The sequence below is a fragment of the Labrus bergylta genome, chromosome 2 (assembly GCF_963930695.1).
Source record: "Labrus bergylta chromosome 2, fLabBer1.1, whole genome shotgun sequence".
NCBI lineage: Eukaryota > Metazoa > Chordata > Actinopteri > Labriformes > Labridae > Labrus > Labrus bergylta.
In genome coordinates this window covers 15034891-15317246 of record NC_089196.1, presented here as the reverse complement: position 1 = coordinate 15317246, position 282356 = coordinate 15034891, and the positions used below count along the sequence as shown (strand labels likewise).

General features: G+C 39.8%; 21 protein-coding genes and 2 non-coding genes across 42 annotated transcripts in view; 12 read left to right on the top strand and 11 right to left on the bottom strand.

The window, feature by feature from the left end:
• The window catches only part of tent2 (terminal nucleotidyltransferase 2), a 5688-nt gene extending 789 nt beyond the window's left edge, over nt 1–4899 (bottom strand). Inside the window, exons 1-15 of the mRNA XM_020653622.3 lie at nt 4788–4899; nt 4300–4468; nt 4083–4190; nt 3360–3639; nt 3136–3250; nt 2970–3058; nt 2823–2880; nt 2491–2557; nt 2305–2381; nt 1984–2112; nt 1846–1889; nt 1504–1640; nt 670–761; nt 463–542; nt 1–373 (exon numbers count right to left, since the gene is read on the bottom strand). The exon at nt 1–373 is cut by the window's left edge and continues 789 nt beyond it. Of these exons, the coding sequence (XP_020509278.1) occupies nt 287–373; nt 463–542; nt 670–761; nt 1504–1640; nt 1846–1889; nt 1984–2112; nt 2305–2381; nt 2491–2557; nt 2823–2880; nt 2970–3058; nt 3136–3250; nt 3360–3639; nt 4083–4190; nt 4300–4430 (1494 nt within the window). The 5' untranslated portion in view covers nt 4431–4468; nt 4788–4899 and the 3' untranslated portion in view covers nt 1–286. The remainder of the gene's footprint in view (nt 374–462; nt 543–669; nt 762–1503; nt 1641–1845; nt 1890–1983; nt 2113–2304; nt 2382–2490; nt 2558–2822; nt 2881–2969; nt 3059–3135; nt 3251–3359; nt 3640–4082; nt 4191–4299; nt 4469–4787) is intronic.
• Nucleotides 4900–7082: 2183 nt separating this feature from the next.
• On the top strand, nt 7083–30100 carry homer1b (homer scaffold protein 1b). Of its 2 annotated transcripts, XM_020653624.2 has the most exons (9): nt 7083–7578; nt 13057–13213; nt 15402–15533; nt 17506–17598; nt 20608–20756; nt 26635–26791; nt 27044–27154; nt 27250–27330; nt 27427–30100. In XM_020653624.2, the coding sequence occupies exons 1-9, from the start codon at nt 7559–7561 to the stop codon at nt 27616–27618; spliced, it is 1092 nt and encodes a 363-aa protein (XP_020509280.1). In that variant the 5' UTR covers nt 7083–7558; the 3' UTR covers nt 27619–30100. The 2 variants fall into 2 exon arrangements, with proteins under 2 accessions (XP_020509280.1, XP_020509279.1); XM_020653623.3 differs by lacking the exon at nt 7083–7578 and having other exon boundaries at nt 12668–13213.
• A 76-nt stretch (nt 30101–30176) lies between these two features.
• On the bottom strand, nt 30177–49232 carry LOC109998750 (junction-mediating and -regulatory protein). Its single transcript, XM_020653621.2, has 10 exons — nt 47661–49232; nt 43216–43389; nt 37456–37606; nt 36417–36586; nt 36098–36263; nt 35811–35980; nt 33938–34012; nt 33750–33845; nt 33125–33659; nt 30177–33035 (listed from the first exon to the last, which is right to left on the bottom strand). The coding sequence occupies exons 1-10, from the start codon at nt 48492–48494 to the stop codon at nt 32728–32730; spliced, it is 2679 nt and encodes an 892-aa protein (XP_020509277.2). The 5' UTR covers nt 48495–49232; the 3' UTR covers nt 30177–32727.
• Nucleotides 40164–40235, top strand: trnaq-cug (transfer RNA glutamine (anticodon CUG)). The gene has a single exon. It is a non-coding gene; the product is annotated as a tRNA-Gln (tRNA).
• trnaq-cug (transfer RNA glutamine (anticodon CUG)) lies at nt 42220–42291 on the top strand. Its single transcript has one exon. It is a non-coding gene; the product is annotated as a tRNA-Gln (tRNA).
• A 1789-nt stretch (nt 49233–51021) lies between the features above and the next one.
• On the bottom strand, nt 51022–55722 carry LOC109998759 (betaine--homocysteine S-methyltransferase 1-like). 2 transcript variants are annotated; one of them, XM_065965728.1, is made up of 9 exons: nt 55564–55722; nt 54391–54523; nt 54109–54221; nt 53824–54015; nt 53418–53565; nt 53139–53321; nt 52730–52958; nt 52473–52595; nt 51022–52168 (listed from the first exon to the last, which is right to left on the bottom strand). In XM_065965728.1, the coding sequence occupies exons 1-8, from the start codon at nt 55579–55581 to the stop codon at nt 52511–52513; spliced, it is 1101 nt and encodes a 366-aa protein (XP_065821800.1). In that variant the 5' UTR covers nt 55582–55722; the 3' UTR covers nt 51022–52168; nt 52473–52510. The 2 variants fall into 2 exon arrangements, with proteins under 2 accessions (XP_065821800.1, XP_065821797.1); XM_065965725.1 differs by having other exon boundaries at nt 52515–52595.
• A 705-nt stretch (nt 55723–56427) lies between these two features.
• LOC109998758 (betaine--homocysteine S-methyltransferase 1) lies at nt 56428–59362 on the bottom strand. The gene is made up of 9 exons (XM_020653633.3): nt 59274–59362; nt 59104–59170; nt 58491–58623; nt 58259–58371; nt 57966–58157; nt 57720–57867; nt 57440–57622; nt 57007–57235; nt 56428–56799 (listed from the first exon to the last, which is right to left on the bottom strand). Exons 2-9 carry the CDS (start codon nt 59122–59124, stop codon nt 56694–56696), a joined length of 1125 nt encoding a protein of 374 aa, XP_020509289.1. The 5' UTR covers nt 59125–59170; nt 59274–59362; the 3' UTR covers nt 56428–56693.
• Nucleotides 59363–61950: 2588 nt separating this feature from the next.
• On the top strand, nt 61951–65178 carry cenph (centromere protein H). Its single transcript, XM_020653638.3, has 10 exons — nt 61951–62177; nt 62745–62885; nt 63032–63087; nt 63174–63219; nt 63326–63394; nt 64069–64125; nt 64216–64279; nt 64632–64683; nt 64781–64941; nt 65019–65178. Exons 2-10 carry the CDS (start codon nt 62764–62766, stop codon nt 65109–65111), a joined length of 720 nt encoding a protein of 239 aa, XP_020509294.1. The 5' UTR covers nt 61951–62177; nt 62745–62763; the 3' UTR covers nt 65112–65178.
• A 75-nt stretch (nt 65179–65253) lies between these two features.
• On the top strand, nt 65254–69220 carry dimt1l (DIM1 dimethyladenosine transferase 1-like (S. cerevisiae)). Its single transcript, XM_020653634.3, has 12 exons — nt 65254–65436; nt 66112–66185; nt 66305–66391; nt 66822–66883; nt 66997–67090; nt 67173–67222; nt 67323–67446; nt 67556–67648; nt 67731–67795; nt 67900–67963; nt 68076–68182; nt 68822–69220. The coding sequence occupies exons 1-12, from the start codon at nt 65379–65381 to the stop codon at nt 68862–68864; spliced, it is 921 nt and encodes a 306-aa protein (XP_020509290.1). The 5' UTR covers nt 65254–65378; the 3' UTR covers nt 68865–69220.
• Nucleotides 69221–71409: 2189 nt separating this feature from the next.
• On the bottom strand, nt 71410–88703 carry kif2a (kinesin family member 2a). Of its 4 annotated transcripts, XM_020653628.3 has the most exons (22): nt 88503–88703; nt 83757–83851; nt 82513–82635; nt 81538–81592; nt 80396–80512; nt 80179–80223; nt 78798–78898; nt 78565–78660; nt 78418–78472; nt 78161–78323; nt 77940–78030; nt 77718–77781; nt 77508–77599; nt 77275–77417; nt 76825–77029; nt 76572–76682; nt 76422–76489; nt 76013–76138; nt 75038–75185; nt 73886–73987; nt 73425–73560; nt 71410–72359 (listed from the first exon to the last, which is right to left on the bottom strand). In XM_020653628.3, the coding sequence occupies exons 1-22, from the start codon at nt 88561–88563 to the stop codon at nt 72274–72276; spliced, it is 2283 nt and encodes a 760-aa protein (XP_020509284.1). In that variant the 5' UTR covers nt 88564–88703; the 3' UTR covers nt 71410–72273. The 4 variants fall into 4 exon arrangements, with proteins under 4 accessions (XP_020509284.1, XP_020509286.1, XP_020509285.1 ...); XM_020653630.3 differs by lacking the exon at nt 76013–76138; XM_020653629.3 differs by lacking the exon at nt 80179–80223.
• Nucleotides 88704–93117: 4414 nt separating this feature from the next.
• On the top strand, nt 93118–108214 carry unc45b (unc-45 myosin chaperone B). Of its 5 annotated transcripts, XM_065965676.1 has the most exons (29): nt 93118–93475; nt 94210–94371; nt 94481–94517; nt 94628–94803; nt 95010–95099; nt 95207–95374; nt 95532–95697; nt 95809–95979; nt 96092–96263; nt 96376–96676; nt 96964–97058; nt 98443–98584; nt 98675–98815; nt 98966–99093; nt 99404–99470; nt 99578–99691; nt 99874–99989; nt 100106–100223; nt 100332–100487; nt 101336–102794; nt 104204–104266; nt 104340–104411; nt 104504–104743; nt 105488–105517; nt 105608–105670; nt 105872–105907; nt 105982–106080; nt 106167–106225; nt 106311–108214. In XM_065965676.1, exons 2-20 carry the CDS (start codon nt 94210–94212, stop codon nt 101606–101608), a joined length of 2793 nt encoding a protein of 930 aa, XP_065821748.1. In that variant the 5' UTR covers nt 93118–93475; the 3' UTR covers nt 101609–102794; nt 104204–104266; nt 104340–104411; nt 104504–104743; nt 105488–105517; nt 105608–105670; nt 105872–105907; nt 105982–106080; nt 106167–106225; nt 106311–108214. The 5 variants fall into 5 exon arrangements, with proteins under 5 accessions (XP_065821748.1, XP_065821736.1, XP_065821740.1 ...); XM_065965664.1 differs by lacking the exon at nt 105872–105907; XM_065965668.1 differs by having other exon boundaries at nt 105608–105907.
• An 88-nt stretch (nt 108215–108302) lies between these two features.
• Nucleotides 108303–141568, top strand: pip5k1bb (phosphatidylinositol-4-phosphate 5-kinase, type I, beta b). The gene is made up of 15 exons (XM_065965659.1): nt 108303–108425; nt 118538–118642; nt 119181–119249; nt 119771–119901; nt 122519–122636; nt 124363–124515; nt 125097–125396; nt 132969–133171; nt 133546–133629; nt 135001–135049; nt 135149–135233; nt 136177–136335; nt 137580–137706; nt 139962–140085; nt 140245–141568. The coding sequence occupies exons 1-15, from the start codon at nt 108303–108305 to the stop codon at nt 140245–140247; spliced, it is 1833 nt and encodes a 610-aa protein (XP_065821731.1). The 3' UTR covers nt 140248–141568.
• Nucleotides 141569–141627: 59 nt separating this feature from the next.
• cert1 (ceramide transporter 1) lies at nt 141628–163567 on the bottom strand. 5 transcript variants are annotated; one of them, XM_020650929.3, is made up of 18 exons: nt 162942–163562; nt 162244–162378; nt 159650–159766; nt 152705–152812; nt 152419–152557; nt 151763–151849; nt 151438–151595; nt 148944–149036; nt 148699–148785; nt 148433–148525; nt 147992–148069; nt 147208–147303; nt 146785–146917; nt 146624–146694; nt 146392–146520; nt 145099–145228; nt 143400–143537; nt 141628–143224 (listed from the first exon to the last, which is right to left on the bottom strand). In XM_020650929.3, the coding sequence occupies exons 1-17, from the start codon at nt 163029–163031 to the stop codon at nt 143410–143412; spliced, it is 1872 nt and encodes a 623-aa protein (XP_020506585.2). In that variant the 5' UTR covers nt 163032–163562; the 3' UTR covers nt 141628–143224; nt 143400–143409. The 5 variants fall into 5 exon arrangements, 4 of the variants coding, with proteins under 4 accessions (XP_020506585.2, XP_065821720.1, XP_065821725.1 ...); XM_065965648.1 differs by lacking the exon at nt 147992–148069 and having other exon boundaries at nt 162942–163561; XR_010669015.1 differs by lacking the exon at nt 141628–143224 and having other exon boundaries at nt 146387–146520; nt 162942–163567.
• Nucleotides 163568–164878: 1311 nt separating this feature from the next.
• On the top strand, nt 164879–173041 carry polk (polymerase (DNA directed) kappa). 3 transcript variants are annotated; one of them, XM_020650950.3, is made up of 15 exons: nt 164879–165030; nt 165562–165705; nt 166011–166130; nt 166245–166397; nt 166723–166854; nt 166976–167126; nt 167295–167477; nt 167803–167927; nt 168160–168326; nt 168417–168449; nt 168566–168662; nt 169317–169488; nt 169619–170650; nt 172331–172373; nt 172524–173041. In XM_020650950.3, exons 2-15 carry the CDS (start codon nt 165577–165579, stop codon nt 172603–172605), a joined length of 2619 nt encoding a protein of 872 aa, XP_020506606.2. In that variant the 5' UTR covers nt 164879–165030; nt 165562–165576; the 3' UTR covers nt 172606–173041. The 3 variants fall into 3 exon arrangements, with proteins under 3 accessions (XP_020506606.2, XP_065821710.1, XP_065821713.1); XM_065965638.1 differs by lacking the exon at nt 165562–165705 and having other exon boundaries at nt 164913–165030; XM_065965641.1 differs by lacking the exons at nt 164879–165030; nt 165562–165705; nt 166011–166130 and having other exon boundaries at nt 166261–166402.
• A 462-nt stretch (nt 173042–173503) lies between these two features.
• On the top strand, nt 173504–178354 carry ankdd1b (ankyrin repeat and death domain containing 1B). Its single transcript, XM_065965628.1, has 15 exons — nt 173504–173886; nt 174298–174398; nt 174499–174597; nt 174693–174791; nt 174940–175044; nt 175142–175243; nt 175407–175505; nt 175984–176082; nt 176251–176349; nt 176496–176594; nt 176703–176801; nt 177059–177154; nt 177534–177735; nt 177968–178099; nt 178218–178354. The coding sequence occupies exons 1-15, from the start codon at nt 173718–173720 to the stop codon at nt 178271–178273; spliced, it is 1656 nt and encodes a 551-aa protein (XP_065821700.1). The 5' UTR covers nt 173504–173717; the 3' UTR covers nt 178274–178354.
• On the bottom strand, nt 178350–187643 carry poc5 (POC5 centriolar protein homolog (Chlamydomonas)). 3 transcript variants are annotated; one of them, XM_065965615.1, is made up of 13 exons: nt 187195–187640; nt 185877–185960; nt 185329–185482; nt 184537–184644; nt 184237–184436; nt 182970–183146; nt 182611–182715; nt 181791–181970; nt 181290–181473; nt 179927–180060; nt 179446–179547; nt 179089–179259; nt 178350–178970 (listed from the first exon to the last, which is right to left on the bottom strand). In XM_065965615.1, exons 1-13 carry the CDS (start codon nt 187273–187275, stop codon nt 178836–178838), a joined length of 1815 nt encoding a protein of 604 aa, XP_065821687.1. In that variant the 5' UTR covers nt 187276–187640; the 3' UTR covers nt 178350–178835. The 3 variants fall into 3 exon arrangements, with proteins under 3 accessions (XP_065821687.1, XP_020506599.1, XP_065821692.1); XM_020650943.3 differs by lacking the exon at nt 187195–187640 and adding an exon at nt 186600–186732; XM_065965620.1 differs by lacking the exon at nt 184537–184644 and having other exon boundaries at nt 187195–187643.
• Nucleotides 187644–192538: 4895 nt separating this feature from the next.
• sv2ca (synaptic vesicle glycoprotein 2Ca) lies at nt 192539–224127 on the top strand. Its single transcript, XM_020650946.3, has 13 exons — nt 192539–192845; nt 198296–199102; nt 206860–207040; nt 207971–208122; nt 218779–218912; nt 219734–219823; nt 220261–220371; nt 220485–220573; nt 221724–221888; nt 222001–222134; nt 222341–222547; nt 222775–222934; nt 223077–224127. Exons 2-13 carry the CDS (start codon nt 198505–198507, stop codon nt 223258–223260), a joined length of 2205 nt encoding a protein of 734 aa, XP_020506602.1. The 5' UTR covers nt 192539–192845; nt 198296–198504; the 3' UTR covers nt 223261–224127.
• A 3890-nt stretch (nt 224128–228017) lies between these two features.
• Nucleotides 228018–260395, top strand: iqgap2 (IQ motif containing GTPase activating protein 2). The gene is made up of 38 exons (XM_020650918.3): nt 228018–228311; nt 231263–231362; nt 236444–236600; nt 236980–237057; nt 238449–238525; nt 239869–239936; nt 240882–240995; nt 241110–241288; nt 241832–241919; nt 242168–242331; nt 243378–243465; nt 243691–243854; nt 244370–244530; nt 245445–245569; nt 245670–245833; nt 249206–249296; nt 249864–250031; nt 250148–250290; nt 250494–250664; nt 250906–250989; nt 251223–251294; nt 251390–251459; nt 251812–252020; nt 252219–252371; nt 252458–252621; nt 252782–253006; nt 253286–253426; nt 254139–254223; nt 254359–254591; nt 255235–255367; nt 256248–256350; nt 256453–256594; nt 257456–257543; nt 257689–257901; nt 257995–258155; nt 258310–258444; nt 258947–259055; nt 259773–260395. The coding sequence occupies exons 1-38, from the start codon at nt 228266–228268 to the stop codon at nt 259884–259886; spliced, it is 4980 nt and encodes a 1659-aa protein (XP_020506574.2). The 5' UTR covers nt 228018–228265; the 3' UTR covers nt 259887–260395.
• Nucleotides 246127–248034, bottom strand: f2rl2 (coagulation factor II (thrombin) receptor-like 2). 2 transcript variants are annotated; one of them, XM_029280603.2, is made up of 2 exons: nt 247756–248034; nt 246127–247396 (listed from the first exon to the last, which is right to left on the bottom strand). In XM_029280603.2, exons 1-2 carry the CDS (start codon nt 247756–247758, stop codon nt 246404–246406), a joined length of 996 nt encoding a protein of 331 aa, XP_029136436.1. In that variant the 5' UTR covers nt 247759–248034; the 3' UTR covers nt 246127–246403. The 2 variants fall into 2 exon arrangements, with proteins under 2 accessions (XP_029136436.1, XP_020506577.1); XM_020650921.3 differs by having other exon boundaries at nt 246127–247443; nt 247756–248032.
• Nucleotides 260396–260503: 108 nt separating the features above from the next.
• Nucleotides 260504–263295, top strand: f2r (coagulation factor II (thrombin) receptor). The gene is made up of 2 exons (XM_020650919.3): nt 260504–260714; nt 261857–263295. The coding sequence occupies exons 1-2, from the start codon at nt 260645–260647 to the stop codon at nt 263077–263079; spliced, it is 1293 nt and encodes a 430-aa protein (XP_020506575.1). The 5' UTR covers nt 260504–260644; the 3' UTR covers nt 263080–263295.
• A 431-nt stretch (nt 263296–263726) lies between these two features.
• LOC109996671 (saxitoxin and tetrodotoxin-binding protein 2) lies at nt 263727–265455 on the bottom strand. Its single transcript, XM_020650922.3, has 6 exons — nt 265167–265455; nt 264910–265055; nt 264757–264818; nt 264520–264630; nt 264331–264432; nt 263727–264050 (listed from the first exon to the last, which is right to left on the bottom strand). The coding sequence occupies exons 1-6, from the start codon at nt 265275–265277 to the stop codon at nt 264013–264015; spliced, it is 570 nt and encodes a 189-aa protein (XP_020506578.1). The 5' UTR covers nt 265278–265455; the 3' UTR covers nt 263727–264012.
• A 413-nt stretch (nt 265456–265868) lies between these two features.
• LOC109996675 (saxitoxin and tetrodotoxin-binding protein 2) lies at nt 265869–268160 on the bottom strand. Its single transcript, XM_020650926.3, has 6 exons — nt 267944–268160; nt 267064–267206; nt 266857–266921; nt 266602–266730; nt 266420–266515; nt 265869–266333 (listed from the first exon to the last, which is right to left on the bottom strand). Exons 1-6 carry the CDS (start codon nt 268070–268072, stop codon nt 266251–266253), a joined length of 645 nt encoding a protein of 214 aa, XP_020506582.1. The 5' UTR covers nt 268073–268160; the 3' UTR covers nt 265869–266250.
• A 1202-nt stretch (nt 268161–269362) lies between these two features.
• The window catches only part of ssbp2a (single stranded DNA binding protein 2a), a 51782-nt gene continuing 38788 nt past the window's right edge, over nt 269363–282356 (bottom strand). Inside the window, exons 5-17 of one of the 2 annotated variants that reach the window (XM_065965596.1) lie at nt 278253–278342; nt 275063–275122; nt 274880–274946; nt 274222–274292; nt 274072–274139; nt 273676–273724; nt 273547–273582; nt 273381–273435; nt 273225–273295; nt 272999–273077; nt 272832–272860; nt 272608–272706; nt 269363–271983 (exon numbers count right to left, since the gene is read on the bottom strand). In XM_065965596.1, the coding sequence (XP_065821668.1) occupies nt 271978–271983; nt 272608–272706; nt 272832–272860; nt 272999–273077; nt 273225–273295; nt 273381–273435; nt 273547–273582; nt 273676–273724; nt 274072–274139; nt 274222–274292; nt 274880–274946; nt 275063–275122; nt 278253–278342 (780 nt within the window). In that variant the 3' untranslated portion in view covers nt 269363–271977. The remainder of the gene's footprint in view (nt 271984–272607; nt 272707–272831; nt 272861–272998; nt 273078–273224; nt 273296–273380; nt 273436–273546; nt 273583–273675; nt 273725–274071; nt 274140–274221; nt 274293–274879; nt 274947–275062; nt 275123–278252; nt 278343–282356) is intronic. The other variant, XM_020650925.2, reaches the window with a different exon arrangement.

Below are 282356 nucleotides of genomic sequence, written 5' to 3'. Positions count from 1 at the left end.
CATCACCTTCCTCTGGTGTCACTGCACAAACATTGTATTTTTATCATCTATAAGAATAATTTGGCAAAGTCTGCAAATCATTTGAAAGTGAGTGCAGTATTTCAATATGTACAGCCACAAACCTACAGTTTGTGAATGATACCGAGGCAGCGAGAGAGAGAGTTCAGAATACCAGAGGTGTTCTGACTTTGAGATGCAGAGGCAACAGGGCTTTTCTCTCAGCACATCCTTAAAGGTCCCTCTGATGCAGAAGACTCCCGTCAGCTCGGCTCATTAGAAGAAGCCCTCATGTCCTGGAAGACTCCTCATTAATGATGGCTCTGACTGGGAGGATCGAGTTCAGGTCCTTCCTCTGCCGTAGTATCCGCCATGACTGTTCAGACACAAAGAGATGAGGAGCAGGATTATTCATCATTTATGGCTGGCCCACAGCTGTGAACACTTGTCGGGAATGGTTTGTACCTCAGCAAACTGGGCTTTAATGGCTTCAAACTTCATCTTCTCATGGACTGCCCGGGCGACATTGTTTCTTTCAAATGGCTCTGAAACACAAGAGAATAATGTCGCTTGCTGGATTTGTAGCATTACTGGTCACAATTCTTATAATGCTGCTTCAGTTACTCATAGGGGTTGGTGATAAGTGCATGCCATGTCCAATGAAATGATTACCTTCCACGCAAATGAATTTGTTTCTCCACTCACGAGAATTGTTATTGGGGAAAGTTTTGGCCTCTCGAACCGAGATCACCTGCTTATCCCAACTGAAAGACAAAGAAAAACAATGCAATGGAAAGGCTTATAAGACTGTTAATACATACAAAGAGATAGAGTCTCAAGAATTATACCAGAGACTAATCAACAACACAAAAAATACATAGTCCTGCCAACAAAGGGGATATTTTCAGAATAATTCAGTTTTATCCAAGCACAAGAAGCTTCAACTCAGAGAACAATGAAAGCCATTTCATGTTAAAAGTTACAATACATGTAAAATAATAATATTTTTTCTAGTTATGTGTTATCATCTGTTTTTCTATTTTGAAGTATTAAATGTTTGAACTTTGTTACACTGAAGGGAATTTTTAATCTTTACAACTTAACTAGAACACTTTATTGACATTGTTGTATTCAACTAATGGCTAGGAATTAGAAAATGATGAAGAAACACTGTACTTGTAGGACCCATGAAAAGAATCTGTGCATACATGTTTGGTAGTGGAATTTTTGGTTCAACCTTCAGTGTGGCAAGGTAGCACAGAAAAGCGTAAACACAGTGATCATGGTATGTCATGCTAGTGCTGTGTAAGGCCAAAGGTCCCACCTGCTCCTGCTCTTTACCCAGACACATGAAACCAGAAAAAAAGGTAAAGGGTAGAGGGAGGAGGAGAGCTGGGGACTTAAGAGATGCAAGAGACAAGAGAAAAGGAGAAAGGAAATACGCAGGAAGAGTGACCATGGGTGCATCTGAAACATTAGACTCAGTCATGTAAAGTAAGGAGATACCTGAAGACCGTGGCATAGTATCTGAGAAATCCCAGAAGCAGATCTCCCAGAGAGGACTGGTTTGTGGAACTGTATGGGGGGACGTATTTGGGTCCCTCTGGAACCATGTCGATGTCCATGAAGGGATTAAAAGACTCCTGAAAGTCAAGCCACAGGACAAATGGACATTTATGATACATGGGGGAAAGTTAAAGGGATGCAGGAATATCCTTTTACAAACAAAAAAGGCATCTTTTTCTATTTGTATTTCCAGTCATTTGCATATTAAATGTAGTGATCGACTTCATAGCTGAATTACGATATGAATCAAGACTTCAAAACAAAAACAATGGAAACACTTACTGGGTAGTCCCTCTGCAGAGATGGAAGGACAGGTTCCTTTAGAGCTGTAAATAAAACACCACACAAAGGGTGAGATAACATGTAAAAAACAAAAACGAGACTTAACAAGGTCTTGCATGTGTGCATGAATGTACTTACTCTGGAGGTAGTGCAACACCATCAGCACAAGTGTGTAGCTGCTCAAAGTTCCCTTGCTGGCATCATTGATTTGATTGTGCTTTGCCCATTTCTTGACTACAAGGATCATGGGTCTTATCCTGAGATCAGCTGAGAGATAACAGAAAAAGAAAACAACAAAGCAAGTTAAAACAAATGTTTACATATTTCTTTTTTTTTTTTTTTTTTTTTTTTTAGTAGAACATGCACTACTAGCTGCTGGTTTAACAAATAGCCTTAGACTTGAATTAAACTGTATTAAATATATTTAGAAAAGTTTGGTTAACGATCAAGGTCACCCACCATAGGCATAACTCCTCAGAAGGAATGTGTTTCTGATGCCCACTGTGTTGTTGACGTTCAGATCAAACTCCAGATCACTTAAGAGGATGGAAGAAATAAAAAAAAGATATTAAAAAGCCATGTAAACACTTTCTGACGTCTTACTGATGTTGTAAAAGAAGGATTCAACAACTCTTTTGCTCCTACCTGCCTTTCTCTCTGAACCTGAGAATCGGCACTTTGGCCCTGATCAGATGAGTCCTCTCTACATATGCTATAAATCAAAACAAACAGGATTAGGTTTATGCAGGTTTTGGTTTCATTTTCAAAAAGATGAAACCTTTTATACTTGGTATATAGCTCCACCTGGTGGAGTCTTTGTAGAACATGAACAATGCTTCTAAGATAATCAAGTATTGATTACATTTTTCTTTAGGTTTCTGATGAATAAATGTGTAAGTTATAAGCAGCAAAGCTAAGTAACAAAGTAAGAGGGTAATGAGAAATGAATTGATATTATTATTATTATTATTACTCACACAGCGATCTGAACAACCTTTGGAGGACAGAGAGCACTTGAATGGGATCAGGTCTTTTCTGAAACAGAGACATGAAGCATGAGATCAGGAGGAGGGGGGTGTTCTATGAATGTACTCATTTTAAATGACAGAGATAGACATACTCACATTTCCCTTGATGACAAGACACATATCAGCATCACTGCTCCGGCATCCCAGTCCATTCATAGAGGATCCAGTCAAATAAAGTCGTGCCACTGCCAGAAAATAACTTTGTGAGATAGGACACTGACAGAAATTCAGAACGGCGAGTGACTGTGTATTTCATGCACACCTGCGTAGACACGCTGTATGTCTTTCTGCAGCTGTGTCCGGCACTTCTCCTTACGGATCAAATCGGAAGATTGCTGTTGGCATGCCTCAAACAACTCCAGCATCTGCCCACTCAACTGGGGGCACAAAAACAAGCACCTGATTTATTCATGGATACCTGCACGTGCCCATTGTAATAATAGATGTGTATCAGCTGAAGGATAAAGCATTCTAAACGTACACTACCTTGTCCTTAACATAATCCTGCAGGCTGTTTGAGCTTTCTGGGATAGCAGGCACTTGAGGGTGGCGGCTTGGGCGTGGGCTGGAGTGTGGTTGTGGGCTGGGATGGGAATATGGGCTAGGATAAGAGCGATCAAACTCTGATCCTGATGATCCCGCCCCTGCATGGGCAGAACGAAGTGGGTGAGGTGCCTGATTTAGGGGGGAGCCTATTAACGGGTGGGGAGAGGAGTCAAGACGTTGGCGCTTCAACACCGGGGTTCTGTAGTCATCATTCTGCCTCCTAGAAGAAAAAATAATGATACAGAATCACATTGCAATGATGAATGAACTTGTACTTAAGTCAGTCTCTGTTTTGATGAATAAAAAATAGGAATGCAGAGCCCCCACTGTGCTAAAGGCATTAATTGTTTGAAATACTGCTCCCTACTGTTATAGACCCTGCAGATAGATGGTAGCATGTAGTTTGGGTCGCAAAAATACAAATGCTTTACAAAGGTTAGTTCTCTCTCCAGATAACACATTCCAGTCTGGCACAAGCTGATCTTAATAAACAAAAGGGAGTTTTGTTTTCTTCCGATGGGTCACAGTGCACTCAAATAGCACAGGTTACCAACAGAGACTAAACTAGTTTTACGCATTACATTTATAACATAATGTGATAACAAATACAGGCTAACGATCCCCAGACTACATCAGTCATATACAAATGGTAGAAGTACAAACTTGAGTCTGTTGGTTAAGGTGGGTGTCTGACGGTACTGGGCTGGAGAGGGGGTCGGTGGAGGTTTCCATTCATATGCTGGCAACCTCTCCAAACCAGGATCACGGACGCTACAAACAGACAGGCGTGTGTTACTTCACGGACCAAAACAGTGAATTGGTGATAAAGATGGTGATAATGTCGAGCACATCAGGGCATTATGTTGATTCCCAGGCTCACCTGTTGACGTCGGGCATACTTCGGTGGTTGTAGTCGTAGTACACAGGGGGCACAGGGGGCACAGGGGGCGGCGGGTAGAGGCCGTCACTGTAGGCTGACATCCCCCTCGACGCTGCGCTGCGGGGGTACATGTTCCTCACTGAGCTCCAGCATCAACTCTGCGGATTTACTGAAAAACAAAAACAGCAATGCGACCGTACAGTTGGTAATTGCTGTTGTTTGAAATGTTGCAACTGTCACTGAACTCATTCCCGGATTATAAATGTAATGCCACGACTGTGTTACTGAGGAAACCGAAACTTAGCGCTGACAGAAAGCAAGGCGTGCTAACTCTCGTTAGCTCAGATCGAGTGAAGTGAAGCCGATTCCAGGGACGTTTTGGATGTTATTACAACATAACGTAACTTTTTTTTTTAATATTCTTATACGTGTATGTGGAGACGTGTTACTAAATGTTAAAAACGTTGAACCAATAACACAAAACGTACCGTGTCACATGTAAACAAAGCTTGATTTGTTCAGGTGCTAGTTTTCCTCTACCTTCCGCGTTGGTGCCGTGACGTAGTGGAATTCGATTTAAAGGGGACGCGGCTTTTAGTCGTCTGAAGGAAAAATCCGTCCTAAGGACAATTTTAAAAAAGGCCGATCTATAGTGTGCTTCGTGAATAAAAATTGACAATTAAACTTAGTTTTGAAAGAAAAAACACAACATTAAAAGAAAAGGAAAAAAAAAAACAGTAGGCTATATCACATCAATACTAGCAAAATGTTATCCATGTTTTATCAGACTGTTGTGGCAAGTGCCATTTTCTTTGCAGCCGTGTGTTGGGGCAGCAGCATCAGGGCTTGTGACTCTAAAAAGCTTAACAAGCTGATTAGGAGGGCTGGCTCTGTGCTGGGGACTGCTGTGGAGCCCCTGGAGGTGGTGATGGGGGGGAGGAGGATGATACAGAAGCTGCTGAACATTATGGACAATAACATGCATCCTTTACACAATCTCGTGTGTGAACAAAAGAGTGTTTTTGGTGGGAGGCTACAAAAAGGACAGATTTCAAAATACTTTTTTATCTACTGCAATTGCACTTTATAACGACTCCCCTTTAAGTAAGGACAGAAGACATTTAAACTTTTAAACTTTAGCCTGAGTTGCATATATCATATATCAAACTGTATAGTGGGCTCATGTTTATTTGTATGGGTGGGATATGTATGTATATATGTGTTGTGTTGTGTGTTTGTATGTATGCTGGCTGCTGGAACACCTAAATTTCCCTACTGGGATGAATAAAGTATATCTTATCTTATCTTTATCTTAACTGATGATGTCGGTATCCAAATTAGTTTCATTTGAATGCAGAGTTTAGAGATAAGCCTGCAGTGCTTATCAGTTAAATAACGATGCCAATCGTCACATAATCCATTTTCTATTGTCTGTAGGTCAACTTTGACAATTACTGTACATATTAGATATTAGATGATATTTTATACGCCTATGTCTCAAATTAACACTGAACTCAACTTCTAAATCCACACAAGCTTTTTTTAGTGTTGTAAACATAACATAATTTGGTTTTATATTTTGCGTAATTTTGCCCTCACAAAGTCCCCTTGCTTAACTTAGTTATTAGTTAGGAAAGATAGGAAAACAATAAGAATGCAGTCACTGTGTGTCAAGGGCACTAAATAAACAGACAGTTAATTTCTAACTTTGTTGGCCTTCTCTGAATCTGTATTATTTTTTAACTTTTGTATTGAGTTCTGTCACGTTTTATTAAGTGCTCAGAGGGTGTTGATACACTTTCACCCATCAATCCATCATCACTTCATACGTTCACTATGCAGCCTATATATTTACCACATGGGTTAACTTACCTTCAAAAATAAGTTTCCACTGTCCACTAAGTTTTCGATTAAGGTTCATTATTTTTTTTTTTCCTAAGCCCCCCTCCCCCCTTTTTCATCTTGATACAACCAGTTGGTTATTAAACATAAACTCGTAAAACAGCTCACAGAGAACTGTATTAAGAGAATCAGATAAAGAACATTGTCATTTAGAAGCAAACCAGATGAAAATAGATGGTGTCTATCTACAAATAGCCCTAAATACTACTGAGGATCAGCTGAGTTAATTAACCTATCGACATATTCATTGTTTTTATTGTGTTAAACTGTGATCAGCATTGAACTGTTAGATAAGTATACAGTGACTATGCTGCTCCTAATTCAAAAATCTAAGTAGGCAAATTACATATTAAAACCTTGTGATAACAAAGCATCAAATGGCATCAGTCCCTTGAGCATACAGTGACGTCACTGCGGAGGACGGTGTGATGACGTAAGCAGTTCAATACTGACAGTGATCTGAGTGGGAGGGAAGAGGATGCATCAGCCATATGAGGAGAGGATTTGGGGGGCGGGATGCACAAGGGGTCCGTGGATATGGCTCAGATCAATAAGTAACGCATACAGCTTTAGCAAAGAAACTGCAGGAAATTTGAACCCATACACACGAGTCCACATGCCACCTCCAGTATCGATAAGGACAGCAGGGATTTGTCACGTGAGCCAATAGAAACGGTAGCCTATAAATTGATGTTGCTTAAGCACAAAAGATGGTGTAGGCTAAATCCCAGAAATGCATTTTATATCGGCATAATATAAAAAAATAAAACAAATAAATTAAAAAAAAGCACTGGTCATACTGAGACTAGAGTAGCTGTGAAATAGCTGTAGTCTGGGCTTGAGTGGGGGTGTAGCCTGTGAGCCTATGGTAATGAGAGAGAGAGGAGGAGGGGGGGGATAGACGCGGGTGGACAGTGTGATGCTGTGCGTTATCTTCTGGCTAAATGAGGGTTGTCTTTCCCAGTTCAGGCAGCACGGCTTCTCCACCCTTCCAGCCAGGATCTGTAGTTCACACGACATCAGTAGGGCGCCTTTCGGATCTCCATTGGACCCAGCGCTGGATCTTCCACCGCGCTCCTGCCGCTGCTGCTCCATCACCAGCCCCTCAAAGCCCAGGGAGGAGAAGATGATCTGATTTTACGTGCCATGTGAAGAACGACATGTATCTGTGATTTAGCACGGTGACAAGAGTAGGGGAATGGAGCAGCTGTCATCAAATTCCTGCAGATCCACCGAAGGTGATACAGTGAAGGCTGTCGCTTAGAGAGAAGACCTTCATACGCAGCAGCAGGCAATCCGAGAGACACGTTTTTATCACCAGCGAGAAGGACCAGTCAGTGGTCAAGAGTCGCCTGTCATGTCGACCACAACAATGGGGTAAGTGTGGTTATTATCCCACAGGCTGAGTCCCTTATCACTCCTTTCTGAATGTAATCAGCTGCGGATGAACTTCCCTGCCATGGAAACAACACCACGCATATCACAGACGTTGACCCTGATGTGTATGCGTAAAAATATATCTATCTTATATTACTTCTTATATGCCCAATAAAGTAGTTTGACTATTTGTTCTTGAGTGGGAATCTTCTTGTGGCCTGAATGTGCTGCACACTCAAACAACCAAATCTGCTAAATATATAAGCAGATGAACCCTCTTTCCCCCATTGTACACGCTCTATTGGTAAAATTAAAAATCTCTTTCGGACCAAAATGCTGAATCACAAATGCTGGTACAGAAGTTGCCTCATCGTCAAACTTTCAAGATTAATTAGTGGCTTTATGTGCATTGATTCACAAAATACAAGTAACAGTGGTTCGTCAAAAAAAAATGAAGAAGATTTCAAATCCCCATTATTGCTTCAGAATAATAATAGAGTGAATAAGATCCGATTCTGTGGGTCTGTGCCCTGTGTTAACTCAGCAACACTATAGACAGTTATGTAATGTGAAAGAAAGCATAATGTGACAACAGCATTTCTCTCTAATATTCTCAAACAGAGATATGTGGTCTGATCTACTGTACATTTTGTTCCTGCTCTAGTGCAGGTTTAGGAACAGTAAATGTCAGGAGCAGGGGAATGTTAGCAGCTACAACGCTACACAGTGCTTCAGTAACAGAAAGTGGCTTCCTGTCTCTATGGTAGCACAGCGGCCGCTGCCTCACACATCCTCCACAACATGTATCCATCAGTGATCCGCCTAGTGCGCAGCGCTGCTCATTTGCATGTCCCCTAACCCTGTGCTCAGCGGTCCATTTCCCTTACCAAGCCTGTCGTCCATTAACAGCTGTCTCCCACAGTTCATTGTGATTAATTGCACAGCAGGAGGTTAATAATATGGCACAGGCATGGTGAGATTTAGAAGCATCAGCCAAAACTCCTGCATTAACTATTTACAATACACTGGAGGCCTCCCAGGCGCCCACTCTGCCCTCCTACAGTGTGGGCAGCACATCATTCAGCGGTCTCCCACTCAGCTGCAGCTCTCCACTGGGCCCTGCCACACTGGTGACTAACTTACTGTTATGCAACTGACTCAATGACTCAATTGATTTACAATGGAATACATTTTAAACTAGGATTCAAGCACTCCGCTGCGCACAGTGTGTTTGAATATGTGCAAGGTACAGATGACATGAGGCGGTATATACTGTAGCAGGTCTGTTGTCTGGCTGCCTGCCCATCAGAAAAGTCACAGACAGATAGAGTTACATTTCACTTCCGGCCTGGTGGCAGTGAAAACCAAGCCGTTTACAGTGCAAGGGGTTATACAGTAGCACAGAGGAGAACATTAGTGTTGGATGGGGCTGAAGATGCCTATCAACAGTCTCTGGTGCATTTTTACTTCCTTGGGCAAATACAATCAATGCACAGGCGGACTCAGTTTCTCTGCCTGTGTCTATGCTTGTTTGTGTGGGTGTGAGTGAGAGAGAGAGACAGAGAGAGAGAGAGAGGGAGAGAGAGAGAGACAGAGAGACAGAGTTAATGTCTACAGGAGAATTTCAGGTCATACAAGCCTCTCCCAGCAACATGAAGCTTTCTCGTGACCTCTCTCTACCTTAAATAAGCTCTACCTGCCTTAAAGCCCTGCTCTGTGGAATTAATGAAAAAACTCTGGATTGAAGGACAACTTTGAGACAGAGGCGGATGGGGGTGGAATTGGCGAGGGAAAGTGAGCTCTCCTGAGATGGCCAGTTGAATAATGCTTGCAGAGAGAGAGGCAGCTGAACAGTTAGAGGGACATATTGAAGTAGAAACTAAAATGTAGCCCTTTGAGGTATAAAAATGACACGTCAGAGTGTCTGTGTCCGGGTGCATTTGTATGTATCTAGTGTCTCTAGTGTTCACATCTGTGCAGTGTGCATCAAACCCCTCAAGCACAAGATGTGCTTAGGACAACTCACACCTGTTGCCTCTCCTGGAGCTGGAGGTGTGTGTGTGTGTGTGTGTGTGTGTGTGTGTGTGTGTGTGTGTGTGTGTGTGCGTGTGTGCGTGCGCTTGTGTGTGTGCGCCTAGCCATTCAGAGTTGTGTGTCATTTCAAACACAGGTTAAGGCTAAGTTCACTTACATAATACAACAAACATTGGTATCTAGCCATGCAGGATGTGTTTGTTCATTTATTTTTACCTTCAAAACCTTTTTTTGTTTGATCCCCCAGTTTTCAAGAGTTTTCTTGTAGAATATAGGTCCAAAGAAAACCGTCCACAATGAGGGCTGTAGATTATCTAATCTCATGGCTGATGACAATAATTGAGCTGTTCATTTTGTATCTGTAATGTCTGTTTTCCTGAGCTAGACCCTCAAATTTAACTTATTCTGTTTATACGCAACTCTACAGGTAAGTGGGGAAGTGTGTTGATGAAATCAATGGGTATTGACAATCAAAACCAACCTCTAGTCTATCTTTGTATCAGACCGCCTGTAGGCATTTATTTTTAATGTAGTCCTGTTGAGTTAAAGCCTGCATTAAATTGATAACAATAATTTAACACTCAATCAATCTTCTCTATTTAAGAAGCTTACTGTGAAAAATGAAATATTCAGAACCAATTTGTATCAGTCCAATACTTACAGACTGATGAACTCCGAAGAACATACATTTGCTGTGATGTCAGGAATATCTCAAAACCAACCAGCAACATGTTACTACCGACATTTGCAGCATCGATGATTCAGTGGTAGTATTAACAAAGACAATATTCTTACACTAGTAAAAATGTTAGAATTGTACTTATCCTATTAAACAATAACACAACATGTTTTCTGCTTATTGCTTTTCTTAATAGTGCTCTCACACCATCGATCCATCATCATCAGCCTGCTGCAGAAGTCAACCAAAAGTATCTCCAGCCCACAGCCCACTCATGTGACTCTTTGACGCTAAACCGAGGTCTTCCATAAGAACACTGATTGCGTTCCTAAAAGTTCACATTTGAGCAGCACAGCCATAGTTCACATAATTGTTTATACCACACTGTGTAGCAATTTAGAGCCTCCCACTCCCTCCATCATCTTCTACGCATTCTCTCCTCACCAACATTCATCACCTCCTCCACGCTCTCCTCATCTCTCCCTTCTTCTCTCACTTCATCACCCTGACTCTCTCTCTCTCTCTCTCTCTCTCTCTCTCTCTCTCCCTCATTCTGCCTGCCTTCTCTATGTATTTTAACATTCACGTTCCATCACCTGCCCTTGTGTCACACACTGCCCTCTGCATGCTAAACGAGCACCTCCTTCTTCTCATCCTCTTCCTCCACTACTTCACCACTCATTCACATCCCATTGAAAATACCCCCTCGTTTAACCCCTTGCTTTTTCTTTTCTTTTCCAAAGTCCTCAATGTCATAGTGAGATGGGCAGCTTCAGTCTTTGCATTTACCCTCTTATACACAGTTTATTAATGCGCCGGTGGAAGGAAGACCAAATTGTCACACTTTTTCTGACTGTTGAGTCTCTGTAGCTGTATGTGTCTGTAGATGCCATGCAGCCGCTATGCTAACATAAAGGTTTATAGGTAGAGTGCAAAAGGATCAACCAGTTCTGAATCAACCTCCATGCATTCCCATTTATGGCATTTTTTTTTATCAAGCTAAGGCTCACAATCACAGTTCAAATAATTGAAGTGGCAGCATGTATCCATGGCTTTCCTTGCTTTTAAAGGAAGCAACATATGTAGATAAAATAATGGTATTTTCATATTTTTGCACAAAGAATCGGTTATCTTTCCATATTTTATTTTTGCTGTCTTGAAAAGTTCTGCTGTAGGAGTAGGTATTACTTTTTTCGACAACTGGTGGGCGTCTTTTTGGAACCAAACTCTTTGGCACGAGCCTTCATGTAAGAATCAAAGCACAAGATCATTTCTGCGTTTGGTAGGGACACAATCGAGCAACAAGAAGCAAGAAAATTTGCAACAGCTCCATCACATTATGCAATGAAAAACGATGCCCGTTGCCAAGCGGCTATTGCACGGATCATACGGACAGGCTGTGAGGGAGAGATGTGATGCTGGGAGAGAGCTGAAATTACTCACAGTTCTGCCACTTACACTGCTGTCGATGATTATGATCATTCGCACACAGTACTCCACAAGCAGCTTTGTAGAGCGACATTAATCACCCCAAATTCACTCTCTGACTTCCTCTGCTCCCCACATTCCCCGTCATTCTCATTCTCTTTCTGTCTAACTTCCCTCGCTGTCTCCATTCTGTCTCTCCCTGTCTCCATGTTTTTCTTTCTTTCCCAGTCTTGGCTAATCACACACAGGAGGGGTGCTGCTGCTGAATTTTAATATTCATTTATACAGCAAGTCTTTGATGTCCCCCATCACCCCCTCTGTGCAGTGTAAGCACTTCTCTATCTACTGCTCTGCCAGCACTGCCAGCCCAGAATATCTCCCTCTGCACCCTGCGCTCTCAGTGTGTGTGTGTGTGTGTGTGTATGTGTGTGCGTGTGTATGTGTGTGTGTGTATGTGTGTGCGTGCGTGCGTGTACTGACTGTAGATATTACCACAGAAGTCCCAACAATGCTGGAATATATGAAGGCTTTAAACTGAGGAGTAGGGGATAAATGCACAAAGGTGAAGGTGGTGCATGAATGACGTATGAATGGAGGTCAGAAAAGAAGATGGCTGTTTTATAATCACCAACATTACAGGAAAAGAGGCGAATCCTCTCTCTGTGTTGAGTGTCACATAGAGGTCAATAAGGAATTAAGTCATCCAAAACCGAGCCAATCATGGGGTTTAAAATCATCTACATTTAAGCCACACAGGACAAATCCACGTGTACACTCACGCAGAAACACAGATTTAAAATTCCACCACCTCTGTGTTTATATATGCACATGCATTATTTTTGTCTGTGTGGAAACTGCAGCCCTGTGGGGTGTGTCTTTGACTGTGGCCTACTGTCTATATTTAGCCTTAAACCCTCTCCTCTTCCCCCTGTGCTCCCCAGTGTGACCCTCGCTCGGTGCTGCAGGCATTCCCATATCAGAGCAGGGAGAGATGGGCTGCCTTACAGAGAGCGAGAGAGTTTCTTTCAATTAGCTGCATGCGTTTAATGTGTTGCTTTGCAAGCCGAGAGATAATGCTTTCAAGGAAGTTTGAGATTCCGGTGTGTTTCGGAAAATCTGCTCAAGTTTGAAGGATCACTTTGTGTACAAGACATGTAGTTATTTGATAGCCTCCCTTTCTGTGCTGCAACTATGGAGGATGGCGAATTAGTCCTGCGGTTGTCAGGGCGATCTGACTCCCCTGTTGGGAACAGGAGTTTTGGTGCTGGAGTTGGTTTTGGAGAGACGCTGGTGTTGCGGCACAAAGAGGTTCACAACTTCTTCTTCGTCCCCTTTAGGGAGCAGCCCATCTACAGCACCCGGGCACATGTCTTCCAGATTGACCCCAACACCAAGAAGAACTGGTTGCCCACCAGTAAGCACGCCGTCACAGTGTCGTACTTCTATGACAGCACACGCAACGTGTACCGCATCATCAGCCTGGACGGCACCAAGGTGAGCAGCTGATCCAAACTGGCACTGGTCACCTTTCACAGTATGTTGGACACAAAACACAGATTTATCTACTGCTCTGCTACTGCATCAACTGTGATATTTTTTTTTATATTATATTCTTTAATTTTCACCAAATTAGCTATATTAAAGTGTGAAACAGGTTATCAAGTGTTAATGATGTTAATACGCTTTCCATTGGATTTTATTGCGCAAACACATCTTAAAAGAGCTCAGGATCAAAGCCTGTATCAAGACTGAAAGCTCATGTTTCATTGTGTGTATGCCTGCAACCACAGAGTTTGTGTGTGGGCATGTGTGTGTGCATGTGTGTATGTGTGTGTGTGTGTGTTTGTCAGCACTTCACAGCACCATGCTTTATGTCTCAGGATATATTTGTTTGTCATCTGGGTGGGATATTTCTACACACTCACTCCCTGCCAGTTATGGAGAGTTGGGAGGGATACAGTTAAATGGGAGAAACAGATGGCAGAGTATTAAGAAAATGTGTGTTAGCAGAAAGAAGCAGAGCAGCAGAGACAGGAAAGTGTGAAGCCAGGTGAATGCTGATAAATGTAGAGGGCTGTGAAGCAGGGTAGCAGTGAGTGAGTGAGTGTGTGTGTGTGTGTGTGTGTTTGTATCTGTGTGTGTGTGTGTGTGTGTGTGTGTGTGTGTGAATCATTTCTGATAGTCAATTTAGCAACAATCTCGTATCATACAGGATTCAATAAATATCTGATCACTTAATTCAACTATTGTATAACACATATACACTGCTCGCTGATCATTATGTATTGATGCTGACAAGAATGTTACACAACAGTGTGAATTGATTGGACATTAGTGTTATCTCCATTAGTGTTGTTAAACAAAGTGAATTATATAAGATTAAGAGTTAGCTGTATTATTTAGCCCATATTAGATAGAAGGATGAATTCTATAGCCTATTGATGTCAAAAACTTTTATGAAAACACAAAAAACGATACTGTGATGTCTCAGAAATGTCCAATTCATGAAGACATTGTTAATAAATTGTAAATCATTTTCTTTGACACATTTTCACGTTATTACTATCCAAAAACAGAAAAGAAAATGGTTGGGCAGAATGTTTTTATGCAGTGGTTTTGTTTCACTTTTGACAGTATTTAGGATAAACAAAGCTCATTGTGACAAAGGTGACATGTCAGCCGGTGTAGAACTGCTGCTCAGAGGTATTGATTACTATAAATTAATACACAATGATAATTGTTAGCAAAAATGCCTTTTTGGTCTTCTGAGGCCTTTGAAGACAATATACGAAAAATATAAAACTTTGCCAAAATTACCCTTTTATTTTAAGGCTCCATCAGTTATTTAAGCACTCACCAACTTTTGGACTGTTTTTCTTTATTAAATTGTAAGCACCTCATTTTCGATTTCTATTGTGCTCACTGCTGCTGTCCTGTTTCCAAGTACAAGTACCGGTACATGTTCTTGATGTGTATTGCTCTGTGTCTCTCACTGATGCATAACAGAGTCTGTGACTGAAGACTTTTTGTTCCTCGCATTGAACTTGTTGTGTTGGTGTGTGTGAGTCTGCATCACTGTAGACATATAGAGCAGTTGTCTGTACTCTTTTCTCAAACATAAATACAAACACAGAAAAATATAATTTTTCTAAAAGTTACAAGGCTTGAGGTAATTGAAAATGTATATCTAATAAAACTTTGATTCATCTATTATTCATTGTAAAATGCACCCTCTCCATGTGATACATTCAAAGACAACTATCAGTCTGAAATTTAAATATTCAGTTTAAAGTTGCTTCAAAAGTTTAAAATTTGAAGCAATGAATGTTCAATAATTATAAAAGAATAATAAAGATTGTGCCTTGTAAAATATCATTTTGCTTACATTGATTTCTTATTATTCAACTCATACATTAATTGACTAATTGTATCAGCACTAATGTAGCAGAACTGATCGGAGAACCTTAGATACAATACAATTGAGGCACAGATACCAACAATTCAAAATAAAGAAAAAGATGCAACTTTTCATTTGTTATTCAAACAAAATGATGTTAAACAATGTTTTCCTCTGATATGTTGTCTGAACAATGCTCATTCAGACATACAAAAAGCTCACACAACAATGCTAAAGTTCATGTATAATGTTATATTTATTTTGTGGTGTGTCTCTGTCCTACAGGCAATAATCAACAGCACCATCAGTCCCAACATGACGTTCACAAAGACCTCACAGAAGTTTGGCCAGTGGGCAGACAGTCGAGCCAATACTGTGTATGGCCTGGGATTCTCCACTGAGCATCATCTAGCCAAGGTACCACCTGCATCCAGCACACACACACACACACACACACACACACACTGCATGCACTACAAACCCTTTGGCATCAATTAGACTTTTCTTCTTTACCTTTTCCCCCTGAGAGAGGTTGACATTTATTTATTTTTTATTCTTGTTGCTATAGCTTCTCTCAGAGTGTAAAATGTGTTCAGCAGTCAACCCTAATGAGCCTTTTCTCTTTGTGTATCTGTGTGTTTATTAGAGGTATGCACTGTATATGTGTTTGTTTGGCTGTGTGTGAGTAGGTGTCGGTTTCTCTGCGGTATGATTACCATATGCTCTGTCTTGAACCAAGGACAACAACAGTCACAACCATGCGCTCACACACACACACACACACACACACACACACACCCTCAGTGTGAGAAAACAATATTTAAGAGGCTGATAACATAACCTGGTTTGATGTTTTGTCCTTGACAATAAAAACAATCTTGTGACATGACCTGAAGGCTGTCAGTAATTAGTTGTCAGATCTCCAAATAACTTATTTTCAGCTGCTTTATTTTAGTCATAATTTTATTAACTTGTTACGCATAAGAACTCAAACTGTATATAAGTGGAAACGTAACTTGTAACTTGTTGTTGTATCTACATTAAGATAAAAAGAAACAAAGCTCTTCACCAACTGGTCCGTGCTTGGTGGCCATGCTCAAATTTCTTTTGTCGAACTACAAGAAAAAAAGGTTCAGTCAGTTGTCTTCGCAAGATATGTTAAAATAGAACCTAATAATTAAAAAAATGTAAACAATACTGTTCACTACAAATAAAGTCCACTTTTAGCCTATTCTAAGAGTTTGACGGTTTTCCTTTTGTGATTTAGTACTGTACATACAAAATTGTTCTTAGACAAAAACAAAAATGTTATGGATAAATTGTATTTAAAATCTGGTTTATTATCGATCTGAAGATTACTATAAAAACGTTCTTACATTTTCCCATCTTCGAGGCCTATCGAGTTCATCATTATTTAAACTGATTTACAGTGTCTGAGGTGTATACTTTTGCAGTCTTAACAGACACCCACCTGCCAATAAAATGTATTTTCTGTGAATTAAAATTGAAGTAATTAGATTCACTTCTCAGATGACTGCAGAGACAACACTCCTGGAGCACTTAGATTGGCAATACTGAATTTAGACCACTGTTCCAAGAACTATTATAACGCGCTGAAGTGAAATGATATTGAGTTACGTGTTTCAGCTCCACTAAAGGCGGCTCCAGCAGCAATTTGATTTCCTCAACGCCCGGCCCTCAGTAGTGCTGAATATACTAAATAACTCTGTAACACTGTGATAACAGTGTTGGTGATGAACCCACCACCCTAAAGGGGCATTGGGATATGTGCGTGTGTGAAAGTGCCAGAGTGTTTATATCTGTTCAAAGCCCCCCAGCTCAGCTCGCCTTACTGCTTTGGACTGACTGCATGTATCTTTGCTCTCCACTTAATAACCCGGAATAAAACTTGCGCCACAGACAACTTCTGATTAAAGTTTTTTTTTTCAACTCAAAACCACAATGAAAAAAGTCTGCTTTGCTCTCTGTGTGTGTGTGTGTGTGTGTGTGTGTGTGTGTGTGTGTGTGTGTGTGTGTGTGTGTGTGTGTGTGTGCGTGCGTGTGTGTGTGTGTGTGTGTGTGTGTGTGTGTGTGTGTATGTGTGTGTGTGTAACGTTGACCTAGTTAGCTCATGTTTCTGTTCAGGCATTATGGGAAGGGGCCTTCTTTTCTAAGTTCAACTGTGTGTCCCTAACCTTCCTCTGGCTTCATGTCTGACCTGTTAGACACTGAGCTGTTTGTGTGTGTGTGTGTGTGTGTGTGTGTGTGTGTGTGTGTGTGTGTGTGTGTGTGTGTGTGTGTGTGTGTGTGCATATAGGGCTTTAGTGCACAGATTAATCCACGTTTGTAAGCATTCCAGTCCATACTGATGGATGTTCACTGTGTTCAGTTCGCAGAGAAGTTTGCAGAGTATAAAGAGGCGGCACGGCTTGCTAAAGAGAAGAGTCAAGACAAGATGGAGATGGCCACGTCACCTTCTCAGGTATGGTCATAATCCTCACCCCCCCCGAATTCTCAACCTTTTTTTTGGTTAACCTACTACTACTACTACTTCTCATCACCTCCTGTAACAGGCTCTTTGTTTATATTGATCATGCCAAGCAAAGAGTGACTTTCCCTTTGGTGATTTTGTTTCATGAAATTTCTGATCAAGGTAAATTAAGAGAATTAGAAAATAATCAGACAGAGAAAAGACACAAAGGACATTTGGAAAATTAATTAAAAATGTATGGGAGTAGATGTATTCAGATCCTTCCCTTCAATAAAAGATATATTTAGCACATGAATGTAAATGTTTTCCCGTCATTCAAGTCATTTAAGTAAAATCATTGTGGTCGTCTGTTTTTTTAATAAAAAATTTTGAAATTCTGAAGAAGGTCGGTAAAAGATCAGTGTTCAGTACGCCAGAGAGCTCTGCATGGTGAGACATGCAGACTGCAGGCATTTGTTAGCCACTGGTATCGTCTGATTCTGAAAGGTTCTGAAACACTGTTGTTACCAAGTCCCAATACCTCTCTGGGTTTGTGCACACGCTCACAGTTTACACACCTGCACCACCAGCTAACTTCTCCTGTCCTCCAGTGCCCATAGAAGTTTCCCCCCTCTGTCTTTCAGACTTTGAGTCTCCATCTGCAGAGAGTTTTTCCTCGGTGTGCTCTGGTCCATAAAAGGATCCTCTTGCAGTAAACGGTGTTTCACATTGGCTGTAAAAATAGCTCATTCTTATAGAACCCATGAAAAGAAAAATACATTTTCCCCATATTAAACCATTTTTTCTTAAAATTAGTTAAATTATGTGGCGCAAGCTGTATAGCCTAGCTTTCGTGCCTGCACTCTGTCTGGCCTCTCCTTCAAGGGGTAACGGTGACTGGAATATATCCTGTGGCAAATATACTTATTATTGAAAAGTACTTCATACAACCCCCTTTGAAAATTAACAAACTATCCCTTTAAGACGAACATTACCCTGGGCAAGTTCATTGGCTATTTAAACGATGTGGGTGCTGGGCGTGAGAATGACATCAGCATCAGGCGGAAAATAGGAAAGACACCAGACGCTTTGCGCCAGGCGTACCATAGGACCCTTAAACTTAATTTTCCTGCCCCCTTGGAGGTCCTTACACCGAGGTGCAAACTGACAGTCCTTACATAATATGCAAAAATATTACATGTTCCAGAAAGTGTCCCTACATACAGTGAAGAAGACAAAGCTCTCTCATAACACCCCATAAATAAGTGCACAATTAGTCAGTGTGTATTTCCCTGCACCCTATCTTACAGTGTTTTGTGAGGGAGAGAAAATTAGCTTGTTCCAGCGGCAAATCTCCAGAGAAATCTTTTCTTTAATCTAGAGGCCGTTAACTGGCTTTATGTCCTTGTCAGTTCATTATGGAGGGTGGAGGAGCAGCACCCTGCTGCACTGCACTTTAATACGGTTAACGCTGCTGCCCACATGGACTGAAATGTTACAGTGTTGGGCTTCCCATGGGCGGGGAAGGTGTTTCTTTATGAAGCCAAGTGGACAGCTGGGTTCTCAACAGGGTTTGAAGGCGGCATGTGCACAGGTCACTACCACACTGAAGTGACACAAAAGAAAGACTTTGTGCATCAGTAAAGAAAGACCGCAGCCTCTCTGCTTTAAGCCTGCAGTGGTCTACTGGAGCGGTCTGCTTTGTTTCTCTACTGATTGTTTCAACCACATGCCTCCCTCCAGATCCTCTCTTTTCTCTTTTCTCTAAATGAAGCGCTAAAACATAAGAAATAAATAATTGTGCTGAGAGCTAAATGCTATGTGCTGGTCCCATTAGGCTGCAGGTTCCAGTGGAAGTGCACCATGAACAGATTTTAAATAGTATACTAATGAATGCAGAGTGCAAAATGTAACACCATCCATAATCCCTCTCTTATCGCTCACTTCCTTCTTGTACATTAGAGATGTAGGCTACATGCCATGTCATTGAGCAACTGTGTAGTGCCCGAGCCCTGTGTCTTAATAGATTTGTTTAATGTACGAGCAGAAGCTAAATGATTTGTCTGTCGTGTAATTCTGTGTGCTATGGGACAGAAAGATAAGCACTAATCTGTCTATTTCTTGGCCTATAGGCGTGTAGAGCAGTTCACTGCAGGCTAAAGTTTTTAACAACACAACATGAGCTTTATGAGTGTCAGAGAGAGCATCTCCGCCATCTGTTAAAACATAAAAAATGCACCTGTTGGGTACCTCACGTCAGTACGTTACAGGGACAGTATGAATCATATAAATGTATGAGACTCACCTTGTTGTTTTCAAGAGGTTGTTATCATCACTTGACTTTGTTATACATCTAGTTACCTTTGACATAATATTATTATAAATTATTAATATTATTATTCTTAGAATTGATACTAATCAGTATTTTGTATATAATTAGTTGCTTTATAAATCTGTCAAATGTCAGAACATCTATTAAAAGTCCTTTGTTTATTATGTTATTGTTCAAGTCTTTTCATCGAATAAAACAAACCTTGTTGGTTCATGTTTGTAAAACGTGTATTTCTGCCCACCTGTTTTCTTTTTCTTCAATAAATGCCTTTAACCTTTGGGCTGTTGATATCGCAAAACAAGAAAAGTCAGATATTTAAAGAAAAAAATGTCAAATATATTATTGACTTGTTTACTTGCCTTTAGTATCATTAAATAAACAATTTACATACCTAAGACTGTGTTTAGGCAAAAACAGATGTTATTAAAACTTAAAAATGACCGTGTATTAAAGCATTTGTGACCTCACTATAGGTTTAACGTCTGATGTTTTGAAATGTTCAATAGAGTGTCATATGTCTAAATTTGACTAAACTATTGTTTTGCTTTTATAACTGTCATCTTGAAATTGGCTAACTATTAAACACTATAACTGAAATAAATAATCAATTTTTTGGGTGATCAAAAAATGTCAGTTTGATTGTTGAATTCTTGTTGACAGTAACAGCTGAAACTCTTTCTCACTTTTAGGAGTCTCCAGTAGGTGAGCTCTCATCCCCTCTGACCCCCGTGACCCCGCCTATGGAGAGCATCAATGGTACTGATGATATTTGTGACACGACTCCCAACTCAGACACCTCTCCAGGTCCTGCGCAAAACGCGCTGGCATTCGCACACAGGTACATCCCACAAATTATCATCTCATGTCCTCATGTTTACTACAACACTGATTTTACTGTCTGACCAAATAACCTACTGTCAAAGTCAGATTTCACACAGAGCCTAAATTACACAAAGTAATACTTTACGGTGGATAGATCAAATATTTGAGCTGCTTTTTGTGTGTCTGAGATACAGAAATATTTACCTCTCTTCCTTGATCTTTCTTTCATATGCATGCACCTTTATCTGTTTCATGTTAGCATGGCAGTGAACTCCATCTATTCACTGCTCTCTCGTGTTTTTCCTCTTCAGGGAGCAGTTAAAGACTTGTCGGGTCTGTTCTTTCTGATAGGGATGTCTTTACAAGTCCTGACTACGGCGGCATCATAGCTGCGCAAAACAAAGAGAGTCGTTTTAGGCACAAACCTTCCCAAAAATAAAAGAGCCTTGATTGCACGTCAACAACAGGGAAGGGTTTTTTTTTTGTTTTTCACAAACAAGATGCGCTGCCTGTTTACTAACCGCTAAAACTAAGCCACCAGCAGCAGCCATTCACCATATTCATAATGTGGCCATTTGACATCCCTATGGAATCTGACATATAACTATCATTCATCACTAATAGATCAGCTAATGATAAGAAAATGACAAGAAAAAAAGAGAGGAAATCCAGAGGGCGATTGGGACATTTTTGCAGTTTAAACAACATTTGTATTCACCCATTAGCGAGCGTTTGAAAACAGCCAACGTATGGTATAGGAAAGTTAGGAACAAGCTAGGAAATCATGCCTTTCCTAAGTTTAAAGGTAATTTTATCTAGGAATTGGTTGATTGCTAACATTAGCTGTGATCAAACTGTAGCTTAAGGCAGCTAACAAAAATAGAAATGTTGTTTTTTACAAAAAAAAATGGCCTTTTTGGATGGATTTGGATTTTCACTACCTTTTGTCTTTTCAGTCGCTGTTCATTTGGAAAGCAGATAAATAATAACGAATTGTCAGAATTACAATGTCAGAGGAAAATAACAGCCATGATCAATATGATCAATAAGGGTGCTATGAATTTTTAGCAGTTACTCTCTTGCTCACACACTGTCAGTACACTTAACCAGCAAAAGATGTCACTTAGGGTGTTTCTCGGGAGTGAGGAATTATTTAAGTTATTATTAGGACCAATCTGAGCATGCCTGTTAAACCAATTATTTATATATTAAAGTTTTCCTACTGCAATGCAATAACATTATTTTTTAATGCAAAATCAAATCTTTTGACTGTTTATGTTGTTGGAGTGTGGAACTGTGTCACCCCTATGCATGCCTACAACAAGCTGTTGTAAACCTTCCTGCTGTCTTTGTGTCCTGTCAGCAGACTAAATATTGAAATGGACAATACATATTTCTTGTGATTGTCAGTGCTGCTTCATATACTGTTTATTGTGTACTTAAAAGAGGTTGAACTTTCATGTATATATGTTTGATTTTTATGATGGCATTCTGGAGAGGTGTGGCTGTGAGGCTGATCACCAAAAAGTGTCGATTAAGGGTTTATGTAAGACTTATATAACATACTGTGGGCAGTGTGAGGCAGAGTGCGTGTGTATGTATGTGTCATAAAGAGGGAAGAGAGGGAACGACAGAGAGGAGTGAATTGTATAAACTCTGAACATGAGTCATCGATACCTTAACATCCACCAACCGCATCAATGCTCACTACGATAAATAGACCGAACAGGAGGGTATAGACAATCACTCCAAGTCATTAGAGTGAGTGAACTGTTATTTCTCAGGAGAGTAAATGTTTCCAATATCTACTGTAACTTCTAGTTGACTGTACACAGATTTTTTTCATTTGTAAAATCTCTGTAATCTTGTGCTACTTATTTGATTATATCTCTGGTTACATTTCTTCTTTAATTAAAGATTTCAATCAAGCGCTTAATGTATCATCTTTTTTTTTTGCTTTTTTTGGTGTCTGACAGTAGACTTGACACACGTTTTGATATTTAAAGATCATTCTAGAAATCTGTAAAGACAAAGCAATGTTTATTGGTGAGGTAAAAATCTGTAAAGCTGTGACAAGCTCAAGCGCAAATGCTTAAAAATCCCTGCTTTAACATCATGAGCTTTGTGAGGCTTCACAGTTCTTAGTGAGCAGTGAGAGCTGAATGTAGAGAGGACACCCACTGCCTACTGCAGCCCTGCTGCTGATGTGTCTATTAATGCTGCATGCGTGGGAGACTGGGTCGACTCTCGGCATTCGCAATGGCAAGCAGGGACGTAGCGAACCTTCCTCTTGTATTTCACAAGGGCATATGCACAAAGGATAGATGCTAGGACAGTCCAAAAACACATAGCCTCTTTTGGTATCAGTATTGCTATTCATATCTATAATATTAACTGTGTGTATCATCTCAAATTTCTTAACAGATGCTCCATTCGCTTTTCATGAGCTGCAAACTCCAGCTAAAATGTGTTTTATGTTAATTTGTGGAAGGATGTTAAAGTTTGTAGTTTATTTAACGGCCTAAAGAAAATACTAAAATGCTCCAAGTGTATTTTTAAGTATCTTGTAATTTATTAGGGTTCAGACACACAGGTGTCTGCTGTCTTTTGCACCACAGCTGTTTGATGGTCTATAGGTTGGTTTCTGGAATTACATAAAATATCTCCATAACATGTGCCCCACATGGCTGTGTCGTGGGGCTGTGTAGGCAAGTATGAGTGGGAAGAGGCAGGAGGATGAGATACATGGAGGGCTTTGAGAGGGGTTTTTTATATCCCTAGGATGTAGGCGGATTGGCAGGTCTGCAGTGGAGTCATTTGATCAGTTTTATGAATATTGACAGACTTTTTGTTAGGAATGCTTCGGCTGTATAGGCTGTGAACGGTCTTTTCTTGTTTTGGAGGTGTAGGTGTCGGTCAGTGGGTTTGTGGTAGAACGTAGATGTACCGCTGTTGTACGTCACAGTGCCAGGAGCACCTCCGCTCCTCCAGTGCTGCCATGGCAACTGCTCTGGCTCCCTGCTTCTTGAAGTGCTCTGTAAGGAGGAAGAACCTACCTGACAACGCTGAAGTGTCAGGACACAGCAAAACACAAGAGGGCTGTAGAAAACCTTCAGAGTCATACAAGGTTATCTTATGTGAGCTTTATTGAGCCTGGGAGCAGCAATAGACTTAACATTGCAAAGTAGGAAAGCAGGAAACTGGCTTTAGCCTGGACTTTTATTCAAGAATGTATTGGCAGTGTGTACAGGTCAAGTCCAAACCACTCAAAAATTCAACACTGAAATCAAGAAAAATAATTTAAAACCAACTAAAAACACGCATGCAATAAAACAATTGCCATGACAACCCACAAAATCTTGCCCTGTGCTGTAGTATGTTTGTTTTTTGTTTAGCAGAATTATGCTAAAACAAAAAAAACATGAAAGTAAAATATGTAAAAGTATTTAAATTGTTGAAAAGATGGAGAATTTCAAAGAAAGGGATTTTTAGTTTTACTTGAAAACAGTTATTCATCAAATGCAAGAAGAAAAAAAAAACACCAAATAAATTAAAGCAGATATAAACAGAAAGTAATTGCTTCTTCAGTTATAATAAAAATACATAATGACCAGCAACTAAAAAAAACATCAGGTAATAATAATATTCTCATAACAAGTCTTTAATGTTGTACATAAAAGTATCCAGATTCTTCTTACAGTAAGCATCTCAGTGACACAGCAGCGAACTTACCCTCCATGTGTCTCACACACCTTCAGCTTGTCTCTGCTGTCCTCAGTCAGATCTGTGCTCCGGTGCCATCCTGAAACCTTTCAGCAAGAACTGTTTAATGAAGATGAACAGCGGTGTCAAAGCGTTGTGCACTCTTTTGTCTCCTCTGATTCTCTCTCAATCACTTTCCCTCTGCCTTCTCCGTCTGTCTCCATCTTCACATCTTGACGTCTCGTCTGCTCTCCTGCTCTCCGAGCTTTTCTGTGGGGTTTATACATTGGCCGGGCTGCCTGCCTTGGTGACAGCATCGCTCCATGTGTGTATGTGTTTGTGTGTCAGTTGGTATGTGCCAGTGTAGGATGAAGTGTCGTCTCCCTCCTATGCGTCACACACGCAGACAAACTTGCTCTAACAGAGGGGGCGGCTGTTGTGTAAGAACTGAAGGCGCTGTGGGAGTCCAGAGTGGATTAGATCTGGGCTTTCTCTCTTCTACGCTTCACAGAGTGGGTGTTATGGCATAGTGGAGTGCTGCAGTGTGTGCGTGTGTGTATATGTGTGTCAGTGTAGGGGGGCGGAACAAAAGTGAAAACAAAATTTTTATGGGTCATACATAGACCCTCATCACTTCTTCAGCGAACGAAGCTTCCTTTTGTGTTTTTCTTTGCGTTCTTTTACTGCTGTGAGGACTCACTGTGAAGTACGTAGGAGTAGGAGCTCTTTTTCAAGGGAACTTAACTCAATGTCAGCACTCGACAGCGTTTAGTTCTATCATACATTCTCCTGCCTGAGGTTGACATTACGTGAGAGACAGAGAATAGGCATTATGTAAATCTTCAATGAATGCCTGCAGTACTCATGTCAAAAAGGGGAGATGCACAGCGGAAGTGTAGTCCCTCCAGAAAGTAGAGCTTATACATACATATATATATATATATAGCAGAATGTCAACAGTTATTCACGATTAATGTGGAATGAAATTCCATTATTTCACTTTTAAAAATGAGGATTGTTAGGTTTGTCTTAAACTAAGAATACTTTACTTGCTGTTTGAATTCAACGCTGCTTTTATTTTGAAATACGGTAACAACCTTCGGGTAGATCGAAGGTCCTGACATTAACTTTACCACGGAAAAAGGAACTTGTTACTTAAAACAGCTAAAAGGAACAGTAAACAAGTGAAATGCTTGATGTCATAAGGTTGATATTACTTTTGTCTCTTCAACTGAGCTGTCTTAAAGTTTTAAGTGAAATGAGACGTTCAAAGATGCAGCAGTGACGTTCTTTTTCATTACTTGGACTACAGGGAGACACTGCGGTGCCTATACATTATGCGCCTAAAGAGACATAGCATGCAATTCATCACAATAATATACATATAGGCTACACTTTAACTCTGGGCTAAAGAATACCCAACCAATATGTATTTTTGTCCACTAACCTTTTTTCCCATATATACCCCTCCATCATAAACTCAATTCAATCACATTCAATCACTTATCCGTCATCTCTCATCTCATCTTCTCGTCTGTTAGTAGCTGGACCAGATTAGGCTCCAGCCAGTCTGAGGATATAATCTCAGATTACAGTGCATGGGGCAGACAGCTGCACTCACAGCTACTGGCCAGGAAGTGTCGACCCCCAGTTTGAGTATCTGCTGCAGGATGGGCGGATGAATGCATGGATTACTCAATGAGTCTTGATGGCAAAAGGTTGAGGAGCACATAGGGTTTTTCAGATTATAACCCCATCACACGTTTTTCAGATGTGAAAAGTTTACATGTGTACTACAGCTGTGGCTCAGTTGGTAGAGTTGTCGTCTCTCAACCGGAAGGTCGAGGGTTTGATCCTCAGCTCCTGCAGCAACATGTCCAATGTGTCCTTGGGCAAAACACTTAACCCTGAATTGCTCCCACTGCTTCGTCTGCGATGTATGAATGTATATGAATGGGATTAGTTACCTCTGATGGTCTCACTACATGGATACCACTTCCATCAATGTGTAAATGGGTGTGAATGGGTGGGTGTGACATGCAGTGTAAAAGCGCTTTGAGTAGTCAGAAGACTAGAAAAGCGGTATATATATAAACTCAAGTCCATTTATCATTTACCATTTACAAAAACAAGAGCTCTTACGATTTATGTTACTGTTTGTGGTAATCTGATACTTTCTCTGTGTTCTGCAGCCCGGCAATGACAAAACACTGGGAGGCCGAGCTGGAGGCACTAAAGGGGAACAATGCCAAGCTAACGGCAGCGCTGCTGGAGTCCACAGCCAACGTTAAACAGTGGAAACAGCAACTGGCTGCCTACCAGGAGGAGGCAGAGAGACTACACAAACGGGTGAGAGACAGGGCACATAAAAAAGCTTGCATGTTTCCCTGTGTTATTGGTTCATTCAAAACAAACCGGAGGGATCATTAGAAAGTGATTGTGTGATTTCAAGATGAGAGGATGGAAGAAAAACACTCACAGTGGAGATGAGTGTTGGCATGGGGAACAGAAATGAAGAGTTGGTCTGGAAATGAAAGTCAGGTTGAGATCAGAGTTATGCCGTCATGGTTTGAATCTCGATTTTCCTTTGTGTCCTTTAAGGTCACTGAGCTTGAGTGCCAGAGTAACCAAGTTCCAGTGATCAAATCCCAGAAGACTGAACTCAACCAAACCATAGAGGAACTGGAGAATACGCTTAGAGATAAAGAAGAGGTGAGATTGTGCCTTGCTAATTTGTAATGGCTTATGTAGAAACATACCATCATGTCGCTGCCGCACAGCATTAAATCTGTTTCTATGTTCTGTAGGAAATGGAAAAGTTGAAAGAGGAACTGGAAAACATGAATGACTTAATGGAGCAGAAAGACACCCTTACCCAGAAGCTTGAGGTAAGTAAGACGTATCAAACAAATAACTGTTGACCAGCAGCCCAAAGTGAAATTAGTAAAAAAAAACTGCTCATAATGCTGTTCCTCCTTCTCCAGGAGACAGAGCTACGCGGGCGAGTGTTGGAGGAGCAGTTGGCAGGGGCCGAGCAGCGGCTGGAGGAGAATCAGGAGGAGCAGGAGAACTTTAGGAAGAGCCTGCGGACGCTGCTGGAGCTCCTGGACGGCAAGATCTTTGAGCTGACAGAGCTCAGAGACACCTTGGCACGGCTCATAGAGGAGGCCAGCTAGAGTCAGAGCTCCCATCTCCACAGACAGAGCCATATGATAATTTGCAACCCTACAACCCCAATTACCCGCCGACTACACACCAACTTCAACAAATTACAACTGCTACAATACACTGCCCCAATTCTGGTTTTGCTCAAAAAGGGCAGCTAACCCCTCTTTTATAACTTGCAGGCATCAAGTTCCAACCAACTGCAGGCAATCCTGTAGTTCAAGACAACACAGGGACTACCTCATCTTGCCTTCTGATCGGCTGGTGTAGGCGTAACCCCGGTTGAATTGATCCCCCTCAGTTGTAACAATTCCACTGCACCTGCCTCCAAAAACCACACCACTGAACACCCCACACTCACAGATTTAACTTGAGAACTGTGCCTCAGTGCCATCTGCTGTTTGACTGGGAGAGCTGCAGCACAGCTTGCAGCATCACATCATTACACACAAACACCCCCTTTTCTTCCTCTCTAAACTGCCCCCCCAAGGGGAATGTTGAAAGTCATGTGGAAATAAATGCTGTTAAGACTCAGAGAACTGCGCCAAAGCTGCCAAATCCCCCCAAAATATTGTCCTCTGACTAGCAGATGCTTTGATCCAAAGTGACTTACTGTACAGAGAAGCTCTGAACAGAGAAACAGCGAAAGAGAGTCCTACGTTTTACCTCGGGCTGCCAGCGGAGTGTCACTTGAAACAGAGATTCAAAGGATGGCTCTCAGTCTTACCTATTGGCCTGTGTTGACTTCAGTGCTGCTCCCTAGCTTGGACACACAGGCTGCTGGGAAATCAAGTTTGGTTTTCTTCTTCATTGGATATTAATGACTGCTAAACTATATCCACCGCCTATTTAAAACCCTATACTATAGATGAATATTGAATCTTCCAGCGTCAATGTTAATGCTACACTGAAAATTTAGATTTGACATGAAGTTCCTGTATCCAGACTGCTTCCACCATCGCTGACAGCTGACCTGTCTTCCTGCCAAACTCAGTGTGGTGTGTGTTCCCAAACAAGGCCTGACCTACAATATAGCGTGTGCCTTCAAAGCACACATGCGTGGACACATGTTTGTGTGTGTGTGTGTGTGTGTGTGTGTGACTGATTGTTTTGTGCTGTGAGAGACATACCCTGTTATTGGATGTTAAGGCCTACACACACACACACTGAGCAATACCAGACAGGCTCTATATGACACCTCTATGTAACTCAATCAGGTAGTCTACTCAGTGGACTCATGCAGATAGGTCAAATGCAACTCAGCTCAACCCCCCCCTGTCCAACAGAAAGTGTACTGCTGTTGACCGCGAACCTGTGTGGCAGCCCTGTCTGGACAAAGTAGTGCATCATGAAGGGCTCATAGAGTGTCATCTTAGTGTTCTTAGATCTCCACCCCGGGTGAAACTGGCCACAGGTTTTCACTCCACAACCCAGAACTGTACTCAGTTTCTATTGTTTTTTACACAGGATATAACACTAATGACATAATAACAGAACTGTATAGGACAACTTTCTACTCCTAACACCAATTGTAAATGAATGGATGGATAACTTCAATTCAGTAACACCCTGCAGTGGCTTATTGTTGTGTATTAACCCATGGATAAGTATTGCATAGTCATTGTAGAGTATCTAATCTGTAGGTAAACAATGAAAACCTCTTCAACATATATTTAATAAATGAGTAACAACACAATGTAAACACAGTGTTTAACATTCTGTATAGAAAAATAAATTCACTTATTAAGCAGCCCCCCTTTTCCAATAAAACACAAAAATATATATCTTACAATCTGTTCCTCCAAAATCACTTTATTATTTCTAAAAGTATATCCTCACGCAAAGTACTGCTTATCTTACCTTTCTATTGAGCACCCTGTTTGCACTGTGTTATTACACTGTTGTAACTACATTATATAAAGAGATTTGCATTAAATACTAGCACAGCATTATTCTGTACTTTTTGTAGTTAGTTACACAGGTTAATACACTGGAATAAGACCGATGTTAAGGGAGAAGTTACCTGCTTTTTTCTTTCTTCTTCTGTTTTAACTTTGACAGTCGAATGACAGAGATGGAATACCTTAATATTAATGCTGTTGTTAATGAATGCCTTTGTACAGTAGTGGATAAGAAGCTTTTCATTCTCCTGTTTTGTTACTTATGGTATTTAAATGTAGGTAATATTATTGTATTTAGAGGTATGAGAAGACTGGCAATATTTTTGACTATTTAAAGTAATTTTGAACTCATGATATTAAAGAGGTACCTCAGGCAAAGACGTGTGTAGATTGGTGAGAGTTGTGTGTTTGCAGGTGAAAGGATTTACCTAATGCTGGTAAAAAAAAGAAAAAGAAAAAAAAAGATCACACCTGTTGGTGCTGCAGCCAAACTTAATCCTTTGTTGAATTCAAAACAAAGACAGCCCTACCACTCCTTTGTGAAATGAGAAATGTTATGTTTTATATTCAAATACAGTGACCACAGAATTCAGTGTGTGCAATTCACGTTTGTTCTGCTTTGTTCTTTAAACAAACTTCAAAATTCAACAGGGAAACGGACCATCTCAGAAGTTGCTTCACAAGGTTTTATTCAAACACAGGGGTTGTAAATTAAAAAAAAAGGTCTGAATAAATGAAATTGGAAGCGCTAAAGGCAAAAAAGGTATTTTTTTGGACGGTTTGTCTATACACCACCATGTAAAAACAACTGCAATGTATTATACGTACTTCACAGGCAATTAATTTAAACCATAGACTGTAAATACTAAGATTTAAACGTATCACCCAATTACTTGTTTTCTCTTTTTGTATATTGATATTGCACTTCTCCACTGACTGACTGACTTATTCAGACAGCAGGTCATACAGTCGGCCTGCGTGAACAACTGTTCCACATGGTTCATGTTTAGAAGCATACACATCACAAAATGATTTGCCTGGAAATGCTTTGGAGAATAAACAAGGGAAAAAAACAAGGCAATGAAAAGCAATGTAGAAAAAACAGTTATCTGTCCACTGTGTTTAAGTTAATTGAAGGTAAGGAACAATGTTTAACACATAACAGTGTATTTCTTAGGTCAGTCAGGTGATAATAAGATGATTCATTGCAAAAAATGTGGGATTCTCGACATTCTTTCCCAAATGTCCTCAACACACTGTTGATCATTTTTCTGTGGGGAAAATGAAACGCTTATAGTTGCATCTTTTGGAGAAACTCTGCCGTGGTCAGTTTTTAATAAACCTGAGGTCTGGGTTAGGATCAAGTTAAGAGTCATGTTGGGGTTAGATCTCTATCTAATGCTACATGCTAATGATGAGGATACAATGGAAGAACATTGTGCTGATAGTGACAGAAGACGTGTAAAAGTGCCTTAGGTTTGCTCTATAAGGAAATAATAGACTCCCTTTAGTTCTGAGCAATGTTCAAGCCTTAAAATGAGAAATATATTCACCGCCTGTACGTTCTACATTTCTTTTCTGCTTCATGAATCTGTCAGTTGCTCGTAACAAAAGAACCAGAGAAATGTTTTAACAATCTTTGCCTCAAACTTTCAGAGTGCATGCCATGGCTGTTACAGACTAGAATCGTTTAGCTTTGTCTGCGTTAATACATGTGCTGCTAAGCATTACACTGCTCCTCCCATCACAATTTTCTAGGTCCAACTCAATATGTTTTTCATTTATTTTAAACAACAACAACAAACCCTGAAGAAGAGGTTGTAGATTTGACACTAAAATCTTCCATCATGTTGGTTGAGCTCAGGGCGTGAGTCCTTGTGCGCATGGGCATGTTTTCACTCCGAGCATCGTGAGTAACAGGCCTCCCACTGAGAGCCTCAGCCCACTGGGTGCTGAGAAAGAAAGTTAGGATGGAGGAGAGGAGGGAAAGTGAATAAAATACGAGGAGAAACCGCATCAATCACGACATCCTGCTCAACGGCCCACAGTGACTCCCGGCGGCGCTGAGAGTATCTTAACCTCCCACAAACAATCCATCATTCATACTAGCGTGACCAGTTCCACATTGCCGTGACTATCCCACATATGAACATTGGGAGTCACCCACCATCCAAGCCCACGAGAGTCCTGACACTAACTGTGACCCCCACCACGCTACACAAGCTCTACAGCTCTGCAACTGACCCTCATCTTCTCCTCTCCTACACTAGGTGACCAGCCTCCTCTAAAGACAATTTGTTAGCCAAGGAATCAAATAATAACCTTATCATGACTCCTCACATCTCCTAGCACCCTGGCCATATGTTCTGGTCAAACAGATGGGTGATACATATTCCCTCACCCAGAGACGGGGTGAGAGTCAGGGCTAGTGAAGGCCAGAAGAGAACAGAAGGCAGTTAGAGGGGGGAGGGGGGAGGGGGGCACAGATCCAGTGCGACAGACTAAAGAATTGACAGTTTTTGTACAGTGTCAGATTAGAGAAAAGTGGTTCTGATCCTGTTGGACACTTAAGACCCCTTAAACGTGTTGAAAACAAAGCCAGCCGTGCAGCAAAGTGTGGCTCAGTTAGAGTACAAAGGGGATGTTTAGTGCTGAAATAGTTTAAACTCTGCCCTGTACATCCAGCTAAAATCTCATCGTCTTTTTCATTTTAATCTTCCACAATACCCGAAGTTATGATCATGAGGTTTTTAGTGTCACACAATAATGAGTGTTACCGTTTCTGCTTAGAAATCCACTAAGGGCCAGTGTCGAGCTTTTAGTACAAGTGAAATACAATTGAAACAAGCATGGCATTATAACGATCTGATTACATGAATAAAACCACATAAATGTTTATATGATGTAAGACACATGATGTCCTTTATGATGGAGAATGTAGTGTGGAATATACAGAAAATGAACAGGTTAATCTTAGACCTTTGGAGCATTTGATGAGTTTGGTGACACTCCGTATGATTCAGGCCCTACTCAAGTCACTGGGTACATGTGTGACTGGGCTGTTTGTACTTGAGTGTGAATGATGGAGTAACTGTTTTGTGTGTGTGTGTGTGTGTGTGTTACGTGCGTGCATGTGTTCACAGTACAGTGCAGTACAGTGTGTGCAGTGCCAGAAGGTGCAGGCATCTGTGCAGGTGTTTTTGTGTCTTATCCTTGAACCTAGCTTTCCCAGTCAGGGCCGGCCAGCCCGTCATCGTCTGAGTCAGAATCTGGTGAGGCCTCTTTGATTCGGCGCAGCGCCTCATGGATGCTCCTGGTCAGGGGGTCTGTGGAGGCCGGGAGCTCTCCCTGGTCCTTCCTCTCTTTTCTAGGGACACGCTTCAGTGCGACTCCCTTGCGAATCTGAGCCAGGATGCTGTTGGGGTCTTCGTCATCCTTGGTGGGAAGCAGGGACCGCTGATCGACCTTCCTCAGGTGGAAACTGCCTCTCTTCAGGGAGGCCAACACCTCGTCCATGGGAGTACTCGCTACACAAGAGAAAGAAGGAGAGCTGTGATTGGCTTCCGTACCGAGCTAATTAAATAAAGCCATCTAGGGCGATAACAAGTTGCTGTACCTCTTCTGCTGTGGGAGTCAAACTCGGGAGTCTTCCTCAGCTTTTTTCTGGCACTAAGTAGTTGGCTGCTGTCAAAGAAGCGAGGGATAAACGGGCCAAGCGGAGAGAGGGCGAGCTCCTTCTCTGCTGCACTCTTCCCCTCCACCTTCTGCCCATGCCGACCTGGGCTCACAGAGGGGGACAACTCCTCCTTCGTTGGCAAAGGTGGAGGAGGGGGAGGGGGAGGAGGAGGGGAGATGGGGGATGCCAGTAATGAGGACAGTGAGCAGGGAGAGCAGGAGGAGTCAGCAGGACTGGGCACAGGCAGTGGAGGGAGGGATGCTGTGAGAGCTGTGACAGGCTGAGTAGTGAGCGCCAGGGTTGGGCTGGGGTCCGTCTGTACACTGGTGCTGAGACACAGCGGCTGGCAATGCATCTCTACATGCTCCTCCCTCTCACTCAAGCTACTCAATTCCATGCCTCGTCCGCGTTCTCTTCTCCTGCTGTGAGACACGCGCAGTCGAGTGGATTTCAGAATCACCTGACCTGGGTACCTCTAAACAAAGGCACAGAGAGAAGCAGCGGTCAATGAGTAAGACAAACATGGAATACTTTGACATATTTTTGTTTATAGGAGGTAATATACCTGCTTGAAAGTGCGTAGTCTGTCCAGTGTTTTCTGTCTCTCCTGACTGACTCTGCTGTTCCTCATCGCCTCATCTTCATCATCTTCACTTTTCAACTGAAATATATTAAAGTTTACAGAAGGAGAGATTTACGGACTCATATATCTTTATTGGCATTCCATGATATCATTATAAAAAAAGGATTTACCTCGTGGGATATACAGTCCTTGTGCATGGCTTGACGTTTCTGCTGTTTCTGAGTGTGACTCGATACACAGATCTCCTGAGGAGAGGTGGAGGGAGAAAACATCAACACAATGTTGAACATAAACAAAAAAACATCACTCTGACAGCTGCTGTTACAAAATATTGAAGGTCAGTGTTACATACCATATCTTATTAGATATCAATTTGAAAACATTTACTACAATATCCTTTTAATGTAGGAAATGATTACAATAATAACACAGCAGCCCTTTCACCATATCACCATGATCAGGCTGGGAAGCTCAAATGCTATTATAATGTCTGAATGCTATGTATTATGTTTGCAAGTCTTGTAAACGTTAGAACGTCGGCTAAATAACGTCTGATGAATTGCGATCTCTTCTGAAGGGGAATGAGAAGTGAAATCATGTAGGAACATGAGGAAACATTTTTAAGTGAAACATAATCTGATTACCAATAAGATACTGTTAGACAACAGCTAACACTATAATCACAGTGACTTCCTGGCTAACAATACCCTTTGATGGTGCAAATACGTTTGAAAGTAAAGGTGCACATTCCTAACAAGTAGCTACTGACATTTTGAGCTAATTAACTGAAATGTTAGCGAGGTATTGGTTCAATACTAATATTAGCTAATGTTACTGACTGTCGGTAGCTGTTAGGTCATCAAAACAAAATATTTTATAAATCATTAAGACAGCTAAGTTACAGCACGCTAATGTAAGCACTGAACCAATTCATGACTCACATTACCTTCATCTAACTTATTATTAGCTTAGAGTTTATGCTTTTTTAAATCTTGTAACTTTATCAAACACTTATGTTAGCTTGGAAGTGTTTAAATACTAACATTAGCTGTTGTCCTATTGTAGTACTTTATGTTTGTATTATCAAACACATTTCAAGTTGTTATAACTTGAATTATGGCACAATGTTACTCCAGATTTTAACTGCCCATTGTCTTTTAATTTGCTGATCAATTGACACGATATCACTGAAATGTTAAGAAAATCAAAGAACAAGTGATCAACTGTCGTGAATTCCACTGACGTGGTAATTATTAAAGACGTCATTGATTCTTTCCGTTATGAAATGTAAAGACTTGTTTTATTACAAAATCATGCTTAAAATGATCGGAGCAAAATCAAAGTCACATCCAGACTCTGTACAAAAGTTACTCTCAATTCAGGAGAATCAATATGATTTGAGAAGTGTAAAGCTATTTTTGTGGCTTATGAATGTGAATGATTTATCTGTTCTTGTTTTCTTTTCACTTCTGGGAGCTCCTAGCCTAATTTGATCAGAATGTAGGATAGGCTTATATGAGCAGTTTGCTTCTGCCTATGCCTGTTCAGTCTCCACTGTTTAAACTGTCAATACTGTTCAGAATTGTTGTATTATGTATGATGACTGAATAAAAAATACTACCACTACAAGCAGTGAAATCATACCGACTTGATAAGTGCCATTCATTAAAAGGATTTGCAAACCTGAAAAACAGAAGAACAACATTCACATTCAACAGCTGAACTTCCCATCCTGAGCATGACATCAGGGGAAAATGATGGCTATTCAAATATGTTGGTTTGGGTCCTCTTATAGGTGCAGGGCCTATATCATAACATCGTACTAGCTACAGGTACAGTGCAATATAACACAATATAATGTTCTTCTTCATATTGTCTTATGATTTCAATACAGTATGGCATGGTTAAGCAAAGGAACCTAACAAGAAGTGTCAAGGTTCATTTCAGCTCGTCATGAAGGTCAATAAACCAGAGTGCTAAACACACACTTTATAAATAAAATACCTTTCAGGAATAAAGTATACATGAGTAAGATGTACACACCCTTTTGTTCCTGAGATAGGAGCGCTTGGCAGAGATGCGCCCCCTCCTTGCCTCCAGCTGTCGACCGCTGACCTGAAGTCTGCGCAGCTCTTCTCTCTCTGCGGTATCATTCTCTGTTATATCATCTGCACTTTCATAGGTGTCATAGTACACCACTTCATCCTGACGCTCTGAACACAAATAAAGATCTTTCATGAGCATGACAGACACTACACACAAACAATAACATAAATAATTCTAAAGACTGCTACTCCAAAGGTGGTAGTAAAGAAATGAAGATTAAACACCTGTCATCTGTCTGCGAATGCTGTCTAGTTGAGCAGTGAGGAGCAGCTCTTCACATTGTAGTATCTCCGCATGTATGTCATACAGTTGAAGTTGGAGCTCGTAGTACTGTGTCTCCATGTGGTCCAAGAGAACCATGGCATCCTCACTGCTACACAAACTCTGCATCTGAGGGGACAGGACAAAAAGCACAAATTGCACAGTCACAAGACAGCTGTGTGTGTGTGTGTGTGTGTGTGTGTGTGTCTGTGCGTTTGTGTTAAGTGTGTGATTATGTCTATGTTTAGGTGTTTCGAATGCAGTCAAGTCGTTCGACCAAACCTCCTCTCGAAGTGTGTGTTTCCTCTGCTCCAGACAGATCTCCCTGGCTCTCTGGAGCTGCAGAGTTTCTTTGGCGACAGAGTAGCGAAGTCTCTCCATGCGCTCCACCGCTGCAGTCCATGAAGATTTACCAAACTTACGCTGGTCCACCTTCATCCGCTCATACACCCCTACACACACATAAACAGACACAAAAGAAAATATTTAGTTGAAGTGAGTCAGCAACAACATTAAGAAACTTTCTTCTCTGGTACACAGTCACACCCACTGATGGCTGTGTCTAACAGAAGGCGAGTTCCCTTCAACAATGTAGAGGGAGACATCTATTGGCACATTTAGACATTACAATGTCTTTCATTTCAGTTTGTTCTTGAAGCCTCTCAATGGTTAGATTTTTGATTAAATGAGTGTCAAATAATAAATGGAACTATCAGTAGTGGCAAACTGGCACCTTGAGCTCCTCTCTCTCTCTCTCTCTCTCTCTCTCTCTCTCCCTCTCTCTGTGCATATACAGTACATCATATTACTGCATGTATCTATCTGTAAATCTCAGTCACTAACCACCTACTTTCCTGAGAGCTCTTGAGCTCTATTAGGCTCCTCAAGATCGTTGGTTGACGGCCTGCCAGAACAACAACCTGCTTTTTGTAAAGTGTCTTGAGATAACACTTGTTATGAGTTGACGCTATACAAAATAAATTGAATTGAATTGAAAATAGTGCAGAAAAACTGGAATGAGCAGAGGTACATTGTGTAGTTACTCTGCAGAGACGATCTGCTGGCAGAGCTGTTTGATCAATAGCTTGTCCTTGTTTCCTCCTGTCCCTGTTGTCCGAGCATGGCTGTCTGCACTCCCTCATTACTTCCAAATCTATTTAGCCCTGGCATACAAAACCACACACAGGTCAATAGCAGGCCAATGGTGCCATGTGTGTGTGTGTGTGTGTGTGTGTGTGTGCGTGTGTGTGTGTGTGATCATACAGAGTCCTTCCTCTGCTGTATCACTGACATTGAGACTGACAATGATGGCATGCTGTACCTTTCTGGGCTCTCGCAGTTATCTCAAAGTATTTTACAGTGAACTCCTGGATGTTGAGAACTGCCCCCTGAGCTTTCTTCTGCCAGTCAAAGTCCTCCTTTTTCAGAGCTTCAATCCGCCTTGGACCCAAGTAATCGTTCTCCATGGAAATCTGTTGAAAGAGAATATTTTTCAACAAGTATCATAAAATATATTTTGTCACAAAAGGAAGAACATCAAATGAATCCAAACTGTATCCCTTCTTTGTCCTTCTCTCCCTCCCTGTTGTTTTAAGCAGCTTTAAAGTATCAGAAAGAATCTCTGTTAGGAACTATTAATGCCACTTTTGAGAAACATCAGTTGTAAAGTAAGACACTTGAGTAAATATGGCTCATGATACTTCAGCTGAGAGTAACTTTCATTAAACTTGAGTGTCTACCAGAGGTGTCAAGTAACAAAGTACAAGTACTTCGTTATCTTACTTAAGTAGAAATTTTGAGTATCTATACTTTACAGGAGTAATTATTTTTCAGCCGACTTTTTACTTCTACTTATTACATTAGGGGATAGAGAAAACATTTACAGAGCAAAGGTTACATAATCTCCATCCCTGACCCTAAGTAACCTCACTGCACCTCAGCTCACACTGCACTGCTCAGCAGTGTATCATTTACTAATGCAACCGCCTGCAGTCAGCTTACTGTAACCCTGTCTGTCCTCTCATTCTATTCTTTGTACATGCCTTCACATACTAATTTTAAACCAGTTGTCTTTGCTGTTATTGTTCGTTTGAGTGGGGCAACATTTTGCATTTTTTTGGATAATAAAGTAAAATTAATTTGCTACTTTGCCACTCATTGTACCCTGATATTCTTGAAAATCAGGAATCTTGTTCTCATTGTTTTTTTTCTACGATTGCTATAAAAGTTTTTTCAAAACTTTTAACAATTTTCCTAAACTCTTAACACAGTTAGCACAACATCCGTCTCTGAAGGCTATGCAATTAACACATTTCTTGCTGCTTTGACACAAAACGCATACATTTAACACAAATTTAAATTGCTTGAACTTCTTTTACACACAAGCTCAACCAAGACCAAAACAATGGATTTTTACTGCCAATCATTTCACACTGTATGTCAGAACAGATAACATCATGTTCTAAACTTAACCTATAGGCTAAAACCTAAGTGAATAGCTGTTCATATTGTAGATTGAAACACATATATATCCCCCTGTATTGTACTGTGCTACTGAGAAACAGCTGATTGAAGTTATGCAAAAAGAAAAATCACAGCTGATTCCCATAAAAACACACTCAGGTGTTGAGGTTCTTTCAATTGCATGAACATATGTTATACAGTAAAACATGATCTCTTTGGGCTGATCTTGTGTGCAAAAGGAACAATATAGAGCAACATAAAGAAAGTAAATACAATGCCTGCACAAGGGAGAGGAAGACGAGTACCAGGACAAGGGGGGGAATACCTGGATGAGGATAAGGTAGAGAGGGAGAGGAGTTAGAATGTGTGGTGGCGCTCAAAGAAGGACCAGAGCTCGAGTAACTGATGAAATAAGAGCTACTATCACAGACCATGTCATAAACCACGGGTTATCATACAGAATGGCTGGTGAACGAGTACAGCCAAATTTTAGATGGGACACAGTGGCATCTATTGTCCGGATTTTTCAAGAAACCAACAGGTAGGATATTGTATAATGGCTTATCCTACTGCAAAGAGTAAATAATTTCTACCTTGTATAACAGTTACTGTAAGCCTCCGGTTTCTAATATGTAACTGTATTTTGTCTCTCTAAGGATTCAGCGTCTACCTCCCTGAGGGGGCAGAGGAAAGCACCTAAATGAAGAACAGGAACTTGCCATTCTCAACATGGTGATTGCTGACAATGAAATAAAACCTTTACTGCAGCAATTCTGTCTCTGTCTTCTTTTTTTCATAAACCGTACATTCTATAAAGCTACTCTGATGTGGGTTAATCCTTTCTTGTTTTGATTTCCTGCAGCAAAAGAAACAAAATTCATGCATTTACTTAACCCAGCAAAACAGAAATGTAGAGAGGCTTCAAAAGAAAAAGCAGTGCTAAACACAATCTATGATCGATACAATATACTGTCTATTGTATAAGAGCAGACCTGACACATGTAAAGTAATGCAGTTTCTGTTATTCCATCTGATGTTAGTGTTTTTTATGATATTGTGATGTGATTGACTAAATGTTCCTGTTGGAAGACAACATGTGCTAGTGTTTTGGTGGACATGGTGTATTGTGTTTGTGTATTATATTAGATGTGTTTGTATTTTGAAAATGAGTGTTAGAGTTTAGTTTACAATGGGTTGTTTTGAGCATGAAATTAGCTGTTTTGCCAATTGTGTGTTTGGGTGTGTTGGTGTGTTAAGAGTTTAGGAAATTGTTAAGTATTGAAAAAATTGTCATAGCAATCGAAAAAAACTGTAATATAGACAGTACATTTATAAAAGCACATTTATTTTTAGACTGGGAAATTTCAATAATAATAATAAATAAATAAAGACGTGCAGATGTTCAAATTACAAAAGTGGACTAAAAGAAGAGAACAGAAAAACACTCCTTACACTAAGCACATTTAAAAGTAGGGGTGATACAGATCTCCACACCCTGCAGGCTAAACATAGACCACGAAGGAAGTGTGAGTTCAACATGCTGATGCCCCTCCATGTAGATCAGGGGGTTCTATGGTGTAATGGTTAGCACTCTGGACTCTGAATCCAGCGATCCGAGTTCAAATCTCGGTAGGACCTGCACATGTTTTGACCCCTGATCTGACAAACCCCCAAAGGAATTCCTTAAGCGGACATGTTTGACAGTGACTTCACGCATTGAAAAATCAGAGAGAGTGACAGAGCAGAGAGAGAAACAGAGTCTTCTCTGAAAAAAAGAAAACACTGCTGGAGTTATGTGAAGTGAAAGCTTCAACCTTTGACCTTTCACAGTCTGTGACAGTGTTTTGGTTTGAAAGAGAGGACTGACAGCTCCATTTTCAGTCTCCAGGCTTTTATTAAATTGCATTTTGAGGAGTAAATCTCTGAATGTAATTAAGAAAAACTAAACAGGAAAAATAGGGAGTCTGAAGGAGTGCAAGGTCAGAAATAAAGATACTACAGAATCCAATTAAGAAATTAGCTAAGAAAGGCAGTGATTATAAGCCTCTCTATATCTTATGACAACTTCTTTTTTTCATTACCTCGACATAAAGGACAGACTATTTTCAATTATGTAAGCCAGTTTAACAGAATTGTATCATTTATAAGGATCAGATTTTTTTCCAAAGCAAACATATGTGTGTGTGTGTGTGTGTGTGTGTGTGTGTGTGTGTGTGTGTGTGTATATATATATATATATATGTTTGACTTTGATCATTATTCTAAGCACCATTCGGTATCTGTTCAAGTATTCGGCAATCAAAGCTCCTGAGAGCAAGTTTCAGGTTGTGTCAGGTTTGGCGCCCCCAAAGGTGGAGAAAGGGGGGTCATTTATCTCTTTGCTGATCTTGTCCTCTGCATGTGTAACTAGTGTTTTGTGATGTTAAATCTCACCCTTCATTAATTGTTACTGTCTAATTTGTAACAATGAATCTTTAGCATATAAAGGTGTGCTGGTGGTCGCCTGACGTCTGACACCTACCCCTGCCGCACTGTTTATGGACATATTAAATACATTTAAATAATCAATCTTTTCAATCATAGTCTTGTTTCTCATTATAGAGGCATCAGTATTAATTTCAGTCTGTCCCATAACCATCGAAAACCTCTTCACAGGAGCTTTAATGTCAATTCCCCTGCTTAATAAAGGACATAACCCCCAGCTTCCTGTCTTCAGCTGTCTCATCTCCGCAGAGGAACCTGAGATCGTTTATTCAGCCACACCCTAAACAGGAAAGTCCTCTGACGTTGCGCTCCATCACCTCATTTCTGCAGCATGCCTGCTGTTCCCTGGGTGTCAGCATCATCGTATGTACCTGCAGTAAACCTAAAGGCCCCCCCCCCACACACACACACACACACATACCATGACTTATTCATGTCTCACAGAGACTGCAGGAAACTGGAGATCGACAGGGCTCCTTTCCAGCTCACAGTATGTAACTCAATCTGCCGAAAGCAACACCACACAAGTGGTTCAGAAAATGTGGAAAAGGACAAAACTTGCAATTAAATCTTTACACCAAAGGTTTGGAAAAGCTGTATATACAGTATAAGATGTAGCAGTTTGCTTCCTTGTTCACAGATGTTATATAGAAATGTGATACCAGAGACTTTGCCAGGTGCTGTGCTCATGGTGATGAATGTTGGGTCTAACAAAGACTAGACCTGCTCATTGTGTAAAGCGTCTGGAGATAACATTTGCTGAGTTGGGGCTATAGAGAAAAAGATTGATTGATTGGTTGATTGATAATACTGATTTGCTTAGGACGATATATGAACACTTTTAAACTACAGAAATAGACAACAAGAGACCAGAAAAACACTACTAAAACTAAGCATATTTAAATGTAGGAGAGCCACACACACACACACACACACACACACACACACACACACACACACACACACACACACACACACACACACACACACACACACACACACACACACACACACACACACACACACACACACACACACACACACACACACACACACACACACACACACACAGAGCAAGCTATATATAGACTGGAAGGTCTGACTTCACAGCACAGCCCCCCCCCCCCAATTAACATGAGGTTCCATGGTGTAATGGTTAGCACTCTGGACTCTGAATCCAGCGATCCGAGTTCAAATCTCGGTGGGACCTGCCCATGTTTTGATTTGGTAATTGACAGAAAGTCTTCCAACCAATTATATTGAAACGTGATACCCGAGTACATTTAATACTGATGTTCTGTGTCTGTGTCAGTGAGCTAAATGTAAACGTGCCAGCACTGCAATAACATGACCAAACCTTAACCATTTAAGCACGATGATTAACACAAAGCATTTCAGGTAACGTAAAAAAGATTATCTTATGAACATCAATATATTTTGCTTCATGACTGCTGAATATCTGTCCCAGCAGTGGAATGGAATTTAAGCCCAATTGCAAAACAGCCAGCTTCCATGTAGTCTTCTTCTGAATTACCAGCATAGAATTGGCCAACATAAATGTGAAAACAGCGACAAAATCTCACATACCCACTTTCAGTTGTTCTATTTGTCTCCTGGTTTGATGTCAACTATTATTTCACTACATCCACTAGCTGGTCATCCATGTGTGTTTGTGTGTGTGAGCTATGTACTTGACAGTGGAGAATCTTGATTCTAAAAGTTCAGGAGGCATGGTTGAGAGCCAAATAGGTTTCAACGAATGAATGGGTGAACAGACTTTGAAGTAAGGACCGAGATACATCAAACAAATGTCCTCGATGATGGATGGGACTCTTCAAAATCTTATGTATAGAACAGCTTTTATGCCTTCATTATGAGACAGGACTGTCAGAGAGACTCAGAAACTGAGAGAGAGAGAGAGAGAGAGAGAGAGAGAGAGGGGGAATGATATGCAGGAAGGGAGCCACAGGTTGAAGTCAAACCCAGGCCGTCTGCTCTCCAGGACCTAAGCTTCTGCACATGGGGCGTGTGCACTAACCACTAGGCTATCGTCGCCCCTGGAGAACATCTATCGATACTTTTGCTACAAAAAAAAAACACTTAAAAGTCAACTTTAACTGGTGCAAACTGTTACCTTGATTTGCTGCCGGCGTAGCATTGCTAGCTCCCTCATGTCCCTGAAGGGCTGCAGCAGGTACTGGTACAGCTGTGTGGAGGCCTCCAGCAAGCCTCCATACGCGTGATCTTCCTCCTCATACAGCTCCAACAGGTCTACCATACTTTCAATGGTCTTGTGCTTCTCCTGCAGCTGCGTCACAGGAAATGGCATACAATTCATTTAACATCAGTGTCCAAAAAACTACCAACATTGACTGAGATTTCTCTGTGAAGCACAAATCTGAAAAGTGGAATAAGGATCATAACATATCGTACTGCACTGAAAGATGTAATGTCATTTATGTTCCTCAAACTCGGCTATCCATTTAACTGTGTGAAAAAACAACAACAGAGAGTCAGTTAACCCATCTCAGCAGACTAAACTTTACACATTTTTTAGTGTCACTCAGCAGTGAATAGAAAGTTGCACCTTACTGCGAGCCTAAGAGGACGCTTTTTATAACTATAAATAACGGGAGTATATCAGACCATGGCTGAGTGAGCAGAGTCCTTTGTGCTGCTGGGAATTAGATCAATACACACACATTTTTGCCAGACTGAACAATCCTGTAGGCTACCAGCAAGCACTGAAATAGCCATTAACTCAGCCCTCAGATGGAGTTGGACGATCAATAGGTGTGTGTGTGTGTGTGTGTGTGTGTGTGTGTGTGTGTGTGTGTGTGTGTGTGTGTGTGTGTGTGTGTGTGTGTGTGTGTGTAAAAGATCCTACAACGCCACAATAATTAGACAATGTTTAAACGAGCTGCAGAACATTTTCTATGATAAAGACGGGAATAAGATCAGTGGCTCTTCGTCCACCTTCAGGATAAATGCAACCCTTTAGGAAACAGGAAATCCCACAGAGTCACGACTTTTGTTGAAACAATTGGTGCAAATAAGCTTGGGCTGGTGGTGCACATTATTTTTGCTACGGGCAGCCTTGTTTTACTGCACCAAAGTAGAGCAGAGAGGAAATGCCCTGGCCAGAAAACCCATAAACACATCAGTATACATGGATACAGTCCAATGACTTTTTTTTGCTGTGATCATGCTGTAATGCTACAGTTTTAAAAAAAGGTCATGTGTTTACTTTTCTTCTATTGTTTTGTGCTATTGTGATATACTTCCACATAAAGAATTATTTAATCAAACCACTACAACCGCAAATATTCTGTAATCTTTGAATTTCTTTTTATTAGATGAAGCCATTTAGTTCTAGCAGGATATCAGATTTCAGCACTCATAACCAATAAGTGTGTATTTAAGAATCGGATCAAATAAAAATAGTATTTCTTCCTGCATTCAAAGCTACTAATACATGTAACTCTCATCATTGGTGCACCCGTCAGTTTAATGGTAAGGATTCATATTATGTTGTTAATAACAACAGTCAAACTCAGTATGGCTCTCTCTTCCAACTGATCTCTCAGAGGGCTTCTTGTACTGTCTGGCTCAATAAGTCAAGGCTGCATAAACATAATGCCATTGATTAGTAGGACAAAGTAGGAGCCCGTGAGTATCAACATCAAGTCTATTTATATAAAGAGCAGTTAATCAATCACTAGCTGCTGCTGGTGTGTAAGAGGAGCAGAGCTGGGAAATGTAGAGTCTGCGTCTGGATTATGTCTCCACTGTGTCACAGCTGCAAAGCAGAACTGTAAAGATGAATAAATATCCCTGCTGCTGTTTGAATAATGTCTACATACAGTCGTTGTAACCAGTAATGATTATCAAAATGTATACATGTTCAAACATCTATCAGAGGATCTGTATTGTCTCAATGTTTAAATAATGATCTGTAGAACCTTTTTGTTTGAATAATGTTATGGGAACAAATGTTAAATCCATCAGATATTATGAGCAAATATTTTCTCACTCAACGACATTGACAAAGAATAAAACATTGTCTTTCACCAGGTTTTGAAGAACTAAAGTTAAACTAAAACAAATGAGACTGAAAAGAAATTTAATATTGAGGTTTTATATAAAAAGTGAATAAGCAAGTAAGTTTCAGTAAAATGGAGACGACCTAAATTATTAAGATAATGCAAATAAAAGGAATAGGACACGTTATATTAAAGCAACCAGCTCTATGTGGGACAGTCCAATGTACCGTGTGTATTCCCATATAATATAGTTTCTTTATTTTATAACAGAAAAAAATAGCTATGTGATGCACTTAAACTGAGGTCCATATCCTGAAAAAACTGTTCATCTCCATTTTTGAACTTTTTTCTGTGTCCACAACAAACAAACCAACAGAGGTGTTTCGCACAATGCTCCATCAAGGGGCAGTAATTAGAGATCGGACGGATCCGATCTAATATCTGTATCGGGTCCGATATTGACTTAATTTACGTATTGGATATTGGACTGACAGTGCTGATCCATGTCACCGATCAAGAAAGGATTTAAATGTGAATTAATTAGCATCAACATGATGCATTGTGTTCCTCTCCACAACACTTTATCGTGAGTTCATCTTTTACCAATACTGGGAAGGAAGGTCATGTTCATGTATTTAGGGGAGTGTCTTTGGTATCTTTTGTCTCCTTTAAAAACCAGCATTCAGCCACTTCCATAAATTTCTCTATTGAATCATCAGGAACATGTGTGTGTGTGTGTGTGTGATGATTTGATTATAGTTACACCATGAATTACAAATTATTTTCTCGAGATCTTCAATGTCTTTGCGGATTACAACAGCAGATAATTCTTCAAAAAAAATAAGTGTTTTCACTGCGTTTGTGTCTTTTACTTGACTCTCTCAGCTGAGGAAGTAGCAGATAGCCACGCTGAGAGAATAATATTTAACACAATACTCGTGGTTACAACCTCATTTTACAGATTCGTTCCTCTCTTGATAGCTATCCAGTAAAGTTGGTGTCTCAACTGTGTCCCAAAGATATTTCTTTCATTGGAAAAGAAGAAAATTGTTAACACTTTCTCTGACAGCTATGTGGTGTCATTAGACCATTTATGCTACTTGATCTTCCACACTCGGTTTACTTTAGAAGAAAATACTTAAAGGCTTTATATGCGATTTTTGGATCCAGCAGATGTCGCCCTTGAGCACCAGCAAGAAACCAAAACAACTCGCGCTGCATTGTTGTGTTAGCATGCTAATGCTAGCGATCTTTATTATGCTCATATCTTCACACTGCATGTAAATTTACATGCATATATTTGATCTAGAAACAAAGTTAAGCAGTGAGTACAGTATGTTATTCTTCTTTTCTCTAGTCCCTCAATTAAAAAACTTTTATACACGAGGGGAGGAGTCAGCCGGCCGTCCTGCCGATGTAAACAAACTGAAGATCTGAAAGACTCTGAAAACTCGGAAAGCATCACAGACAGTGGGACTCGGGTGTTACACCCATTGTACACAGTCATGACTCACAGAGTTATTTTCAGAGGATATACTTGATTTCTATTACATTTAAGTGTGAAAAATCACAAATTAAGCCTTTAAAGGAAGACTGTGCGAGATTTTACAAATAAATACAGTAGAAATCAAGTATATCCTGTATGTAAATATCTCTTTTGAGTCATGACTGTCCACAATGAGCTCGAGCCAAGGACAATTTTGTCTGCCGCTTGGTAATTAATTATGTTGCGTTCCATTTGATTACTCTTCAAACAAGAGGGGAGGGGGGTTGGTGGTGTGTCAATGGCGGAGGTGTTGCCAAACAGCAGTTTGTTTTGGTTTCATGCTGGTGCTCAAGGGCGACATCTACAGGATCAAAGAGTCGCACATTCTTCAAACGACTGAACTCCAACGATGACCCTGATGACTGATGAGTTTCATGTTGACTAAATGATGGTTTTATGGACGTTTTTATACATTCTCAGTTTCCTGTCGTTACCTGATGAACTCTAGAATTCCTGTATTTAATGTTGTTCATGTGTTTCAATACTGTATGTTCTTTGTTTTCACCTGACTGCAAACCAAATTTCCTCTCGGTGACAATAAAGTTGAGGTTGGGCTGACGTTGAGATGACTCTTTCGTCTCGGTTTAATCCTCTTCATCGAAATTCAAAAATAGTAAATTATAAGATTCACATGATGCTTCAAACAAAGTTATGATAGAAATAATCAACAGTGTCATACATTTGTTCATCAACGTTCTGTTAAACTTGTCTGTATACTGCAGTGCAGGGTACTTACAACTTACAGCAATCTATTAAGTACTGTATGTCTATTAATTGTCAACTTGAGATGTATTGCTAGAACAAAACACTTCCTCACTGAACCATTTTGGTGTGTCATAGCCATGCTTAGTCTGTTGGCCTTTTCAGTACAGCAGAAAGACAGTGGTCGTGAAACTGAGTGTGAGCTGCACAGAGAGAGAGGCTACACAGACTATTAATCAGAAGCTGGACTCGTCATGGAGTTGCTGTGGGAGGTAAACACACTCTCACCTCTTGCAGATGTTTTGTTGCACGGTTCAGGGACTCTTCATACCCGGACTGCCTCAGCTCGCTCAGGCTCTCATAGTACTCGTCGGGGTCGTCGTTTTCAGTGAACAGAACCTGCGACAGGATCTTCCATCCACACGTATCGAGCGCATGGCCCAGGTACATCTGTAAACTGTGGCAAAGCTCATCCATTTCAGTCTCGGGTACCTCCGCCGAACCGAACAGCACTGTCCACATCCCGCCTGGTTCCTCGGGAAACACCGGGAGGCAGGGCTCCAGGTCAGAGTTCACCATGCACAGTTGCTGGTGGATGGCCCGGAAGTCCTGGAAGGAGAAGAGTCCGGCCCAGCTGCAGTCCTCCCTGCTCAGACTGTCCAGTTCCTCAAGGTCCAAGCTGTCCAATGAGGAGGACAGAGGGTCCTCTCTTAGTGATTTCATCACATCCGTGTCAGGACTCATAGGGGATTCTGCAGATTTAAGCACAGGTTGAATTTTGATAGGACTTGGTTTTGTCTCTATCACGAGCTTGTTTGTAGAACTATATCCTTTCCCCACAGCTTCCTTGGCTCCCTTGCTGGGGCTCCTTGATACTTTATCCCTGACAGGACTTTTGGGCCATTTTGTTTTGTCCCCATCCTGGATGGTCGCCTCAAACAGAGGGTCCCTGCCAAAACTTCTCCTTTGCACCGTCCTGTTGTGACAAGTTATGGCAAATTTACCCTCAACCTCATTCCAGGCGACTATGAAAACAAATTTATGCCTTTCCTTCTCTTCAAACGCATTCGGGCGGACAGCGACCCATCCCGACTCCAAATTATCCTCCATTGTGAAGGACATTTTCTGCAAAGTGATGGGACAATTTTTTTTTAGAAAAGCCTTCTTGCGTCAACAGAGCCTTCGTTTGCACCGTATAGTGGACTTTTGAAGCGTCGTGTTAAAACAGCGTTTAGCAGACACAATGTTCTCACCGAGGAGAGTCTGCATGGAGGGCTATCCTCCTCCTCCTCCGTTCAAGCGGATGAAGAGGACCGCGGTGTCATTTCCCATCTCTGGCCCACCTGCCTTCCACTTACTGTTTATCCAAGCACCCTGCAACAACTAGTTTTGACAATAGCTATCCTATCCTACCTTACAAGACTCGTCTGTGACACGACATGTGTGGTCAGCAGGTCCAGTGGTCGGTCATCCGTCTGTCAGATTTGTCCCGTTATTCTCGACGTCTCGGCTCAAGACCTTCTTTCTCATCATACATGACGTGCGGGATGCAGACACACCAGCTCGCATCCTTTAAATGCATCAGCCTGAGGACACGAACAGCTGTGATAAAGGTGGGTGTCCTACTGCACTGTCTACAGAAAGGTTTGCATCGTCTCCAGACTCACAACATTGCCATGTTTTCTTCATCGTTTGCCCAATAAGACCTCATACGCAAAAAAAAAAAATAACAGTGCAGTCTTCAAGTGCTGTAAGAATATCGGAATTTCCATTGAAGCAGCTTTAGAACATGAGTTTGACCTTTTACTTTTTTTTTTTAGACAGCCTCTGTTGGTTGATAATGACATCGTTCGTATAATCAGTAGTATTATTACTCTCTAAATTGCGAGTGAACTACATTTAAGCGGAAGTCTAGCGAGTACTGCGGAGAGCAAGTTTTGGTTGTTGTGAAAATAAAAAGATCCGAGCAGAATTTAAAGGCAACATCAACATCTCAACTCTAGCAGGGCACGTACGTACGTGCTGACGTTTCAGGTTGAGAGAGAGGTGGAGGAAAATGCAACAATAAATGAACAAATAACACATTTACACAACATATCTGGACCACACTTCCTGCATTGCAACAAATTAGTTTGTGATTGGTCGATTTGTATTTGTAATCAGGAGATTCAGTTGCCAATATCATATTAATATGCACTACTTAAGGTGCTTTTTGCTCACAATAATTCTTCGTCTGTCAAAAGGAATGTCATAATTAAAATCTAATTAAACTGAACAAGATATAGACCAGAATAATTTTCTTTACAAACAAAAATCAACCTTTAAATGTACAAATATTGCTCATGTTATTCCTTATCTATCTCTTTAATGCATAGAAAGGATAAATCTATCTCAGTAGTCTTTTACATTGATGTAGCCTATCACAGAATGTATTATGCCCCTTGATTTAGCAAACAATTGTCCCAAGCAAAAAAAGGAAAGCACAACACATTCTTGAAATTAAAAAAACATAAAATAAATATCAAAGGGGTCGGCCTATTCGTGTTGTAATAGTGTTTCAAGAATTTGGGAGCTGCGAGCACAGTTCAATGATGAGCCCCAATGTTAGTCAAACATTTTAAACTACTGTAATATACATTTTTATTAATTTAAACTTGATTTAACCCTGATAAAACAATGTATCAATACATTCACCTGGTCTTATTCCATTGTAATAAATTAAATTAATACATTTTCATGAGCCTATGGCTGACAGTAGTTTCAACTCCATGGGCAACATTGGGCAATGTAGACAAAGTGGTTATCATGGTCTTTAAATCTGGTGATTCCTTTAAAATTGTGTAAAACAACATGACTTGTCATCTAGCACTGACATCATTTTCTACAACAAACCTATTAAGATGACGTGGAAGTTAAGGTAAAAAACACAAAAAGGAAACATAAATGTCAGGTAAATATTTCACTTACCAACAGGTAAATTATATAAATAGATTTATAAATAGATGTAATTTGGTTTGTGTGTAGTTCCATGGTGTAATGGTTAGCACTCTGGACTTTGAATCCATTTTAAAGCTATCTGAGATCAAACTTCAGTGTAGTGCTTTTGAAAGGTGGAGACAATAATAAAAGCTACACAGGTACATGGAATAAAACAAAAAGTATCAAGAGTAAAAAATAAAAAAAACTATTGTAAAATACAATAAATGATAACCCTAGAATGCTGTGTTCTTGTCTCATATAATGCAAAATACAATTTACCTTGGTTTTCTAACACTATAGTCTGTCTACAAACCCCCTATAATGTGTACAGTCAATCTTCGTCTTTTGCCTGCTTCACTTTTTTGAAAATGTGTGCTCAAACAGGCTGTTTGGAGATTTTCCCTTCATGACATCACAAAGGGCAGTAACCCCTCCCCCAAAATGGGGACCTCTGAGACTTATTTAAACTATTTGAAAAAGGAGTATAATTTTTGACCCTTTTAAAATAAGATGGATAAGTGTTTGAAAATGTCAGCCAGTTTCTTCAGTTTGTTTCACAATTCATGAATTTCAAACTGTTATTGTTACATTCAACTGGTCAACGGTGTGTATAGGGTATATTTTCCTCTACTTGGCAATAATGGAAAAAAAGACAACAGACTTATAGAGGCTGGTTTAACATGTAAAAGCAAAGTGGAATTTATTTCTTCCCAGTCAAACTCCCTCTCTGAATGCACAGGTCACACATTAAATCACATTTAATCTCAAATCCTTCACTATTTTGAGACTGATCTCACATTCAATTCCTAGCTAAAATCAATTCAGAAATTTATTCTCAAAGCACATTTATGAAAAGAGGAAAGAAAAAAAACATCTCTATCACCGCTGATTTTCATTTGCGATTGGGTGCATATGCTGTCTATCTCCATTTAACATTCAAGAAAAGGGTATGACATGTTATAACATAGACAGATGATAGGATTCAAAAAGGTTACATGGAACTTGGATAACATGTCTCAACCTCTGTTATTTCTGGTGTACAGAGATGTGATTGGTTACATTTTGTAATTGTTAAGGACTCTCAATCTATTGGTCAAAGTTCAAATCTGAATTTAGACTTTTGAATTGTGGGGACTCCTCACGACCCAAGTGCTACAAAAAGAAAGGGCAAAATTGTCACAATAACTCCAAAACATACTTAATATACAAAGTCAGTGTAGGGTTTTATTTATTAACCCTTTTGAGTCTTCCACTTTTTCCTTCAGTTTCCATGTTTTGTGAGTAGGTTTACTTAAGTAATCTTCAACATACTTTGCCACACTATTTGACATTTGGCTGATGAGCAGAGGAGAAAGGCATATTGTTTGAGAAAGAAAAGACCAGGTTGTTAATGACCTATTATAAACACAACAAAATGCTGAGGAAACAATTTCTGTTAACGTATATAACAATCACTCTTGTGAACATTTACTTCACTTTCAAGGCCATATTCTTTACCCTCCTGTAACCTGACTTTCACCCCATTCATGTAAATAAGTGACATGCTGATAACGATAACTGAGAAGTGTTGAGAGCTATGTATAAGATTTAATAATAATAAAGTTTACTGTGCTACATTTATAACCTTTCAAATGTTTACAGAAACATCTTTTCTCAAGCACATATAAAGAACATATAGACAAAAGCAAAAGACCATGTAGGTTAAAAAGTTTACAGTTTATCTACAGTCATTTAAAAGGTAGATGATTACACTTTGTGCTCAGAGGGATCCTTGGCTATGGGAGATGAGAGTACATTTGTTTCTTCAATGCCCCTGTCTAAAGTTGAAAAAGAAGACTTGTGTTAAGAAAGAGGTTAGGCAGTGCTGTGAAGAATTGTAACCATTTTATAAATAGATAAAATGTTAGGCCAGTTCCAAAGAAATAATGCTGTACGTTAGCAAGTAAACACCTAGATTGCAAAAGCAGTTACAGGCAATAAAAATAAATAATCAATCTTATGATGACGGTCTTTTTGGCTTTGGTTTCTCATAAAGAGACGTCAATATTAAATTCTGTTTCACAACCACACAAGCTTTAAATTAAATTGTAGTACAAGGTTACTAAAAAATAATGTACAGACCCTGATAGTCCTGTTCCTGCGACTGATGATCTTCTCACTTACTCATCAGCTGGGGTGGCCATAGATGGGCATGTGGGACGTCCAGAAGCAGGCAAAAGGGTTTCCCAGTACTCTCGACGAGCCCTGAGATAAAAATTGGATCATAAATATCTTTGCTCCATAGCATTTAAATAATATTAAAATGCCACCTTATGTTACCCTCCTTTGCTGTCTTGTATAATATTGATGTGAGCAGCTATGTTTCTGCTCAGTCTTACCTGGCTCTGACCCAGGGTTTAGTGTGCATCTCCAGTGCAGCTCCCCAGAGTCCATGTTTCTCTGAAGCTGGTGGGAGGAATCCTCGCTCTGCAGCCAGCTCTTCAGCTATAGCTCTGATATGGTATGGCTCAAATCCACAGCAGCCTCCAATGTAGCGAATTCCTGCATTGTAAGCCTCTCTGGCATACTTATGGATGTCCCAGCGAGTTAGTGATCTAGTCTCCAAAGCTAAAATGAGGTCAGATGTTGAATTTTAGGCATTTTGTTATTTGGATGTTGTTGTATATACGGGGAGTAAGATGGAATTAATATGCACAAGGACAACAAGATTTTAGACTAAATGTTTCAAACCAACAAAATTTTTCCAACATTAGTACATTCTACTCAATGCTCAATGACAATGCTGACCAAAGGGGAACTCCGGTAGGCTGAGGTATCCAGTGTGGTTGCACTCGGGTGTGTGAAAGCCCAGAGGCTGGACCATGAGATGAGCTTTGAGACCAGCTTTCTCCAATCCTTCTTTCATCAACTTCACTGTACGGACACACGTCAGAGGGTCCAAGTGGCAATTTATTCCAACAATGTCAGCTCCTGCACATCAACACATGAAGAAATGTTCAGATTATGGAGCTTAAACATGAATCCAGATTTGATGTTTTGTACTGTACAAGGAGAAACTCAGTGTACCAGCTTTAACCAGCCTAACAGCACACTCTCCAGGTGGGACTCCACTCATATCTCCGTGAGGGGAGATGCACAGAGTTGCACCCACTGGTTTACCGCTGGTCTTCAGCACCTCCACTGCCCACACTGCCTCTTCCACATGCTCAAAGTACTGCAGAGAAAAATGCTTTTGAGCAATATGACTTGGCTAATAAAAAGAAGCCCTAAAAATTACAAGTTGATAAACTTCTTTCTTTTCGCCACAATGTGAATGTTCAAACCCCTAGTTTCTCATTTTATGTCGGTAATTTGCTGATGGGCAAGGCAGACAAGGTCAGTAGAGATGCATGATACATTCAGACATTTGGTTCAATGTTGACATCAATTTCTCATGACTTGAAGTTAAGGAACAACAATCAACTGTACGTACCTCCACCATCAAGAAATCAATGTCTTTCTTTAGGAAGTCATCCATCTGTTTCTTAAAAATGGCCTTGACCTCCTTCTCGCTGTGACTCTTCACGTAACATGGAGTCTGAGAGACCCCCCCAGCGACCAATGCGCCCCCCTGATCTGCCACCTCCCTTGCCAGGTCACAGGCTGCATCATTGATCTGGGCCCCCTGAATAAGACAAGAGTGGATATTTATCATTTCTTGTAAACACAAGAATTATGTTCTCAGAATTTCTAATTTGACTCAAAGTTTTTTCCTGACAGTGATGTTGGTGACATTGCCACTGATCTCCAGTTTATCCTCGCTGCAGTAGAAGGTGAATGTCTGAATCACACTGGCCCCTGCTCTCAGGAACTCTCTGTGCAGTTGCCTCACTGACAGAGACGGAGAAGAGTGGCCAATTTGAAAAACTCATCCAGATATATTCAGCACAGATAATAAGGAATATGGATCAACTCTGATATGTTAATAAATGACAGAACAGAAAATCGCCCATTTGAGAGTTCTAGTTTCATCAAGTCACTGGCAGGTTTTTTTTTTTACCTGCTTCAGGATGTTCAACAGCAGCCTCAGGTGTCCAATGTCCAGCCTTCACATAGCCACGTCGCTCCAGCTGCATAACATAACCTCCATCACCTACAACGACCTCCCCAGCATCCAGGCGCTCCAATATACCCTAAGTGTACACACACACACACACACACACACACACACACAGACACACACACACACACACACACACACACACACACACACACACACAGACACACACAGACACACACACACACACACACAGACACACACACACACACACACACACACACACACACAAACATGCAGTTAATTTCTGTTAAAAAAGAGACGTGTTCACAATCTGGCAGTTTGCATGTCCCTTCATGCTGAAGTGTAAGAACAGGTTACTCAGGCATGAAATACCTGACATATGTCTTGATGCACTGCTGTTCTCAAGTCTCCTGGAAATGTAGTTTTTTTTTTTTTTTTTTTTTTTTAAGTGTTTGCGTTTTTTTCTAAAATACTCCACAAGTTATGAAGATTTACAATCAATCAATACATTTTTATTTGTATAGCGTCAACTCATAACAAGTGTTATCTCGACACACTTTACAAAAAGCAGGTAGAATACCTTACTTATTGTTATGTTACAAAGACCCGGCCTATCCCTCTTGAGCACTTTAGCAAAGCAGCAGAAGTTACAGTGGTAAGAAAAAAAACTGCCTTATTAAAAGGCAGAAATCTTCGGCCGGATCCCCGGCTCAACCCACCCTTAGTACAAAAACACATATGCAAACAGTTGCAAGCTGTCACATTGTTGTCTTTCTCACGTCTCTACTGCCAATGCAATGATATTCTGAAGCGTGCTTCTTGCCTGCTGATCTCTCATACTAAACAAAATCTAACTCTGTATTCATCGGGGGGGGGGGGGGGGGGGGGGGGGGGTGGATTTAGCCTGTTTAATCAATAATCTCGGTTTGCAATGTAGGTTACTCTTCACCACTGTACACTGACATTTTGCTTCTCAATGCTGTGTAGATTATGATTTCCTTAAACCGACATTAAGGTTTAACTTTACTCTGGTATTTGTTTTTTATGCACTCCTTAGTGTTATCTAACTACATGAGACTCCAGACTCAGCCTACCACCTGCTCAAGACAACAACAAAAGAACGAGAACAAGTTTTAACTTTCTTTTACTTACCCTTCTCTTGCTCTCCATCGTAGAGTTTGCAAACAAATCAGAGAAAATTAATTAAAATCTGTATCAGGTCTCCAAGAGATGTTCTACAGGTGAAAAACTCAATGACTGTCACGCACCAGCCACACCGTGAAGCTTCAGAGGCTTTTCATACAAGGTCCAACAGCGATAACTCCCCATTCACACGACCCGCCTCCAAGCTGTTCCCTTGACCTCTTATTTTGATCTAACGCTCTGCTTGTACATTTTTATTCAAACATTTTTTTGCCGAAGAAAAAAAATAATTATCGGAATTTCTTTAGATTATTTTTTTGTTTATGCCCAGATAACAGTGAGTTTACCAATCTGATACTTTGCTCAATGCTGCAGAGCTTGTAAACAGCTTGCGCTCTTCTTTTGGTGTACATAACTGTGTCAGCTGCGTACTGCTGGAAATGGACGTATGGGCAAATCGGGCAGGTCATTAATATGAAACTATATAAAATTGGTCCCACGATTGTTCCCTGAGGAACTCCAAATGTACAACTGGAAAAAGATAATCATTTATCACTGATTCCTTGAGTTTAAGTATGACTACATCCATGTCAATGCATTTCTAGAGAAATTAAACTTTGACGGTTTGGATGGAGAAACATAATCATCATGCAACAGAAACAGAAATTGTGCATCAATGCACAACAGTAACACAGTTTACTTCAGGTTCAGGTGACTTTATTTGTACTTGTAGGTAGATTTGTTTGCAGCCAGCAAGACTGACATCCATCATGACACACATATTACAAAACAGATGTAACAATGTACTAAAATGACAATGACACATTTTGATGTTTTATTTAAAATAAATGAAACTAATGGAAGAGCAGTGAATTAATGTTTTTGTGTATTTATTGTTCAATGAAATATTTAGTATGACAATAAATCAATACATGTGACATTTTTAAGTTTGTTTCTTTATAATTACCATCATTGAAAACAAACCAACTGTGTTCTTATGTAAAGCTGGTTAAAAGGTTAAAAGAAGAGAAACTCTGACAAATCACTGAAGACTGAAGCCAAGTAAAGATAGAAAGGCTGGTTATGCTGCCAAATAATACTATAATTGTATGGTAGGCACTACAGTTTGTGATAACATGTTAAGATTCCATTTTCTTGTCATAATCAGCGGCAGGTGTGGACATGGAAGGACATTTGGGACGTCCAGAAGCAGGCAGAAGGCTTTCCCAGTAGTCTCGACGAGATCTAAGATATAAGTGGTTGATTAGTTGATGTAAACAAGCATTGTGCAGAGCAGGAACACACAAATCATCAGGTCTCCTCTATCATTTTCTTTTTTGTTTGCAACTGTTACTATGCCACCTAGACACTAAAAATAAATACTGATCATGGTCTCTGTTGAAGTATTTAAAGCAGCTGTATTTTAAGTATAATGTTTCTGCTCAGTCTAACCTGGCTCTGACCCAGGGTTTAGTGTGCATCTCCAGTGCAGCTCCCCAGAGTCCATGTTTCTTTGAAGCTGGTGGGAGGAATCCTCGCTCTGCAGCCAGCTCTTCAGCTATAGCTCTGATATGGTATGCCTCAAATCCACAGCAGCCTCCAATGTAGCGAATTCCTGCATTGTAAGCCTCTCTGGCATACTTATGGATGTCCCAGCGAGTAATTGCTCTGGTCTCCATTGCTGAAAGGAAAGTCAGATACCTAAGTCTAAGCATTTTATTATACTGACGATAATAAGCATATGGGAACTTTAAAAATGTTGCGATACACTCACAAACCTTGCAAAAACAAACAATACTCCAGATTAATGTTACTGAATAGTAATATAGTTGATGAATGCAATGTTTTTGTATTTATGTAACTGTACACAAAATAAAATACTGACCAAAGGGGTACTCCAGTAGGCTGGTGTATCCACCAAAGTTACACTCAGGTGTGTGAAAGCCCAGAGGCTGGACCATGAGATGAGCTTTGAGACCAGCTTTCTCCAATCCTTCTTTCATCAACTTCACTGTACGGACACACGTCAGAGGGTCCAAGTGGCAATTTATTCCAACAATGTCAGCTCCTGCACAATCAACACATGAAGAAATGTTCAGATTATGGAGCTTAAACATGAATCCAGATTTGATGTTTTGTACTATACAAGGAGAAACTCAGTGTACCAGCTTTAACCAGCCTAACAGCACACTCTCCAGGTGGGACTCCACTCATATCTCCGTGAGGGGAGATGCACAGAGTTGCACCCACTGGTTTACCGCTGGTCTTCAGCACCTCCACTGCCCACACTGCCTCTTCCACATGGTCAACAAACTGCAGGAGAAATATGCCTGGAATTTCTTTAAAATTTCTTATAAAATCAATAACAAAAAAAAAAACCCTAACATAATCACATAACCTGTTGCTCTTACCTCCACTATAAAGAAATCAATGTCTTTTTTGAGGAAGTCATCCATCTGTTTCTTGAAGATGGCCTTGACCTCAGTTTCATTGTGACTGTTGATGTAACAGGGAGTCTTAGACACGCACCCAGCCACCAAAGCATCTCCCTCATTGGCCACCTCCCTGGCCAGGTCACAGGCAGCTTCATTGATCTGAGCCCCCTGGATCAGACAAGAGCACATTGGAGAAACACCAAACTGATGTGAGAATCTTATTATCGTGTATAAAACACAAATTGCATGATGGTGTTTTCTCCACTGACAGTGATGTTGGTGACATTGCCACTGATCTCCAGCTTATCCTCGCTGCAGTAGAAAGTGAATGTCTGAATCACGTTGGCTCCAGCTCTCAGAAACTCTCTGGCCAGCTGCCGCACTGAAATAAAAAACAGAAAGAGTGGATTTTGTTAAAAACAAAGCATAGGATATTCAGATTATCTTTGCCTTTAGGTGCCTTGTAAGAATGTACTCATGAGTCAGTAACACCACATGCACCTGCTTCAGGATGTTCAACAGCAGCCTCAGGTGTCCAATGTCCAGCCTTCACATAGCCACGTCGCTCCAGCTGCATAACATAACCTCCATCACCTACAACGACCTCCCCAGCATCCAGGCGCTCCAATATACCCTAAGTGTACACACACACACACGCACACGCACACGCACACGCACACACACACACACACACACACACACACACAATTGGCTATACATCAGGTAATCAACTAAATAAAGACCATAAGCTCAGGTGTAAGATGTACAGGTATGTCAGCTGCATTCTGCTCGCCTGAAATTATTAATTTTTCAAATAGTCTTTACAGGAATATTTTTATTCTCTCACAATGGGGAGAAGAAATAATCAAAATCCACGTAATCCGTATCGGCTACTATTGTGAACAATGATAAAAAACGACAACACACGATCATCCAAACACATAACACACCTCAACTCTTGCAGACTTGTACTATTTTGCTAAGTGCTTTAAGAAGCTATTAACCTCCTTAATAGTTAAGTAAAAACATCGATTTATTAAAAAATGAGCACAGAAATGAATAAACCAGTATGCAAAGTATGGTAAATAAATGATGTGTTTATATTCATTTTTACCCTTCTCGTCTTGCTCTCCATTGAAACAAAGTCTTAGGTCCTAACTGAAGCTGATGGACTGTCTGAGCTGTTTGCGTGGGAGGACGAAATGACATTTGGAAATGAACAGTTAACGATAAAACATTACATAAGGATATTGGCATTGCACAATTTACTATCACTACATCTACCTTGGACTCCTGTCCTGTCACCTACACAATCAAGTGAACCACCGTATGATCTTCGCTGCGCATGTATCAGCGTCTTTACGGGGGTCATGGTCATCTGGACTAAAAGGAAATACTTCAAAATAAAAGCCCTGCAAAAGAGTAGCGATAGATAAAGAGATGAAGAGACAGACAGAGTCAGAGTTATTTCTATTGTTCAAACTGTTTCCCATGCCTGTTTGCCATTACTCCATGCCATATACAGAGAAATAATACTCGTGTCACTACGATTAAAAATAAAAGTAACAATAATGCTGATAACAAAACTTACATAGGCCTATATATTAGGCTATTTATTATGTTATAATGACTAATCTTAATTTAGTATCAAATAAATGATAGATTATTCAAGTATGATGCTATGCAACAGAAAATGACAAATATTTACAATACCGAGAAATAATCAAAGCCTGCCACTGATGACTTCTCTATTAAACGAATTATCCCATGCTGCTTGCCTTTGTTCTTAGCGAGTACAGTCTTTGCTCAAACTTGGCTCCATAAAGAGAATGCCATGTTATTTCCCCTGCTTTATCTTGCACATCAAAGCAATTTCTTCATTTTCCCACAAATCCCATTGACTCCACTAATAGAAAACCGTCTAGTATGCTTTTTCGGTGAGAAATGTCATTTTACCAGTTTCTTCTTGCACATAAAAACAACTTTTACATAGGTATACAAATCAATGGATCCTAATACTAGACACCATCTATTACACTATTAATACATATGGGGAAATTTCACTGTAACATTTTAAGAAATCTTTGCTCAAACTTGCAATTATTTACCCTGTTTTGTATTGGACCTAAAAGCAATTTGTTTATAGGGTTGCAGACATATCCAATGGATTCCACTAAAAGACACCCTCCATTAACCTATAAATAAGTATGTATGGAATTACACTGTAAAAAGTAATCCACAAACTGCCAAAATGTATAATAGTTTCCCTGTTTTATATTGCACAGCTATGTGTTCATACGTTTGTATACAAGCCCAGTCGATTGTAATAATAGATACACTACTACCCTAAAATAATTTATTGGGAAATATCCCTTAAAAAAAGATTTTCTTTGCTCTAACAACCTTACTCAATGTTAATTTCCCCTTTCCAGTGAAATTCCACCAAATTTGTTTATAGGCTAATAGAGAGTGTCTCTAGGTGGAATCCATTGGAATTGTCAGCAAACTTCTGAATAAATTACTTTTATTTCCAATCAAAAACACAAAAAATGACATTGATTTTGGTGGCTTGTGCCTAGTTTGAGCAAAGTGAATTTTCCCCATATTTGTTTATGGAGGGTATATCAGTGAAATCCATTGGATTTGTTTTTAACCCTTGAAAACATAGCTTTTATGTGCGTTGTAAAACAGGGAAAATTATATCGATAATTTTGATAATTTATAAAATTTATAAAATTGGGTGTCTAGTATTATAACCTTTATGTTTTGTTTGCAAACCTTTGAAGACATTGCTTTGAGTGCAAGATAAAACAGGGAAACGTGCATTGAAGTCTGTCATCCAAGCCAATTAAGTTTGACCATAGTTTACCAGAAATGTCCCCATATTTATTTATTTTTTAAATAGAGGCGGTTTAGTATTGGAATACACTGAAATAATTAGCATTTGGATAAAAGAGGGAGTCTAATATTATAAGGCATTGTATTTGTTTGCAAACCCGTGAATAAATTGTTTTATGCACTAGATACATAAAGGGGTTTTACCAGGCATTGATACTGAATTAAAAATATTGTCATTACTCTTCTTAAAGTACATGATCAATGTATGTGAATAAAGCACATTAAGAATTGATTTATACAATATAAACATTTATTTATAATTAACTTCTGGGGGGGACTGAGTATATTATTCTTATTATACAAAGCAGTAGTATTATAAGCATTAATAGTAGTTGTTGTCTGAATGTGGGTAGGAAGTAATGGGATACAGTTTGCACAATATAAATGCCTCACAGAAGAATCTATACAGCCATCTATCGCTACTCTCTCATTTTGAAGTTTTTACTTTCAGTCCAGTGTCACATGGGTCCGCACGACCCGATGACGGTAATAAATGCGCAGCTAAAAAGTCAAACTCGTGCTGACGGTGCTGTCGGCTCACTTCACAGCAGCCCAGAGACCTTTCCAAATGTTTGTTTTTACGAGCTTTATATGGCTGTTTCTTGGATAACCATTCAATAAAAACCAACCCAATTCGGGTTATTCTTATATCTCACTTCCCTCAGTTTTCAACCTACAAACTTTACAACATCATGTGGATCTTTAAAAATACTCTTTTCCAGGTTTCTCACATATTTTGTATGTATGCATGTGCATGTAGGTATGAGTGTATGTGTTTGTGATATGTATGTATACTACATGTATATATGTATGTGTATATATATATATATATATATATATATATATATATATATATATATTTGTGTGTGTGTGTATCATGTGTATGTATATGTATGTATGTGCATATGTATAGATTAATGTTTTTATTTTTATTTCTTGCTTTTACGCATTGCCTGTAAAGCACTTTGGTCAGGTGAGGCTGTTTTTAAATGTGCTATACAAATAAACTTGATTTGATTTTGTCGACAGGGGGCGCCGCTTGATTTGTTTAAGTCACGAACTGTGTAATGACGTCACTTCCTGGCGGGGTTTTGAGCCGCAGTCAGACGGTTGTAAACAAAGTCAGCAGCTTGTCTTACTGCGTTTATGGGACAGTGCCGCTTTTATAAAGCTGCACGGGTTAAATCGACAGGAGGAGTGAGTGATTTATATTGATTTGACGATGAGATGTTGTGGAGAACAGCGCGTGTAACCTTTGATTAATTTGCACTGATCAGTGACGTAATCAAGGTAAGAAATCCATACCTGTCCGTCCTGCAAACTACATAAGATAGTTAATAATAATAATAATAATAATAATAATAATAATAATTACGTAATGATTCTTATGTTGTCAGCATCATTTAAACGCAGGGTTTCACTTTGAGCTCTTCATTATTTTATTTTTATTTATGAAATTATTTGAACATCCTACAGTAAAAAAAAAAAGACAGGACTAACTAACATATATCCGTAAAGGACTGTCTAGTCTCTATATATTTTATAACATAAACCACCATGAACAAAGCTTACATTACAACATTATTTCACATTTGCGGAGACACACATATCCACTTTGGTGTATTCAGCTCGAGCTCGAAGAGTCTAGTTAGAATCAGATTCACTACCGAGGTTGTTTTCTTAATTTAATATAAATGTCAGCCCCCTGTGTCTGCGTTCATAGATTTACTTTATACGCACAGAAGTTTCAGAAACAGTAGTAGATCGATATTGTTCATCAGTATAAAGTTGCCCAGCGGCTCCTTGGATCAGATTCAGGTGTTCTCTCAGGTGACTCTAATTCTTTTGTCTCTTTAGGCACTTTCTTTGTTTTGTGATGGACCCAGCTGACACTGTGGGGAACCTCGACCACATGGTGGAGGCTGTGGCACTGACCGGTGCTCCTGCTCCTGACAGCTCTACTGGACAGAAGGATATCTCGCCTGTAGACATGCTGAGGTTCTTACTCCAAAGCTGCCTCAGCGCTTCCTTTATTATTCTGTTTACAGTGCCTGGATGCTGTTTGAAAGTCACACCAATGAAACCAGACATGACTCAAAGGCAGTTATTAGAACATTTATAATGTTAAAGTATTGTCTTTTCAGAATAAAACAGCAGATGTCAAATCAGTGCTTTGAGATGAAAGTACAGATCCATGCAGGTGAGTAACTTTGTGCGTTATTTCCATCTTATGATCTTTCAATGAGTTCAACAAACAAGTCGCTAATATCCAGATTCCCATGACAGGCAAAAGTAAAAGAACGTGCAGCACATCAGAAGCTGAAAGAGACTTGTGAGTATTTAAAATCCTTATATTTGTTTTGATCTAAGATTTGAACCAAATGTTCACATTTTAAAAGCTGTCCCACTGATAACATACTTTTCATGAAACGACACAGGCCAGATTACGTCAGTGAACTGGAAAGAGTGAAGACTTCTCATATTAACAGGACATTGGCCCTGCACAGGTAACCCAGGCCCTATCATTATATTATTATGGAAAAGAACAATTTAAAACCAAGAGGTAATTCTTTTTACTTCCTTCCATTTGCCTTTGCCCTTAACTGCCTCTGCTTTATCTGGTCTCATGCACTACATCACTTTATTCTATCCATTTTATATCAGTATTCATCCAGTTCTGGTTACTTTATTCCTGTTGTTTCTTATCCATCATTGCACTACGGTCACTTTATTTATCTCATTTTTACCTTTATAGTTATATTGTTTATATTAGTTCTGTTGTTCCATTATTCACCATGCACCTTATTAACTTATCATTTAGTATTTGCCTACTAGCACATAGCTTTGTGTATATATATATATATATATATATTTATTTCTTGTTTACTGCACATAGTTCTGTTTACATCTGTTTACGTCTGTTAGTCCGATCACTGTCCACTTATATCTACTCTTTTTATATTTTGTATTTTAAGTTAAGTTTAAGCTTTAAGTTGTATTTAAATTTACACTTTATATTTAGGTTAAAATGTTTAATACTTGCACTGTTGTTAATTTACTGCTCTGTGTGCCTTTGAATTGCCCCCCGAGGACAAATAAAGTTTTTTGAATTGAATTGAATTGAATTGAATTGAATAATCCCGGTTAACATGCCAAATAATGGATCACTGGTGTCTTGCAGAATGCAGATGTGGCACGCTATAGGAGACAAACTTAAACAGAATGATTCTGAGGCTAAGTAAGTCCATTAATAACATATTGAAATAACTGGTAAACATTTGGTTTAATGGTTTTTGCTTATTTTATTGTGTACTTCTTTCCGTTTCAGTTCCCTGAAAGCTTTGGGTGATCGCTGCATGGCTCTTTGTTCACACATTAAACAGCTTCAGAAAGTAAGCAGCCACTTCATCCATCAGTATATTTTAAATTCCGGTCCGAGGCGATATTTTCTTGGGTGTACAATTAGTGCGTTTTTCTCCTCCTGTCTGTAGATGTAAATTTAAGTGACGCTATGTGGTTGCTTTTTCAAATAAATTTGGCTTTGTGTTAGAAAAAGAATGTTAGTCCATTTGACTTACCCATTTTTAACTGGAAATGTTGGAACAATGTGCGCTGCTAAAATCAGCTTTGTTCTTGATGACCTGTTGATGTAGAGTACTGCTTTGTGACTTTTCAGTGCTACAAAAACATCTTCTGTGAAATGACAATCATTTAAAATTAGAGTATGTTCTGTTTTGTGAACAGGAGTCAAGAGCTTTTCAAGATGACATCACAGAAATACAGAAGAAGAGGCTTGGTATGGTGGTATTTTATTTTAAAAAAAAAAGAAAATTGGATCATGTCAACGTTTTTCCACTCTTTTTTGGACAATGGCATTTTTTTTTTTTCTGTAGAGATGAAGCGGCAAACATATGAGAAAATGAAAGAGATGGAAGAGTTGATGTCCAAGAAGCAGCACCCAGACACAGAGAAGTACAAAGCTGCGCTGGAGAAAGGCCAGGAGAACCTGGAGAAACATAAAAAGATGACCATCATGACACAGAACGTCCTCAGGGTAAATAATTTGTTATAGAGGATTCTGCATGAGATGAAATTTACAGCCTGTGCTTTAATGTAACCACCTTTTCTCAGGGAATCCTCTTGGCTTGCAAAGTAAACTGGATGGATGATCCCAAACTTCGAGACGTCACCATGACACTGGAGGATTTTCCCATTTCGGACTAAAGGGGGAATTCATTCATCTCATATCTATGTGTTGTTTTGTCAAATAAATAATTAACACAATTGAGAACTTCTGAATTATGTATTTGTTAAAGCAATGTGGCCTGTGTCCACTAGATGGCGACACGTGAGACGAGGAACAGTGTCACAGTTAGCACACATCCTATCAGTGAAGAAGAGAAAGGGCTCTACACGTGTATATGCAGCACAGTCTTTCAATAACTATAAGTATTATTTTTGGACTTTTGATCATAATAAAACCAAGTGAAAATGCCGAAAGTAAGGCCGGAGAAGAGGAGCAGGCAGCATCAGGAGGTCAAAAACCAAGGTATGTCTCTTCAGAGGAGGGGTTAGCATTAGCATAGCAGCAAACATCACAGTCAGCTGCTGGAAGAAAATGGGCTTTAATGTTAAGACTTTGTAGTGTCATCGTTATAAAACTTATGAGGACTTTTAAACGTTTACATAACCTTCATAATTACATTATTTCCACGTCTCGGCCTTGCATAACATTTGTTTAGGTTTATTATTAATGTTTTTTTTGTTACTCTCCCTGCCCGAAAATGTCAAATCTTTTCAAAGCCTGGTGTTAAGATTGTCAAATACTAGTTTGTTTGTTCATGTCTGCTCATAATGTTTCCCTCTGTCATGCTGATACATTTATACAGCTTCTGCTGAAGTTGCTGTATGAATTGTAACCTCATTTTCAGATTCAATCATCCAGCAAAATCATTTCTCGACATACTCACACACCACTGTTGTCCCATGGTTTGAACGGTGTAGAAATGAGACACTGGGTTAAATCAACAGATTTTAAACTCGGGTTTTACTCCTCTCACATACAAACAAGGTGGTCTCTCCTGTGACATGGGGGTACACAGTATATTGTGTTCAGCCCAGTAGTCAAGGCGGAATAATTACAAGAGGGGAGCTGCATGCAGGAAGATTTATCTTAACATCAATCCCTCTCCTCAGTTCAGTGTCCTAATCCCTTCTGTTGTAGGCGTCATGTTCAACACCGGCATTGGCCAGCACATCCTGAAGAACCCCTTAATTGTCAATGGAATCATTGAGAAGGTATGCTCTACCTATGCACTCTGACAAGTGTTTGATACACATACACATGCAGACAAAGACTGCATGGACGACAACAAAACACACTGTTTCTAAGTCATGTATGTTGCTGTGTTTTTCAGGCTGCTCTGAGGCCGACTGATGTGGTTCTGGAGGTTGGACCGGGTACTGGTAACATGACAGTGAAATTGCTGGAAAAGGCAAAAAAGGTGATTTTTAAAATACTGTTAAACTGGTAATCAGGTGGAGACTGTAAGCTGTGTTCAGATAATGTATTAGTGTTTTAGTAATATAACCCTAAACTGCACTTATCATGTTTAAAGAGTTTTACACGTTGCACCTTGTATCATCTGTAAACACAACACAAGAGTTTTGCATTTCTTAGGTCAGAACTAGATTTTAGTTTAAAAAAAGCAATACCTCATGGTTATGTGTCTTACCTTGCTCTCTTCAGTGATAATAAGGTATACCACTAAACTTTAGCTCCACAAGCTTTGCATACACTTCCATACAGTGAATCCATAGAAAGTTGCACGTCTTTTTCTGGCTCTCTCTGTTCTCTGTCACACTAGTGCTTGCTTGGATTAAAGATTGTCCCTGGGATTATTGATTTTAACAGTTATTTGTTTTTTTAATCAGGTGGTTGCCTGTGAGCTGGACTGCAGATTGGTTGCTGAACTTCAGAAAAGAGTTCAGTGCACGTGAGTGAGGATAGCAGAGCACTGCCACCACATAAATGTTCATTGCGTCTGCAGTTACTTAAAGTATGAGCCAGTGTGCAACGATTTTAACAGGGCGTTGTTTTTCCCCAAAGACCTTTGCAGACCAAACTTCAAATATTAGTTGGAGATGTTCTGAAAACAGATCTGCCCTTCTTTGACATCTGTGTGGCTAATTTACCATACCAGGTAAAACACTTCTCCTCTGCGCTGCACACAGTCAGTTTGATGTCGTTCACTACATTAATCTCAAACTTGTTTTCTTGCACAGATTTCTTCACCGTTTGTTTTCAAGCTTCTGCTGCATCGGCCTTTCTTCAGGTAAACCAGAGGGGCTTGCTCAGACCCTCTCGCTGCTCTTTTCCTATGTCCTCATGGCGCATTTTAGTCATCCCCTCTTTTGTGTTGAACTTCCGGTCAGGTGTGCCGTGTTGATGTTCCAGAGAGAGTTTGCCATGCGTCTGGTTGCCAAACCTGGAGACAAGCTGTTCTGCAGGCTGTCCATCAACACACAACTACTGGCTCGAGTGGACCACCTCATGAAGGTCGCTGTGCACTCCCTGAAGTTTGCCATACGTTGTCTCTAAATGCGGCGTCATCACATTATGTTTTGTGATTGCTCTGTCTCAGAGTTGATGTTTCCCTCTTGATCAGGTTGGAAAGAACAATTTCCGTCCCCCACCAAAAGTGGAGTCCAGCGTTGTCCGAATAGAACCAAAAAATCCTCCTCCGCCAGTGAACTTCCAGGTGAGATTTCACACAATACTGAGTTTAACAGGAGCTTCATTGTACAGAGCTGATCTTTTCTTATCTTTTCTCCCCTGAAAAGGAGTGGGACGGCCTGGTCAGAATAGCGTTTGTGAGAAAAAACAAAACCCTCAATGCAGCCTTCAAGTGAGTATCTTCACACTGCTATCACTGTCACCATGATCCAAGTCTGCTCTGTCAAAAGAGCCTGTTGAAAAAAACAAGTGATCAAGTTGATCTAAACTTTCTAGATCCACCGCAGTAGAACAGCTGCTGGAGAAGAACTACAGAATCCACTGCTCAGTTCACAACGTGGTGAGTCGTGGTTTACTTTTTAGGGTAGGGTTGGGCTCTCAGTGGTTACTCCTTCAGAAGAAGCAGTTTTAAGATCGCTGTTCAATAAAAATGTTGTGCTACATCTTATCAGGAAGTGCCTGCAGACTTCAGCATCAGCAAGAAGATAGAGAGTGTTTTGCAGGGGGCAGATTTCGGTGAGAAGAGAGCCAGGTCCATGGACATTGATGACTTCATGGTGTAAGATGAACTTCTGCTATTCATTTGATTCTCTTAGGCCTCGTGTCCACTTAGTGTTTTTTTTTCCTGGCAGAAAAGCGCTGGATGTGGGCTCGGACTGCTTGCATGAAGCATTTTTGCACTGAGAATAAAAGTGCTGCATGTCCCTCCTTTGAGCCCTGTCTCTATGACGACAGCCTGTTGACAACAGCCTCTGTATGATCGACACGGTTCTGTTGCTTTTTACTGCATGTTTTCCATTTAGATCGTTTATTTCCCGACCAGACACAGAGCAAAGAGGATGTCGGTACAAGCCACGATCCGTAGGTGGTTAAAATACAGGCAATATCATTCATTTGGAAAAGAGCGCCGGTGATGTCAACAGCGTCTTTCTGAAAAGTGGGAAGATTTTCAACTTAAGTGCTCCTAGCGGCCACGCAAAAAAGACGGACCGCTGAAAAGTAGATGCTGTGCACTGCGCTTTCTCTTCGCTTCTGCAAATGCTCTCTACTCATTGAAAACAATTTGTTAAAATATGCTGCCGCTCAGAACAAAACGCAAGGTGGACACAGGACCTTAACCATTTTCTATTCCAAATAACCTCATCAAGTCCACGATCTTTTGTGCTTATTCACTAATGAGTGTTTTCTCTGTCCACAGGCTGCTTCATGCTTTCAACTCTGCAGGGATCCACTTTTCTTAGAGACGAAGCTGTAGAGACCTTTGACTCTTGTGTTGTTGCTTTTAACATGACAGAGGAGACATTACTTGCATTTGAGTATAAAAAATAGTTTTTGTGAACAACATTTCCTCTTGAGCGAAGAATTTCAGGTTCTGGAAATAGTATGAAATGTATAAAGACTATTGGAGACACATTTTAGCTCATATTGAGTTTCTATCGGCATGAGTACACAAAGGTTTCTTAGGGATGCATTACAGGCTGCATGAGGAAGAGACAGTCTGGATGAGTGGATATAAATAATCCAAGTGTACAACAACTGTATTTTGATCAATCAGTGAGTGCATTATTTAAATAAAATCACATTGTTCATAAGTTTATTAACACTTGACTTTTTCTGATCCAACACTATAAGACTGTTACTAAATATGACTTCTACTCTCTCTGTGTGTAAGTATATATAGGCCTCCTTACCTGCAACAGCATCAAGTCAAACTAAACTATATTTTTGTGTATGTCCACCTGTTGTTAAGAGAAGTTTCTCAGGAACACCTGAAGAGACTTTCTTCACATTTTTCTCAATAAATCTGGTTGATCAAATGTTCAAATAAAGTGTTCATTTATACTCCAAAGGTCAACTTCACTGCCTCAATAATGAAGTAAAAACACTTTTATGCCCATTAGTCTTGTGAATGCAACAGCTCAAAGACACTAGGAGGGAATCTCTTCAAATTAAGTGCATATTTTTGGGATTGTCAAAATTCAATGTCACAGTGACTTGATGTGTGTTTCCTATTCTCCTCGATGGACATTCTGGCATCTTTTTTCCACTTTATTGTCCGCCTGAGAATGAATATTGGACGATCTCTCTCAAGCTTTACTCCTTAAGGTGGGTGTGAACTGAAACATTTTGTAAATCTTTGTTTGCTTTGTGTTGAATGTGTTCGCTGAAATTGTAATTTGGGTTCACTTTAGTGTTCTTATTGCTCTCTTTGTTTATTTAACTAATTTTAGTTTTTGAACATCTTTGAAAGAGATGTGTCAATCAATTAAAAACTGACACACAAGGAGTAAAATAGCACAGATTTGCACAACTATAATTGGCCAGAGAGAATGTGGCTTTTGATTTCTGTGATCTGATTGGTTGCAGGTATCTTCAGGTATCTTCACATGTTTACTCTGAGTTCAGGGGGTTGCTGTTTGAGTGAGATGTTTAAGAAAACAAAAAAACAGGCTTTCAGTTGACTGATGAGTCTAATGCAGACAAGTGTGGTTTGCCAAATGTGTGAAGACGAGAGTGTGCATGCAGTTGTGCAGATCTGGGCTTACGTTTTGTTCCTTGGGTGTTAAATTTCAAGAACTGTGTATGATTAACAGGCTATTAATTTTGGTGTGGGAGCAGTCGTAAAAAAAACTACAAATTTGCAATTGTAGTTACTCACTGTGTCCGCTAGAGAACAGGAATGCTTAGAAAATATTACATTAAAGAACAACTACAACAAAGCAAATTTAAGTATATCACGTAACATACAATGTTGTAATTCATGTCCAACTTGCGTTACCAGCGTTTGACTCAATCTTGAATTTCAACTCATCAGTGGTTACAGTCTATGGTTATAATATCTTAATTTGCAAACATAAATGGAAATACTGACTCTTAGAAACTATTTAATGCTCACCACTGCCCCCATGTGGTCACTGTATTTGTCTATTTGTAATGTTTTCAGGGGGAGTTTAACCACACTCCTTGTTTTCAAGGATGGAGACTCGAATTTGTCCATAAACATAGTTGATTTTACCCCCTCAGTAAATACAACAAAAGTATGATAGGATCAGGAAAGTATTCTGTTTAGAAAAAAAAATCAGGTCGAGATAACGACAAAACGTTAGTACACATCACTTTGAACCATTCTTGTGTTTGATATTGAGAGAGCAGACATTCTTTTTATTTAATACAATGTAATGGCACTGTATGTCACTTCAAATAATGTAGTTTATTAGATATAGTTTGATGTATTTTTACTATATAAAGTGTTTTGCAACTCTCTGCAGTGTAACCTTTGGACAGACATGTCACTTCACTACATGACACGACTTCAGTCTCTGGAGAGTAAGCATGTAAGAGAGGGCCCAAATGTCCCTGTATTTCAAGCAGGAAACAACCGGCACCGTGGAGACTTATTTGTACACGTCTTCCTGATTATCTCAGTCATTATGTCACTCCTAAATACTATCTTTATTAATACATGATGTATTATTTAAATCGATGGAAAGATATAGCTACTTGGATTTGTAGTTCTCCCTTTTTAAATCTTACCTCAGCATAATCCATGGATCAACAGAGGTTTAATAAATCTCACCAAAACGTGAGGATGGAGCGAGGAGAAGTCCTGTAGTGGTTTTGTGCTTCTTATTTGCAGCCATGGAGTCTGAAGGAATATTCAACACGGGTTCAATCAACTGTAACAGAGAATTATAACATAATCCATTTGAACTACAGAGCAGGTGAAGACATCTCATTGAAGTTATTCTGCACATTGATCAGGATAAGTCATTGTCACAAAAGGCCTTCAAATGAAACACATGAATCTTTATTACTTCATCCAGTATGACATCCGGTGCAAACACTGAGCAACGTAACCAATGGTAAGTCAGTGATCTTCACTATACATTAATAGCAGATTTTCTAGTTTCATGTTTATAACAAAGTGTTAAACAGGGGTGAAAAACATGATTTACAGTAAGTAAGAGGGTTTTTTTTAAGTCAGTTGCCACATAGAATGACATGGCACAAACTGAAACAAACTACAGGGGCACAAGGAAAACATGTGTTGAAAGTTTCCTCCAGAATGGAAAATGTTCTAAAAAGGAAGGAAAAATAAGATGAGACTGTTTGTAATAAGTTAAGACTACAATGCAAACTGAGGACCCGAGAGCATGAGAAAACGGAGGATGGTGGCGTACATGGGCTATTACATAATGCACATGCAGACATGTCAGCCAGAGCAACCAGAAGTCAAATACTGGTTTTGTGCAGTAAACGTTTAAACAAGTTAATTGAAGCTCTCTTTTGAAACCAGGTCCAAAAGAATCTGCTCAAAGAAAGTACAAACAAGTATAAAAGAAAATAATTTAAGAAGAAAAGAGAAGGGAGACTAACACTCTCCATAAAAAAGAATCTACTTAAAAGAAAGGAATTGAAAGTATTTTCCTTCCTATGTTTTCCAACGAGACCATGGTGGGTAAACAGCCAGTTTTGTTAGGAATGGGATCATGTCAGATGCAATTTCTAGAGCCTGTTGGTACAGCACAATGTCTTTTTATTGGTGTGTGTTTTTTTTTTTAACATCTGCTAGTGACAGCCCAAGTTGTGCCAAACATCTAGTGGTTATGTTGTCGTATGTGCCACTTCTACTTCTTCAGCTTTCAGTCTCTACAGAGCACGTGGCCTCTTGGGATTGATCTGCTTACTGGCCTGCTCCTCCTCCTGAAGTGTAGAACGAAATGACTTCACTTTATCTGTTGAAGGAAGAAAAGAGAGGTAAGTGTGCAGTATGTCACAGCAGGATGGATTGTCATCAATTGGTCACATCTGTCAGCAGCGTTGTCAAACTGCACCATCATTTGTAGCTTTGCACTTGGTTACTTTTCAAATTCAATAACGCTGAGAGGAGAAAGGGAGACCAACTGAATTTGTCTATAACCTATTTCGAAGCTGCTGGAAGATGACAATTCACCAAGATGTTTATCATCGATAGTGCGCACCCCACACACAGCAGCAAAAACCACTAGACAGCTCTAGACCTTGCGCGATAATGCACGGGTGCATTTCGCACAGGAGAAAGAGAAGATTCTGCGGCTTGGGAGGCAGCATCAGATGGATTACAGAGGTCAGCTAAATTTCATATCTTCCCTGACTGAGTTGATGGAGCAGTGGCAAAGCCTCCATGAGCTGCTGCAGCGGCTGAGAGAGAGAGATTTGGCACTCACTACATTTCCCAGCCATGCTCCATGTTCATCACCAAGGGCAGGTAAAAAAAATATTCAGCAATCGGTTTGTAGCGAAGAACTTTGTTGATCAAAAACTTAAAAAAGGTAATCTTTACTTTTGTGATATTTATGAAGAGTCTTAATAAAGAGTCTAAACGTTCTCTGAACACAAATTTTTCAAAGCCTTTTTTTCCCTGAATGTTCAAACCACAGATTGTAAATATTCATGAACGAAGTCTGAGTGACGTCACCCGTCTGTTACTGCAGGGGGCTTTGGAGTCCCATCGCACAACAGACCAAGGAGGAGCCACTCACATACTAACAGCTGACTTGATTTGAAATCACCGCCTGCTCCACGATTTGTAGGCCAGGACTAAAAGTACAGATGGCAAGATATATTGTTGACGACATGCTTCCCATATCAACTGTTTGCCACAGCAACACTAAATGTGTCAATTAATATTATTTTAAGTATTGAAGCAAAAACAATTACCATGTTACTTTCCGAAGGAATATTAGATATTAGTCACTAGTAACTATAGTAGTAGCAAGTAGTTACTCATTTCCCTGTGTGTCAGCAACTCTTAGTCATACCTCGAAGCTCAGTGAGGATTTCTATCTTCTGGTCTAGGATCTGTTCCAGTTGAGTGGCGTACGACTCCACGTCATAATCGACCTCCTCTGTCATCTCCAGCAGCACCTTTTCATCTTCTAACCACCGGATGGACTCCTGTTCACAGACGACAAAGACATCAGAATATTTACCAATCAGACGGGCGAAGGAATACCTTTCATTCTTATCGGGTAAAGGTTCCTCATTACAAAGAGGCACCTCAAATGTAATTGATGTAAAGCAGCAATAATTGATCAATGATATTACTTAGTAAATTTAAAAAAATACAATATACTCTCTTAAATATTAACATTCATATTGTATCTGTGGACCTGGGTCAAGGAGTATAAGAATAACTTGTGTAGATCTTTGTGTAAATTTAAAAAAAAAGGATTTGATATAAACTGGAGTCTTGAAAGACTTGTGTGTCCTGACTCCTGACCTGGAAAACAGCTCGATGGTCCTCCAGAACCTGCTCCTCCATCTCTACCAGCTGAGACACTGCCTCATGAAAGGTAAAAAGCTGGGGAGACACTTCCTCCTCCTGGTGAAGAGAGAGTAGAAATGTTTGACAAGGACACAGAAACAGGTTTAAAATGCATTAAAGCAGCAAGAACTCAACAAATGATCTTCTCAAATCTGGATCTCTATGGAAATTCCTGGACACGTTTAAATAATCCTGAATCCTTCAATGTAAAAACAAACTTCTGACTTCCTCACACAGGAGTGTGTGTGGGAACAGTTTTGATAAGAACAGGTCTGTGTTGTGTTACCAGATGTTTATGTACATGTCTCCAAAGTTAATAATACACATGTCCAGACAGTCTCTTAATTTCCACTACAGCATACATCTTAATGTACTATATATCTTGGGTTTTTCCTGCTTTCAAAATTTGGGGACAGAAGCCTCCGTCTAATTCTGTATCTCCACCGGCCCTCTAACAGGTGATTTCACAGTTCTCCAAGTACAGCACGTGGTGAATTTCTCATTTCTAACTGTAGTTACAAATGTACGCCAGGAAACACGCTTCCAAGCGACTAAAATGGAAGAAAAGAGCCAGGTGAGGAAGATGTTGTTTTTTTCACTATGCTGCTGTACAGGCATGCCCGATACAAATATCCAGCTACCACTGAACTGTCCCTAATGATGATTTGTCCTAAAATGATAAACACCTACACAGATCTCTGAATACTCGTTCAGCTGTGACCTTAGAGACTCCAGATTGAGCGGATTTCATAAACTTCACTGATAGACCTGAGAGTCACACAGAGTAACACAAGGCTTAATGATTAAATGTGCCGTTTTTGTTTTGAGTTTGAATGCCCTCCGTCTCTCTCACCTATATATAAATGTCACAAATGACTTTTTCTTGGTTACAGCGTTGTGGTGTGTGATTAAAACACATTGAATAGCAGACGTATTGAAGAAGTACCATAGAAGAAAAAACATGGATAATAAAGGGCTAAAAACAACCTCAAATAACGTTCACACTACAGCATGAAGCGAGACAAAGCGTTCATAATAACAGTCAGGATCAACACGTCATGGATTCAGTAAGACATTTGTTCAACAGAACAGACCCCACAGACTTACATTCTGCTCACAGAGCAGTTTGAGGTCGTCTCTCTGTGGCGAGATACTAAGCCAATCCTCGTCCAGAAGATCCAGCTGGTTGACAGCGTGGATGGTAGGTCGACCACCGTCTATCATTTGGTTGGGGTCTACTGTGAGCTCCTTCACCCTGCAGAGAAAAAAAACACATGGAGCTGGTCAGGTAAGTAGACCCACTCATGTCATGGCTGCTGCTTGAGTTTGGGATGTGAGGGGTCAGAAGCATTCACAAAGAGTGCAGGATGGTGGCATCATGACAGAGACATTTTGCACGGGGAAGGATGACTGTTGGCCTTATGAAGCTCTGAGCTTTATGATAATTATTCTGTCCGTTTTTATAATGATCAAGCTAACCTGATTCAAAGGCAGAGAAATATGGCTATGAGAGGGTTTACTTGCTCAGAGTTTGCTAAACTAAAAGCTCATCCTGGACGCTTTCACTTTAAAAGGTCATGGATGTTTCAGTGTTATTATTGGTGCCAAACAGCAATAAGCTCTTTATTAAGTCAGGTTTTGAACCTGCATATGTTCTGATTAAATCAGACCCAGGTGTCAAAGTCATCCCTGACTTCCTGAACCTCAGCACTGATGTTTTCGGACAGAACAATTAGAAGAAAAAAAAACATGTGGACAGATAGATACATTGTTTCTCAGGAGACAGTGAAAAGAAAGCACTCATGTCCACAGCTAGCCAAAGACAAACGCATTAGCTCAGGTCAAAGCTGGGCAGTGAGAGGATGAAAGTGTGAGAATCATGCAGATGAAAAACAGGAAAGTTAAGATGGTTGTGGAGGTTTTTCCAGAGAGAACAGTTGATGGAGTGAATGAAAGCTGCTAAATGAGCTTGTGGTTGTGTATAATAATATTAGGAATACCTGCGAGGAGCACATGAACGTGTATGTATGTGTGATTGTGTTGGTGATTGCGTGCAGTGCAGTGCTTTGGGGAGTGCTCGACCTGCTGGGAGAAGTATCAGCAAAATCATCGAACTCAAAGGTATTGGTTGGCGAGTGGTCAGAGCGACTTCCCTGACCGCCCTGGGAGAAGGGAATGTCCGATGGACTAATCCCAAACTCTTTCACTCTACACGGTGGCCAGCCACACCAGCGCACAGAGGAGTGGAGGGCAGGAGAGAAGAGGGAAAGGAAGCAGGAGAAGGAGAGGAGAGAAGGAATACAAGAGAGTCAGACAGAACTACTGCAAGAAGGCAGAGACATTTACAACATAGGTACAGCTAATAATAATCTGCGTTTGAGACACTGGGGAATACAGAGGAGCTAAAGGAGTTATAATTTCACTATTTGCATTAGTTCCTATGGCAACAATGTATTTTCCAAATCACTGTAGTAGGGAAACATATCCCCACCTGTTGGCGTAGCGTAGTGTGTTGAGGGTGTTCTCACAGGACGTCATACCGGGAGAGATTGTTGCAATCTGTGCAGAGATCATTGAAATTGAAAATCTTGTAGAGGGATGAATACACTGTTAAGACGTTTTAAAAAGGCAATGAACTGACCATGCATGTGCGTGAATTTTCTCCAATGAAGGAGTCTCTCAGGACTTGGGTGAGCTTGCTGGCTCTGAATGGAGTGTGGGGCTTGTTACGGCCGAGAGCCCTGATACACTCCTGAAACAAGAAGAGAAAGGTTTAAATGGGGATCACTGTATTGTACCTGTTCACAAACAAAGAGAAAAATGAAGTCCATTTTTCCACCTAAAGAAGCAGGAAGTACAATCTAAAATCAAGGTAGTTAATGCTGCCTAAAAACCTTTAGAGCCAGCAGGCTTTTGTTGATCTCAGCCCCCTCCAGACGCGTTTGTCGGTCTGCACTTGATGTATCCGCCCCTCTCTCATTCCCAGCAAGGTCGATGAGCGAGAACTTGCCGTGCATTTTCCCCTTCCTCCGAAGAATGATCTGGAACACAGCGTGGCTGCGGGATGAGTGGGCATTGGCTGACGTCTGCCCTGATGTTCTGAGGATGGAGAAGGGAAACACAAGATGAAAAAGGGGCAAGAAATGAACAACTGTAGAAGAAATAACAATGGTATGAATTATATTCATAACACATTCACATTGTGACAAAGGAATATGACAGGGTAACTTATATTCTACTACGGATATTCGCAGGATAACTGACAAACTCCTTTAATGCGGTACAAACACAAGAGTGCCACCGACTAACTAGCAACATTGTCGCCAAAGTTCCTGTTGCTATACCTGCAGCTGTTGCCCACTTCTATGAGTTTCAGCACTTCCTCTGTACACTTGACATCTTTCTCCTGAAGCCCCACAACCTGCACCTGCTGTTTGCCATCCTCCAGTACCCTCAGCTTAGCTTTACGATTCAGCAGGTCAAACACCTACAAATACAAGCACACAGTCAGTCAGAGTTTAGGCTTTTATTTTAGGTGAAAAGGAAACACCTGAAAAAATAATTTCATATCACTTGCCTTTCCACTGTAGATTTCAAAAAAGGTCGCGTACACTTGCAGATCTAACTTCTTGTAATTGGGTTTCTTCAACATGAGAAATACATCCCGAGCTGCAAGAAAAGAGAAGTCAGTGTCAAAGCAAACACAACCCTTCACAATATTTAATAACTAAACACATCCATTTCTGTACTGACAAGTTGGCACAGAAAACACAAATCACCAACTTACCAGCTAATGCATAAATTCCTTTAGAGCAGTCTTGGTTCTTCCCAGAGAAATCTCCACCCATTGTCTAAAGAACAAAGCACAATACAATATAAGAGGAAAGATACTTTAAATGATCTGAATGGGTTACAGAATACAACAAACTCTTTGCTGGGACTGTTAGGTTTGATCCCTTGTAAGCGTTGTGGTTTTGGCGTTTTGAAGGTGTCATTGGATTTAACTCACATGTGTTTTTCCACTGCCTGTCTGCCCGTAAGCAAAGCAGGTGGCCATGCCTCTTTCAAAAATGGTTTCCACCAGAGGTCTGGCAGTGAACCTGCAGGGCAAGAGTGTTAAAAAAAACAACACACACTTATTCACAGCTGTGTACGCAATAACTGACTCAACATGTTGACAAGACAGGTATCACTTCTCAAATAATTGCTCGTTGAATTGTTGCTACGAACCTGTAAACCATCTCGTTGGTGGTGCTGTCATCGAAGGCGTAGTCAAAGCGGAAGGTCTGGTTCTCCAGGTAGCGGGTGAGGTCAACTTTCTGTTTAGGTTCATGAACCATCACCACATCCTTACTGGGGATGGTGATCACATCCAAATCCTTCACAGTCAGCTCTGGAAACCAGCAGAGGCAAGTATTTCAGCACATAAATACTTTCTATACTTTCATTTGATTTACTGTAATTTATTTTATGACTGAAGATTTTACCTTTCTTGTTGAGTGGGCGTTTCCTTACACAAACACATATTCTGTGCTCTTCAATCTGCACCACAACAGAGAAGAACATTTTGTTATGATGTTGCCACGGGTGAACTTCCCAAAAATGGAAAGAAAAGGACAAAAATCTCTGCTCACCAGATCTGCTGTGGTCAAGGGCCTGTAGTCTAGACTGGCTCGGAAATCGCGGATCATATACATGATCTCATAGTTAGGGATGGTGGTATCCACCTCCTGAAGGAGGACGAGCAGGAAATGAAGAGTCAGAGTGGTATAATTATTATCCATTTTCAACTTATCATCCCAATACCACAATTTAAGAGAATACAAAGAATCAAGAAAATGTTTGGATATTCATAATATTCATGTACCTGAGCTCTTTTCTCCCTGAGCTCCTGCTGCTGAAGCCGACGCCTCTCTCTCTTCTCCTGCAGTTTCTCCACCTCCTTCACGCAGTTAGACTTCCTCCTCGCTGCCATAAAGACAAGAGAAACCGTTAGCCTACTGGCCTTCCTCAGGACATGCCCATATCCTTTCTTGGTTAAAAGGACCTTTCCTTTCTCAATCCGCTCCCACGCTGTTCCTCCTACCCTTTAACTTCAGTCTTTTCTACTTTGCTTTAGCAGTATCATTCTCTCAGGAAGTCTTTCCTTTCTCTTGGTCTTCCCCCAAAAAGACAGGAGACCTTGGACTATTTCCAACAAAACACAACAGTGAACTGTGCTCAAGCACAGACCAGGATGTAGTGTCTGGAACACAGTGCCTCCAGTATAACACTAGCCGCTTTCTCTACATTACCAACAAAAGGCCTTTACAGTGTGTTCAATCTGCTTTCTTGATTTTTTTTTTGCATAGTTAATCACAACTGGACAAGAGGACAGCTATAACTAGGATACGTGCCCTGTATAACTGCAATTAAAATTTGAGGCAGTAACAGACAAAGAATGATTAGAATATATGATTTGAATCCACCACAGTTAAACAAGGTTATTCTGACTCTCCCAACACAGCACACCCACAGATTAGGTCACTCACAATCTATTAATTACCTTAAAAGAGAACACAAATTATTAAACAAGTGAGTTAAAGCCACTACTGAGTCCTCACAGAGTTAATAAAAAACAGTATTATCTGATTAGCTCTGGCTCATTGCTGCAGCCTCAGCCCCCAACTGTAAAGTCTGGACGTGGCTCTGTAATACAGTCCTGGCCTCCTGCTGGCTCCAGGCCCTGTGAATCCACTACCAGAGTAGAGAGATTAATAATCTGCTCTAATCTGGGAGCAGGGGAGGAGCTGGGTCAGCACTGGGAAAAGGGCTCTCACTACTTGTGGGTCTCACAGGCTGTCAATTGTGGATCTGAAAGGCGTGAACGAGAAACTAAGTGCCCCCCCCCCCCCCCCCCCCTTCTCTCATTGACTCATTAAAAGACAGTGGGCTACTGGAAATAATTAATTGAGAAGACTTTTCTAAGTGTGCTTGTGTGTGACTCAGCAGAAATCAGACCAGGAAGAGACAGCCAGTTGTACAGCAGGGGAAGGTTTTTTTTACTCCCTGTCTAATACCCAAAAAGCCTGTCAGTTGGATGGATTGTGTTTGTGCCACTTCACCACCACAGCTCTGAATAGCATCAAGCAGACATTTTGGGTATACTATCGTCTTGTAAGACTAGAGGACTCTCAGTTTCTAATGGGAACTTTATTCGAATCACCATGAATCATTGAGGGCAGGGGAAACATGCAGGTGATACATACAAAGCTGTCCAAACTCCTTTCTGGAAATGGGTTGATGTGACGATTCTGTGATAAACATGAACATTAGACATTCAATAGCTGTGATAAGATTTCTGTTTTCGGTATATGGCCCAAATCATTTTAAAACACGACCCCAAAAAAATACTTTTATGAGGGAGATCAAAGTTAGGTGACAGCTTAGGTTCACCTAAAGCACCTTATTGTGTGACCATTTTACCATTCTGCAGTTGCTGTTGTGTCTGAGCTTGAGTGGGAGGTACAGGCAGCTGAGATGGGGGCGGGGGTGCAGGCTCAGGTTGTTGGGGCTGTGTGGGTCTGGCCCGAGTCGGAATACCTGTTTACACCAAAGCACAAAAGTAAGGAATGAAAACTTTCGACTCACACGGTGCAAACACAACACTTTTGATCTTTATTCAGTTTTAGATTTAATGAAATTATAAAACCAGAAATTATACTTGACTACGAATGACTCTTATTAGGAATTAGAACATCCAGTTCAAGAGTTCTTATTTGTTGTTGTTGATTTGTGCGCCGGATTGTAGTGGAAAAAAGCAGGCTGTTTAGACATGATACTTCATTGTATTAATAACTTAATTGTGTGCATTGTTCTCGTCTTTCTGTCTGTTTCTTATTGTTTCTAACTGTTCTTTACTCGTGTCTAATCCTTTTGGTTTTTGTAAAGCACTTTGGATGCAGTTGAGCATGAAAGGTGCTTTATCAATACATTTGCCTTGTCATACCTAAATATCTCTTGAAAACCACATCCATGAAGCTACATCCTCAAAATGATAATAAAAATGAACCAGCACTTCTCTATAAAAACATAAAAGAAAGGTTAGTGTTCATAAAGAGGGAATTTTATGTAGCATTGTTTCATAAAGGCTGACACCAATATGCGTGTTTATTCTTATACTATGTGTTCTGGTGTGCATCACTCTGACATGACACTGCCAGTACGCTAGTTGGTTTGGATTTGGGACTTAAATGGAGTTGCTAAAAACAGTTTCTTAAAAAACTTTAATACAGAAAAAAGAAAGGAGGTCAGAGCAGAGGAGATGAAGTCCATTAAACTGATCGGTTCACAAAGTAAAATGGCTAAGCCGTATCTATGGTGTAAACGCAAAGAAGAAACAGACTTTAGATTGCGTTAGTTTAAGGTAGCTGTGCTGAGGATTAACTGTAGTTGAATAAACCTAGGCCTAGGAAGCAAAAAGACTTGTGGCATAAAGGGTTTTTGTTGCGTGAGATATAGTGATAAAGTAGTTATAGAAGGCTTGAATAATCAGTTTTTCCACTGGTGTGTTTTGAATGTAATGACACTATAATTGGACCAGTCACAGATATCATCATGATACAAACCTCTGTTATCCCTGGACGGAGTGTCATTCTTAACAGGTGCTATTGTCCGACGGTTCTGCAACAACAACAAAAAGAAAAGCTCCAGTTGATACAGACGGGATAGGATGAGATATCCTAGATTTCAATTATTTTTGTTCAGTGATTCCTAGATTTGCTTTAATGTACAAAATGTCACTGCTACTCAGGAAAGGAAACACATAATAAACTTGGTTCTGTTTTCAGCCTCTTCTGCTTGCATCTGTTATGTCGAGCTACAGAAATAGAAGAAGCCTGAGAGTCAGATTAGTGGGAGTACAGAGGACTCTTTTATTAACGCTTGTGTTTGTGATGACCCTGAACACATCTTGAGGTTTTTTTCCGAAATAGAGAATGTCAAAGTTATAAAAGGCTACAACTCCCTGTACATTTCCTGTGAGGATGATTCCTGTTCAGATCCTGGGTTTGTTTAACACTAAATCCACTTTACAGTTTTAGACTCATTGAAACTACCATAATTATAAAATCAATACAGGCCTTTAAAGTATCCCATTAGAGTGACAGTAACCTTTATTAGCCAGTTAAACTACATTGTAAACTGTAAGAACTCTTTATACTTGACATTGCCTCACAGTTTTAACCTTAATGTTTATACAAAGAAAACTGAAAATAGATTTGTATTAAACAGTAGTCTTAATCACATGTGCCATATTTACCTAAATAATCCTAGTGTTTGCGTGGTAAAACATCCCTAATCTTCTGTAAACCATACACAGTGTACTTAACAGGACCAATTAGTTAGTTACTTAGAAGGATCCCGCTTCTATATTAAGGTTTAACAAACTGCAGCCAACTACTTGAGCAACTACGAGCACATTAGATGCACTCAGGCCATACTGTGTATGTAGACTGTTGAATGTTTACGTTCTAACAAATTCTTATTGTATTACACTGATTTATTGTGGCTGTTGCTGAATTATATAAAATACTGTTACTCACCTTTGCAATTTTGTTGACCTTTACACATGTTGGTGTGGGTGGGGGTGGAGTCTCTGGACTAGGGGCAATTTCCTCATCTGGAGCCACATCAGGGTTAAGTGCAAATATACTCTCCAAGTCAATCTGTCCAGAAACAGAGGAATATTAGTGTCTAAAGGTTTTATGTCATCAGTTATGATAACAACAATCAGACTATCTAGACTAAACTAGTGCCTTGCAGACATTAGGACCTGGTTGACCAGACATTTTTTGCTGCTTAACTCAGACAAGACTGAAGTTATTGTGCTCGACCATAAAAACCTCATGATACAACTGTCCTGACATCAGACTGAATCTTGCACCACTGTTAGGACTTTAGGGGTTCTATTTGATCAAGATACGTCCTTTTACTCTCACTTAAAACAAATTTCAAGGACAGCCTGTTTTCACCTTCGTAATATCTAAAAAAAAATCAGGCATATCCTGTCGCAAAAAACAAAGCAGGAAATATAGGCGGCAAGGAAGTGTGGACAACAGGAACGTGAGGAATCCAAAAGACAAATCCTTCCTGCATCTTATCCCATCTCCCACTACCCCATTTTTCTTGACAATGAGTAAGGTCTTTTACCTGCTCTTTAGTAAATCACCTCCAGATAACGCTTGTTATGAATTGGCACTATACAAATCATGATTGATTGATGGATTGATGGTCAGTGAGTATAATATGTATCTACATTAATGTGTTCATTGGCCCTCAACATGTGCCAAAATATCAATAAAATCAGTTAATTGTTTTTGTGTCATTGTTAGAAAAACTGGTCCAAAAGTGGTGCTTATAGTGATTTATCATAAGGAGCAATATAGTTAAAGAAGGAGTTAACACTTATGAAGCACACATCTTTTCTGAAACTATTTAAGTTTTCATTTGTGAATTTGAACAAGTCTCCCTCTATGCAAACCGGCAGACTGTTAGTCAAGAAGGTTTGTCCCAATCTAAAGGCTTTAATGACGACGTGATTCAATAAAAGGACACAGACTGGACTTTGACTGTAACATCATAGCCCTAAAATGATGCAAACATTAGTAGCTCAAGGGCTGGCAGGAGAAACTCTGGATAAAGTCAGAGTGTTTGCGTTCTAACATACAGCTCTCCCCGAAAACTTCCGAAGTTCTGCAGGAGTAAGTTTGTGCAAGTGTAACGGCATTATAATAAAACAAGAGCACAGTGTGTCTGATGCATTGCAGGTTAATAAATGGTGGTTTACCTCTTTTCCTTTAGTGTCTCCATTTTCAATCCACTCCACTGTGACGCTCTCATTGTCCTCATTCAGAGAGGTCACCATTGCCTGATGTATACGTCCTGTGAAAGTATCATAGACATGGGAAAAAAACATCAGATAGGCACACACTATAAATATAAAGGTGGTCTTCTCAAAGGACAACATTAGGGCACTTACAAGGTCACTGGTTGTAAATAAATTGTTTATAGTGTTATTGGCCCTTCATGTGCGATTCACAACATCAAGTTTCAGAAATGAAAAGATTTTTCAAGGACTATTCTATCAATCAAATGTATTACCTTTCCCAGACACATGGAAACACACACAGGCTCACATACAACGGATTTTGCTAATAAGACCATCACATAAAGACCAGGGCTGTGATTAGATGATTCTCTTTTTATACCTTTCAGCTAAATCATTCCACAATGATTCAACTTGATATCATTTTCTATGATTGTACAAACCAACACCTCTGAGCAAATGGTTTTATGCTTAGGAAATATTAGATTATATATGAGGCAAGTAGTTGGCATATCATTGCAGACAGAAAAGCAAATATATGTACCTAAGACAAACACAAAAGGTAAAGAAATTACTAAACAGCGTGATATCCAGACAGACTTCAATCAAGTTGTGACTGGTAATAAACACTGAAAAAAAATGGATTTAAATGAAGCATCAAAAAAATAACTCCAGCACATGCTCACACAAAATATTAACAGAAAATATTTTGGTATCAACACCTCAAATAAATGATGCTGGTTCCTAAAACACTGAGGCTACTCTAAGTGAGATCTGACGATTAGTTTTTTTGACCAAAAAAGTGGGGCAGAGAGAGAGTGGGGCTTGACATGCGCCGAATAGTTTCTGATTAGGAATCCAGAATCAAACCTAAACCGATGCCTTGACGATGAGATTTGAGAATGACCCGTTGGAAAAGATCACTGATAATATAGGCAGTAACAGCTGCTTCTTGCTTGTGTGCTTCTCTCCGCCTCTCTGTCTGCAGGGTAATGATACCAGCTGGAAAGTGCCTGCTCAACTCTCCCATCATTGTCTATGAGGATCTAACTGTAAATTCCCAGCACAATCCAGGGAAACCACCACCATGTCCATAAATCTATTATTCAGAGACTCACAGGGAGCCAGTGAGCAAAGATGGGTTTACTGTTCTCAACTGATGACCATTTCTCTGATTTACCTTACACTGGTTCTAAAGTGGCAAATATACAACACACAAAATCTTACAACTGGGAAAATTTGGAGAATAAATATTGAATTACCGGTAGTTGAAAAGGGGGTAAACCGACACCTGGTCGTGAACAGCATTTTTTAACATGATTAATATTTCTACAGTATCATGCAATGTAGCTCTGTATGATATAACAATGACAAGACAGTACTGGGATACAATGAATTTGAGGTTGGATGGGCAAATTTGAGCAATTAGCAAACATAGGCTAGATGTTGACTGAATCAAACTGATAATCCAACCAATGACCAGTCTTTGATATCACTGCATAAAACAACATAAACAATAACCAAAGCAACTACTGCGCGACATGTTATAGGTGTACAGCTAAGATATGTAGTGTAACTGCTGGGGATTTAAGCATTGATCATACAAGTCTTGTTTTTATGTTTAAGTCAACGAGTCACCCCTGCACTGTCTGAAGGTATTGATTTTCTTGTTTTTACCCTCATTTGTGGAGGTTTTCTTTTGAGTGTCTTCCTTAAAAGAGTGAGGAGAATCCTCTGAACTGTGGATAGAAAGCCAGATGTGAATAGTATGATGGCAAATAATCTACTATTAACGTGACATAGTCTTTTAGAAAACCCTTGGCAGCAACAAAAGTTGGCTGGAACAACACAGGCATGTGCTGCTTGGTGTTTCACTTCTTAAAAAGTCTTAAGAGCATGATTGCAGCACTCAGAGGATATTCTGAGACTACAAGAGGGTTAGCCAAGGTCCTCCAATTCACTGCAGCATCGTGCTTATGGCTCTTTGTTGCTGGTGATAAAAAAAAGTAAGACAAGATGGAAAAGTAACTGGCCTAAGTGAATGTCATTGTTCATGTTTGAGTACCAAAGGAGCCTTTCTGTGCAGGGATCATAGGGGTTCATACGACTCAATAGGACCTGCTGCATTAGTAACTGCAGTGTAATTAAGGAAATTTTAAGTAATTCATAGAATACTTTTTGACCTGAGATAAGGGCAGTTACGACATTCACAATAATGGGGCCCGCCTCAGCTCCAGCTCTTTGCATATTGTTAGGTTGACCGAAAAATTTTGATCAGTATATCCAATATGGTGTCCGCTATGGATAGGCTACAAAAACAGCCCTTCAGAAACCAATGGGTGATGTCACTCAGGTTTCGTCCATTAATATTTACAGTCTATGATATAAACAGCCTACTCCTACTCACATGTGCTGGATAACAAAGTCACATAATAGCTTGTTTTACAGCAGCTGATATGCAGATTAGCTGTAACTGAATGAACTGTCTGCTGTGTCCTACTTTTATGCTAAAACCTGGCTGGATGATTATGTTGACAACTCCCAATAGTTAAAGGGGCTTAAGAGAGGGGGCTTCAAGCTCTGCTAAGCCTAAGGAACAAACAAAGCCTTGGAAGCATCAGTTTCACTACAAAACATAGATGATGAAATTCTGTTAACATGTCACAGATTGAGAAAACATAGCAGTCCATAAATACAAGGCTGAATGTGGTCTAGGTCTCTCCTAAGCCTGCATGATATGATAGAAATATACAATGTGCAACAACATTACTCAATATTATGACAATGTTATGAAGTGCGACTAAAACCCAAAATTAAAGAGAGCATAATAACTAACAGTGTCTTTGTCTGTCTGCTGTTCTCCATGTTTTACAGAACAGCTGTGTTTGCAAAAAGTCCCTTCTAATACCAAAATGAATCTAAAACTGTGTTTTTCTCTCCACTAAATTTGAATTTATCAATCCGCGATAAGATGACAGGTAGTTTAAGGCATCAAAACGGTGTAAAGCATGGTCATTATACACAAGCCTCCGTACAACTGGTCAAATGTATTGGTGCTGAGTGAGAAAGCATTGTTTAACTACATTAAAATTTGAAAACAAAGTTAATTCATTTACTGCGATAAATTCTTACATTGCGATGTGTTTATCAAGAAGGCTCATGTATATCGCTGTAATAATAAAACCGCAATTAATGGCACAGCCATAAACACCTAGTACTCTACATTACAAGACAGACACTTCAATACTGCACACAGTTATGAATACTTTATGACAAGAAATCATCTATTGTAACTATTAAACATAAACCATAATAGCAGAAAAGTTCAAGATGATGATACAGTGAGAATTAACTTTTAAAACACTCATGTTTAGGAGAGAGATCATACTCTCAACGGGCCTGACTATGAAAGGGGAAAAAAACAGACAGATTAAGCAAGAGAGAGTCCTGGCAGAATTGAGGGAGCTGGCTGCAACAGATGGGGTGGTGGCTAATGGCCTGAATCTGGCTTGAATCTGAACCAGCCCTGCCACCAACCCCCCAGAGATCGAGCAATCCCTCGCTCTGGATGCAACACCAACCTGCAGGGAACAGAAGTGCTTCCCTCTCTATTGCTTGCTTTGCGTTTCTCACACATCTCACTCTGGGTCTTAGGGTACTGAGCAGAGTCTGGGCCTCAGGTAAACAACGGCTGGAAAAACACACCCTTTCCAGTTTAACCTTCAATCCAGGTCTTTAAAAGAGTAATTTGTTGTGTGGGGTTTTGTGCAAAACATTACCACTTGGGTGTAGCCTAATCCTGGAAGGACCAGCAGGAATGACACAAACTTTTCAGTCATCTTTTGGCCTCTAGTCCTGAAGCAATGCTGTTGAACTACACAAGGCAGGCAGAATAAAGCTGACATTCACATTGGGAAGAATCATCAGCGGCCTATGTCTACTTCTCTGTTTACCACTCAAATAAACTAAAATGAAGGTATTGTAATCAATGGTTCGCCCTGAAGGCAGTAGGCTACTTCTTGGGTAAGCACAGAACAGCACTGCAGTATTATCATCTCACTTCACGAAACTCTTGATGTATTTTCTTGTCACTTCGATGACCTTACCGCAGACATTACAAGAACAACGCAATATTATACACAACACCTATCCCGACACCGAAAATCGTTAAAATGCATGCCCATGTTAACACACACACATTTTTTTTTGAATCTCATCTTTGGACATAAAAGAGGGTTTCCATAACAACCAACACAGTTAACATCAGCTTTAGCAAACACTGACCCAGCTCATTATCATAGCGTTTTAATTGCACATGGTTTAAAATGCAGCCAAAGAGCCCGCTATAAGTCAACTAAAAAAAAAAAAGGGGCTTCTGTATTAAAGCCGGTAACATTTCAGCCAGTCGGCTAACAAGCTAATGTTGCTCTCTGCCGAACTAACGTTAGCTTGATTAGCAGGTTAGCTTAGCGACGTAAAATTAGAACATATTGTTTGAATTAATGACTGAGGTTCTTTAGGTGTACTGACGTTTGACACCAAGGTTGATTCACCTCAAATAAAAAAGCACGCCGTGTTGTCAAAGGGTATATTGTATGTGCATATTGAGTTGGTAAGAGGCGCTAACAAAAGGTAGAGGCTCATTGAGAGGCTCTCCGCCCTCACACACAAAACAACTCACTCAACATTAAACAGGCTGAAACTTACCATCACTGCGCTTTATCTCCACATATGTACCCACGACAATCTTCCCAAATACCGACGCCATTCTACATTACTCCAATAATTAACAAAAAAAAATGGTAAAACAGTTAATATGAGCCTTCAAATGCAGCTTCTTTTTTTTTTTTTTTTGTATGGCAGTCTTTGGCCGGGAAGGAAGATGCAGGCAGCAAGTACGAGTGTGACGTAGTGTTTCCTGTCCGACAGTTTTCAGATTAAATCAATACGGCAACATTTAAATCATGATTTAAACGTAATATTTACAGTCTATGATTCGAGGATCATAAAATTGATCATAAAATTGAAAAAAAAAAAACTAACTAAACTAGCAAAGTAGAGCCGGACTGGAGGGATGTAAAACAGTTGATAGTGGAGTGCCAAACTGCAGGTCATAGTAGACTTTGGTAGAAACATGGAATTGTCATTTTGATCAATTGTTTCTGATGAGAAAGGATGGTTTGTGAGAAAGTCGCCTGTTTCCGTACCGATAACGCCAGAAAAGGCCTTTGAATTTTGAAAAGTCACTTCTTTTTTTTTTTAAATGTAATAAATCCAGTTACTTCAGGTCATTAAAACGTTGTACCTAGTCATGAACACGCTTTTTGGCTTTTTCAAACGGATTAGATATTTTTTTTGGTCCCTGTTTCGAATTATACTATTACTTAATTTTAATTTTAATTTTAATTTTAATTTTAATTTTATTTTAATTTTTATTTTTTTTAATTTTTTTTTAATTTTTTTTTTTATTATATATATATATTTTTTTTCTCTTCAGATTTTTTCTGATTGTGTTATACTGACTGGTTGGTGGGTGGCTAGGCTTGGGGGAGCAGTAAGTGTGAGTGAATGTGAGTGTGTATGTGTGTTTGTGGTGTGGATGTCTCTGTGTTTAAATGTTTGGTATTATGTTTTGGATTTACCTTTTATTTTGATCTTGTATTATGATGATTAATTTATGATTTGTAAGGACCCCCTTGAAAATGAGATGATGCATCTCAAGGGGCTATCCTTGAAATAAATTACAAATTACAAATATAGGGTATGTCACCAAAAATATATAATGTCAGAAAATAATTATACTCGTAGTTTTTGTATTAATGCAAACATTCTGGCACTTGTTAATGTGATAGATACGGTAATTCATTTATTTTTGTGACAAATTTTTGGCTATTGAGTTAGTACATATCCTACATGTCTAGCCTACTGCAGTCAAATCTTTAAAGTGGTACTTGATACTTATTTCAGGTTTTTTTTCATTGTGCATAGGGATTTTAAGGGTGCTCAGTGATAAACACATGTGCTTATGCCAAAGTGTTGAATGATCCTGCAAGTTATATATACTGTATATTCGATTTTTTTTACTAACAACAAAAGTAATATGCGTTTTACACAAATTGTTTTTAGTAAAATTAAATATGGAATATCCTGTTTTTTATAGGCTATTGCATTTTGCATGTCAGCATCATTATGTAGAAGCAATCATCATTAGGATTTTCACTTAAGTCTACCTGTCTCCCACAAATCAGCACCAGTAGTGAAAGTAAATAAGTACGCTTGTTTCATTACATTACTTGGATACAATTTTATTTTGAGATTCATAATATTTTTGTCTCAAACTTCATCAACAGGCTACTTCAAGTAATTTCAGTACTTATTTTCTGTCAGTTTTATACCTCTTGCTCAAAATCTAATGGGAATTGTAATTAATACTAAAATACATGAATATGATCACACTAATTTCCTTTAGGATTCATGTTGATATACAAAAGACCAAAGAAAAGTTATATTTCATTAAGACAATGAATGTTTTGGGCTTGTGGGAAATTCAGTTGTTATAAATAAAGCAATAATTATCTTTACCAGCTGCAGACTAAAGTGACTAACACAGTAATGCATCATTTATTGTAGTACAGTAAAATAACCCATATCAATTTGTATTGAGCCATTCAACTTAATAGAAAATCAGACTCATTGTTAAGCCATATTTTAATGCTAATGCCATGACAGTATATTGTATCAAAACAGTTTTGAAAGCAGGACTTTTATTTTGACACTGCATCTCTACACTGTGTAGTGCTATTTTTTTCTTAGGCAAATTACACAAGTACTTTCCCCACCACTTTAATTCAGAAAACCGCCTAAAATTCAATATCATCTCACCAAAAAGGATGCACTTTTTTGCATTATTAACCTTTGGTTTATCTTCCATTTACTGGGAAAGGGAGGGACCTTCCTCTGCATCCTGACATGAAATTATTATTTAAAATGTGGTGGTTTCTTTAACTATTACCTGTGATATAGCAGAGGTAAAAAAAAAGTAATTACATTTTCTAACTTTCACAAGATTCTGGTCATCTAACGGAAGTGCAAACAAGCTTTAAGGTGCTGAGTAAAGTGCAAAGCAAATATATCACATGATGAATGGCTTATAAAGAGGAATATGTTTGACTTAAAATATGTAGTATTGATTATTACAATTCATTCAAAATGATCAATATAAAATACAATTAGGCTATTTACAAAATATGTGTCACGTTTTAGAAAAAAACTGGTTCACTTGCCCCTGATATTTCAGGGGTGCTGAGAATATATTTAGCGGTGCTTAGCAACCCTAAAAAGGGTTTAAAACTATATATCCTATGATTGAGGTATTGAAACATTTATTAATTCGAGCAAAGTATCTGACCACCATTTCCAATGTTTCATCTCCCTTCAAAAGTGTAGTGGAAGGATAAGGCCACCTAGTGGCACCAAGGTTGTAAAATTCTGCATACTCCAACTATAATATCCCTCTTTCAAATATCCAGATAATGAACATTTTAAGATTTGCTATAAAAGAACTGGGATTCCAAACAAATCATTGTCAGTATAGCTATTTAGACTGATATGCTCTCTGACTGTATCAAGCAGGAATGTAACAACTCACTTATGTAAACAGAGGATCAATTAAAAAACCCTGCAATCCTAAAACCTCTTGTAAATTTGAAACAGACAAGCATGAAATGAAACAATGTTAAGACTGTGGACAAACTGCAAATAACTGTTAATGAAGTTTGCATAATTAAGTTGTTCAATTAATGAGAAAATTACAGAAAGAGAAAAGTACAGTATTAAGAGGTAGTACATAAGGTATTAAGTTTCAAGTTTATTTGAACACAGTCACATCTGCACAAGTAAGTGTCATTTTATTTCTTTACAGACATTCCCTAATAACTTTTGTTGTGCTGGTGCTCAGTATCTGCTTGACAATAGCAAGAGGTCCTGTTCAAATGTGAAAGTTGTTGACAGGGTGTCATTTTTGAACTCATGTAACCCCATGGTAAGCATGCTGACAAATTAAAGGCTATTTTTGAATCCTCAAGCTTTTGGTAAAGGTTGTAAACTGTACAGAATGAAACCTAAAAGAAAATATTGTTTGGCCAATTGATTGAATATAGTAATATACAACAGGAGCTTAAAAAGCAAATGTGTTCATGGAGATAGGACTAATTGTGTTTCTCTAATCAACAAACAGCAAATTAATGTCCTTAGCCTACATAGACAACTGATACTCTGATCCAGTCTCAGTTTAATAATAACATGTATGAAATTAGATTTGTTTCTCCACTTAATCAATATGTGGATGCAAGTTTGTGTTGAACTTGAAAGCTACACCATATACAAATAGCCCTTTAAATATTTAGATGTGTTGTCCTGTAAAATCTTCTACCTAATTGGTCTGAAAAAGAAAAGCAAACAAAGTTAACAAGTGAGTGAGTAGTGAGGTAGTCAAGACTGTTAGATGCCATTGCTCCAATTTATGGTTCCAAAGGCCAAACAAAAAAAAAGAGTTATGTCGAAATGACATCACTGATTTAAATGCTATGCATGATGTAGGACTTTCAAACGTTGCATCATCTGCACTTCCTGAGAGTTGATGTGAAACCATGAGTAAAACAGAAAACATTGACACAGTGGAAAAAAGACAGCATATGAGGGACCATATGCATATATCACACTGTGAAATGTAATCTGTATAAAATGTGTTACATATGCTTAGTAACCATTCAAATTGCCAACAAAGTTGGGAGCCGTTTAAAGAGATGTGTTTATAGAATCTAAAGTAAGACACTAACATGTCTGTTTTGTATGAAACTTGTTTGTATCTGGCATTTAACAAAAGACATTATATCAGTTGTCTGTTCCGAGGAATCAGCCTTGTCAAAGAAATACCCATACCATTTTTACCATCAAAAAGCACCACACTTTAAAATTATACCCATTCCTTTACCATGGGCATTTGACCTGCTCCTGCATGCACAGGGCAACAAACCCTTGAATACAGTTCTTGATATGATGCATTCTCACCGTAACCTCTACATGCACAATCAACTTCCTGACATCAACTCATTGGACTCCAGATTCTTCTCTTTAGCCTGGTGGCCTCTTCCAGAAGCTACCAGGTTCTTCTGTGATCCTACAGCTGTCAACCCCCCACCCGTCTCCTAACACCCACACTTTCTAAACCCTCCTCCCGCCACTTTGGCATCAGGCATTTGCTGGCGAGTTCTCAGCTGTCTGTGCCCTAAATAGATCTTATCAGGAACAGACTACCTCAAAGGGTCTCAAAGGGGGTCTCTATCAAAGAAAGTATTGAATAGGAAATAGATTTTTTATTACCAGAGCCTTTAATATCTCATAGACATAGAGAGGATATTTGTTGTTATACAAGGTGGTTTGGGATTGTATGACCTTTAGTGCAAAGTTGCTGTTTAGAGTTTTAGTGTGCTTGGAGTGAACCCTTATGTGTGACGGATGGTCCTTTCTTGGCAATGCCACACCTCACTGGGATTCATTATAAATATAATTTGAGTTGTAAGTAGGGGAAGGTTACGTAGGCAATAGTTTGTGACAAACACGAGGGACTTGAGGACTAGACCATCTACACCGAGCAGGACACACAACACACAAACCTTAAGGTACTGTACAGTTTACACAAAGATTTGCTTTTATTTTTTTTAGTGGCTTTTAAGAGTAAAGAAGTTACTTTAGATCATGACACGGAGAAGTGTGGATTGTAGTTATCCGGGGATCAGTGGGAGATGGTCCAGTAGGAAAGTAGCATTTGTTGCAAAGCCTCTATGGGGGTCTGAGACCATGCCCATATAAGGCCTGAGGGGGGGCCATTTAAAGTTAGAGATAACATGTGCACGGCCATTTGCTCCAGGATACCCTAGTCAGAAGGACACTTATTAGCAGCAACGGTGAGAATAAAAACATTTCTGCAGTACTTTTGGATTATACAATGTGTGGACAGATAGTTATTCGATAGGGTGAATGTTAAATAATGGTCTTTACTGAATGTAAGATCAGTTTTTGGACAGTTGCTATACTTTTTCCCCACAGCCATTTTCATTTGAAATCTTAAAGAGTTTTAATGTTAAGGAGACTTTGTTGAATCTTGACATTATTTGAAATATTGTTTACCAGGTCCGAAACAGGCCTGAAACTCATTTCTGATACTTATGCTGAATTAATTCCTGATTGTTGTACTTTGAACCCCATCTTGTCCATCTGAATGTGTCTGTGTCCATCCTGTGCTTAATGTGTCAAATACAGGACACACTGAAACCTAAGTGTTAGATTTTACTTAGAAAACTAAACGCTGCAGTCTTTAAATTGTACGTGCTGTAATAATCTCTATTTCTACCAGATGGGAGACACCGTCCAGTTAAAAGATGAAGGAAACAAACACTTTCAAGCAGGAGAGATCGACAAGGCCATTGAATGCTACACTAAAGCCGTCAAGGGGTGCAAAGACCAAAAAGTGCTTGCTGTCATATACAGGAACAGATCTGCATGCTACTTAAAACAGGTAAGCAGTTTGGTAAAGCAGTACGAAAACAAACTTTTACCAAAGGAATATATGTGGCATTTTGTTGGAAAATTTAGATTCAATTTTAACATTTCTATTCATCCTCTAGGAAAACTATACAAATGCAGCATCTGATGCATCTAAAGGTAGTGTAAATACATAGTGAAAGCAAATAACAGCAGCAAAATCAATAAAAAAAACATCCCTCAAACCTACATCTCCAAGCTCATTATGGTTATTTCTTCCCTTTATTTAGCAATTGATGTCGATGCAGCAGATATTAAAGCTTTGTACCGGCGTTGCCAAGCTCTGGAGAAGCTTGGTAAACTTGACATGGCTTTTAAGGACGTGCAGAGATGCGCCACCCTCGAACCAAAGAACAAGACCTTTCTGGAGACTCTACGCAGGCTTGGAGCTGATATCCAGGCCAAGGTCAGCCTCACAGGAGCAAAACACCCACACATAAGCACAGGACAGATAAGAATCAGACAAATGACTCTCCATAATTGCCTAACTCATCACCAACTTGTTGTTACATGTATTAAACAGTGATCAGTGGCTACAGAGAAACTGGGTTAGGTGTATTACTGGAAAAAAGTCACAACAGGAAATAATAGTTTCATTTTTATTTTCCACAGCTTAAGACAACATTTTCCACCGATTCAAGGGTTCAGAACATGTTTGACATTCTCTTTGATGAAGAAATGGACAAGGATAAGAAGGAAAAAGTGGGTAAATTCTCTGGCATGAAGCAGATACACTGTTGCATTAAGTATATGAAGTTTTTGTTTGTTTATCTGGTCTTCACTTCTGCATCCTGTCCCTTTCCCTTTAGGCTGCAAACAACCTGATTGTGCTGTCCAGAGAGGATGCAGGAGCAGAAAGAATCTTCCAGAATAACGGAGTGTCTCTGCTGCTCACCATGATAGAGACAGGAAAATCAGAGATGGTCCTGGCTGCTGTTCGCACACTGTCAGGCATGTGCACAGGACACAAAGCTCGGGTGAGTATACTTTTACTTATTTATACTACAAGTACGACCTTCACCTATATGATGCCATTAGAAGTAAGGTTTAATGATATTTGTAAAAAAAAAAAAAAAAAAAGTTTTATCACAAATGTACTAAGTCAAACATTTATTTTCTCTCGCCCCCTAACAGGCCATGGCCATTGTTAACATGGTGGGTGTTGATAAAATGTGCAGCATCATGGCTGTTGACAATGAGGAGATTGCACTTGCAACCTGCAACCTATTCCAGTGCATCAATGACTCCCTCACTGGTGGAGATAAAAGGGATTATGGAAAAGAAGAGGCCTTGGTTTTGGGTGAGAAACAATCAACCTGTAACAGAAAGGAAAACAGAAATGCTCTGGCTGTACTTTTCCACAGCACTCCTGACAGGGACAAACAATCTTCATATCATTTTCCTTCTGCAGATGCATCGAAAGACCTGAAAACTATTCTCCTATCTCTGCTGGAGATGGTTGCCAGTAAGAAGGTGTCTGGCCATGGCAGAGACCAGGCGCTGAACCTCCTGAGCAAAAATGTACCTCGCAAAAACAAAAAAGAGGTAGACCACTCCAGGACCCTATTCACTATTGACAACGGTGAGGCAGACAGCCACAGGTCTCTTATTTTACTGGAGTTGCTGTCCAATGCTGCATCCCAGACTCCCTGACATGAGATTTCTACATATGCCTATGTTTGATTGTTCTCCAGGTCTGAAGAAGATCCTCAAGGTATGTGGTCAGATTCCTGAACTGCCAGACCAGCTGCCCTTAACAGACAACACACAGCTGATTGCTAGCGTGCTCCTCACCAAGATCTATGACGACCTCAAATGTGACCCAGAGAGAAACAACTTCAGGGACATCTGTGATGGATATATAAAGTACACACACGAAAATCCACTCTTGAGCATGGTTTAAATGTCTCTAAATGATGACCTAGCCAACATAACCCATGTTTTTTTCTTTTTCCTTTCATTGCTCTCCTTTCTTTAGATCCAAGATTGACCCCAATAATATGGACAACACCATTCATGCAATCAATACCATCTCGGGCCTGCTTCAGGGTCCCTTTGACGTGGGCAATGCTCTGGTTGGACATCAGGGTATAATGGAGATGATGGTGGCGTTATGTGCCTCTGAACGGGAGGTGGACCAGATGGTTGCTGTGGAGGCTCTGATCCACTCCTCCACCAAGATGAGCCGTGCCAGCTTCATCATCACCAATGGTGTGTCACTGCTGAAGGACATCTACAAAAAGACCAAGAATGAGAAGATTAAGATACGTGCGCTGGTGGTGAGTGTCCTTAGGAAAAAACGGAACACCAAATAGAACTTAATTCTAGCTTTATTTTTAGCGACTATGTACAAAATAATAATAAATATATAACACAGTAAAAAGTAAGCAGGCAACAATAAAGACAGCTGCCTCTAAAGTCAAACATTGTGCATGGCTATTGTTGTCAAACCGATATGCAAAAATGTACGGTTGTTCCGTTCAAACATAATGTAGAATGGAATTATATTAGATTATACATTTTCCAGGTACTGTTTGTGTAAGTATGTGACTTGTGTCCTCTTCAGGGTCTCTGTAAATTGGGTTCAGCTGGAGGTGATGATTACAGTTTAAGGCAGTTTGCTGAAGGCTCCACAGAGAAACTCGCCAAGCAATGCAGAAAGTGAGTACAAAGAATCTTGCAGTTTATTTCCCATAATGGGGGGGGGGGAGATAAAGAAACCTGTTGGAAAAAAAACAACTCCAGTGTATTTTAAAGTTTTCCTCCAAAAAATGTTTAAAGGTAAGTTAAAAAAAATGTAGCCTTGATGTATATTACATTTATCATGGTTTACAACAATATACCATCAATATGATATCATGTATATGTAAAAAGAGGCTTGAAGCACATTTCCCCTCTTATGAGATATTTGCAGTAGAGTGGTACTGAAACAGCAGTATTCATCAAGATGGCTACCAACAGAGAGAACATGGAGCGATTCAGTGAGCCTCATTCAGACCCAGACTCAGATGAGGAGTCTGATGTGCACTGGAATCTACTAACACATTTATTTAAAATGCTTAGCGTCTTTGTTTGGTAGCTTGTTATCTTAACTGGTAGTGTTTTGATGGCTTTGATGTTGCAGAAAAAAATATTTATTTTCAGTTGATAGTGTTAGTTTACATCTACCTCCAAAAACATACACTATGTTACTTTTAATATGCTTATGCAAACTCAGTGTCTCGATGGACGAGAAAGTTTCCATTATGCTGAGGGTTTCACGTTTCTTTTTTTTTTTAGCATTTTACAAAGCTGTATGCTTTTTTTAAATACTTTTTATTGTCATTATGTCTTAACACACAGTACACATTTTATATTCAACATAAGGATGACAATATTTTACATTTTTTCAAGTGGTGTGGTGTCAAAAGATCGTGTCCCCCAGTGATGTGGAAATACTAAAAATATCACTTACAATACAGAAACATGTATTACAGTTGTTTAAAGTAACTTGAAATCAAACTGAGGTAGATTGAATCTGTATTGCATAAATTCATGAATGTTTCACTCCATCATGGTTTTTTTCCCTTTCTCTACAATATTTAACATCTTAAGGAAGGGCAAACAACAAAAATTAGTTATATAAAAAGAATAAAATTAAATTAAAAGAAAGAGAAGAAGAGGAAAAAGAGAAAGAAGAGAGAAAAAACAAAAACAAAACTGTAAGCTTTGACTTTTTGTATCCATACTCGCTAACCCAATGTGCATTTAAACCATAAGATTTCAAGAAAGTGCAACAAAATATATAATATTAAATATTCTATAGAAATATGTAAATGTACCTCTCTAGTGACAAACTTTGTATCGGAACAAGTCAGGATAGTTAAAGTCAGACATAATGACATTCAAATGTTAAAGGTAGAGACATTTATGGATATACATTATGTTCAATTATAATTTTTATGCTGATTTAATTCCGTACAATAATTCCTGGCAATGCTAACACTTCACGTTATCATAAAAGTGTGCACTAAAAGTTAACATTTTTCATGTTTTGTTCTTCTAGGTGGCTTTGTAATCCCCAGATTGATAACAAAACAAGGAATTGGGCGATAGAGGGTCTTGCTTATTTGACTAATGATGCAGATGTGAAAGATGACTTCGTTGAGGATGAGCCTGCCATGAAAGCTATGTTTGAACTGGCCAAGGTAAGGAGACAACAGACAGAAGAAGTCATACCGTTTATCTGTGTAGACTTGAAAAGTAAACTCTCTTTTTTTTCCTCTCTGTCTTTTTAGTCTAAGGACAAGACAATCTTATATGCAGTAGCGTGCACCCTGGTTAACTGCACCAACAGCTATGACAAGAAGGAAATCATCCCTGAGCTGGTTCAACTGGCCAAGTTCTCAAAGCAACATGTGCCTGAACAACACCCCAAGGTAAAAATAAATAAAAAAAGGAAAATTAACTATTCTCAGACAGCAACCCAGAGAACTTATATGGATATAGGTGCACATGGAAATGTTTAAATGTTTAACCACTGTATGCATACTGTATACACACACATGTTTTATACTTGTTTTCTTCAGGACAAGAAGGATTTTATTGATAGGAGAGTGAAAAGGCTGCTGAAGGCTGGAGTCATCTCAGCTCTTGCTGTCATGGTCAAAGCAGACAACTCCATCCTGACTGATCAGACCAAGGAGATGCTGGCAAGGTGGGAGGAGAAAAATATCACAGTAAAGTGCTGATGAGGCAATCAGATGCACCATATAACATGACATGAATCTAAAAGGAAGCCCTAAAATCTATCGGACTCGTCACAAAGTAATCAGCTCGACATCGCGTGCATAAGCACTCCCTTTAATTTTCCTTCAGGCCATTCTCATAGTTATGTAATAGTTTTAATAAAACAATTTCAGAGAAGAGGCAAAGCAGGCTAAAACACAAATGGATGACAACAATATCTTTGGCACATTGCTTAGAAATACAAGATTGTTAAACCTAATTGTTTTGTTTTTTTTAAGGGTTTTCTTGGCATTGTCAGAGGATCCTAAGGACCGTGGAATAATTGTCGCCCAAGGTGGGGGGAAGGTGAGTGATGGGTTTACAATTTGGACATTTAGTAACTTGATGAACTGTTTCATGCTAAATATTTCCACTGTTGTTCACTGCTGTAACACCACTGGCTCTGCACTCAGGCTTTAATACCACTTGCTCTGGAAGGCACAGAAGTGGGGAAGGTGAAGGCCTGCCACGCCCTTGCCAAGATTGCATCAATTTCCAACCCTGAAATTGCGTTCCCCGGTGAGAGGGTAAGACATCCTGTTTTGGCTTTGTCTTTGCCAGTCCTTATACATGCAATTTGAAAAAGAGAGAAATGGAATCAGCTTGTCTAATTATTCTTCACTTTTGACATTACTTTCTCAATGCTTTGGTGTGTGACTCATCGCTCAGCAAAGGCATTTTTATAATTCAATTCTTTCTTTCTTTGCAGGTGTATGAGGTGGTGCGACCTTTAGTTAACCTCCTTCACACAGACAGAGATGGAACACAGAACTACGAAGCTCTCAGAGGCCTTACCAACTTGGCTGGTTTTAGTGAAAAACTTCGGTAACATTTATCACAATCACTGATGTTATCATCATGGTTAATTTCAAATTTCTTTGCATTTTCAGGATTAGTATTATTGCGTGTCATTGTCACCTAATGCTTCATCTGTTTCGCAGGGTAAAGATTGTGAAAGAGAACGCCCTGTCAGATCTTGAGACCTACATGTTTGAGGAGAACGAACAGATCAGACAGGCTGCCACTGAGTGCATGTGCAACCTTGTTACATGTAAAAATGTAAGAACAGACAACCAGGCAAATACAGCAAATATGAACAAACACTGTGCATTCTCCAACAGGTGTGGCTCCATTAAAAAACTAATAATTAACAATTGTGTTTCATAGGTCCAAGAGCGTTACCTGGAGGATGGCAATGATAGGTTGAAGCTGCTGGTGCTGCTTTGTGGCGAGGATGACGAGAAACTCCAGGTAGCTGCAGCTGGAGCTCTGGCCATGCTCACTGCTTCTGAGAAGAAGCTCTGCACCAAACTGACCGTGGTGGTAAGTACAACAGAATATAAATGATTGCGTCAAATCCCAACAGTGATTTAAAAAAAAGCATTGTGGTCCTTATTGTGAAAAAGTTGGTGTTGGTTAGTGCCCAATACTTATAACCAATACTGCATGGCTCTACGTTAAAGACCTACAGTTCTTTGTAATCACTTATTCCGCTGCAGGTCAATGCATCGGCTGTTTTTGGAGTTGCTGTCAAAGTAGAAATGTCACTGATGCTTTAACCTGCCAGTTTACCTATTTTTGTGTCATACTTTTTTAATTTTAAAAAGAGAGTTAATTCAGATAACTGAATGATAATACCTTAGTATCAATCTGTACGGTTTTAGCAAAATAGAATTTTGGGACACACTGGATCACTTTGATATCTATAGCTATGATATAGCTGTGTATCTGTAGCTTTCTTAATCAGAGATTACTGATAGCTTACTGAAGTTGAGGTTATGTTTGTATTTCAGATTCAGAAAATTACCTCACAGCTGCAATGATTTAGTCTGTCAATACAATAAAATAACGACTTGGGAGCCCCCTTCACATAGATAACACACAGCCTTCTCAAACTTTACAACTCCAGTGTTAAACACAAGCTTCCTGCTGTATTTTTTCTAAACATTTGTCACCTTTAACCTCATATTGAGATTACACTGATGAAACGTATATGACCAAGCTTCTCTGGAGAAGGGCCGAGTAATGTATTGTGACTTATACTGACTCTCTTAGGATGGCATTTTTTTTTACTGAGTAATACACACAGATGTAGAGAAATATATATATATTTTTAAAATGGGTAAGAAACATACTTTGTCACTGATTGGATGACTGCTCCCTCCAAACAGACAACCCAGTGGATGGAGATCCTGCAGAGGTTGTGTCTGCACAGCAACTCTTGGATAGCACACCGTGGCATGGTGGTTGTCTTTAACATGCTCAACTCAGATGACAGTGAGCTGTCGAAGAAGCTGATCGAGAGTGAGCTGCTGGAAATCCTCTCAGTGATCGGCAAAGCTGAGGACAACCCGAAGAGGCAGGAGACCATCGATGTTGCACGTGCGTGCCTTGTCAAAGCTATGGATCTTGGTCTCATCAAACCTTTCAGCAGCCCTTCTTAAAGTGCTGCTACAAGGAAACACCAATGGACAATTTTCTTTATTTCCTCTGTTACATATAGTACAGACTTTTTTTCTAATGCTTTTCAACTTCAGAGATATTAAAGGATTCATCCAACCATATAACATAAAGTATTATTTAAGTTTGTGCTAAATCCAAACTGTGATTGAATATTTAAGACTGATCTGTTCACATGTGTTTGGCTGGACTTGGTTTAACTGTTCAGCATTCATGACAAAGTATAACAGTTTGCCAATTTAGTTTTTTTATTTAACCAGGAAACGTCTCATTGAGATTAAGAATCTCTTTTACAATAGCGTCCTGGCAAAGACAGGCAGCAGCACAATTTACTGGGTTTCAGTCATAAAACACCTTTTTTACCTGCCACTTTATTACCAGCAGAAAATGTCATGACGTAGCCTATAATATTAAATCAAGACTTATAGTATTTAAATAATTTACTATTTTATGAAGGGAAGTTCCTTCTAGGCTACTATCAAAAAAACAACAACTGAAATTTGTTTTCTCACTTATAAACAAAACATTTTTTATTATTATTTTTTTTAAACTTATTTTAGTTTAGTAGGCCTATTTTGAGGCTGGTGAGAGTTTCCATTCAGTTATGTCCTTAAAAGCTGATTTAGCTGCACCCAAGCTCGGCTGAGAGGCAAGATAATCCATTTTTTTGCCTATATGACGAGAGTCATCACAATCATAAAGGTTTCTGCTGGAAAGAATTTCTTTTAGAAAGTAGTTCAGCTGTATTCACTTCTCAGGACGTTAGCTTCGAACTGAATCTGTGAGGTTTGAAGTTGTGTTTCTCTCCTGTGTTTTTATTTAAGTCTGTGTTAAGTTGATAGCACTGAAAATACACCATTTCCTGATATCGCTGTTTCACAATAAAAGCCCGTCATAGACATTTAAACCTGGAACTTTTATTGTGAAGACCTTGCTGTAATTGAGATGCTGCGCTTGACACCGCAAACACTCGCCTGTATGTGGAGCGGGAGGGTTGATCATTTCCAACCGGCTAGACTACTCACCGAGTCGCGTATGCGCGTCGGACACGACGGGAGAGCACCAGGAGAGAGCTCAGTGAATTACGTCGGAGCAGCGAGCCCATCGTCAGGCGGACTCGTACGGACAACAGTAAAGGAAAAAGGAAAAAGTTCCCTTTTTGGCGTCAAGGTAAACTACTTTTAAACTTTGCGAAAACTGAATTTAATTAAGAATTTGGATTAGATTTAGAATCCTCAAAGCGTGGTCATGGCAACACCTGCTCAATAACCTATCTTACAGTTTAAAGGTGTGAGCTTTTTAAAATGTGTGATTGGATGATGTATGGTCCAGGCCCGAGCCTGTTCTGTTCTGAAATGTCTGAAAACCTCATCCTTCAGCGAGGGGAAATTGTCACCTCTGACTCAGGTTCAACAGTAATGGATGATGACATATAATCATACATATAATCATACATATATCATACATAATAATTCATTTCACGGGAGTGTCAGTAGGTCCACTCGACCGGTGTTCAGCGCGTGCACCACGACGATAAAACGCTAACATGAATTTGAAGCCCCTTCATGACGAGCCTCACATACGTCATGTTCGTTTAAATACGCTGTAGTAATGCCACCCAACCTGGATTCTTCAGACAACAGGTGAATCTTCACTAACACGTCAGGGAGCTATACAGACTGAATGAAAGAATGAGGAAATGAAAGGAGACCGAGAGAAACTCGGGGTTCATTGATGAAAACCTGCTCCCGACCAGGTTAGGTTCACAGACTCAGTTACCTGACTCACAGGTAAAGTTACCGCTCCCTCCGGAACGGGCTGGAGTTACCCCTCTTTCTCGGGTTTGAGTGATCTCCGCTTTTGAAACGGAAAGTTTCCCTCATTTCAGGGTTGACGGACTCAGAGTTTGCACAAAACCTTCTTTCAGAAACTGGCCCCTGGTTAGGTTAATAGTCTGGCTGCAGCTTTTTGAACTAATTGTAGACGGTTAAGAGATGTTTTGTTTAGAAAGTTAAAAAGTGAGATACAGTTAAGGGTGAAGGGTTCCAGAGGTTCAGGTTTTTACACTGGCACTGCAAGACAAAATAACACACACACACCCTTTGTTTATCAACACAGCTGGTTTAAAATAAAACAAACCAAAGCCCTCCTCTACAACAAACTCAAATATAAAGTTCAGACCACCACTTAAACAAAAGCAAGGAGAGATGATCAATATTTTAACCCACCATAACAAAAATGAAGTAAAACCTTTAGGTAACAAAACAAAAACTAAATGCAAGGTAGCCCCCAAAAGTAGGAAATTTGATAAAAAAAAAAACAAACATAAACTAACTAAGGAACAAAGAGGGAGGGCAAGGCGACTGAGAGAGCGCTCATCAATTACACTCAGAAAAGTCTACATTGAAGAGTTGATATAGGCTAGGAGAAAAAATGAATGAATGAAAGACTTGAGTAGCAGGAGGTGTCACTATGAAAATTATAATAGATACAGACAGAAACGAAAAGAGGGGTAGCCTTATAACAGGATGTAGTTGTTTAGACAAGGAGGAATTTAACATTGAGTTTTTATCTTACAGAACCGGAGCAGAGATAACCTATCTGTGACCAAGAGTTGAAAGGCAGCAAGAAAAACATGAACGGTACGTGTTCTGACTTATCTCCCCACTTAACCATCCGACAGCCATCAGTATAATGAATCTTTTGTCTTTACAGGGGTGACACTTTTCTTTCTGCTGGTGTTTGCTGTGGGAAGGGCTCAGTGCTGTCTAGTCACAGCAAGCCCAGGCATGTCCTCTTTTATTTATCCAATTTTAAGATGAATAAAAACAATCAATATATAGTCTTTCATATAACATATATACTTTATAATGTTACAGATGAAAGACCTATTCACCGGTATTTCTGTGAGAATCAAGGATGTGCAGCCAATTTGAAATCTGTGTATTGCAATAATACACAGCTCTTGATGGAGCTTGACCCTGTCATCCCAAATTGCACAGGATTTCCACCAATCAACAGTGTCTGTAAGCATGATGGCCGGGCCTTTGTTTCCACTTATACAGATGGTAGTTGTGAGTTTGAAGGTGAAGGTCATCTTGCATCAGACAAATGTCAAGGTATTTATCTTTACTTGCTTTTTTGTTTACATCTCCTTTTTTTTTCTATACTATCTTTTTGATTTCCTCAAGCCCATTCTGTGTATATTGTCCTCTGAGTTTCCCCTTGAACTCATTCAGCTTATATTTTAGTTTGAAGGAAAAGTAGAAAACCCATTGCACACATATGGATTACTTGCACATAAGTATCCTCTAATGGGTTTGAATAATCACGTAAAGAAGATCTTTTTGTTGGTAATGTTTACTCTGAGTAACTCAAAGGTGTCATGATGATTATTTATTCTTCTGTAATTATGACCATTCAGGAACAGTGTTCACAAACTGAAATACAGCAGAGACTTTTGATCATATTCTGTTAGCTGACTGATTATATTCTCCTGTCTTCTGCATCATACTGGGCACGGTTTGTTAAAGTTTTGTTGCGGAGTTTTCCGATTCAGTCCACATCCACATATTAGCTGTTGAAGCTCTGCAGTCAATGTTTTTCTCCCTTCAACTTTCAGTATCCTCGTAAGACAGAAGCGCCCTGAAGCCACACTAGTCTCTAGATTGAAATGTTTCTGTGCACTCACTGCTAGTTCATTGATTTACCTGTTCACAATGATATTACAATTCCACACATTTCTCTAATTCAAACAAAAAGTAACATTGTATACAAATCAAACATCTTTTCTGATGCCCAACAGCTAATGCCATTCAGTCAAATAACACTTTGCAACACTTCTTTTTTTTTTTTCCAACTAGACAACAACACCATTTGTGCTTTCGGCAGAGGTAAGCTTTCCTGCAGATACACCCTTTGCACGATGCTGCTCAGTGTTTTGACTCACCCTTGACCAATTCTTTCTCATATAACCATCACAGTATCATCAGCCGCTGAAAATGATACCCAAACTAGATCTTCAGATAATATTGGTCTAATTGTTGGTAAGTTCTGAACACGAGCAAATCTGTAGAATTTTTCCTGCTTACACTTTGTGTCCTCTGCTTGCTGATAAGCTAACATCTCCAGAAGACAATCAGTGTCTTCCATTTATGCTGTTTGTTTGACTGGAGAAAATAATGCTTTTGGCTACTAACACAAATGGCTCTCCTCTGCCATCCTTTTGTCTTCTTGCTTTCACGAAGTGCTCAAATATTTGTCTTGCAAATACTAAAAATCAGGTGAGGATACATTTTTGTACGATATGTTGTATTTAATGTATTTAACTTTTAATACCTATCTCTTGGTTTTACAGGCCCCAGTATAGCAGCAGCAGCAGTAGTAGTAGTAGTAGTACTAGTCATTGGACTTACCTTGTATTTCAAAACTAATATATGCAAAAAAAAAACAGCAGGTAATACGAATAAATAATTGTTATACATACAATCATTTTATTCTTCTCACTTACATATCCTGATTTTGAAAATGAATTTGTTTCAGGAGATGTCCGATATAGAGGTGCAACCAGGAGAGAATGACAACACAGAAACTAGTGAAAGGTAAGTGAACATTAAACTGGATCACAGTATGTTCAAATGTAGATGTAAGTATATTATTCCTGACCTGTTTATTTAATTCCTTCAGAGAATCTCTCAGAGGTCCTGGATTGGCTGATGATGACACCTCCCACGATTGCTCAGTTTGGCTGGACGGCCAGGTCTAGGAAGAGTTCTGGTCGTCCCAAACTTCTTCCATTTAAGGATTATGGAGGCCACTGTGCTCTTAGGAAGCTTGAGTGCTGCAGAAATTCTTTTGTAACCTTGGCCAGATCTGTGCCTTGCCACAATTCTGTCTCTGAGCTCCTTGGGCAGTTCCTTCGACCTCATGATTCTCATTTGATCTGACATGCACTGTGAGCTGTAAGGTCTTATATAGACAGGTGTGTGCCTTTCCTAATCAAGTCCAATCAGTTTAATTAAACACAGCTGGACTCCAATGAAGGAGCAGAACCATCTCAAGGAGGATCAGAATAAATGGACCGCATGTGAGTTAAATATGAGTGTCACAGCAAAGGGTCTGAATACTTATGACCATGTGATATTTCAGTTTTTTTTTATTTTTTATAAATTTGCAAAAATGTCTACATTTCTGTTTTTTTCTGTCAAGATGGGGTGCTGAGTGTACATTAATGAGAAATAAAATGAACTTTTTTGATTTTAGCAAATGGCTGCAATGAAACAAAGAGTGAAAAATGTAAAGGGGTCTGAATACTTTCCGTACCCACTGTATACTAGAGTGCAGGAGTGTAGACATGTTATCAAGCTGAATCTATTTAATATAATGATGAGTAGACAGACAAATGAAGTAAAACTGAGTGCAGGGATAATAATGATAATGTGCAGAACAGATTTCATTATGAAGAGACAGATATTATCATGATGACAGTTCTCTGCTCGCAAGAGGTGAGCTGTTGTAAAAGTTTATGGCCTCCCATAGGAAAGATTTCCTATATCTGTCCTTGTGACAGCGGAGTTGGACCAGTCTGTTAGAGAAGCTGCTCTGCTGTCTGTCCAGTAGGTGGTGCAGAGGGTGCTCAAGATTATCCATCATAGATAACAGTTTGTTAAGAGGCCTCCTCTCTGTCACCACTACAAAAGAGTCAAGCTTGCAACCTGTCACAGAGCAGGTCTTCTTTATGAACTCCTGTCCCCATGTCACACTGTCAGAGAATTAAGATCATCTGACTAAAGACTCCTGTCTGTCCAGAGATCCAGGACCAAGTGTTATGGAGACAGGGCCTTTTCTATCTGTGCCCCAAAACTACAGAACTCCCCTTTCATTCAATTCTCCCCCAATATTGACATCTTTAAGAGTCATCTCAAAACACATTTTTCCTCCTTAACTTGAGCCAATAGTTTGTCTACTGGGCTACTTTGCAAGCTCTATAGCCATGCTATCAAACTTACAGAAATGTTGCTGGCCATCGCAATACAAAGAAAAAAAAGTAATACTTCAAAATGGAAAAAATGTTAACATACCAGTTGGACTGTGGTGCTCTGAGTAGCTGTGTTCCCATTGAGAAAACAACTTATGGATGAGGGAAAAGATTTTCAGCCCTTTTTGGATTTTTATAGAAAAATCTCCCATCCAACATGATTCATTGTGCCATTTAATTTTGATATTTTTGATGTCCACAGTCAGTATCTCTGTACACATATTTATCTTATTTCCAGTATTTTCTGCTGCCTTTGATTTGATTATTCTTCAAGTGAACATCACAACTTCTCTGTATATTATTATCTCAGGGAACTAATGCAAGGTATGTTGGCTATTAAAAACAAAGATTTCTTTTGTCCTATGGTGTGGAGTAAGAAAACATAATTTACTGCTCATTGTAAGCATTTAAATAAACTGTACATAGCACAGACTCTTGCACTTTCTGCTTATTTGTACTTCTGGTGAGATGCACTTCTGGTGAGATGCCAAACCTCATTTCGTTACTCTATACTTGTATATGTGTAATGACAATAAAGTTGAATCTCATCTCATCTAAACTCTAGTATTCTGTGGTCCGTTCATTCCGGCAGGGGGCGGTCGAGAGTCGCTCGACATGTTTTGTGTCCGGTTGCGCACTGAATGGCATGGTTGTATGTAAAGAGGCTGGGCAGGGACAGAGGGAAACACAACACACAGGGCTTCTTGCTGCTGGAGGAGTGTCTATGCAGTTGTACACAACGCAGTTTGTGGTGGAAATACACAGTACGTATATGTTTCTTTTCCGCATTTGTGTATGTGAGAGGGGGAATCGACTGCTTAAGGACAGGGTTTCCTGCAAGGACTGTCTGCAGCAACCACTCTGAGGAAAACATTGTTTCTAAACGACTACCCAGAGGAAAACGATTGGCTGGTAAGGCTACTGTCAGTCTGATTTCAGCTAGTGCCGATCACTTGATGCCAAGTTGACCTGTATGTTAACTATACCCTTTTTAAAAAAAAAATCACGTTTAGATTTGTAAGTGTCAGTCTCCAGCTGTTCGACAGGTGAAAGAAATGCAGGTGCGCAACTGTTAGTCTACCTACAGCTCAGATACAAGGCTGTTATAAGACTCAAATAGACCACAGATTTTTAATTTCGCACAATAAAGTTTATATTAAAAACGATAAGTAAGGCAATGGATTCAAATGTGGAGTTGGACGATGGCTCTGCTCATTTCACCTTTAAACTATTCAATTCTTGTTTGGGATTATGCTTGTCATCCAACCAGCGTAGTTGTGGGACAGTTGTGCGCTTCTGTCGGCTGGAAGAACGTCTAGTTGTTGTTTTTGTTTTCTGTCGTCTTTCAATTAGGAAGTTTTGTTGTTTATGTGCCACAACTCTTTCTTTCACTTTAACTGAGAAATTGGAAGTCCTTCTAGCTTGATGGGAAATGAGGCAAGCTCTTTGAAGGTTGAGTAACACAAGCAGGGGAAAATTCTCTGACAACATGATAATAGCCCTCATGGAAACCTGTCCATAAGCCCCTGGTGGGAATGAGTGTAAAATAAAGCTAAGACCTTATCACATTGCTGTTGACGTCTGGCCCACTTTGACCTTTTGTAAGCCAAATCATACAGATGCTAAATCCCCATGGATGGACCTATCTTGTTGCCAGGTGACACATTTTGTTTTGCCCAAATATTTTATTTGTGTATGTTATGAGATCCTGTACTTGACCAGCCCTTCATTTTACTGAGCCTCATTATATGTCACATTATTACTCTTCTTGGCAGCGGAGTGCTACATTTCTCCTCTTGGTTATGTGCAGCCAGAATGTCACTGTGAAATAGCTTTGCCAGTTTCAAAACGGGAGATTACTAGTTATTTGTGCATTACACTACAGCTGCTTGACTAGACTAAGAAGCAAATTCGATCATCTGCTGATCTTGAGCAAATGAAAAAAATGTATATTATTCTGTAGAAATGACTCAGGTGTTAGAAATGTATAGTAGACCAGCATAATTTGTTCGCCTTTTCTCAAATTGACCAATAGTTTAAACCACTCCGTCCTAAAACATCAGGACACAGAACCAACCTGGATTTGCCATCTTAATTAAGCATTGCATTTGGCCCTTTGAATGTTGTCATCCTGTAGGCTTTACATCTGTATTGCAGAGTGTTAATAGAGCCACATATGTCAAAATATACAGTGGTACTAAATGTATCACTCACACTGGATTATTACGGGTTTGGGGATAAAAAATAATCATACAAGTCTAACTGGTCCGTAGCTCAGCTTTAGGATTAGGACTAGGTGTAACACAGCATTATGAGCCCGTGGTTTCTTATAGGAGCTTCCTGTTTATTCCTCATTTGACTGGGTGGCAGGGGAGTTGGTCTAGCTTGGGTCAGGTTGGTCAGCCTGCCACACAGGATTTTTGAAAGGGAAAACAGCTGATGCAAATCCCGTCCTCTCTCCTTGGGACAAACACCTGAGCTCCTGTGTTCTGCTGTCTTCTGCCCTTGCACTGATAAGTTGCTTGTCAGAGTGAGCAGCACCTGTGTTTTTCAATTTGAGTGGCAGCAGGAGTGTCACAAGGATGTGGAGCCAAAACATTGTCAACACAAATCATACTTGTACTCGGTTGGCTAATAGATAGGGATGAAATGGTGACGCTAATTGCAACATTTATGAATTTACCTGCACTCATTCAAAACCTTTTATCATTTTCCTGCTGTATGAGCTTCTTGTGAAGGGGTAGCAGGACAAAATAACAACTATAGGGTTTTAGTGTAGTCTTGTGATTATGGGTCAAAGAGCACTCTGTGTACTCTGCTTATACTGCAGCATGGGATCCCAGTAGTGACAGGACCAGAATAAGAGGCATATGAGGCTCATTAAACAGTTACATAAGTCAACGTGAACAGTAGTTCTCAGCGCTCTTTCTGATTCTTGATAATGGTCTGACTGCCTGAATGGTCTGAATGTGAACACACACACACACACTAGTGTGGTCCCATGTTGGATCTGGTTACATTGGAGATGTTGTGATTAGGACATTTCTCACTGTATTGTCCGGGACCTTTTTCTTGTTGATGTTTTATGTGTTACCTCTCCTGCCACTCTAATTCTTCCCTCAGAGGATCTTCACTCCTATCTACAGTGTTGTATCCTGGGTCAGAGAAGCGCTAATATGCTACGTCTCAGGTGCTATGAGATGAAAGTATGGCAACAGGGTTTGTTTTCTTTCCAGTGTTCCCCTTCTCCGGCAGTCCATGCCATCCTTTTCTCGTTTCCTTTCTCTGCTCAGTTACATTTAGTCAGATCACTTGACAGTTTTAGTCAAGCACCGCAGCAAGTGACAACGAGTGATTTGAGATTCTTGGCTGTTCCCAAACAGCTTAAAAAACCCATCATCATTCTTATTGGATTTATATGTTTTGGTTTACAGGGGTTTATCTAGTAAAAGTTGTTGGATGACCTGAAATACAACATGTGCCTGGTTCTGCAGATTCTGATGGGTTAATGAGTGTTGTGTGTTATGCTGCATGGCTGTTTCCAATGCCAACTCTTTGTAGGTTGCTACCAATGATTGCTTAGGATTGAAAACTGATGGTGACATTGTTTCTTTATTAATTCAATTATGAATGTGTTTTCCCTCTTCTGCATTGTGCACAATTTATCCAATATGGACTAATGTTGAATGGCTGAACATGAACTGATATACTTACCATCTTGAATTATTATTCAGGACCTGGTTTTGTGGAGCATTTGTTCATTTTGCATCCACAATTAGAAAATTATGGTAGTTAGCCAACATTTGAATCAGATGCTCTTTTCCAATAGTCAGCAGTATGAGATCAGTGCACAGATAAAGGTGAGGGTGCTTCGTATCATAAATCCTAAACATGACAGTCGGCAGTCTATTCACACAGTCTATTCACTGGATGCTTTTGCCTCCACACTTCTGTTCAGTTGTGTCGCACCTCTGCCTTCCTCTCTGTCTTTTATCTGTTTTATTGTCCTCATTCATCAGCCAGGCTACACTCATGTCAGCACATACCACATACTACTGATAGCTACCAGGACTTCATAGTTCACTGTCTTTTTATCACTACTATGACCAATGTTCAGCCCACAGGCGGAAAAAACAAAAACAAAACCCCCTGCACATAATTATTTACAACAGCAAACATAAATTATACCAGTTGGAAAAAAAGCAGTCATGTCTTACCCAGAGGTCCCCATCTTCAAGTCATTATGCTAACTGTTCTTGTTGGTCATACAAAAAAAGACAGAAATCAATAAAAAAAAAACAATAACTTACAATTTGAAAAAAAAAAGTCCTGTATAATAATCTCAGCTTTTCTTGTTGGACCTACAGTCAGCACAGTCCTCTCTATACCTATGAAACTATTTATTCCATGTTTTTGGCTCTGCTCCTGCTGAAAGTGACTAATGTAAGGGTCGTTCCTCTGATTCTACAGATGTTTGTTTAGTGTTTTATAACTATCTTATGTCTGGGACAATAGCTTAGGTTACAGTCTGTGATGCCTTGTTTTGGGCTTTGGACTACAAATAATTAGCAGCCTGTATTGTACAGCCTTAGGTTGGGAAATTAAATAGACCAGACTTATCTGGAACAGCTTATTAAAATACACAACTGAATGTTGTTTCCTTAATCAATTTGAGCAGATCAGAAACCAGGACCTCTTAGCCTCTGAGTAAGATTTAGATTCTCGATGTTTCCTAAATCAGTCACAACACTGTATTCACACAAACCTATATAATTCTTCAAGATGTGACCTGAAACACACATTAGGATATCAATCTCAATAATACCATCAACTAATTCATTCCATTTCCAGATGGTTTTTTGAAAAGTATATAGTTTAAAAGGATACTTGAAAGGAGGCCTCCGGCGGTAATTGGCTCTTAATTGTGCTCCATTGGTTGGTTTGAGGGACACAGGCAGAGCAATTTGTTGGCAGCCATTCAGGAATTTAGACTATTCAGAGGTTGTGGTGTTTGTTGTTGTTTGTTGTTGTTGTTGCTCTGGCCATGCTGAGCACCCCCCCCACATCCCCCTCTTTTACTTTCTTGCCCTGTTAATGACTATGGCCAACTCAGGAGACCCAAAAGTGCATGGTGGAGTGAGAGAGCAGGAAGGAGATAAGGCAAAATGAAGGGTTCAAAAAGCAAGACACAAAGGAGTGGGTGAAGACAAACATGTGGGAGCTGAAGAACGTCATTTGCCAGGTACATCCTCTTTTTTTCAGAAGCCTTTGATTATTGACATTTGACCAATAAAGGCATACTGAACAAATCCCCTCTAACTCTTACAATTGATTGGTAAGAGAATAATAATCAGTCCTCCTGCAGCGATATTCAGCGATAATACACCTGCCTGTCACTCTTGTGGTTAAAGGAGAGGACCTTTGGACTTTAGGGCATGGCTGAGTAAAACTGAGCTGGGAAAGTCTGCGATGGGCAAGTCTCTATCTTCCTCTCTCTGTCATGTGATCATGATTGCAATGGGCTGTTAGTGACGTTGAAAGCTGAAGCAGCCTGAGCAGATATCACTGGTGGTTGAACATAATAAGCCTGCTGTAATGAGTCCTTGTCTCAGAGAATGTCGAGCTGTAGTGTATATCTCCCCATCAGGGCAGCCTCTCCCTGCCTCTCTGTCTTTGGAGAACATCATCCCTGTTTTCTCTCCATTTACTCATCTCTGTGTGCCGCCCCCCCCCCCCCCCCCCCCCCCCATCCTTCACTTATGTCATGTGAGTCTATAGAAACTGGGGGTGACCTCATCTTCTTCCTCCTCCTCCTCACTGCTTCTCATGCAGAGTGGAACTAAAGGGAGACACTCTCTGAATTACAAATACACAGGCTCTCAAGAGTGTATTGAATTCATATTTTCAAAAAAAAAAAAAAAAAACCCATACATAACAAGGTTGTGGTCTTTCTTTTATTTTTTGGCTACTTTTTAATATGTCTTTTATTATGCATCTTCTTCTTGCCTGTAAAAGGCTTTGGATGAAACTTGACATATGGTCCTGTTGTACATTGTTGTTTCATATATAAATAGAGATGTACACTCCAAAATATTTAAATCTATTATTGTCTCTATTTCTTTTCCTTTTTCCTTTTTCTCGCTGTGTTTTTTTTCTTCATGTCACACCTGAAAGGTCATAGGCTCTGTGGGCGCCCTCCTTCTTCCCCTCTCACCTACTGTCTCTCTTTATTAACTGGTGCCTAAAGGTCGAATACCATCCACAGTTCAATTGAACATAAAACTGGGTTGCCAGTGTAATAACTTACTAAAACAAGTATTCAGATTTATTACTGTGCACTCTGCACCGTGTGACGATTCGTGTGTTCTTCTTGCAGCGTCATGTTTTTTCAGACACAAACTGCTATATTTGTTAGCAAAGCTAACAAAGGTTTTCTCAAACTGGTAAACTAGTCAAACGTCCACATGAACTGCAAGTGTGGTTCCAGACTTCTTGTCTTGTTTAGGTGTCCAGTGTTCACACACACTAACACACATACTCTCCAGCTCTGCAGTGCAGCGTAGAGCCTTGTGAATGCAGACGGACACTGCTCTAAAGCTGCAGCACAGCTTGTCCCTCAGAGTGACGATGAAAACAAACACGCCTCTGGAAGGATACAGTTAAACATAACAGACGCACCAAGTCAACGCTAAGTAATACCTGCCTGCTGTTGTACAACTCCATTTGTTGTGGAGACCAGGCAGGAAGTACGCATGAGATGGATATTTATCGGGTTACAGAAGGTTTGTGTGCACACGTTGAAACTGCACGTGTTCTGTTCTGTTTGCTTTGTCTGTATTTGTTTTTATTGCATATATTTGATCTGTTTAAATTGGGTGGAACCAGAGCAGTGATCCTGCAATGGGCTTGGTATTGTCTCTTTTTACATTCTCTGACTGAATGTTTACAAGGACAGTGTTAGTCTTTCCACAATGACCATCATTCTGGTCCACAGAAAGCACTTTCCACTGCAGGCTGACATATTATTTGTATATTATTATCTATTTTTTATGGCTGCTGATCATTTATGTGCTGCTAGTGAAGAAGAGACCACACATTAAGATACTTGTTTTAAAACCACATGATTCATAACAGAACATGACACATTTCACAGAAGCAACTATTAAACACAGTTGGGTTAACTGAGCCAATTTTGTAATCAAACTTACCCAGCAAGTATGGGAGCAAGTGTTTACACAAGGCGTCACAAAGATAACAAAAAATGCCTCACACCCAAATACACCTCAGCCTCATATGGTACCTCTAGGAGCTTGTTTTTTAATTACATTTTTATTTAAACTATACTTTTTTTCACTGTATTTTGTCATGTTGCCTGAGTCCCCAGGGTTTATTGAAATAACACAATCCATAACACAGTTTAACCAGCTACATTGTCCTCGGGTGGAGTTTTTGGGAGCTGTAGTCAAGGGTGCAAGCAGTTAATGACGACGAAGCTGATCCCCCGCAGGCTGAGCTAAACTGGCTCCCCATGCATCTTCTTGATTGTGTCCAACCAAATCCAGATATCTGTGCTTATCTAACATCTCACAGTCGGGGATTGTGAAGGTCATGGAAGCTCAGCAGTCAAGTCCTCAGAGCTCTACAACCCCCAGCTTTGCTAGTCTGCTATTGATTCTCCATTATGTCTCCAATCTGCTGCAGTAATCCAATAGTATATTTGACCGAGAAGCCAAGCAGGGCAAACATGGGGCTAAATGTAGAATCTGTGTCTTGGTGATAGATATTGAGGGAGCCTTTCTGAAAACTTCTCAGCCTGATTTTGTCGTGATGGTTCACTCTTTTCACTTATTAAAAGGAACCACCCTGTCTTCAGCAATATCATCCGCTTATTGCCCAATGAAAACAGGGAGGAAATTTACCAGAAGTACTTGACAGGTCAGATGCATTGGTTCTGCATTTTTATCATACCAGACAGCCCATGTCTGTGCTCAGCTGCATATTTTCCTTGCCAGAACTGCTTGGCTAAAGAGAGGCTATTTTGACTTCCATATGGGTAGACAGGCATCCTTGGCAATAGCCCTGAAACCATGGAGAAGATATGGCATGAGATTTGTACTCGAGTGTGTTTGTTCGAAGGGTGGTAGAGTTCCTTTTGTAGGTGTGTGGACGAGTGGGGAATTTAGCTGTTATGGATCAGAGAGACTGACGTAAAAAGTAAATAGAGTTTGTTCTTACAGCACCCTCTTAGATCAGAAGTCACAAAGTGCAACAGAGCAGGAAAGATAACAGTGCCTAAAAGATACATTGTTGAACAATTTACAGTCAGTGGAAGAGGTGTCACTGGTTTGAGTAATTCAGGATTCAGACCATCAGGTTACATTATGATGCATTGTGATATCGAATTAAATCTAACTGTTGACAGGATACTCATAATCTAATCCAATCGAGAGACCGGTGAAGACGCACAGCCCTTAACTCTAAATAGCCTACGCACAGTCAAAATGGCTTTGACCTCAAGTCAGTTGCATCATTTCTGCAATTCTGCTGTCACTCAAAAAACAAAACATCCACCATCCGCAGAGACATTGATTTTACACAGATACATTTTTGTATCTGACGCTCACAGTAAAGTTAATGTGACGTACACTGTGGAGGGACCGCTCTGCGTATGTGTATAATTGTTGAGGCTCTCCTCCTTTATTTGCTATGCTCGTGTATGCCTGTGATGTTTGCAATGGGAGTGTATTACAGATACAAGACACGTCTGATTTGGTATGATCCATCCGTCCGTTTTCATCCACACGTCCGACCCACTGTCTGCCACTCTTTTGTTGAAAGGTGAACAACAGACCTGCTGTTGTTCACTGCAGCTGTGGGCCTCGCATGGATTGTTCTGGAAACAGTCTGTTGGAGCACCGGCTGGGTTGAGGGGTCAGGTGAGAGAGAGAGAGAGAGAGAGAGAGAGAGAGAGAGAGAGAGAGAGAGAGAGAGAGAGAGAGAGAGAGAGAGAGAGAGAGAGAGAGAGAGAGAGAGAGAGAGAGAGAGAGAGAGAGAGAGAGAGAGAGAGAGAGAGAGAGGTCCAAACAACCCCTTTCTAACACTGACACTCAGAGCAGGGCTGAGCAGGGAGCCTCACAGACCGGCCGGCTCATTAAAATTCCTCAGGTTCAGAGATTAGAGTAATGGCTGAGGTGAATCAACACCCAATTACTCAGCACTGAAGGGAAATGTTCTGATTTTATTTCTAATTACACAGCTAATGGTTGATAGCAGGATTATGGTGTGTAAAGACCATTCTTAGTGACTTGTGCCTCTGTTCCAGTCCCACAAATTCATGTGACAAACTTGATCTTGTCATTCAGGATGACTTGGCAAATATTGTGTGATCATATCTGCTGATTTCCTTCTTCAGGGAGACAGAATATTATTTTAGAGAAGGTATAGATCGTGCATAAACCAGAACAAAGACAGCTAGCTGTAGTTGGGGTGTTCTTCCTGCCAAAATGTATCAGTATCAGTGTTGTCTCTTTGTTTATAGCAACAGAGGAGCTGTTGGATTGATAAGAAGTGAGTCGTGAGATAAGAGTTCAGTGTCTGCTACATTCTTTTAATATCTGACCAGTGTGTGTGAACATGTTTTTATCTAAAGAATCTTATTTTGAAGACTATTTATACACACAAGACATACAACATTTTGCCGTCACAATGCTGTAGCGTGTGGTGGCAATTTAAGAGTTAATCATTTCAACTGAGCATATATTCGCCTCGTAGATTCAGATTTTTATTGCAATGTGACTGATGGTCTCCCAGCAGGTGAGAGGAGGACACAGTGTTGCTGATGAAGCAGAAACACATTATGCAATAGCCATGGCTCTGAGGCTTGCAGGTGCATTTATATGCAGGTGAGGTGCTGACTGCAGGCTTGCCAGAGCTTATCAGACAAAGTCCAACATTTTTTGAGGGTTTTTATGTCTGCTACTCCCCCCCTCCTCTTCTGATTCCTTGTTTTCCTCACTCACTCACTCACTCACTCACTCAGACACACACACACACACACACACACACACACACACACACACAGACACACACACACACACACACACACACACACACACACTGTTATGTCACAGTTTAATTGACTTGTGTCACTCTGCTTTATTTTTGTTTTTTCTGAATAGAGGGATTAAAACAGGAGGCTAGGCTAGGTAGAGGAGGAGAAATATTTATGTTTTCCACCTTAAAGCTGTAGTTTTAAGAGATGATTTAATTGCACATCAGCTTTTAACGGGGAGAATGGCGCCTCTCCCTGTTCCACAGCACGACCAATCGCCTGTTTACCGCAGTATGTAACTTTGGTAGGGGGCCGAGGTCATCTTGCAAGAAGTGCGTATGGCTTTACGTACTGCACAGTTCACACTCCAGCCTTCAGTTATAAAAAGAAGCCATTAAGCCAGTTTCTATACAATTTGATACAATGGCTGAGTTTAAGAGGAAGAAGACGTTGACAGATGAAGCTGAGAAGAGAAAAACAGAGAGTGACCAGGCAGATTTCAACGTACGATAGGGTGTATTGTTACCTGGTTCACTGTTGTCTCATGTTTAGCAGCTTCACCAGGTGCAGAAGGTAATCTAATCCAAGTTATGTCTCAGGGTTGCATCCAAAAAAATAAATGAATCCGTCTACTGCCAAAAAGTTGTTTCTTTCCCAAACCATCTTCAAGTTAGTTACATACTTTTGGAACCTTACATACCTCTCTCAACCAGCATTATCCCCCTCAGCTTGTCACATATAAACTTGAGAGCTAATTGTGTTTTTTTTTTTACCCTAGTTTCTTGTTGTGTAGCAATAACCCTTTGTGCATCTGTTCTCTGACAGAGGGTCTCCAGATCGAGAGAAAACTCCTGGTGTTTGCTGAGACTGGCAATCAAGAGATGTCGCCCTGATTGCTATTTTGATGGGCGCCGCTTTCCATTAAGCAAGGTAACGTTCTGATATTTATTTTTTTAGTGGCAGTACGCAACATGAAGATTCCAACGGATTGATGTTAGTTTGAAACTTGACTGTCCAATCAAGCCAAACTATGTCCTCATGGAGCTGATGTGATTGCCAAGTTACATGCAAGCTATTGTTTTTTTATTTTTATTCAGACCTGATAAGTGAAAAAAAAAAAAAAAAAAAAAAAAAACACAAAGGAGGGTCACCCTGTGGGCCCACCACCTGCAGGGACTGGCATGTGGGTAGGTTGTTGAGTGGGCGTGCTGATCAACAGCATCACTGGCTAGAACGTAGAATGTAGAACGTCACCTTTCTGGCGGGGAAGAACCAGAGTTGGTGCCGGAGGTGTAGTGTTACGGGCCAGATATTGTTGGTCTCACCTCCATGCACAGCACCAGTTCTGGAGCCTCCTGACAGATCAGGCAAACAGTTTTATGATTGAAACAGTAGTCATAGTTGTGAAAAATGAATCAGGTATTTTATCTTATTATAGTTTTATTTCAGTCTTGTGTGCCTCTTTCAGATGTCCACCACCACAGAAAATGGGATGGGAGGACCTTGGAACACAAGCAGAGAGAAAACATACAAAAAGGTAAAAAAAACAAAACAACAACAACACATGACTATACATACAACATCCTAAATGTGTTTGTTTCATTTGTATTTATGTGAGACAACTATGAACCTGCTTCCGTAACATGTTTTTAAGTTTCACTGTTTAGAGCCCAGAAAGTCCAAAAGGTTTCTACTTCATGTCACACGAGTGCTCATAAATGTCTTTTAACAGCACATAATGTCATGATCTCTGCCAGCCAGGGCTCCCTGCCAGAGATCAGTCAAGACCTGTTTTTTATTTCCTTTTTCTAACGAGACGTCGCCATCACAAGGCTTACAAGGCTAGTATTGTTCAGGTTGAGCCTAAAGGTGATCAAAGGTGATTTCAGGGATTTTTGTTTTGGAAATAACTCCTCCATTTCAACTTCTAAGTAAATGAATAGAATTGGCTTCAGAATGTTCATATACACTCACTGGTGTATGTAATGAGGACAGCACTGACAGTATGTTATAACAGCCTGACTAATGCCATGGCGTCTCTTCTATTTTCCCCTCTAGACCACGTCATCAGCCTTGAAGGGTGCCATTCAGCTCGGCATCGGCTATACAGTGGGCAACCTCACCTCCAAGCCTGACAGAGATGTACTTATGCAAGACTTCTATGTGGTGGAGAGTGTCTTTCTGCCAAGGTTAGTGCCACTCACAGCTGTCATACTCCACACTGTCTCTATTACACAGCGAGGCATATTCAATACTGTATACATTTACTGACGCAATTGCTCAATTCACGAGTTATTTGTAAAGTATTAGTTAGCAAAATGTTATCAAAATAATAGCCAGACTCGAGCATAAGCTCAAGGTTATTTGTCTACAAGAGTCAGTGAATCAGAGCGGCCTCATGAAAACAGATTATGTGTAGGTGGTAATAGGCTGGCAGTGACAGTTTCTTGAATGAATGGAAAATGTCTAAACACTGAGCTTTGCCTGGCTGCCTGCTTGAATATTACAAGTCTGCATTTTGTATTGAAAACATTTAAATTGTTTTTAATCATGCCCGTTATATACTGCAAGAACTGGACAGAGAAATGATGCTTCGACCACATACTGCCCCCGTCATCATTCACTAACAAAGTGAATTTTGCTGGTCTAAGTCATTAGAAACTATTCTAATGGATAATCCCGCCAAGAACTGTGAAATCAGCTTACTGTGGGGCTCTTACTGCCACAGAGCAAAACATTTGTCAGTGTGTGGCTGTGCCGTCATCTGGAGCTGAGCCCTCAGCCTAAAGAAACATTTCATGTAATTTAAAACAGAGCGAGTCATTCATTGAAAGTCTGACTCGTACATTAACACATGCAGACAGTTGATGCACAGGGACATGCTATGCTTTTGCCCATCTGAAAATGTGATTTTAAAAACGGAACGCATCAGATTCAGTTTTAGGTGATTGGATCATTTAGTTGTTGAGCATAATACATTTATTGATGAAGTTAAATGTTTTATTTTCTGTTTTTAAACAAATGTGTTTTTTAAACACATGCAAAGTAGAACATAAAAGACGAAATGAGCAAACTGGGTTCTCTTCAAACTCGGATCTTTGAAAAGTGTCTTTAAGGAGGAGAATTTATGTCAAATAAGGAAATGCTTTGTTGTCACCAGGATATGCAAACTCACCAAGGTTTATGCAAACTTTATCTTGGCATGCACATTTACTGTCCTGTTCCTCAGCAACAGCCAAACATTACTCTTGCTTCTAGGTGTTGGCCTTACTTAGAGGAGTGTTTAAAATCCTGCTAGAGCTCTGTTACATCCTCCTCAATCCAGTGTCATGCCTTTTCACATAATGTTGACATAAAGTGGGAGTTAAGGTTATCCTCAGGGCCAGTCTTTCACAGAGAAGGGTCAACAAAAATACAATAAAAAACAAGGCTATGTGTGAGGGAGAAAAAAAGAAAATTACAGAAGACAGAACAAACAAGATAATCAGTAGGGAGGGGAGATTGAGGTCTTACATTTTGATTCGATACAACCTCTTTATTCTCTTTACTTTCTCTTAGTGTTCTGTAATTGAACACAAACACAGTCTTTTTCTTCCTTCGCACTGACAGAGCGTCATCAGAGAGAGGCTAAGTGATGGAGATGGCTCTCAGATGCTTTTATTGCCTGCCTGCCTCTCTCTCAACACTCCTCTCCCTCTCTTCATCCTCGTGCTGTTGCTCCTCTCTGGAGGGGTTTCCACTGTTGTTTGTCTTCCTGCCAGTCAAGTTTTAGATGGCTGGATATGTCACAGCTTACTTGAACACACAGTTTTTGTCCCTTAGTGCATGTTTCTCTGACAACCAGCGCACCTAAAACATGAGGTGTACACACACACACACACACACACACACACACACACACACACACACACACACTGATGGCTCTCTGATTAGACTGAATGAAACATTTGTAGGTGCAGTGTTTTGCTGAGGCACATGGAACCATCACAGACTCTCATTAATGATAGATAATGTTGTTGCCGTCACACACTAAATAGCGCTGTCATATTTCATTGTAGTGTAATCACAGGTTTCACATTGTATCCAAGCAGCAAAAAACAACATCTTAGCCTTCTTTTCCCAGAAAAAGATCTCAGTATTCTAACTAGATTCAGATTATTTTTGCTTTTGGGGCATATTTATGTCAATTAGAGTATTTAAGAGTCAACTGCGCATGGTTTTTAGAAATAGTTAGTTTATGAAACAGGGAAGTTCTTTGTCACTAGAGGTCTGATGGTGTCAGGTCCCTCTCTACAGTCAAGACAACTACACATGTAGGCTATGTATGTGTGTCTGTTGTTTTTTTGTGTCACACTAAGCTTGTCCCTACCTCCAAAAACAGATTCAAGGCTCATGTGTTATGTTGTATTGTTCAGACCTAGTTATCAGAGCCACACTCAGTCCCCAGGCGAAACACTCTATACAGGCCAGTTTGTCTCTACAATACTGGGGAATCTGGGTTCCCATGGATGACTTGACTGAAGCCTGTTCATTCATGACTGGAGCACAATACAAGTGCCTCCTGATATTTCACTGATAGCCTCGATATCCAGGCTCAGAGAATAGTAAGGCTTCGCGATCCTTGAGGGGGGGAAATAATTCTATGATAATGACGCCCTCTTACAAATTGTTAAAGTTTTCTTTAACTCCCCTTATTTGAGTTTGTGTTGAAATGATTAACACGTTGAAATGATGTCTCTGATATATTTTGTCTCTTTGTTTTTTTTTGTTGTTGTTTCATGATTTGTTTTTCATCACACATACCAGTGAGGGAAGTAACTTGACCCCGGCGCATCACTATCCCGACTTCCGCTTCAAGACCTACGCTCCGCTGGCCTTCAGATACTTCAGGGATCTGTTTGGCATCAAACCAGATGACTACCTGGTAAGAGATCAACCTTTACACGATCATGCTCACCCAAAAGCTAGATCTCTAGTTCAGTATCTCTGCTTTATAAAAACATACTTACTAAAAGTCAAGCAAGTGTTGAGGGTGTATTATGGGCATTCTTAAATTAGTGATCACCATTGTATACCTAAACTAAGGCGCCATGTAACGTCAGATATAATTCACCACTGTATGCTTGAGTTTCCCCCAGAAAAAGGCAATAGTTACATGTTTGAAAATCTTTAAAGACAAACTGGAGTAGTGACTTTTTTCTAGCCGGAAGGTTTTCGCTAACCCCAATTTAAATGCCTATTCTCTATTTAAAACTACAGATCAGCCAAACATCATTATGCAAGGATAAGACAGGGCTGAAGGGAGTAAACAATGGCGGTGGCGTTGAAGGTATTAGATGTAATACCTGGGCTAACAGGGTGTGCCCTCATTATGACGTCTTTAAACAGCTCCTAATGTTGCATGATGATTATGTAATGATGTTAAAAAACCCAGACTGAGAAAGAGAAAATCATTTCCTGAAAGATGCTCTGCATATGTATTAAACAGTTTTTGGATCATTTTTTTTGCTTCTTATTTGCACATGTTGTCCTGTGTGAAAATATTCTCCATCTGACCCCACGGGTGTCTCACGAGGTGTGTTCAATCAGCCCTGTCAAAACCATTATTCACACACGTTACACACCACCCTGTATGTTAATTTAATTGGCTGTTCACCAAGGAGCACCTTGTTGCCATATTCATCCCTACTTAACACGTACGCCTCTTGCTCAGAAACAAATTAGATTTGGTGTAATCGTGTTTGAGCTTTGTTTTATTGGGAAGCTGTTTCCTGTTTTCTCCCTGCCTTCAAGCCTTTTCAAAACCCTACAGCTGCATTCTTGTTTTTGAATACTAAATATGTTTTTTTTTGCATGAGGGAAAAACAAAGGTCTGTGAAAACAGCACAGATGAAATTTAACTTAGAGACAATTAACAGAAGAGGGCATAAGGCACTGCCGCTTGGAGGATGTTCTGCTTATTGATGTCTTTGAGGTGAAGATAATTTAATTTAGACACAAGCCAGGCAGAAAACAGAGAACACACACACACACTCATAAGCACACATACACATGCACTGTATCCTGAATGTAAATACAATAACAGGGATATGTTTGTGCTTGTGGTAACTTAACGTGATGATGGTCATCAGTGGGTGAGTCTCTGGAGAGGGAGTCTCCTCAAGTGTTTCTCCTCTCCCCTGAAAATGTTGCACTCGTAATGCACTGATTAACATCCAACCTTATCCTCGGCCAGCTGCCCTCACTGGCCCTCCCTCCTGACTTGCCATGCTGAGATGACAGCTCATTAACGTGGCTGTGGAGTTGATGTTTAGGTCTATGTTAGTGGGCTTGTTTTCTATTTGTCAGGGTTTTGATCCTGTGATCTGGATCTGGTATTTCAGCTAATCATTCATTCCTGTTTGGTTTTGTTTTTTTTAAATTTAGAAAACCTGAAGGCTAATGTGAGCTGTTGTCTGGTATTAGCTGATGAATTATTTACCGTACATTTCCAAAGGAAATGAAAACCACAGTTTTTCCCTTCGTTACTAAATAAACCAAACATCCCTCTGGTGTAGCACTTTATTTATCATGTTTTCCCTAAAAAAGAAGGTTAAATGTTTACCATGTTGTTCCACGTGTTAAGAGCTGTGTATGTTTTCCTTCCTCAGTACTCAATGGTGAATGAGCCTCTCATCGAGCTAACCAACCCGGGGGCCAGCGGCTCTCTCTTCTACCTAACTAGCGATGACGAGTTCATCATTAAAACCGTCCAGCACAAAGAGGCCAAGTTTCTGCAGAGACTGCTGCCTGGATACTACATGGTGAGACGTTCTACATGTAGGTTTCTCAATGAGGTTGAGAAATCTACTCAGTGTTGATGGGGGTCTTAAACCCCTTTGAACTGATTACTCAACAGATGTTTTTGTGGCATAAATGAGTTGCAGAGAACACTGTCAGGCTGAGAAGTGTCGCAGTCAAGAAGGTTGAGGACATGTGGGCTGCATGCACAGAAGTTGAGCCCCTACTCAAACAGTAACCTATAAGCATTTTAAGAAACCCTGGACCCATACTGGTGTTTACCTCACACTTCTTTAGATTGTAAAAGAAAAGAAGCTTACAAAAAAAAAGTAACATGGTAATTTGGATATTTTAACACTTTTTTAATTTAGAAAAATTGGTCTGTTTTTGGTTTTCTGCAGTAATGTAAATACCCCAAATGTTTTTATTTTGTTAGGTCATTTACAACATATTTATAACCAAAACAGAAACCAGGAACCAAACTGTTTCCATTTATCATACTTACAGCTTCCTTATTAGATAGTAAGAGTACAGTCAATCAAATGATCCCCAAATTTGGATCCCGGTCACAACATTGTTACTGAAGCTGTCTTTCAACTCCCAGAACCTGAACCAGAATCTACGCACACTACTGCCCAAGTTCTACGGACTCTACTGCATCCAGTCCGGAGGAATCAACATCCGACTGGTGGTGATGAACAATGTGCTGCCGCGCTCCGTCAAAATGAACTACAAATACGACCTGAAGGGATCAACCTACAAGAGACGAGCGTCCAGGAAGGAGAGAGAGAAGGCCTCTCCGACCTACAAAGACCTGGATTTTCAGGACATGCATGAAGAAGGGCTTTACTTTGACCCGGAGACATACAACAACCTAATGAAGACCCTGCAGAGAGACTGTCGGGTAAGTGGTTGTCTCTGTCTTTTCATTGCACTGATTTTTAAGTTACAAAGTCAAACCCCCACAGAAAAGTCTCTTTAATTCCATAAAAGGAAACTGCATAACAAACAAACCAAGTCCAGATTCAGATGATTTTCATTACCAGAATGCTTTCCTTCAACTGGCAAATGTCATTGAATTCTCGTGTCTTCATTCCCTCACTAAATCATCTTGACCTCTGTGTAGCAAAGCCCCTCATGGACAACATGTCATGTGCAGAGTTAGATCTCAGAGCAGATTGCTTTGAACCTGGGAATTGACTTAAGTTAAGGGACATTAATGTTGAAGGGTTGTTATTGGCCTCTCATTCTTGTGACTCATTATGCAATAATACACACACAATAAGTCTAAAATTGATGTGTGCATGTGTGCATCTTAAATTGGAGAAAAGGAGTTTTCCATCTTTTTGCACAGCGTGTTCTTCAGAGCGAGCTCTCAGTTTGCCCCGGGCTCTGTGCTCCTGTCCCTCTGCTGCTTTGTTTCTGTACATGATGGCTCTCAAAACATCCAGTGCAATTTAGACATGATCCTGGTAGCGTGAGAGACTCGGAGCTCAGACCAAAGATGGTTCCCCAGTCAAAAGCCTTACATTCTTCTTCTATTTTTTTTTCACTGAGGCAAGAAAACAGCTGGATGAGGAAATTGGAGTTCAGTAGTTGACGTAGTCTGTGCTCATGTGATGTTATATCCATGTTCATTATCCTACCTTGAAAGCATGCAAACATGGATTGTGAGTCCAGGAAAGTGTAGTGTGGTAAATGGAAAAAGGATGGAGCAGGCCTTCAGGCTTTGTAAGTAAAAAGAAAAGAAGCGCTTGTTTTGGCCTGCCCTTTGCATTTGAAATAACAACAACAGAGTCACTGTGGTAATCATAGAGTTACAGCCAAGAAATGTGAAAGATAACGCCACTGATCAAATGATTTGGAATGATACATCTTGCTTCAAACTGTACAAGAAGTTGTTTGTATTGGTTCTCAATGAACCAAATATGTATTTCTGTAGTGACATTCATGCACGGTTAAAAAGGGGGATGAGGTCTAGGGTTATTGGAGTAGCTTTATGAGTGATGACAGTATGGCTGGTATAATATGTTTTACTCTCATAGTGGCTGGTTAATGATGGGGATTAAAACCTAAAGCCCCCTCTGTTGTAATCCCATTTGTTCTGCATGAAAAACAGTAATTGCACACACACACACACACACACACACACACACACACACACACACACACACACACACACACCCTTTCAGAATACACACTGTTTTCATATGGGGCACCTACTGTGATCTGAAACCTGTGTCCCTATTCCTAAGTACAAAGAGTTGTTCCTACTCACAAAGAAAATTCTCAGAATCAGGACATTTTCTAAGAACTTCCCCTTGAAGTAAGGACTAGATCCTGGTGAAGATATAAGTTATTCACAAAGCATCTTAGCCCTCAAGAGAGCTCCTGTGGTGTAAAACTGTTTGGAGGAGTGAGGAGGGCTTTTAAGAGGCTTAATATGATTTTCAAAAATGAAAATCCAGATTTTCTCTTCATCCTATTTCGTCACTCCCCTGGGGGGCCCCTAGTTCACATTCTTCCCCATAGTTAACTTCCTACAGAGTGGCTGAGTGTCCCCTGTTATGTTGTAACCAGCCGCCTGGATTTAGCTGAAGTTGCTTTGCCTACACTGTACTTTGGCTGTAGCCTGAAACTGCATAGTGCTCTTTTAAAGACACGTTTACAGCTTGCATTTTAACCCCTAAAGAGAAGTTACTTTATTAATATTCAAAGGGAAATTCAGTTTCAGGCTTTTTAGTTACATTTTATTGATAAAATGTAAGCATGAGCAAAACATATTTCGAGTCACGACTTTGCCATTTATATATTTTTTTGTTTTATGTGAAATAAATTGATTAAAATCATGAATCGAATTTGGTGTGAAAAAATATTATTTTATATTTAAGCCATATCTCCAGCCCTAGCAGACATTTCAATCCTTTTTTCACTTTTGTTAGTGCATGATTAAAGGCCCTTAACGTGCTAATGTAACTGCATGTCAGCATGTGAAGAGGCTGCTGCACGAGTGGCGATGTGTTTTCATGTGTAAGCTATTTACTCTTAAATTATGGCTTACAAATTATTCAACAGAGATGATAATTGCATATTGTTCATCATTACACCATGTTTGACTGATGCTGTGATTGGGTTCAATCAATTTCAGTGTCCATCTATGCCAGTTATCACTAAGAGAGCTTGTTTTTCACCATGTTCCAACTTCTGAAAATGTGTCTTACCTAGTTGACCACGCCGCCTCACTGAGATAAAAGTTTCTGTCCCTTTCTCGCTTTGAGTTGCACCGAGAATGTTCTTATATCTAAGCTTGGACTCTTTGATAGAAAGGGGGCATTTTGTGCCTTTGTTTTAGAGGTAGATCAGATAGAGTCAGAAACGAGGGAGAGAGAGAGACTGGAGAACGACATGTGGGAAGTGAGCCTGATTCAGACCCGTGGAGCCCGCTCTGAAGGACTTTGACCACTATACAGTACATGCTACAACTACTATGCTACCGGTGCCCCATTGCTAGGATGTGTTAGGCCAAGTTAGGATTCTCTCGGAGGATTCTCAGATTTATTGTGAATACGGCCACTGGAACCTGACCAGGATCTTACTGTAAGTGTTACAATGTTACAGTTCACTTAGCAGACGCTTTTATCCAAAGCGACGTACATCAGAGATTGGCGGTCAGTGTATCAGAAAAAGCCCACAGACCTGTAACTGAGACTTCCCGTCAGACTTCCTGCTGGGACCTTCCTGAAACCTGTCAGAACTGGCAACCCTGCATGGCACCACACAGCTAATGACTTAATGACTTCCATATCACCAGCCTCAGCTTAAAGTTCACATTTTTAGTGTGTGGGAAATTGGAATAAAAAAAACCTTTATAGCCAAACTCTGATTGATGACGCATGAAACTGAATTAGCGTTAATGAACAGTGTGATGCTGTGGGTATATTTAGTTTGTCCTGTTAGGTAGCAGAGCTCTACTCTCTTCTCTCACCCTCCTTTCTGAGTTAATGAAAAAGAAGATTTATATTAGAAGATACCAAAGTAGTGGACATAATTGTACTTTACTTGAATATTTTCATCTAATGCTTCAACATTTCAGATGGAGATATTGTACTTTTACTACACTATCGTAGTGAAATGAATAAGAGCTTAAATAATTTGAAGTTGAACTACACAATCACTGTGAAGGCTCCCTTTTGACTCTGAGTAATAGTGACATCTTTTTTAATCAGTTTGATTAGATTTTCTTCTCTTCAAACTAAACAACCAAACTTATTATCAATAAAATGATGATGAAATCTGTTGTTAAAATTATCATGAGTTGCAACCCATTAAAACAATGTTAAAAATGAGCTTCAGCTCAGCTGAAAAATCCTGATTTGAAATGAGGCATTGGTGACTACTTTCTTATAATATATTTTGTAAATGAGTATATTGTGGTAATAATATTATTTATTGACTTTACTGACTTTATTCTTAAATATGTGAACTTTTCTATTGCAGGGCTTCTACAAGTGTTAGTCATTAGTCATGTTGCTTTAGTAAAAGATCTTAATAATTAATACTTAAATGATGAAATAACATGACTTTCTGATTTATGGAAGAGTATTCAGTTTTTCCCACACTAGTTTGTTGTTCAGTGTTGCTCATGTGAGAAAGTGGAGATCTTAAGCCATACTGTGTAAGCAGATGTGAACAACTGTGACTTTTCCACATCTGAAGTCAAATCGTACCTCGACTGCTTTTGGACAGACCTGGTTCTTGTGATGTTTGTTTAAAGTTGCCAGGAATTCGTAGGGAAATTCAAATGATCTCGTCATGTTATGGCTCCTCTCATCATTAACTAACATGCTGACTTCCTCTTTGTTCTCAGAAAGATATCCTCTCTTCTTGCTAAGTCAGTGGTTTCTTTAATGAAACCTGAAAGCACACTCATATTAACAGTTTGCAACAGCCTTCCTACCATATGTGTTCATGTAGGAGTGCAGGCCTCTGTATGCCACATGTGTAATGTATATTGTGTTGTGTTTATGTGAATGAGAGTGTTGACCAGCAGCTGTGACAGACTCTGTGCTGTACAGTTTGTTATTGTCACGGCTTCCTGCTCTCGCCTCCTGAGCGGGAAGCAAAGTGCCCTCTAAGCAGAATCAGCGTCCATTTTCATGAGTAAGCAGCTAACCCTGTCACCCCAGGAGAGGCTGCTGATCAAAACACAGAGGAGGGTCTGCAAACACCAAGCGACAGGGGGGTGCGAGGCGTTTAGTGAACAAGGAAATGAAGGAGGGGGGGAGATAGTTGTCCTATTAAAGAACGTGTGGTGAGGCCTCTGGAAAGCACATTTTTACTGTTTTTGCTTGGCTTGAAGCGCTGTGATTTCTGTTTCATAGGAATGTGGGAGGTGAAAGTTAAAGCGCAAAGCTCAAAAAATGAGCAGAAGACGAGTAGCAATGACTTTCCGGGAATCCGATATTTGTTCCTTTTAGTCTTTTCTCTGCAGCTCCCCTGATACTCCCATAATGCCAAAACAACACGAGGCATTAATAATTCATGTTGAACTCTAATGTACAGAGAGAAAGAAAGTGTGAGTGAATGTGTGTTGATGGTATTTCCTGATGGGTGAGTCTGATTTCACTGAGAATCAACTCATGTCCCTGTTGCGTTACAGTGACTGTGCTGAGCTGTGATTAAGATGTGATGAATTTAGTGATGCTGTTTAAGATGTCAGGCTGTCCAGAGGTTTTTCCTCTCAGCAAAATGTGTAGGTCTAGTAATCGCATCATTTCTGTGACAACCCTGACACAATGTCATCTTGTGCGGTTTTGTCTCAATTCTGTGTGAGAATCAGCGAAACAGGAGTTCTTCAATTTCACGTTTGAACAAGAGTCGATATAAGGATTCAATGTAGGCATGCATTCTTGGAAGTGGCACAGAAGCCTGGCCAATCATAAACAACAATTTACTGTATGTTCCCCCTCTCCGCGGCCATGTGATGCTGTGACAACAATGGTTTCTCTCACGCTCAGCTGCGGAAAAGTAAGGGCGTCTCTGACCTTGCAGTCAGAAGTCAGTGCAGCTACAACAAAGATCCTGAACCACAGTCACAGCACATGGCTGTAACCTTTTTATAACCCAGGTCTAAGGCCGCCTATAATGTTTTTTTTTTTTTTTTTTGCTGATCTCCTGCTGACTGTATGGTGTTGATAAACTAGTATTGCTTGGACTGGAAAACCTTAACACATAATTTGGAATTCACAGATTTTGCCTGAATCTGTGAACTTTTTTTTTGTACTGGATACTTTATAAGGAGATGAAAAATACATTTGGTTTACAGTTTATAAAGTGCTTGGGTTCAATCCAATGTAATCTAATACAGTAGTTCTACAACAATGGACAGTTGTTACAAGGTGACCTGCCAAGCGACTGCAGATGTAAATGAGCTCTAAGGTACAATGCATCAAATGGAAACATGAACGTTTAATATTGTACACAGTCCCTTTACAATGACAACAATTTGCTAAAAATAAACACGACAAGTGAGTTTTATGAACTAGGTTTATGTGGAACCAAAGATGAATAAGAGTACTGTGTTATGTCCTATTGTTAACTCTACATGTGAGGCTGAGTCGTCATTAACTGAAGTGTTATATGACTGCTCAAGTCACACCCAGCTATCCTTCATCTAATGTGGTAGTAATCTGGGTAGTAGCAGGTTGTACGAATGAATAATTGATGTATAGTAGAGCAGTGTCAGTCCTGTGATTGTAACTGAACCCAGGCTTAATGTCACAGCAAAACGACTCATAGTTAAGAAGCATGCAGTGTGTAAATGTCACTGCAAAGCGAGGCACCATGGTGAGCACAGTGGAGCTCGTACTGACTGAGGCAGTTAGGCAGAGAAGGGCTTCACGTTTGAATTTAGTGAAAAATATAAATGGTTTGGCCAAGATCAGACAACAAAACAACAACACTGTATTAAAAAAACAATAGAGAAGTGTTGCTTCGGTGGACACCCAAACACTGAGGATCAGAAATAGTCCACTCCACTCACTTTTAGTTTTAAGAAACTAAAGAAAGTCTCACAGAGAAAAATAATAACAGAAAAAGCTGCTGTTTCTTGTTTTTTTTGCTGTGAAGGTTTGATTATGTGCTGGCTAAAGTTGGGGCCAGGACCAGCAGTGATGTCCGTCTGTAGGCAGTCTGGTGTGTATGGCTCTATTCAAAATGGCTGCAGTTTGAATAGGCTGGGGGAGTACAAGTGACAGGAGGCAAATTGTTGATATGGAAAAAGCAAAGCTCAAACAAAAGCCCCAGTGTTTGTACGGGTCTGTCTTTATGTCTATTTTGTATTCGTGTGTCTGAGTCTGGATGTGTGTGTGTCTCTCATACAAATGCAAATTGTATTTAGAACCGACACAAATAACGTTTCTGACCACGCGTCGAAAATGCCTCATCTAGAGGAAGATAAGAGGAAGTTGTAGGTCAGCTTCGAAACACTTTTGGTCTCACATTCTTCACACAGATAGGCCAGCTTTCTCTGGATTCTGGGTCACGACTCTCTTCGATTATAGCCTATATGATTTTTTTAATTGCTTCTAATCCTATTGGTTTAGCAATGTGTTGTTTAAGTTGTATAAGTGAGATTATCCTAGACAATAATAGTCAACCTCAAACAAACATCAGGCTTAGGTTTTGCTCTGACTATTTCTTTATCTCTGAAGCAACTTTAGAAACATACATTTTGGAATTGTAGGGAGTTTTTTGACAGACAAGGCTTTTGGTTTTGATTTCTTACATCAAGGGAATTTAAGAGACTAAATGTATTTTTTCAAACTCTTTGTAAAAAAAATATTCAAATCACCATTTCTGTCAATTTATACTTTTTGTATTTCTCTTTCAGCCCTTTGTTAATGCTTCATTTAAAGCTCAATTTAAGAATTATGACCCAGAACAGTAACTTTTTTGTCCAGTCTAGGTCATCAGATAAGCCCAGCTACCTGGCAGTGACCCTAATCCAGTTCTCCGATCAGACTCCTGCCTCTCTGTCTCGCCTTGTCTTGCCGTGACGGCTGTGCTTGAGCAGTGGGAGACAGAAAGTCGCAGAGTTTCTGGGAAACCGGGCAAAAGGCTCCTCAGACGGGTCAATGTGTAACACTTGGCTCAGTGTGGAGAAACACCTTGTTTATTTTGCTCAAACCTGCGTTGAGCAGAGATTTTCTTTTGCAAGCTCAAGGCCTTTGAGCTGGGAAGCACATTAGAGAATTCAAGTGTTAAGGGATAATAAGAATGAGATTCCCTATAAATGTCATAATGATTCTTGATTCACCTTCAGGGAGCTACAGGTGAAGAATTTAGTCCAGAAGCAAAGTTGCATTCAGTGTTCAAACAGGTCACAGGAAATATGATGTTTATTACAATCTGATTCATGTAAATGGACTTTTTGTGCATTTCTTCTTTTAACCACATGCCTTGTTACTTCCTGTAGGTGCTGGAGAGTTTTAAGATCATGGACTACAGCCTACTGCTGGGTGTTCACATTCTGGACCACAGCCAGAGAGAGGGGGGTGAGCCAGGCCAGGCAGGGGGGGACGGGAGGAGACCTGTGGGTCAGAGGGTGCTTTACTCCACCGCCATGGAGTCCATCCAGGGAGACGGCAAGGCAGCTGAAGCTCTCACCACAGACGACACGTGAGTGGGCTCAGCTGGGGGAAAACACACATTATGCTCACATATTTGGCCACACATACTCTGAGTGTGTGTGTGTGTGTGTGTGTGTGTGTGTGTGTGTGTGTGTGTGTGTGTGTGTGTCTCTCTCTTAATCTCCACCTTTTCTCTGACAGACACAGTTATACAACCAAGATCATAATTCTCACACAGTGTACACACAGTCCGGCTCTCTTATAACCATACTTCAGCCACAGCCACTGGCCTGCTTATTAGCAGCAATAAAGCTGATAATACTAATACCGTCTGGGCCCTTTTACAAACATTGTTTCCTGCGTTGCAGAAGAAAAATAGTTGCGAGTCTTTGACTGCTGCTGTTGCGTCTTACTCTGTTTCAGGATGGGTGGCATCCCCGCCAAAACACACAAAGAGGAAAAGCTTCTCATCTTCCTGGGTATCATCGACATTCTACAGTCGTATAGGTATGGTAACTTATCGATGAATTAATTCATCTGAATACTTGTTGGGTCATAAAAACAATTGACTTGATCAGCAGTAAAATGCCTCTCCAGTAGCCGCTGATACAGATGTGACCATTAACAGAGAATGAACATGATTAGGTAAAGCTCTCCGGAGTTTTCACCTGGTTAAAATAAGATAAGATACAACTTTATTTATTCTGAAGGAAATTCTTGTGCCAGGTTGCTTCAACATTACAACACAGGAAGAAGGCTTTGTATATGCAAGCTATAGTAATAGTGGCATGAAGGAATATTGCACATGGTAATAAACACAATAAAGCCTGATATGGAAAGTAATGTTGCACATGATAGTCAAACATTCAAAGCCAGGTTTATCCCATCTGTAGAGTAACATTGCAAATGTGAGTGATAGAACATCTGCGGACATTGAAAGATCTGGATCTCCTGAGAAAATACAGGCGGCTCTGACCCTTCTTATAGACTGTGTTTTTAGTGCAGTCCAGTTTACTGCCAATGTGGACACCCAGTTATTTTATCGTCCACAACGTCCACCTCTTTACACTTGATGATGACCGCGTTAGGAGAGGTCGTGTGTGTCCTGAAGTCCTCCACCAAGTCCTTTGTATTTTTGTATGTTGAGCTGCAGGTGGTTTAGTCCACACTACATAGCACTCCACAAACCAGTCCACCACACTCCTGTCGTCAGTCCCCTGACCCCTTAAGATACAGCCCACAAAGGCAGAGTCATCCAAAAAAAGTTTTTTGGAATAAAACAGACTGATATTGATGTCTCTTAAAGACCTACAAGAACAAACCAGACCATCAGCATAATGTTTTTATATTTCTATGTGATAATGTTTGGTGTTTGACACAGGCTTCTCAACATCAGCCTGCATTGATGGAAAGAGCTCCAAGTTGGATTTGTCACACTCCTAAAAGGACTGAGGACATTTGAATCCATCCACCATGGATAGATAAATGGACACAGCATACATCATACCTTTAATTTTTTTTTTTTGTCCTGAGACTAAAAATGTGGGGAAACTCCAGTTTTTCAAACGTGGGTAAATTGAATCATCATCTCTGTGAGCCTGTTTGGTTGAGGCATCAGGTGCACTCATGGTGGGTAAGCTGAGATCAGGTCAGACAGGCAGGATGAGCAGGCCCAATTTGTCCCTTATCTTATTGTCGCTTCTCTTTAAGACACTTTTACATAACCTTATGCAAAAGTATTATTTTGGCCAACAGCTGAAAAGTGACCTTGGTTTTTGTCATACCAACAGGGAAGGGGGAAGTATAAAGAGAAGGTTGTTGGGCCAGTGGGTACTTAATGACAAGCTTTCTTCTTGTTTTTTTTCTCTCTCTCTCCAGGTTCATTAAAAAGTTGGAACACTCGTGGAAAGCTCTGGTGTATGATGGCGTAAGTGGATACTCTGCTGCTTTCATGAATGAGCCTTTTATTTGGTCTTAGTTTTACATGTGCTGATAAAAGCCTAACATTTTCTCTGCCTGTCCTCAGGACTCAGTGTCGGTGCACAGGCCCGGGTTTTATGCCAGCCGCTTCCTCAAGTTCATGAGCACACGGGTCTTCAGGAAGAACCAACGTAAGTCTGCAGGATTGTTGTCCAACATGTGTTGCAAAAGAGCAAAGAGAAGGGCGAGTAATGGGTAGAAGGAAGTTCTTCTCTGATAAGAAAGTCAATCTTTTGCCAGTTTTAATTTTCTATTGCATCAGCTGTAACGTACTTGTCACATTTAAAGTATTATTGTTTCCTTGTTTTGTCTTTGCTTCACAGAAGGAACATTTTATTTTTTTATTTTTTTCGACTCTCAAGCATTTGATGCACATGATCTGTGATGTGCAGGGTTTAATTTAATTGTTGTTTTGCCATCCAGTAACAAAAGCACACAATCACAAATCATTGAGTTGGATACGAATATTTCGTTTAACTCCTTAAATTAAGATTAGGTTAATCCCCTTCAAAAAAATCCCCCTCACCATGCAGAAATGAGCCAAGCAGACCTCATAGTTGCATCACAGCCATTTATGATGTGTTTCAACCAGCAGAATCTGCAGAAGGTTGCAGCTTTATGCAAAACCTCAAGAAGTAGTTCTGGAAATGTGCATTTGCACCACGTTTAGTGTTAATGTTATGCAACCATGTGGAGGGGGCAAAATCATGGATGAAGCAAAGATTTGAGGATTTTGCAGCGCTATAAACCATCGCCAAGTCCCGTCAGAGGGGGATGATGGGAAAGGATTTAATTTCATGCCCTGCTTTGGAGGAAAGGATGACTTAGGGCACACTTGTGTAATTGTCATTATGCATTTTAACAGTACAGAAACTTAGCTGATTATTTTGGAGGCAGAGCAATAGAGATGTATTGTGTGTGAACATAGCTTCAATTAAATTCATCATCTCTTTCCAATATCCCCTCCAATTATCTTCTCCCCTTGCTCCTTCTGTTTCCCTGAATCTTTTTTTTTACGTTCTTTATCTCACTTGTGTGCTCCTTTTTCTTTTCTTTTTTTCTGTTGCTCTGCAGCACTTCGATTCTCCCCTTCAAAGAGGACTCGTACATCCATCCCGGCTCTGAAGTCTTCCTCACAGGAGATCCTTTCATCACAGGCGGATGAGAGGAACGAGGAGGACAGGAGGGTCAGGCTGGGAGGAGCGTGCAGTCTGGCAAGTCTGGATGGACAAGGTACGACAAAACTTTGCTTCCATAGTTTACTTTAAGCAATTTCCTCTGTTGGTAAGACATCTCACCTTGTGAATGTTAAACAACATTCAAGGATGTTTTAAAAAACTCAAAACCTGAATGATTCGATCATAAATGCACTTTAACAACTTCTCTGCCCTCTAATCCGCTGTTTGAGTCATGTTTTAGTTTTTGTGGTTTACTTGAGCATTTTTAGAAAAACTCATAAACAGCCACTTCCATTTGCCCATAAAAATGTTCTTTCAGCTCAGCCTTGGGGGTGCTGTCACTGGATGATACAGTAGTTGGCCATAATGGAAAGAAAACAGACTGTAACTTGTTATAAACAGTCATTCAGATCCACAGTGTGCATAAAATAATAGAGTAGTTTAACTTACCTTCCCTCTTTTACTTTATCTCATAATTACAATCTGACCCCAGAACAAGAAGTTATATGAATCAGGTCTGTGAGGAAGGGTGAAGGTGTCATTGAATGAATGGTTACGGTATGATTGGTAAGTTCAGCAGTAGAGTCTGACCTTTGCATTTGGTCATAAAAAACCAAGGTGTGTGCCTGAGTTTGCAGCGGAAAGAGAAGTAATGTGTCATGTTTCCTCTTTAACTTCACGTTTTAGTTTTTCCAACTAAGCATCTCAAACCATCAGCTCCGGCTGTGACACAACACACGATGAGGCAATTTGAATTGCGCAATCTTTATGTCTTTGTACTGTGAATGAGACTGAAAGAGGACAGAGAAAAGAAAGTTTAAACATTCATGATATAACTTCAAATTCTCTTCTCTTGTCTCAGTCAGTTGGATTACATGAAGAGGAGATAATGAGTGCCAGCTCTGTGTTTTGATCAATTCACCTGCACTTAGCTTTATTGATCATATTGACTGACTAATGGGGGATTTAAGGTTTCACAAGAAATGATGGGTGTTAGTTGATGAGTGTTTTCTCACTTAAAAGGGGAACATATTTTATGAGAAAAGTTCAGTTTACTCCTTTTGGATACCACTCTGGCTGTAAAAAGGAGTATCCAAAACATGTAAGTGGACCTGAAGAAGCTTTCAATCAGATATATGTTATTCCTGCAGGGGCCCAAAAACATCAAATTAAAGAAAAAACCCCGGGATACAAACTGGGGCCTTGTATTTTGAAAGACGTTCAGTCCTTATAGGAGAAGATAGGAACAGAAAGCACATCTTTTCCTTTGTCTAAATGATGTTATGATTTTCTCCTCAGTTGTGTTTGATTCGTACGATCGTCCTGATCTGGTCCCTGCCATCCCGTCTTTCTACGAGGGCTCCTCCATGGGAACCATCTCCACCTCCTCCATCTTTGTCAACGTAGACAACCAAACAGAAGAAAGGTGCAGTGCCTGCTTGTTTTTTTTCCTCTCCGTCATTGCTCCCATTATATCAGGACACTCTGTTGATTTAGCAGCAGGTCTGGTAGTTTATATGAGGTTACTGTACACATGATTGACATCAGGACGGGAAGGAAGGCATGCAAATTGGCCACACCCAACGCAAACACACACTCCCTCACACACTTTATTGTCACCTGTGCTCTATTATGACATGGTTTTATTGGTGACATGGGTCATGGGGCAGGTGAGTCACTCAGCTGGCTCGAACACATGCATCCAGCACATAAACACACACAGCCTACAACACATTGAGTGTGCAGTCAAAGGTTGAGTTGTGTGGTTGTGGTCACCATCTTTCACTTTCAAAACATGGACAAAAACTACTCGAAAAAGCTACAGCTACATGAATCTTCTGTCTTATTGTAAAGTCTGATACAAAGGTTACTTTATTAGGAAATTTATATTCAAGCTTTATGTAACTGTCCCTTGACATTAAAGTCTATTTTACGAGGGAGACCTGGCCAAGACGGCACAGCAGTTACATTCTGCTATATCACTTTCTTTTGTGTGTTTATTGGGCAAGCCAAACATATTCCATTCCTTCCATTATTTTGTATAATGTTATACAAGTTTTCTCAAAACTGGAGAGATAGAAAATAAAATGATGATAATAATAGAAATATATATTTTTTGTAATAGAGAAATATAAAATAACAATGAGCACCACACATGCATACAGGTACTCGGATCTCATATACACAAGCAAAGACTAAATCAAGATGAAGTAAGAAACTTACATTTTAAAATTTCAGTGACTTTTAACAAGTCCTTGCCCCCCTCCCACACACACACACACACACACCCCTTGAGGACTAAAGGATTTTCATATTGAATTTTCTGCAAATTATTATACTTTGTTATGGTGCCAAGTTCAATAATTTCTTTTCCCAGACACGTTCACACTCTTGAAACCTTGTAGAGGCGCCTTCTTACTATACATTATGTATTCATAATCACTGTATTATACTAATAGGTGATTGCCCTTCTTATCTACTAAATACTCTGGCTTTTAGTAAAGGGCAGTTTCACACTTCACCTTCTTTGCTCTCGTCGTTTCGATCTCTCACCTCTCAATCTGTCCAGCAGTATCAGGTTCAGCTCCCTTTCCGAGGCACCATTGTGCGACTCGTCTGGTCTTGTCCCCTCATCAGTCACCTGCTGCTGCTCTGACATTGTTCTGTCAACTGTCTTCATAAATATTTAAACAGCGACTTTGACACGGCCTTACTTAGTGCCATTATGCTGCAGAAACCCTGTGACAAAGGAGGACAATCAGGACAGTGGAAACTGTATACAAACCAACAAACATCCATGTTTGACAGCCGCTCTGCCCGTTTCACTAGCAATACCTCATGTTAGGATGCTCCCAGGAAGGCATGTTTAAACATAAAGCTGTTATTTACACATATCTCTCCTCTTATTCATCCATTTATGTCTACAAGTATATTTCTCTACCTGGCTTTTTTTCTGACTTTGAACACAAAAGTAGGCAGTCACATGTCATAAAGGGTAAAAACACATTCCTGAATATATCAGGGAGTCACCTGATCTTCATATAATGATAAAACTCATATCGCCCCCTGGTGGCTGAATATGAAAATGCTATAAGTTTGAATCGATGCAGTCTGTTATTGCACCATTTCATATCATAATTAGATTACATGTGTTTGTGTCTAGTTTGATGTTTTTTTTTGTTTTTGTTAACTGTAGGTTCTCTTTAAAAGGACTTCATGTATTATCCATGTTGTGGTTGTGTTAATAATATCCGTCCCGTTTAGCATTCAGAGATAACATTTTTAGCTTTTTCTTAATCTAAAACCAAAAATGACTTATCTCAGTGCTTATCTGTAATGCTACATATGATCATCTGTGGTACAACATATCCAAGCAAAGGTTTCATTTTGACAAAGTCATTGTTTTCAAATCTTTCAAATCTTCAGATTTTGTTAATTTCCTGTAGGACATTTCTAAGAGTCTCTGAACAGAGGCCTCTGCTTACTTGACTTTATATGTGTTTCCCGTCCTGCCTGCTGTTGCTTTGTCTCCCAGATGTCAGATTCTGTGCATTAGTCATTTCTTTCTTTGTGATTTCTGGTTGATTCTCGCTTTAAAGTTTGTGAAGCTGCTTTATTTGAACCCTCAGTGCTGTCTACTTCATACAGGAGGTTTATATCAAGACATTTTCTATGTTTCAGAGAGGACGTTGGGTCCAGCTCCACGTTCACCCTGGAGGACAGCGCTATCTGCCTCAATTCGGAGCAAAGCACCATGGACGTGGACATAGACCGTGATGACGGATCAGTTCTGGATGTGTACTTGGTGAGTTTTTCTCCATTTGTTATCGCAGGTCATTGTCACATTTTGCTTACACATAAGAATTTGAGATGTTAGGTTATCTGTGTTTAGCTGGAATATATCATGACAAAAAAGGCTTTTACTGCAATGTTCAACCTTCCTTTTCTCTCTTCTCTACAACAGTGAAAGGAGCAGTTTTACAACCTTCATTTCCTCCTGCCAATCATAAGACAATCCCCTCACTCCATTGGACAGACCAGGCTGGCCTTTGACTCCACTTTCAGTGCTGCTACATTCATTTTGCCACACAAACTGCCAACACATGAAAAGACTGAGAATCCTCTCCTGTTCATGGACTGAAAGACAACACAGAGACACAGTGCTGGACATCAGCTGAAACCATGACATATCATGCAATGTGATGAACGTCATACTGAACTGAGAGCCGCTTTTAGAGCACGAGTCAACGCAGTGCCATTTAGTTTTATAATAGGTAAACTGTTCTCAATGCCTTCACAGAGACCTAAAGATTTGTTATATCAACTGTCTATATGAGGAGGGGGTAGAGACATTTCTTTAAATGATTTTTTTTCTACAGACCAGAAATAGAGACTTTCAAAGTTTTTATCTGCATTAGAAGCTGATCAGAGGAGTTTACGATGAATTTATAAAGGCATCTTTGTCCCTGATGAACGGGGACGTGTGGTCACAACATGGAAACAATCTGTATGTGAATCCCCGAGCCAATACAGATGAGAAAGGGCTGATCTGAACAGATGGGATGAAACATAGGAGTACAAACACCGACTGTGATTTGGCAGAAGTGGTCCTATTTCTCCTATCCTTTTATTCCTTGAACCAGTGGCCTTGGCGATGGGCTGCTGTAAAGTGAAGTGAGTAAAGACAGTTACTGGCTGTTTGATCGACCACAGAGCGGAGATGCTGCACTCGCTTTTGATTTAAAAAAAGCACTTTTGACATTGGTTGTGAATGATTACTGTAAGACATATTTTTCTCTGAAGGAGTTGCTTAGGTGGTAGGCTACCTGGCATAAGCACAGATTTGGATATGTGAATATGCACTTTTCTTTTTTTTCTCTTTTTACTCTACAAATGCAACCTCTGTAAGTCATCGATACTACATGTACAGAGAGAGTTAAGGATCATTGTGGATCATTTTTGATGTGGAGCTTCTAGTTTTGTGAGGTTTGCGTCATGACTGAAATGCCTTTACTCAGGATATCCTTTGATACTGAATAAGTGTGTCCTCTTCACAAGTTATGAGACATGCATCCTTCACTCAGACGCTGTCCGATACCTCTTCATCAAAACATTTCCAAACATAAATGTTGAATTCCATGATCACGTGTTGGTTCAGATCATAATTTATTGTGTAAAAATCAATATTTTACCATCTGCTGCAAAATACCTTCATCGCTGAATGTAAAGACAATGCATATTTATATCTAGAAGAGACTCCTATAAATAAACGGCTCAATTACACTGTCTACTGCTAAGTTACTGAAGGCCTTCATCTGTGCTTACCACCATTCAAACAGCACACTGCTTGTTTCTGTTGTGTATCAATTTTAATTTACAGAACATTGTCAAATTGCATTACATTTAGTGCAAATAATAACACTTTTGATGTACAACTTAGAAATTTACAAAGTGTGTAGATTACTGACAAAATATCAAAATTAAAAACATTACATGCATTATGTAGCTGACATCGCTTGAAGATCTAGTTCTTTTAATGCTCAGCAAAACATTTATCCAGATCCTTCCGACCCCTTAGACCTCTGAGACCCAAAAGCATCGGCTGTTATATTCTCAACCATAAAGATCTACTGATTGCAAAACTCCCAACGGTTGATGGCATCAAACGCAATCTAGAGGAAATTTAAATCTTGAGGTATGATGATGTGAAATGCTGACCCTTTCCCTTGCCCTTCATTTAAGTGTAGATAAATGCACATCTGGTGGCTGTACAGTGAAGATAACCAGGATTTTCAGGGTTCATCCTGATGTCTAAGGCATTCTGGGGCGGTAGTTTATCAGTCAAAGGGCAGGAGGCCACTGTACTGTAGTGTTGCAAGATAAATGCTATATGTTAGAGTATGATGGAGATCTTTTATAGATTATTTCTCACTCTTTTTCAAATGTTTATCTTATCCTGCACAGTAGCAGCAAGACTTTTTTTTTTTTTTTTTAAACCTGACCCTCAGTAAATGATAGACATTTTTGCCGACTCATTAGGGGCTGAAAAAGGTGAAAAAAACAAAACAAACGCAGGTTGTACAAAATGTATCCACTCAACTCTCAATGAAAGAGAGGAATCTTTACATCAGACACTAAGGCTGGCCTTTTTCAAACATCTGTCAGAAACCATGTGACATGGAGGTAAAAGACAGATAGCTTTGTAAATAGGCCCACACTTAGCATCTATAGACTACAGTCAACAACATTGATATCCAATCACTGATTTTCAGTTTAACTGTGGCAAAAATATTGTCCAACATGACTTAGAAAATACTCTTATCTCCCTCTTCAGGGTTCCTTTACCCATTACTGTTATCATATTCAAGCATTAAACAGTCAATTCACATTTCTCACATTGGTAAACTTAGTCAATTTTCTCTGTACAATACATTGTGTCCATGGTGCTCTCCAGAAGCTACTTCAGCACAATCTAGAAATATAAAGATTTCAAAGCTTTAGGCTAAGACCCCCCCTCCCATCAAACCTGTACTGTAGCAGCAGCAACACAAGTAGCAGGAATACTAGTGATCAAAGCAAACCCAAAGGAAGTCGAGAAGTATGTAATCATAAGAAATGTACAAAACAATTTACAAAAAAAGCAAATAATTGGTAACAACTATTCAAAAAACACTTAAGAAACTCTTCAAATGTACATACAAATGTGCCCATGACCAGCAGATGGTGTTAGGCCATTCAAATGTGGCTGGGATGACAAGTACTGATTAAAGCCATTAAACCAGTCCCTCCTACAATCAGATGTCCTGTGGGACGTCCTGAATGGTATTATGTCCTGCATGTAGGAAGATTTAGCACATTCTTAATGACTGGTGAATAGGTTATAAAGTCTTAGAGAGCCATAAACAACGTAGTTTCTCCAGAGGGCAAGCTCAGCTTCCCCGAACCTGAAACAAGAAGGAAGAGTTTATTTAGCCTACTAGAAATTAAACGGAAATAAGAGATACTACTCATTGGCTCTTTGGTTCATACAGCACCAGCTAAGTGACACACCACCCATTAAAAGTGTGAGTACAGCGTACTAATCAGTTCATTCAATGATGTCTTTGAGGGCCTAGTTACCTGTTTGTGTTCAGAAGAGGATGGGCTTCCCAGCAGTTTTCTCCTGGACGTAGGAGGTAAAGCGTTTCAGGAACTTGGGGTACTCTCTCTTGGCCACGGCTCTGAGGACTGAAGCTGGAGCCCAGCCTCCAGGGTTAACTGCAACACAAAGAAAATCATCAAGAAAACTGTGTAAATACAAACTTAAGATATTAAACTTAAACCCAGAGTGCAGAACAGATTCAGCACACAGACAGCGGTCTAGGGGGCCCCCTAGTGAGACACAAATGGAATGCTTTTTTCTTTTTCTCAAGATTTCTCCATCTCTGTCCAACGGCTCTGGATTTCTACTGCCTGTTGAAATCTCATGTAGTCAGGGGAGGGGAGGAGGAGTTCAAGCCTGACTAGCACTTTAAAACACAAACATGCTGTCCTACCAGTAACTATGTAAACCACCAGCTGCACTTAAGACCAATTAACATAACAACATAAACACTGGCCGAGGTTGTTCTGAATTTTTCAGAGAAAGAGAAAAAAGTAGTTTCTCAGGAGCAACCTGACAATTCAAATTAAAATGATGATAGGCCAGCTAGACTTTGTTTTCTATCAGCATGATATTACATTTACAATTCTGGATCCATTAACACCAGATCAAATTAATCAACTTGTTTCATAGAAGGATCTTGAAAGAAATCTATTTCCTTGTAGATTAAGATTCAAGATTAACTTTATTGTTATTAAGAAATCTGTAACAACTCGGGGTGCGCTGGTTAGGGCGCGCGTCCCATGTATTGAGACTCTCGTCTCGAGCGGTAGGCCCGGGTTCGCCTCCACCCGTGGCCCCTTTCCGCATGTCATTCCCCGCTCTCTCTCCCTGGTTTCAGACTCTATCCACTGTCCTCTCTCTGCATTAAAGGCACAAAAAGCCCAAAAAGAAATCTTTAAAAAAAAAGAGAAAAAAAAAAGAAATCTGTAACAACTTGACCCGTGCTGCAGCCATAAAAAAGGACAACAATCAACATCATTCACATCACACAGAAAATATACATGTAGGCAGCAGCACGAGGCAGCCCGGGTCGCAACAGAGCAACGCCACCGGTGTCACTCCTTCGTTCCAGAGCCAGTGACTGATTAAAACTTCAGAGAGCCAAATCAAGAAGACCTGACAGTTGTATTAAGTGGTAGAGTCGCTGTGAAAAGCACTTAGAGTAGTCAGAAGACGAAATAAGTGCTAAACAAGCCCAAGTTAAAATACAGATATATGGACAGTCGTGAGAACGTTTCTGTTAGCGAGGGGGTTTTGCTCACAAACAAAGCAAAGAAATTCTGTTTTGTTTATACTTTAAACAGTATGCATTTTACTGCACAGAATGTCTCAATTATCCTGAGGAGTTCCCTTTACTTCTTTCTATACCAGTTGTGTAGACCTCGTATTTGTTTGATATTATCCACTCTGTTTCTTTTTTATTTGTACTTACCTACTTGCTATTCGTCTTTTTATTTCTGCAACTCTACCATCAATCAAGGATGATCTAATCTAATCTTTATGCAGACAAGAAACAATAGCTTGGCATTGACAGCAGGTTGGATGTTAACATTAAGGAGCCTGAAGGTATATTAGAAATAGATTGATGATGATAGAGACCCTGCTTCTGTATGCTGCTGCTCTTTCCCCATGTATGTATGCTGAGATCTTCTCAGGCTATAAAAAGGACCTTACCATTGGCAACGTAGGTGATCTTACAGAGGATGTTGTCTCTGCTGATTTCTTTGTCGCCCTCTGGTGGACTGACCAGTGTTTGGCAGATCATGGCCACATTGATTTTGGCACGAACACACCGGTTTGTAGGCTGAAAGATGAACAAAAACATGAATGCATAAATCTCCAAGCAGCAAATAATATCACTTCAGTTATTTAAATCAGAGATGGAGTTTAAGATGTCCGAAACTATTCTTTCCTCCATTAAACAGTTAATTGGGCTCTTCAATAAAAGCTTTGTTTAACCAAAAAATAATCACATTAAATTAATCTCAAATATTAAGTCCTAACTGGCAAATTTCCGTCATACAAGACCTTTCTTACTTCAATGTCAGCAAAAGCTTATTAAACGCACGCAATGATATTTTGTCACAAACAACAGCAAGCTCATTAAAACCCATGAGGTGTCACTTCATGTTGAACAGGAAACTTTCCATTACTGCAGTATGATAAGGAGGTATAACATTTTCAACTCTGACTGTTACCAAACATTTATGGATGTTTTTCTTATTTTTAAAGTTTTAAATGGGCTTGTCCCCCAATCATTACATGATTTTATCCAGAAAAATCACAACATTAGGATAAATACCAGAGCACAAAGTAGAGGAGACTGTAATGTACCGATGACTACTGAAGTTAGTCATAAGGTGGCGTCTGTCAGAGGCACACACTCATTGAACAAATTACCAGCACATAACAGGGATTGGGACAATTATTAGACATTTAAAAAGAAACTCAGACCACTCGTGTTCTCATTCATAAAATCTATCTCCTCTTCTGATGATAGGGGGCTTCTGGTTTATCTTGCATTTTAACCAGCTTACTGTATGCATGTAACCAATGTGTTAATTTTGTTTGTAGAGTTGTTTGTGAACTTTTCTGTGTGCTGTCCTTTGTGGTGTCCTGTATTGGAAAAATGGTTTTATGTTTTTTGTAAGTACCTGCTTTAGGACTACGGATGATATTTAGATATTGTGCTAATTCGGCATATTTACATAAGACTTTCCCTTATGCTGATAAATATGCACTGTCCTAATCAATAAATAATAAAATAAGCAAAACATTAATCAAACACATGATTGTTGATCTCATAACAGTATGTGGTTGTTTGAAACATCTGGAAAATGTCACTTTATTAAACAAATTCTACATATAACAGCAGGCGGAGCAGCGGGTTTGATAAAGAGTTGTATGTCACTAGTTGCTCACTCGACATGTTGCATGATAGTAATAAGTGTGGTGTAGTAACCTTACAGCAGCATTGTCGTGGTCCACAGAGAAGTTGCAGACGAGCCATGTGTCAGGATCATTTTCATTGGTTGCAAAGAGCTTCCTGATGGCTGACAGGTAGAGAACGTCTCTCTGTGATGCGGGCCACACTCTCTGAAACACAACCAGAGATGATCAGTTGGGCAGCAAAACAGGCTGCAGAATATGTGATCAACATGCTTCAGGAATGTCTTAAAGCACCATTAAGTACACTCACCTTGTGAGTCTGATAAACTATGACCGCGTTATCGGACAGTGTTTCCACAACGTTGAAGTTTTCAATGGTGGCTGCGGGAGGGAGAGTTCAGTCGTGTTATGACATTAAAACAGAAAAATTCTAACTGTGTATTTAAGAAGCTGACTTCTTTGTGAACTCACTCTCCCAGTCCAATCGGACCGCTGTGTCCCAGAAGTAGTGGCACACCTCGTGTCCTGTCACCCCCTTCACAGCATGTGTTGCTTTGAGAGGATCCAGCACTATACCATTCTCCTCCACTTCTCTCCTGTACACCTGTTACACACAGCGCAATGGAAAGTTAGATATGCACTACAGGGCATGCACTGAAGGATTGTCTTAATTCTACCACAAAGCATCACTAAAGCTGCTTTTGGTAAGAGAAAATGAAGAGGGCTATTATTGTTTATAAAGGAATAATTTTGAATTCTTCAACCTCCTGGTGAAATTATTTGTCCTGCGTCTTGCTCTGTTCCTTTTTTTAAACGTGTATGAGAATTGAATATTCACAGCCAGCGATCAAGGGGAATGATTCACAAGCTGCTTCTCTCCTCTCCTGTGCTTACCTTCATCTCTCCTTCTTCTATTACAAGCTGCCAGTTGGCATCTCCGCCCATATCCTGAAGAGAGTAAGTCATATGATTCTGCACCATCTCCTCCACCTAAAACACAAGACAGATATTTATTACATTCTCTTGTTGGAGAGTCTTTTACTTCTCCGACCAACCTATTTGAGGACAAGCTTTAAAACAGGAGGAGAGAGAGTTCATTGTATCCGGTTGAATGATTTATAGACTTAGGCAATCCACACACCTGGCACCTGTGCTTGTACTTAATGAAAAAAAACTATGGCCCTTAGGAATTCCCTCAGGAAATAACAAAAGCTTCTGTGAAGTTACCATATAAATATTAAACACTTCTGCTTGGGGGTTGTTACTTAACATCCAAAGAATGCATTAAGAACACATGCAGAGTCAGTCTGGATGCATGCCTGCTCATGCTGTGGAGAATTGATGATAAGACAGGAAATGAAGTTTTTCTATATTGGAGTAAATCATTACACAAACTTATTTTTGGGGGTCAGTGTTATAATGCAAGCGCTACATAATGCAGACAACCTGTCAGTCATTCCAGGATTTTCCATTTTGTCCTGTCAGGATTTGTTTTGTCTTGATGCAGAGACTAAAGCATGCAGCTAAATGGACAGGAAATATTAGTGAAATCCTGGAGAGACTGGTTAGTAGATAATCTCATGCTTTCTGCTCATGCTCTGTCCTGCTGCAGTGGGAAGCAGTAGGCGGTTGCATACCCGAGGAGAAACAGGTGCAAACTGTGGACCAAATACAGTACCTGTGTGCTGAACCTGTGAATGTCATCCGAGGCACTGACTAGCTCAACGGATGATATTGAAGAAGAATGGCTTTGGGGCTGTACAGCAGAAAGGAAGATTACAAAGAAAGGAATAAGCAACAAAACATTAAGAGGGTCGACAGCAGAAGTCCACAGGGGACTATCAGGTCCTACTGAAGATGAAGATGTTATGTAAGCTTTTAAATTACTGATGTAAGAAGCAGTAGCTGATTCTCTGTGTGATCAGAGTGAGAGAAAGCGTGGACACAAAACAGAAGACAGCAAAAGCCTTATAGAAAGACCAGACAGGTCGTAAGCTGACTAGAATGCAGACAGGAAAAATGACACACTGAAAATAGCAGCATTCAATAATCCTATATTAGAACAGAGGTGATGAACTTCAATGTGCATTAAAGAGAAAATAAGAAATGAGTTGAGCACCTTGGTGGCATATCTGTGTGTGCCGATCGTGGAGTAGGCGTCTCCCGGAGGCACTGGAGTCAGACGAGGTTTCCTCACCTTGTCTGACTGGCACTGAGGGACAGAGTAGGAGTATCAGAGAAAGTCAGCATCCGTGAGGAACGGATTTAACTGCTGTTCAGTTCATTTTGCTTTTCCATGTTCCTTCTAGAGGTATTTAATACGTCCCAAAGGGAAATGGAAATTTTGATTGTGCACAAGAGCGCAGCCTCATATCTGCATCACACCTGCTCTTCTATCTTGTCCTGTCTGTCCAGTGCAGCTTCCACCGCATCAAAGAACTCGTCCTCATTGATCAGACTGTTTGGCCCCTCCTGAGGAAAGATAAAGTTGTCATCAATATAAGCATTCTTTGCAGCACTGAGAAAGGTGCAGAATTTATTTAAAAATCAAATGTTGATATGGGACATAGCAGGAACAAGTCAAGACATCATTTCATGTATCATCAGCTGTTTGGAATTAGTCATCTAACCTCGTAGTCAGGACCTCCGTAGTGTGACTTCTTCTTCAGTTCATTCATTGCAGACTTGTAGGCATCTTCTACCCTCCTCCTCTTCTCTAACTCCTGAACAGAGAGACAAAAGTGTAGTGCTGAGCATCTCGGACACATCGTAAAAACAAGTTTCCGAGTTGTAAAATGCACATGAACGCCTGCTCAAGTCGGAACAACAAGTCGGAAAATAATTAGGTGCCGACTTCCCGACTTGACTTCAGAATCGTCATCAAATGGGGGACAAAATATGTTTTGTCAATGTTAACATACTTTTTATTAATTCAAGTATTGAACATCAACTTTTTGCTAAAGTATCACTCTTAACAGCTACATTTCACTGATCTTCTTCGCAGTATCAACGCTTTTTTGTGCCATCGTTACAACATTCCGACTTTCCAAACTGAAATCACGTGAACACAATGAAGACCGACTTCCCAACTCGGAAACTTGGACCACCGGAGCAGCACATGAATGCAGCAAAAGACAGCATTTCAGTTGGAAAACCTATTGAAATATCTGTGCTGCACTTAAAGGAGGTCTGATCTATATTTAGACAACAAACAAAGGAATTCAGCGTTAGAGTCACCAAGCATCTTTATGTGAGTGACAATACTCCTCAAATCACATTACAGATAACAGAGATCCAAATAAAGGAGATGAAGAGGTCAAACAATTGATGAAAACTCTGCCCTTTATTCAGCTGTCAGTGCGTGAACACTCAAACAGGTTTTACATCATCTCTCATTCTCTACCAGAGGGAACTTCACACAAACCAAAATCAACAGACTTCTCCTACTGCTTAAACAATATTTTCTAAAACACACAGAAACTTTGAAAGCCGCCTAAAGTATAAAGTCTGCTTGAAAGCCACCTTAAGTATAAAGTCTGCTTAAAACAGCGACTGAGTCAAAGCCCTATTAAATGTATTGTGTACACTGAAACCACTTAACTATGCAGCAAAAAGGTTCATGATTCAGACATTCTCTATCCATACTGCAATAGACATCAAGCAAACAGAGGCAATTCAAGGTGACAGTATACAACAATATTGACTAAAACAGTCGCTCTTAAATGTTTAAAAGGGGGAAAGAAACCAGACAGAGACAATCAAACCATACTACCGGTAAGTCTACAGACAAGGTGTGAACATGTAACATTAGGTAAAAAATAAACAGGAGGTGATCCTGTTGACGGCTGTGTTTAAGCAACCCACAGGAAGGAACCTACTGTGAAGAAGAGACTGCAGGTCTGCAGAGGGATCCATTTCTGTTTCTGGTATTTGAGCAGCTCTGTCCCCTTTTGTAGCGAAGGCCTCAACAAATTGCACCATGAAGTCCTAGAAGTCATTTTTCAAATCCTCCCTCTTTACTCTCTCAGTCTCAGCAGAAGAGTTTTTTTTTTCCTTTGAGCATGTGTTCTGTTGCCTTAAATATTTCTATTTCCCTACTCCACATTGACATCTAAAGTTCACACACACACACATAACTAAGATAAGATAAAGGTAGTTTCACTCGAGCGCTCTAACAAACTGAAAACACTTCCCGGCTTTAGTTGGTTTTTAGGGTTGGGCCTTTACAAAAGGAAAAAAGAAACTGGTTTGACAACATCAGCTGAGCTGATCAGCAAGGAAGCACAAGGAGCTGTGAAGAGAATACCTTTACAGACACACAAAGCTCTCTAGATAAAGCTAAATCAGTGGCTGAAAGGGCTGTGAGGAACTCAACCACTCATAACCACTGAAGAACAAAAGGGGAGAGGCAACAGGTGCAATTGTGCTTCTGGTAAGCAAGCTGGACTAAGAAAGTTTCAAGATATCTTGACTGTTGTAAATGATGGATAATAGAAAAGTTTCTTCCCAGTTTTATAGCAGACTAACTCCATTTTGGGTTTTTAACAATATCTTGATTATGGTTAAAATCACCTTCAAATAATGCACCTCAATGTTTCTAACTCAAATTATAGAATTTAACAGTTCAAATAAATATAAAAAGGCAGATCTTTGGAACTGAAATAAAGATAAAAAATATCTTGAAAGATAATAATTATAAGATGCTAAAAAAAGGAAATCAAGGCCCATCTAACCTGTTCATTCATAGTTTTGTTTTTTTACACACACAACTGGTGGGTTTTACATGAACAACAATTTCAATGGCACCACCATTAGATAAATATTTATTCTTCAAAAAACTACCACTGCACATTTTGTGTTATACCATTACCGAGCTGTCAGTGTCACCATTAATAGCTGTCTGTTTCAACATATCACAGTCTGGGTTCAACCTTTTGGCAGCAGTGTTGCAACAAAACCTCGTCATCTGAAGGCAACAATTAGCTCCTCAGCCTGTGGCAATCCATTCAGCAGGAGCTGCTGACACGCCCACTCATGAAACTGGTTCATATTGAAATGACACTTTGTACACAGACGTCACATACATTCATTGGAATCAGTATATGAGGAGAGCGAAGGCCGTACCTTATCCACTCTCTTTTGCCAGCTGTCCTCTCGTTTGACCATCAGCTCGATGCAGTGAGACAGGGTAGAGAGGATCCCTGCTGTGGTGGCCTTGAAGGTGATGGCCTCACCCTTGAAGTCTATCCCATTCATGCCTTTGGGACTCGTGGGAGGAAACACTGGCACAGACAGAAATTAAGAAAGTACTGAGTGTGACAGCTGCCCAACGACTGGATTCAAAATTGACATTCCAGCCTTTAACTTGAATGGTGAATCAGATATTACCGCACACAGACATGTTAGAATCGGCTCTGAATGGTGGGTCAGGATCTTGAGTCTAACTCACATTTCTCTTTGCTGCCGTTGTTGTTGTGATTATATTCACCGTCAGGTCTTGTAGTGTTGGGGAAGTCATCTTCGTCCTCTTCCACTTCTGTGAAGAAAACAACATTCTTAGATTTCTCGATTTTCTATCCGTCCAGTGAGAGAATATCTTAGCATAGATACCTAAACATGGACATATATAAAATTGAGCTTAACCACGTAGAAACCTGTTTGATGGGAATAGCAAGCGTTTACATGATTAGAGTTACTTGAGCCAGCTACTAACTTTTCTTTCCTGGTTATCTGTTGACAAAATGGTCCAATAATACATTTTTGAATCACACAAAGGTCCTTAAACTACAAGCTCTATTAAGAGAACATGTTTAAAATAAACAGGATTTTTTAAGACATGGTTCTTGCTCAGATGTTAAACATCCCACAAACAGCCCAGTAAGTGGATAAAGATTGATGCTTCCTTTCTCAATTAGTCTACCAACCACTCTCCTTCACCACTCACATCGAATGAACCAAGTTAAAAGCCCCACATTAATTAATCACGTCCTTTCCCAGAAAACATCAGGGTCTATTTGTGATGCCACATCCACAGTCCTCTATAGATCAGATCTGTTTTTCCTACTATATAAAGCACTAGAAAAGTGAATTTATGCCAAAGATTACCTGTGTCTCTCTGAAATTCATCCTTGGAGACAGCATCAGCACAGGAGTCAAAGTACTTCTGCAGGGTGTCTACCTGTCTGCACAGAATGTCCCGGAAGGTTTCCATCTCTGCTAGCTTTTCACGCAACCTGTGCCCCTTCTGAGCAGAGAGAAAATTATGGGTAGAGAGATGCTTGGCTGTCAGGGGAAATATTCATGTCAAGTGTTTTGTATCAACCAGGAGCCACAGTCATGGTGAGAATAAAGTACCCTGTAACCCTGTGGTGTTCATGTGTTGTGCTTTTACCTTGAATGAAGATGTGGATGTTGCAGACAAAGCACTGGCTGCAGAGGTGAGAGACAACATGGAACCATGACGCCTGAGACTGGTTTCTGAACCGTAGCCAGACTCGGCCTGACATATCAAGAGGGAGGGATCAAAGGAAAAAGAGAAAGTAAGTTATAGGTGATGAAGAGAGCCAAAAAATATGAGGAGGGAAAACAATCAGTGGGTGCATGGAACAAAAAAAATCTCAAATTAAAAAAGGACAGACTGAAGCTCATAAGAAATAGCAGTCAGCTGCACTGAGTAATGCTGAGCTCAACCACAACAGGACCTACACCTACATAGACAAACAGTCTTTTGTAAGGGACGAGGGATGACAAACAGAACCCGGCATAAAACCCTCCAGCAAAACTGGAACTCCTTGGTTGTGTAACAGTGTAGAAATAACATTTGATTCCGAAGAGAAAATACAGAAGACAAAAACACTGTAAAGACGTATTGGAGTATGAAGTGCACAACATGGCTTGTATAAGATCCAGTGTGTAACCGGGCATTAGGGAGGGGTAGTGACTGCATTTGTTCCATCAAACATATGTGTGGGTGAAGCCTGGGACTGCCAACTCAGCACAGCAAGAATATTTGATTATAAAGTGCACATTAAAATTTGCATGCACAGCTAGCACCACAGTTCAGCAATCTTTTTTTGAAACACACACACAACGTGACAAACCACATTATATTCACACAAGGGCTGGGAAATTAATCAAATTTCAATTTCAATGATGATTTTGGCTTCCCAAAGATTACTGTGCCGCATTAGCGCGCCACTATCAAGAGTACATCAGCACTACCTCAAATACATAGTTCATTCATTTCTGTTAACTTGTCATTTTTGTATATTTATCTTTTTTTCACTTAGGTATGACTTATTCATTTCTTGTTTTTCACAATTGTTCTGAATGTTATAATGTTAGTTATCCAGATGTTGTCAAATCAATGAGTAATCATGCTTCATAATTGTGATCACGATATGATTTTTGCTGACTGGAGCAGCCCTATATCAGACACTGTATTCTAGGGCGGGGTGGTGGCCTGGGACCTCAGGAGTCGATACGTATTGTGATACTTTGCAGTAGTACATTATTTACTAAACTTTTAAAGTGGAGCTGGGAAGTAAACTTGCTGTGTTTGGTTTTCTTTCTTCTGTTGACATGTTTTATCAGTCTTCACTGAGTAGCTGAGGTACACTCTAGCCTAGGAGTATGGTTTTTATTTTCATGTTTAGTCTTTCTACTAACAGTTTCTAAATTTCTAACTCACAAATAGAGCTACGCAAGACCAGGGAGCAGTCAAGTGAAGAGGCAGTCAGGTGATTCACTCAAGAGGGAGCACACATGCATACCTCTATTAGAGCGGACTATGAGTGCCTGTGAACAGCTGATTCATAATCTGTTCCAGCAGAGCGGGCCAACACCAAACACAGTCTGTTTGCTTTTAAAGGGTGCAGTATTTTTTTTAAATCCATACAACTTCATAATTTCTGAGATGCTAATATATACGTGATACCTTCAGGAAGTGTCTAAAATATGAGTCTAAAATATTTTCTCTCAATCATGCAGATTTACATGCAGTAGATTCAGTAGTCCACAAATTAGGATTGCATGGCTAATGTGAGAATTATAATCAAAAAGTCAAAACATTCTAATATTTATATGAAACACATCGAGGGTGTGGACAAAATACCACGACCAACACAAAACTAAATTAAGTAACAAAAACTAGCTATAAAAAAAGGCCTAAAGCCAGCTAAATTCATTGAGCAATAGTTCATGGTCCGTTTTTTTTAAAATCAGGCTGGACTGTAACTCGCTGGTCGAGCTGCTGCAATGCAGATATTTTTCAAAAATAGAAAACATTCCACAAACAGTGGAGCGGCTGGAAATAAAGAGCTGTGTGCACGGTTAGTTATTTTGAATTTCAAATTGATTATTGAGACTTTGACGGGAGGTTGTCAAAGTGCTTTGGCTTCAGTGTGTCAGAAGATGAATCTACACACATTCATATTTTGATACCTATAATGAATACGGATTTGCTATATTACCTGCTCAACTCAACTCAGCTTTATTTATATAGCACCTTTCATTCATCAGAAAAGAACAGTATTGAAGAGAAAGAGATTAAAACAATAAGGGAACGTAATCAATTTTTGAAAAGGAGAAAAATTGATTTAAAATGATAGAAATGAAAAGTAAAAATTTATAATAAAATAAAATCAATTAATTATGTGTTAATAACACATGCTCTATTACTACACTACACAACAGTGTGATTTAAACTACATAACCTCAGGTGTTCATATATCTTGATTTACTGCCTACAACATGTCGAGTCCTTGAACAAACACACTAAATGTGTTAATGTTTACTTCATGTTGATCTTTTGGCACCGCCTACTCTTCAAACAGCTCGGTACAACAGTTTTTTAATTGCCATGACTACATAGACATTTGACAAATAGTGACTAAAAACTGTAATTGGAACACAATCAAATGTTTGCATTTGCTCTGCTTTGTTTCTTCCAACAGCTTTCAGGCGGAGGCAGAGAGGCAAAGCAGAGCGCTGATGGAACATGAAGGCCAGTTTGTGACAACAACAGAGAGACTGGCATCTTAATGCAACTAGCCAACTCAGTCATACAAACATGCCAAATAAGCATCCAATTATACACAACACATCAAAGGGTAACTTCTGTCCCAGCTTTGTGATGGTAATGAGAGTTTAGAGTAAGCATACACTTAGTACTTTAACACAGCTTAATTATGACCGCTTGAAAAACACATTCATGAAATGTTTCTTTTAAATAAAATAAAAAAATAAGTCCAGCACACAGCCATGCATTACAAGCATCATTTCTAACAAAAATGTGTATTTATTGCATATTCATTATTTATATTTTCTTTACGATTTACTGACATGCAATGAAGTTCAACACTAAGCCAGCCCATCAGATAGACGACACACTGAACGAAGCAAATAAAAAATAATTCTGTATAGAAATGAGAGCAAAGATGGTTTCTCTCTCTAATGGGTCATACCACAATGATGACATGCAACTGAAAGTGACAGCAAGCAGCAGCATGGCAACATGCTATAAGCCCACCATTTGGCCATTCCAACACCCAAGGCAGAGCAGGACACTGCTGCAGTCCCAGCAGTTAGCTGGCCCCAACATGGACCTCCAAACACTCCCGCTGCTCTGACAACTGTGAGGCTTAAATTCAGTAGACCGTTTCCCAGACACACCTCACTGAGGAACAAAAGGGAAGAGGAAGAGGTGGGGAAGAAAAGCCATACAGGCTCTGCTTAACGCATCAAGTGAAAGAAAGCAGCAAGGAGCGAGGAGGAGGAATAGCAAAAAGTAATTTTCTCTCTTGCAGCCGAAGGAGAGACGAACACCAGCTGTTCACATGAAGCTGAAGAAACAGACGGAGCGAAAAGGATGAGTCCTGTCTTTCCTCTGCAGAGCGAAGCAGGTCTACTCCCATTCAGATCAACCGCAGAAACACACATGAATTCAAAACACACACACACACACACACACACATACACGAACACACACAGACACACAGACTCTCTTGCTTCCTACAAATATCAACAGAGCACACACCCTGATATGTGAAACCTTTTCATCTTGTCCATTTTTCTTTCCAACATCCATCACTGAGCGAGCTGTGACTGTTTGATTGTTAGAGCAAGAGAGGTGTATAAATGGGTGCATGCATGTATAAATTACAGAGCCAGAGTCCAGAGCTGTCTGGAGCTGTTTGTGTGATACAACACCAAAAGTGGGCGAGAGAAGCAGCCCACTGTATGTTATGACAGAGAGAGAGAGAGAGAGAGAGAGAGAGAAAAAATGTGAGTGACAAAGAGGCAGAGAGACAGAGAAAAAGAGAGGGGACAACTTTCCTTCTGCTTTACCTCTAACTCCATCTCCCTTTTTGTCCTTCTCATTCTGATTTACTGATATCCCATTATGAAACTATATCTAGGTCAAGAGTGTTTGGACCAACAATCCTGAAGATGTGGCTGAGACACTGAGTAAAGGGTGGCTGAGACACTGAGTAAAGGGTGGCTGAGACACTGAGTAAAGGGTGGCTGAGACACTGAGTAAAAGGGGGGGGGGGGTCCTTTTTCTTTCCCACATTACCCCTGTGAATCTGACAGAATGGAACAGTCCTCTCAGTATGAAGTTTTATGTGTCCCTCTTGATTTTTTGTAGCTGTGTGAACGCTCAAATAAATAAAAAAATGCATTATTTATCAAGAGCTGCACTTAACGTCCCCACAGTGAGCACGACTTTTTCCACCACCAACACAAACACACCCACACATAAAAACACAAATGGCCTTGCACATAAATGGTTCCAAATCTTCAGCAAAATAAGAGACTGTTAGTACGGATATGTAAATGGTGAGCGGATTATTAGAGGCATTTAAAGGTGTAACTATTTTTCATTAGACCTCTATTAAAGCACATTCATAGTTGTTAAAGTTATGTAGTAACACTACAGTCATTTTGAAAACAGTATGAGTGAATCTAGCTGTAACAGAATGTGTAACACCTTCTAAAGTCGTTTAAAATGTTAAACTGTAAACTATTTGTGAGTGAAGTAAGTCTTCAGTAAGATTAATAAGTGTTAATAAGAGGCTAGTGAAGGTTTTAATATTCATTTGAGCACAGTTCAAACACCTACTTTAGCCTGCTACAAACACATTATTTAGACAGAAGATAACATAGATAAGATAAACCTTTATTTAACCCACAACGGAGATCTTTAAAACATAGACAGTTTGTTTTTTTTAAGCTGAATTTGACATTACTATATCTTCTTATTTATAAGCAAACAGCAATATAGAGCTTGGTCGTAAGCCAACATAAATATTATGTTTAAAGGCTGTGATTTTACAGTATTGTCCTTGTCCACTGTATCTTATCAGGATGCACACAGCCACGTCTCACTTTGTAGTTCATAAATACCACACATGTATCAAAGCTGTCCAGGAGGAAAAGGGTGATTCAGGATACGATTCTAAGTTTTACTTGAGTTTTTACCCATGCTCTATCCATAACCCCTTTAGCTTTTTTCTTCACTCCATTTCTTGTTTTTTTTGCTGTATGTGTGTGTAGTATTCGATGAAGTTAAATCTACTGATATTTTAAAACTGGTTAATGTTCTATTCGCCAAAAAACTTAAGTCTTGAAAAATGTAAACTAAATCAATTTGTCAGGATCAGAGAAAGTAACTGCAGTTTTCAGAAAAATGAATAACTATGAAACAGTTTATTCAATGATGATTATATGTACTGACAAATATTGGATTTAGACCATTTCATAACTAGTTAAAGAGTACTCATCAAAGGTTTGATAACTAAGAACCAATGGGGATTAAATTATGAGAATAAATGCGTATGGACACTTTACTTTCAACAAAGGGAATAGAAAGAAAAAAATCAGAATTATTGTTGTTTTTTTAAAAGTATGCAGGAAAGTGAGACTATCCTAGGATAGTTGTCAGTAGTCAGTACATCTTGACACAAAGAACAAAGCAGAGAAATTGTGTTTAACATTGCATGTTGCAGGTTGTTATTTGTCCACTTGGGGGCAGCACAGAGGCACACTAAAGCAATGCTGCAGGTAGTTCTGCACTAAGCTGATTTGAGGTTACTGTAGGTCACAGTCCAGACATTGCCCTGAAAACTCTCATGCTGTTGTTAATGGACTAGAGACCTGCAGTCACTCTCACTCAATTAACATGCCAGCACCCAGTAGCTAGAACAAAACCACCTTTTAGTAGAGAAGTAAGCCTATTGAGAATCGACAGGATAGTGACATTTTTCAAGGCCGGTATATTTAGGGTGGTCTCAGAGTTTTTAACGCTGAATAAACAACCAAGAAAACAGCATTAATAAATGAATGAATACAGGTTTTTTCAGATCACTTGTGTAGTATATCGTTTGCAATATATTTGGTTCCTACTCCCATACAGATATTTTGCCATTTCATAAAGAATCAGTAAATGTAATACCATAAAAACAGATTGTCATCATAAAAGAGAATACATTGTAGGTAGAGTATTTTGTTTTCTCTGAGAGAAAATGCAAAAAAAACAGGGTTTACTCTTGTATAGTTTAGGGATAACCAAACACAAAGTGAACTACAAATTCAATGAATGAACTACATAAAGTCTTTTACACACTTTATGTTGAGAAACAAAGAGTTTTTTTTACAAGATGGCAGCTGCCTGGTATCTGATGACAGGGGATACCCCAACATCAACACTTCACTCCTCGGATTCCTCACATTCCCAGGGGGGAGGTCTGTGTGTATGCTGTGTTGTGAGTGTTTGAATCCCAGCCACACCCAGCTCCCTGAACTAATCAGATAAATCCCGGTCTGTTCAGGAGAAAAACATTCTGACCTTAAATTGAACCTAAATACCTTAAATACTCCAGCACACCAATGTTTTCAGTAAAAAATAAGGAAAGTTAAAAAAAAAGATCAATTATTTATCGTGACCTAAGGAATTCACACAATATAACATGTTCATATTCTTGACATACACCAAGAAAATCCAAAAATGTGAGCTCAACAGGGACTACATTTTCACTATTCCTGTCTGTCTTTATGTGCTGCCACTGACGAGAGCTGCTAAACTCTTTGTCATTGTTTTTATAGCAATGACAATAAAGATCACTTCTATTCCGTCGATTCAGGGACACTGAGAATTTATAACATTAACTTATTGATTATCAAGGTAACACAGATGACCTGCTTTCAGCTAGGCAAAATTCCCATGAATAACTTAATCATAAGACAACATGTATGACAAACAAACGAGGGTGTAAAGTGAAGAGCGAGAGAAATGTAATTGAAAGAAGAAAAGAGGAGAAAAACACATTTAACTCACCTTGTGCAGCTCTATTGACTCAATCCACTGAAGTCTGTGCTCGGGATCTTCAGCTCTCAGGTACCAAACGCTGTCGTTCACACTGATGTCAAAACGACACTCGTCAAACTCGTGAGGCTGCAGAGAAAGAGGAGAGGGCTCATGGTCATTGGGCGAGGTGTGTGAGTCATGTGACGACATAGTGCCACATCTGTTTTTGAAAACGTAATAATGTTAATATAAAATCAATAATGCCATTTTCATTACTGTGATTAAATTAGAATGCAAAAATTTAACTATACTGCTTCTACAGTTGTCTCCCTGTTTATGACAATTGCTGACTAGATATGCCATATTGTGGTCACACATGGATTCCATCATCCACAGAAAAGCGTCTGCCTCCCAATAAACAGGCATTTTAATTAGAAACTGATGTCCTGTGTCTGTAGGCGCAACCTTAAACGACCGCAGCAGACAGAGATGTACAAAAACACTGATTCTTTTAGCATGCCTTTGCCTGAACCTTCATCATAACCTTTCCTTCTGGTATTGGGCCAAATCATTCAACTATTTCACTCCCTCGTTCTACAATGCACCCCTCCCAACTCCAACCACTGACTGCCTTAGGCACCCAAACACGTGCACCTAGGAATTCCCTGTTTCCTCTGAGATTGGAATTTGACCACTGCACTCAGCTGAAGAGGGATCTGCTCTGCAAAGGTTCCTGAGAAGACCTAAGGCACAGTTTACTTGAAGCTTCTTCCCGTTTTTCTCCTCAGCTGCAACAGGACTGAAGCTCCTCTGTCAGCTGACATAACCTCATGTCGCAAAAGTTTAATTAGATCTGCTGAATGGCGCTCATGTGCTGGTTTCTTTGCTGCCAATGACAACCGCAACAAACACTCCGACGCTCAACTGTCAGCCCGGTTAACAAGCCTTTAAACTTTAAATATTGGGATAATATTGCAAAGTTTGCATACCTGTGATGCAGGCAGGTTGAGAATTTTCACTTACTCTTAAATGCTTCCCTTTACAATGACAGAAAATGTTTCACCTCAAATTTTAACATCAAAAATGCCCTCCAGTATCCCTTTAAAGGAGGGGTGTGCAGCAATGGTAACCTGAAATGCATCCAGGCATGTTGCCATTACTGGTTAGAGAAATCCAGTTTATCTTACTCTGCTGTATCAGACATGGCCCATAAACTTCTGCTTTACAATCCAGTTTAAAACTCTTTCATTTGAGCACGGACAATCTCATTCCCCTTGCGTAAGCATTACTGAAGATCCAGGGTGCACTGGCTTTTTCTGAGTAAAAGATTGTGGCATCTTAACTGTTAAGAAAAGGAGGTTATCAAACACTGACAGTTATAGTTCCCAGAAGACTTAGAAGATTTCTCCTTTCTTATAAGATTAGAATATGTTTCTCTTTGTAATGAGGGGTAACTATAGTCATAAATAAACTAGTGGTCATTCATACAAGTTTATTCTGAACAAACACAGAAATGAAAGGATTAAACCAATGAACTGATGTGAGCTTTTCATTACTGTCCTTGCCCTATGCGAGGAATTTTCAGAAAGTTACATTTACTGCAGATTTTGCTTCAGGAAGAAAACAGTCTGGTGCGCATCAGCAGACACACAGTGTATAACAGATTGATGTTAGGCAAGAAGAGAAGCAGAGGCTTGTGTCTGCATTCCTGGGCCCTCATACCTCTGGCTTCAGATATTTTAGGGAGAGGGGAGAGGCATTAAGATGAGGCTCATGGGTCATGCTACTGTAATTATTACAGAACCTGTGTAGTTAATAGTACACCCTTAGTTAGTGTACTATTAAACAATTAGGAAACACTAAAAGGTCTCCATTCAGGTTAGCACAAACACAGGAACGCTGACAAAATGCTCTCTCAAATGAACACCCTCACGGGAGGAAACTAACTGTAATCTCTCATGATGTGGTTTTAATCTGGTTTTGAATCTGAATAATCCTATTGCACAAATCACAGCAAACCCCATTTGTTTGGCCTCAGTACTTGGTGGCAGTATGCTCAGAGTGAATATATAACTAGGGTGTGGGATTTCAACTGCTCTGCACAGGGAGAATACAGGTTAGAGCTCTACAGTATGTGTTGAATTTCAATCCTAAAACGAAGATAAAAAACCAGTTTAAGTAGCCTGTGTCCTCCACGGAGGACAGGTATGAAAGTATTCTCAAATGACTACTGACTACAAGAATGTCTTTATCTGCTGAAGTAGAGGTCACTCAGTGATCTTAATAAACTCATTACCAGTTAATGTTTACCTTTCTATTTTGAGGAACATGTACTGAAGACATAAAGTGCAACTCTGTGCTATTGACTGGGAAAGAGGGAATCAAAACATTGAGACCTACAAGAGAGAGCGAGAGAGAGAGAGAGAGAGAGAGAGAGAGAGAGAGAGAGAGAGCCCTATTCCAGGTGCACTGATGCAGAAAATGAGCCCTGGCATGGTTGCCATTTTTTTTTTGTAAACTTTGCGGTTTCAAATACTACACAGGTGATAAGCTCGCAATGTTTTTAACACACCAAATAACCAGCAGCAGAGTGATGTTAGCTCCTCATAACAAGGAATACTTACTGTGATGACAGCCTTGCTGAGGCACAGGGACCCCCTGCAGCCGTACTCCCTCTCATCTTCTGACTTGTAGTAGCTCAAAGTGTTGTTTTTCAACACGACCCATCTGTCCTGCCATCCGTGTATGTAATTTGTCCACTGTACACACACAAAAGGTAGACTTTGAAGACAACCGCGAATTAGCACTATGCAATCAAAAGTCATCTGGATGCAGGATTTCAGCTTTTGCAGCTCACTGGTAAAGTTTTGTTTTACATGTGAGATTATTAGTGTGTTATTAGGGCACATAAGGATGTTGTCTCTACAGTAGAACACAATGTAACATCACAATTGGTTCACCTATCATTTTATATTTCTGCAATAATTTTAAATGTCATACTGTGCAATATTTATTTTATATTTCTGCAATATCTTACATTTCATACTGTGCAATATTTATCTTATTTTGATATTTCTGCAATATTTTACATTTCATACTGTGCAATATTTATTTGATATTTCTGCAATATCTATTTATATTCTGTTATGCTACCACCTGAAAATAACTCCTACCATCCTACCTGAATTTTTTTATTTTTTTTATTTTCTTCTTTTGCTGTCTTTAGCTGTGGATGCTTGTATGTGTGTGCACTTTAAAGGTGAAGCCAAATAATTTCGTTGTACAATTGTATAATGACAACAAAGACATTATATTCTATTACCTTGCTTAAAATGCCTCCGAGCTCCACAGGCTGTCCGGATTCAGGGTCCACATCCTCATCCGAACCAGACGATGAACTTTTCTCAGACATTTAAATTGAATGTTTAAAGAAACCCTGACACACTTAAGGTATCAAGAGAAGCACGTAGACTAGTTCAAACACTCCCGATCCGAGCCTGCAGACAGCTTATTTAACTTCGCGTGTATGTCGGCGAAATGTGATTAACTAGCCACTAAGTGAGCGCATGTTTGTCGATGTTTATCTTGAAACATTTATTCTATCGAGGTTATCTTGCAGCAAGCTGTTCCTGAGATGACAGCTGAGTCTGAACTTCTCTGTTTTTGCGGGCTTTGTTTTGAAACTGACGTCGAATACCAATGAGACTAGCTAGTTAGTGTTAGCTGTCAAACGACGCAACTAGCTATCAACAAAACTTGAGACTATTATTGTTGGTTGTCTAAGCTGCATTCGTTGAGCTAATAGTTATCGACGAGAAAGGCCTTAGTCTTTACGCTGCACCTCAACTTCGAGCTACAAATGCCAAGCAGCGGACTGTTTCCCTCCTTAGGTTCCGCAGTTTAGTTAGCCGTAGCGGAGGACTGACTAGCTCGTCTTCATTCAGGTCGAGGGGGAGGAGCTACAGCCACGCTTTACTTCAGGTCGAGGGGGAGGAGCTACAGCCACGCTTTACTGTGACGCGTCAAGCTAAAGACTGGATCACTGTTATCACTGCAACAGCGGAAGTTGTACATTAGAATAAAAGCATCGTGAGTAACAGGGTAACTACTGGATTACTTTTTATTGAGGTGTGACTTCTTTAAATATGGATATATATCGATATTTAAAGTCTCCACGTATCTATACACGAGTTTAAAGCGTGTGCGATTAAAAATACCAGAAATAAAAGTATGTAGATGTTCGCTACCTTACCATAACATTGCAATCAAGAAAGCGTAGATGTGCTTGTCTTGGAGAATATGTAAAGGATAAAAATGCATTATGGTGTTTTTTTTTGGGGTGGAATAACATTTTCATCTAATATGGTTGTAAGAGAATTCATCCCTCTGAAATCCTGTAATTGTGCTGCTGCCTGTCTTGGCCTGGACGCTCTTGTAAAAAGAGATTTTTAATCTCAATGAGACTTTTCCTGGTTTTAATAAAGGTTAAATAAATAAATAAATAAATAAAAAATCAGCGGGTCTGGTTTAATTCTTTGAGATTTCTGCAGTATTTCCGAATGTGTAGTTTCTGTACAAAAAGTAACTTGACTCATATCAAACTATGCCAAAGGTCAAGTTTGTGCTTAGAAGTCATCTGTGGACCATTTTTTACATTATGTGTACTTTACTCCGATGATAACAACAAAGTCTAGGTTCATGAGGTTGACTCATAGACTGTAAAAATAACTTGACTTGACTTCGTATCAGAAAGAAAACCTTGAAGGAAGTCATGAAGTGGAGAAGGAAATATCTAAGTTTCGACGCTCAGTTATAATAATATTCAAATACACTATCTTCTTCAGAAATCACAGCACAACAATGACAAAAAATATTGAATACGTCTTTATAAATACGCTGGGCCCATTGACTATGGGGCTGGGCAGCTGTAAAATAAAAAAGAGTGAGTCATATAATGATAACATTAAAATATCGTCATCAGCTTTGCTTTCAAGTGTGCTTCAAGTTTTGTGGGTCTTTGCCATAGACTGTAAATATTAGGTCTTTGCACGTTTTTAAGAGATTTCATGGGCAGGTTAACATGTGAAAAGAATAACATTGTTTGAATTACGTTCAGAATTTAAAACTGATGTCGTAAAGCTCTTCTTACCTTTCCAGAAATGCAGTGCTGCGTTTGTCAAACTTATATATTTATTTATGATATTTATTAATTTATATTTATTTTTACAGTCTATGATTTAAAGTTGTAAACAATGCCCGTCACGCCTTTTCCGGTGATGACGCGTGAACGCGGAAGTGCCGCCTAAACTATCGTCGTCGCTGTTTTCAAAACATGTCCAAACATACAGGCAAACTGTTTGGTAAACCGAGTGATTTACATTAATTTGAGTCTTTCCTGTTCAGGGGAAAAGGTAAGTTGCTGAACTGCTGTTTATTATCGGAACTAGAAAAGAACAGAATAATAAGTTACCCTTTTCTGTGTTTATTTTCTTATTTATGTGATGCCGTCTTAATCTTTTTTTTATACATTCTTTAATCTTCTCATTCTGATAATATTTTACAGCTTTTTATTCTTCTATACACTTCTACAGTTGCAGTACTTATCAGCCCTTTCAGACCTATAGTTTATATTTTAATCCCTCATTTGCATTTATTCTTGTTGATCTTCCGCTGTTGCTTTTTGTTTTTGCCCTTTTGTTTGAATTCTCTGGACTAATCTATCTGTGGCCTAAATATAGATGTTTATTATTTTTACATTACTGAGTTCCTGACTTTGCTTTGTCTGTCCAAGTACTTTGTAAAGATCTGTTTTTAAAGGTGCTATATACAAATGAAATTATTATTGTATAACTATCATGCGGCTGTAAAACATTTAGAACAGCTGAAGTGATTATGAATAGGTCCATATACCTACAAAATCAAAGGTTTGTTTTACCCTAAAGGTTCCACTCTCCAGGATGGAGAATGAAGTCAAATTCACTAATACAGAGGGCTTCCTCTCAAGGATGGCCCTCAATGATAACAAGGCTGGTATGGAAGGTCTTGACAGGGAGAAGATCAACAAGATTATCATGGAGTCATCCAAGGTAGATAGTACTAACATCTCAAACACTCTTGTTACCCTAGTTCTGTCATTAAATAACCATATTCCTTACAAACACACTCTAAACACTTATCAGCATGAGCAATCTTAATATGATGTGTGAGAAAGGACAAGACTATAGTGAGTGGAGGACTATTTGATATGTGAGTTCCACCTGTGTCCAGCCTTGTGTGAAAGTCCTGTATCCTCTGTGTTACAGTTCTTAAATAAATGTGCTAATGTAGCTTTTACAGTAAGGCTGTGCTTGAAAATCTGTAACTGTCTACTGTGGCTGTCGTTGCCCTCCAGGGATCCAGGTTTTATGAGAATGAGCTAAAGAGAGAGCAGCAGGTGAACCAGCGCATTGAGAAAATGATGCTACAAAAGGCCCAGATAACAGAACATCAGTTGAATAAAGCGCAAGCTCAGGTAAGACATGTTGATTCTCATGTGTGAGGTTACTTCCAGAGGTCACCCAAAAACAAATTTCAAAGGGGAAACAACACATCTCCAACTATTAGCGGCGTAAATCTGTCTTTAAAGGTAGAGAGGATGGCTGCAGAGCTGGAGAAGGGTCGTGATCTGAGCCGTTTGATTGTACATGTGGACATGGATGCTTTCTATGCAGCTGTGGAGATGAGAGACTGTCCCGAGCTGAAGGACAAGCCAATGGCTGTAGGATCCATGAGCATGCTGGTGGGGTAAAATATAGGAACATGATATTTTTTTCCTTAGTGTACTAATCCCTGCACTACCTCTGTACATGCATCAGATACTGTACATGGCAAAATCCAGAGTGTGGCCACACATTACCAGACCTAACAGCTTACTATTGTAAATCTCTGAACCAACATTATTTTTTATTGTATTCTTGTATTGTCGTTAATTTCTTTGAAACATCATGGATTTTTAAACAATCACCAACATGATACAGGAGCAGTCAAATGTCAGTTATGTTTTGGAAACCATATTGCCTACCTAATGTAAAATGCTTCTACTTATTCCCCCCTATCTTCTTCAGTCAACGTCTAACTACCATGCTAGGAAGTATGGTGTCCGAGCCGCCATGCCTGGCTTCATTGCGAAGAAACTCTGCCCCAACTTAGTTATTGTTCCAACCAACTTTGATAAGTACAGAGCTGTGAGTGGTGAGGTAAGTTTGATGGCAAAACATGCGAACAAAGAGTACTTTAAAACAAATGTGCTATGCATCCTCTATGTGGCTTCTTGCTTTTCACTAACAGGTGCTCATGACTTTTTGATCTCTCTGTTAGATCAGGGAGATTTTTGCAGACTATGACCCTCACTTCCAGCCAATGAGCCTGGATGAAGCCTATCTGGATTTTACAGACCACCTGGAACAGAGGCAGAGCTGGCCAGAGTCTTCACGTACACATAACTATCATGCCAACAACTCAGCATCAGGCAGGACTGAATTACACCAAAATGTTGAATGATTGTATAGTGTGGTGTCGTCCTTTTTTAAAGTTAAAACATTTGCCACATGCAGTGTAGACAGGACAACATGCCTTAAGTGCAATTCAGTTGAAATCCATCTGACTGGTGCATGTTATATTTTGTTTTCCTGTAAAGGTAAGAAGGAAACACTGGAGCCGAAAGATTTCTCTCCAGTCCTCTTTGAGGACAGCCCCAGCTCCTCGCCAGACTCTGAAGGTGTCAACACAACTGCCGTTGTGTTCGGGAAGTCTGTTGAGGAGGCTGTGAGAGAGATGCGCTTTCGCATTGAGCAGAAGACCATGCTGACAGCCAGTGCAGGTGAATGAGAAACCCCCACACAGGGATGATTACTAAAGAAACATCCTTCTACTGTCAAACATTTTTTTCATTTAAGTTTCATAGCTAAATGTTGGCCTGTTCTTAAAAAAAAACATAGCATTTGACTCTTCTGTGTTGTTAACCGTGTGATGATCTATTTCATCTGCCCTGCTTAATGATGAAATTGATTTAAAAACAATTGAGAAATATGAGACGTTCCTGTCTTTCCTGCACATTAGTTGAGTTGTCATCAATATTGTGTATTTTGTTTCACCAGCTGTTCATTTATAAACACTTTATCTGATTACACTATCCACTCTTTTAGGAATTGCTCCAAACACAATGCTTGCCAAGGTGTGCAGTGACAAGAACAAGCCCAACGGCCAATACAGACTCCCCCCTACTAGAGAGGCGGTCATGGACTTCATCCAGAATCTTCCAGTTCGCAAAGTACAGTACACATTGTTCAAACTAAATTATAAACACAGTCATGTGGCATAGCTGGTGATAAAGCATAGAACTATTTTTGAATGTTATCATTAGGGTTTTTGTTGTATTACTCGAGGCAGACGGGTGTGGTGTAAAGTGACAAATGATGTGCTGCAGACAGAGGAAAGATGGTTGAGAGAAAATCTAAAGACAGAAACTATCTTAGAAAATGTGATTTTGTGTGTCTTTCCAGGTTTGTGGCATAGGGAAGGTGAGCGAGAAGATGCTGAGTGCTCTCGGCGTCAGTAGCTGTTCTGATCTTAGCCAGCAGATGGGGCTATTGTCGTTGATGTTCTCGGAGACAGCCTGGCATCATTTCATGCAGGTTTCCCTGGGACTTGGCTCCACATACATACCTAGGTTAGTCACTGTCTGGTTAATCCGACTCAACACAACTGATTAGATAAAAAAGGCTAAGAGAAATATTCACTATCTTATTCCTTCATACAGGCACGAAGAAAGGAAAAGCATGAGCACAGAAAGGTAAGGCATAAATTGATACTGACATTGTCCACTGTACTCATTTTACCGCTTATTATCTCTCTAACTTCCCTCCGTTTCTCTCTGCTCCTCTTATTTCTGACATGTAACCTTTACAGGACGTTTAAAGAACTGAATACAGCTGAGAAGCAGTTGACTTTATGCAGGGAGCTCTGTGAAGACTTAGCAGCAGACATGAAGAAAGAAAATCTCAAGGTATACTCACAAGCGAACCTCTGTACACATTTTATGAGCGAGTGAGTGGTCCTAAACACAGATGTGTCTACCTGAGTGGTTTAAATTAATGATACATTACAAAACAAGAAGTCGGAATATTTGAGCAGAAACGGATAACAGCATTACATTTACTGAAAAAGACTATTTTGGTTAAAAAGAAATATAGTATATTATTCTTCTCCTCCTAAGAATCGCCCTGCCTCCAAACCAGACCTAATGCAATACTCCAACCTGCTCATTCCGTTTCAAATCGATAGAGAAAGAACTGGATGGCTTGGCATGAACATCACCCCCCTGCCTGGGTCCCAATGTGGCCTTGATAGCTGTAGGAAATGGAGGACCATTAAGGCAACAGCAGGGGCCACTATCAGCCTTGTAAAATGTCTCCCTGGGATATGATCACATTACTATGAAAGCTTTTTAAAGCATGCTTCTTCCAAAAATGATTCTGACAAATCAATCAGTGATGTGACAGATTATACACATTTCCACCTCTGGTCTTATTATGGCTCCAACATGCAGTTATCACAGTTAATTTTTTTTTTTATATAATCAAGAGGTTGCTAGCAATATAACATAACTGTTTTTTGGATGTGAATTTAAGCTAATATTTTTCTTTTGAATTTCCTGAAGGGTAAAACAGTAACACTGAAGCTTAAGAACGTGAACTTTGAGGTGAAAAGCAGGGCGCTGACGGTGCCGTATGCTGTTGCCTCAGTGGATGAGATCTTTGCTGTCGCTAAGGACCTGCTGCAAACGGAAATAGACAATGAAAGCCCCCAGCCACTCAGACTGAGGCTCATGGGTAATTAGATGTAGCAGTATAGCTGACGCACTTGCTTGAAATAAATCTAAATGATCTGTGACACACTGCATTTGAAAACAAATCACACAATTTCTCTGGATAACTGGATTTTTTTTTTTTGTACATTTAGGCGTGAGGATCTCTGCCTTTGTCAGTTCAGATGATAAAAAGCCGCTGCAGAAGAGCATCCTTGGCTTCCTTCAGCCAGGCAATGCAGACTCAGGCTCTACCCAAGGAATTAATCAAAAGCTCGAGAAAGAGAATCCCTCAGATCACTCCCTCTTTACCCCACTCCCAGCTTGTCCTCCCTTAAAGCAGAATTTCCAGAGACAAGAAGACATTTCTGTGTGGAACAAGCAGAGGGGGTTAGAGGAAAGCCAAGCGAGTGATGAGCCGAAAAAGTCTTTCTTCCAAAGAGCTCACGCTGAAAGACTGAAAATCCAGGCAGCGAGTGCAAACACACAGGGGGAAGGACAGGAAGAGAATGCTGCTGATATCACTTCCACAGGACCTCCTGCTCATAAGCTTGAAGAGTCACCAACAAAGGCACATGAGAGAAGCTCTACAGCCTCAGATCCCTCAGAAAATGATCACGCTTCTCCAGTAGAAGCCCATGCATCCACTTCAGGCTGTGGTGGCAAAGCGTCAGAGAGTCTCACCTGTCCTGTGTGTTTCAAGCGGGTAGAGACTACTGATTTGAATGTCTTTAACACACATATTGACAAGTGTCTCTACGATTCCTCTAGTAAGCCGAACCCATGCACAATTTCTGACTCTGATTCAGATATGGACTCTCAGAGGAATCCCAAAGAATGTGAAGTAGACGACAAATCAAGCGGGGAGTGTGTGATTGTGGAAGTGTTGGCGTCAAACAGAGATGCTCCTCGGGGTGAACAACACCGCATAACAACCGATTCTAATCAAACAGCTTTGTTGATCGATAGTGAAAACAAAACAGTGACCTCGCAACAGTCTCTGTCATGTAATGATAAAGGCCCCGTCCTCATCTGCCCAGTATGTCATCTTACCCAGGACAGTGATGACCTCATTATCTTTAACCACCATGTTGACCTCTGCCTGAACCAGGAGGTTCTACATGAGCTGAGAGGACGGACTTCATCTCCCATGAATCCTCCTTCAGTTCCTAATATCAAGGCCAGAGGTAAGTGTGTTTCTGATAAAATAAGGTTTTCTCACATAACAGGAACCTTCTTCTGTGCACTCTGTTGTTTCATCTCGTAACCCAGACTAACTCCTTTCTCTGGCAACTGAAGGGCAGCAAAAACAATTTGTGAACACAAAACATATGATCATTATTTAAGTTGATTCTTCATAGGTGTCAGAATGTTTCTTAATGACACATCCAGCAGTTATAGATGATCCTTGGTCAATTATTCTCTACCTTTAAGCTCTTTTTGCTCTAGCCACTTCCTGAGTGTTGCTAACTACAATGATAATACTCAGCATTTACTGTGCAATATTTTATGGTGCAGTAACATTTAATATAAAAAAAAAAAACTTGTGCAGATATTGTTTATGGTGACATTTCAATGTGCAATGTTATCCTTTTGATGTGCACAGATATCTTAAGGTCATATGACACTGAGGACTGAGGTGGATGCTCTTAAGTTTTCTTAACACATAACACAAAATCTACTTCCTTTTATATCTTGTTATAGCTATAATGGGTGGGCATGTGTGTGTGTAGATGAATGTGATAAATCGTATTTCTTTTGTTTTAGAGAAGCAGAGCAAATGTTGTTGTTATTATGTGCAATGACACTAAAAGCATTCTATGAGCTGTGTCTGCTCCAGCTAGTCAGTCAAGTTTATTAGAGAGTTTTTGCTGAAAAGTGCTGACTTGTGCAACTAATATTTATTATGTAAGAGTGTGAACCACAAAAAGGGAAGTTGGGGCTCAGAAAATTAAGCAAGATTAAACTTCCCTTAAAGATCCATAAAGTGAGAGAGACCTGCAGATGTTGGTGATCATAATCTTCAATCATATCATTCTGGGAGCCTGTATCTCCTGTCACATTCTTTAATGCCTTCACTTCGTGCACTTTTATTATTAAATTACGCTTATTTCATTAAAATAAGTTAATTACGGGGCGCTGGTGGCGCAGTGGTTAGTGTGCGCGCCCCATTTATGGAGGCTTTAGTCTTCCAAGCGGGCGGCTAAGGTTCGAATCCCACCTGTGGCTCTTTTTCCGCATGTCATTCCCTACTCTCTCTCCCTGATTTCCATATCTATCCACCGTCCTATCTCTTCATTAAAGGCACAAAAAGCCCAAAAATAAATCTTAAAGAAAGAAAAATTTTCAGTTAATTATAGCTCCTTATGTTTTGGTGGCTTGTGGTGAATCATTCATTCAACATAGATCTAAATTCTGAGGATGTAACTAACTCCACAGATGATGGCTATGTTCCTGTTAGCTCCTTCTATATAATGTGGTGGTGCGACATCTTTTGAGTCAACAGAAGGAATGTCTATTTGGGAGGATGCCGTTGACCTCTGACTTTGTTACTCACTGACCGTGACATTGTGTGAGAAGTTTCTATCGATTCCTACAGAGAAAAGACATCTCATTTCAGCCCCCAGGGCTTCCTTTGCCCCGGTCTTGGAAATGGCCAAATCACTTTCTCACCTATTCATTTCCTACAATGAACTGCACCCTGGTTTCCTCTTAAACAAGCCTGCCTCAGAAATTGCACTCTTTTTTTATCCCTTAAGAGGTGCTACAATCGTGTGCCTCCTCGGTGGATGTCATTTTTTTTCTATCAGGAATGAGATACAAATGTTCTTTTTATCTGTGTTATGAGTGTCTGTTTCTTTTCACAGGCAAAGGCCGTCTCCTGACAACACAAGGAAAAAAAGCAAAAAGGTAAGACAGCTTGATTACAGATTATTGCTGCACAAAAAGGTAACATGCTTGTTCTGTGTACTTTAGCTAAGGGAGAATACATTTAAAGTCCTGTCAACAGGAGATGTTTTAATTAATAGTTACGGTGTGTGTTGATTTCCTGACTTTTAGACGGGACACGCCGTCCTCTCCTCCGTCGAAAAAGGCTAAAGGCGTCGGTCCTCTCAACACAATTGACAAGTTCTTCAGGTGACAGTCGGAAAAGCTGTGTGTGTCCATCCTTATCTGGAAGAAGTGAAATGGGACGCAAAGTATTTACACTAATATACCTTATTGGTTGTTTTATAAGCCATATGACAAGATTTGAAAACTGATGAACACAAATCCTATTTTTTTTTTTCAATTCTGGCAAATGAATGTTATGACCATGTTGCCTGTCTATCCAACTATTTGAAGATAAGCCTGAAGTTTTTAAGATAAATGTTTGCATAATAGATCACGAGAGTATTTATTTCTTAATGTTACAGTGTACGTTTTAAACTTATTTAATTATTAGATTTTTTTTTTTTGTCACTTTCAGTTGTATTTATTTTGGATTTCAATGATGATAGAGTTTATTTAATAATGAAGATAAGAGAATCCTTTGATCATGTACATCGAAATAAAAGACTATTCTGCTAAAAATTCAACTCTGTGTGATGAAAGTTTATTACCATCAATTCTCTGAGTATAAATCCTCAGAACATAAAAGGTTGAGTTACTGGAGAAAATCTCACATTTAGCCCGGTTGAAAGTAAATTTCAGACTTGAGTGTTGGTCTAAATCTTGAAATAATTCAATAAAACAGTCTCCAGTTTAAACTGCATGTGTGAACAGAATTAGAGTGTTTTGGAAAGAGTCTGCGATGACTCAAACTTCCAAGCACAAACCAGTTAAACGTCTGTTACAGCCTTATGTTAATCATAAGTAAATATTTCCCTATGTTCACAGATGCTTAATATGACCTAATTTGACTTAATGCATGATGTAGTTTAAGCTTAACCTGTGTCAACTACTAGTCATGTAATACAGGTGAAATGTGACCAGATAAACATTCTTTACCACTATAAGAAGTCACCCAAGGGTGTGAGCTGGTAAAGTAAACAAGGATCAGCCCTCCGGCAGAAAGAAACAAGAAGTACACTTCCACTTCAAGACTTGCCGTTCATTATCTGGAGGCAGGATCTACATGAAACTGGAAAACATTTTCAGCCACGGTGAGAGCTTTTCCACAGGTTTTTTCTTTAGTTTGCGTTCAGCGATCACAGGACTGTTTATGAATCCACAGCCAGTCTTAATTTAAAAGTTAGTGTTAAGCGCTTACAAATGGAGGGAAGAGCTACTGCTCTGAGGTCGATGATCCAGAAGCATCGTCCCAAGAAGGAGGATCTGGACCCTCGGAGCTGGATGACACAGGGAACTAAGGGGTTTTCTGAGCTCATGCAGAACAAGAACGTGGAAGACACAGACGACAGCTTTGACACCAAAGAGATGTGTGAGTATGGAAGGGGAAATAAAACAACATTTAAAAGGGTGGAAAATTAACTTGTCTTTAAACAGCATGAAATAAGAAAACACTGGACAAGAGCTAAGGAACAAGTTTTACTTGTTCAGGGCTGAGCCTTGAGGATTTTACTGTTAAAGATGGAGTTAATCATTAGTTATTCATGGTGGTGAACTGACTGAATGCTCAGTGCACGATAGTTTCTTCCCTATTACTATTTGCACAAGACTGAGACCTACAACATGCTCATCTCAGTATGTTGGTTTACATTATGTTCCTGCTCTGACACCACCTTCATTTACCCTCATATGGTTGTGTATTAAGCCTAGACTATGCTGTCATGTATGCTGAAGAAAAATAGAGAAAAAGTCGTTTAATGCTCTTGTTTTCTGTACTGTGCAGTGCTAGAGGCAGAGAAGCAGTTTATGGAAGCAGCCAAGAGAAATGACGTGGAGACCATGAAGACTCTTGGAAAAGGCCTGAATGCAAACGCAAAGAATTTGGTGGGTCCAAATAATTGAACCCTCTATCTGTGCTTTGTATAAATTGTCAAAAAATAGACCAATAGGCAAATAGGTGCTGTGACTGAGTTGTTTTCCTCAGCATGACAGGACGGCCCTTCATTATGCCGTTGCTGGCAGGAACAAGGAAGCTGTGAAGTTTCTTCTGCAGCGTAGGGTGAAAGTGGACCAAAGGGACAAGGTGAGAGTGTTTGGAATGTCTGCATCAGATCATTTGACCTGCATAAGTTTTGGTAATTTTAAGCAAACACAACTTTTCATTTTGTGCTGTGACAGTACGGTGTGGCAACCATTCATTTGGCTGCCTGGTTTGGCAGTCTGGAGATCCTGAAATTATTAGTGCAAGCTGGGGCCGACCAGAAGGTTGAGAATGAGGTAAGAGAGCGGGGGGGGGGGGGTCGTCCTATCTTTTTTACTGTTGCTCTGTATAAGACTGAGTAAATCAAGAAACGAACATTATCAAATGTCTTCTCCTGATGCACGAGTTGATCTCTTCATTCTGTTTTTGCTTTTTCTACCTCAGGAAGGGATGAACATCATACACTGTGCTGCTATAAACAACCACACAGACATTGCAGAGTATATCATTAATGACCTGCAGATGAAAGAACTAGACAAAGATGACCAGGTATAATCTACTTGACACAAATCTTTCATAAATCCACTTAATTCTGATCAAATGATAAAAAGCAAATGCGATTATGTGTTTCAATTCTTCAAATCAGTCAGGAAACCAGGCCTTCGCGTTGGCAGCAGAGCATGGCTGTGTTGAAATGTTGGAGTTGCTTATGGATCCATACATGATGGGCACCATGAAGCCCAACAAGGTGTGTTTAGACTCACTAATTTGTTTTTGATTCGAGCGCATTTATTCACATTATGCAGCTGTTTATGCTCCTGGGGTCTGATTGCACGCTTGAGTCACACCTGCAGGACGCCTCAAAGTCACATTCTTTGATGCGAGTTGTTTCCCTCCTTCCCTGCTGCCAGAGAGGGGACACGCCCCTGCACTTAGCTGCCAGGAACGGCCACTTGGACGCCATCCAACTGCTGCTGCAGAGCTTTGATACTCGGGATGAAGTCAATATGGTACACAATCACTGAAAACATGCTCTCTATCGTGGTCTGGTTTGTGACAGTGTGTGCTCAATGGCTAATCCACTGCTGGCTGGTGGCTCTAGTTTGGATTGATTAAGATGTATTGAACATGTGCTGTAAACCATTATCTCACAAGCCAAACAGTAACATGGGCTGAACTTCAGCTTTGACTGCTAGATGGTGCTTGATCATATTTTGAATGATGCTGCTGGTCAGTGATGTATCATGCTGGTAATAGAGCATAGTGATGTTTATCATCTCTATTTTTGTGATTATTGGTTTAATCAAAGATCTTAAAAAGTCAATAAAATAAAAAATATTTGGGATCAATTAAGATACAACGGACTGTCCAAGTTCCATCTGTGTAAGAAAGTTGGTTAATCTGAGTTATTATTATTATTATTTTTTGCTTCTTTAACTGATATCTAGAACCCATGCTGCCTTTTTTTGATAGATATTTTTTTTGCAGGATGGTGAGACTGCTCTGTACCAGGCTGCAGACAGCAGTCATGAAGGATGTGTCCATATCCTGCAGGACGCTGGCTGTGACCCCAACATCCTCACAACGGTAAACTACATTGCATTACCGTATTTAACAGAGAAACCAGTGACCAGTTGTCCTGTTGTTAACTAGGCTATACATTTCTGGAAAACATTTCAGTGTGGTAAATACGTCACGCAGCTTAAAATTGATGTGGGAAAAAAAGAGCCTCAGCTAAATGTCTTTGTCTTCTAGGCCAAATCCAGTGCTCTCCATCCAGTTTCAGAGAGAGGGGACGCCTCTCTTGTCCAAATTCTCTTAGACAACAAAGCCCACACCGACTATAAAAATCAGGTAAGAAAACAGAAGTCAGGCGGCAGTGGTACACTCTTTTTATTCACACATGAGCTGTGCTGTCCTCATGTCCATCATGATTTTACATATTCTCTTTTACACTAACAACCATTTGTTGGGGCTCGATGTATTTCAATGTATTTTAGAATGAAGAGGCTCCTCTCCACCTGGCGGTAAAGCACGGTCACATCCCCATCATCCATTCTCTGCTGGAGGCAGGCTGTGACATTAATATCACAGATAAGGTATGACCTCCCTAAAAAGGCATGTGAGACATACAAGAGATCATTTACGATAACCTAATAAAATCTCTTCTGTATTGTGTTGTCTTTTGAAATGCCATGAACTGTTAGCGGTCACAGACTGCATTGCATCTTGCTGCAGAGCTGGCCAGAATAGAAGTGGTGGAAATGCTTCTTAAAGCCGGGCTGGATCTGACACTCAAGGATAAGGTTAGACTTCTAAATAAATAATTTTCTACAGCTGACAGTTTATCTACCTTTAAGTTTAATTGGTAATTTTCTCTCACTCTTTATTCACATTTTTTTTTTTTATTTCAGTGCAAAACAGAATATTTGCATAAATCAGTATTTTAAAACACCCCAGCGGGTGAAGCATTGAAATTGTGAGGAGTAAATTTGAAAGCTTCTGTTCTAATCAAAGTTGATTTTCTTTCACATTCTCTACATGCATGTTGGACGTGGAGCAGCAGGGTAAGACAGCTCTGGGTGTAGCAGCCAGAGCAGACGAGGTGATTATTGTGGACATGATCATTAAAGCAGAAAGATACTACGCCTGGAGGAAGGTGAGAACGTGAAATGATATTTGCTACTTTGGCTGCCTTCATATTTGCAATAATCATTCTTGATGCCTCAACATCCAAAGTTATAATCATTCATTCCAACGCCATAATCCAGATCAGACAAATCCATTAATACAATTAAAACATGGAGAGGGAAAAATGACTCACATCCCAGAAACATTTGTAAGCTAATTTACCGTAAACTCAATTAAAGTTCAGCCTACATCCCTATCCCTTTTTGATTCTGAAAATGTTTTTGAATGCTTTCATATTGCTAATCATGCACGAGTGTCTTTCCAATAATCTCCTCCTGTGCCCCCTTGCGCTCTGTGAGGCTTGTGGCCTTTATCAATCTACTGACGTGATTTAATTGCCCTTTCAGGCCAACCCTGAGCTTAATGAGGATGTTCACAGCGAGCATCCACTAACGTTTAAACTCGACCACCGCTGTGAGACCAAGCGGCTCCGTACGATGGCCTGGCGTCTGGCATACGAGCTCCTGAAACCAGGGGACTGGAAAACACTAGCAAACCACTGGGGCTTCACTAAGGAGCAAATGTCCTCCATCGCGGAGCAGTGGACAGGTGCCTCATCTTACACTAACTGGACAGGCTTCTGACTGTGCAATTAGAAACTCCCTCTTGTAGCTAAATTGTTAGATTTGAATTACTATACTTATAAAGACATTTTTCAATATAAGGAATATCTTTTAGTCTTTGATTTTCTGTTATGTATTTGTTTGCATACCAGAGATCTTGTGATGATTATGACTCATTAAATTGTTTTCTTAACTGCTGTTTTTGTGTTTGCCCTCAGGTCAGCACAGTTATCAGGAGCACGGGAACAGGATGCTGCTGATCTGGCTCCACAAGGAGGAGTTAGTTCACAAGAACCCTGCTAAAGAACTCTACCAGGGGCTCATCCTCACAGGAAACAGGAGAGCAGCAGGTACATTCAGTTAACATATTTCTTAACAAAGTACAAATGGAGAAATGTTAAACATTTTGTTGTGCTGCCTGGGGGCTTGTGCTAAACTTTTATTACTAAGTGTTCATTTGTTTCACAGATAAGATTCAGATGGAGGCAGAGAGTACCAGCAGTAAGAGCTGCACCATTTCATGAGGCTGAGCCGTTTGGACTGACAAACTCTAACTCCATATTAACATCATTTTCATCAAGCACTCATCTACACACAAAGTCAATGGTAAAATAATTTATTTTTAAAATAAAGATGTGCATCAGATCATTTACATATGGCTTTGGATAAGTTCAAAGATGATCTGTTCTGTTGGACGTTCGGTGTCAGTTAAAAAAAATACATATTGAATGTGATTTTACACATTACAGAACATTTCACAGCTGTGCATAATTTAAAACAATTCCATTTAATAACATTTACTAGTGCAGCTGGTAATACTGAAAGCATAAACGTGCACCTCTATGTTTATGTTATCTTTCCCTGAGAAATATCCTATTGCTCGAGAAATGTTTCATTTGTGAAAGGAAGCTGAACAATGGCAAATGATCACTTTAAATGTAGAGAGCAAGGGCAAATTGAGTTCAGCATGTCCAGAAATTGACTTAAACTAATCCCAAAATAACTACTTCTAAGATTTTTCCCAGGATGCATTTGATTTTATATCTAGACTAGGAGAGCAACATTTTTAAAGAATTGTCTGCGTACTCAGTCAACTACTTTGATGGAGTGAACATGGCATGTGCTGGTGTGTGTTTTCGAGGAGCTTCTGTCTCTGGAGGAGCTGTGGCCGGGTTTGGATGAGCGAGGAAACTTTGCAGCAGTAGCCTGACCGACTGTGAGCTGTAGGAATGAGAAGGGACCTTTTATTTTTCAGCTTAGATAACTCAGGGTACATGAATGTCAACATTTAAATAGTAACATTTCTGAGTGAGCGCAGTAATGCACACTTTTCCAGTACCTGTGTAACAGGGTGATGGCGTTCAACAATCACAGAGCTCATGGGCGGAGCCACACCCATCACCTGGAGGTTGCTACGTGCGGTCTTAGCAACGTCAGCACGTGCAGTAATGCGAGCGGTTACCGTCTTGGACGGTTTTTGTTGACTGGCTGTGACAACACGACCACTGACCTGAAAGACAAAACAAAAAAACAACATCTTGCATCATGAGAAATTTGATTACTGCAGTAATAAAGACTTTGAAGCCACTATTTAAAGAGTTACTATCAAAGTTCAACAGAGCTAGTGTGAGACAGACATTGTCAATCCAAACGCCTCGAGCGTCAGAGTCAATAGATCAATTTATGTAATTCTTACATGTTTATGGGAACCTGCAGCGCCTCCTAGTGGTAATGAGCCGTGCACCACAGTAGTGGGAAGGAGTACTTCTTCTCTGGACATGGAAGCACCAGAGCCAACCTGAGGAAAAGGGAATCATGGGAAGCAAGAACAAGAGCGAGGATTAGAGATTCAAAGTGCTGCAAATAAAAACAGAGAAAAGATTGAGAAATTCAACACTGCTTATGTTTCTGTGGAATCTTCATCGAAACAGTGAAGTGTTGAGATATAATGTAACAACAGATACAGAAAGATAAGATAGATAGATAGAATCTTTATGATCATTGTATACAAGGACACAACGAAACTAGTAGCAATCCTACACAGCAGCGTTTACGAAAACAAAAATATATTTGTGGTGATATGAAAGATAAGCAAATAACAAAAAAAGCACATACTTTAAGTTGAACTATGGCTTGTAAAATAATGTATGTTTTTGAAAGAATCCATCAGTTCTCACCATATCCGGCACTTCACTGTGGGAGGGGTCTGGATGGTCAAAGGGGACTGGGCTGAACCGTGTGGACGAGACGGGACGCGGTTGAAGTTGAGCCACCGACGAAGAGCTTGGCTCATCATGGGGAGTTAGAATATCTAAAGATAGAAAAAAAAAAAAAAGATACAGCATTCTTAAGCCGTTCGTTTGAGTTTAAAATGTTCCTCAATGCAAGGAGGAAAATTGAACGACTGGCAGTTTCCTTTATCTGAAATAATTTCTGAATCTATGTTCTAAACATGTATATAAAAAAACACCCTACTTGTTTGAACAAATTCTAACAGTACAAATTTGAAACTGTATATGTAGAAGAGCAGCCAGTGCCATCTACACAGTTCTATAAAGTGCAAATTAAAAAGGTGGATGACCATAAATAGTGCAGAACTACTTTACGGTATGTGCTTTATGTTAAAAACAGATACATATTATTTCATACCAATGAATTTAGTGTTAGACAGCTTAGCAAACCTGCATCATCTCTGAGATACATCACAAGGAGAAATACAACAAAAGAGTATTCAAGTAACAGCTGAGTTTGACATTAATAGGAAATTCAAATGAGGTTGCAATACTCATTAAACTCATAAGCAGATGGATGAGCAGAGGACCATGTCACAGATCTGTTGTACAAGCGAATAAATCCGTTATATCTCAGCTTCAGCAGACATGTGCTCAACAGATTGTTACAGCTCAATAGAACCCTAGAATAATCTTAGCTTTTTTTTCAACATACTGATGGCAAGGTGTACATCTAGTGTGAAGTATTAACTCAGGAACTGTTGACCTGATCCACATTATGTTTACTACGGTGGGATCATCTGGTGTTTGATGCTTTCGTCTACTCAAATATCCTGTATTGTTGTAAGCCCCTGACCTAATCTTTCAGCATTAACATACACATTGAGAACATGATTGAATAGATGTTGTAAAGGGATATTGCACTTTCACAGTGACACGTGGAGGTGATCACCTCTGTAATGTAGTCCTCAGTCAGCAAATCCACAAACTCATCCATTCATTGATGAGTCAGTGAATGACTCCGAGAGAAGAACAAAGACCCCGCCTACTCCACTTGTTCATAAATCTCCACCCTTGTCAATAACACACTCTGGCACTCTATGGACAAATTGTGTTTCGGTTCTGAAGGCTGCATTTAATCAATGCAGCACATAGTCAAGGCTGACAATGCCTTTATGGTTTGTTATAGCAGGGTTCTATTTATGTAGCTGTGGAGCTTGAGAAGAAGAAAAATCAATCGTGCAAGGTTTAAAGTGTTTGATTAAAAGAAGGATATCATAAAGGGGGTGGTGGTTATTTTGTTACGAACCATGCTGATGATGAACTGGAGGGGGCTCTGGCCGTCCCTCTGTACTGTGGAACATTCCCAGAGCCTCAATGTTGAGAGCACAGACGCCCCTCATGAAGGCTTTCTTCATAGATTCCTCGTAGCGCTCCCTCTCAAGTCGTAGTCTCTGAATCTCTGCCTGGGCTTTCTCTATAGCATCACAGTGCTGTGGAAGACAGTCAGTCAATCATCAGTTTATATCATGATGACAACACCATTGATGCTCATTGTATTGTTTTTCAGTTAAGGCATTTGTGTTGCACTGTTGGTACACAACATTTGTAGCATTATCAATAACAGGTTGTCCCACTCTATGTGTCAATAAAAAAGAGTTAAAGGTAAACTACCGCACAATGTCTAGTTTGCAAACATTTATTGGCGACATTTCGTTGCTCGACCTTCATCAGGCAAAAGTAGTAAAACAACTCAGCAACAAAGAATCCTCACAGCCATTCAATGGCAGGTCCTCTATCGCTTATTTACCTCTGCCAGCTTGGCCTCGTACTCTGCAGACAGGCGGGTGCAGACCTCTTCAGCCCTCGCACGGCAGGCCCGCTCCAGATTGACCTTCCAATGTTTCTGGAGCAGAGAGTGCCAGCCTAACCACACCTTCTTCTTCAGCTGCATGTTGTAGTGCTGCTGTGCAGCTTGAGCAGCATGAGCCTGACGGGGAGCCACAAGAGCATGAAAATATTGACGAGGAAATACTTCTACCCATAATTCATGATTGTGCAGGGGAAGAACATTTCCTCATTTCTGTATCAGGGTTTGGACAGAAATGAGTGCCATCCACTAATTATTCAATTTTAAGGAAATGTTTTTTTATTTATTTGTCCTACTATTCAGTTTGATACGTAGTATGGTATGCAAATTAACAGATTCGTCATTCGTGCACTGACAAGGTTTCAAATGTACATTTTGAGAGAGGATATAGTTGTGTATATGTGGCACGTTCAGTGACATAGTGATGTATGGTTCAGTGACTCATGCAGAGACGGATGATCTACATAAACCATTAAACTGAACCTACAGTAATCAAACAATTTCAAATCACACACAGTTTATAGAATCATGCTCTCTGCTGACTGAACTAGTAAGAATCTGTGAGGATTTTATTTGTTTAAAAGAAATAGAAGAGAGAGAAGGGTGTGTTATGCAAGATGGTTTAGTTCAAAGCTTGAAATCAAACCAGCCTCACCCTATCTACACAAAAGCCTGTGAAGACACCCACACGTCCCCTCTGTGAATTCCACTACAAATAGGTTTTCAAGCTGTGGGAAATATAACAATGTCATAGGTTTACCTCTTCTTTAGCCTCAGCATGCTGAAGTCTCCAGTGGGTGAAAGCCCTCATCTTTTCAAGCCTTTCTTTTTGTCTGTCCAACACCTGGCTCAGGTTTACAATCACCTGAGGGAGGAAACATCACACAATAAGCTTTTCAAAAGTAGAAAAGGTCACCTTATTATTTCCTTACTATTGATATAGGCACTTAGCATAAGAGAAGGAAAGTGAGAAAAGATAGAAATATGAGCTTGATAGTTCAGACATTGATTAAGCCCAGCCTGTCCTACTGTAATATTTACCAGACTGTTATTTACTTCACGTCTGAAAAACCAGTATACTATGTACGAGAGAGAGCAAATAAATACATGTGTAGTCACCTCATCTTTTCTCTGGTTGGAGGTCTCGTAGGTTTGTAGCAGTCCCTTTAGGCTGTCTAGCTCGGACTTGAGGCCAGCTGTCTGGGCAGCATACTTCTCCCTCTCTTTCCTCATCTCCAGCTTGTGTTGCTCCTTGAATGCCAGCTTCCACTTCCTGAGCTCAGTCAGTACATCTAACTAATGAGGGAACAGAGGATGGGTGTACTAAATACGGCAGGTGTTAAAAATAAATAAAAAAGTGCACTGGAGGACTTTATTAGTAGACAAACTTGGTGGATACATGGCATCATGTATATGCAGTGTTTCCCCTACCATTACATTAGGGGGCGGCTCAGTCTGGGATAGGCTACCACACTCAGACTCGGTAACAACCACAATGCAGTAGTATACTTTAATTTGGCTGTTCGGGTAAATGGTTTAATTAATAAACTTAACAAGTAGCCACGAATGTGTATGCCTTGATTTACTGGAAACAAAACAATATCCTTTACTCTAGTCCATAGTCCCTCACTGCCTTTCAAAGGAGTCTCTTTAATCGGCACTGAGCAGTTGATTGGTTTTAATCTGGCCTTCGTGAGTCAGAAGTACAACATTAGAAGAAAAGGGCAGAGAAGACATCCATGACCAGGCACTCTCACTCTCCAAGTTCAGACACATGAAAAAAGGCCACCTGTAACCCTGAAGAGTGAAGCTGCCATCAAATTCAATGAACCTCTCTAAGATTCAAACTGTTTACATACAATCTCTGACTTCTTACTATCCCCTATGAACACTGTCCACAGTATTTCTAGGGTTAAATCTCATTCTACCTGCCTTCTCGCAGTGGTGAAAAAAATGTCAATATAAACTTGCTCTCCAGATTTCAGTCACGTTTTTTTTTTTATTTTGTAAGCAAACTACACTAACCTGAAAATGTGTACACCAGAGCAGTTAAATGTTCCCTGCTAGATTGTTCTTGAATGTTTAATGCTCTGTTAGAATTCTTACCGACCACAAAACTTTCGATTGTGATTAAACAACACGGGCAATTTATGATTTCAATTTATCAACATGTCAACCTATTTACTGAAAACTACTCAAAAAACAATACTAAAATGTAACTGTAACTGTTCTTAGTTCAAAACTAAGCTATGGCAGATCCCTTCATATGGCCATAATACATTAACTTTGGTGAGCTCTCCAGTTAAAAACAAAGTGAAGCTATAAATAAAAAATAAAAAAGATTCAAAATACATTGTTAAGTAGTGAGATGAGGAGGCGTACTAACCTTCAGGTTGTTGCTCCACATTGCCAGAATGTTCTCCATCTTGCTTATGTTCTCCTCTGAGATAAAAAGCTCCATCACAGATTCCTCGAGCGGGTCTGGGCTGTTTGACCTAGACCTCTCAGTTGGAGTCTGCAGCCTGTCTGACGGAGCGTTTGAGAGCGCTGATGCCCTGCTAGATGGCCGACCCTCCATGTCCTCAGCTAGTAAAAAAAAATAAACACAAAAAGAAAACAATACAGTATTTAATATACATTTAATATAGACCTAACCATTTTGTTTCTTTGCATTTAGTTAGTTTACCCTGAGAAGCTCTTGAGTGTGAGGGGGGCTCAACAATCAAGGGGGAGGCAGGTGATAATCTCACAGTCTTGCTAGACGCCCTCCCACCCTTAGTTCCAGTGGCAGTTTCTCAGAGAGGATAGAAGAGACGAGGAACAAAATAACAGAGGGAATGTTACAAGAATATTTTTTTTTTTTTACCCAGAACAGGTGAAAAAAATCAAAATGGTAAACAAGCAAAGGTTAAAGTCAGAAAACCAAAGACAGCCAAGAACAGAAAAGGTGATGGCAAGAATGCTGAATAAGAGAAGCACGACTCCTCGTCCAGGAATGCATTTGTGTCAATATCTTAATTAAATTCTGCAGGGGGAAGAAAAAGCCTGCACTCTAAAGAGCAGTACGGGCAGAGTGCCAGGAGATCATTACCAATTGTCTGTCTGCTCTCTACATCCCTGTGCAGTACTCCATGACAGTTAAAGCACTAAACCTCAGATGAGAGCTGGTGCTGGTGCTGGGGGGGGGGGGGGGGGGGGGCTGATGGACAGTTTAAGATGGAGGTATCACAGGGATAGAGATGGATCGTACTGACATACTGCTATCATATATATTTTCATCATGACTTGACCACAAGATGAAAAGATCTGGTCGATAAAACACTACATTTTTCCATGCTGTGATGGCAAATCCTTTTTTTGACAGCTGATCATTTGATGAGGGCAGTGTCTGGAAGGCCTCCAGATATGTTTCTGTCAGAAAGGCTTAGTTAAATGAGTGTGTGTATGAGTGTGTCCTGCACACAGGAACTTCAGATACCTGCTGGGCGCTGTGATTTTGTGTCATCTTTTCTCTGGGAAGTCCAACCCTCTCCAGTGAGATGTGAGGTGCTCAGCCGCTGAATGTGAGCAGCTGTAAGTGTCTCAAGCTTAGGGGTGACCACAGCGTAGCGGAGAAGCTCCTCATACTCATCCTGTTGACCAATACAAGTTTTAAAAATGATCGGAGGTCTCAAGTGTTTTAAGGTTTTTGCTTTTGTTGTTTGTGATTACATTTGGGTCATCATCTTCAATTTAGAAATACAGGGAAGCAAGGGCAACAACGTTTTACACAGCTTTAAACTACTTATTTTTCAGAGCCATTTGTAAAGCTTTACATACAATCGACTTAACTAACTAAAAGTAGTTACACACACACACACGTTTTGCTCACAAATTCGAGTGATGCTTTCAGAGTTTCTTGATTGCATTTTTGGGCTCAAACTGAAGATGTGTTACACATTTTAAGGGGTACGTGGCTTGTAAGGTTGAAAGATGTGGCAAGTGCATAAAGACACATTCATTGTAACTGTGTTTTCCTTGAATCACCTGAAGCTCAGAGGAAACAGAGCTGCCTGGATCAGAGTCCCTGGGAAGAACAGGACTGGTTGGTTCCTCTTCGTCTGACGACATCTGGATTAAGGCATAATTGTTAAAATTGTGTTACTTCATTGAAAGACTATCTGCAGCACCAATTTATGGCAGTTTAGGTTACAGTCTATGGTCCTGACCCTCACATGTAAGTCATGTGTTGTAGTTCATGGTTTATATTCTCATAGCATTATTTTTTAATCACTAACAAAGAGCAATCGTGGCTCAATAACTATGGGGACAAATTATAGTCTGTCTTTTTTTTACTTTTGCTTTACTAACAAATACAGCAGCACAATTTGTACACCTTTAAATATGTAACATTATATCGAAGCTGTTTTTAAAGTGCACATAATAAGTAATGCACAAAGCCCCAGACTACACAAAACACATGTTCTCATAAATCCTGTAGCTAAGCGAGCTAAATCGTGTTTGACTTCTGTTCCTTTTAGTAGCGATTCAAATAAATAGCTGTATTATTAGATGAAAATACGATGCAAAACCTTTCAAAACTACAAAGCTAGGTGATGTCTAACAGATACATGCTTACTTTTGAATGCTCAGCTGAACAAAACGCAACTCTTGAAAGCTATGGGTGATGTTTTACAGTATAAATCACTAAATTACAACGATAAGTAACCACTAAAACAGTACAGGTAAAGGATGCATTGAGATTTCTACCTGTTTCATTTGATGTTTGTCGGAAAGTTTCGACACGTATCCACGAAGTTATTCCGTCGGTTGGAAAATGCTGCTAGCCAGTTTCAAACCATTGAACAAAACACTCTGTGATTTGCTGCCGTTTCCACAGCGCCGTTCAAAAGCGTCTCTGATTGGGTACCAAGTTTCCATGGTAACGGTAAGCGGAACAACGCGAGGCTCACCAATAAGCTCACAACAGTGGAGTCTACCCACCACATTACAAATACAAAGCTAAGCTCCTGTTGTTTTTCCTCATATATTAATCTAAGCATGTTTATTTATTTTACTTTTTTTTTCTTTAGTATGGCAGCCAGTAGCAGCACGGTGTGAGTATCATTGTTAAGTAGCCTACTATACATATCACATTTAGAGGACCACAGGCAGAGATCATCTCTCAGCTTTAGCGATCAACAACTTAAAATAAATGCTCCAACATTAAAAAAAAATGTTTGCATGTATTTTCACGTGTATGATGTTGCTAGCTGCAATCCAAAGAGCCTGCGGTGTCACTAGTAGCCTACAATGCAGTAAAGAGATAAGCTGATTAAAACTGTCACAAGGAAAGAAAACCTACCTGTTTCCTAAAGAAGGTGTAAGTCTTTGGGGAATACCACCATCCTGTGAACCTCCCTGTGGCCATTTCTCTTTTGTTCATTAGGCAAAAACAAACTGAAGTACAACAATTGCTGAACCCCCTGAAGACCTGCAGTGCTTAACGGTATTAAGACACATATGTGGGAGAGGCCTAAGGGCTTGGCAGCCCTGGGATGGGACAGGCTCTGGAGAGAGGAGACATATGGTCCCGCTCAGCAATGGCAGAGCTGCAGGCAGTACTGTTGGACTGGAGCCTCCTCGCCACCTGGCTGAGTGCGGAGAGTACTTCACTGTCCGAGGGTGTCCGGTCAGCATTGTTCTAAGCTGACTTAGAAAAGGGGTAAGACAGGGTTGTAACATTGCTGTCAGTGCAGAATTTCCCATTGGATAGAAAAAAACAACAACCATTTTTATAATTGTCCATGTGGTGACAAAGTATTAACATCTGACTCAAATTCAAGCAGACAATCAGTCTAATTGGTTGCAAATGAAATACATATTTCACTTATACCAGCAAGGCTACCCCCCCCACCCCCCCACCCCACACACACACACACACACACACACACACACACACACACACACACACACACACACACACTGTACTTACATATCTTGACAGTTGATGCAGGCATATGAGTTTGAAACACAACCATGAGGCACAGAAGATAATCCTCGCTGCTCTGTGGGGAACGGAGGTTTCCTGTTGAATGACAGGAAGCCATAGCGCCCTCAGATTACTTCTTCCATTTCAGAGCAGATGATTCAGATGGTTTGAAAGGTTTTGGTGATGTGTTCATCACAATTTCTCTTTTTTTTTTGTCACACCAGCTTGGCTTGTGAGTTTCTCGTATACATGCTATTAATATAAGACTGCAACTCTCCTTTTGATAAACTATTATAACAAGGGCGGATTAGAGGCACAGTTTCTATATGTGTGTGTAAAGCTCCAAAATGTTAAGTATATTCTTTTTATGTACCCAGTGTCTTTTTTTTATTAATGTGTGATGTTTTTTTTGATCAGTGTTACAGCAGATTAAATTTCTGTCCTTCAAATATATAAAATAATCACATTTTTCTTTGTGAATACAAATCACAACTAATACATTTACATCAATAAATTGGTTTAAGAAACCCAGGAAATAGAGACAGAAGCTAATTCTGTACTTGCTGTGTTTAATATTTTCCTCTTGTTGCAGACAAAGGTCATCTATACTGTTGATAGTGGTTGGATTAAAGCAAGCATTACTGCCTCGACCCTTCTTTAGATCCCGTTTGTAAATTTCATTTTCCTCTCAAAATGAAATGCACCAGGGTCTGTGTGTTGAAATCGGATTCAGGTCACATTCTTCTCTCATAGCCTGTTCAATCTGTTCCAGGACAATAATCACAATCCATTTGACTTTCTTCCCCCCGGTATTTCAGCTCAGGTACGTTAGACTATTCAGGACCTTGCAATGGTAGACAGAGCAGAAATTAGGAAATAATGTTCTGCGCTTACACAGGCTGACATTGTTAAGGAACTTTTTCTTACAGTGCATTTTTTTGACTTTCTTCTGTCCCTCACAGATTCTCCAAAATAACAGATTCTCCAAAATATTTTTGCATGTCCCATGAAATGTTTTGTGTATGTACTTCATTTTTCTTGTATTACAACTGAGAAACCAGACTACAATGTGGTATAAATTGTTTCTGCCCTTGTTCGATTTTTAGTCAGACGTATTTACAGACAGCCATAACTCCTGCAGACAACAACTAATGTGCTGTCATCAATCGTAATGTTATCAACCCATTTTTCTCTCCTAGCAGACTATGATGACCTCTCAGTGAACATAATGTTGCCAGAGCTCATCTTAGAGTTATACGCAGCTACCTGCTGTTTTCAAATTAGTTTTCATTACATTTTGATGGAGCTGGACTTCCCCCTTGGGACACTCTAATCCATCACATCTCTGTATCTGTGACACTGGTGTTTTTTTGTCATGCTTTCAAAATATTTAGGGACCAAATTCTCCCAGCATTTGTACACATCATGGCTGCATTGTTCTAGATAAGATAGTATGTACGACCAAGTACATTTTACAACATATCCGAACAATAAGATAAATGCTGACTCCGGCAGATGCAGTGGTCAGCTCTGTGAGTGCAGATGAGCAGAGGAGGCTGTGAGAGAAGATGGAGACTAAATCAGTTAGTCGGAGCTTTTATCTCCACAAAGCAAAAACAATTACCATCAGTGTCCACATCCTTTCCGTATACTCTGGATGACGATAAGCAGCAGACAGTTGTTCCAGTTCACCTCCACCTCTCGAGTCATTTCTCAAGGAAAGCAGGCACCGCATGTACAACATCCATTTGTAGATGTAAAGTCCAAATATGCTACATATTACAAAGGGAAATAAAAAGATTGAACTGTAGAATTCCTATATATGTTCACTGGTTTTCACTCGTTGCAGTTAGGATATGCAGCACAAGTTGAATAGTTTGCATTTGATGATTAGGACCAAAAACTTACTTTATGTTTTTATATCATATAACTTACACAAGATATAAATATTTATTTTGGTTGGATTGGATTAGATTTTAAAATCTGTCTCAAAAGGGAAAAAAAATGCAGTAAGAAACAAACGTGCCTTGTGTATTCAATGTAAATAATAGGTTCATATTGCAAAACATACCATTCATAGGTTGGTATGAAACACCTAGCAGGGTATAGAAGGGTCTGAATTGCTTTGGCACCAGGACTGTGTACGATTACACTGTCACTTTCTTTGAACCTACTATCAATATCAGGCTACATTTACTGAATGTGCCATGGTAAATGAATCAATTTGACAGCTATTCTTCTTACATGTCAGCACCTAACCTAGAAGCCCTAGGACATAAGTATAATAAGATACTATTTGTATTTCCCCCGTGATGACTTAAATCCATGAGCATCTTTCGTGCTTGTGTGCATGTCTGTGTGTGCGACAATATTAAGATTCTTGCAAAAAAAACAAGCGCTTTGGCATGCACAGCGGACAATCAATGTGTGTGTGTGTGTGTGTGGGAGAGGGTCATTCTACTGTCCCGTACATTAAGCTAAGTGCTCCTCAGCTCTCCAGCAGTAGTAAATGGAGTCTTATGGCTTGAGGGGGGTTTGTCTTCCAACTCTGAATCAAAAGCAGAGAGTGTCCCTAGCCTTAGGTCACTGCTACTGTGAATCATCAAATTCAGGGGATTCAATAGATGCCTCTCCTTTTGTGTGTTTGTGTGTGTATGTGTGTGTCCTCGCACGCTTTTGTGTTGCATGTGCATGCTTGTGCATCGTTAACAAACGTATTCAGTATCCTTTGTGGTGAATATTGAATATGATGCACAGTTAATGTCAAAGCTGTTTCTTAGTGTTTAAATACAGTAATAAAATGCAAAAAGCGCCATCATTTACTATATTTCTTAGATTTTAAGTGTTTTAACATGTAGCTATTGAGATTATATTTTTTAAAATGAGAATAATTCATCAGTTGTGGAGAGGGTAATACATCAAAGAGCTTGCTGAGAGTCATTTCTGCAGTGGAGCAAGTCTGTCTCAAAGAGCTGGTACAGTTTGCAGGCTTTAATGATGTTAATACTGAGGCTGAATGTCCCCGTACTTGCATCAGTCTGTCATCCCTTCTTTCCCCACCCTCTCTTTCTCTAGGAACTACTCGCAGGTTTCAGAAGCGGTAGGATCTGACATAGCAGGCACACAGGCAGCCACTGTCTCACACTTCATCTAAAGAGCCTACTTATCTCTGAGAGCCTGTGTTAGGTTATGCAATTATTGTAACAGCATTGTATAATCTTTGTGTGGTGCTCGTCAATAGTATTACTCCCTCTGTGGCCATCATTTGTGGGCATTGAAAGAATGAAAATGGTCCACCATGCTGAGACTGCATCTGAAAACCAAGAGCTTTACTTGCTGCACAGACTTCTTTATATAGTCAAATTAAACTTGGTGGTGTAGAGAAAAATTAAACAAGTAAATATGAGCCATGAGGCTCCATCCATGTAAGACTTTAAGATGGGATAAAATATAACACATTATGATACAATGAATATGAGAAAGATATGATAAGATGTAACATTTATTTATACAAATTATATATACAGATTATAGAATAGCATTCCATATAATCTGATGGGATTGGATACTATACTGTTTGATATGATATAACCGTAATGTATGATATGATATATGATACAATAAGAACTCAATAATAATAGAGAATTCAATGAAACTATATGATTGCATAATGTATCATGTCTCACTGGTCTGTGAGTTTATAAAAACAACTAATATGGAATCTGTAAAACTATTATAGGACTGAGTTTGAAGGCTGATTGAAGTTAATAACCACCACCTTTAAACACTGGGTTCAGAACGTGCATTCTGTAATTGAATAAAGTTCTGTAGTGCTCGAGATGGTTCTATATATTTTACAGATTATTCTGCGATCTGTGTAGGTTACTTAATTTTAGAAGAGTATTATATGGCATTTTGTCTTTATTGGACAGAGAAAGCCGAGGAGAGGCAGGAAATATAGGGAGAGAGAGTGGGGGACGACCCTATGGGGACGACATGCAACCAATGGTCGCAGCTGAATTCGAACCTGCATGTGACCAATGCGACGAGAACTGTACCCTCTGTAATCGGCACTTGCTCAACCATCTGAACTAAACCAACGCCCCATTTTCATTGAACAATTGCTAAACCAAAAGCCTTGTTAGATATTTCTTCTATTTGTTTTCTACAACATTTTCAGCATGTGAAGCAAAGTTGCAAAATAAGGAGAGGGGAGAACGTTGACTACAATGTATGTACAATCTTGCATCTAACTTTGAAAGTGCGCTGAGACACTCTCAGGTGTTCACCAGCACCATGGACAGAGACAGTCGTTTAACTGCAACGCGCAGCTCCAGGGTGAACTCTGCATCAAGGTGAGGCACTCATCGCAACTGATCGCAACTTTAGTGGAAGCAGTTGTAGATATTTAGATATATTGCAAACAGAGCAAACAAAAAAAAAAATCACGGTGTCTCCAGAAACCAGATCTAAAGACCAACATTGCTGAAATTTTCGAAGAATAGCGTTTGCCTTCATGCAACACCCTTTTACCCTCTAACAGAAGCCCAGGTGTGTTAGTCTTATGGAACCATTCTCCTGTACCAAAAGTTAAGTTATTCACATTCACACTGACTGCGCGACGTCGCCCGCTTAAATCTAAACCTGTCTTAGGCTATCTGTTCAGCGAGCATGTGTTGCGGTGTTACGCGTCTTTCGATCACTTGACTAGATATTTCCTGGAGACGGAATCACCCGCATGACTCAATGAAGTACAATTATTGATTATACTGCACCCCCCCCCCCCTCCCTCTCCGTCCACCAGCTCTCTCTCTTTCTTTCCCTCTCTCTCTCTCTCTCCTTTCCTGGAGTGCTGCAGCGAGGGAGGACTGACTGCATCGAAAAGAAGCCCCACTGCCGTGCGCAATTACCTCTGATCTTATTCTTACAGTAAAAGCCCACGAGATTTGTTTTCTCCATTAAGCCAAAGCGAAGTCGGATGCAATGGGTAACAGCTCAGTCCACTGCTCTCGCCATAAATGACGGTAAGTACTTAGGCTACAACTACTTTCACTGAAAACATGCTGAGTGTGTACTTCCTTGTTGGGGGGGAAATCCGATATTTCGATATTTCCAACAAACATTTTAATAACGAGCTTCATTAAGGCTCTTAGATCATGTTGTTCATTTATTCAGTCTTAACAAACATCTTAGGTTAACATCTCATTATTTATTCATGCGTTAAAACATCATTTGTAAAAGTTAGGATGTTTTCCGGGCTTGTTTTTTAAATTATGCCATTCAGTCCATATGGCTCATGCAAAATGGAAAGTGGCATCCCTAGTTGAAAAAATAGCCACAAGGCACACGATTTGATTGAAATGAAGAGATGAATTGGAGTTGCTGTACCTTGTAAAGAGTTCAATATAAATGACTTATTATTTAAGCGTAATAAAAATGCTTAGGCCTTTGGGAGTACACATTGATATGAGATACCTGACTGAATTGACATGATTAAGGTCTGTCCGCAAGAGACCTTATTTGGTTGATGATGACCACTAATGGGAGCCGATCATTTGCATTTAGTTTTATCCAACAGCATGCTATTCTTAGCATGAGCAGAGTTTGGGGTTGTGGGCTGCGGACTGTGCACTCTGTAGTGCAATCCAGCCACCTGCCCCGGGGCAGTTAAAGCACTCTGCACTGCCGCCAAAAAGAGGAGAGGATGCTGGAGCAGGCAACTGACTCATCCGTGAACTGCACCTCGAGAGGCAGTGAGCGATTGACAGGCACACAGCCGGTGAACTGGAAATGTGTGGCAAAGTGCTTTGTTTGCAGTCTGTAGGCTGCTGTAGTGGTGCTGCTGGTTTACACTGAAAGTATCCAGCTGGGGAAAAAAAAGTCTAAAAGTGATTGAAGGTTGCAGATTTCCCTTCTTTTGCACACTTGATTTCAAGTCACTGCAGGTTTTTTTGACATTTGAAATATGACCCTTATTATAATCTGAATGTCCCTAATCTGCATTCAATGCCATCCTCCTCTAAAGCAAAAACGGACAGTCATTTTGTTATTTTTTACACATTAAGACAAAGGCATTTTCTTTTCCCGTTTTTTTTTACTAAGAGGAAATAAAGTATTCAAAGTACAATTAAGTAAACACAAATCTGAACTTTACAAACGATCTCGGCTACAGATTTTGCATTATTATTTTTTTTTACTATTTTTGGGACAAGTTGACCTTTGTAAGGGATATTACATAACCTTCAGGAATCTTTACGCCATCATGTCTACCTGCAATGAAGAAATATTTCTTTCTAGAAGGGACTCAGTAGTTCTTGGTAGTCTTGTCTGTAAATTCAGTTTGACAAGATGAGAAGTTAATTGTAAAAAATCCCAATTGAAAAGGTCAGGTTTTCCATCCTTTGCTTCGTTGTTGCAACATGAAGTGTATGGATTGCACTAGACAGTGGTAGTGTGACATTGTGTTTTGTATCTGTGACACTCACTGGATGTGTAGAAGCCTTGCAAGGTGGGGAGACCATATGTTTGTTCAGAAGAGCAAACAGATATCCGACTGATGCAACAAAAAAGCATAATTGACTAATTGTAATGTTCATGGTTGGACAGAACTTTTAATGGATTTCATTGATTGAATATTTGTTCAAACACAATATGTATGCTTTATCATGTTTCATTCAAGTATGTAAATTAAAAATATAAATATATACAGGGGAATTCTTTTTTTCCATAACTCTGATGTGCATAGAGGTAATTAAAGTCAATTCTTATATTATTGGGCTGTAAAGGCAGGCGTCAACTTGCTGCGGCTGCTTCATGAATCTGTATGATGTAATAAAAGCATGGTTTGCAATCTGCTATGCTTTTGAAGTTTTATCTTTGATGCCGAGGCGCTGCTAATAAAAGGCAACAGATGAGGTTTGGTTGCTTTCAAAGCTGTTTATAACATTTCCTCTTCCTTATGTAGAACCATTTGCAGAAACAACCATTTTCTTCCTCTCTCTCTTTTGACGTTTATTTTTCCCAGCGCCCATTTATTCTGATATAAATACTCCTCCTCTCCCTGCTCGTCCTCTCAGTCAGTAATGGCATCAGTGTTTGATGAAATCTCCTAACGGAAGACATCCCGGGCTGGTTTTGCCTCTGCCTCTCAGATGAGGTCATGGGTTCTCCGTTTTGATGGGATTACATGCGGCTCTGCCCACTTAGAGATTGGACCTGCTCATTCTGATGCTAATAGAGCAAACCAGCCATCAAACTGCCGTGTTTGTGCATGTCTTTGAAATGACACTGGCAAGTCTACCCTGACTGATATGGAAAGCAATTGCGGTGCCTATAGGGAAAGAAACATCAACTTTAACATTAAGAAACAGAAGCAAAAAAGTAAGAGTTCAAAATGCATGTTAGGGATGCTAGCCTCATGCATTTGTTTTAAACATTTAATACACTCACAAATAAGACAACCCAGAAGCTTTTATTGTTTTGCGTCATTATTTTTTATTTTTTTCTAAGGACCAGTGCCTGGACTACTGAACTGCACTCAGCTAAAAAAAAAGGTGCTATTGATTTCAGTCCAAGTCCTTATAAAAAAACATGAAGTATTTGTCTCCTCCAGCAGTTATGGGTCAAGCAACCAGAAATTCTAAGACAAGAATTGATTTTTCACTTTTTTACTGTAACAACCTCTTTGTCCACTCTAATATGTAGACACTGACATCAGTTCTTCTGACAAAGCCCATGGTTTAAGGAAACCCGTACCTTGCTGATAAATGCTTCATTATTCTTGAAGTTTTTCTGAGTAAGGCTGTTCATTATCACCATCATCATAATAATGCTATGCACTGTTTATTTGTCCTTAACTCCTTTGTAAGTCTTGTCACTTTAGTTCTCTTGATGTTCAGGCACACAGAACTTGTGGGGCAAGTGATACTTGACTTGGTGTTTTTTTAGTATTCTAAAGAGGTTAAATGAAAGCAGGGCTGCTATCCATCATGCAGACAGGGGGTATTACTGGAGCAAGGCCTATTTTCTGCATCCTCACATGGTTCACAAAAACTAGAGATATGTACTCTCTTTGTGTAATGTAAGTGCTTGCCAGGACACACTTGTAAAAGAGATTTTTAATCTCAATGCATTTCTCTCCTGGTCAAATAAGGATTTAATTAAAACATAAAATAATGAAAAGAGCTTTGCACTTGGACATTGTATTGGTACATATCTTTATGTCCAAATCCATTTTCCCATCACATTTTGGTTCAGGAGAAATATATGATCGAATGCTTAGTTTGGTTTGGTTGCCTTGGAAGAATATATAAATGGTGTGTAATGAACATAAGTAAAGGTAAAGAAATGCATGCGGAAGGCAGATACATTAAAAAGAAGACAAATATAAAGCTGCTGGAGAAATTCAATGGGTTAAAAACCCAAGCTTGGTTGGTGTGGGGGTGCTGGTGGTTCCCCAGTTTGATTGTGATTACTCCCTTTGCTCAGGTTGTTTGCGCTGTCAGGGTCTTGTCATCTGCGGTCAGGTGAGGTGGGTCGTCTGTGTGCTCGCCTGTCCTCTGAGCTTCATCACCGCTGACAGGAAGCCTCACTATATACTCCATTGACTCTCTGACAGGCAGGCTCCACCAGGATACACCCCATTTGCTGGCTATTTTCTTTTTGTAAAAATGATGTGTGATAGCTAACATGAGCTGAAAGAATAGATGTTACCAGTTCATTGACACTGCAGTGAGCTCTGACATGCTCCTTGTGGTGGCCGGTCTACTGAAGCTTTCAAATTCATTTCACTTTAGGATGCAGTAAATTGAAGGGAAAAAAAGGATCCATAAATGAAAATAATCTAGGATGCCTGGGAAGAACCTGTTTTTTAAAGAATAGAAGTCATCTACAGTGAGTGTTTTACAGAATTAAGAAACAGTTAGTGTCCTGCATTGTGCATCTCAAAAATAAGATGGACAGTTCTCTTTGGATATAAGAAACAAATGTCTAAAAATGTGTCTTCATTGATCCTGCGTATGGAAAAGTGTCTGAGGCATCACTGGTGTCAGTGGAGACATTATAAAATTACCGTTCTATGCGTAAAGGAGTGTGCTCATAAGCTCTGAAGTCATACAATGAGCCAAAAGAGATTAGTAGAGTCACCTTGAATCAGCAGTGTCATTTTGCCCAGTAAAATTGCATTACGAGAGCTGAAGCTGGCCCAGTGATTAGTGTCCTCCTGACAAGGCTTCAGTGTTCATTTGAGGCTGTGGTGAGCAGCTCCTAGACACACTGGAACGACACAGTTCTGACCTAACACACACACACACGCACACACACACACACACACACACACACGCACACACACACACAAACACAAACACACACACACGCACAGTGGACCGGCACATCTCTGACCACTCCTAAATGTCTTATCAAGATGAGCACTTGACATTTTTTCTTTGATTTACTGAACTAAACCCTTTTAGTTTATCCACATGATGATGTGTTTTTTTTAATTTTATTTCTGAAAATGATAGATTAAATAAGACAGAATAAGTCTGAAGTGGCAATGTGATGATGAATTGTGGATCACAGTTTGAACACTCACATGAAAGCATGTTAGAGTACTTGCAGTGGCAGGCTGGGGTCTCCCTCCTGTCAGCACAAAGGGGAAAGGGCTTCCCCCTCTGTGCAGTGAACTCAACTCTCATGTGCATGACATGTTTGGATGTTTAAAGGAGTCTTCTTGTGCGTCTATTTTTATGCATGTCGCAAATATGTGTGATCTTTTTTATGTTTTAAAGGTAGCCGACTGCATACAAATCAGGGTCCTTATAGAATATTATTTGTGTGTGTTTGTACTATGTAAGCCTGTTTCTGAGTGTTCATTTATCTATGTATCTACTCATATCAATTTCCCCTTTTCTCCTGTCTTTGCACGAATCAAATGCGACAGTGCCGTTCCGGTTGAATTGTCACTCTCATTACCATAAACCAGGTCTTTATTGGGGGCAAATTGATTTTTGGGCAAAGCCTTGTTTATTAGCTTCTGCTCGTCAGAGATGATCTTGAGTCAGCAGATTCAGCATTCTCTGTTTAAAATGTCACTTCATAAGTCCAACTCATGAAAGATAAAGGAACAAAAAGCAACCATGTACACTGAATAACCATTTTTTTTCATAAAATGTGAGAGCTACACAGACAACTCTTATTTTCTCACATCACTCTTAAAGATTAAAAGTCCTAGGGGAATGTGAATGAATGATTAAAGAGGATTGGGGCTGTCACTTATTAGTCTAGGAGGCTACAGATGTAACAGGAGAGACATGATTTACAGGCACTATCTGATGAGTATTTCTCTCTACTCTCTATTTATTTCTTCTTCCTTTCTTTCTGATCCCTTCACCTTTATGTTCTGTATTTTTCTCCATCTTTCTTCCTCTTTATATTTACGTGTTTTTTTCTGTCTCCCCCCCCCCATCTCTCTCAGTTTGGCCGATGATTGCCACAGCCGTCCTGGTTTATCTCCTGTGGTGACTGGGGACTCCAGATTTTTCCTACCTGCTGTATCTCGACGCTCACTGGTCTCACCACCTGCAATTCCAGTTTATACAAACCCCTCTTCCTTTTTTTTCCTTTTTTTTTTAAACTTCTAAGTATTCTCTGAACCCCCCGTGAAGACCTACTGTTGGAGCCAAAATGGAGGACACTTACAATAACAGGACTTCACTAGCTAAGGGGGCCAAGGACATGGTGAAGGAAGCCAAACGGCACACAGCAAAGAAAGTCAACAAGGTGGTGGACAGAGCCACAGATGAGTACTCATCCCACCGTAACTACAGTCGATTCCAGGATGAGGAGGATGAAGATGAAGATTTCTACAGGAACCCACCAAGGCAGGACGGAGAGCGCTACAATGACAACGAGGAGGGCTCCAGTGATGCCACTGAGGGCCATGATGATGAGGACGAGATCTATGAGGGCGAATACCAGGGGATCCCCTCTGCAGGAGACAGGAGGCACAAGGAAGGTCAGGTTGCAATCGGGCAACCCGTGTCAGATGCCACGCGAGACCGTAAGGGGTTAGAGGAGGAGAGGCAGGCCGACGAGGAGGAGCTGGCCCAACAGTACGAGCTGATCATCCAGGAGTGTGGACACGGGAGATTCCAGTGGCAGCTCTTCCTGGTGCTTGGGCTTGCCCTCATGTCGGACGGGGTGGAAGTGTTCGTAGTGGGCTTTGTGCTGCCTAGTGCAGAGACGGACATGTGTGTGCCAAACTCCAGCTCAGGATGGCTAGGTGAGTCACTTTGTGTGAGTTTCAGTGCTGATGAGTGTGCATTAGTGTCCATGTGCCAACAGGAAATGATGTGAATGATTCAATAGTAATGAACGTGCCTTCAATGAGCAAACATATTGCAGTAATATAATGCAACATTGATAGTTAAATATATGTGTGTGCATTAATCATAATCTAAAATAATGAAGGGACACTTTTCTGTCTAACTGGTGTCATCAGGGTGTTATTAGCTTTGGACTGGACACTACTGGTTTTTGAACAGAATACGTCTGCTACTGTAATGAAGTTACTTCAAGGGATGTGCTTACCAGGCAGGCAATGTATAATGAAAAGTCCAGTTGCACTAGTGGATGTATTTGAAAATGGTCTAAACATCAGACCATCTAAACCCCTACTTTGGTATTTTTTTAAATGTGTCCCTCATAGGTTGAACAACTTTGTTGAAAAACATATTTCATCAATTGAAGAGCTCTTAAAGTAACTAGTTGACACAATATCACTTATGCCACATAGCAAACATCTCTATATAGTTTAATTTCACTTTGATGTGAGGGTGATATTATAAAGCATTCTTTATAATACACTCAGTTTATTCCCTACAAACTTTAACTATTTAATTATTTGACACAATAACATCCAAAATCAGACAATTTCAGTATGCACATTCATTTATGTATATCAAGTGTACAAATTGTAATATCAAGCTTTAAAACATAACAATGACTGGTATACAGTATTCAACATTGCCATAATGAAGGGCCACGCTACTTATTGTTGAATATCACTTGTTGGAAAAATTAGATTAGTTATGCATCTTTACACTTCACGTGTCACACTTTATCCTTGGGGTGTTTCACATGGACGAGATGTTTCGGTCCACTGGTCTCTGTGTCAGGATTAGGAAAGTAGCTTCTATATCCTGTATGCTCTTTGTGTTGAGAAGGAGTCCCAGCAGTCCCAGTGGCTGCAGGTGTATAATCCATCACCTCAGAGCTGTGGGCAGGGGCTGACTCACTGTGTCACTACCAGAGAAGCGAGGACATTAATTCTAGCACACAGACTTTAGATACTAACTGCCACTGTGAGACATGACAATGCATCAACTGCACTGCAACATCTGATGTAAAAATGCACCGCCTCCTTTAGGAATAAGAGTTTGTACATTCTGGACACCTTCACTGACACCCTGTGTTATGTTATTACCGCACTTTTACTTATCTATATAAGTTGGTCCATCATTCCAGATAATAACACATATTTTAGGGATAATATCTAAAGAGATTTCCCAGAGTGGAAGAATAAAATACCAACACACACTGTTTTATTAAAATATATTAAAATAGTATTTAATGCAAAGCCATATGTGGGAGTTAGTTGTATTCACAATATGTTGTTCTAAGTATCCATATAAACTCTTTTTCTTTCTCTCTAGCCAAGCAAATTCCTACAGGCATTTATGCTCCACGCTCTGCTTCTACTTGTTCGTGACTCCATCCCACACCCCCTGTCCCTCCCTCTCACCCTCCATTCTCTATGTGCCTCTCTTTTCTTCTTCCATCCTCCCCCATTCTCCTCTCCTTTCTCCTGCTGATTGCCCCAAGGCTCCTCCCTGTGGATGGGAACATGATTGGTGTGTGCGCTTGTATGTGTGTGTGTGTGTATGTCTGAGCTGTCTGAGCTTGGCCCACATGATTACTATGACCTTGTTGGTTTCCATTTGGAGTTTTCCAGAGTAATTACACTTAATTAAAGCAAACACAATGGAGGGAATTGATGTTTTACAGGTGGCATGGTAATTCTTTATTGCTTTGCGTGTGCTTAAAAAAGCAGCAGCCTGTTAAATATGTAGAGATAATTTATTAGGGTGGTCTAAGATTTCATGTTAGTTAGCCTTAACCTGACCAGGCAGAATAATATTATTCTTATTTTGAAGTGAAACAAGGAAATTCTCTGCTGGAAATATGGAAGGGGGGGGAGGGTTTTTGACCAAAATAAAACAAAATTGTTAAGAAAAGACAGTCAACCATTAAACCAAATGTCTAGGTTAGCACAACCAAATCAGTATTACCTCCGGAAGAATCTGTGGCTACATACTTCAGATGTGCTTGTGGTAAATAATTAATATTAATGCAGATTCACTTACAGTATATTGAAAAAGCACAGCACAATTCTTGCATGCTAACAGCTGCCTGCCAGCTGCAGCCAACACTAGCCTGAGAGGCACACAGCAGAAAACAGAAGTAGCTTACTTTCAGCTCCAACTGCTAAGTTGTATTGACTACTGACTAACAATTCTCCTCTTCATCTGTCTCATTGTCCTCATTATCCTCAAAGTGTGCTATCATAGTTACCACATTAGCTTCCTGGTTAATGGAATTAGTAGTTTGGGATCCTCCTGACTGGCACCATGCAATTTTTCTTGGGCCCAAGGGATAGCTAAAGTAAAACATCACACTCATTGTAGTTCCCTGAATTGATTCAACCCTTTCTGAATTCTTGCCAAGGAAATGCTAGAATAACGCATGTTTGTATTGTTCTGCACATGTAATCAGACTTATCAATCACATTGCAAAAACAAGCAGAAAAGCTCAATGTCTATGATCACCTGTTACTTGTGTTTTAGGGGCGTCAGACATGTGAATGAAAACTATGATTAGAACTGGTTCTGATGGGATAATGCAGTATGATAAACTAAACAGAAAGGCCTGAATAAGATTGATGACTGAAATTGTGATTTGATTAGAGGATTCAGTTTGGTCCTACTGGTACATCCGTAATGAATGAAGGTAGAGAGTCAGGGTAGGGCTGATATACTGTAAATCCTCAAGATAAGATTGTATGCTGTGGGAAGACAGAATCGGGAGGGGGCAAAAGCTTTCATGACAGAGGATGACAGGGGCCATGAGAGGAGGAGGGACAGCTTTGAAGTTTGAGAGGAGCAATAGGGAAGGAGGTGTGGGAGGATGGGAGGATGGAAGGAAAGAGGAGGCGTTTTTTGTCGTATTCAAAAAAGCAACAATGTGAGGGAAAGGCTCAGCTATCATCTCAGACACAACAGACAATAGGGACACATCACCCTATCATTACTTATTTGTTTGCTTAGGCTGTTTTTTTTTCCTCCTCCCTGAAACGCCCCTCATCTCTCCTTCTGACTTCTAACTACTTCTCATTTCATTTATCATCCACCAGTCCCTTTCACCGATCAATATTTTCCTCATCTTTCTTGTTACTTCTATTCCTTATACTCTTTTCATCCCTGCTTCTCAGTCTACTGATCTTTTGCACCTTCTCGTTTCCCTTTGTGTCCAATCTTTACTTTGTGCCCCTCTTAATGTCCACCTTTAAAGTGCTTCTCCGTCTATTTTTTTTTTCTTTCCCCATTGTTCCCCCTCTTTCTCTTTCCCTTCTTCGCCAGCTGGCAGGCTGTGTGTGGCTGTTTGGTTCAGGGGCACCTGAGCATGGCTAAACTGCAGTAAGATCGCAGCGTCACTGCAGAGATTACACTACTTGAATAGTGCAGCTCCACATTGTGTGGGAGAATGTGAATGTGTGTGTTGAAGAGGGGAGGGGGGGGGGGGGGGTGCATTTGTCATATGGACCAAACCAGCTGCCAGCAGTAATATGAGCCACAAGTAAAGCATGTCTAACTGACTGCTTACTCTTATCAAGGGTTCATGCATCACTGTATTTCATGCACATTATGTAGAGTCTTTAATGTAATGAAGGTTGTATCATTACTGCTCCTGAGTGACTCATTTTAATGCCTGTACTCTAAGCCCTACAAACGGTTACTTTCATATAGATTGCATTGAAATCCTGCCCCCACTGATATGACTTAAAGATGACAAAAAGCTTCAATCCTTTTTTTGCGGAGGTGGCAGAAGACGGAGGCACGAATCCGATCAAACTGACACGATGTAGTACAAATGTGATTACACGCTGCTCAGTGTAAAGGAGCTGATGACAGTGGAGCAAAGAGGAAACTAAAGCAAATAGATGAAAGGGGGAAGCACACAGGAGAAGAGAGGAACAGGAGTGAGGGGGGGAGGAAAAGGAGGAAAATGGGGGGGGGGAGGGGGAGGGAATAGGAAGTAAGGGAAGAAATCTGTATGAGAAGGCACAAGCTGAGAAGAAAAGAGATGGAGCAAAGGTTTGGAAGAGTGGCACACATGGAGATGGTAGATGAAATAAGATCAGAGGGATGAAGGGGTTGGGAGAAAGCGAGAGAAGGCGTTGAAAAGTAGTGGGGGAGAAACAATGGTGTCACTGTAGAGCACACTATAGGCACACTGTTGAATTATAGTATTGTCATTATGGATAAAACAGGACGTTTTTTTGTGCGATGCTGAAACAGTTTGCACTGCTAAGAGCAAAGAGCATCAAGGCATGATAATCAGAGAAGAGGTCGTGATGCAGCTCAGCGCTCCGGCGGCTCTCAGGGGGCTCCTCTGGATGTGACAGGACAGAAAACACTGCACCAGGGTCTTTCCCTTCTTCCCCCTTTTCACCTAATTTTCCCACCCCTTTTACTCCCCCATTCACAGCTTTTACTCGTACATCTTATTTGTGCTTGCTCTTGTATACATTTACATTACTTGTTTTTGTCCCTCATCTAGTTTCCAAATTGCTAGTTAAATATAAAATGTTATACATGCATTTTATAGTGTTTTAATCTGTTCACTTTTAGTGTTTGTGTGTGGTTCTTTTACTCGTTATCTTACTCTAGGCACCCTCTATATTGAATTTGCTTTGAGATCAGTGCCTGTGAATTGGCTGAATATCTTCCTAGAGATGTGTTTTGACACCTCAACAGAGTGTCAACGGGCGAAACCTTGTTGCCTCTGCCTGACAAGACACCTGACACACTGTCATCTTTTGATGGTGCACAAAGACTTCACGGGTCAACAGGTCTAAACTCTATTTTACACTCCCCTCTCCAACTGTTGGAACCAACTTAAGAGGTTTTGCTTCACATCTGTTTGATACTTTCAAAAGGTCAAATTATTTTTCCATGTTAAGAACCAATACTTTACATATCAATCTTAATATGCAAGATTCCTATATTGCATGGTCTTAAGACCAGGCTGAACTAAACTATTAAATCATTCTTCCCATTCTGCAGGCCTGACGTAGCGCCTGCATTTATAGCCCTGTTAAATCAATGAAAGATCATTATTGTGTGATAGCACTCATGAAAGGGGGTTTCATTAATTAGAATACTGTGGCTGCTTCTCCTCTGATCCAGCCTTTAATTTCTAATATCAACAGACTGACTCCGTCTGATGAAACGTTGTGACATTTTGTGGTTGATGTAAGATATATACTGTGAATATTTAGTGTAGAACAGAAATAGTGTATGAAGTGCTGAAGTGCAGAAAATTAGAACTTTTTGAGATACATACTCTCTTAATTTGACTGGTTGACTGGACTTAAAAGCATAAATCCAAGACTTGCAACAGTTCACTGTATTTTATTAAAAACCTGATGAGATGAAAGAAAAGCAAAGCTATTTTTTTTTTTAAGGGGACAACATTTTGTTTTCCTGGAGCAGGAAGTGACCATCATGTCACCCACGCACTGGGTGCCACAAATGAATCAATGACATAAACAAAAGGCTGTTAACATGTTGAATTCTGCTGTAAAGTTTTGCATTTCAACATGGGGCTAAAAGGGGATTGATTCACTATTGGAACCAGGCTGGTTGAGGAACTGCCATTTTGTTTGCACTTTGGCTTAATTTGCCAGCTCCACAGTTTGCTAATTGTACAGAACTAAAGGTTATCATATTCATTCATCATGTGATGCTTTCATTTCTAATAAAACATAGAAAAACAGATTTCACAATGTTAATATAATGCACACGAGTAACTGTCTTGTGTAAAAATATTTAGAATATGATCCCTAAAGAAGAGTTACACATGATGTCATGTTTACATTCAAAAACAGAAACCACTCTGAAAACACTATTAGCTTGTTTGATTACAGCAAAACTGCCAGCTACGATTAGCGTCAGGATACAAAGATTTTTGGGAAGAATAAACTTTGACTTAGAGATGCGCTATGATTGTGACAGTGAGTCAGTGTGACTGTTCCTTTGGACAACTTTTCAACCTTAAATTTAGCTGCAGTGTAGTAAGCGCTTGGTTCGAGTCCAAATGGAAAATGAGACTGTATCCCTCTGACATCACACTAAAAGCGTAGCGTGACTCATAGCCAAATAAAAAAAAAATATAAACCTCTTGGTACTTAAGACATAGTTTCAGTGAAAATATGTGAAATAATTATCTTACACCAACTTCCCTATGGTCTTGTAGTTATCAGACAAGCCTTGTAATATTAAGGGATGTCTGTCTTTTTATATCACACTTTTGAGTTATACACTGCACTACTTCTCTTTGCTGGCACGGCTGACATCATGCTCAGAGATATCATGCAGCAAGTCAGACAGAACATCAATAAATTCATTACGTAATGGACTGTCCAGAGAGCGATGTATTCATTAGTCACCAGTTTTATTGCTCTTTGTTAGAGGACGGTGAAGAAGCAGGAATCAGAGGTTCTCTCTTTGTCATGTAGTTTCGTCTGTTTTCGTCGAAAGTTGAGCACTGAAACTCAAGTGAAAGGCCTCGATGGTTGAATGCATGACAATTAAATGGAAGGCCAGTGGGTGTTTGCCTGCGCACCATGTCTCCAGCGTCTCCTTAATGAAGCAAATGTGAACTGTGCATAGACTGAAGACTTCCGTTAAATTTAGAATTGAATTTATTGCACCTTCAGGGCGAGTATCTAGATGGCTGCCAAATGTGACAGATAGCTGGGTTTTGACCCCTGAAGCGAGCGAGTCAAAAAGATATCAGCTCACAGCAGAGGAGAAGAGACCTGACTGCAGACATTACAGAGAGGAAATGCATCTTGCTATTAAGATTATCGTAATGGGATGAACAAAGTGTCCCTACGGCTGAATCACACCACTCCATATATGACTATAGCTTGCAGTTTGTCTTTTTCATGTGTAAACTTTACATTCACATATACTCTCTGAACCTTGTTTTTTTTCCTGTGTCTACATATGTCTATAGGATTACGAAAACAATTGCTGCAATGCTATCTGTAACTATTCAGTGCTGCAGCACTCCAAAAGACATTTGTAAATGAGAAACATTCAGCAGGAGTTGCTCTATTCAACACAGTGTATGTCCATGTAGGCTTTAAACACACAATGTCAACATAGACTAAAGCAGTAATGATGAGCTTCTCTCTCCAGAGCAGAATCATGATCACAGAGAGAAATCAATGCTGTTTTGTTGGAACATTGATCCCATTTGTGACAAAGGAAATTGAAAGAGCAGTGGATGCTCTTTTTTCTTCCTGAGCCACTCTGTATTACTGTCCATATTTGTCTCCTTATTGATCAGAGCATGTTTTCAGTCTTTTACAATCTGTATTTACTTTTCAATTGGCTGTCTAATTCACTGTCCTCAGTCAATGCTTCTATTTGAAAGATCTAACATTGCTTCATTAAGATGATTAATATTGTTCTAAAATGGCCAAGTGGATGTTTTATGTGTAAATAGTTAACTGTCAGCTTTGTTAGCCAAATCATCTTCTCAAAAAAATGAATGTTGTTTGAAGCCTGTTTCACCCACCCATGGTAAGAAAATAATGTTTTCCTGTAAAGATAATCTAGAAACTGACGGCAAAAAAACAACTGCAGAAGGGGACATCAATCTGACCCCTCTCTCCGCTTCTCTTTCCAGGCAGTGTTGTTTACTTGGGGATGATGTTTGGAGCGTTCTTCTGGGGCGGTCTGTCTGACAAAGTGGGACGCAGACAGTGCCTCCTCATTTGCATGTCCACAAACGGCTTCTTCGCCTTCCTGTCATCTTTTGTCCAGGGATACGGCCTTTTCCTCCTCTGCCGTTTCGTGGCAGGCTTTGGGTACGTCTGATAAAGTGGAGATCACTCTGAGACTGACGAGGGGTGACAAGCCATCATTTTAAATAATTTGTGAAATGTCAATTCAAATGGTAGGCTACACTACAGCACCTCAAAATCTCCTTCTGTGGTGATAGGATGGCAACATCATCAGTGACAGTACAGAATCAATCTCTGTCTCTCCTAGTCGTTACTCTCTATGTTGTTTCCAGTAATTCACTTTAAAGTTACACACTTTAACTCTTTCTGTTATTTCTGTTCCACCAGATGTTTCTTTATATCTGCATAAATGTCATTTTCTCTCTGAGTGCTGCAATACAGTGCAATAAAGAACAAACAATGTCTAAGATGTTATAACCACTGACTTTCTTTTACTCTATATTTTTTTGTCTAGATCAAAAATGTCCTCACTTTGCTACAAAGAAACATGATGTAGCAGTTATTTATCACTTCCTCTTCTATAGATATGTAGCTGTTCCTTTAAGAGCTAATTCAGTAATTGCATCTGCAGTACAGTCTCCCCAGAGACATTCAGAGTAATTGGAAAGGCTGTCCAAGCTGTCAATGCAACCTGTGCCCTTGAATCATGAGAAATATGTATGTATTATGTTTTGAGAAAAAACAAATGCTTCATTTAAAATGTTTTCTTAGTCTCCTTGTCATTTTAGCAAAGAATCTTGAGTTTATTCTTCCTTATTGGAAAAAAAAATCCAACTTTGATTTTACAAAACAGAATTCAAGGAGAAATCTGAGATGATTACATTTTCCCTGCCAATGTCTTACTTGTCCCTTTTTATAAAAAGCAGGTCATTCTCCAAGAAATGAATACACCCCATGTACAAGTAATCACAAAATGAACCTTGAGAAACGCTGCTACATTTTGACTGTCTGCTGTATTCCCAACAACTTTCCTATTCTCTGTGGTTCTTGCAGGATAGGGGGCGCTGTGCCAATCGTTTTCTCCTTCTTTGCAGAGGTGTTGTCCAGGGAGAAAAGAGGAGAACACCTCAGCTGGTTATGTATGTTCTGGATGATTGGAGAGATCTATGCATCTGCTATGGCCTGGGCAATCATACCACACTACGGTGAGTTTAGTTTAACACCTAACTGGACTTGGAAGGCCTTTTGACTGTGCTTAAAGTTTTTGCATGATGGACAAGAAGCCTGGCAATGTGACTTTGTCTTAAACTCCAGATTACAGGTTAGACAACTGCAAGGCTTTCCTGTAGCTGTGCGTTGAGGTATCAATTACTTAAAAGCTCTGTGCTGCAGGCTGTGAGAGGCAGAGGTTAAGAGATTAAGGTACACATGGAGACCATAGAGAAGATGCATGCTGAAAGGGTGAGGGAGGGCCTGCAGGATAGGGAAAGCTGTGATTTATTACAATACTACATTAGATATCGGCTGCACTCATCATGAAAAGACACAAAAAGAAAGGAAGAGGCTTACTTCCTCTCCTCTTCTGCTGATCACATTCTTCTCTTTTAACCTGCTATCCTTTCCTTTTTACTGCCTCCCTCTGCTCCTGTTTTGTACTCTCCCCGTCTCTGTGTGTAACTCTGTCCTTCCTTTTATTACCTCTCCTCTCTCTCCAGTCTCTGTCTCCGCAGAGTGTTCTTCTTGATCAAGCATAATTAGGTTTTTCTCCTTGCTCTAACAGGACAAAGCTACAGCCAGAGGTGATTTATGGCCAGACCGTGCTTTAGCCTACCTGTGACGTCAGCGTGAGGCAGACAGTGTGTGTGTGTGTGTGTGTGTGTGTGTGTGTGTGTGTGTGTTTAAGTGGTAGGGTGATGTTATTGGGCTGCAGCCACATACAGGTCTTCTTCAAGGGAAATTGAAGGCAATATCATCTGACATTGTAAGAGATCTTTTAGGTTCACACACTCAAACACACACACCACACACAAAAGGCATCAGAAAACACACACGGCAATGCTGATGATGGAGGTCTTCTATGTTTTTTTTTTTTTTTTTTACATTCAACTCAGGATGATGTACACTAACATGCACACACTGCTGTTGATCTGTACATGCTCTGTGACCAGAACGAGTCTACATGAGGAAACTGCTGTCAGATCTGCTGTTATGGTATTTTGAGGGGTGGTAGTAGCCTTACTTTGCTCTTGTTCTGTCCCTCATTCAATGCAACTCTCACTCTTAGTATGTAAGTCTAAGTCTTGCTTCATACTCCAGCGCTCCCCGGTGGTTTTTATGTTTTTCTAAAGTACCGCAGTGCCAGCATCCAACAGGGCTATGACGTTTGGGCAAATATACCTCTTACAGAGATAACTCTAGGTCTTTTAATGAAGACATGAAGGTGTTAGAAAACGGGATATGGTACAAGTGCCCAAACCCTGTTGTTTAATACACCATTAGAGCCCTCATTTTTCTTCCCACTTGCTGATTTTTAGACTCACAGCTGAAGTGCTGAAGGAGTTTTGTGTGGCGCAGACCCTGATGGCACTGACAGGAGAGTTTAAAGAGTGTACTCATTGCAAAGCAAGCTCATCAGAAGAGTAATCTCATGAGACACTTCTCAGATCTACAGATTAAAGATTAAATACCCCCCTGTGAATTTCAGATCACAGTCAATTAAACGTCACCATTCTGCTCCTGCTTCTTTGATAGGCATAAAGGCATCAAAATTTGTAAGTAAAGTATCATATTCAATTTCTGCAGATTGGAAAACATGTATCATTCAGCAGTATGAATATTCTTAATTTATATGTTAAGTTGTTTGCAAAAAAGGCAATACTGAAAGTAAGAATAAATATTTGTACTTGTTATTTTATTTTTTAAGGAATTGATTATGAGATTATGGAAAATGTGCCTATTCATTTGCTCAAGAGTATATAAGTGAAAGAGTTTATAACATTGAGACAAATCCTTGGTCTGTATGGTTATATCTAGCAGAAGACAGAATCTGGTTTGCTAAGTTTAGCACAAAAGTCATAATTTCTTAAAGCTCCTGGAAACCCAAATAGGTGATAGCCTTCCAACAATGTAATTTATGGATATATAAAAAGCAACTGACTTTAAAGCAACAAAAAATTTCCACCTTAAAATAGTAGTTTCAAAGTCTATATTATAGTAAAATAAGTTTTGTGGGGAGATAGGTGTCTCTCTTTTCCAAAAGTTGCTCCGGTTGCCTTTGACAGCGGGCCGAGGATCTCTCATGAGATGGCTTTACGGCTTAACGCCATCAGTTCACACATCAGCCTTCAGCTAAAAAGAAGCCACTTAGCCTGTCTTGATTATGTATAATCAGAGGCTGAAGCCAAGAGACAGGAGAACAATTGACTGATGAAGCCAAGAAAAGAAAAAGAGAGACGAGAAGATCAAGAAGCTGGACTACAATAAATGTTAGACAGGCTTTTACATGTAAGCGAGAGCTGCAAGGAACAGACTACTGCAATTCTGAAGTCGAGTTGGCTATTTATTACATATATTTTAAAACAATGCAGTTGCACTCAGACCTTTGGTGGGTGCCAATGCACACTGAACCAAATTCCTCTAGTTGTTAAAAAAATTAGAAATTAGTGTCAACTCAAAAAAAGGAAACAAAAGGAAAAACATTTTGTAGTGCTGTCCGAATTCTAAGTGAGCATGGTCATACCCTATATAGTCCACTCAATGTATCCCACAATGCATTTTGAAAAGTATTGTATGAGCGGTGGTCACTATCCGAGCAACAGATATTGCGGTTCAAGATTTTTACGAGCGGAGAGTGGCATTTGACTCGGCTGCTCTCAGACAGACGAGAGAGGAGCGACCAGCATGAACACAGAAACTCATTAAAGTTCATATTTGGAGCTTTTTTTTTAAACTGAAATCTATGATCGGTTTTAATAAAGAGTAAAAGATCGTCAACGTTAGTGATGTTAGTTTGTCCCAATGATGATGACAGACGAGAAACGAGAGTCTGTGAGCATACATAAAATAGTTTTGGTCTGAAAATATGTCTCATTATGTAAATTTCAATATTTTATATGTATTTATTATTTGTAAATGTTTTGAGGAAATACACTCAGTATAATATGAGTTATCACTGAAATTCATGCCGTTATGTATCGTTATTATTGATCCTTGGTCGTTGTTAAGCTGCGCTTTTCAGTTGCGCGACAACAGCTCTGGCTTTCTCACTCCATGACCTATTGTTTACGGTGAGAAGGAAGACTCTGAGGGCAGAACAAACACAGAGCTGTGGGAGTGTCACCAACCTTTGGGAGGGGTTACTGCCCTTTGTGATGTCATGAAGGGAAAATCTCTAAACAGCCTGTTTGAGCACACATTTTCAAAAAGTGGAGCAGGCAAAAGACGGAGAGGATGGACTTTTCTCATAATTGGGGGGTTTGCAGACAGACAGAGACACATACAAGTGTTAGAAAAAATGTGCATAATATGTGACCTTTAAGAAGTTATACCTCAACTGACATTTTCTGAGTGTAGTAAGGGCCATTGATATATATATATAACAAAAGCATTTGGTAACTTTCAATCCATCTATCTATCTCGTCTGGTTGTTGGAATAGTGTAGTCTCACTGACTTAGTCATCCATACATTTAGTCAATTATGAACATAATCCCTGTAATGAGATTTCCAGTGGCCTGAGTGAAACAGTTACCCTGAGGGGCAGGAAGCCACACTACATTTCTGCAGAAAAAGGCAATCACTGCTGAACAACTTTTTTCCCTTTTTCTTTGCTACTCTCAATCGTTCTCTCTATCTCACTATGAGTCACTCCTGACACACACACACACACACACACACACACACACACACACACACACACACACACACACACACACACACACACACACACACACACACACACACACACACACACACACACACACACACACACACACACACACACACACACACACACACACACACACACACACACACACGAAAACAAATAAAGACCGTAGACCATAGGCACGATGTTGTCAACCAAAGTCATTACTTTACTACCAACAGAAGACACTAAAGGAGTGAAATCAATTTTCATTTATCTGCTTTGGATACATTTTATACTTCTAATGACAGACCGCTGCCCCTTTGAAGAAAGACCGTTTTAAGCAGTTGAGATGCATTGCTTTCAAAGCTAGATTTCAATATGCTCCGAGACTAATCCTAGCAGTGTTTTTCTGGCAATACCATTAGTGTTAACCCCCTCCCCACCCCTGACTTTCCTCCTACGCCTGTTGATGGATAATGGTTCTATTCCCTTTGGAGCAGCATCTCCATGAGGCACGATCTGTTGAGAAACGTGGGAGGTCACAGCTGAAACAGCAACCCCTTTCTGTGCTTCCACCCAAAACTCTTGTGATGTGTCACGATGTGTGTCACGATGTGTAAAAACAAAACAAAGAGGAGGACCCAAGAGCAGACTTCAGTGAGATTTAATATAGACTAAATACAAAGGCAAAATAAGACTTACTTCTTTAAAAATTCAGAACAAAAGTCCCAATCCATAAACAGGAGAAACCACAACGAGCCAGCAGGAAAACACATACACACATGAACACTGGTAGGTTAGACATAATGAACTGACAACCAGAGGGAAGTCGCAAAGAAGCTAGAGTGGAGCTCATCAAGTACAGATGTGAGAAATAAGACATACGGTAGGTGAAACTAATGGGCAATCAAAGTGGAGGGAAAAACTAGGTAAGTAACACTGGGGACAAGAACTACAAAATAAAATAGGAAACTGCAAAAAACCAACAGAGAACTCAAGAATATAACAGAAACAACCTCACCTTTAAGGGAAGGAGAAGAGAAAATAAAACATACAACACAAATAAGCAACAAAACAAGGAAAACAAACTAACAAGAAAAACTGATGAGAGAAATAGGTAATAGCATGAACCTTGCTTTCCCTGGAATGTGATTGATTGATTTTGATTGATTTCATGATCACAAAGTGCCCAAACCCCATTGGCTTATAAGATACCAAAGAATTCAGTTGCAGTGGTTCACATTTACATATCATAGCATTACAAAGTTGCCGGCTCCTGTCACAGTTCAGTCTTAAACAATGTGTTCTGTCTTTTTTCCCAGGCTTTACAAACAAAATCTGCAATAACAAAAGTTCCTTTTTTAAAACACAACTCAAGTTTTTCATAATCGTCTAGCCAAAAAAAAATCAACATAAATTGAAGACATTCTTATAAAAAGAACATCGCTGATGTCAACATACATTGGGCAGTAACACAAAAAGTGAATCTCGTTTTCAGTTTCTCCTAACTCACACAACAAACAAACTCGGTCTTCCTCTGGAATTGCATTAAACCTGCCGGTCTCTAAAGCTGAAGGCAATGTTTCTGGACGTAGTTGAGCGCAGAGGGATCTTTGTCTTTTGGTTAAATTAAACTTAGCATAGGCTTCTACACTGTAGCAATCCTTTATGAGACAATACGTTCTTAGTTTTGGTTTGCACCACATACATATATACAGACCATTTCTCTTTGTACATTAAACACATGTCACAAGTTAACTTATTTAGAAAAATAAAGGACATATTATTCACATGGAATACAGATTTTATCTCCTTTGCCCATGGGTGACAATGACAGGTATCCCAAATAAAAATCTTTTTAGTGAGTCTCTGATCCAACATCTTTACAAGTCTATTCCAAAACTGAAGCATTTCACATTTATGTCTGATGTTTGGAGGCTCCCATCCCATGTCTCCAATCACATCGAGGACTGGCGTTAATTTATGGACTCCCAAGAAGGACCTCAGAGTTCTCTGATGTACAGAATTGCAAATGAGATGTTCCGGGAACCCCCAGACACCAGAAGCATAATCAGACACTGGACACACACATGAATGATAGAGTTGTGTATAAGTCTGAAATCCCAGATTACCACAGTGTTTAACTTTGTTCAGTACAGATCCCAGAGTTCAACCAGCTGACTGAGTCAAAACACTCACAGCTTCTTTAAAAGTCATGTGTTCATCCAATGTCAAGCCAAGATATTTATATTGATCAGCATATGATCGCACTGTTGTGCCTAAATTAAAAATAACTGGACTGCTTACTAATGATTTTTGCCTGAAATGTACTTGTGTTTTGTCTTCATTTGTCATTAGTCCCCATTTCAAGCACCATTCTGCAACAATATTCAGCATAATCTGTAAATCATCTTCATCTTCAGCCAGTAGAACTACATCTGCATATAATAATATTACAACAATCTGATTGTCCACTTTAACTCCCACATTAGAGGTTTTAATTTGAAGAGCTAAATCGTTGATGTAAATAGAGAACAATGTCGGAGACAAAACATCTCCTTGCTTCACTCCAAAGTGTTGAGGAAACCATCTAGTTGTGTATTCATTAACCTGGATGCAGGCAACAGGTGCTTGATAAAGAGACTTCACAGCAGAATAAAATTTCCCTTTCACACCAGCACTTAACCTATATTGTAGAAGTTCCCTATTTATCCAGTCAAACGGCTTCTTGAAATCAATGAAACAAGCAAATGTTGATCTCTTTTCCTTCATTCTAGCACATATTATTGAGGTGACTACATATACATGATCAATACATGCTCTAGCTTTTCTGAATCCGTTTTGCTCATCCACCGTTCCCTCAAGGTGGTGAACTAGTCTGCAGTTTAAAACAGAAGAATACAATTTATACATACAATTAATAAGACTTATACCACTGTAATTGAGCGGTATCCTAGTATAATTTTTTGAAGATCTGGGGATTGGTTTAATGATAGTTGTGTGCCACTGAGCAGGAATCATGCCAATAGCAAAACAGGACTGAAATAACTCATAATATACTGAAAAGCTTTGGAGACTTAAGCACTTTGTTTGAAATTTTGTCAATTCCGGTAGCTTGTTTCAATTTGCATTTATGTATTACAATTTTTACCTCCTCCTCTACTGACAAAATTTTAATTCAAAAACCTATTACTATTATTTACATCAGCTAACATTTCAGACTCCATTACCTCTTTTAAGCTGATTGTTTCCTTCAAGAAAGCATCGTCAAATGAATCATTGCACCTAGAGAACAGATCTGCAAAATCTTTTTCCCATTTATCTCGTGACTCTCGTTATCCCTCAAACTCTGCTTACGGCGAAGCACAGCCACTTTATCCTGCTGGGTTTGAAGTTCCACCTTAATCACACCTGGCTCGCGTCCACGTGGTCTCATCCGCTCAGCATTAACAATCTCCGGTACAGGGTCACAACGAAGCCCGTCAGATAGTAACGATCTCCCTCTCTCCAGAGGAATTTCCCCTTCCTCAAATGGAAGTCCAACAATAATGATGGGCGCTTTGCTTCATCTAGTTTTGCCTCCGTCCTTTCCATTCGCGCAGGAAGCTGTCCGATATCCAAGTCAGGATTCTGTTGAATTTATCTTACTTTACTATCCATCTCCGCTTTCATTTCCTCCCAGGATTCTGCAATAAGCCGCTCCAGCCTTTCCACTTTATAGTCCAAAACTTTTTCGAGTGACGAATGTACCTCATTAGTTTGGCCCACTGCCCAACAGACCTGTAGTATTGCTTAATATGTAAATTATGTAACCTGAAACTTGTTTTTTTTCACTAAGAAAGCCGAATATTGAAGAACAAACTAAATGTCACAGGCCACTTTTTTAAGTTAACTTACATAGTAAATATACAGAGAAGCTATTAAGGCACTCTGTGATTTCAGCGTCTTAAACTGAATATCGATTTATCTAAAAAAAATACAGTTCCTCTTTCAGATAAACATAAACAATACACCTCTGCATATAAAGCAAACACCAATAAAAGTGATCTGAGGGGAAAATGTTCTCCCAATATCGTAAACAAAAAGCTTCTAAGTTATGAAATTGTCGTGTTTAATGCCACTTTTACAGAATCTGAAGCTAGGGGATGGATAGAGTCAAAAGCTTCCTTTCTGGAAATTAAACCTTAGGCAAGAGTCAATCTGAAAAAGGAAAATAAACATATATGAAGCTTGATTGTGCATATGTTGTTTATTTACTTGTGTACATGTGTGGGTGGAAGTAAGGCATTTTGGCATTATGTTTGCTGTGACAGTGATATCTGCATATGGTAATTTGAGTTATTAATTTCTCCACGTTCTCCTCGTTAATGCATTTTTAGTATGAGTGTGTGCTTCTCTACCTTTGCAAGAGTCTATAAGTCTATGTGGTGTGTGTGTGTGTGTGTGTGTGTGTGTGTGATTGTATGTGTGTAAGCATGTTACAATGATTAATGAGTTTGGGAGAGTGCCTGTGGGCTGAGATCAGGTGCAACAAGATTTAACTTAGCAGAAAACACTCAATTCCTTTCCTACACATTCAATTAACCCGTCCCTGTGCACTCCTCTCAGCTCCCTCTGCAGAGCCATTCATCTATGAGCGTGCACATCACTCTTCTACAGCTGCAGAGTGCTCTCATTTAAATGCTGTCTTTTATTTGTAGCCCCTTTGTGTCCACAGTATGAGATTTACGCATAATATTGTGAACCAGTTTTTCCAGATCAAGTAACCCCAGTCCCTCTTATGATAAGGGCATCGTCACTGCATCTAATGCTATTCTTTCACTGTCTCCTCAAAAGAACATTTTGAGACTTTTTACAGTGAGCAATCATTTGCTTTGCTGGGAGCTGAAGATCGGCTAAATAGCCTACTGGCTTTGATTTGTTACCATGCTTGGAGTATAGTTCATCAATTACTCAACTTCAATTGTGGTTTGTCCTGAGAATCAATGAAAGTGATTTACAGCAGTGTTTTTTTGCAAAGAAAAACGACTATTTTAAAGAGTACTTTGTTAGAAATAGTTAACAGTAACATAGCTTATAGGGAACAACACCTACATATAACTTTATGAGCAAAACAAAGTAAATATCGCATGGACCAAATCATGTAAAGAAAATGTGAATAGGGGCTTATGTCTGTATATTAGAGTTATTCTTAATATTTTTGTAGCCCTCTCATACAACTCTCATTTTGTACGAAAGATAGTAATACACCTGTTATCTCTGTATTACAGCTTAGCATGGGAGATGAGCTGGTAAGAGGTCTACTAACATTTTGGATATGAATGTAACAACAACAACAAGTAATTAACTCTGTCTAGGGTGCAGAAAGGCCAAGTCAGCTTATTGTATTAGCTAAACTGTGAGCAAAATGAAGTCCCATGCACTTAGTTATAAACTCACCTTAACCCGTTATCCACATTAAACATCAACCAAATAATGACTGTACCACACAGTTCAACATTTGTAACAGACAACTAATTACTTCATGAGTCAGACATTAAAAAAAAATTATAAAACTTGTACTTAACCTGGGATTTTATAAACTCACACACAGTATAGTTTCTCCCCTTCTCATTATGCTAGCGTCTGCATTAGCTCGTTTAACATTTACGTTTTCTGACCAAAATGGATTCCAAACAGCTCACTTTTCAGGAGAGTACAACAATTTTTTTTTGTTGTGAAAATGACTTCAATAACCGTAACAAACTTAACAAATTTAACACAACTTTTCTCTCTTGTGTTCTCTGTATCTTCGTTGTGCCTATCTCCTATCTCTCTTCTCCCGCCGTCCCCATCCCTTAACACCATGACCGGCTCTCACCTATTGAGTGACATCTGTCTTACCCAGTAAATAACTGTAGTGCATGATGGATTCAAGGACATCTCAGAATTGACAGCTTTTAGAAAGACTTTGCAAGTATTGTTTCTTACTGATATAGGCTAAATGTCGCAATAATATAAAGTCCATTTACTTTTCCCAGCATTTGTAGCTTCTGGTTTCTAGTTAACCGTTGATGCTGCTAGCAGCACTTTCATTAGCAGCCTCAGTGCCTGAGCGGCTCTCAACAGGCTTCAGCTCTACTGAAACTCAAGATTTTTTGGTAAAAGAGAGTTGGATTTTCAAGTTTAAAGGCTTAATATGTGATTTTTTTACACTTAAATCAATGTAATAGAAATCAAGTATATCCTCTGAAAATAACTCTGTGAGTCATGACTGTCTACAATGGGTGTAACACCCGAGTCCCACTGTCTGTGATGTTTTCCGAGTTTTCCGAGTCCTATCTTCACTTTGTTTACATCGCCCGGACGGCCGGCCGGCTCATCCCCTCACGTATAAAAGTTTTTTAATTGTGGGATTAGAGAAAGGAAGAATAACATACTGTACTCACTGCTTAATTGAATGTCACGTAAGCGTTTCTAGATCACGGTAATTTCAGGTAAATTTACATGCAGTGTGAAGATACGAGCATAATAAAGATCGCTAGCATTATATTAGCATGATAACAAAACAATGCTGTGCGAGTTGTTTTGGTTTCATGCTGGTGCTCAAGGGCGACATCTGCTGGATCAAAAAAATGCATATTAAGTCTTTAAAAAAACAAAACATTTTGTGTAGTGTATGGGTGACAGCTGCCTCTGTCTCACTTACCCTGATTTGTCTCAACTTTATATTGATTTTCTGGGTTAAGCTTAACAGATAACCAATTTTGTTGTATGATAATCTTGATGGCATTGTAAGTGTATTATTTATTTGGTAAAATCTGTGGATTTTAATTGTTTTGTACTACTGAGCTCATCTATGACAGGTGTGGTATGTGAACCTCTATGTGCATTTATACAGCTTTAAAAAGATACACACTTTCAACTAAATATAAATGAAGCACATATCATCAAAAGCCTGTATGTGTTGACTTCTGACTTCCTATGACTGTTATTAGTTATTTTCACTGTTTACAGGTTGGAGTTTCAGTATGGGTTCAGCCTACCAGTTTCACAGCTGGAGGGTGTTTGTGGTTGTCTGTGCGCTGCCATGTGTTTGTGCTGTGGTGGCACTTACCTTCATGCCTGAGAGTCCCAGGTTCTATCTTGAGGTAACTATTACAGATCAATAAATATTTGTATTGTTTTTGTATCTCAAGCGTCTGCTGAAACAGTTGAATCTTAAAGAAGGCCAATGTATCATTGTCCCCAACTTTGTTTGCAGAGGATATTACATAACCCACAGCAGTTCACAGGTAATCAGTCAGTGAGGCAAACAAATTACAAAAAAGGGAGCAGGCATTAAGGGGCAATGGTCAAAATCAGGCAACAGTCATATACTGCAAAACACATGAGGAAAGAAGGCTGTGGCAACACCCAGAACACACAATACACTGTCAACATCAGGAGAGGACAGGTGAGTTTAAATAGGCAGACAATCAGGGGATAACGAGACGCAGGTGAGTACAATCTGGACGGGGGAGCACAGGGTGGGAAAACGCAAGAAGCAGAATTTGGAATACAGACTAGGGTAATTACAAAATAAAACAGGAAAAGATAATAATACCAAAATAAACGGATAAATAACAAACAAATGCCCTATTTATCTTGAACACCTTGTCAGAACATAGCCAACAGATGTGTGAGTCACCCAAAAATCTTAAAAAGGCCTCAAATTTGTGTGACATAAAAACCTGAATTTCGTTGACATTGAGTGTGAGGTTCCGGATAATTGCCATTTAAGTCAAATGAGTCATCGTAGTCAAAACGTCTATCATTTAAGCATATCTTGGAGATATCATAGGGTTATATTTATGTAGAGAACTGATCATTATGGATGATAGTCTGATGCTCTCTCTGAGTAAGCAACACAGTTGCAGATACCATTCATTTAACAAGTCTTGTCTTTCTCTCTTACTTTCCCTCCTGTCAGGTGGGGAAGCATGATGAAGCCTGGATGATCCTCAAACAGATACATGACACCAACATGAGAGCACGAGGGCAACCAGAGAAAGTCTTTACTGTGAGTGTATTTCTATGCTGTGTGCTGAGCTGGGTTTTCCTGATGCTTAAGGAAGCAAAGCGGCTTATTTTCTGCCACTGCTGGGACAGGTTTTAACGCTTTCATGAGATGGGATCATATCTGAATTATGATGGTTCTGAAAGCTGTTTTGCGTCCTTCAGGCTTATTTGCTGTGTGAACTGCACCTTGGTAAGGCCTGGTAGTCAACGTGTGTTTCTTGAGTTAAACACTCCTTGCTAACCTTTCAATTCTACTTTTTATAATCACATGCTATCATCATTTTAAAAACTAAACAATTACAAAAAATAAAAATGCCATTTGGAGCCACAGCATTGCAATCTTAGTGACTACAAAAATATTGAATACAGTGTGAATATACCAAAACTACACATATTGTGTTACAATGTCCTAATCCTTTCCCATGGTTATTTTATTAGGTAAACAGGATCAAGATCCCAAAACAGCTGGATGAACTGGTAGAAATGGAGTCAGAGTCTGGTAACCCAGTGTCAAAGGTTTTCTTCAGGATAAAGGCTGAAATACATGGGGTAAGTATTTGTTTGTAAATACAGCAAACGCCCTTTAACCAGCTTTTTATCATATTGAAAAACCTCTGTTTACTGACCCAACCTCTTCTTATACGTCTCTCTGCTCTCTTTAGATCTATCTGAATCTCATGAAGTGCTTCAACTACCCTATGCGAGAAAACATGATGCGACTTGCCATAGTGTGGTTTACCCTCTCATTTGGGTGAGCTTCTTCTGATGTCATGTAGGAAGATCCATCCATCCATAAATTCCATCCATCCACCCATCCATCCATTTATCCATCCATCCATCTAGCCATCCATCCATTCATCCATCCATCCATCCATCCATCCAGCCAGCCATCCAGCCATCCATCCATCCATTCATACGTCCACTGCTTGTATTTGTGATCTCAATCTGTTAGTCAACACCCACGTTTTATGACAATAAGTGAGTGTTGGATCGTATAAAGAATGGTAAATTGATGTTCAATCTCATAATCCATTGTAAACAAGAGCTACCCTACCTGAACTCCTTCACTGGGGAGAGTATCTCACTCACATCCTGGAGGTGGCAATCAACCATTTTCTAGCAGAGGACCACGGCCTCAGACTTGGAGGCGCTGACTCTCATCCCAACTGCTTCACACTGTGCTGCAAACCCCACCACTGTCGACTAGGGGGACACAGCTTGACAAAGCAAACAGAACCACATCATCTGCAAAAAGCAGAAAGGCATTTCTGAGGTCCCAAAACCAGACACTCTCCTACCCATGGCTAAACCTGGAGATCCGGACAATACAAATCACAAACAGCCATCAATCACTAAGAATGTGGTTGATTTTGTGCCGATGATGCAGACACTTCTCTCCCACTACCTGAACAACCTCTGCCAAGGGTAGAATCTTCAAATTTTGCCTCCATATCAGAGGATGGGTTGTTTGGGTTCAGGAGTTCTTCAAAGTGTTCCTTCCACCGCCAAATTATAACCCCAGACTGGAGAAAAATCCGACAAGTGTAATTCCATTGGTCACATAATAAGATCTGACAGTCAGGCCTGCAGCCAAATTGCATTTCTGTCATCCTGATCTTGAAGTTGCATGGTCTCAAAATCAATCACAGTCTGTAGATCAATACCGGTCCATTTGTGTCTCTGTGGGAGCAGAGATAGGAGTGAAAGCAGCCAAGGATTAAAATGCAAGGTGTAAAATAAAAAAAAACAGAACAAAATAGACAAGACAAGTGCCTTTTGTTTGTTTAATGAGTAGGACTACACATTCAAGGGTGGATCAAATCTTTGTTTTATTTTTTATACCATCAACATTCTTTGGCTGATCAATTAATTTTTGTCATATGATATCCTTCTGATTGCAGGTATTATGGCCTTTCAGTCTGGTTCCCTGATGTCATCAAACATCTCCAGGCAGATGAGTATGCTTCCAAGGTGAAGATCCACAACAATGAACGCATTGAAGATTTCACCTTTAACTTTACCCTGGAGAACCAGATACACAGAAATGGCCTCTTCCTCAATGACCGGTGAGACACATCAACTTAGAAGGAAGATAAGTTGATGCTAACAAGACCTTAAATGGCTAGATGCTACAATGTGATAGAATATACATAAATCAATATAACTGTGCTTTTTCAGATTCATCAATATGAAGCTGAGGTCCGTCACCTTCATAGACTCAACCTTTCGAAACTGCCACTTTGATGATGTGACATCGGTCGGCTCCTTCTTCCGTAACTGTACTTTCATTGATGCTGTTTTCTTCAACACAGGTAAGATATGGTACTAAAGGTGCTAACATTCCTTCATTTACTTTGTATATTTGGTTATTCTCAGATTCATCAGGTGTAATTGTGTCATGGTGAACATTTTAAAATGAATGTGAGGAAAGACAACAGCATACTGCGTTGTGATTGGCTCTAACTTAATCCAGTCCTTTTGTAATTTCGTAACCTCTTTTTTTGTATTTCTTGAGCAGACATTGATGACTCCAAGTTAATAGATGGCACTGAGGTGATCAACAGTACATTCACACACAACAAGATAGGATGCCAGATGACCTTTGATGACGACTACAGTGCTTATTGGGTTTACTTCATCAACTTCTTGGGGACACTGGCAGTTCTGCCTGGCAACATTGTGTCCGCCCTTCTCATGGACAAAATTGGACGTCTGTCCATGTTAGGTAAGAATAGAGAAGTTTGTGTTTGTGTGTGCACTTGAGTTATTTGTTTTATCATCGACTGTGGGATGTTGAAATGATTAAAGCTGCAGAAGTTGCACCCACCAATTCTTCATATGAGAAGCCATTTTGATTAGGCCCTATAATTCAGTTGAATTGAGGTCAAATAAAGTCACTCGCAATGACTCTTGCTCCTTTCTCATGCTATGTTTGTATTACATGTCCAACAGGGGGCTCAATGGTCCTTTCAGGCATTAGCTGTTTCTTCTTGTGGTTCGGCACCAGCGAGTCTATGATGATTTTCATGTTGTGCCTTTACAACGGCCTGAGCATCTCTGCCTGGAATTCTCTGGATGTGGTGACAACTGAGTCATTCCCGACAGTTAGGAGGTGAGAGGTCAAACATTAGATGAGCACAACCTTAATCATATTTGTGCAAGGCTTTACACATATTTTAAAGATAAACACAGTCAACTTTAATATTAATTAATTCTCTTCTCTTGTTACCTCCTCTTGATATTTCCTTCCCCAGAGGAACAGGCTTTGGATTCTGCAACGCTCTGTGCAAGCTGGCTGCAGTCATGGGGAACCTGATCTTTGGTTCTCTTGTCGGCATCACAAAGTCCATCCCGATCCTCATGGCCTCATCTGTGCTCGTTGGGGGAGGCCTGGTTGGACTGCGGTTACCTGACACCAGGGCAAATGTTCTCATGTAACACGAGCTTCAAATGGATCAGCTGGAATAAAGTCTGGGTAAAACCTGGGCATGTCGGAAAGGATGCCCAGGGAGTGTTGAGGAAGGAGTGCAAATGGCTTGGTTCACAATTTTTTGAACACCATTAATTTCATTCAGCTAAACTACTTTAAGCCCGCTTCGGATATCATTAGATCATAAAATGGCCCATTATCAGTTGATATCAATACTATTACAATGATTCAGATTGGGCTAACTGCACCTTCCAGTTGGCCAGAAGATGTATAGTAATCTGTAAGAATATAAAAATGTCTGCAGTGTCAGGTGACATTTTACCAAACCATTGTTTTGAACGTGAAACTAAACACGAGGTAAACATTGTGTAACAGTTAGAGTTTGGTTCAGTTCACTCACCAAATCTGCAGTGTTAGGTTCAGAAAAAAGGGGTTTTGGTTTTCTGTGAACTTCTAGACTTTAGTGTGCTCCCAAATTTTTAAGTGATGTTAATTATATCTGTGGAAATTACATAAATTTAACTTTTGGTCTCACACAAGTAACAAACTGCTATCACCTTGGTCTGTCAAACCCTGTCTGCTTGTAAGACCATCCATTCAACCCAACCCACTCTTTCTCATTCTTTGTACTACTTCTCCCGACTTTCTATGTTTTGCTACCATACAATTACTACAGCCACTAGGCGTCACAGCCTTAATGTAAATATGGTCTGTTTTACCTTAGCATAAGATGATTACAGCCGACTTATTTAAAAAGCAGGTACAGAAGAGCCCTTCTACCTCATATCCAATTGCAATGACAATTGATCACAGCCATTTAATGTGCTCATAACACCAGAATTGGCTGGTACCCCTGATTAAGCTGGTTAGCCGTCCGACTTTCTCAAGTGTTTTTTTTGCCTATATATTATACGAGACATCATCAATCATCATATCATACAAAGTAGTTAAATTCTTGTAGGTCATCAGTAGGTGAAGCTACTTTGTGTATGTTTTGTCTGATGACTTCATATGACAGAGTTTGCACAGGTTGGTTGGGTTCAGTGACTGGTTGAACCTTCCAGCTGCAGCGTGTGTGGAGTCATTGCATAATGGCTGCTCAAGCCTTTTAATATTGATATGGTCTTATTAAGACGAGCCAGATGGGGAGAAAAGGGAAAAACAAGCTGTAATGAGCAGTCAACCTGCTGTGTTGGAAGTTGGGAATAGATGATTAGACAGAGTGGTCACACCACACAGCTGTATGACAGCTGGCATGTCCACAGGATCAGCAAACACAGGATATGTTTTATAGAAGAAAGTCAGCTTACACAAGTATTTAAAAAACACATAGGTATACTACATGTGCAGATACATGTTTTAAAATAGACTGATATTAACATATACCTATACTTCAGACATCAGCAATCTAATCAAAATATATTTTTTATATAGTAAGCCAAGCCCTTTGCATTACTTACGCAACCAGGAATCAATAAGGCCATATTGAAAAACTGTCTTCAACCAAGAATTCTATGGTATGTTGTATTTGCAGCTGCTATTTATAATTTTATAATTTTAAACGTTGTGACTCCATGTCCTCCATCACGTGTTGTACTATTTTTTAAAGGCTCTCTAATGAGCTCTCTTTTAGATTTAGCTTTGTGTTGGATCTCGCTCGTGGAAGTGATGTTAAGCAAGACAAGTCATGCTGCTTCCTTTTCAAAATACTGAATGGCCTTTTTATAAATGTGCCTCTCCTTAACTGGAGCAGTCTGCTCAGAGTCATGTGTCTAAAGGATATAAGAATCAGACAGAAACTATTCTGCAGAAAAAAAGACCTTATAATCATGGCTTTTTGGGTATATTTGTGAATTATGTGATCTAAATAGAATAGTTTATTTGGCTGTCAATTCATTTTTTACTGAATCTCTTCTGTTACTCACATTTTGATGCTTTATTATATGTGAAAGGTCTATCGTAATTAGACATCCACTTGTTACTATAAAACAAAATGATGTCTAATTAAAATAAAAAAATTAAAAATATCCCTTTAAGGGGGCTAATTGGTTCATGATGGAAAATGTTTACCGAAGGAAAATATTGTAATTTTGACCTTGTATCTGAAATCATTTGGCAAAATCTAAACTGAAATATATTTGCATATCTGCTTTTTAATAGCAAACAACTACACAACTTTAATATCAAGCTCAGCTCCAATCTTTAGTATATTTTATGACTAAAATCTAACTTTGCCAAAAATCTCACACTTGAAAACATGACCTACTTTGTATTAATTGTTTTGTATCATGTCTTTCAACATTAAACCCTCAATGCATACTTCTAAATATAATGATACTAATAGAATTAACTAGATGGAGAAAGTGATGATACAGTCATGTTGCTATTTTAAAAGTGTTAAGTTACCTCCAAGGATCTAAATGATTACTAACATTTTCCAGTTTTGTGTATTCATTTCTTCCTAGCCTTGTTATATTTTCAGTGGCTAATAGCCTGTGTCTTCCTGCTTTTCTCTGTGTTTCTTGTGTGTGATTGCAGCGTAGAGGTAGTTTTCCCTTGCTCTGCAGTTGGCTCTGTCAAGGCAACTCAACACACACACAAAAAAAAACAACCTGCAGGCTTCTAAAATGGGCCTGTAGAGACCCAGTGTGTGTTAATAATTTGTAAGAAAATAAACAAGAGTGTTGGACATGTGCAACAGATATTTTGATTATATGATTTCAATATTTTTTTAAAGAAAGTTATTGTTCACATACTTGATAAATGCAGATATAGAAAGTAAAGACTATTTAGCAGAGTCAATCAAACGTAACTGACTTCTGCCTAAGAACAAACACTGAAGAATTGATCTGTTGCGAATATATGGCAGATTTTCTTGTTGTGATATATTTTGGAGAAAGTATATTACCTGTGATGTTTGAGGTGTGTGGGGTATTGCTTATATGTACTGTATTTAAGTGTGTGGGCAAGTGTGTCAAAGAAAGAGTTCTGTATGTGAGTGTGGACCTGTGTGTGGATGCATGAGTGTATATACTGTACATATCAAAGCTGATATTGGTGGACGTCTGGGTTCGATGTGTAAAAGCTGTGTCTCCTGCTTTGTCCAAGCTATAAGTCCATCTACCGTATCTTTGTTGTACATCCCTGTGTGTCCCCTCTTCACCTGCTACTCTGTGTGTGTGTGTGTGTGTGTGTGTGTGTGTGTGTGTGTGTGTGTGTGTAAGCTTGCATGTATGTTAGAAAACGTATGTTCTTTTGTGCTCAACTTTGTGTTCTTATTGTAAAGTCTTCTTCTGGCAGAAAAAAAGTTGGCAATATTCTGATTTTTTTGTTGAGGAAAAATGTGAATGTATCACTCTTGTAAGTTCTGTTCATCCATATTATGGAGATAATCAAATGTATGTGGAGAACAAAGTTGTACAAGTCATCCTAGCTGGCCCTATCATGAAGGGACAGTCAGGATGACTCAATCGTACTGAGGTCCATAAGTGTGATAACTATGTGGAGAAATACTTGCCAAATGATGCCCTGCAAATAATGTTTGAAACAGGAAAGGCGGGGACTGCAGATCATGCTGCTTTTGAACTCATATACAATAAAATTTATGTTCTCTAGCAAAACTGCTGTGCTTTTGTTTGAAAACAATTATGATAAAGCTTCTCACACTGTTAATTGCTGCACTTATCTATAAACACTTGCACTAAAAGTCCTTGTTAAGAAGTATCTCCAACTGCACAATACTATAAAGGATTTAAGATAACAGAGCTGCAGCAATATAAAATATAATGGTGTAAATATTGTTAGGCAATTTAGTGCAATGTAATATAAAACAAACCTGCAATACACCCTTTCTTTATTGTCCAGTGATGTTATAAAATATTTGATTTTAACTTTGGAGGGTCAACCACATTGTACAATACTAGGGACTGTTTTTAATAGTTAATTTACTGTAGCATAAATGAGATAGGATAGTCCAGTACACCAGGTACTGAGAAGACTACTTGCAAGAGCACAGGCGACAGTGTGAGACTGTTTCTGAGGTGAGTAGATTCATAAAGCCAAAGAGATGCTGCCCTCGAGTGGATGCAGGGTAGAAATGCAGGCTAAAAAAAGATTACCGCCTGGTGCGCTTCTCTTGGTTCATTCATAAATCCAATGGTAAAAAAAAAAAAAGTCTACTTTAAAACTAAGAAGATTGTTTAACATTGTATCTTAATGTTAATTCAAATGGGCTAATGGATAGATTTACGTGTGTATACATTTTAGCTGGCCAGAAAGGGAGAATAAATAGACCCGTTATGTGTGCAGTACTATAGTCTACAGCAGGGATGGGGCAACTTTGGTCACAGTATTTAATTCTCACTGCCAGGGGGCCAAATTGTAGGACACAAAAACGATTACAGTCAATAATGTCTCAAATTTAACTCAACATATACCAGTGATCAAATATCATTATGGACATATTTCTGGTTTTCATGATTTCTTGGCAGATTTTGTCATGTTTTTTCTTCATGTTTCCAATTAATTGATGTGTAAAAATTGACCCGAGGGCCACGTTGAGGGTTGATGGGGGCCGCATGTGGCCCACCCCCCTGGTTTATAGTATTGATATCAACCATTTTTCTCAGTGGCTATGAATGCATCACAAGGGAACACGCCAACGCTTTGACCAGCAGGTGGTGCTAGTGACCAATCAATTCATCTCCTGTCCCGTCAATCATTTCACCTCAGAGCAGAGCGGAGCTAAGATAACACCGACACTTTGTTCAGGAGTCAAGCCGAAGAAGTGCACACCATGGGGATTGTCTGCTTCAAGTGACAGCCTGCGCCTTTATGAAACATTTGTAGTTTTTTTTAGGCCCACTTTTCGACATTTCCTCCAAAGTCAGCAAGGACAGTTATATTGTTTTATTATTATAACCAGAGAGGCACACCGCTGACTGGTCGCTTAACATTATCTCGTAAAGTTATTTCCAGTTCAGGCGGGTTCACAAGTGGAGGAAACGACGCAAGATGCACAATGAAGAAACCACAGCTTTACAAAAGCCACGCTATGGAAGTAAGTTGCACTTTCTCTAACTTCTTTATGCTGTCGTAACACTGATTCCTGTCGGATTATGAGAGATGTATGATGAATACGAGTTTACGGAAGGATTTCAATCCTCAGCTATTTTTGATGAGCAGCAGGTGGTTTGGCAGCACCTGTGTCCCTTCAGCTGCAGGATACCTTCAGTAGGTTTGGCAGTGCCCAACAGTGTGGAAATAAAGAAATTGTAAAGTAGAGTAAGAAAACTGTCAACAAGACTTTTCTTAATGTGAAGGACTCCCATCCTTTTGAATTAAAGCAAATGCAGACATATTGTGCTGCACATGCCCTCAAAGTTGCTGGGAAATTTAGAAAATATTCCTGTTCCTTCAATGTACCCAAAACTGCACCACGGTGAATATTTTTCTATTTATCTAATGTTGACAGCCAGCGTATCAGCCTGTCTACACATCAGGCATTTTCTCATAGGTTAACCATTAACTGTAGATGTAGCTGCTGTTGGGAAATGTATAACTTATTACATAGTGTGTGTCAAGATTGTGAGTTAGTCAGCTGGTGTAAAACTGCTCCAAAGTCTTCAAAGCACTTCACCAAGTCTGAGTTTACTCTATTTGTCCTGTCACCGACCTACATCGGTGGGCAAAGTACAGCTAGCTTTAAGAAATAAGACCAATCAATTGTGTCATCAGTGCAGGCTTTTTGTCTTTTTGGCCTTCTGAATTTTTAATGACCAACTCTGCTCTGTTCTGCATCCAGTCAGCCCTAAACTTTTCAGGGTTTGTACATACATTGTTGCTCATGTGTTTTTAAAAAAACAGATGAGAAAACAGCAGGGAAAGAAGGAGTTTGTGACAAAGGGGAAAACCTTGTTGGCCCTTGTTTGAAACAGGCCACATTTAAGTAGGTTGGGTATTTACTTTGTTCTTGTATGTGTTTAAACTCACAAGTGATGTTATGGGACCATGTGATGTTATCCCCTGGAAATAGTGTGTGTGTGTGTGTGTGTGTGTGTGTGTGTGTGTGTGTGTGTGGTTCCCCTCTGCCCCACCCCCCTAAAAAAAAAAAGTTTGCAAGAAAAACAAAAAGCCTGAGTAATAGTCACAGAGCCCATTACACAGTCCACTGATCCTGTGACAAAAAAAAAAAAAAAGCAACAAACCTGTTCTGATTGTTGAAAATATGATGCTTATTTTTAAAGATGCAGACAGGCTCTTCCTGGAAGTGTGTGAGTGAGTCATTAAAAGAGGTAGTGTGTAATAGCTGCATGTGGGCTGATCTGGCCCTGATATGAGTGTTCCTGCACATTTGCGTTCATGTCGACCGCACAGCTGGGACACTCATCAATGGCTGGATACTGTGCTTGTGAGCTTTTTAAGTATATAACACCCAAGTGGCTGGACAGGATAACCCATTAGTGTGTGTGGAGTGTATGTGTAAATATACAAGTGTTTGGCATGTGTCTCTTCTCACATGTGGGAATTATATGTCCAGCCTCTTTAGAGACCTGTTGAACGGATGTCTATGCAGATGACTGTAAAGCCTCTCTGGGGATTCACTGAACAGGATGTGCTTAAAAGGCAATATAGAAAAAAAATGATCAATGATGATCACATTCTGTTTTGTTGCATTTTTGCATAATTGTCACATTATTAAGTGTCATTTTTCGGTGATTGACTAATCACTTAGCCGAATGATCGTGTTTTATAACAGATCCCAGACTTCGGTGTGTAAGGATGGTGTAAAAAGCTGAATTTTTGGAGGAGTATTTTGAACTGACCACAGTAGAAAATCAAACGCTAAAAGAGTATTATTTTGCCCTCTTCCTTGGCATTATGATGACACTGTTTAGGCTGATCAATCAGCAGGTTAAACCAGTTCATCTAGGCATCACTAGAGGTAGTAATCTTCATATTAACCATGTGATAGTGTGACAGTGTGTATTTGCGTTCATATGTTTATACAGTCAGCATGTGTGTGCTTGACTAACTAGAAGTCCTACGCCCCAGTGAAGAAGAGATTATAAATGACATCAATGTTGTTGTTGCTAAACTCAAACCCAGGACAGGATGCATGGTCTATAAGGAGAAGTCTTCAACTTAAACATAGCTCCTGTGCCTGAGTTTGTACTGTACCTCCAGCCAGCCAGAAATAAAGAGATCTGATTGGATTAGGGTGGGGTAAGAAGCGTAGGAGGGGGGGGGGGAACTCATTAAGCTGCAAGTTAAGGTTTACTCTCTAAGCAGAAGTCACTTGCCCTTTCCCCCCCCACTCCCCCTCCGACTAAGGCCACTTTGTCATCGTTATTTCAACTCCCTGAAATGAGGCATGAGATGTCAAAATAAACACCTATTAACAAGAATGATCCTCAAAGCTTCTAATGAAAACCTCTCAGCCTTAAGTCCTGTGAAAGTCTCAAGAAGCAACAACAAAAGTTATCATTACTACTGAGACTGTGCTTTCAATGTCAGCCTAATAGACAAGTACAACTTTCTGGAGACCACAAAAAAATCAACCAGGATAACATAGTGAATGGACGTCCTTAATAGTGTGCTTTTTGCTGTCTAATATTTGAAATAGCCTATCATATATGTAAGTTTTAAATACATCCATATCTTCTCTACTGAATATGAAACATACCCAATAAATTGTGAATAGCAGGGATACATTCATCTGCTTCCTCTGCTGGGATTCATTGTCCCAGTTAATTTAACAATCTTAAGCGAACACAACTTAATATTATAGTTACACATCAAATGTCATAAACAAACAGTGGAATGCAGCTCATGCTTCTGTTTACAGCTGATATATTGTGAATAAATAGAAATAAATGATCTAAATGAAGATGACCGATTTACAACATCCTATAACAACACTAATGTGTACAAACACAATGAGAGCACAAATCTAGGATGTGGAATTAGAGAAAATCAGTCACGTAATAATGGAGTATACTTTATTTTCAGCCATTCAGGATGATGAGCGGCTGTCAGCGGAGGAGATGGATGAGAGGAGACGACAGAACATCGCCTACGAGTACCTGTGTCACCTGGAGGAGGCCAAACGGTAAGGTGGGAGGAGGCCTGAAAAGAAGGAGGGAGGGGATGGAGGAAAGAGAAGGCTAACGACACAAGTTGAATTAAAACAACACCTTTCACTTGTACAGTTGCTTTGTCGCAACTCGGAGCTCTTGGGAATAACTTTGGAGGTCTTCTAGGGACAGGCACTCTGTTGGTTGATGTTTAATCATGTTGACCAGTTTGGTATTACAGCTTTGTGTTTAAAGAACATTATTATGCAGATATAAACACAGCAGGGTGTGGTGCAGAAATAAGTATGCAGAGAAGTACAGTTGAAAATGATAGGTGTGGGAACAAAACAATGTGTGGTTATCTTTGTAGAAACATGGAGTTATAATGAGGGGTAAAAGCAGAATCTGCATAATCATGAGATGATGAAATGGAGCTGGAAGCATTCATCAAGAACGTGTGTGATTAAAACAGGAGCTGCTGACTTAGTGGAAAAAGTGGCTCCCTTTCAACTGTGCCCTGAACCTCTGATCATGGAAAGGATCAAATAAGACACTTAAAATGTGGTTAATAATTAGAAGAATTTAGTTTGGTGAATATTATTATTTCCGTGAGCTTGCAATGATTTCCACAAGAGAAAATCTAAACACAATTTGAACAAAATGAAGACTCTTCATTGCGAGGTGCATGAGCAGAGCTAAAACTTAACCACTTCCTGTCTTCTACACATGGGCAACTATCAGAACAAGCAGGAAGAGGCGGTGTAACCCTGCTTCTTTTTACCGCTCAGATTTTGACAGCTCTGCGCAGTCACAGAGAGAGATCGATTATCAGGATTGAGTATTTATCCCTTAAACTGATGTAACCTTTGTCGTAAAATGATGAAAAAGCAAATACGCTAAAGACACTCGATGCACCTCAGCATTTTCTCACATATTATTGTTTAACAGCTGAACTTGCACTTTGACTCAGTAAAGAGGACACTCTTATACAACTTTATATGCCTTTGTCACGGGTAAGTAAGGGTCTACAAAGACAGGTAGGCCAGGCTAGGCAAGGATTCAGTCCTCAACCATAACTGGACCACACCTGGATTATGGTTTCTTTTCCTGGTTTTCATTGTGCTTATGTAAAGAACTGTAAGGCAAGTTGCACTGTGGCTGTTTTTAGGAACAGATACTTTTGATACTTTTGTAACACTCCAGTCAACCTGAAAATGATTTTTATTTAACACACACATATTACAGTACTCACACTTTTACCCTCTTTCTATTCAAGTTCTGCTGACAGAATAGAACCTCTATTCTGGGAAAGTGTCAAATTAGATTAGGATTACGACACACACCTAATGCAGCTGTCAACTACAGAGAGCATGGGATTAGGATTTTTTTGCTCTGAGGTCAGGAGTCAGCAGTCACTAAAACAAGCCAACCATGCAGAAACAGCTGATTAAGTAAAACAGGGATCCAATCATCAAAAAAAATAGCTTGATTATCAGATCTTATTTTGTTTGTAGAATTAACCCAAGTCTCAGGAAAGTCAGAGTAAGTTACTTAGTGTTTAGTGAAATGGTGTAAAAACCTTAAATTAACTTAATTAATTCTTAATTAATCGGAAACTGCTCAGTGAGTCCTTTCCAACATGATCATCAACAACAGTATGCCTTTAAGAGAGCAGAATATTAACTTTTCATAACAGGAAAAGCCAAAGTGTTGCTAATTATACACTTTTATCCCATTTCACTGCGATGGATCGGATCAAACAAAGGAATAGTAACCAGCACTTCCTCAATGACAACATGTGTCGTGACCTCATGTCATTGATATCAGGTCAACTGCAGGATGATGATGCATGAATTAAAAAAAAAAAAGTTTTTTAAAGTCCCCTTGTGCGCTTTGTAGCGGGCTTAGATGACCGTACAGTTGTTGTAGTTCACAGAGGATAATATTAACACGGGCAGTGCATTACATTATCTTCCTTAACCACTTCCAGGGACAGTGGGGGTCCACAGTCTCTGGCGCCCTAATTTGGAGGGGCCTCAAATTCCTATTACATTAAATTAAATTGTTTTTGAAGCCCTGATCCAGAGCATATTATGGCATTAGGATCTAATTGAATGTCAGACCCTAAAAGCCTTGCTGAATTTCTCCCCTTCACACACATGGAGGCAACTACACAGCCACAGCCTCATGACGAGCATGACTAAACTACATGACGCAAGTATCAAAAGACACTGTGTGTGTATACAGAAAGAATGTAGCCGCAAGCAGAGAAGTTAAGTTTACTATCAATAATGTGCTGTTGACTGGGACAGTTTTAGGTCTCAGAGTCCAGAAAGCTTTGTTTGGTTAATCCTGCTGGGGTGCAGATTGGACAATGACAGGAAAGCCTGCTGTGAGTGGCTGTAAACAGCAGTGCTAGCCCGTCCTGCTTCAAGAGACAAGTTCCCCCAACATTGTTTTAAGAACAGGAAGTGAAGTTTCACAGGAGAGCCATGTCACCAATGCAGGAAGTCTCTTTGACTGTGTTCCCGCCAAATGTCTTATTTTTTTGTTGCCGCAGTTACCTTGATTGTCAGCTGCATTTTCTCCACTGAGTTGATATGTCACTTTTAGGGAGATATGATAACCCCGCCAGTTCAACTGGTTGGGGGAGCCATGCTGTGTGTGTTTTTGTTTCTGTGTTTCTGTGTGTTCATGTGTCTTCTAAGACTTGTACCGTCAATAAATGGCAAACAGGCATCAGGCCAAAACATACCTGCTCATTTGCTGTGGCTCTGATAAGTGCAATATCCCTGGTTAGGCTTGGTAAAGCTAGAAAACCAAAACACACTCTTGGGTCTGTTGAACAAAGAATGAACTTGTTAGAGTTTGGTTGTCAAAGATCAATTTCATTGTGATCTAATGCCTATTCAAGGGAATGTTATTATGTCTGGTGTGTTTTGTTTTTATTTATGTACTTTATTTTGATCCATCTGAGGGAACAAAGCAGTCTGTGATCGTTTACAGAACAATCAGTCCTTGTTCTACCCCTGTTTAAAAAAAAAAAAAAAAAATGAAGGCGCACACTCAGTGTTGTATTCAACATCTTTACTGGTTTAAAAAAAAAAAAAGATTTACCTGAACAACAACAACACAGCACTTCTCTTTTTTAGAAATATTGACTTATGTATAAATGTATACATACAATTACTATTTATAAACAATCATTATCATCATTGGGTCACATCATTGGTTCCTCATGTGGCTTTATTCCTCAAGGTACCTTACCCACACACATCACTGGGTTTGTGTTGATGTTTCATGGCCCGTTGTGTTTGTCTTAATGTGCTGACGCATATTTGGGCAGATGGGATCCTTTGATCGCCCACACACTCTTAATTAACCTAAACAAGGTGCCTGTGCACTTACATGAGGGAGGCTTTATTGTTTGCAGAGTAAGGTAGGAGTTTCTACTATTAATTAAACCCTTGAACAAAACACATAAGGCAGTTTAATTACTGAGCAAAAACTAGGTGAAGCCACGTTCGAAAATATGTTGTCATTTCCAGGCAGTAGGATAATGTGTAACAGAGTCTGAGACCATTATAATTTACCGTTTTCACAAATCATTAACCAGCTCTGGATTTTTCCAGATTCTCTGGAAAAAGTCTGGCAGTGATGAGTCTTAACTGCTCCTGAACCACAGACTGTATATACAAATGAACAGCCTGCCTCAGCGTCCTCCCGTTGAACAGAATGGGAATGTTTCTGCTAAAACACACATTTGACTCACTGATACAACAGCAAAGATCCCTCAGGTCGGTACAGTCCACAGCGGAACAGATTCTTTTGGCGGTTAAAAGCAGACACTCACGGTTATGGAAGTTCACTGACTGTTGTGTCGATGTTTGTTATGATTTCTCTCGAAGTTTCTGCTGCACTCTGCTAATCTGGTGCGCACAGTGCCGCAGTTAAAAAGAAACTTCTCAGAAGAAAATGTTACTTGAACACAAAATGGCATAATAATAACTATCATGACGAAACCAGATTTGAGAAAAATGTATCTGATGTGCTTTTTATAGTCTGACCCATGGCTTATCTATGAACATAGAGGAGGCAGGGTTTGTGACCTATACTGCAGCCAGTCAACAGGGGGAGCTCCTAATCCTTTGGCTTCACTTGGTGTAGGTATTCTGAGGTCCATTCCCTACAGTCTATGTCCTCAATCTTTTCAAAGGAAAATTACACGAGTTTAAAAAAGGTCAAAATGATTTGGACATGAACTGCGTTTGCTTTGTTCAGTTGACAATTTCAAAGGTCTGTCCTAGAGGGGAAATCAATTTTCTTGTCATGATATCAATTACTTTGGAAGACTCAAACTCATAAACCTTGAACAGTGATGGTAACCCTCACATGGTCAAAGGTCAAACTAAAGTCTCCACAGCCTCCTCCCAAAAGCATGCTGGGCTCAGTGTGGGTGCTGCTGTATCAATGCCCAGTTTTCTCCAGCCCACAGACCACTTTGTTGCTCCAAATCTGAGCTGATAGAAATTTTGAACAGGTGGAGCATTCACTGAGTTTTTAATAAAATGATATATTTAATCAGTGTATTATACACAATGTCATCTTAGCTCCAAGACAGAAATAAAGGTAAACAACATTATTATTCAACAGCTTTCAGAGATACAGATTATATATCAGAAATTGAACAAGTGTTTGCTAAAAAAAATATTAAATATTAAAATACTGTACTGTCATAATGCAAAGGCCACAAATGTCAACATTTATTATGTAAGTATGTTTTAAGTCTTTGACTTTCTGTTTGTAATTTTTTGTACAAATCAATGAGGGCAGAATTTGGAAATATATAAACAGAGTGGACTGATGCTTGTATATAAAATTATTGTAACCAATGTATGCCATGGTATGTATGTTAAGCTTAGTTAGTTGAAGTACAGTTTGATGTGATGTTAACCACTTTTAAGCTTTACACTATTAACACGCTTACTTTGACTTTAATTCTGTTAGGAATTGTTAAGACTGGAGACGTACTCCTCAAAAACCACTCTAAAGCTGATATTAAAACTGCTTATGAAAATCCTCTGCCTGCCCTGAGCTTGATTCATGTGTATTTCAGGTGGATGGAGGCCTGCTTAGATGAGGACCTGCCGCCTACAACAGAACTGGAGGAGGGGTTGAGGAATGGTGTCTACCTTGGTAAACTTTCCAACTTTTTTGCCCCCAAGATGGTGTCAGAGAAAAGGATCTACGACAGAGACCAGTCACGCTATAAGGTACAAACTGCTTCTGTCTTTCGTTTTCAGGTAAAGTCTGAGTTATACTATGTGCATATTTTCACAAGCCGTTGTCATCACGGAGAGGAAGGTCGTTACCAGATCTGTCAGGCACTTCCTGACAGTTTTTCGTAGTTTCAGACAAGAAAGGGAGAAACGTGGCAGGGGTGTGTTTTAGCTTCACTGTAAAAAGTGAAAGTTTGAGCTCATCTTTGCAGTTTTAAAGTTATAATAACTTCAGGACTCAGAATGTGTTTAGTGCTGCATTAGTTGCACACACCATAAAAACCCTCTCAGTAGTGAAGTATTTCAGCATTTCTCTGGTACATAATTACACACTGCTTTATTTCTTTGCTTTTGCTTGTGTTCTCCTCTTTAGGGCAGAGGGCTGCACTTCAGACACACAGACAACACAGTGCAGTGGCTCAGAGCCATGGAGTCAGTTGGTCTCCCTAAGGTAAGGGGCTCTCACTGCAACCACTCATGCAGACACATGAATCCTCTGCAACAAACTTGTATGCAAATATGAACATTATTAAGACCAATTTATGTATGCTTTCAAAGTTGTCTTATCTTAAGAGAAGACATTTTATAATGAATAATTAATTCAAGAGTTGTGAACAGTCTTTACGAAGTCATAAAGATCACTTAAGCACCTCTGGGAGACTTCGTTATAGATTACATTTTATCAAGGACATAAAATCTGGAATAGAAGGAAAGAGAAAATGCCGTTATTCAAATGAATGCAAAAGTCTGCTCGTCAACTCAACATCATGCATTTCCAGCATACCAAGCAATCGGATGTGTTACTTTTTGCACCAGGTTTATATTTTTTATTTATCATGGTTACAATTTTTCTCTGTTTACGAGCTCTATGAAAAAAAAAAAAAAGAAGTTAAATTATTATTTTTACCCGTGTGGCATATTTTGACAGAAAATGTGTGTGTGTGACTAAATACTGAGGATGTGTAGTTCAAGTAAACAAAAACCACTGAACACTTTGGAGGCCTTGTCTTTGTCAGACATTAATCGGCCTGTTTTGCATGATTACATACTTCAACTACAGAAGGTACAGTCCGGGATGCTCAAATTTGACTGCCAGTTGTAAATTTGTTATCCAAGTTTGAATGATTCATGCACACAATTGTGGCAATTAAAACTGTATTGAGGCTGTGGCTGTTCTTACAGAAGAGCATCAGCCTCATTACATATTTCATGAGACGACAAAAAAATTATATGTAAACTCAAGGGAAATTGATACACTGTACACCCTCATTTGGGGTTGCCTATTTCATGTTTTTTAACAAAATCATGATTTTGAGAACATTATGAAATATGTCATGATAAAATCAACATCCAAAGACTTTTTTCAGAGTTGGCTCAGTGTTTCAGAAACTGATCTTTTGTGTAAATGTATGATGTTATGTATTGAATAGTGGCCAAACCTTTGCATGAGAGATGCATGTTTCTAACAGTAGGACTACAAGATTTGTGCCATGAGCTCTGATAAAAGGTGCATGAACTCTGAAACATAATACCCTGCAGTGGAAAAGCACCGGAAGAAATTCTGCCTCTGTGATTGGTTGGGATTCTACTGTTGATTCAGCTCTGTGGTCCTGAAAATGATGTGCTTCACAAAGCTGTATTTATTGTAGTGCAGTTACAGCAGGAGGCATTTTATTTGACTAGTGTTCCTGTTATTTTGTCCACTCCCTTCAGCTTGTCATGCAGCTGAAGTTTAAAATCAGAAGAAACAACTTGATGGATTCTGTTCTAATGTTCATATAACATTTTGGTGATACATATAAATGAAGAACAATAAATATCTGCTGTGGTTTTTGCTTTCAGATATTTTATCCTGAAACGACAGACGTGTACGATCGAAAAAACATGCCCAAAGTGGTGTACTGCATACACGCACTGAGGTAAGAATAGAAGGGTTTCACATACAAAGTAGTGATTTTCTTTGTTAAAATTTTAGTGATTTCTTTCTTGTCTCTGTTATTTAAATTGATTTTGATGAACACATCTGTAGGATCAAGGCAGCCTATGTAAAACTCTTTACAGCATGTAAACCAGGGCTTTCTGACACACTGTATGTGGTTTTTAATGCTGTTTACTTACAGTCTCACTACTGATAGATCACTCATCCTAATCTTGGCTTAGTGATATATGTGATAAGACTTCAAAAGAAAAAGTTTGTGGTCCAACTGTAAAGGGCGTGTGTTCCTGCTTTACACAGTTTAGATTACTTTGAATGAAACTTAAGAGGCAATTTTTTCTATCTGACCTGTCCAGTCAGCCAAACACAGATTAGGGAGTGGTAGTGTGAGCTGCTGGGATTGTTTTCTCTCTTGTAGTCTTTCAGTCAGGTCCTGAGAGAATTGGTTTCCTTCCCTGCTTATGCTCACACGTGCTCTTCCTTCCTGCTTATCCAGCTTAATTCCAACTAGGACCCAGAGCACTCCGCTTCCCCGGGTACAAACACATGCAGACATGAAGGCACAACAGGAAGCTGCTTTTCACTCAGTGTGGTGGAAAATGAAAATATAAGACGAAGCCATATGGAAAGAACATAGTACATTTACTATATACATGTAAAACCATTAAGACAATATGGTAGAGATGGAGACCTTAATGTGTTGTCGAAAAGAAAAAAGGAAGCATCAAAATAAAAGGGGGGTTACACAGTCTGGAGATTGCAAGTTTCTCACAGCTTGGCAGCTGAATGCCTGGCTCGTAATTGGCCACCTGTGTTATTCCCAGTCAGCTGTTTCTGTGTTTGTATTTTAGCTGCATGCATGTTAAAAACATTTGCATAAGCACAGTTTGGATAGTTCTCTGAATTCCAAGGGCAGAGTGCATTTTATGTGTACACATACTGGGACCAAAGGACAGACTAACCAGCTACTACTGCTTCATTAACTGCTGTGTTCATGCTAGACCTGCCTTGAATATATCTATAATTCATTACCTTTATCAAGTACCGGCAGATGAAAGTTTTATGAAGTATCCAGCAAGCTGCTTGTTGAATTCAGTGTGGACTGAGCCTGCTGGTTGAGTCAGAGTGCTTGTTGTAATGTGAGCCAACACTCCCCCCCTGTGGTGCAAGTGTGACATGTGGGAAATGATTGGCCATAAGAGCAGTTATAAAGAAAACTCCTGAATAAGAATTCTGATAATGAAATGTCTGCTATGGCGATTTAAAGTGCTCTAGTGTTTTTTAAGGGGGGGGACTAAATATTTTGTCTCATGTTGTGTTTTACAGCTTGTACTTGTACAAACTTGGCATTGCACCACAGATCCAGGATCTGCTAGGGAAAGTGGCCTTTACAGGTAAGAGCAAAGAAAATCAACTTCTCTTGAAAACAAAGCACGGGAAAATTTGAGGTAAACATTCTGAGCTTGATTTCCTCTTTAAGTAAGAAGGAATAACAAGGACCTTCTCATTGATTGCTTTTTTAAAATGAGGGATGATCACCCTGAGGCTTTTTAAGAACACTGATGTGTACAAAACTAATGTGCGTGTGATATTTTAATGAGTATTCTCTTTGTGTAGTGTTTACTTTTCTTGGTGGTATTTAATTGAAAATAATGAAAGAGTGTTGTCATGTGCCGTCAAGCATCAGTATACCTCGAAGCCATTCAAATGAATCTGAACAGGATAGTTAAAGTTCCAAGCTTTTTGACATTGAGTTGTCCTGAGTAAGCCTCAGTGCTTTCACGTATGAGTCACTTCAGTGTTGTTCACCTAAATGTGAACAAACTCACATTTATCTTCCATGTTTCCTTAGAATGATCAAGTTTGTCTCAAAGTCTTTAAAGGTTTCCTGTGTAGTTATAGACCTCAAGTATCTCCATGAAGGACATTTCCCAAGCCTCTTCTACACTTTATTTGACAAGATTTGCAATTTAATTGAAAGGAAAAAAGTGTAAATGTTTCAATGACTCCTCCTTCATTTCAGTTGAAATGATTGCAGAGTTTTGACAGTTGTGTTCTGCATGCAGTTCACACACTGAACATGTTAGAATAACACAACATTAGAATATGATGTTAATCCGTTGTAATCGCAGCATTTAATATTTGTTCTATATCATTGGACCTCTGTCAAATAACAGACAGTAGATGAAGTTCTTGTTTCTTTCAATCAGAATGACTTAATTGAGTCAAAGCAAAAAGTGTTAAAAGGAATTCAGTTTTATGTCCTGCAGTACGTTTGAGCTCTTTACTCTGCAACACTAAGTAACACCACATTTTCAATGAATGTATCCATCCTTCAGAGGAAGAGATCAGTAACATGAGGAGTGAGCTGGAGAAGTATGGCATTCAAATGCCAGCTTTTAGTAAGATTGGAGGAATCTTGGCCAACGAGCTGTCAGTGGATGAAGCTGCCTGTAAGTCCTCTGACTTTTTAACTCTCTAAATCCTCAATCCTGAATGATGTAGAATTAGCATCGAATATCTTTTGCCTTCACTAAAATACTGGCACACATTCTGCTGTCCTTTAGTGCATGCTGCTGTGATTGCCATCAATGAGGCTGTGGACAGAGGTCAGGCTTCTGTGACAATGGGAGCCTTAAATAATCCGAACGCAATGCTGAAGAACACACAGCAAGCTTTGGCCCAAGACTACCAGGACACACTGAGCCAGGCCAGGGCTCGTAAACAGAATCAGTCGTCAGGCGGGGTGAGAAGCCTCCCAAACACTCAAGTGAAATCTTATATTTCAGTAACATCCTCTTTTGTGTAATGATGTTTTGTTCGTTACTGCGTAAAGGACTTGATTAGTGTGTTTAAAATAAGTTTATAGAATTTCTTTATTGCTTGCCTACTCGTGTATCTCTGTCATCGTGCATCTCAGTCATTTTCTGTATTAGTCAGATATTTGGATTTTGATGTTTCTTACAGTGTCTTAGACAGACAAAAATCTAAACTGCAGAGATGTCATCACTAAGGTCTGAAAGGGGATGGTCCGCACAGTCTCATTTTGGTGCAGCCAGCACATTCCAGTGTCTGCAATGTCAGCTGTCCTTAACCAAATACACAACAACCCACCCCCGCCCCCCTGCCTCACAATCTCTTTACAAATACTGTACATACAGAGACCACCTAATGCCTGAAACAGGAAATGTTAAATATGCAACTTCATCAGTATGAGTAAAAAATATATGTGACCAGGTACGATTTAATATGCAAAATGATAAACATTTAACATTTGTCTCTCCCTTAGCGTTCCTCAATTTCTACTGAAGAAAGAGATGTTTATGAGGAGCTGCTGACTCAGCAGGAGATCCAAGCCTCTATTGACTTTGTTAACAGTAAGGAGTTTCCCTTCAGACATGACCCTTAACATACTTTTATTGTGAAATACTGTCAAGTACGGTTAAAACGATCCTGTCGTGTTGAAGCTGTGGACGTCTATGAACTGTGAATATACAGTATTGTTAATAAGAGCTGTTAAGTCAATCTAGAAATAAAAAAGGTTGGTTCAAAAATGTTTCTGAAGGACTTAAAAAATAGATTCATTAACCCTGATGACCTTTTGTTTTGTTTTTTCCGTCTCCAGTCCAGGAAGCAGTCAGGCAGGTGAATCAAGCTGTGTCAAACCAGGATGAGGCTGCTCTTTTGGCAGCACTCAGGCTTGAAGCTCTGTCCATGCTCGGTGTCCAGGAGTCAAATAGTCACTGGTACCTGGAACATTTTGCCACCTACTGCCAACACAAATCCAAGGTATGCTGGACCTGAACGCTTTCCCAAACTCAGAGCGTTATGCTCCAGAGAAACTCAGGATTTCTTTTGGAGATGTTTCATAAATATGCAGTTGTTGATTGTATACAAAAGAAAAGCCTGTATTTGGAAAGTAGAATGAAAGAAGTTATTCATTCTTGAGGGATAGTAAACGATTAGAAAGCCACAGATCATATGCATACATTTCTGGTTTTACAAAAAAACAAAAACACTTTTTCTGGGAAAGAATAAGCCGTATTGTCTCTTAGCAACTTTCTTTAAAAAAGCTTAGCTTAGCCATGATCATACAGCAGTTTATTTACTGAACATATTTTCAGTAAATAAACACCCATGAAGGACTGTAGCTGGAGTTTCTGTGTGGATTTCACCAAACAGACATTAAAGAGCCCATATTCTGCCCTTTTTGGGGTTCGTATATTTAATCTATGTATCTACTTTTGTACGTTCACAATAGCTAAAGTCCAAAAAAAGTGTGTGTTTTCATGTACTGCTCCTCCTTGCTCCCTCTACGCTCTGAGTCTGTCAGCTACGCTCTGCTGAGCCCACACTGTTAGACCCCACGTGGGCCAAGTCTGCTCTGATTGGTCTGCCGATCCGCTCTGGCGTTATTGGTCAGTTGCTCAGCACGTGTCTCAGAAATTTCAACATGAGCTGCAGGGCTTGCCACAACGAGCCAATGGACTTAGATCAGTGATATCACACTGACAATGACGTCGCACTGACAAATTTGTATCAAGGGGGGGCTAGAACCGAGCGTTACATGCGGCTAATGCTACAGCTAACAGGAGGAGGTAGGAGAAGCCGTGTTTACGCAGACTTTTAATTTTTGCACATAGATGTGCTTAAATATGCACAGGACACTTGGAAAACACACTGAAGAGCATATAAAACCAGAAAAAGCATAATATGGGACCTTTAAGAGACAGGGTGCTGTAATGAATAAAAGCCTTGTTCCTGGATTAAGACATGCTGAATCACCCCTGGATCAGGTCTTATCTCAGGGCTATACTCTGATGTTTGTGCTGCAGGATGGAGGGAGGGCAGTGATGGTGGACAAAGAGGAGATTCAGAGAGTGGTCAGCTCTTGTAATGACTTTGCTGAGGCAGAGAAACGAAGTAAGCAGCTTCTGTTACTAAAGATGTTTATTAACTGTGATTCATTCCTGGTTAGTTTAAGGTCCCATTTGTTCTTGTAGCATGCTTCTCAAAGCAAATGTACAATCTAAGTAATATTACCTACACAATACAGTTCATGAAACTTGTTTTTAAATGCAGGGTTTTCAAAAACACTTCTGCATTTATTAGCAGGACGTGACTCTCTGTGATCATTGTTTTGTCCAGAACTTGATGCAGTTGCAGCGATCAATACAGCCATTCGTCTTGGGAATGCCGTGGAGACGGTGGAGGAGCTGACGAACCCTGAGGCACAACTACCAATTGTCTACCAGACTGCTGCCAACCTCTATCAGGCTGAACTCTTCAGTTTGCAGCTCCAAGGGGGGCGGGTGAGATATCATCTTTAAGATTGTGGCATGTAGATCCACACATACTGGAGATATACTTACTTTTTAACCTTACTTTCCCACACACAACTGGCGACTTCATGAACGTAACTATTCACATACTCGGCTATACACTATGGGTGGTGATGGAGGATACCTCTAAAGGGCTCAGGCTGTATTCAGCTACCACAAACATGGGGACACTCAATGAGATTACTATCCTGTTGAATCTGAGATCTTGGCCGGAAAAGTGAGAGTGACATGTAAGGTCGAGAGAACATGCACTGCCCTACTCCATTTCCCCAACATTTTCCGTGTCGACTATTGAATTGAAGCTTATCTGTCCAAGCTATTTTGTCAGGCACTTTTGTTGTTGTGCAGTAACAAACACACATACCGTTCATGTGCGTACTGCATCTTTCATTTTCACTGGGCAGACAGCATGCGCAGATATCATGGACATCTTTACTAGACAAAACCTGTGATTAAATGGCACTCCCATGTTTTTATTTTATCAGTCCGGCTTGAGCCATGAGGAGCTGAGTGTAGCCGTGGAGATGCTGTCAGCGGTAGCAGTGCTGAATGAGGTGCTGGACACCAAAGACCCTCAGGCTGTGATTGAACAACTGACAGACTCTCCTCTGGGCTTCACCAACATGGACCAAGACAACCTCAACAGGTGAGACAGCCGCAGGATGGATAGCTGTGGCACAAAGAAGAACTAGCAGTGCATAGATTAAAGGATCGATATGTACGATATCTACTGAATTCAATCATAAAATGACCTCACTATGTCATCAGACATTTAGGCAACATGCTAAGTTGAAGTGCTGGCTTCTCTGACAACAATGTAGCAGCCAGTATGTCCACCTTCTAGGTTTTGGCCCAGAATGGTCTGTTTTTGTTTTGACCTGAGAAGTAGGCAGTTTTAGGGTACACCGCAATTTTGGAAGCCCCTCGGTTTGCAAGGCAGACCAACAGGTGTTGCAGCGATGGAAGCAGGCAGACGAATGCGTTCATATATAACAGATCTACTCAGACTAAAAAGCTGCACGACCAGAAACGTAGAAGAAAGGTTTCAAGACCGACAAAGGGCTGGTTAAATACTAAAGCTTCAGTGTCTGCAACACGGCAAAGTGCACAACACACTCCTCTAGGGAGGAGGGTGTAAAGGGGGAGTCAGCTTGGTGTCAGAGTAATATTTACAGTAGCTCGTTTAAATGGGAAAGAAACTCTGGGAAGGCAGTTTCAATCTTTTTGTTCGGCAAACAGATGTGTTGTTAAATCTTTTTAACTCGATGGACTCGACTCTCTCAAGTGGACTTAATAGTCCTGCTGTCATTTCTGTAATAGCTGACCTTTCCTCTTTACTCTTTTTTTCTACAACCACTGACTCCTTGCAAAAATAATGGTATAGGAGAGCAAGAATTCATTTTAAATGCAACATTTTAGGTGATTGGATGAATCTGTAAGTTGCTTGTCACTTCACTGCGGGTCTCTGATACTTTGCAAACACTAAGTAGTCTGACATTGTAATGGTGTCTTGCATACCATGACACGTTGCAGCAGTTCATCAGTGGCTTTCTCCCTCAGGTATGCTGACACTCTTATCAAAGAGCGAGAGGAGGCTCTTGCCAATGGCCAAGAGTTTCTCACGTGGAATGATGTTCAAAAATGCATCGACACAGTCAATGTGCAGGTCCACGAGGAGCATGAACGTAAGAAACACTCAGACACAGAAAGGATTTGATTCACTGTGATTCAAAGAAGACTCTTAATGAATAAAAACAATGTATGGTCCTTGTCTTCTACTTGCAGGCATTATAGCTATAGCAGAGATCAATGAGGCGCTGAGCTCAGGTGATCATCAGCAGACTCTTGCAGCGTTGCTCCTCCCTACAGCCAAGTTAACTGGGGTGAACCCAGCCACAGCCAAACACTACCATGATGTCCTTCAATATACCAAGCAACTCCTCTGCCAGGTAATGACTGTAACAACATTTTATTTACAATTTATACAATATGACATACTGAAGGTGTAAATCTTAATAGCTAAATAAAACATAATTATAAACACATGTTGGAGCTTGTCCAACAGTGGATGGATTCAGAAATCAGGGGAGAGAGAGGGGAATTCAGGAAAGGAGCCACAGGTTGGACTCAAACCCGCCTGGAGGACCACAGCCACCGTACATGGGGCACGCACACTAACCACTAGGCTACCGGCGCCCAATTTGACTAATTTTTTGTTCAACTAAAATACCAATAGAAAACGTATGTGCAAATGGTTTTATTTCATTCGTTCTGACTTGTTACAGACAAAAAGAAAAGTTGTTTCAAAGCCAATCTGACATCTGCTTCGGTTGATAGTCTGGTTTAAGTTTCATGGTCTACATTTTCTGATCCTGATATTGCTAAACATTCAAGATCACCTTTTAAAGTCACAGTGTCCAGCTCGTACTCTGATTTCTCTCTTTGTTGGCTTGAGCTTCCCTGCTGGTTTCGAACAATTGTTGTGCATGGATGCTTTTTCTGTGCATACACAACTTGTCTCACATCCTAGCGGCTGGTCTCTGAAGTGCTCCGTGGACTGATATGAATTTTAGATCTGAGGCTGCCGTCTTAGAAATGAGCACACACAGGAAAGGGTCCAGACAACTGTGAAAGCAGCAGAGACACACTGCGACTCTGTAGTATCCGTACAGTCTGTCATCTCCATTTAGAGACAGGCGGATGTAGTGGGCGATATGCAGGAGGCCACTTGGCAAGAAACACACCACAAAGATGATGAAAACCAGAGTGCTGACCCTGATGAATGGTTTCCAGTTACAACAGGATTGCCCAAGGTGGTATACCACTGATACATGGGCAAAGATACAAATCAGGAAAGGTACAATGAATCCAGTAAATATCAGAATCAGCCTGTATGGCACCAGCAGGGAGTGAGATTTTTCTTCTAGGGGAAGTACATCATGGCAGGTGGTGACCCCCAGCTGGGCAACATGGTAGCTCTGCCTGACCAGGAGTTCAGGCACGATAGCTGCCACAAACAGGAACCATATAACTAAGCACGTCCAAACTGCCAGAGTGGTTTTAGCCAGTCTTCTGTACAGAAACGGTCTGACCACAGCCAGGTAGCGCCTGAGACTGATGCATGCTATAGTTTGAGCTGAACAGTAAACATTGCTGTAAAATAATCCGGTAATAAGCCGGCAGTTGACTTCTCCAAATATCCAGTTATTCCCGTTGAAGTGATAGTGAACCCGCAGTGCCAGGGAGAGCAGGAGCAGCAGGTCGGAAAGGGCAAGGTTCAGATAGAGCACTTCGGTGGAAAAGGACTTTGATCTGAGTCTGAGGAGGGCAAGAATGTAAGCGTTTGAGGGGATACCCACCAGCATGGCCAGGATGTAAGATAAAGGTATGACCCAGGTGCTGAGGACCCCTTGGGTAAAAGCTGCCACCGGGTCCTCCGGGTTCACATCCAGCCCAGGGTCTGTGCTGGGAAAGAGCAGCCGGTTTGTGTGGTTATGTTCGTATGTCTTCCCCTTAAAGGTTTTTGGTAGAAAATCAGATGAATTATTGGTTTTGGTTCCTATAAAGAGGCAGAAGAACAATGTTTATAACTTCAAAGCAACTTAGGTTTGTGGTAAAAGTAAATTTTAAACTGCATCAGAGCATGAAACAAAACATCTAGCCACATTGATGTTTGGTTCTTTTTTTATTGCCCAGTATTGACGACTTTCTTTGTTGTTAGTTTTGTTAAACTTTATTTGTTCATTCAGGTTTCTTTAACCTTTTTTCTGTTCTGAAACCTTTTTTTGGGGAAATTGTGAGTACAGAATGGCTTCGAATGAATGCATTTATCCTTTAGCAGTTATCTCTTTGAGTATTTGAATGTACTCACCATTAGTCTGGAAGGCCTGAACTGCCATCAGGCAAAGGAGTAGTCCTGGCACAAGTTTGACCATATCCCTCTACTTTTATATCCCAGGTTGTGTAAAGCTCTTTTGTCTTCACCTCTCTCTGTGTTGATTCCGCTCACCAAATGAAGTAGTTCTCCATCGGTGAAATTTGCTGTTTTGCATCTTTGCAGAGCGACAGTGTAGAACTGATAGCGATGTGAACTTGAGCTCAGCTTCCCGCTTCTGTTAGTGGGGCGCTTGTGTTTCTGCTTGGAAAACAGTGAGCACATTTCCTGTCCAGGCTTGAAAGCTAAATTCCCTTCTGCCCGCGTCAGTAACAGCCCACTGACTCAGTAGGGAGGGATCAGCTTATAAATGTAACAGCTGCAAATCATTTACAAATGACATTCTGCCATATCACAATGTTTTTATTGTGATTATGATTTTAATGGGGATTCTATATTTGTATGTATTTAAGGTAGGGGGGACTGTTGGTTATTCAGTACTTACTATTGGAATTAATGTTTGGGGATATTGTAAGCGTCTTCATGTGCATACTACTCCTTTAAAATGATTACACTACAGCAATTAAACCTTGAGACTGTACAGTGGTATGGGGACTTTCCAGATGGTTTGATTCATCCAATGCAAAAAAAAAAGCTTTCTCTATATCCCGTTTTGCCTTTTTGTTACTCGGTTTAAAAAGATTTAAAACCACTAAGATGATGTCACAAACACAGAATGCTCATTATAAACTTACAACTGTGGATTTTGTAAACGTATTCCTTTACAACTGTAAGAAAAGCTAACTAGCCACACTCTCACTACATGATGGGTTCACTGGGAAGTGATCGGCCTGATGCAGGTGTAAACAAAGAGGCTGCTTTTAGTCCAGTCAGTGTGTTTTAATGGCGGCTTCCTTCCTGTTGGCACTGTGGTCAGGGATACACCCGGGTCCCCAAAGGAGTTCTCTAAAATTAGCCTGAGAACAAAATCAAGAATGAATAAACAGTCTTTGTGGTTGTTGTGAAGTTGTGTAGTCACAGTTTGTTTTTTTAAGTACAAAGGGGTCAATATGTTTATTGTTACCTATTCACAACAGTTTCTCTGGCATTTCGCTTTTCCATAGAGCTTACATCCGGACACAGGGGAAATGGCACAGTCTAGTATTTGGTGTTGCTTTAATTGCATCAGCTTGTGTTGTGTTGGTTTCTATAAAGTGGTCCTGCTGAAGAGCAAAATCCTCCATATTCACAAAATCTCCACAATCCTAACTTGATGAATAACAAACCATAACTCCATGAATTTCTTACTATTGACTTAAATATTTTGACTTAAATTATTCTAAAAGATGAGTTATTTAATACCAAGTTAGAATTGTGAATAATGCATTATGTGTCTCTTCATGCTGGATAACCGACATGACCTTGTGTTTTTTAAATCTGATTGTAGACCTCTGGAGATGAGTCTGCAGTTCTGTGGCTGGACCAAATCCAAGAGGCCATTCACACAGCCAATCAGGATGAAGAGGAGACTCTCACATGTATGTAGCTAAAGTTTAAATCACCTCTACCGGAACAAAAGCTAAACCGGGTCCTGTTAGTTCTCCTTATTTGGATGGGAACGAGTTGGAACTAGGTTCAAGCTTGTCAACGTACTGGAGTAGTGGTAAAGCAACCTTAATTGCAAAGTTGTTAGAGTGTAAACACTAAATTGAAATTTTAAGGGTAACATGACCAAAAAACAAAAACAGTGCCTTCATTTGAACTCCTGTTTTCATGTGATGGATTAATCAGTGTTGTGATTATTAGAGTTTCTTTTCTACATTACATGATTGATACTCATTCCTCTCTGATTTTCACTGCCATCTTAAAGTTCAGCGTGTGTTTCATATTTAAAGGTTTCCACATTAATACACAATGTTTCATGTATGATACTGTTAGACGGAAAGCTCTTAACATGGGGAGGAAATCTATTAAAGGTGTTGTTCTCGCTTTGTAAAGACAACATGCTCTTAAGTGATATAACATTCATCTCTGTATCTTTAATGACTGATTTAGTAGATACTGTCAATTAGGGCCCACTTTTTCTATCTTTTGGACTTTGGCAGTGGCTGGAGCAGTGGCTGATATAAACAGGACAGTGGCAGAGGGGGCCTCTCAGAATACACTGCAGGCTTTGCAAGTTCCTGGTGCAGGACTGAGAGCGGTGCTCCCTGAATGTGCCGACACATACCAGGCTGAACTAAAACAGAGACAAACAAGTAGCACCACTGAAGGTAACTTACACTTAACTCTTATGTTAAGAAACTGAAACCTCCACAGAAGCAGCTGCTTTTTAAATGTTGTATTCAATTTGATATTCACTAAAATATGATTTTCTGCTTTCATCCAGGCAGCACTGAAAGTGTGTGGGTAAAACATAGCATCAAGGACAGATATAATTACTACTATAACCTGGAGACTGGAGAGGGCACCTGGGAGGAGCCAGAAGGATTTGAACACAATGTTGGTCATCTCAGTAAGGAGGAAATCCAGGTATCCCCTCCTGCACTGAATAGTTTGACTATTCCATTGTGTAATGTTGTTTTGATATATTTTTCATAGAAGGATGGACAGTGGATTCAGTGATCATCAAATTCAAAATCCCACTATGTGTTTAATCAGAAAAGTTTCCCTGTGTACAAGCTTTTTTTTTTTTTTTTTTAAATCTGACTTTCTCAACATCTCTTTCCCTTTAGAGCGTTGTCAGCTGTGTGACTGCAGAGTATAACAGGGAACAGTTATGGCTGGCCAATGAATCCTTTGTGACCCAACTGCAGGCCAGGATCAGAGGTTATCTGGTCAGGAGAAAGCATCGCCAGAGGATGGAGTATCTGCACCAACAAGAGCCACACGTCGTCAAATTGCAGGTCAGATATTTTTCAATGTCGAACTTTTATCAGAGAAATAATGAGAACTACAACGACCCTTGAGTCACCTTTGTGGCTTTGCAGTTAGCTAAATGTATACTGGCCGTTTTTTTGTTATGTTTCGATCATTATTGAATGACATTTAAAAAAAAAAAAAAAGTGATTTCTATATTGTAGGAAAAAATAAAATAATTCAGTGGTTTTCATAAAAAAATGATGATTTCTTTTTATTTTTTTGCAGGCGTGCTGGAAAGGTCACAAACAGAGGAAAATGTACAAAGACAGGATGAATTTGCTTCATGACAACGTTACTTCGATTGTTAAGGTATTCATTCTGTTGCTTTTTTTTTTTTTTAAACAAAAAGAAGAAAAGTGATTAAACCCTAAACCCTTAAAGTGAAATCTGTATACATATGAATAGCTTCTTTTAAGTAAGCAACAGCTCAACCTTGAACCACATATGAAAATAAACTTCAGATCTTGGATTTGTTAAGACTTTATTCATTTGCATGTACCTGACATTACAAACCGAGTTCCCATATTGTTTGTCTGCTTTAGATCCAGTCTGTGGTCAAAATGTGGAAAGCCAAACGTGAATACAATCAGAGGTTACAGTTCTTCAAAGATCATGTGAGTAACTTGTTAGTCTACATCACTGAGAAGTGGCATTCATGTATTTGTTGTTTGTTCCATGTTGTGTGAGACTCACTAAGATCTGTGTTTAGGAAAAGGACATAGTAAAAATCCAGGCTTTTCTTAAGGCCAACAAAGCCAGGGATGACTACAGAACACTGAGTAAGTCAAAAATGTGTTTTACAATCCTGCATTTATCTGATTAATTAAACACTGAGTTCTCGATTTCAGACCAGTAAGGCTCTTTGTTTTTACAGTCCTAGTACAACATTGGTTAAATAATTGCTTCTAGGTTTTTTAGACTACACTGTTTCTAAAAGAAGTGTCAAGTGTTCAATTTTCTCTTTTTTTTTAATTTTCCACTGATTAAATATGTGAATCTTCCTCAGTCATTAGTTGCCATTTCTTGTACTTATGTCAAATGATTTGGAGACATGTTTGCTGTTATGAAGGTGTTAGCTCTGAATATTAGGGGTCGATAAAACACCAGTACTTTGTGTGTTTCTAACTGTAGCTGGGGCCAACGATCCTCCTCTGTCAGTGGTGCGCAAGTTTGTCCACTTGTTGGAGCAGAGTCCCCTGGACCTTCAGGAGGAACAGGAAGTGACACGGCTCAGGGAAGAAGTGGTCACCAATATTCGCTCCAATCAGCAGATGGAGAAAGACTTGAACCTGATGGACATTAAGATCGGACTGCTGGTGAAGAACAGGATCACTCTGCAGGTTTGCATCACCTTGTTTTAATGCCACCAAGGAAAGAAAAGCATCATGGGTGGTGTCGTGATGGTTGACATTAATCATAGCTGGTAATGGCTCAGGGTTTGCATAAAGCTTCTAAACAACTGTGATTACATCTGCGACAATATGTTTTCCGGTCCAGTTTGGCTGTGTTAATCATAAAGTGTTTGTTTGTTTGAAAAGGATGTCGTGTCTCATAATAAAAAAATGAAGACCAAGAAAAATAAAGCGAGTAAAGAAGACTTGGCTGCAGGAGAAAGAGTGGGTATAAAGGGCCTAAATAAAGGAAAAAGAAAGAAACTGGAGGCCTACCAACACCTCTTTTACCTGCTGCAGGTGATACAAAAACTCTTCTCAAGATTAAACTGAAACTGAAATATATTTAACTCAACTTAACCCCTGCTTCTCTCTCCCCCGCTAAGACCAACCCAGCCTATCTGGCTAAGCTGATCTTCCAGATGCCCCAAAACAGGTCCACTAAGTTTATGGACACTGTGATCTTCACCTTGTACAACTACGCCTCTAACCAGAGAGAGGAATACCTGCTGCTCAAACTCTTCAAGACAGCTCTGGAGGAGGAAATCAGGTGAGACCTGTAGACTTATTTTCGCTATTCTCTTATTGATCAGGATGATGATAATGTATTCTGATTAGGTCAGAACCTTAAAATATGAAATTAGCAAAAAAACACGTTTGTCTAATCCTGTTTGGATTCAAGAACGGTTCCAATATATCTCCTGTCACAGCTCCAAGGTGGACCAGATCCAGGACATAGTGACAGGGAACCCAACAGTCATCAAGATGGTGGTGAGCTTCAACAGAGGTGCACGAGGCCACAACACTCTCAGGCAGCTGCTGGCTTCAGTGGTCAAAGACATCATTGAGAACAAGAGTCTTGGCATCAACACTAACCCAGTGGACGTGTACAAAGCCTGGGTGAACCAGCTGGAGACGGCTACTGGAGAGGCCAGGTAGGAAAAAAGTGCTGTGGTCGACTAAGATGCGGATGGGGTTGTTGTTCTGTAGTTATGGTTTACTATTTATGGTTGTTTTTAGAGGGTCTGTGGGAAGTTTTGTAGGTTTTATTATTTTATCTTTGTAACATTACCTTAGAACTACTACTGAGCTTTTATAAACCAGTAATAGAAACAAAGTCCTTTCAGAGTTTTCCTTCCCTGTTTTCTTGTAATCTAAAAATGATGAACTACACACATCAATGTTGCCCTCTCTTATTCCTCCTTCCCCTTTAGTAAGCTGCCTTATGAAGTGACCCCTGAGCAGGCCATGTCACATGAGGAAGTACGCAGCAGGCTGGAGGCATCCAGTCTGTCGCTGCAGGCAGCTACAGATAAGGTCTTGAACTCCATTGTGTCCTCGCTCGATAATATCCCGTAAGTTTCTGGACCTGTTGAGTGTCACTGTCTGCTTATTCTTTGCGCTCTGTGACAGTCTGCTTTTCAATCAGCTTGATTCTGTTGTGTCTTTAATGTTGTTTTCTGCTTATCAAAACTGGATAACTTGGGAATAATAGATAATGATGGAGCAGCATTACATCTTAAAGTTGACATTATTGCCTGTTCCCCATTCAAACAGATTTCACAATCTTTATTTTTCTAAAGCTACTGTTGAGTATCTCTTGCCAATTTTTAACAATGATATAACATGATGACAGCACTAGACTGATTATGATCATATGCTTTGACGTGTCATTAGTCACTCACTCTGGTTGTTAAGGTTTCAGATGCATGCAGGTGCACGGTCATTACTGGACATCATGCTTTGAAACAGTCATCTGGTTATGCTCAAACAAAAACAACACCGCAAAAACAGAAATGTGTGTTGAGCACTTTAGCCACACAAAAACAACACCTGTTCACTGTAAAGACATGGACACTCAATGATTTGCTTACTTCTTGTACTTAATATTTATATGCTGCCTAAAAATACTTTGAAACAACATTTAAAAAACAGCTTGGAACTATGTTTACAAGCCACCAGATGGTGCTCATGTTTCATTTTGTTGTTTTCTCCGTCCTGAGCTTGCCATTTCATTTGTCACACATAGTGTAAAGGCATGTTGTTTGCTTTTTGTTTTGCATGTAGTTACGGCATGAGATACATAGCAAAGGTTCTGAAGAACACGCTCCATGAAAAGTTTCCTGATGCCTCAGAGGATGAGCTGATGAAGGTAGATGGGTATATATGTTTATGCATAATGCAGTCCCTTAATAATAATGAAGAATATACAGACCCGTCTTCATACTTCACTGGATTTAGTTTTACAGATGGTTTATAATCTTGCTCTCTCTTTTTCTCATAACAGATAGTAGGAAACCTGCTCTACTACCGCTACATGAACCCAGCCATTGTGGCTCCTGACGGCTTCGACATTATCGACATGTCAGCTGGAGGGCAGCTTCACTCAGACCAGCGCCGTAACCTCGGATCTGTGGCAAAGATGCTGCAGCATGCTGCCGCTAATAAGCTGTTTGAGGGCGAGAATGCACATATGACACCGTTGAACAACTATATTTCTCAGACGTATGAGAAGTTCAAGTAAGGAAGGAAAAAACCAAATATTGACAAACAAAAAATGCTCTGTAGCTGATACAAATGATCATGAGAACTTGTGTGTGAACATGTTTTAGTCTCAGGTCAGTCTTAATGGTAAAAGTATTATACAAGTGTTTCATAGCGTCATGATAAAACAGTAGGCTTAAGTTCATGTTCAAAACACAACAGTGAAAAACGCATGACGTAAGTAGTTCTTGTGTTTGGCTGTTAAAAAAGTAAACGCTGTTGCAACACACATTTCACTCGAAGGTCAGGAACAGGGGAAGCTGACATGGTGGAATCGGAGGTGATGGAGGCAAAGAATCAAGTTTTTAGGTGCTGTTTCAGCTGTTATTAGACATGCCCCTACAAACTGAAGTCCAGAAGCACCATTGAATACTAACCAATCATGAGGGCTAGTTACAGTGTGTCCAGGAGTCAGTCCCAATTTGTCCAAGTGTGTGATTACATTTCTTGAAACTGCTCTGTCTGAGGCACATACCTTGATTGAAAAAGGCACAACAATATTAGAGACAATTCAGCATTTTAGCTGTTTGTGATTTCCCTTATTCCAACCATTATCTCAGACAGCAGTAGGTCTAAAAGACCACCAACCACTTACCTCTGATTTTTGTCCTTTTTCTAGGGTATTTTTCCAGGCAGCATGTGATGTCCCTGAACCTGAGGAGAAGTTTAATATCGACGAATACTCAGACATGGTGACTCTAAGCAAGCCTATCATCTACATCTCAATAGAGGAGATCATCAATACACACTCGGTAAGAAACACGACTTATACCTTCTCCAGATTAAAACTTAGCTGTGGAAGTGTAAGGATGATCATCATCATTATCAAACATTGAGTCTTCACTCTGTCCGTCAGTTTTGTCTTAACAGTTACTTTGTTTCACTAATTTCAAAGTAGGCCACTCTGTTTTTCTCTACAACTGTTTTTAATGTGTATTTAAAAAAAAATAGTTTTCATGTCTATTATTGTTCTTTATATTATCATACCACTTCATTTGAAGCAGGGTCAAGTTGAGGACATCAATGGGTTAAACTCAAGTGTTTAGTTTTTTATAAAGCCTTACAATATTTCACAAATTTCCCTCAGAGGGCTTTACAATATTAGCGATATGTGACATCGTCTGTCATCACACCGTCCGTTTGGAGGAAAACTCCCCCCCCCCCACGAAACACGTCAAACTCGAAAACTGGAATAAACTCAGGAAGCGTCAGTGGAGGGGTTCCTCTCCCAGAGCAGAAAGATGTACAAAAAGCCACCGGTGCCCTTAAGTCATCAGAGTTACTCTGCACTTATTCGTGCATAGATTTCAAAGACGTGAACCTTCGTTATAGCACATGTTCCCTCAGCCTTCATTTTGCACACTTACATGATTTTGTCATTTCATGTCTATTAGCTTGATATGATGAGAAAACACCAGCATGGTTCATTTCGGGGTCAAGAATAAACGTTATATTTCTTGATTGTATTATCTGCAGTGCCATAACATTAGCATCTGTGTTCCTTACATGTCTTCTGTTGTTTCTCTAGTTAAGAATCATGAACTTGCTTGTCTATGTATTTTCTCATCGTCTAGTTTCACAGTAAATATTTCAGCTTTTTTCATTCTAATAGTTACATCTGTGTTTGTTTAGCTGCTTTTGGAACATCTAGAGGCCATCTCTCCCGACCACAATGACTTACTACATGAGCTGCTGCAGGACCTGGGAGACGTCCCTGATGTAGAGGCATTGCTCGGTATCGTCAAATAAACTTATGTCAACATCAGTCACGAGTTAATCACATCTGGTCTTATAGTGTGTTGTTTATCCTTTTACAAGCTGTGCTTTTATATTTCAGGTGAGGGAGCAGCAGACCCGAATGAACAAAACAGAGAGAGTGCTCTGAGTCAGCTGGCCAAGACGGAGATCTCCCTCACCCTCACCAGCAAGTTTGAGCTGCTGGAAGGAGACGACAAAGACTTGAAGACTCTAATGACAAAGTGAGTTTAGTGTTGGAGGATGTGGACAAAGATAGTTTAACACATTAACTGAACTGCATGTTGATGTTTCTAATCAACTGAATTCTTACAATATGACAAAATACTTTTCAACACTTACTACGTACTTTATTTAATCTTTGCCATGAAAACCTTCTGATGTACTCTACTTCAACCTCTGATGACACTGTGTGTGTTTCCTTGTGGCTATCACTCAGTAATGTGTCTTTGTTGCCTTTCCTGCTCTTCTATCGTTTCCTGTCCTAAGGGGAAGAGGTTGTTGTTCAGGGCTATCTTGCCGAAAACACGCATCCGTCTGGACAATAGTTTCTCTTTCAGGAGACTAGTGGGGATTTTGTCCTTATTTTTTGGCATTCCAATATGCATGTATGTTCATTATTGACCATGCCCAGCATTTGGTGGCATACTGAATTAATTCCTACATCAAAATCAATCTGATATTTTGCTCATGGTGTAACTTTCTTTTAACTAAATGTCATTACAAAATATTCAATAGCTTGATTAGAAACTGGAGAAACAAACAATGTTCCTTGTGAAGTTGAAGCAGTTCTATAGATGAGAGTGAGATCATTAGGCTTTGGTGTTTGATTCTTCCCTTATTGTTTTTAAATCTGGGTAACTGTGCAGTGACAGAGTGGTAACAGACAAGTTATATGTCTGGAATATGATGAGTTTTTATCAACACTTTGTCCTAAATCCAATCAAGGAGACTAAGAGCGAGTTTTTCCTCCATATAACAACAGCTCCTTTTTCTGTTTGTTAAAGTGACATTACATCTGACACAAAATAAAAAAGCGAGGTCTGTCTCTCAAAGATGATCTTCGTCACTGTGTTTGTTCTCAGGACAAAAAAGCTCATTGTGGATGTGGTTCGAATCCAGTCTGGAGAGACCTTACCTGATATTCTTGACACCCCAAGTACTGACCCACAGGTAATAAAATCTGCTATCTTCTTTTCTCTCACCTTGGTCTACAAAAGCCCTTCTTATTTGTCAATCATTTTGAACACCGTCTTGATCGTTTCACTTCAGAGTTCTGTGAGTTTTTTTTCAGCTCTTTATAACTCTGCCCCTAAAGGAGTCCGAACATATGAAAATCGTAGAGCGCCGGGCAGTCCAGGATGCTCAAACACCGGAGGGTCTAAAGAGCAGCCCAGCAGTGCTGGAGGACAGCCAGCTGCCTCTGGAGCAGAAGAAGAGGAAGATCCAAAGGAACCTCCGTAACCTGGAGCAGGGCGGCCTTGTCACTGCAAGTAACAAATACCAGGACCTCATCAATGACATATCAAAGGTACAGTACATAAGAAGCTCTGCGATGCAACCTAATATGTGTTGTTAGACTTGTTCAGTCTGTGAATTTATGAAGTCAACCTTTAACTCACAGGACATTCGCTACCAAAGACGCTACAGGCAGAGAAGGAAGGCAGAGCTTGTGAAGCTGCAGCAGACGCTGACAGCCCTGAACTCCAAAACCGCCTTCTACCAGGTCCAGATGAACTATTATGACACCTACATTAAAACCTGCCTGGATAACCTCAACAGGAAGTGAGTTGTACTTAACCTTTTTAACCAACCATCAATGAAGAGTTTTTTTTGTTTAAAACATCCTCATCTCACTGTGTGATATCTTTTTGTTGTGTAGATGGTTTGGTTTTTGGTTCACGGTGATAAAAAAGCCTTTCTGTTTTTGTGTGTCCAGGAATTCCCGTAGATCTATAAAACTGGACGGCAAAGGGGGAAGTAAGAAGACAAAGCTGCAATCTCTGAAATACACAGCAGCGAGGCTGCATGAGAAGGGGGTCATCCTGGAGATAGAAGGACTTCAGACAAACCAGTGAGTTGAGCTGGTCACTGAATATCAGTGCAATTACACATTTATTTTATTATTTGCTTACATTTCATTGGTTTATTTTAGCTAGAATTATTAGTTTCCATTAGTTTATACATGTATATTTTCCATAAGGAGGAACAATATATTTTAAATGGAATGAGACTTGACTATCAGACAGCTTTGTGTGATATTGCCCTGTCAGTCATCTTGTGGAAAGAAAAATGTGATCATGGGTTATTGTTCAGTTAGGTGACGTTTGTCGTCATCCCCCTGCGTGAATTCCTTAAATCCATTATCATTTGCTTCCCTGTATTTCTGAATTAAAATGTTAAACTAAGCATTAAAACAATTTGAGTGTCTCTTGGAAATGCTGACATTTAGTTTCTGTATTCCTTCAACAATCAGAAAAAATACACTGAAACGATTGATTTGTAGCTTTCCATTTGCTGAATAGTCACTTTCTTCCCGTCATTATTTTCATGCTATTGTCTCTTTTCCTTTTCAGGTTCAAAAATATCATGTTTGACATTTCACCTGCTGAGGAAGTTGGGGATTTTGAAGTGAAAGCCAAGTTTATGGGAGTTGAGATGGAAAAGGTCCAGCTTCATTTCCAGGTAATCTTTTGCCATTTGTGTCAGGATTTTACCAAATCAAGCAGCTTTCTTGTCAACATTAAATATTGATGGCACACATAATTGAGTTTTCTGTTGCCCTCATCGGACTGTTAGCGGGAAATATAATAGAAACAAAGCATATATCTGCATGAAGACAGATTAGTAGTTATCAACAAAAGCCCTATTCAGAACGCTGTTCCAAGAAGCGATATTTACACCCCTATGACATTATGCCTTCAGTCTGAATGTCACAGAGGCTGTACCGTCTTCTGAGGCAGTAACAGAGGCGAGACGGCTCTTCAGGGGGGGGGATATAGAGCTCTCGCTGTGCCGTGCTACTGCAACGCCGAAACATAATGTGAACGCACAGACTGGGACAATAATAGTACACTGTCGCAAAATCAAGATGAATGTACAAAGACGTGATGATGGTTGAGCTTAGTTACGGCATTTTTGTGACAAAAGCAGTCTGAAAAAAAACTACAGTAGAATATATCCATTTATGCAAAGAGCATATAAGGTGTGATGTCACGTCAGAGTCACATTTTTTTTGTGATACTTTTACATAAGAACTAAATGATTAGCTCAATGCTAACACAGCTGTCTTTCTGCTGTTTGCAAAGCTTCAGAGTAAGTCTCTTATTTCTCTGAATAAAGGCGTTAACAAGCTTTTAAAATGTGTTTTCTCATTTACTGTTATTTCTAATCTGTACCCAGGACCTCCTACAGCTGCAGTACGAAGGCGTTGCTGTCATGAAGATGTTTGATAAAGCCAAAGTCAATGTCAATTTGCTCATCTTCCTCCTAAACAAGAAATTCTATGGGAAATGAGAGAGCAAAGCTGAAGAAGGGAGGAATCATCAGGAGAGGGGAGACAGACTGTGCCTTCTGACAGAACAAAGTTGCTAGACGGTGCAGGACAGTGTCGTGTTTCTTCTGATTATAATTTGATGGATCACACCAAAATGCATTCTGTTATTGTCCAACGTAATGTGTCTGTTCTGTTTTTTTCGCCGTGGAGATTGTAAATGTTATGTATTTTACGAATTAAATCGTATTGTTTTCATGTTACTATGCAAAAGATACTTAGTTGTAAGTTTAAGCTACTTTAAAATTTTTGATGGAAATTTCAGAAGAAGCCGTACTGTCTTAGAGTTCAGACTACATACCCACTCACCTGCATGACCAGTGCCTTTTTATCCAGATGTTTAAAGAAATGTTTTAAATAATAAATCATAAAAAAAAGAAAAGCTACAACCGATGTTTTTAATATGTACAATTAGTATGTAAGTGATTTTTAACATTTGAACAATGTTCATAATAAACTATGTCTAAAAGTAGAGTATGTATCTGTTCTACTGTTCTCTCAGTTGTAACATCTGCCAGTATTAAAGCTTTCACAGGGAATATATTTAGGTCTGAAGAAGGTCAGTCTTTTTTTTTTACTGTAACAGGGAGGAGTTAATGCACCAAATAGGAGGTGGAGTATCCACACTGGGATGTAATAATATGTTTGATACCAGCAGAAAAACACTTGAGTTACTCCTGTAGCAAACAGATCATTTGGGATCTGGACTAACAGCAAAGCCATGGTTCACCTGTCTGTTGGGTTGGTGGTCCTGTTGTCTCTCCACAGCTCAGCTCTAACTTCTCTAAATGGTAAGCCCCTGTAAAATAGCTGTAATAGTTCAATATAGATCATTGTGTTGTTTTATTATTAGAGTTTACTCTAATGGGTTTTACAAATGCATGATTGGATAACGGTTTTTGCATCTCCTGTTCTATTTACTAATTTAATTGAACCACACCATGGTCCAATGTATTCTGTATATATTAAGCTTTTACCATATATGGTGGTGTGGATTTGTTGACGCTGCATTCATCTCCCAACATGCTTACACAAATTTGTGACTGAAAATGCAATTTTGTTTTCTAGTAATGGGAATTGGAACATGATTTGTTTTGAGAACGATGGGCTTATAGTAACTGCTACAAAGTTCAGTGTTCATTTTATTCACTTGGGTTGGCAGTAGCTCAGTCTGTTGAGACTTAGGGTTTGGAGCCAGAGCGGTCACTGGTTCAAGTCCAAGTTCAGAAATGGTCCTGGTAGTTGGAGTGGCGCCAGTTCTTTTTTTGAGCACTGCCGAGGCGCCCTTGAGCAAAGCACCAAATCCCCAACTGCTTGGGTGCTCTTTCATATGCAGCATGTCTGAACAACAGAGTGTCATTGAATTCCTCCTCGAGGGATTAAGAAAGGATATCATCATCTTCTTGTACTCTACACTAGCGTGCTTTATATTTGTCCACTTTGATGTCTTACTTTTGTTAACAAATGACTGAAGTTAAAGATTTAAAAAAAAATAGCCTAATAGGCTTTTTAATTGTAACATCAAAGTCAAATGTTACATTATTGATATCGCACAAGTAATAGTACAATCATTAAATAAAACTTTGTGATATGCCTTTTCATGTGAAAGCAACTTTGAAATACTTCATGCAACTTTAAAAATAAAAATTACTTCTAAGCAGGTAACAACAGCACATAGATGAAAGAAAAACAATCTTTACAATGCATCTCCACTTTTCCCTTTGCTACAGATGGAGGGAAAAAAACCTTCCAAATCTAATAAACCCATTTTGAATATCTTTGCTGCCAAGAACCGAAGTGTTCATATCGATGTTTAGTTCTTAGAAACATCTAGACCAGTTTTTAAGTTATGATTCAAGATAAGGTTGGCAAAGAAGAAAAAGTTTGAAAGCCTCTTCTGTATTCTGCTCTGTTTACCTTTATCTCTTCATAGGCTCAGGACTCATGCCACGGACTTTCGCTGGTCACTTTGTCATGTCCACTGATGATCCTGTTGACTACGTTGACCTGTCTGTGTCTGACAGTGAGGACGGAGATTCTGGCTCAGGGTTGGAGCAGGTACCAGTCAAAAAACACACACGCCAGGGTCCACACCCCCACCACCAGAAGAACTACCACGTCTCAAAGGAAGCTAAACACTTTCTGAAGGGTCACCTAGCGACAAAGTTTGTCCCCACTGTTTACACTCTCGTCTTCATCATCAGCGTGCCCCTCAACCTTGTTGCCATGGTGATGTTTCTGCGTCACATCCGTCCGAGAAAACCATCAGCAATCTACATGCTGAACCTGGCCTGTGCTGACCTGCTGTTCGGCCTTCTCCTTCCCTTCAAGATCGCCTACCATTACAACGGCAACAACTGGATCTATGGCTCCTTCATGTGCAGGGTCGTCACAGCAGCTTTCTACTGCAACATGTACTGCTCAGTCCTACTCATGACGTGTATCAGCGTGGACCGTTTCCTGGCAGTGGTTTACCCCATGAACTCCCTGACATGGCGCAGCCCTCAGACTGCCTCAGTTGTGTGTGCCGCCATGTGGCTCTTAGCCCTCGGAGGAGTTTCGCCGCTCCTCATCTCGGGCCAAACCATGTTTCTGTCAGACTTGGGCATCACCACCTGCCATGATGTGCAGGATGTGGAAATACTGCAATCTTACTATCTCTACTTCTTCCCCATCTACTCCTCCATCTTCTTCTTCGTCCCTCTTGTCTTCACGGTCGTCTGTTACGTACGTATCATTCAGGCTCTGCTCGCAGCCAACTTGGAGAACCGCTCCAAGAAGACTCGAGCCGTGGTGATGGCTGTGGTTGTGTTGATGGTGTTTGTGATCTGCTTCACCCCCACCAACATCATTCTCATGGTTCACTACGTCCAGTTGTCTCACAAGTCCAGTGATAGTTCCTATCAGGCATACCTGATCTCCATGTGCCTGGGCAGTCTAAGCTGCTGCCTGGATCCTGTCCTCTATTACTTCGGCTCATCTCAGTGCCAGAAGCAGGTGTTAGCGCTTCTCAGGTGTCGGAGACCAGCAGGAGCAAAGAGCAGCTCAGAGACACAGAGTATGAGAAGCAGCAGGCGGACAGAGAGCACCAGGTCATGTAAGATGGAGAGCCTTCAATCAGGCCTGGGGAGCCAGTACAGCAGACTGGTGGCATGAAGGGCCGATTTTGTGTGCGAGACTGAAAAGACCCACATGCTAGCCCAACTGTGTGGAACCACATATTCAAAATATATTTTAATCTCTTCTTAAGAAATGCTTTGGCTGGATCAGAAGTGCGTTGTGAATGTATTTGTTCTTAAATGATATTGTTGTTTGAAACTTGTTATTCTTTATTCTTGTTATTGTAAAAATTAAATATATTGAGTAGTGTGACAGTTTGTAATATGTTGAATTTATTTCAAACTCAGCGTAGCGGAACTTTCCCCCCCCCCATTAATTTAAAGCTCCTGTGAAGAACTTTCAGGTTGTGCCATCTTTGGCGACCCCTGTGGACAAAGCGAGAAGTTGCATCTCTTTCCTTATCTTGTCCTGTACATGTGTGAGTAATGTTTTCTGTCCAAAAAAAAAACAAAAAACATATCTGCTTGATTTAAAATGTTAACGTGAATCTCAAAATAAATCTTCAAAAAAATTAAAAACAGGCTGCTTTGGGCAGCATGCTTTTTATGGCCTACCCTGTGGCAGACTAACAGGCATATAAAATAACCACACAGTAAGGTTTAGTTTGATTCTGGAGGTCATTTAGATGCAGCATGAAGAATTTCAGTCTGTTCCATTATCAGCCAAAAACTCCTCACAGTAGCTTTAAGTTGCTATTAACTTTATTACAATAATCAAGTTTTAATCTTATAAACAGTACTTATGATAAAGACACGGCTTTGTTAAATGAAAAAATAACTACTATTATGTATCATTATTGCAGTAAGGGTTGAAAAGTAGATTCACGACTTTATAAATCAAAAAGGATGTTCATAAAAACCTAATGTTTAGATGAATTCATTAGAATTAATTCATTCCATAAAGAACAATTCTAAAACATCGTATACATATTTATTCTTCAGACAAATGTTGCTGTGTCTTCATCTGTTTTTAATGCTGGTCACTGTCTTTGTCATCAGGGCACAGCTCTGAAACAGAAAATGTAAACAAGAGCAAGAGAATAATAAGTAAAGTGAATGGCAAGTTTTTCCTCTGCATCACGGAAAATATTTTCTCCATATTGATCCCTCACAATGAACTGTATCAATCAATAACGTTATAAATGAATCAAGCATTAAGCCCAAGTCTATAATCATATGTAAAGGTTACTTTCTTTAAAACAATGTCTCCTCCTTGTGGCAGCTTGTATATCATAACATCCACTTAAATCCAGCTTTACATTTACAGCCTCACTCATGAGCTACTGACCTGTTTTACCATCAAAGCTGTGGAAGTTCTCTGGGAAATTCAGACAACCGACTTGTTTCTTGAAGATTTCAACATCTTTGGGATCTATTTTTCCTGTCCTAGCTGAAAGGGAAGTCAGACATTTTTAAAAACTCTTAATTAAAAAAAAAAAAACATGTGTTAAAAGCCTCAAGGACAGACAGAACTTACTGAACTGTAGGATGAATCTACCGGTGGCATCCCCGTTTCGAAAGGTATCAGTCCACAGCAGGCAGTCAGAGCAAGTCTGCAGAATATGTCCTTTATGGTCTGACAGATTCTCTTTGAATGTAGAAGGAGGGACTCTTTACTTCACAATTCTATTTACACAGAAATCTGATATCCTCTCTTCTTATTTATCCTGTTAATATCATTCCAGATATAAGCAGCTTGTCATGTTTCACTTACTTCTGAATGTGGTGGCGAGTCCTGAGACTGTTGCATTCACCTCCCCCATGATACATCGATCACTTAGAAACAAAAAAAAAAAGCCGTGACACAATTTTGTTTTCACAAGCTTAGCATTCAACATGCTGAAATGAAATAAACCACTACACTTACAAGCAGTGGTCTCCCCAACGTAATGTCATAACTTGACTTTGAGTCGTGGGTGACAACTCTATCCAGGAGCTTTTCAGAGACTCCAGTGCTTTGTGGTACTGCTTGGGGTCACCAGCTCCCATTACATACACCCATTTACCAAAAACCTTCATATAGAAAGTCAAAATGAATGTCACTGCATGAAGAAAAATATCTGAGTTTGCCTTTAATGATGTGCTCAATTAAGCGGCAGAAAAGGATCATAGGCAGAAACTTACCAGTTTGGGGTCCTCTGGCAAAACAGGCTTGATCAAATCCTTACAGTCGGGTGCAGCTGCAGCACTCAGGGAAGCGAGAGCCAACACAAAAACAACAACAGATATAGCCATGTTCAGACGGAGGACGAGACAGCAACACTGCTGAGGATGTTACCGAAGCTGCAACAGGAAACATCTATCGCCTTTTCATTTTCAAAGAGTTGTGCAAGCACTGATATTGGAGAAGGAGGGGGGTCCTGCATGCTCAGATGCACCAGTGAAGGTTTTCAATGGCCATGCAGAGCTTCTTTTGCTCCACAATGAAAGGACAGCACAACAGCCCTCTGTTGTCAGTACACCGCTGCCCCTGAATGAACTCAGGCAAGGTGCCACGGCTCGTCTGGGCCGTGAGACATTTACAAAGGAGCTCAAGAGGCTTTTATTCAGTAGAACTGAAGGTTGTATCCCATGGGCTCCCTGCTGGTAACAGTTTTAAAAGTCTGATGTCTTTTTTTCTTTCTCACAAACAGCGGTGTTACTTAGCAACAGAGTTTATTAGAGTTTATGGATACAGCGCTACAAATGAGAAGAGGTGTAATAGTTTTCGTAATCTTTATACACAGCGTTGCATCTTGTTATTCTAAAAAATGATGAAGACGTGGGAGCTTACAAGTTGCACACTTCTTCTGAATAAAGGTGGAAATAAATGAGTAGAAAACAGAGCACAGGGGGAATGAAGGCTGTTTATTTATCTCAGGCAGGCAGTTAAAAACAGACAACTATTTACAGATGCTGATTACACTGGATTTTTCAACCATTACATTACCAAAATATTCCAAGAAGTTCTTAAGTCTCACATGTCCTAAACTAACAACAAAAGTTCAAGCACTCATGCAGGCGGAATTACACAACAATAAGACTTCTGCTCATATCTAACCACATATCTAACATGACTTAAAAACCATCAGGATATGAACTCGTCATTGCTCCAACTTGCTGACGACAGATGGAAAGTTAATGCAGAACACAATGTTAAATCAATAATTCAGATCAAAACACTATTTAGAGCTGGTCTAGCTGAACGTGTTTGGCTTTTAATGCAGCTTTAGTTTTCAGGAGGCTGGACTTCAGCTTCAGTGGTCTCTTCATCATCAGCAGCAGCAGCTTTCCTGGCATCTGGACACAGATCTAAAATAAAAAGCAATAATCAAATTGTAAAGACAGCAGCACAAAATATGTACCAGGAAGAAACAGAGCCTAAAATGACAGCTGACCTGTGGTTCCAAAGAAGTACTCTGGGAGGAAGTTGAGACACTCTGCCTGCTTCTTAAAGGTGTCCAGCTCAGATTGCTCCAGATTGCCGGTCTTTGCTTCAAAAGTGGAGACAGAGTGAAACCAGGAATCAAAATATCTGTTTACTATCTTAAAAATCAGATTGAGCATGGAAACAACTTACTGAAAAGGAAAAGGTATCTTCCCTTTGACTTGCCGTCAGGGAGGAGGGTGGTGTCTTCAGAAAGGAGGCAGTCAGCGCAGGTCTCATAGTACTTCCCATCATGATATGAAGTGTGACCGTTGATAGCAACTTTAAGATGACATTCATGAAAAGTGTTTCGTTTGCAAACATATTTGTACAATAAAATGTTACATTATTTGGCTGCAAAAATCATTATTAACAAAAGAAATACTGTGAATATTCTGTGATACATACACGTGGTGTGACTCGTCATTCCAGAGACCGAGGCATTGGCTAGACCCTGAAGGCATTTGTCTCCCCTCATATGAAGAACAAAAAAAATGCAACAATCAATCTCCCACTGTGCACTTTTAACTGCATACTGACAGACAACGATCATTTATTTATGAGAGACAATAGAAAGTAACTATTTAGTCATGTGGCTGTGGGTGAAGTCCTTACAGGCGGTCGGCCCAGTAGATGGTGATGAGGCTGCTGTCTGATGAAGAGGACAGTTCCACCCATGATGAGTTTACTGCCACCAGGTCATGCTTCAAACCAGGCTCATCCCATGATGCCACATGGAGCACCCACTTTCCATAAATCTGACACAAACACAGAGGCCTTTAAAATTGTTCAAACAAATGTCAGATGGATAAATAAAAACGTGTAAACCAAATCCTGATAATACTAAAATTTGAATTATCTGCTGAGGAAGTTTGTGTTCAGTATGACTGAAAGCTCCAGAACAGCTCAAGGGAGGCTTTGTGGACTTTTTTTTTTTTCCTGTTTCAACATTGTGGTTAATTTTTTTTTTTTTACAAAGAGAATGAATTCATATTGATTTGGTTTGAATAGGCTATATAAGAAAATTAGAATCTAGGGCTCAGACTGTAGCTTAATCTAAAATATGCTTCAATGTTCATGGTAAAATAGATATGCTAGGGCTTAACTTAAATGAAATGATGAAGCAGGTTGACACACAGATAACATTGACTTCACAGATGCAACTGTTCCTTCAGATAATTTAGGGAGGATTGCTCCCCAAATTCTCCTGGCTGTTCACATACACACCTCACAGTGGGAGACTATCAGGAGAAACTCCGGATAAAGTCCGAGAGAAACATTGGGCTGCATTCACATAATACTCATACACTCCTCCTGAAAATATCACAAGTGTGAAAGCCCTATCATACTGCATTTATAATTAGGCCTAAACTGAGCCATATTTTGAATTATTAAAAATGAACACCAAACCAAATTCAGCTTTTCAACATGCAGCACACTTGAGATTGTCCTCACACCTACAACCAGCTGAGAACGAATGATGTCTGATACTCACAGGGCTGTGGTTGTCCAGTACCAGAGGCTTCACCAGCTCTTTACAGTCCAGGTGAGGCGCAGCAGCGCACAGGGAGGTGAGAGCCAGGAGAGCGACAACCAGCTGTGCAGCCATGACTCCAGAAAGCATGCAGTCACAGAGCAGCACTAGAGTCAGTATCCTGCCAGCTAGAAACCCCTCAGAGGAACCTTGGGGAGTGTTGTGTAAGAGGGGGCCGGGCCACAAACAAAAACACACGCACAGAAACACTATTCTTCTACTGGAGGGAACAGTTTTGCTTCGCTTTTCACATCCCCTCGCAAGTGATCCTGTCCTATTTATCTTGTTACATAAGAGCCATCTGGCAGAGGCTGAAAACAGGGCCCCTTTCATTATGGGAACAACCTCCTGCAAATACTCACATTCTCAAAAACATTGTCTCTGCTGTCTCCATCTTTGATTTTACAAAAGAATCGACTTTGAAACATTACAAATATTTCCATTATTTTTCAATAGTGCATACATTCAACACAATCATGAATACTGACTTTAACTGCAGTTTTCATTATTGTTTTCTTCTCTCTTTTGGGACTATGTATATAACATGCCTGTCCCCCTTTGTTATTTAGGTAAGGGAAACTTTTTTAAGGGATACAATCTTTTTAAGTACTGACAAAAAGGTATATTTGTTTCTAGCTGAAAATTGTGATTATATAAATTTGGCTAATTTGGAGAGTGTCACTGCACAGTTCCAGATGTTAATATGGTTCATTCAGCTCTTCTCCACATTTAAAAAAAAAAAGGTTACACACACAAAGGCCTGAAGAGGAGGACAGTCATAAATATGTGTTTAGGGTGCATGCAAAACATTTTATATCAATACTGAAAAGCAAATCACCAATTTTATTATTACGGCCCCATGTTTAGAAGGCTGGGTTTCAGTTTTGTAAAGCAAAGATTTTATGATACAGATGTCATAAATACATGTCTGCATTAAATAGATTAAGAAAGCGGAGGTGATAGATACCAAACATTTAACATCATACATTTTGTTTGTCTTTTTCTTCGTGAATTTCACTCTTAATTGATGTGACTGAAGATTGTTTGAGGCTGTGATATGAAGCACACAGCAACTGAATTTACAGAGAGAGAAAGAGAGAGAGAGAGACAGAGAGAGAGCGAGAGAGAGAGAGAGAGAGAGGGAGAGAGAGAGAGAGAGAGAGGGAGAGAGAGAGAGAGAGAGAGTGAGACTACCAGAACAAGTCCACTTGCCTTTGGTTCAAGCTCCTAATTCACCATTACCTGGATGACTGAGAACCTACACAGACATTTTGGGCTTATGTTTAAACCAGCACCCTTTACCACAACCTATATCAAGCTTTACTTCCAACCTTCACCCAGAAGAGAAAAATAATATTTTTAAAAATGACAAAATACGACTTGTATCTTTGCTCACCTTTATTCCCTCCTGTTTTCAGTTGTTGTAAAAGAAAAAAAACTGAGTGAGGGAATCAGATCGGTCCACACTTAGAAACAGTCCAGCAGAAAAGACTGCTGAGAGGCTACAGGGGACTTCACTGGGTGCTAAAGAGAGAGAGGGGCCTTACCTTTCAAAGAGATCTATCAGGTTATAGTAAGAGAAACCAGAGAGCCAACACTTTGAATAAGGGGAGAGAAGCTTTATGCTAGCATATTCAAAACCCATGAAATACTTCTCTGTGTATTTACAAAAACATAATACAAGAATAAAAAAGAGAAAAGGAACACATCACAAATGGAGTCCAGTATACTGCCACAAAACAGAAAACATGATCCAATTTACAAATGTGTCTTCTTGTACTCCCACTTATGGCTTTAATCTAACACAAAAATAAAAAATACTATACCTTGGGCTCATTTCTGACAGTGATTCGTCAGTCCATCCCTCCCTTTTGCAATAATTCTCTCAGAGTTTGTCTTTAAATAATATTATTATCAAATACACATACAAGACAGAGGAGCTACATTGTGAGCTGTACACTTTGCAGTAATAGAAGGGGGAGGAGAAGGTTCACAGGAGTATCGACCTTTTGTACATGATGGTAAGATATCTCGGGCAGTGAAAAAAGTTGAAAACACTGATTTGAAAACGAGCTCATTTGAGCTTTCTGTCATGGACTTTTCCCATCCCACTGAGATCACAGTTTACCCGGATGACAATAAACAATGAATGATTGAAGTGACTGCATCAGCTTGTGTCTGACAGCTTACCCTCTAAAACTGATATATGATTTGGTTTGAGGCTTAAAAAAAAAACTAAATATGAGACCTTAGGAAGCAAACAAACCCATGAAACACAAAAACTTCTCCTCCTCCTAAACTTTAGCTTTCCCCCATGCTTGTGCAGCCAAGAGAATGTAAAATCCCCTTTAAAAAAACACTCACATTAGGAATCCTTGCAGTTGTAAGAAAGGTTTAGCGTTGAATACAGAACTGTGAAAACAGCTCACTCTGAGCCGATTTAAAGCATGACTATGTACTACGAAAGGAAAAAAAACACGCACTCTTCCTCTCATCATTTCAAAAGTTGAATTCATAAGCTCGAAATGGACCACTGTTAAATTAAGTACACTTAGGGTTTTGCTTCTACAGCTTTACCTTGTATTTTATGACCAGTATCTTTTTGCTGTCATGTTAAAAACTTGAGCTCGATGTTATTCTAATGGAGTCACTTATAACGCCAGATGACTCTTATTTGCTTTGTTGCTGTTGCAGAATAATCAAGCATTTAAAATGATCATGCAACAGTGGCTACTATACAAAAACAGATACATAGTCTTGATTTAGGCCTTAAAAAAAGCCTTCAGCCAAACACTTTGAAATGTGCTGAAGCCTTTCGAAAATAAATTACAGAGTTGATTTTGATCTGCACTTCATTTGCCTCATTAGACCTTGAAACAAATGATAGTGGTGAGGACAATATTAATGCTAGAATGAGACGAACACAAGAGTTTAACAAGGCTTCAAATGACAAGAGTTCCCACAGACAAGCCTCAAATGAACCTTGTGGTAACCTGATTGTTACGTTGCTCTAAACCTTCCAGTAATGGACACGATTTTTGGTCAGTAAAAGAAAAGTGATGATCCACATAACAGCCAGTCACATTGCATTATTCAACGATCAAAAAGTATCAATATCTCTGTAGGTCCATTAAAATTGTAACTGTAGGATAAATAGGATACTGGCCTTTTGTTTTGGGTACGAACTCCATGATATGATGCAGAAGGCAGAGACGTCATCTGTGAGAAGAGTGTGTCCACAGTCTCATACACACTGTATGGAAATATACAAAGAGTTCTCCTCGGGGTAGTTTTAATTTGGTTCCTTTGTACAGTCTTAAAGTTGCAGAGGAAGAACTGATGAATGTATCAAAGTCATCACTTAGGAGGGGGGAGGGGGAGGGGGAGGGGGGGGACAGGAGAAGCAAAGAGAAACAACGTATGGGTCATGGGGGGGTACAGAAGGAAGGGGCCTGGGGTAACTGTCCTGACGTGTCAGGTGGTGGAGAAGGAGTCACTGGTCTTGATGACGTCATATCCAGTCCCTCTGCTTTTCACAAATCCAAACCAGCCTACTGAGGGAATGACCAAACCCGCTTCAGAAGTCTTCAAACGCTCATCGTCATGTTTGGTGAGTACTGCAGGGATGAGAAGCGAGAAGCTCTGTGTATGGATTTGTGCGTATGAGAGATTATCCCCCCCCGTCATCTAAAAGGATACTTAATTGATACTGCCGCCATTATGTCAGATTATTTTCCTTTCACACAACCAGTGTTTTCATTTAAAATGTTTATTGCAGAAGTAGAACATAGTTTGTGTTGCATCTAGGCTCTGACCTCTTCACTCCTTGCAGATTATTTTACATACAGAAATTTGAGGAGTGTTAAGGTAAGACAATCCTTGATTGATCCCCAGTAGAGACATTCAACATGACATAATATCTTAAACCCCTAGTCAGAGCCTAAAGGTGGATGCTAGGGTGGTGGTGGGGATGAAAGCAAGAACGCAGCACTGATTCAGAGCTGGAAATGAAAGAGCAGAGGAAGAGTCTTTACTCCTTAGCTTACAGTAGATGTGTTGTCAGGTGATTGTGTATAATGACAATATGTAAGGTGTGAAGTCAGAGCAGCATAAACATCATTAATGCGAACACTTGCTTTAACACTGCACTGTCAGAAGAAAAGATTTATACCACTTGCGTGTTTGCCTTGTAGTATTCAGCTCCGGATAGCTTAGTTTAGCTAAGCTTGACATAAACACCAGAAAATTAGAAAACACCTTGCATGGATATCAAAATTGAACAAATGAACTACCTGTATTTCTAAAGCTAGTTTATTAACACATCATGTTGAGTTTATTTAATCCCAATGTCATTTCTGTAGTAGCATTTTGCTGTTAAAGTCAGGTTGCCAGGCAACAAGATGAAATCACAGAAAATCTGTCCAGGAAGTCCCATGAGCTGGAGCTTATTGTTTATAAATCTTTATCATTCAACATAACCGATTTAACTGACTTCATTATGAGCCAATTGGCTCTGTTTTGCCTAAATGTAAACCTTATCCTTCAAAAGCTTTAAAAAAATATTTTTAAGCTGAACTTAAAAAGTTTCAAGCCCTCAAACAACAAAGATCCTACATTTTACTTACACTTTCATTCTGAAAAGGGTTGAGGAAGTTTCCTCCCATCTCTCCATCCTCTCTGGGGGTCCCGGGCTGGTTACTCATACTGAGGTTACCAGGAGAGTTCTGTTAAGAAAATATGTGAAAAACAACTTAATGATAACCTTATCCTAACCCTACTAAAGCTGCTAAAATATTGTACAATTAGCCTACAGATTGGGGTGTCATAGGAGATTAATCTCTTCTTTTACCTTGGGGAGACTGTCCATGTCGCCTGACCCTGAAAGAAAGAGCACAAGTACAAAATAAACCATGAATTGATATCATCAAATGCTCATTTAGCTGAAATGATTGGGCAAATTTTCTCAAAATGTTTTGCGTCATGCAGCCAGACTGTTAAAGTAACTTGTTCTTGTACCTAATGATCCATTCATATGATGAGGCTCCATTCCAGCCATTCCACCTAACGGACCGTCTCCCCCTGCACCCATGGGGAACTGAGGAGAACATACACAGTAGACATTAACCCACCTGAATATATTTCACAGTGAATTTAATAATGATAATTTAAGAGCTTTTGAACCCACACACAAACTTAACAACCATATTCACTTAAGTCAGTCAAAGTTAGAAATGTGTCTTACATTCGGTCGGCTTCCTGCAGGAGGAACTGTGTTTATCATCGTGTACATGTTGTCACCAGAGTTGGTTGAATCTGGCAAACAAAAAGAGAGACAATAAGATGATTCAAAATAACAGGGAATACACACCCATAGAACAGAGAAACACACAGCGCTTACCTGCTGGACTTGGCATTATTGGCGTCCCTGGTGGCCCCCCTCCTCCCGGAGGTCCCTAAAACGACAATTTTGATTTCCATAAGACCTCTAAATGAACCAATGAATGACAGCCTGGAATCCCAGCTACCGTCTTTAAATCTACCAGTTTAAACTTAAACATAATTACCACATAACTTCCCGGAGATGCAGAAGAGTAAGGGGTCTGGAAAGACGAGGAATAAAATCATGTAAGATCATGTAAGAAATAAAAGAAGAGTTCAAGTTTCTTTTAAGCGTCTTTCTTCGGAGCACTTACAGAATTTGAGTTTGGAGGATTGGGCCACGGTCTACCCCCACCAGGTCCCCTGGAACACACACAAACACACACTTTAGTTTCCTGCTTTTGGCAAGCTTCCTTTTTTCCAGTTCATTTGGACAGATTTGGCAACAACAAGTCCTTCTGTTGCCTAAGAGAGGTGATGGGAACATCAAGTAGAAAAGAAAGAAGGCAAAAGAAAAGAGCTGGCTCCTAGCCCCAATTCCAGACCTACATCTACGAGCCAAGACCAAACTGTAAAGTTTTAATTAAAAACTACAGAAAAAAGGGATGTTTGTATCTTATGATGTCCCTTCGAGTGAGAGAAATAAAGGCAGACTTTTTTTCATTTACAATCTTTAATTAGAGTTACAATATGTAGAAAAAAGCACTCACATGTTCATGCCAGGCATCCCAGGACCAACAAGTGCATTCAGTGGTGGTCTCATCCCACCTCCATAGTTCTAAAATAAAGAATTGAAATGAGTTACTTACTAATAGAACAAATAGCCTGAAAATATGCTCACAGTGCATCTTGTCCTTTACCTGGGGCCCGAGTGGTACCATGCCTCTAGGTGGAGTCATCCGCTGCATCGGTCCTCCCATATTTGGATGTCCTGAATTACAGAAAAACAGTCAAATAACAGCCACACATCCGTTAGTTCTATTTGTCTATAGACTGAATGTATCATTCAGATCGTATTCTTCTGTCACTCATTTTCGGTGATATGGACCTTTATTACCTCTCTATCCAAATAAGATTCACATTCATGTTCCCTGTATTTAGCTGGACAGTGTCGTCTGAAGGATGTCAGCAATTTATATAACAAGACACTATACATTTATCAGGCTAATAAGTATTGTCTGTGTAAAAGCAGATTGCTGTAGAGCTTAATTTTCAGCCCAAAACCTTCAAAAACACAAAGACGAATCAGCATGTGGATGTGGTTTCTGTGAGCATGTTAGCATGCAGACAAAGCATTAATACCTTAAAATGCTAAAAGAAAAAAACCCATAGCATGGCTTTGGACTCTTACTCTTGATACCAGAGTAAAGATATCAGTTCTATGACATAAGCCCCTAACTTTTGTGACTAGAGATTCAAAAGATTAAAATAATGCCAGTGTTGTCACTTATCCTAGCTGCGTCCTCCTGACGTACAACACATGTATTTGTGTATCCCTGTGTGTCTGTACATGTGTACCTTGCTGTCTTGTGGGGTCCATTCCACTGGGTAACATAGGCTGGCTACCTGGAACTCCTCCAAGTCCCTAAGGAGAAAAATAATAAGGTCCATAATAAGTATTAAAATCCCTCACACAGATTCATTCCACATGCACTAGCCACAGTTTGATCTGCTGCCTGCAGGTGTCAGTGTGGGTCCTACCTGATTGGGTAATCTGAGGGGGGGTCTGGGTCCTCCAGGATATCGGGGTGACATAAATGGCTGAAAAACAGCATAGAGAAAGATAAATCACCCTGGGTATATGACCGATCACATGTACTGACGGCTATGGTCAGAGTGGGTCCCCTCTTAATCACCAGCAGCCACATGTCCGATGTGTCCTTGGGCAAGACACTTAACCCCAGGTTGTTCCAGTAGCTTCGATAGTGGCGTATGAATGTGTATGAATGGATTCATTATTACTGATGGACTCTTGACATAGTAACCTCTGCCATCAGTGTGTGAGTGGGTGTCAGAGGTGCTGATTGTCAACAGGCAAGGCAGACAACTGCTTGGGGCCCCAGGCCAGTAGGGGGGCCTCGAGGGCTGACAAACTTTACACCACAGCAGTGGCTCAAAATGTGCACATTTCCCAATGACAGTAGGAACCTCCCTAAGCGGGCCCTGACAGCACTCACTCTTGATGCCCTGTTAAGCATAGCATGCATTGTTGTTTTGAAAACCAAAGAGAGAGTAACAAAAAGGAAGAGGAGCAAGCGTTGGAACACTGCTGGTGATAAACGCTGGAAAAAAACAACAACATACTAAGACAGGGCAGAAAAACTGAAATAATTAAACAAAGAAAGTTAAACATAATTAATTAATGGGATAGAATATGCAGTCCTTGTCTCCCACAAGGGCTTAGAGGGAAAACTTCATGGAGCAAATTGGTACAGTATGTTTTTGTACTCTCCAAAACAGGAAATCAACTAGAACTACTGCTTTCCATTACCAACAGCTTCATGACAAAGAGCTGTGAAGCAGATCACTTTTTTTTATTACATGGGACTGCTTCAAAACAACTAGAGAATAATAAGATGAGGTTTGCTAATAGTGATGTCATGTAAGTGTGTGCAGTTTGGCAGCATGTTTGAGAAGCTCTTTTGCAGCTGTTAGTGGTTTCTTACTTGTCCTCACCACAGACAGTAGCAATGCTGCTGTGGTCAGAAATGAAGTCTGCAGCTTTGGGGGAAGCAATGCAATAACTCTCCACTAGAGAGCAATATTAGCGTTCTTTAGATCAAGCACTTTTTTGTTTAAGTACTGCCTTCTTTTCTCCCAACCGTGTGAAGGTTCAGCAAAGGAAAACATCTGCAGTACTTCCAATTTATACAAGTACTATAATAATTCAAAACTTGTTTTCATTCATGCATGAACAGATAGGGGTACAAATGAGTTTCTTAAAGAAAAGATTCAATACATAAATTACTTATATTGAAAGCTAGGTGTGGATTTCTTTATTGATATCTTGCCTGTGATCTTCTTTTTTGCCAATAAGACCCTGATAATCATAACATTGTATTCATTATGTGATACTAACTCTCTGATCATTTTATGGAACCTGAATGAAGACTGTGCATCTGGTAGTTATTGCAGCAGATAGATTGTGTCAAGAGCTTCAAAGAGAACATTTTCTTCAGAGGGAGATGGCAAAGGCTGTCCAGACAAGGAGTTTTTTGAAAGCTGAGCCGATAAATGCCTATGAACAATATTGATTTGTGTGTCAGATGTAGGCATCCGAGTTTGACGGATAATGACAGGTAATCGATGAACATCTAGCAGGGCATTCTGATGAAGAAGATGGGGGGGGGGGAGAGATGCATGTGGTACTCTTTGCTCGCAAAGGATTTATTTCTTCTTTCTCCTCGTAGTGAGAAACAAACAGTGGTGCAGCGCCCCTCTACAGAATATTGTGCATAGCATGTCCTGTGTGCTGATATAGACTGTAAAAGTCAAGGTAAATAAGTTCTTAAAGGATGTTCATCATGAACATGTTCATCATGAAATACTTGTAATTTATAAACTCAATGCCTAATAAGCTGGTATGCTGTGTAAAATATGAATAAAAGGAGAATGTGTTGATTTGCAAAACATTGAAACCCCAATGTTTGATTGAAAATAGCACTAAGACATCTTATCAAATGTTGAAACTGAGGAACTTCAAAAGACTTGAAAAGTCTGGGTGATAAACTGGCCTTCCTGTAGTGTCCACTTGTCACCTATTGAAAATCATTGGAGCATTATGAAGTAAAATAAAGAGAAAGGAAACCATGAACGGTCGAATAGCTGGATTCCTACATGAAGCAAGAATGGTGAAAACAATTCCCTTTCAAACGGACAGGATTCAGTCGCACAAAGTGTTGTTCAAAGAAGAAGTGATGCAACAGAGTGGTTAACATGACCCTGACCAAACTTTTTAGAACCATTTTCCCAGCATTAAACATTACATCAATGACATTTCTCAGTTCCAACATTTCATATCTTGTCTTTTTGTTATTTTTACTACTTACACGTAGTTTGTACGTCACGTATCAACTATGTGTATGTATGTGGCCTTTAAACCCTAAGATTTTGCACTTTCTGTGTCTGTGTTTGTTCAGTCAATAATATGCCATCATACTTTATCCTGTGTGAATTCACATTTTATGAATTATTTGAATGTTCAGGATCATTGATACTTAAAATATTAACAGAAACTCAAAACATCATATAATATAATATAATATTTTGCACTTCAACTGACAACAAAATTACCTCAAAAGAAGTTACAATGACCAGTTTATAGTTCAACATAAACAGAGAAGTGAGGGTGACAAATGCAAACAGACATATTTGCACTCAACACACGATGGAGCTGTTTGGACAGCATCAGTCTGTAAACAGAGACAGTAGTCTGCAGTGTTGTTCGCACACGTCACTGGTAAACTGAGGTACATGATCAATAGAAGCATATCTTTTTTATCCTCCACCTGTGTGCCCAATGGCATACTGCCTCACTATCACTGATTCCTATGCGCTCTCTCTCACTCTCAGAAGTTGTTCTGAAGTCACTGAAAAATAATCAACTAAAACTCCCAAATCTAGGGTGACATGTAATTATGCTGCTCTGACTGACACGATGATCATGTAATGAATTATATTAAAATCTCTCAACCTTGAAACACCTGCATGTGTGCGCAAGGACAAATGAAAGCAATCACACATTTTGGTATTCTACATCTTCATATCGTATATAACAGGTTAACACGAGGTTTAAACATTTTCACAAGTTGATGGTTTGAATTGTGCAAGATCTTAGGGGGTGCTCCTGCAACCTCAGCACCCCTATTCCCCTTATGTCCCTGCAATATACCTGAAAGAATCCTGGAGGAACTGGTCCCACAGGCATGCCCTCTCCTGGGGGAAGGTTCCCAAGGACGGGGCTTGGAGCTGCTGCTGCACTCTGAAAAATGTAGACACACATAAACATCTCGTGTAAGAAGTGTAAGTAAGACTCACAACACAGAGAAGCCTGCTGATACTTAAAATGTCTTTGCTTGAAAGTGACAGAGCTACAGGAAGTACATTCAGACTCTTTACACAAATAACAACTGATGTCTTTTACCACAGTTTTAACATTATTGCACAATTCATTGCTCTATTTTTTATTATAAATGTTGTACATTGCACAGCACTGCATTAACTCGACAGCTTAGTCTGTTTAAATATTAAACTGCTGTATTAATTCAACGATTTGATGGGTTTTATATTGCAATCCTGCTATATTTAAAATGACAGTCAGTGCAGCACCTCTTCTGATCATCCATTACAGCGCTCCTATAAACAAAACAAAAATTTGCAGCCGCAGTATTCCCTTCCCTCATGTCTCACTTGCTGTCTCTCCCTGCGTGGGGTATTTCCTGTTTCTGCAGATGCCCTTCCATGCTGGCCCAGGTTTATTTTTAAGCCTCGTGTTTTTGTTGTGTTTGTCCCAGACAGGCGGTGCTGGCACATTTCAGCACAGCCTTTGTCTGCATCCTGTGGCATTGTGCTACTAACCAACCCATGGCTACCACCCAACACCGGCCTCTTCCTCATCCTCATTAGAGCGCACGACTCGCAGTGTGGGAGAGTGTACATCCATATATATGATAATGTGTGAACAGTGAGCACATAAAGCCAGCACGCCTGTGTCTGTGTGGATTTTTTTTTTGTTCCCCAGTATCTGCCCACTCTGTTCTTTCTCTCTGATCTCCCCTCTCGCTTGCTCTCCCTCTCTGAAGGCATCGGCTGGGTGCAAAAGAGCTCCAGTGAAATTCACCCACAGTCTCTGAAGTTTCCGGCAGCTGACTTTTTAGGTCAGACAGGAACAAGGTTTAATCAGAGCTGAGATAAAAGCAGACTGACGACACCACTGCATCCTCCTCTACTCCACCAGCACGCTCACTATTCCCTCATCCACCCTCCTTCTCCTTCATATCTCCCAGCCGTTACTGTTCAGCTACCGGGAACAGGATGCCGTGCAGCCTTTTAAGTCCTTATTCAGCTGCAAACAGAGCCTGTTTCTGTCCCTGCAGACGAATGTACAGATGGACGCAGATGGATACTGTATCTCCATGCTTCAGTGGTGAGAGACTGGCATTAGTTTATTTGTTTGTGTGTGTTTGTCTCAGTGTACAACATCATGCACAGCATCAAGTGTGTGTTGTAACTTTGTACATCTATTTTCCTTTCTTTCCCTCAGCCTTCTCACACTCTGGATTACCCAGAATGCCTTCCCTCCCTGGCAGCCTGGAGGTCTGCTGAGTTTGCCTTCACACTTAGAGAAAGAGAGGCAGAGAGGGAGAGGACAAAGTAGAGATTATGAGCGTACATGTGAGAGCGTGCGTGAGTGTGCGTGCCTGTATGTGGAATTGAGTGCGAGTGCACTTTATGTTTGTTTGTGAAGAAAAAGTAGAACTGGGGGAGGAACAAAAATCTACCTGACCTGCTGACAAAGCAGCATTTTCCAAATACAGCAAAACAAACAACCTCAAAACCTGCACGACCATGCCTCTATGGAAAACAACACTGGTCTATAGAACTGTAGTCTCTTTAACTAACAGATTAACTCATAACTTGATGATTTGCACTGAGAAGAATATACAAACCCTCTCAAGAAGAGGACCTGCAGGTCTTTTTACCAGTTTGTTGTAAATTCCTGCAGCATGATATAAAACTATTGCAAAACCTGAACTCCTGAAGTGACACCCACAATCTGCAAGCTTGACTTTGAAACAGGGAGGACAACAAGCATGTCCCTGTCAAAACCTACCCACCAGTTCCCTCTTTACTTATCAACATGTGAGGGTCATAATGTTCTCATATCACTCTCAGCGAGAAAAAGAATCATCATTGTTCTTAAAAATGTCACACTACTCATCCAAGTGACTGCTGTTTCTATATTGTATGTAATTCTTCAACATGACAAGTAGTAAACACATAATGCTAGCAATCTGATTTATGGTTTGCCTTCATGTAAACTATGATTTTGGATTTTCGACACTACTAAGTGTATTTTTGTTAATCAACAGAAAATGTTGCTGCCATATAAACAAATAAATGAAATTGAGTAGCACTAAAACAAAACAAAAAAATCATCAAAGCTAGTATCAGTGCAACAGTTTGTGACTGAGTCGAATTAAATCCAATAGTGTAAAACTGGTTGGACTACCATATCAGTTTATGCTATCTCATTGCAGAAATATTGGAATCTGTTGGTCATCAGTACAAAATAAAAGATATTTTGGCTGTTAGTCTTTATGTGTGTGTGTGTGTGTGTGTGTGTGTGTGTGTGTGTGTGTGTGTGTGTGTGTGTGTGTGTGTGTGTGTGTGTGTGTTGCATTTAAGTCCAGAAATGCCAAATATGTTTCAGGTGACTTTTACATTTTGAACTTCAAACAGTTAACGGACTGAAAACTGTCTCTAGCATTAATGAAGTAATGAAGAACCATCCAAGTCTGTCTAATTGGACTGATTGGTATACTGTATGATCACAAAATGAGTGTTCATATAGTATAGTATAGTCGGCTAACGGTCAATAAAGATTTTTTTTACTTGACAAAACCATGTATCTGTATCTTAGCAACACTTAATGATTTTGCATTTGAACAACTTGTAATTGCTCTGATGGTTGTAGATTAAAGTTAAATCAAAGATACTGACATGCTAAGACTTTAACCTCATCCATTCACAATCTTTGCAGTTGCCCGTGGCTGTTAATAATTGTGCTGACACTGAGATTGCACAGCTTCACCTCTTGTAATGTGACCACATCAACGCAAAGCAATTAGCTCAACAGCGTAGTGACCAGCAAATTAATGTCGTCCCTCTTACACTTCTGTAAATGACTCTGAATTAGACTCAATGATTCACTGCCAAGCTCGAACACATTCCAGCACTTAGCCTTTGTGAACATCAAACAAACAGAGATTGTTACACACTGTTAATGTGACCGTCATTTACACTTCTCACACATCAGTGTTTACACTTTTCGACAAGGCTGAGTGAGAGGAACAATATGACATTGAGCTGATTGTATCATATACTCTGCTGTTTGCATTTTTGTGTAGTTAGCCTTTGTGCATTTTTTTATTGAGATTAAACCGAGGCAAGTGCCACTGATGATGTTCATTCTAATAGACCTAATGGGTTTATTACTGATTCAATTTGCTGACAATTAGTGAGACCCATCGTAATATCCAGATTAACCCTAAAACATACATCGGACTGCTTGCTTCATAATAGCTCAACTCTCCTCTGTATATCTAATCAAAGTTCTCCCTTTAACTTTCTCAACTAGTCTATCCATACAGTAACCCCATTAACCTTTTGATTTCATGCTTCATCACATTGGTAAATGTTTACTCTTTGTATCTTGTTGTATATAATGACCCTGGGATTTGCCGTTACTGGGGTTATAACCAAGAAGTGTTTGTGATGAAACCTGAGGCAGTAGAACAACCCCACATGTCCTCAGATGAACACCTGCATCTCCTGGCCAACTCATTTGTTGTATAAATTATTCAAACCTACAGCCTCCGGTAGAGCGATACAGTACACCAGACAAACACAACAAGATGTCAAATACAGTGAACAACGACTGAACTACACTAACAAACAATGCCCTGCAAAGAGACAACATGTCCAAAAAGAGGGGTAAATACCATCAGTAGCTGTAAGACAAACGTAAAGGCTTTTAAAAACTAGTTAAGGAAAAGACCTTTTTTTGGGGAGTGTGAAAAGCAAAAATTGTGTTTCACATCAGCTAAAGCATCCCCAATATATCCCACATTATTAAAAAACATACAAATTAAAGCATAAAAGTAATGCAAAGCTCAAATTTCTCTGCATGTTACTGATATAGGAGCACTTTTAGTTGTCTTATCAAGCATCGTTTTGTTGACATGACTGCAGTAATTGCTAAAGAGAGAGTTAA

Excerpts from the sequence above, each read along its gene's own strand:
- homer1b (XM_020653623.3), top strand. The coding sequence starts at position 12,911 with ATGGAGGATGGCGAATTAGTCCTGCGGTTGTCAGGGCGATCTGACTCC. Across the intron at positions 13,214-15,401 it reads TCAGCCTGGACGGCACCAAG|GCAATAATCAACAGCACCAT; the intron begins GTGAGCAGCTGA and ends TCTGTCCTACAG. Across the intron at positions 27,331-27,426 it reads CCCTTACCCAGAAGCTTGAG|GAGACAGAGCTACGCGGGCG; the intron begins GTAAGTAAGACG and ends CTCCTTCTCCAG.
- ankdd1b (XM_065965628.1), top strand. The coding sequence starts at position 173,718 with ATGGAGGGAAGAGCTACTGCTCTGAGGTCGATGATCCAGAAGCATCGT. Across the intron at positions 175,045-175,141 it reads AACTAGACAAAGATGACCAG|TCAGGAAACCAGGCCTTCGC; the intron begins GTATAATCTACT and ends TCTTCAAATCAG. Across the intron at positions 175,506-175,983 it reads CTCGGGATGAAGTCAATATG|GATGGTGAGACTGCTCTGTA; the intron begins GTACACAATCAC and ends TTTTTTTTGCAG.
- LOC109998750 (XM_020653621.2), bottom strand. The coding sequence starts at position 48,494 with ATGTCCTTCACAATGGAGGATAATTTGGAGTCGGGATGGGTCGCTGTC. Across the intron at positions 34,013-35,810 it reads CCTATCTCAGGAACAAAAGG|GAGATCTGTGTATCGAGTCA; the intron begins GTGTGTACATCT and ends ACCTCTCCTCAG. Across the intron at positions 33,036-33,124 it reads TGACTCCCACAGCAGAAGAG|CGAGTACTCCCATGGACGAG; the intron begins GTACAGCAACTT and ends TCTCTTGTGTAG.
- LOC109998758 (XM_020653633.3), bottom strand. The coding sequence starts at position 59,124 with ATGGAGAGCAAGACGAGAAGG. Across the intron at positions 58,624-59,103 it reads TGGAGAGCAAGACGAGAAGG|GGTATATTGGAGCGCCTGGA; the intron begins GTAAAAATGAAT and ends GTGTACACTTAG. Across the intron at positions 57,623-57,719 it reads TGTTAGGCTGGTTAAAGCTG|GAGCTGACATTGTTGGAATA; the intron begins GTACACTGAGTT and ends TTGATTGTGCAG.
- f2r (XM_020650919.3), top strand. The coding sequence starts at position 260,645 with ATGGTTCACCTGTCTGTTGGGTTGGTGGTCCTGTTGTCTCTCCACAGC. Across the intron at positions 260,715-261,856 it reads AGCTCTAACTTCTCTAAATG|GCTCAGGACTCATGCCACGG; the intron begins GTAAGCCCCTGT and ends ATCTCTTCATAG.
- cenph (XM_020653638.3), top strand. The coding sequence starts at position 62,764 with ATGGACCCAGCTGACACTGTGGGGAACCTCGACCACATGGTGGAGGCT. Across the intron at positions 63,220-63,325 it reads TCAGAAGCTGAAAGAGACTT|GCCAGATTACGTCAGTGAAC; the intron begins GTGAGTATTTAA and ends GAAACGACACAG. Across the intron at positions 64,280-64,631 it reads ACATTAAACAGCTTCAGAAA|GAGTCAAGAGCTTTTCAAGA; the intron begins GTAAGCAGCCAC and ends TTTTGTGAACAG.
- sv2ca (XM_020650946.3), top strand. The coding sequence starts at position 198,505 with ATGGAGGACACTTACAATAACAGGACTTCACTAGCTAAGGGGGCCAAG. Across the intron at positions 207,041-207,970 it reads CGTTTCGTGGCAGGCTTTGG|GATAGGGGGCGCTGTGCCAA; the intron begins GTACGTCTGATA and ends TGGTTCTTGCAG. Across the intron at positions 220,372-220,484 it reads TAAAGGCTGAAATACATGGG|ATCTATCTGAATCTCATGAA; the intron begins GTAAGTATTTGT and ends TGCTCTCTTTAG.
- iqgap2 (XM_020650918.3), top strand. The coding sequence starts at position 228,266 with ATGCACAATGAAGAAACCACAGCTTTACAAAAGCCACGCTATGGAA. Across the intron at positions 242,332-243,377 it reads ACTGCCAACACAAATCCAAG|GATGGAGGGAGGGCAGTGAT; the intron begins GTATGCTGGACC and ends TTTGTGCTGCAG. Across the intron at positions 257,902-257,994 it reads TCATCAATGACATATCAAAG|GACATTCGCTACCAAAGACG; the intron begins GTACAGTACATA and ends TTTAACTCACAG.
- cert1 (XM_020650929.3), bottom strand. The coding sequence starts at position 163,031 with ATGTCTGAGAAAAGTTCATCGTCTGGTTCGGATGAGGATGTGGACCCT. Across the intron at positions 159,767-162,243 it reads TCAGCAAGGCTGTCATCACA|CCTCACGAGTTTGACGAGTG; the intron begins GTAAGTATTCCT and ends CTTTCTCTGCAG. Across the intron at positions 151,850-152,418 it reads TGAATTTCAGAGAGACACAG|AAGTGGAAGAGGACGAAGAT; the intron begins GTAATCTTTGGC and ends TTTTCTTCACAG.
- LOC109996671 (XM_020650922.3), bottom strand. The coding sequence starts at position 265,277 with ATGGCTATATCTGTTGTTGTTTTTGTGTTGGCTCTCGCTTCCCTGAGT. Across the intron at positions 264,631-264,756 it reads ACTCGCCACCACATTCAGAA|AGAATCTGTCAGACCATAAA; the intron begins GTAAGTGAAACA and ends CTACATTCAAAG. Across the intron at positions 264,433-264,519 it reads TAGATTCATCCTACAGTTCA|CTAGGACAGGAAAAATAGAT; the intron begins GTAAGTTCTGTC and ends CTTCCCTTTCAG.
- kif2a (XM_020653628.3), bottom strand. The coding sequence starts at position 88,563 with ATGGCGTCGGTATTTGGGAAGATTGTCGTGGGTACATATGTGGAGATA. Across the intron at positions 77,030-77,274 it reads GAAGTGGGCAACAGCTGCAG|AACATCAGGGCAGACGTCAG; the intron begins GTATAGCAACAG and ends CTCCATCCTCAG. Across the intron at positions 72,360-73,424 it reads AATCCTCACTGAGCTTCGAG|ATAAAGTGAAGTCATTTCGT; the intron begins GTATGACTAAGA and ends TTCCTTCAACAG.
- f2rl2 (XM_020650921.3), bottom strand. The coding sequence starts at position 247,819 with ATGGTCAAACTTGTGCCAGGACTACTCCTTTGCCTGATGGCAGTTCAG. Across the intron at positions 247,444-247,755 it reads TCAGGCCTTCCAGACTAATG|GAACCAAAACCAATAATTCA; the intron begins GTGAGTACATTC and ends GCCTCTTTATAG.
- LOC109998759 (XM_065965725.1), bottom strand. Across the intron at positions 53,566-53,823 it reads TTGATTTCTTGATGGTGGAG|TACTTTGAGCATGTGGAAGA; the intron begins GTACGTACAGTT and ends TTTTCTCTGCAG. Across the intron at positions 52,959-53,138 it reads CCTACCGGAGTTCCCCTTTG|CTTTGGAGACTAGATCACTA; the intron begins GTCAGCATTGTC and ends ACCTCATTTTAG.
- polk (XM_020650950.3), top strand. The coding sequence starts at position 165,577 with ATGGAGAATGAAGTCAAATTCACTAATACAGAGGGCTTCCTCTCAAGG. Across the intron at positions 168,327-168,416 it reads GGCTCCACATACATACCTAG|GCACGAAGAAAGGAAAAGCA; the intron begins GTTAGTCACTGT and ends TCCTTCATACAG. Across the intron at positions 168,450-168,565 it reads AAAAGCATGAGCACAGAAAG|GACGTTTAAAGAACTGAATA; the intron begins GTAAGGCATAAA and ends TAACCTTTACAG.
- pip5k1bb (XM_065965659.1), top strand. The coding sequence starts at position 108,303 with ATGGCATGGTTGTATGTAAAGAGGCTGGGCAGGGACAGAGGGAAACAC. Across the intron at positions 125,397-132,968 it reads CCCTGCAGAGAGACTGTCGG|GTGCTGGAGAGTTTTAAGAT; the intron begins GTAAGTGGTTGT and ends TACTTCCTGTAG. Across the intron at positions 133,630-135,000 it reads GACATTCTACAGTCGTATAG|GTTCATTAAAAAGTTGGAAC; the intron begins GTATGGTAACTT and ends CTCTCTCTCCAG.
- dimt1l (XM_020653634.3), top strand. The coding sequence starts at position 65,379 with ATGCCGAAAGTAAGGCCGGAGAAGAGGAGCAGGCAGCATCAGGAGGTC. Across the intron at positions 67,223-67,322 it reads CTGCATCGGCCTTTCTTCAG|GTGTGCCGTGTTGATGTTCC; the intron begins GTAAACCAGAGG and ends ACTTCCGGTCAG. Across the intron at positions 68,183-68,821 it reads GACATTGATGACTTCATGGT|GCTGCTTCATGCTTTCAACT; the intron begins GTAAGATGAACT and ends CTCTGTCCACAG.
- LOC109996675 (XM_020650926.3), bottom strand. The coding sequence starts at position 268,072 with ATGCTTTCTGGAGTCATGGCTGCACAGCTGGTTGTCGCTCTCCTGGCT. Across the intron at positions 266,731-266,856 it reads AATGACGAGTCACACCACGT|TTGCTATCAACGGTCACACT; the intron begins GTATGTATCACA and ends GTCATCTTAAAG. Across the intron at positions 266,334-266,419 it reads GTACTTCTTTGGAACCACAG|ATCTGTGTCCAGATGCCAGG; the intron begins GTCAGCTGTCAT and ends TTTTTATTTTAG.
- unc45b (XM_020653636.3), top strand. The coding sequence starts at position 94,210 with ATGGGAGACACCGTCCAGTTAAAAGATGAAGGAAACAAACACTTTCAA. Across the intron at positions 100,224-100,331 it reads ACCTTGTTACATGTAAAAAT|GTCCAAGAGCGTTACCTGGA; the intron begins GTAAGAACAGAC and ends TGTGTTTCATAG. Across the intron at positions 100,488-101,335 it reads GCACCAAACTGACCGTGGTG|ACAACCCAGTGGATGGAGAT; the intron begins GTAAGTACAACA and ends CCCTCCAAACAG.
- poc5 (XM_065965615.1), bottom strand. The coding sequence starts at position 187,275 with ATGAACAAAAGAGAAATGGCCACAGGGAGGTTCACAGGATGGTGGTAT. Across the intron at positions 184,645-185,328 it reads AAAATCACAGCGCCCAGCAG|AAACTGCCACTGGAACTAAG; the intron begins GTATCTGAAGTT and ends ATCCTCTCTGAG. Across the intron at positions 181,474-181,790 it reads ACGAGGCCAAGCTGGCAGAG|CACTGTGATGCTATAGAGAA; the intron begins GTAAATAAGCGA and ends TGTCTTCCACAG.